This window comes from Lemur catta, chromosome 23 (assembly GCF_020740605.2).
Source record: "Lemur catta isolate mLemCat1 chromosome 23, mLemCat1.pri, whole genome shotgun sequence".
In the NCBI taxonomy this organism is placed as follows: Eukaryota; Metazoa; Chordata; class Mammalia; order Primates; family Lemuridae; genus Lemur; species Lemur catta.
The window spans coordinates 18682658-18888822 of record NC_059150.1 but is presented as its reverse complement, the minus strand read 5'-3'; the positions used below and the strand labels follow the sequence as shown (position 1 = coordinate 18888822).

Here is a 206165-nt window from a genome sequence, read left to right as displayed (position 1 = left end):
TTCATAAATATCCTGTAGAGGCAAAGTTTGCTCAGTGTTAGTCCCACATGACGGGGAAAAGAGTCCGTCTTCATCCACGTCCAGAGACAGGGCTGCCTCATAACCAAGTAAGCCTAATGGCAGCAAAGCCAAACAATCCTCTTTCTACACATCACATTCTTAAAACCGTCCAGTAAATTATATAGTAATTGAAGCCTTTAAACTGTAACGGAAAACTCTTACTTTTAATTGTTAGTGGGCCAATTTCAGGTATAGAACTTTAAATCCTTTATCCAATCATTTAAGACTGAAGTAATGAGAGTTTTCTACTAACCTTTGACCATTGTTCATTATAACTATATTCATTTGTTAACCACACAGGATATGCTTTTCCAAAGCAAGAATTATCATTGACTCAAACCGATTTTATGGGAAAGTCATTCCAGGAAGTAATTTGACATCAGAAAATTCACTAAATACAAGAACGACATTTTCATTCAAAGAGCTGGATGGATTTTTGGATGTCCAGTTTAAACAAGCATCAGTAGAATTTTTCTGGCATAAGGCGCTTCTTGTCTTATTTTTAACAGCATCTGGACATTTGTGCTAATGGAAGCATTGATTACTTATTCTGGAATGAGTTGTGGAAACGACAGTCTAAATAGAAAAGTCCTCTGTGATGTCATTGCAGTTTTAGCAAACAAAACAACCCAGTCTATAAAGCAGGAATTCAATATAATTGCTACATAAGGCAATAAACAAAAAGTATCTTGCAGGTTTTGAAACCTTGAGAGGAAAAGGAAAATAACCATCTGCAAACAAGTCTTCTTGTGTCATAAAATAAAGAGTCCATAGGCACTTAGCAAGGTCAAAACAAATTGCTAAAGTTCGGAAAATAAAAACCAGCAGAATATTTTTTTTAAAGGTAACATCTTCTGGAAATTGGCACCACAGCAACTCCCAACAGCCAGAAGTACTTCAAGGAAACAAAAAAACCCACAACTTTAAATTATTGTTATACACTGAATGTTTGTGTCCTCCCCAAATTTACATATTGAAGCTCTAACTCCCAATGTGATAGTATTTGGAGATGGAGCTTTTGGGTGTTAATTAGGGTTAGATGAGTTCATGAGGAAGGGGCCCTATTCTGATGAGATTAGTGCCCTTGTAAGAAGAGATACCAGAGAGCTTCTCTCTCCACCGTGTGAGGTTACAGTGAAAGGGCAGCTGTCTGCAAACCAGGAAGAGAGTCCTCACCGGAACCCAGTTGGCTGGCATCCTGATCTTAGACTTCCAGCCTCCAGAACTGTGAGAAAATAAATTTCTGTTGTTTAAGCCACCCAGTCTATGGTATTTGTTATGGCAGCCCTAACTGACCAATAAAATTGTTTAACGCTACTTTCCAGATTTCAGTGGACACAAAATGAACCTGCTACATCTCAGAGACTGTGACCCTTTTTATGTACTAAAAATGAGTCTGCTTTTTTCCTTAATCAGTATGGAACTTAAAAGTGGGAGCAAATTGTATCTTAAAATGCCAAAGTTTGTCACAACCTGATAATCACTGCCCTCTAAAATATACCGATAAAAGTAGCTCCTTAGTAACTCAGTGAAACTCAAGTAATCAATCACAACAACAAAATGCTAAAATCCTGTGTGCCTATAACTCTAAGGTGTGCTTCAGCTCTGAAATCTTGTGATTTTTAGATATTTGAAGTTTAATTTTAATAACTGTAAGAATGGATTTTCTTTGCCCAGCATGTATGACATTTGAATATTTTCGTAGAGGTAAGGTGTATGAACTAAGAATAGTACTTTCCCCTCCTTTTATGTCTGGGATCATTCTAAGCAACAGAATAGCTTTTAATTCTGAAATACTGCAATATTTCTTATGCTGGAAGTTCCTTCTTAAGAAACTCATTATGAAAACAACATATCGGTGTCTGTTGAGTGCATGAAAGAATCATTGTCATCAGGCTGTTCTCTTGATCAGTCTTATCCCCTCATCAGAGATATATAATTACACAGCCCCACAGAAGCTGCAGAAAATGGAGTGTGCTTCCCACTACTACTAATGCAGAACTGCCAAAGAAAGAGTCCCTCTTAGCACAGGCAGAGCAGGGCAATGACCAGTGACACACAAAGAATAAATGTGCATGTCTGCCTGATTTCATTCCTACACTATGTTTCTTATCCTCCAGATCACGTGAAGTTAAAGACTAAGATTTTGTTTTGCTTTGTTTTAAATGTTGATATCAATGAGAGGTGAGAGGGAGGTTGTAAGAAAAAAAAAAGAAAGATAAATTAGATCTTAATATTAACTTATTTCTAATGAATAAATGCAGTTTACCTGGGATAGTGAGGGTTTTCAATAAATTCAAAAGAACCTTAGAGAAACTTAATTTTCTTCTCCATTTTTGTTTTTAAGGTGTGTTACATATAACAAGAGTCCATTGAATATGATTGACTGAGTTGTTAGAAAAAAATCCCTCTTGGGACAGAACCCAACAAAACCGAGACAGTAAACACCAAGCATCTTGTACCTTCGACTCAAGCCCTGGGAGCCAGCCCCAGAGTAAATTTCTACCTGAGGCAAAGCCAGGATCCATTCCAATATCTGTCTTCTGAGCATTTCTCCCATCCATCTGTCACTCTTATAAGCCAATCTTTGCCAATCCTTCAATCACTAAGTGATCGCTGTGTGCAAAACACAATGCTAGGCACCTGGACGTTAAGGGTGTGAGGAGAGGCAAGAGCTCATGGTTTCAATTCCAGGGGAACTTATAATTCAGTCAAGAAGATAAGAGCATATAAATGTAAAAAATATTCAAGCACATTTACAAAATAACATAAAATTTTAAATGATGTTATGTAACTCAAATGTATAAGTGAATAAGAATTTATATGCAAAGAGCCTCCTTCCCCAATAAATGAATGAATAAATGAGCCATGAATTCAAATTTTATTGGTTGCAAGGGCTGTGGGCTGACACGAAGGAAGGGAAAGAATATTGCTAATAAAAACACATCCTGATAAAATTATTTCAGAATGTATTGAAAAATTCATATTTGCTTAAAGATATGTGGTTACTTATCTATTCAATAAACACCTATTGAGTACATACAATTTTCCAGGCTCATTCAACAAATACTTATTTATTGCCTGTTATGTGTCAGAAGCTGGAAAGATAGCAATGAACAGGCAAGATAGGCCTATGCCACAAACACACATGAAATCTAACACGGAGGACCAAAATTTAAATACGCAATTATAATAAAGTAAAATGGCATATGATACAAGAAATAGAGAGGCTTCTGGAAATGATCTAAGGGAATATTACATATTAAATAACTAGGAATTATTTAAACATGGAAGTAATATGATAATATTTGCACTTTTTAAAACACATTTCTCTTGTTGCAAGAGAACAAAGAATCACAAAGGAGTAATAGAGGAAGGCCATTTAGAAAGCTGGTGGCCACCATCCCAGCAAGAGATAGAAAGTGATGGATGAGAGAACGGAGAAATATGGCAAACTCTAGACACTTAGGAGGTAGAAAAAGAATCTCCTAGGTATTTCTTTAGAAGTGTAGGGAAACAGTAAGAAAGACACTTCTGTATTCTGGATTGAGTGACTGTATTAATGGTGATGTCATTTACTGAGACAGGAAACACTGGAAGGAGAACAGATTAGGAGATCAAGTTTGAGGATGCTGAGTCCAGTTTTCAATAAGTTCAATTTTGGCCATAACACTATATCAGATGCAAAATAAGCCATAGTGTTTGACCTTGAGGGTGAACTGTATAGGGGAATAATATACATTATTGTAATTTAATATAATAAAGGGCTACATAGAGATATGTAGCATGTTGAGTTATGCAGGGTAGGTGAGTTTACACTGTGATAGCAAATAAATCTCAAAGCTCAGTGACTTAGCCAACAAAAGCTTATTTTTTGCTTCTGTGAAATCTCATGCAGGTTCAGAGGACTTTCTAGAGCAGCACCCGCCATGGGTATGTTTATGCCATTGCCAGCTTGTGGTTTTGCCATCTCAGCACAAGACCTTTATAGCTGTCAACAGGAGAAGAGAGAGTTGGAGGGTCATGTGCCAACTCTTAAGGGCTTTAGACCAGAAGTGGTACATCTCACTTCCACGTACAGCCCTTTGTCCAGAAGAAGTCACATGACCTTACTTCATCGGAAAGGATAAGGGAAATGTGCACTATCAAGAAGCTATCCAGTGAGGAGCAAGATCTCTGCCATGGATATGAAATAGAAGTGGTTAATTATATGAGGGAGCCCAGACATCCTTCACAGAGAGGCCACGTTTGTGCTGGGATTTGAAGACTGCCTTAGGAGTTGGGATGAAGACAGAGGAAGGACTCTGCAAGCTAAGGGAACATTATGTGCAAAGACACTGAAGCGTGAAAGAGCTGAAGACGTTGGAGATATCTGGGGAATGGCGAGAAGAAATTGGCAGTTAGAGTAGAGGGTTTTCAGGGAAGTATTAATAGAAGAAAATCAGGGGATGATAAAGATTGAGGAGGGCATAAATATACGAAGGAGGTTGTATTCTGATCTATAGGTGAGGGTGAGCCACTGGTAATTGTTAAGTAAATAAATAACTTTATCAGAGGCAGTAAAACCATCTAGGAGACTTTCATATAGTCCAGGAGAGAGGTGGAGGTCAACTTTTAGAAGAAGCAATGGAGATTATAATAGATGTACTACACATGTAGATATAGTAGAATATAAGTAGATATAGTGAATATCTACTTATTCACTATATATGGCATTTTGTCATATGGCATACGGGGATATGGACATATGAGGAAAACAACTGACATATGAGCATGAGAGAAAAGGAGCTGTGGAAAATGAATTTGAGGTTTCGAGCTTGGTTGGGTCTATGGATGGTGAAGCCATTAACAGAGGTAGAGAAAACAGTCGCTAGAATAGATTTAAGAGTAAAAATAACTGTTTCTACAGTTAGAAATTCAAGTCTCTTGGATCATCCTTTGTTGAAGTTTGTTTACCAAGAACTAATCCATAACTATGTTGTAATAATATTTTTCTTAAAAAAGATCCTTGTCTACGGGAACACTGGAAGAGTAGACTTTGTTATTAGCTAAAAAACACCTCCTTTCTTTGAGTCCTAGCCCAGTTTCTCTTACCTACTGGATCAGATGTTCTCGGAGCATGGAAGCATCTGGAGCAACCACATTTCCTTACTGAAGCCAAAACAAGTTAACTCATCTGTGGCTTATCTCATATCCGCCCTGTAGATCTCATGGGAGGATATAGCCCTTATTACTAAAATAATGTGCAGAAAACAAAAATAGCATGCAAAGAAGTTTCTGAATATAATCTTTATAGTTGATTTTCAAAATAACTCACTTATATAAAGTTAACATAAATTAATGTTTTATGTTTAAATACTGCTTGGTTTTGGGAAGTATCTTTGTCATGATTTTTTTGATATTCTTATGGGCACTAATTTAATTTGGGGGAATCTTTCTCAAAATAAAAAAAGAAACTCCTAGATTCTGTTTTTTCTCTCCTACTGACTGACTTTGTATCTTGTAGTTAGGCCACATGACCTTTTGACAATTAAGCCCTTGATTGTGAAACAGAGATAATAATGTTTAACTCTCTTACAAGAATAGTATTGTGACTTATTCAATCAAAGGCTTTAAAACACTATTGTGCCCTTAGGTGGAATGTATTCATAAATACTAATTTTGAGTAATTACTGCTATTTTTTTTGACTATAATAATTTCTTGAGTCTTTATATTTAATGATCCTCTATTATTTGCTAGGTGCTGAAGATAAAAACAGAAATAATACATGACTCTTACCTGCAAAAAATTCTCCATTTTAGTAGAAAAGATAAACAGTAAGATCAAAAGGTCAACATAATGAAGCACAATTCCATGAATGGTCAAGTGAATCACTAGAAGAAAAAAATGAAAGAAAAAAAACCAGAGAGATGTTACCTAGCAAATTATTTGCGGCAAGGCATGTTTTTTAACTTAGTATCTTATTTCTCAAAAGAACGTGGTTAAGAGACTTGGCCCTGGATCCAGACCATTTGTATTTAATTACTGGTACAAGCTTCTTAGTCACTTAATGCCTCAGTTTCTTCATCTGCAAAATGGGAATACACAGCAACATGTGATAGAGTGGTTGAGGACTAAACAAGTTATACATGTAAAGTATTACACTTCAAAGTAATTGGCACTTATTAAGCATCCAGTAACTATAAGCTATTATTATTTATTATTATCTGCCACAACTCTTGACACAATGTTCTGCACATAGTAAATACATGCCGTTTGAATTAAATTAGCAGATACTTAGGCATAATCCAGAATTTGATATTCTATTAATATCTACTTAAATGTCACTATTATTGACAAAAATATATACAAAGTCTGGAAAGATTGCACCTTAAAGAGAAATGAAGAAAGAGATAAAAACTAAGTGTGGGCCATGAAAAAAATTCTGCAGAACAATGGGAAAGGAACAGTATTTTTAAAATGCATGTGAGTAGGAACAATGCCAGTCTTATAGCCCCCACACCTACCTAATGTCCAGCACATGGTAGATTCCCCATAAATTTTTGTTGACTGACAATCCATCAGAAGGGGGTGGGGTGGAATATACTTCGGAAAATCATTGAGAACATTATTCAGAAGAAAAAACATTTTTTTTGGCCCCCTCCATAAAATGCCAGAAGACATATCCACTATGAAATAGTATCAGAAAACCATAATGAAAAAAGAATGGGACATTGGTTGTCCAAGTACCTAGTGATAAAAACACTTAAATTACCACCTGTGATTACTTTGAAGGAAGTGCCTACTAAAGGCAAGGCCTTAGCAGATGTTGTATCCTCTGCTTATGGAGGAGAACAAGGAGTCAAAAACTGTTCAGGTAGGCTGGCTATTTCTAAGTGCTAATTTATCACCCAACTCTCCACCCCCCACAGACAAATCTCTATATAACTAGTTGAACAAGTGGACCTGCTCAGTGGGTGTCAGTCAACCTTTTTCTCCAGCCCTCTAATGGATTAGCTCAAGTACAAATTAGCTATGATGGCAGGAGTGGAGACCACGTATAAGCTCTGCAAGATGAACTTTCCCTTATCGAAGCTAATTTCATGATTGCTACTGCTAAGTACCTGCACAGGGTAGGTTACAGATTAGGCTGAAAATACAGTGGTTTGAACAAGGCAAAAGTAATATGAATTCAGTGTATTTTGCTCTCTTATGAAAATCTCCGTAGGGAATCCAGGGTAATTTGACAGCTCCAGAGTTCTGAGGATCCAGAGTCTTTCCTGCTTGCCTTCCTGCCATTTTCAAAATGCAGCTTTCATCTCATGGTTGATGGCAGCTACTCCAGCTCGCCCAATCAGGTCTACATGTTAGCTAGCCGAAATCAAGAAAATAGGAAGGAGGAGCTCATGACTTCCCTTTAAAAGCATGAACTAGAGATCACACACCCTATTTGCCAGAATTTAATTTGCCATGTCAAACTGCAATGGAGGCTTGGAAATGTTGTCTTTATTTTGAGCAGCCACGTGGCAGCTAAAAAAACTTTACTATTGTATAATCAAGAACGAACGTGGGACAGTTGTGCCCATCAATTCCAAGTGCTGCAGAACCCAACAGTGAGACCTTGAAATGGCACACCCTCAGGAGCCCCGCAGGTAACATATCCACTGTGGTGAAGGTGAAGGTAAACATTTATTCTAAATATGCATGTCCCTTTACTACTTACCATGCTCCTGCTAGCAATACTACCTATGAGTTTACTGAATATCTTAATCTCCATCATGGTATATCATACAACATTGCTTCTGTCTAAATAATTCATTTTATAGCAAAAGAAGCAAGACTGACCTGATACTATTGAGATATGCTTATCTCATCGCATACTTATTTCCCTAAAGCAGCTAATCTTACAGAATAGCAAATGCGTGCTTAAGATTTGGTTATCTCCAAGCTGGGAGATAATATCTTTTAAGCTTATAGTATTTGCTCCTAAACAGTGATCAGTATATGATGTGGTTTTTCCCATAGCCAGAATATCTGGTTCCAGGAACCAGAGTGGTGGGGGGCATGCCTCATTGTTATACCTAATGATCCACTTGCAAAATTTTGCCTCCTACCCCCGCAACTCTAGGCTCTGCTGGTTTAGAAGTTTTAGTGCCCAAAAGGAAAATGTTCCTACCAATGGTTCCATCCTACCAATGGTTACTTTAGGTTCCCACCTGGCCATTTTGGCCTCTTCATACCACTGGACTATAGACAAATGGGGGAGTGAGTATGTTGGCTGAGAAGATTGATTACAATTATCACACATTGAACCAGGGAAGAGTATGTCTAGAACCCAGGGATTCCACTGGCATGTCAAATACAGAACAAAGAACTTTTTCCTAAATCATTTGAGAGTAAAGTTGCTAGCTTGATGCCCCATAACTTGGAATACTCTGCGAGTTCATAACTACAGTACAACAATCAAATCAAAATCAAGAAATTAATACTTAAAATCTCTTTTATAGACAATGGATTCAGTCTAGAATTACCTATTAAATTTACTTGCGATGTCTCTTAAGGTTCCTTCAGTACCAAATAGTTCCTCAGTCTTTCCCTGACTTTCATGACCTTAATAATTTTGAGAATTATTGGGAAGTTATTTTGTAGAATGTCCTTCAATTTAGATTTGCCCGAGATTTCTTCACAAGTTCAGGTGTTGTATCTTTATCAGCAACATCACAGAAGTAATGCTCTGTTCTTCCCATTTCTTCTAATCAGAGAGCAGAGAATTTTAATTTGTTCCATTTAACTCTGATCACTTGATCAAGGTGATATTTGTCAGGCTTCATCACTTTATAGTTACTCTTTTTTCCTTTTATTGTTAATAAATATTGATAAAGAGGTACTTTGAACTATGTAAAGTTTCATCAAACATTTCAACTTATTCATTTATTAATTTATTTTAGTATGGACTCATGGAGTCACAACCATTGTTTATTTGTTGTTCAGATAGTCCTCATTTTGGCCAATGGAAACTTCCTTCAAATTGGTTTCTGTGTCCCTTTGACATGTCCCCATCATTTTGGGAATTTCTTTTGTCTCTGGCACAATAAAATGTTCCAGGCTCATCTGGTGCTCTCCCTGCACCAACCTTGGAACCAGCCATTTTTATAAGGAGTCCTAATTCCCTTCACTGGAGAGTGGTATTTAGGAGCCAACCTCCGGACTCTTGGTGTGCTCCTTACTATTGAGGAATTGCTGTGCTCCAGGACACAATTGGGAAATGCATGTATGTTATATATACATGTATTTCTATATGTACCTATAAATACTGAAATCTATGAGTTCACATCAATACCTCTGATTCCAGTACAACACAAATGTTCGTTCTAATTTTCTCCCTTTGCCTATCTGTAACTCCCTTCTCTTACCATGAGGAACCTGGCACCCATCCATCGCCATTAATATATTTTGTTATGTGGCTGATCCCCTGTTATGTAACCATTCTCCCATTGTCTCTACTCTCATGTTTACCTTGTTCAGGGAATAGCAATAAAGCCAATATAGCAGGATTGGAGGGAACAAGAGGGAAAGTTGTTGAAGATGAAATAAGCCTTATATCACCAGTATCCTAATATTAAATTTTTGTTCTGATTCCAACATAAAGCAGAATGCGTATTATATAAATGTTAGTTAAATTTAACCTCAATGAAGGTTGATTTTATACATGGACTTCATCTCCACACATGTACATTTTTTCTCTGTATTTTGTCTTTTGAATTATTTTTCTTATTCATCTTTGTATGTTTCATAATACATAGCAGGTACCCCATACATTTTTAAAATGACTTAATTAAAATTTTTAATTTAAAAACCTAATAGGCCTGGCGCGGTGGCTCACGCCTGTAATCCTAGCACTCCGGGAGGCCGAGGCGGGTGAATCGCTCGAGGTCAGGAGTTTGAGACCAGCCTGAGCAAGAGCAAGACCCCCGTCTCTACTAAAAATAGAAAGAAATGACCTGGACAGCTAAAAATCTTTAAAAATAAATAAATAAATAAATAAATAAAAACTTAATAAATTTGTTTTAAAAGCACAATTGAATATTTTAATTTTCTAAGTAGGTATTGATTGAATTTTTTCATAAAGGAAATAATGATTTGCCATATTTCAGAGGAAACTGGCTTATTTTTATATATTCTTAAGGTTTTCTTTTTTAAACATTCTATTGTTTTAAATATGTAGCTTAGACTATTAAAAATAACATTTCCTTCCCCTAAATACCAACATATTTATTTTTTCCTACTTGGCAAACCTTGATTTGAGGCTTCCAAAGTTTACAATAGAACTAAAACCAACCTACAACATTCCCAAGAATTAAAATTAACACACACTTTACTGCATTCATATTTTGGGGCCTCTTTTAAGAACTTTGTAATATCTTTTTAATACTATAACATAGTGAGAAAAGGTATTTTGTAGACTATAGCAATAGGGTCCAGTCAGGAAATGGAAACCATGCTAAGACTTATGAAGACAGAGACTTTCATACAACGAATTGGTTCTGTAGGTGACAGGGGAACTGAGAAGCCTCACTATATCTTCAGAGATAGTGTAGCAACCCAGGTACTCGCAGGAGCAACATAATGGGGAACTGTTCCCAGAGCCTGGAGGCCAGGGCACAGCAGGGGGCTAGCACCCCGTAGGGATTGCCCAGTGGGTGCTAGGGATGTCCCCTAGGAGCTGCAGCTACAAAGAAGGCACAGTGACTACTGGAGATATCACCTGAAATAGAGTAAGAAAGAGAAAAATACCTTAGTGTCTCCATCTTTCCTACCTTCTAATCTTTTGCCAGTGCCTCCCATTTGGATGAACCTGAGCAGCTAGCAAGGGATTCTGGGAAATGCAATTCTCTGCGACACAGAACTGACCAGGGGAATGGAGAGAAATGGAGACGAGAACAACGGGCAAATGTGGCAACTAACAAGTAACTTTTGCCTGTGCATCTTTTTCACATCTTGTGTAGGACATCCTCATTTGTTTTTTAATCCTCTCATCTACATGAAAATTATAAGGCCCATGGGGTGAGGAAGAAAGTGCCAACATGTATTATCTATGTCAAACACCAGGCAAGAGGCATAAGTTAAATGACCTTTCACCTATAGACAAGTTATGAATTAAGGAGCCCTGGAATAGATGAAAAACCTTCTCAACATTTTTATGTTTGTATGAAGAAGGACAAAGGACCTTTTTCCAGCCTGCCTCTTGAACTAGATTTTTCAAAATTGAAATAATTCATTTTCTACTGGAGAAATACTACATATGGTAGCAGTCCTTGGATTTAAAACTCCAAATTAGTTCCTGGAGAAATAAAGCAGCAATGTCTTTTCTAAGAATTTTATTTAGCTTCATGAAATCTTTTTCCTCTTCCCAATCCTTACAGTGCTCCCAATACTGAGGAAATTAAAAGTAGCTCCCTCTCAAAGCATGGGAGACTCATGACTCTGCCCTTCTTTGCAAACAATATTTTGTAAATTATGCTAATTTTAGGAAATTCTGAAATAACAAAAACACCCAAAGAAAATAAAATAACTAGTAATCCCACCATAGTCAGCCTCTATTAATATGTTGAGATATGGCTGTCCAATGTCTTTTATATTTATAGATTATATTTTTAAAAATTTGAGGCAATCTATACTTACTTTTTTGTAGCCACCAATTTCTACTTCATAATAGATCAACAAATTTTTATGTGATAAAATACTTTCCTACAACATGGAAAAGTAGGTGGACTTTATAGACTATTGCTTAGACAGTCCAGGTAAAAGATTATATTTAAATTAACTTACTAATATATTGTGACCAAATATTTGGTGGATATATATTGCCAAAGAGACTTTTCCTTTGGTTTTAGAATGGTCCCTTAGTTTTAGAATCTGCCTAAAAAAGTAAGGAACTTTATCTCTTAATAGCTTTTTAGAACTACTGGGTTCTAAGTGCCTGTTCACTTTGTCTAAGTGTCTGCTCACCAGTCCTACACTGGACTGAACACACCATGGGAGCAACAGAAACATTGCGCTAATGTAGCTCAGTTCCTAGTACAAATCCCTAGAATAAATGAAGTATTCAATAAATATTTACTGAAGAATAAATAAAGCATTTCATTGATGTCATTGCCAGAAAGTGAATCAACAACTGAGTTCTTATCATGTGCCTAGTATTACACTAGATACTGGGGATGGGAGTAGGAATGGGGAAACAAAAGAAATACAGTTAGAGTACAACATAACTGGAAAGACAAAATGAATGCAGATATAAAATAAGTAAATAAAAATAATGGGGTATTTCATTAAGTTTTACCCAATATGCTAAATTTTCCATTATATTCAACAAGTATTTACAGAATTCCAAGTTCTAATAATGTCGTTTCTCAGTTTTTCATATAGCCTACGTGTTATTCCATTTGTATTTATTCACTTAAAAGTATATTTTCTGCCTTCCAAAAATCTGGATTAACTTGTATGATTTGTTCACTGAGTATAAGTCATGGCATATTAAACCCATTTCCTTTTCTGTAGAATTACTAAGTTGATTGATTATAAGAATGGTATAGACATAATGATTTTTTTTCTTTAAGGCATTTGGCACTCACAGAAAATATTCTAGTGAATAAGATGGTTGAAAAGTAGGAGTGACAATAAATGTTAGGTGGATTTATATCTAGTTGAAGAATGTGCCCAAACATGTGATTAATGGCTTTGGAACAAGCTTGGAAAAATCTGTCATGGACTTCCACAAGAATCTATACAAGGCACTTTACCATTCAATAATCTTTATAAGTGTCCCTAAAAATTTGGAGAAATGTGTGTCACACATTCCTATAGACTGTGTTTCAGATAACACAGTCTACAGGGATAACAAAAATCTAGTGTTAAAGTGATTTCAATAGTCTGGAATGTTAACCTAAATTTTTAAAAAAGAAATTTAATGGTTATAAATATAAAGTTTCCTTGGTTTTTTTGTTTTTGTTTTGTTTTGTTTGAGATAGGGTCTTGCTCTGTCACCCAGGATAGAGTGCAATGGCATCATCATAGCTAACTGCAACGTCAAACTCCTGAGCTCAGGCGATCTTCCTCCCTCAACCTCCTTTGTAGCTGGGACTAGAGGCATACGCCACCATGCCTGCCTGGCTAATTTTCCTATTTTTTTGGTAGAGATGGGGTCTCACTCTTACTCAGACTAGTCTTGAAATCCTGGCCTCAAGCAGTTCTCCTGCCTCAGCCTCCCAAAGTGCTAGGAATACAGGCATGAGCCATGGCACCTGGCAAAGTTCCATGATTTTGTCTAAAAATAACTCATACCCCCATACACTGGGGAAGACCTGGCTTGATAGAGACTAGGAAAAAAAAACTAGGAATGTTTAGCCAGTAGAAAAAAAATTTTTAAATAAGAGGGAATATGACAGACACACTAATACATTTTAAATGATGCATTAGAAAAGAGGGAAAATAATTTGTTCTCAGTTGTTTTAGAGACTAATACTAGAACTAAGAAACTGATGAGAAAATGGGTGGGTTTTGTTGTTATTGTTGTTATTCAAAGTAATAAGACATTACCTAATAATTACAGCCATCCTAAAATAGAGTAGACTGGCTTGAGTGTAACTACCTTTCCTTCCTGAATGTATTTAAGCAGAAGTTGAATGACCATTTATGAGAGAGACTAAAAGTTTTAACTGTATCTTGTATAAAATTGGCTTAGATACATATAGTCTCTGTCAACCCTAATGTTTAACTATTAAGCATCATTGAATAAAGCATTTTCCCACATGTGGTAATATTATTGCTTGGTCAAACAAACTGATTTAAAGAGTAAGTTTCCAGTGCTATAAGACTGTGTAGGATCAAGAGCTATGAAGAGGGAAAAAAAGCCATTGTCTGCCATTTAGAGGTGTTTTTCTCCTTGATATGATTGTCAGTTCTAAAAGTGGAAGCAGCAGCCCAAATGGTGCAAAGCTTAGAAGAATTTTTGCAATCTCATGGTACAAGGAGGACAAAAGCTGGAGTCCTGGACTCAATAAGGAGGAGAAACCCTGGTTAAAAACTAGGCTTTTCAATGGGATTCTAAAGAGATGTACTCTAGAAGTAAAAGTAAGCCAGGAAGAGACCAACCATCACAAAGACTGAAGCCAAGCATTGAATAACCCTAAATCCTGAATGAATTAAACTGATCTTCCCTGGCCTAGCTGCTTGTCAGAGCAAAAGAACATCTCCTGTGGAAAAAAGATAATATCATCCATAGTCTCAAATTCTCTCTAAAATTTTTCATACACAATATTTGGCACTCAATCAAAAATAGCCAGACATATAAGCCAAGAGAGGTAAGCTGACATTTGAGGCTGCTATCGCCTGTATGCAACTGTTGATTATGAAAACCAAAGTAAGAACTAAAAGGCTTCCCCAAATAAGAAATAAAAACAATACTAAGGAATTCTCAGAATACTAGATATTTAGTATAGTTAATAAATTATAATTAATATGCTCAAGGAACAAAATAACAAGATGGAGAAATCTGACAGAGAGCTAAAAATTAAATATAAAGAATCAACTGGAAATTCTAGAATTAAAAAAAAGCCCCTGAAATTAAGAATTCAAAGGATGAATTTAACAACAGAAAAATAGGTGTAGAGAGAATTAGTGAACAGGAATATAGGTCAGAAGGAAACAAACAGATTGAAGATGGACAGATTAAAAGAGGGAAAATATCAAAATGAGCATAATAAACATACATGACTCACTGAAAAAGCCTCACTTACATATTTGTGGAGATTCAGAAGGACAAGATGGAGAGAGAAAATGGGCAGATGCAATATTTAAAGAGTTGATGGCTGAGGATTTCCCAAAACCAATGAAAAAAATTAAGCCACAGGTATGAGAACCCTGAACAGGAAAAATACAAGGAAAATCACACCTAAGCATATTATAGTATAACTGCTAAATTTCAAAATCCAAAGGGAAAAATTGTAAAAGAAATAAAATAAACCCACATACTTGCATAATATGACTATTGACTCACAACAGAAACAATGGAGGCCATAAAACAATGGAATCATATCTTCAAAGTGATGGGGGAAAAACCTGCCAACCTAGACTTCCATATCCATAAAATATCCTTTAAAATAAATATCAAATAAGAACTTTTTTTCAGACATAAAAAAACAAGAAACCAGCAGATAGTATTGTTTCAGAAGAAAAAATGATCTAAGATAGAAACTTAGAAATGAGGGAACAAACTATAAGCAATGGAAAGGGTAAATGTTTTGAAAAATATAAATCAATATATTGACTGTATGAAATAATAATAATGCCTTGAGGGGTTTAAAAATATATCCAGAATTAAATTATATAATGACAATAGCACGTAGGGCAGTAAGAAGGAAAATGTAGACCAAGTGTTCTAAGGTTTTCCATTATACAGGAAGAAGTAAAAGTGATCATTTGACTTAGAATTTAAAAGGTCAATAATGGCTCATCATCACTAATCATGAGGGAAATGCAAATCAGAACCACAATGAAATACCAATTCACATCCATTAGAATGACTATTATAAAAATAAAAACAAAGACAAAAACCAGAAAATAACAAGTGCTGATGAGGATGTGGAGAAATTGGAATCCTATGCATTGTTGGTGGAAATATAAAATGGTACAGTCACTATGAAAAACAGTATAGAGGATCCACAAAAAATTAAACATAGAGTTTTTCCACTTCGAGGTATGTAACCAAAAGAATTAAAAACAGGGACTCAAAAAGATATTTGTACATGCATGTTCATAGCAAGATTATTGACAGCAGCCAAAAGGTGGAAAGAACCTAAATGTCCACAACAGATAAATGGATTAAAAATGTGGTCTAAACATACAATGGAATATTATTCAGCTTTAAAAAGGAAAGAAATTCTGACACATGCTACAATGTGGATAACCCTTGAAGACATTATGGTAAGTGAAATAAGCCAGCCACAAAAGGAGATATATACTGTATGATTCCACATACAGATAGAGAGTTATGTTTAATTGGTACAGAATTTCAGATTGAGAAGATGAAAAATTCTGTAGATAGATGGTGGTGATGGTAGTTCAACAGTGTGAATGTACTTAATGTCACTGAACTGTACTCTTAAAAATGTTTAAAATGGTAAATTTTATGTTATGTGTATTTTACAATAAAAAAATTTTTTTAGAAACTCAGCACTACAGGTTGAAATCTCTAGTACAACCACTAGAAGAATAGTAAAAGAATGTACAACCAGCAAGCTATTTGAGGGGAAAAATCAAATTAAAAATAATTCATTTTTACATGTCTATGTGTAATGCAATAAAAAGTTATTAATAAAAATATATTCAGGTAAAGATTGTGTTAGGGATTGAGATTGTGTGTGATTTGTTGGCCTCTGTTTTCCAAATTTCCTGTACTATGACTATCAGCTTATAACACACTGCTTTGTCATAAAACCATCTCTGTATACAAAAAATTATGCTTAAAAAAGTTACTGTTTAAAGTAGAGATCAGATCTGAGATATTTGTGAGACAATTTTTAAAAGAATCACTAAGGGAAGCATCACTAGCTTCAATCAACCTAGAAACCTTTCAGAACAGAATATCTCTGTTTTTCCTAATCATGGTTTGGCATGTACTTCATTATTCATATGTAAGTTGTACTTAGGCATTTTAGATAAAAATTAGACATTTTAGATAAAAAGTAGATAACTCATCTGGGTAATTTACTCATAATATGTTCACTTCCTACAGGAGCTTAGCCAATATCTGATCAGTACTAGGATGAAAATTAAGCCCATGTGTAAGCACATTAGGTACAAAAGGGCAAGTTCCTGTCTGGTCTAGTATGAATTCTCTGTTCGTTTTTAGTTGCAACACAAATGTTCAGTCTGTTCCAGAACAAATCCTTCTCTGTAGAAAAGCATGTTGTTAATTCCCCTCTAAAGACTGAAAATGACAATGAGCCATTACAGATGATTTAAGAGTGTAGCATTTTATGGTCTTTTTTCTCTCCTCAATCTAATTCATTTCTCTTCTAATAATTATGTTTTGATTTCACTTAAAAACTGTCTTCTTTTACTTGCTCAAATGTCTATATCAAAATTTACTTTAATGCTATAGTAGTTCAAATTATGAAGCATAGGAGAAGATAGATCAACGGAACAGAATAGAAAAACAAAAACAGATTCATGACTGGGAACTTGGTATACAATGGAAAAATCTGTGTAAATTAATGGGACAAATGATGACTACTCAATAACTTGTCTTGAGGCAATTGGATAATTAATGTATTTTAAAAAGTTACTATACTACATCTCTACTTCAAATCTTACAAAAAGGTCAGTTCCAGATGGATTGAAGATTTAAATATGAAGGGTAAAACCTTAAAACATTTAGAAGAAAATATAGAAGAAAATCTTTATGACTGCAGAAGGGACAGATTTACTTAAACAAGACTTATAAATCACAAAGGAAAATACTGATAAATTGAAATATATGAAAATTTAAAATATCTGTATGACAAAAGACATCATAAACAAAGGTAAAATACAAGTGACAGCCTCAGAGAAGATATTTGCAACATATCTGACTAATCTGTGAAATTAGTCATACCTTAGTCTGCCTAATATCTGAAAACAAACCATGCAATAGAAAATTAGGCCAAATATATGAATAGCCAACTCATAAAAAAGGAAATTAAATGATCAATAAGAAAGGTGATCAATCTCATTAGTAGAGTCATGTGCTCCATAATGATGTTCTGTTCAACAATGAACCTCATATACGATGTTGGTCTCATAAGATTATAATGGAACTGAAAATTTTCTATTGCCTAGTGACATTGCAGCTGTCCTGACTTCACAGCCATTGTAACTTCTAGCACAGTGCATTACTTATGTGGTTGTAGTGATGTTGGTGTAAACAAACCTACTGCGCTACCAGTCACATAAAAGTGTAGCACATATAATTATGTACAGTATATAATACTTGATAATGGTAATAAGCAACCATATTACTGGTTTATGTATTTACCATACTATACTTTTTATCATTATTTTAGAGTGCTCCTCTACTTACTAAAAAAAATGTTGCTGAGCATGGTGTCTTGCACCTGTAGTTCCAGCCACTCAAGAGGCTGAGGTGGAAGGATCACTTGAGGCCAGGAGTGGAGTTTGAGGCTAATAAAACAAAACAAGCAAACAAAAGTGAACTGTAAAACAGCCTCAGGCAAGTCCTTCAGGAGGTATTCCAGAAGCAAACATTGTGATCACAGGAGATGACAGCTCCATGCGTGTCATTGCCTGTCAAGACCTTCCACTGGGACGAGCCCTGGAGGTGGAAGACAGTGATATTGATCATCCTGACCCTGTGTCGGCCTAGGCTAATTGGTGAGTTTTTGTCTTAGTTTTTAACAAAAAGACCTTAAAAAGTTTAAAAAAATAATTAAAATAGAAAAAAGCTTATAGAATAAAGATTTAAAGAAAGAAAATATTTTTTGAACAGCTATACAATATATTTGTGTTTTAAGCTAAGCGTTATTATAAAGAGTCAAAAAGTTTAAAAAATTTAAAAGTTTATAAAGTGAGAAAGTTACAGTAAGCTAAGGTTAATTTATTATTAAAGGAAAAAATATTTTTAAATAAATTTAGTGTAGCCTTAAGTGTACAGTGTTTATAACGCCTACAGGAATGTCCTAGGCCTTCACATTCACTCACTGACTCACCCAGAGCAGCTTCCAGTCCTGCAAGCTCCATTTATGGTAAGTGCCCTATGCAGGGGTACCATTTTTTATCTTTTATGCTGTATTTTTTATTGTATCTTTTCTATGTTTAGATATGGTTAGCTATACAAATATCATTGTGTTACAGTTGCCTACAGGATTCAGTATAGTAACATGCTGTACAGGTTTGTAGCCTAGAAGCAATACGCTACAGTACATAGCCTAGGCATATAGTCGGCTAGATTTGTGTGAGTGCACTCTATGATGTTCACACATCGATGAAATCGCCTAACGGTTCATTTCTCAGAATGTATCCCTGTTAAGTGACACAACTGTAATTAGGGAAATGCAAATTAAAGCAATAACAAAGTGAACATTCTCCAAGCTGGGTGGGCCAAGGAAGCTTTCACTTAATACTTTGCTTTTGGTATACTCCACCCTCACCTGGGCCTTGTGTCCCCAAGTTCAAAATTCCATTGTTATTTCTTTATCTTTTGTGCTTATGGATTTATGTCTTTAAAGTTCATACATGTAGGTATATATTTTTCTGTCACTCTTGTTTGGGAGGAAGCAGTTATAAAAGTACATTTAATCATGTACTATTTTAACAAATTAAACTAATTTATTTTTTTATAATTAATCTTTACCCCTAAATCAAGTTCCCTTTAAATATAAAATTGATTGCAACATAACCACAATACCCTATCACATATAAAAACACTTACTTATTTCTGAATACTTAATATTATAAGTATAATATTATAAGTTAGTATTCAAATTTCCAATTATCTCAAACATTTCTTAGAAAACTTTTATAAGGTCTACATATTGGGACTGGTTAAGAGATCTTTTAAATCTCTTTGAATCCATTGATTCTCCCTCCATTTCTTATTTTTCCTTTGCCATTAATAGTTTGTAATTGTTTTTGTTGAAAAAACCGAGTTGTCTGTTAGAATTTTCAAAAGTGTGGATTTTGCAGATTGCATCCTTGTGGTGTAGGTTCAGATATTCCTCTATCCTCTGAATTTCCTGTAAATTGGCAGTTGGATCTAGAGGCTTGATCAAATTCAGGTTCAATTTCTTTTGGCTGGAAATCACAGGAGGTTTGTGTTCTTCAGTCAGGAGGCGCATAGTATGAGAATCTCTTTTGTGATGTTAGCAGCAGTTGATGGGCAATGCTAAACCTGTTAATTTATTACAAATTGAAAAATTGTCATGTTTTCTTATTTTTTCTTCTTTTATTATCTGGAATACCGTAAAGAGAAACTTCATTCGCTGTTTGAATACTGAATAGTAGTAGTTTATATAAGAAAAGCAGAATTAGCATGTTTGATGTGTTTTTCAATCCATTGCAGTCATTATACTTATTGATGCTCAAACCTTCCCGTCTTTGCCAGTGGAAACTCTTCAATTTAGCTTCTGTGTTCTTTTGACACTCTAGCAATCCCAAAGCTTCTTTGCAGTCTAAGACAAGATTTTCTAGCCTTGTCCTGTATGTTCCCTTTCTCATACCTGAAACCAGCCCTTTTTCCATTCTGATAAGAAATGGTATTTGGAGACCACAGTTTGGATAAGCAATAAGCAATGCTTATGGTTGCCGGATTGGTCAATACATTTATGCCTATTCAGAAGACAGAGCTAAAAGGATGTTTTCATTTATTAATCATGCTTCCCCTTCCTTAAAGACTTCCAGTAGTCTTCCAAACCCTTTACCCTTGCCTATAAGAACCCATAGGTACACTTTTACAAAAAATCCATTAGTTGGTCAAGAAATCAATTTAGTGGGTAATGATCAGCATTTAAAACTGAAATCATAGAACAGAATAGAAAATATCCTAGGCATTACACATAAGGGTAGGATTTTGTGTGTGTAAACATTTTATTTTATTTGAATACTGAGTGAGATGTAAAACACATTCCCACTGTGAGCCATGGTCAAAACATCTTGAGACAAGCTGCTGTACACAATCTATACCCACCTATCTGTCCAACCTCATCTCGTGCCACCTTCCCCTGGCTCTGACGCTTAGTCACACAGAGCTTCTGTTCTCATACAGCAGCCACGCTCTGCCTTGCAGGGCCTTGGCACGTGACAGCAGCGTCTGCCTGCGATGCTTCTCCTACCAGGTTCCCCACGGGTGGCTTCTTTGCATCTTTAGGGTCTCAGGTTAAAAGTTCCCAACCAGACAGAGCTTGTCTGACCACCATATTGATTTAGTTTCCCTTTGTTATTTTCTGTCTCAGCACCCTCTCTATTTCCTTCATAACGCGAATCACAATTGGTAAAAATATATTTTTGTAGTCTGCCTCCTCCCTAAGAACATAAGCTCCGTGAGAGCAGAGGCCTTGTCGGTCTTCTTGCTGCGTTAGCCCAGCGTCTTGCAAACTCAGCCCCGTTCCAGTTCCTGAGAACCTCATAGTTGTGAATAAGACTTACATCACATTCCCAGATATGCCAACGTGAATAATTTATTATTATTTGTAAAATATTCATCAGCCTTGACAGCAGATGTATATTGTAGTTATAGCGGCAAATCTCCATAAAGTCCTGTCTGGCTCAATTTATCTTGTTACTTTGCTTCCTTAATTGGAGAATGTTTGATGGTGGCTTCCGTCCGAAATGCCATTAAAGCCTTGTTTAAAATTCCCTCTAACTTCTTAGCCTGGCCACACAGCACTGATCAAAAGTTCAGTCTTGAGGAAATAAAGCAATCCCTTTTTCTTGGCTTGGGGTCCACCTGAACAGCCACCAACGGTCTCTTTGTTTGGTTGGGTGGGTCCCGCTGTATGAATGAATAGCCCCTTCTCCAACAAACAATTGCGTAGAGCAGGGCCACTAACCCGTTGAGAAGTGTTAATCTCCCTGCAGGTAATTATTTCCAGAAACATAACAACTATTGGAATGTTTTGATTCCTACTGTTTGTTAGAAATTTAACAAACTTAATACATTTTATAAACCGTTTAAAGATTTTATAGTTTTCTGCTACAAACTTTTTAATTTCAAAAATCATGGTTTTCATATTGAAATTCTAAAAGTCATAAACTTTTTTTCCTAGAAATTACTACGAATTTGTAGTTTAGGACCTAATAGCCTGATTTTATTCATAAGTTTAATTCACCTTTTAACCCTTAAATCAAACACAGGGACTGATATATTGATCAAATGTGTAGTTTGCCACTAACACTTTTACTTCTCCAACTGAAGTGACTTGTCAAATCTACAAAGAGGCACTGCTATGACCTGCAAATGTTTACTTCAAGAAGTTAAACATCCGACTTTGGGTAAGGGTTAATTAACAGTCTATTGCTAATAGCTTGCTGACAAAGGCAACCCTATTCCGTGTCTTTTTAAAAAACACCCCTTAGCTACTGCCACTTAATGGCAAAAAACGCAAAAAACAAAAACCAAAGCACGCCTTGCCCTCAATTGTCCATAGAAATCATGGGGTCCTTAAAAACCAAAAGTAAACTTTAGAATGAGAAAAATAACTTCTAAACTTGGTCTTTCTCCAAAATTACAGTTGCAAGTAAAGTCAACTGAGGCTCCTCCCCGACACCTCCTTGTGAATCGGAACATGTGTGTGCTGGTGAGGAACGATTTAGCCCTATCCAAAAAATACCAGGACCATTCTCCATTGTTGACTGTGTTTACCTTCTGGATAGAAAGGACTTCTAAAGAGTATTCATGCTTCTGTCTCTCTTAGGATCTGGACCTTTGTTCACAGATACCGCTGAGCATGGGGGGACTTAGGTTGAATTTTAAATACTGAAAAGGCATGATTAGATTTATCTTTTTATCTAAAATATGCCATTTGAAAATACTATTGCAGTTTCATACATCTCATGGTGCCTTGAATTTATCCCAGTCCATTTTTAGGCAAGATATCTTTGGTAAACTGATTTAGTTTTTAAAGCCTTCTAAGAGTTCAGATTTAAAAAAAAAAAAAAAGAAGAAGAAGAAGGGAACAAAAAACCCCAGCAGCTTGTCATTAATGTTGCTATTATTTAGCTACCAAACTTTCGTATTGGATGGGACTCTTTTCATTCCTTTGCTGTATCTGTTAATTTCCAATTAAAGGCCTGAACTGCATCGGGATTCTCAGCTGGTCTTCAGTTTCACTTCTGGTGATGAGCAAAATACATCTGTTGAACCGTCCTGGCTTCCAGCACTGATCTAGGGCAGCCTTAGCACTCTCGTGAGGTATGCAGTGTCTAATATTATACCACGATGACATTAGGCGGAAGTAGCCTCCAGGAATAGGTTTCCTGATTGGTAACATTTCAGTTTGATATTTCCATTTCCATTATATAATTACATAATTTAATTTTAAAATTACATAAGCAAATAAAATAAGAGTGAAAGGGAAGAAAAGTGTTTCTGTAAGAACTAAGTTGAATGCCTTAGAAATGTTAGATCGATTAAATCACTACAACTTGCTTAATTGTCAAATTAGATACATATAACTGACATACAAAGGTCTGAGAACAAACCCTCAAGCATCATGGAGTAGCCACCTACCCGTAAGAGTTAATGCTACAGGCATCGGGTAACTTAGATAGGTAGAGATCATTGAGAAAGAGTATACTTTAATGTTAACTTAAGCCATTTCTATGATATTCTTTATTTTAAAAATATATCATGGGTGTGATAAAGTGTGCCAAAGAAATACAATCGAACAAATGAAATAAGAGAGGTTGACGAACAGCTTAACAATAATGATAATAATAAAAGTGGCAACAAAACACCCCAAAGAAAATGCCATATCACTTTATCTATTTATTTTATTTTAAAGACAGGGTCTGACCACTTTGCCCAGGCTGGTCTCAAACTCCTGGGCTCAAGCCAGGCCTTCCAAAGTGCTGAGATTACAGGCAGGAGCCACCAAGTCCATTTCTTACTTCTGGGCTTTTGTGCAAAGGGCTCCATTCCTGCTTGGAATGCTCCCTTCCTCTCCCTACCTCCAAGATTTGCCCGTCAAATTTATATTCTTTATTTAAAGCATAGCTCAAACCTGACATACTCCAAAACGTCTCACAAGGTTCCTGTAGAAAAGAATCCCCCATAATATTTTGTGTGTACCAATATTGCACACTTATTGCCATCTTTTTTGTATCATAGTCACAGATGTTTGCATGGGATAAAAAAAGTTTAGCAGGAGAAAAGGCTAGAAAAGGAAGCATGGACCAAATTGTGGAGTGTTTTAAGAGCTAGTCTGAAGAAAGGCACCTCATTATGAATGCAATGAAATCGTCAATGCTTTTGTACCAGGGGAGATCCAACCTATCCCAAAACATTCTATCTCAAATCATTCCATTTCTTCTAGTCCATTAGTTACCCTCTGACTCTAAGCTCTTTGGAAAGATCAACTTTTCAAGTCTGCAAGATAAAATTAATGTATTTATAAGACAAATTGGAACCTGCTATGAACTGGCCTTGGCTGGAGTTTTCTAATTCCCCATTCCCCTCAGCTTCCCTGAGCTGCCCAAAGGTGGTTTTTACTATCTCAACAGGCAAAAGCCAGTTAAAACTATTCAGTGATTCAAGTTTTTCAGCATTTACAAGGCAAAGGCAGGGCTGCTCTCCTCATTCGCCTCTCTACCAGCATGTTTCTTTCCTCCTGCTCACCCTCTCTGAAACCAAAGAGAATGGTAAGGAGAAACTGAGTTTAGATCAAGCAGTTCCTTATCTAAAATGTAGCTAGCTTCCCCTTTCCTTAATGTTAGATATGTTCCCTCCAGCAACAAATCCACAGGGAAAAAAAAGATGGGTGAGAGATTCCCTGGAACACTGCTTGTTCACGTATGTTCCCTTGGGCCCTAAGTCCCTCAGCCAGCCCAGATCTGGCAGGAATCCCAGGTCAGTCCAGGGCTCCAGCACCTCTCACCCAGTAGTAACTCTTTCTCAGTGAGAGTCTTCCAAACCTGCAGCCAGTGGGTCGACTTATGGAATATGTCCACATACTTATGGCTTAGACTTTTAAAACATATGAAATGAATCTGAGTCAAAGAGTATTCCAAAACAAATAGGATTTGGAATTCCGAGAGAACAAACATAACCATTGTTTAAGCCTTGGTGAGTGTGACTCTGCGCAAGTCCATGCTCCATCAATTTGGTTCTATGACTCTCAGCCAAAATACAAAACTCACTTGTTCTATGGAATATCTGGTTGCTTTACTAGTATTTGTAATATAAACAATTATCATTATTATTATTTTTTTAGAGCATAGAGATTTTATTGGCCCGTATAACTGAAGAGTCTAGAAGGAATTCCAAGCGTTGGGTACAGCGGGATCAGGGGTCTGGTTTTCCTTCTTTCTGTCCTTATCCATGTTGGCTTTGTACCCAGGTTGGCTTCCCTCCTGGTTGCAAGAGGGCTCTCGGTAGCAGGGCTGCTCACTGGAAAATGATCTTATGATTTCACTGTAGATTTAATGGATTGTTTTACTTTCTTCAAAATCCAGCAGGTGCTACATTACACAAAGGCAGGGTCTTTGACAAATGGTTCTTCAAAGTATCAAAGTGCAAAGCACCAAACTGCTGGGGCTGGGCAAGGGGTAAGTGTTAAGGCCTCACGGTGCTCTGGCTGTCCTCATTGGCCAAGCCCATATGGTCTCTTCAAGCAGGACAGCCCTGCTGGTCAGACGTCAGGGCGGAACCCAGGCCTTTGCTTCACTGGGAGCCCTGGCACACAGGGCTAAGCCTTCTTGCATTGCCACTTTGCACATTTTCTTCAGAGTCCCTCTGTTATTGTTTATTTTTAGGGGATTTGGAAAATGAAGCAATGGATGCAGTGAAATATTAAGGCCAATTTCTGTGGACATAGAGGAAGCCTAAAACACATAGTGGAAAAAGAGTTTTTTAATGTATCATTTTCTATTTATTATTATATTTTCGTATGCAACAGGATGTTCTATTTTTAACACAATTGTTAGGAAAATGAGCTAATTTGTATAATGGCCTAAAATGGCATTGCAGACATTTTCTCTGTGCATAGCCTGTATTTTTTTGGTGTGTGGGTGCACATACATGTGCAGACTCTATGTCTGTTGGGGGGATGGAAAGGTAGTCAGAGAAGTGAGAATTTGGTTCTCCCACTGAGCTAAGCAGCAGGTAATGTAAACTAAGCATGGTTTTAAGCTCTTTATACACATTATCTCACTTAATTCTGTGCCCAGTGATCGAAGTTCTATTATTATTCCCATTCAGAGAGGAAGAAGCTGAAGTTCAGAAGGGAAAATAAATTTCTCAACATTGCCTGGCTAGAAAGCGGTGGGCGGGGCTCTGCACCCATACAGTCTGTCTCCAAAGCCTGAGGACTAATCCACTAGCCTGCGCTGGCTTCCACAGTTCTTTGCCCTGAAACGTACTGTCTGATGTTCCCTTGTAATACAACAAAAGATGTCAAAGACCTCTACAAGTGTCCTCTGAAAAGCCTTTTCTCTGGGAATTCCATAGGCTTATGGTTCAGCATCAAGAATAGAAGAGTTTGTCCAAGGCTTTTTCCCCCCAGGAAACATTTCATATCCTCTAGTATGACGACCCTCTTCCCTTTTCCTATAGTTCAATAGGTTTCCAAACTTAGACAAAAAGCTACTATGAATCTTTAAAATATATTTTTCTGATTGTGAAAGAAATACATACAAATTGGAAACTTTTTTAAAAAGATAACACAAAAATATGTGAAGAACCACATAAAAATCCCCTAAAGCTCCTGAGATAATAGCTGCTAACATTTTTGTGCATTTTCTTTCAGCACATTGTATCTCGTTCAATTTGTTCAATTTTGTTCAATTGTGTTTTGTTCATACATGGTTATGTGGTGAACATTTTCCCATAATTCTGGAGGGCAAAAACTGTGTGTCTCTTGATTAATTTTTTATTTCCAGGACCTAGCACAGTACCTGGCAAATAACAATTAGCACCTAATTAGTAATATATAATAACTATTTGTTGAACGAATGACTAATATTATATGTTCTTCCAAAACTTTTTAAAAAGCCACAGAATTATGAATCTAAGAAATAAAATGTAACTGTGAAATCATATTAAGATAGTGCATAACTCATGTTCAGAGGTTTTACCAGGGCGAAAGGCAAAGTAGTATAACAGAAAGAACTCTGGGGCAGGAGGCCAGGGAGCAGGCTCCAGCGGAGCTCAGCCATTGTATTCTTAACACCTGGGTTTCCTCATTTGCGATATGAAGGGGCTGATTGGACTGCTTGCTAAGATTCCCGTCTATTTTCATACTATAACATTTTTTTCTTTGAAAGGGTGTTATTTTTAAAAAGATACAGAAGTGGCATATAAATATATTTTATTTTAAAGCATTTAAGTAACATAGAATCATATAGGGTAAAAAATGAGATTCCCCTTTTGCAACCACCCACCTCCCAGCACCCTTTTCCTCCCCAAATACCAAAACTGGTACAATCTGTTGCCTGTATATTCTTCCATCTTGTTTCTGTGTTTGCATATATGTCCAAATACAAACGTGTAATTAAAAAAAAAACCCTGTCATCATATTATATGCACTACTCTGAGAATTGCTTCTCCCCACTCCCCATTTCCTCACAATATGTTTTTGGGGCTCTTTCTAAGTCAGAGCATCTAGACTGACTTCATTTTGATAACATGAATGTATCATTGATTATTTAACTATTCCACTAGCAACAGACATAGGTTGTTTCCAGTTTTACACTGTTGTAAACAATGCTGCAACAGATATCCTTGTCCTGCATAGCACAGTGGTTACGAGGATAAACTTTGGGATCAGGCTGCCTGCACTGTGAATCCTGACTTCACCACTTCACAGCTGTTACTTGTCTGCTCCTTAGTTTCCTCACCAGTAAAATGGAGATTGCCACACCATTTGCAGAATTAAATAAAACAACATATGTAAAGTTTTCGAACTGTGCCTGGCCCATAGTAAGTGTTAAGTGCTATTATCATCATGATTATAATTATTATAAATAGCATTTTTGTGCACATGTGCAAGCCATTTCTGGAGAACTGATTTCTAGAGATGGAATCGCTGGGTCGAAGTTATGCACATTTAAAATTTTGAATGTTTTGCCAAATTGCCTTCCTAAAGGGCTTTAACAATTTCTACTTCCATCAGCAGTGGTTGAGAGTGCCTGGTGTCTTACAATCTCCATATCCCAAATTTACTATAAATTTTAAGTGTTTTCCCTATTATCAGATATCTATGCACTTTTCAAAATTGTAGGCTAGTTTACTGTTGTCATTCTTCGTGTCCTTTACTATCAAAATTGAAGTATACGATCTCTGATAGTCATTATATGAAGACAAGTTTGGGCCACTAGCTTTTAACCAGGGTGGCTTTGGTCACAGGTTTTAGGTTGTCCCTTGCCCGTATCCTCTATCGCCTCTCCTTAGAGGAGTTCCTGTGCCCTTCTACATGTATGGTGATTCTTTTATTCTGTGTGGTTTATGTAAAATAAAATTAAAGTCCTGCATTTTCCTCAAAAGGAGCTAAAAACAAAAGCAGAACACAAAAGTATCGGGAGGTCAGCACACATTGTCAAAGGCGGAGGATTTAGCAGCACATCGTGTCTGAGGTTAAAGGCGTGTTAGGCATCAGGGAAATGTGTCTGAGCTTGTCTTTTGCAAGGCGCTGTGCTCGGCTTCCCGGTCGGGGTCTGAGCGGCTACAGGAACGCCGCAGGCTCCACCCAGCCCTCTGGGACGGGCCCTGCGACAGCCCGAAAGCTCTCCGGTGCCCTCCTCTGGCCAAAGTCAGGAACTACATGCTTCAGGGAGCTGTACTCAAATGTCATCTTATGGGCAAGACCTCCCCTCCCTACTCTGTAAAAATTGTCTCCCCAGCCCCATTCTCCCAAGCTTCCTCATCCCTGCTCTGCCCATCTCTCTCCATATTTTATCGTTTTCCATAACACTTAACTATCATTTATCATACTATAAATTTTACTTTTTAAAATTGAGGTATCATTCACATACCATATAATTCACCCATTTAAAGCATATAAGTCAAAGATTTTAGTTCTCAAAATTGTACAGCCATCATCACAATCAATTATAGTACATTCTCATCAGCCCCAAAAGAAACCCTGGACTCATTAGTGGTCAGATCCTATTTCCCCTCAAATTCTGCCCTTCCTTCTCCACCCTCCGCCAGTCCTCGGCAGCCACTGATCTACTATCTGTCTCTATAGATTTGCCTATTCTGGGCATTTTATATAAATGGAATCATATGCAGGTTTTTCGACTACATGGCTATACCACATTTTGTTTATCCATTTATTGGTGAGTGGACATTTAGGTTTTCACTTTGGGCTATGATAAATAGTTCTGCTATGGAACACTCATGTACAAGTTTTGGGGTAGATATATATTTTTATTTCCCTGACAATTTTTACTTTAAAACAAATCATATTTAAGCTGGCCACAGTGGCTCATGCCTGTAATCCCAGCACTTCGTGAGGCCAAAGCAGGAGGATCACTTGAGGCCAGGAGTTCAAGATCAGCTTGGGCAACATAGCTAGACCCTCTACAGAAAGTTTAAAAATTTAGCCCTTCATAGTGGTGTGTGCCTGTAGTCCCAGCTACTTGTAAGGATGAGGCAAGAGGCTCGCTTGAGCCCAGAAGTTCGAGGCTGTAGTGAGCTATGATGAAGATACTGCATTCCAGCCTGGGTGACAGAGTGAGACCCTGTCTCTCTAAAAAAAAAAAAAAAGACAGAAAGAAAGGAATAAAAGAAAAGAAAAAAAATCCTGTTTATTGTCTGTGTCTAGTGCCAGCACTAAATACTATGTCAGCACAGAGCAGGTGCTTGGTACATATCTGTAAAATCAATTAACTGTTCTCCTCTCTCCCTGTTCAAGTTTTCTGCTGCTGAGAGCCTTCAGTTCCTCTTAATTCTGGTCCCAACTTTTTACCTAAAGCCAGCTTAGTGGTCATCATCAGGATAAAGGGAAGGTGGACCCTCCAGGTCACCGCTGTCTCTCCAGCACATCCCCCATTCTGTTCTAGCCCCTATTATACTTCTATTCTCATATCAGGTAAATCTGCTTTGCTCCCAACCCCAAGTCTCTATTCTAGATAATAATGAAATACCAAGTAAACTCTGAGTCTGGGTGGATCCCTGAAAGGTCAGTGACTCTTATCTATTTTTTGTTTTGCCTTGGGCCAGCTGTTATTTCTTATCAGTGTTTTGCTCTTTTCTTCTAAAAGAAAAAAAGATCTCAAAAAGGAGATATATGCTCAGGGATTTCAGGGTTGAAAGAATTTATGAGCCTACTTTCTGCTTCACAGTGAACCAGGAAGAAAAGAAGTTTTGATCAGAAATATTTTTCTGGTAGAAAATAATGAGTTATCATTTTAAAATAAGCATTTTTAACTTAGATCATTTGTATGTGGGTTTAACCCAGAGCTTCCCCAGATAGCCCAACCCAGAGATCAACAGCACACAAATATTCACACTGATTTATAGGACTTAGCACACATCCACTGAGAGCCCACAGTGTGACAGCTCTGTGTTAAATAAGCTCCGCAGTGGACAGAACAGAGGAGCAGAACTTGATCCTTGCATCAAGGAGGTAACAACCTGAGGGTGCGGTGGGGGGCAGAGAATGACAAATATACATTTCAGCCCAAAAGTTGGAAAAGAACATTTTCTGTACACCTATTTAAGAATGTACAATTCTTAAAACTTTCACCGGTTCGATGTTAGGCATTGTGTTAAGTACTGGGGATAAACAATAATGGGAATAATGTGAATATTACTGTCCCTGTACTTGAAGTGCTTCCAGTGCAGTATAATAGTGAGCAGAAAGTACTTTGAGAACACGGAGGAGGGAAAATTTAGTTTTGACTCGGGCCATGTATTGGAACCTGACCTAGAAAATTTTTGACAGGTGGAGACAAGTAGGAAGGACATTCCAGGTGAAGAAAACAGCATGAGCAAGCTAAAACAATGGCTCCTGGCCAGATCCTTAGGAATAAGCGATAAAGAAAGATGCCCAGGACCTTAGAATTCTCAAATTCAATCTGCCACAGTCAAGCATCACATTCAAAGTCCTTGTGAGAGATAAGACCAGGAGGCTTGGGCCACAAAAACCCAATGTGGAAACGAGTCTATGCATGCAGGACCAAAGACTCTCTTGCTGCTCTTCAGCAGGCCCCAGCCCCAGTGCCCACACAAGCCTGACAGCATCCTCACCTTTCTTTCTTTTCTTTCTTTTTTTTTCCAGACAGAGTCTCCCTCTGCTCTCCAGGCCAGAGTGCCATGGCATCATCATCACTCACAGCAACCTCAAACTCCCTGGCTCAAGCCATCTTCCTGCCTCAGCCTCCCAAATAGCTGGGACTACAGGCACACACTACCACGCCCAGCTAATTTTTTCTATTTTTAGTAGAGATGGGGTCTTGCTCTTGCTCAGGCTGGTCTTGAACTCCTGGCCTCGAGCAATCCTCCCACCTCAGCCTCCCAGAGTGCAGCATCCTCCCCTGTCTACCCATGCCCCAACTCAACTATCAAGCTTATGCATCTTAACCCTGCAATGGCAAAGAAGAATCAATTCAAGGAAAAGCTTACAAGGAAAAAGAGGGGAAATGAATTTTCCCCCCTAATATATAGAGCAGAACAGGCATCATGTAGCACACAAGACCTTGCTAGTTAGAATCATTAATCAAATGTGAGAATTGCTCTAATTGCTGTGAGAAAGCACAGACTGATTGGACATTGATGCGGGGCCTTATGCTGTGTCAGGCACTATGCTAGACGTTGAGTTGCGTAACCTCATTACCACAACACCGTTATGTACGTTGCATTTTACAGAGAGGGAAACCAAGGCCTTAGAGAAGGGAAACTTGCAGTTACACCGTAGCCAAGCCATTGACCCTAGGCAGGCTAGCGAGAGTTCATGCTCTTAATCATTCATTGTAAGATGCAAAGAAATGAACTGAGAGAAAGGACTAGAGGAAAGGAGAGTTCAGTCACGAGTCCAATGAGACCAGCTATATGGATGCTCAAACTTTTCAAGTCCTTAAGTCACTTGAAAGTGTCCACCCTTAAGTCACTCGGATCCCAACCTAAGGGATCGGGTGACTAACACTGTGTAGTCTAGTGTAGTTGCCTAATTTTCTGCCAAGCTAAGACGAATTGACTTCCAGACAATAGTCTCGAACGTTGGAACTAACCCTGGCTTCTAGGCCAAGAGCTCAGATGAGTCGGCATCAAGTTCACTCTTGTAGAGTTGTATTCTATCTTACACCCCGGTTCTGATAACTGCACCTAGTGGATGCTGTGCTGTGCTGTCCCAATCTCCCTTTTAGGACCAAGCATTCACTCTCCCAGGTGCTGGCAGAGTTGGCAGCTGAAGACACATGGCTGAAGCCCTGTCTGGGAGTTACCTTCAGCCAAAGAGATCTGCCACAATCAGGGGTATGCGGCAGCCCATATCCGGTGACTGGCAGATGTAGAGATGCAAAGCCCACCCCCCTGCTTTAGTGTAGGACAACGCTGAAGGAATGGCTTCAGCAGGAATGGCTGAGGGCTGTGTCACAAATGCTTTACACTTCAACAACCATGGCTGGGCGCAGTGGCTCACGCCTGTAATCCTAGCACTCTGGGAGGCCGAGGCGGGAGGATCGCTTGAGGTCAGGAGTTCGAGACCAGCCTGAGCAAGAGCGAGACCCCATCTCTACTAAAAATAGAAAGAAATGATCTGGACAGCTAAAAATATATATAGAAAAAAGTTAGCCGGGCATGGAGGCACATGCCTGTAGTCTCAGCTACTCGGGAGGCTGAAGCAGGAGGATCGCTTGAGCTCAGGAGTTTGAGGTTGCTGTGAGCTAGGCTGACGCCACGGCACTCTAGCCTGGGCAACAGAGCGAGACTCTGTCTCAAAAACAACAACAACAACAACAACAACAACAACAAAAAACAACCAGTAACTCTCTGCTCATTCTTGGTTCCCTATCCCTTCCAGGTGTCATTCTCAAAAGCACTTTCCCAAAACCTCTTTCTGCAAATTCTTGCTTCAGAGTCTGTTTCCTAGGAAACTCAACCCAAGACAGGTGGTATGGAAACAGACTATAAGATAATATTTTGGAGCTGGCTCACCTGCTAGTCTGCTGTGAATGAGGACACTGGGCTATTGGAGGTAGAATACCAGTAGCTGCTAGCATGCTATGCAGATGCAATTATTAAAATTTTATAGTCAGTGAAAGGGAAGGAAATGCACCGGTGGTATAATAGCTCAGGAGTTTGAGAAGTTTTGTGGAAGTAGTAATTACAAGGACTATGGAATCAAATGTCTCTTGCTGGGTCTTATTAATTTATTGACAAAAAGACAAAAAAAAGGTGGAGGTGATTAATTACCAATTTAAGGTGAACTGTGAAAGCCAGAAGGCCTTCACTGTAACACATAAAAAGACTCTCATTTCCTGCTGGAGGGCAGAAAAAACAGTTCCCGGTTTTTATAAGGTTAATGGAGTTTCAGAGAAAGTTGAGTTCTTAGCCTGAGCAGGACTGCTACGCCAAAGTCAGGTCCTGATGGGGAAGGGGTGAGATCCTGAGATGCGATGGGGACATCTTGGTTGATGCACTTGAAGGTATTGAATCCCCAGATTCCTCTGAACCCTCTGGGCTCACTTCTCCCCATTAAAGGCTAGAGTCCCTCGTGCTTGAAGACGACACATAGGCTTCTGCTTCGGAAGACGACATGCACCACTTCTGAGGACCCACCCCTGCCCACTAGCCCAATAAATAAATAGGGTTAATATGCAACACAACCCAGCCAGGGAACTGCTGCGTTGGCTAAGGGAGGAAAAGGACTAGACATTGAAGGAGATGGTCAACATGTACGGGCAGGTGCTCGGATAGTTTATATGGGAATGTTTACCCTATTCCACCCCCATTCCGCCCGGCCTTAGATGCCTATAGCTTACTTCTCTTTTAAAACTCAGCCAAGCTGGGAAGTTAATCTGCTAACGGAAGTGGAAATTAATACATCCTTTGTGGGAAACAATTCGGTAGTACTGAGGGCCTTAAAATGTTTATATATCTTGACTCAATCCCATTTTCCCCTAGGGAAAAGTCTGATATATATAGGCAAAAAATCTTATGCATATATATTCAAAATGGTTTATTTGATATTATAAAAATTAATGTAACCTAAACACTTGAAAATATAGGGTTGTACAAATCACATCCATACAAAAAATTGTATGCTATTGAAAATTATGTGTTTATAAGTAATTTGTAATTATATGAAAATGCTTATACTCTTTAGAAAAACAAAGTTTAAAACCTAATATGATTTAAACTTTGTAAAATGTAATAGGAAAAAATATTGAAAGAAAATATACCAAAATCTAATAGTAGTTATGGCAAAGCATTGGAAGTACAGCTGATTTAGGCTTTCTTCTTTCTTATACTTTTCTGTATTGTCCAAACTGGCTCAGGATGTGGACACTGCTTTCAAAATTAATAAAAGGCAATAAAAGTTATTTTTTAAAAGACTCGGCTTAAGTATAAATTCTTCTGGGAAGAAAAGTCCCTTTCTTCCACAATGTATATTTAAAAATATGCGTATATACACAATATATGTTTGTTATTTATATATAAATAAAATCATGGTCCTTATCAAACATAATCATTTATTGACTCATCTGTACCCTTCACTAGGAATAATGAGGGCAAGAATTTTGTCTTTTATCTCTATAACTTTGGCATCTATGCATTGCCTGGCACATAATAGGTTCCTAACAAATATTTGTTTGCTTTTTGGGAGAGAGGGGGCTGTTGTTTTTTAACTTTGTGCCAGGACAGGTGATCTTTATTTTTGCTAACCTAAGAATTTAAAAACCCACAATTTAGGCTGGACGTGGTGGCTCACACCTGTAATCCTAGCACTCTGGGAGGCCGAGGCGGGCGGATCCTTTGAGCTCAGGAGTTGAGACCAGCCTGAGCAAGAGTGAGACCCTCGTCTCTACTAAAAAAAATAGAAAGAAATTATATGGACAGCTAAAAATATATATAGAAAAAATTAGCCGGGCATGGTGGCGCATGCCTGTAGTCCCAGCTACTCGGGAGGCTGAGGCAGGAGGATCCCTTGAGCCCAGGAGTTTGAGGTTGCTGTGAGCTAGGCTGACGCCACGGCACTCTAGCTCAGGCAACAGAGCGAGACTCTGTCTCACAAAAAAAAAAAAAAAGAAAAAAAAGAAAACCCCACAATTTAGTAAAAACAAACTTTTTTGAAGAAACACGAGAGCAATAGTTTTTAGTTTTGGTAAGTGAAATCTGGATAGTTAGGTATCATTTTTAAACAAAGTCCAGAACTCTTGACAAAGGGAATAAACTAAGAATAGAGCCAAAAACATGATGAATGTTGTAATTATTCCCTGAACTACGGTAACATGATATTAATACTAATATGTTCCTCAAAACAAACTCGGAATTTCACACAGTGTCCTTCCAGATGAGCGTGACGGAAGGCAGGTGTTTCCCCAAAGCTGTCCTCCTGGGGAGCTGCCAGCCCGCGGCAGTGTCTCGCAGCCAGATGGAAAACCAGCTCACTCCGGCTGGCTCGGGGCAGGCCCAGCAGCGAGACCCCAGGCGGGAGCGGTCTCCGCTGCGCCCCGCAACGCCCTCTCCGGAGCAGACTTTACTGTGAAAACGTTCGCAGTTCGCACTCTGCACTCCCGGCTGGAGGTTTGCATCCCGTTTAGCAGTTACATAATATGATCGTTCGCGTGAGAATTTTGAGACAAGAAAACAGACTGCACTGTCCTTGCTGTTACCACATCATGGCAAAAAGCGAGCGTCCTGTTTAATTCAAATGTAAAGGGAACCTTATTCGGGGAACCGTGTAAATAGGGACGGGTAAGAGCGAGGTCGCTGGCTTTGTCACTAGCCTTTCCCCTAGGGACCCCCAGAGGGTTCCGGTTACTACCACCTACCAGTACGAAAATAAATTCTCATACACATTTGCATACACATCGGGTTGTGTCTGAGCAACTACGTGTGTGTAGGGGGCAGGTGGCGCATTTGCTAGGTCCTGATGGCCCGGAGGGTGACTCACGACCACCCCGCAACCCGGGCGGGCCCTGAGGAAACACCTCCCTGGGGACGGGGTTCCGTCGCCGGATGGTGCTAAGGAGAAAGGGACGGGGTCAGAGCTGGCACCGGCTGCTGTGGCCACCCCGCCCTGCCTGCCCACACCGTCCCGAGCCCGGGCGCCCCGCCGGGTTCCGCTCGGCTCTGCACGTCCCCCCCCCGCCGCGACACGCAGCTGCGGGACCCCCACTTCGCCCCCCACCCCGCGCTCGTGCGGGCCCCGCGGGCGCAGCGCGGGAAACGCGGCCAACGGCCACCGGGCGCCACCGAGATGGCGTCGGGGGCCAGGGCTGCGGTACCTGCGGACGCGCTCCGAGCCGCCAGCCCCGGCAGGGGGGGCGACAAGGTCGTCTCCGCGTACCCCGGGGACGCGGCGGCGGCGGCGGCCCCGAGGAGCACCGCGTCGCGGGTGCGGTCGGTGGTGGCCTCGCCCCGCCCGGCGAAGGCGACGGCGGCCCGGCGGCGGCGGGACTCGGGGGCCGACGGTCCGGGCGAGGCGGCCGAGCGGGAGGAAGAGGAGCCCCTTCTCCCCGCGCCCGAGGAGGAGGAGGCGCAGCCCCTGCCCGCCATCTGCGTGTCCCCCATGAGGGGCATGTGGCGGGACGAGAAGGTGGCGCTGTACTGCGACTTGGTGCTGCAGGGCTGTAAGGTGGGCAGAAGGGGAAGGAGGAAAACGGATCCGATCCAGCCCGGGGCCTGCGGGAGCGGCACTGCGGTGGAGGCCGATCTCCTCTCAGGGCGACGGGGATACAAAGGGCGCAAAGAAAAGCCGCCTTTGAAAAAATCAAATTGATTCAACATTTAGACAGAACTTTCACCTTATTAGCGGTACCCAGATCCTATCCTGGAGGAGTTCAGATTAGGCCTGATAAAGTGTTTTCTGAGAGCTCCTAAAAGATGAAGATATGTAGGCTTTTCTCATTGCCCAGGCATGCATCTTAGTATTTTTATTTAACAATTTGTGCCCAAACATAAGGGTAAGATTACTTAGCCTTGACTTTTACACTAGAATGCTAGAAATGTTTACACTTTTTTTTTTTTTTTTTGAGACAGAGTCTCTCTCTGTTGCCCAGGCTAGAGTGAGTGCCGTGGCATCAGCCTAGCTCACAGCAACCTCAAACTCCTGGGCTCAAGCGATACTCCTGCCTCCCAAGTAGCTGGGACTACAGGCATGCGCCACCGTGCCCAGCTAATTTTTTCTATATATATGTTTAGTTGGCCAGATCATTTCTTTCTATTTTTAGTAGAGACGGGGTCTGGCTCTTGCTCAGGCTGTTCTCGAACTCCTGACCTCCAGCGATCCTCCCGCCTCGGCCTCCCAGAGTGCTAGGGTTACAGGCGTGAGCCACCGCGCCCGGCCTGTTTACACTTTAAGAGTGGTTCCCAGAAGGCAATCTAGGATGTGGCATGATGTTTTGTATTAAAAATACCTATTAACACTGAATAAAGCAAATATTGCATTTTTCTAACCTATTTTTTTTAAGTTATAGCAGAAGAATTTGTGTAAAAGGATATTCATTACAGTGATATTTACAAACAAAATAAAACTAGAAACTAAATTTCCAACAGGGGCAGTGAAAGATTTATTATAGTGGCTTCATATAGTGGAAAACCATGCAGCTGTAAAAATCATGTTTTCAAGAACTATAGATTTGCTTATGCTATAATTAAGTTTGTTTTTTTTTTTTTTTGGAGACAGAGTCTAGCTCTTTGCCCAGGCTAGAGTGCTGTGGCATCAGCCTAGCTCACAGCCACCTCAAACTCCTGAGCTCAAGCAATCCTCCTGCCTCAGCCTCTCAAGTAGCTGGGACTATAGGCATGTGCCACCATGCCCGGCTAATTTTTTCTATATATTTTCAGTTGTCCAGCTAATTTCTTCCTACTTTTAGTAGAGACGGGGTCTCGCTCTTGCTCAGGCTGGTCTCGAACTCCTGAGCTCAAAGGATCCACCCGCCTCAGCCTCCCAGAGTGCTAGGATTACAGGCAGCTATAATTAAGTTAAAAAAAAAAAAAACCCAGGAGACAAAACAAAACATGATCCATATGTATGGATAAATATATGCATAGAAAAAATACTGGAAGGGAATATACCAAAATATCAACAATGGTTATCTCTGGGTGCCAGGATTAGGGAGGATTTTTTTTTCTTTATATTTTCTGTCTATTAATATTCTCCCAAGGTTTACCATATTTTATAATCAGAAGACAATTTTATTTTTAAAAATACTATCTTGGCCAGGCATGGTGGCTCGCACCTGTAATCCCAGCACTTTGGGAAACTGAGATGGGAGGATCACTTGAGATTAGGAGTTCAGGAGCAGACTGGGCAACATAGTGAGACCCCCATTGCTACAAAAAGTAAAATGAAAAACTACCCAGGCATGGTGGTGTGCTCCTGCAGTCCCATCTACTCTAGAGGCTGATACAGGAGGATCGTTTGAACCCAGTAATTTGAGGTTACAGTAAGCTATGTTCCCGTCCCTGCACTCCAGCTTGGATGACAGAGACAGAGTGAGACTGACTCTAAAAACAAAAACAAAACAACAAAAAACCCACCATATCCATAAAACTAGGACAGTATTTAATGACCAACCTACATCTGATACTGAGGGTTGGAGAAAACCAGGTCTGTCATAGGCAATGGAAAAATGTTTATATAATTTTTGTGTCAATCAGACAGTATCGAATGGCTGAGTTTCATAATAGCTAGATTATCATTAAGAGGTAGCTGAATTTAAACTAAAAAATCAAATGGGCAAATATTGAATGCTTAATATCCTCATTTATTTTATAGGACAGAGTGCGATTTTAAATTTTAACAAACCAAATATGTTTTAAATAGGTCATTACACCTTTAAAGTTCAGAAAAAATAACTACCTGTTTTTTAATATGGTAATTACTTTGTTTTTAATTTGTATAATTATGTTTTTTCTGCTCAGTGGACTAATAAATTACGTGATGTAAATAAATAGATGTCTCATCTCTGAATTACTGTATTGAGTGAATAGATCTCTTTAAGTTTATTTTAATTTTTTAATGTTTATGATATTTTTCCATTAAATATAGTTTTAGTTAAAATCTATAATTTTCCAAGTTTTCCATTATTTAAGGCCATATTGGTTCCATTTAAAATAGAAATCAGTAAAAGTAACTATAAGTCTATAATTTCACACATTCATACATGTACCTTTTTTCTTCTGTTAGGCAGAAGATGCTGATGAAGCTATGAGTAAATACCTATCAGAAAAATTAAAGTTGAAAGACAAATGGTTTGGAGTCTGGAAAACTAATCCCGAATTATTCTTTGTGAAATATGAAGAAACTTCTATACCTTTTGTTGGTATACTGGTTGAGGTAAATAAATTTTATTTGATCTTTGTTCTGTTTGAATGAAATTATTAGTTTTTCTAAAGACTGAAATATGTACCTGAGGCGGCAGGTTCCCCACCCCTCTCTGAAAATGAAGATGGAGCTGAGAAGGAAGAACTGCTTGAAAGGCTGTTTAAGGAACAGCGGCTTCCAGGAAGACGGAGTAGACCTACTTTTCCATATTCCTCTCATTAAGTACAGCTAAACACCCTGCATTATGTATGTAAAACAAACATAAGACAATTCTGAAAGATGGATAGAGGGCAGATTGATTAGGGACCTCATGACCCAAGGAACAACAAGGTAGTAAGTTTCCTGGGCTTTCTTTTTGCTTCATATATCCTAGACTGGGTACTAGAGGAGCCAACCTCCAGTTAACCTAGCTAACCTGGAAACACCAACAGGTGTAGACTGAAAAAAAAAAAAAAAAAAAAAAAAAGCAGAGGCAGACAGGAGGAAAATTAGTGATCTTGAAGACAGAAAAATAGAAATTATCAAATTCAAAAACCAGAGAGAAAATAGACTGAAAAAAAAAAAAAAAGAACAGAACATCAGGGACATGTTGGACTATATAGCAAAAGACATAACATTCATGTCTTCAGAATCTCCAAAGGAGAGAAGAAACCAAATGGGGCTGCAAAAAAGTCAAGTAAGTAATGGCTGAAAATTTCCTAAATTTGGCAAGAGGTATAAACCTACAGATGTAGAAAGCCAACTTGAAAAGCATGGTTAAGGGTGGATGTACCCCAGTGAGGGAAAGGGAATTAAGTGAAAGTTTACTGGTACTGAATGTTGGGATCCTCCATCTTCTACCCCAACTCTGCTTCTAAAACACAGGCAGCTAAGGCATATCCCTCCAGGAATAAGATTGGGGAGACTTTTGTATGATCAGATCAAAAGAAAAGACCTAATGATACTGACAGATGGTGTTCCCATGGAAAGAGCCTGGGAAGATCATCCTACAGTGAAGCCCACGGTGGATTTGTTTCACCCATATACACAGACCTTCCAAAATCACCTTTTTGGTGTTCTACTCTTAAATATAAGCAGACATATTTGGGTCAACAGACATTTGGGGAAACTCTACTATCAAAGCAGTGGTCAAAACCAGCATAAAAGAAGACATTTGGAAGGAACAGAGATGATGGGGAGAAGAAAAAAATATACACAAATATACTTAAAAACCTCTTAATAGTCTCAGAAGGAAAAGACAGAAAACATCCACAAAACAAGAACTGGAACCTATATTATGGGAGCATTCCAAGAAAGAAAGAACTTTTGGAAATTAAAAATATGATAGCAGAAATTAAAAACTAAATCGCAGGATTAGAAGCATTGAAAGATAATGTTGAGTAAATCTCCCAAAAGTAGGGCTAAAGAACTAAGAAATGGAAAGGAAAAAAGGAAAGAATTAGGGGATCTTGTTTAACATCTAAATAAACATTGGGGGTGGGAGGAGAAGGGGAGAGAGGGAGAGGAGGAGGGAGGGGAGGGGGAGAGAGGGGCAGGGGATGGGGAGGACTTGGTGGCAAGAACAACAGCAGAAAGCAAATTGTCAGATTGTGAAAGTTACCCAGAACCAAAGAACATGAACTTCTAGACTGAAAGGGCCCAGTTAGTATCCAGCACATAGTGAAATTTGGGACTACTAGGGCCAAAGAGAAGGTTCAGGAAGATTCCAGAGAGAAAAAAAAAGATTCATGTAAAGAATCAAGAGGCATAATGGGCCAGGCGCGGTGGCTCACGCCTGTAATCCTAGCACTCTGGGAGGCCAAGGCGGGTGGAACACTTGAGGTCAGGAGTTCGAGACCAGCCTGAGCAAGAGCGAGACCTCGTCTCCACTAAAAATAGAAAGAAATTAGCTGGACAACTAAAAATATATATAGAAAAAATTCGACGGGCATGGTGGCACATGCCTGTAGTCCCAGCTACTTGGGAGGCTGAGGCAGAAGGATTGCTTGAGCCCAGGAGTTTGAGGTTGCTGTGAGCTAGGCTGACGCCATGGCACTCTGCCCGGGCAACAGAGACTCTGTCTCAAAAAAAAAAAAAAAAAAAGACGTAGGATTTGAAAAACTATTGATATTTTATTTAATATTGATCTATGATTATTCTATATGTTGACTGTTAGAGAAGTCATAAAAAATTTAAAAGAAGAAATCTTATAATTAGCTCATATATTAGAAAGAAATACTTGTGGTTTACTTACATTTATAATTACATATCTCATCATATTTATCTTAGGTAACTTGTAAACCAAGCCAAAACTCATCATCTTGTTTCAAAGTTACTGTTTCTGTTGCTGAGCCCTTTTCTTCTAACATTGCAAATATTTCAAGAGATTTGGTTGATGAGATACTGGAGGAAATGGAGCACAGTGTGCCTCTCTTGGAAGTGTATCCTGTTGAGGGACAAGATGCTGATATACGTGATATTGCTCTGGCCTTGGAAGTTGTAAGGTATTAGGGCCCTTTTACCTCTGAAAATTAAAATAATCACATTCAAAAGTTAATGTGTAAGTTTTGCTCACATAAGCACTTTATAAATATTTATTAATTTAATTTTTACTCACTGCTGGATTAAGTGTGTCCATTTTAAATTAACATATTTGTCTCAGTTGTAGGAGGCATGTTAAAAAAACAACAAAACACTATATTGTATTTGTAACTCTTTTAGTTGCAAAATTGCAGAATTACTCTATATAGGTAATGAAAAGTTTGTCATTTTTTGATCTTGCATTTTACAAAAATTGAATCAAACAAATTCTAGAAATAAGTAGCATTAACTTCTGTTCACACTTAAGCATCTTAAATATATTAGAATTCATTTTTCACATTTAAGGGCATTACAAATACTAGATATCATCATCCACATTACGATTGCTTCTTGTAAGTTAATACAATTTGAGGGAAGCTATCCATAAACAAGATACAGAATATGTTATGGCATGTTTTTTGTTTTTCTAATGCTTTTTCCCCTCCCAACAAATTTGGTTGTCTTTTACATATTATTTCTTTGTTGAACAAAATCATAATGAAAATCTATGAAATTTAGAGTCTTGGTCTTATAATCCCACTTCCAGAAACATTATCTTCTTATTTGCAGTAACCTAAAATAGAATCCAGACCATCTCATATTTAAAGTTTTACCTTTTATTTTACTTCACTGGAAGGTCATTTAAAAATATGTTTCTTAAGAATTAAGATTCATGTAGAGAATTAAGACATCAGAATATCTTTTTAATTTGAAACAGTAGTGGCTGGTTTTGATTACTATCATCTTCATTTGTTTTATTGTAGGTTTTTTTATGACTTTCTTTGGAGAGACTGGGATGATGAAGAAAGTTGTGAGAATTATACTGCTCTTATTGAAGAAAGAATTAATTTGTAAGTATAGTCTAGAAAAGTACTCAGCACCTTATAAAAGATAATGATTATAATTGTATTGATACTTTTCAGGTGGTGTGAAATACAGGATGGAACAATACCTGGTCCTATTGCACAACGTTTTAAAAAAACTCTGGAGAAGTATAAAAGCAAGCGTGTGGAGCTCATTGAGTATCAGAGCAATATTAAAGAAGATCCATCTGCCGCAGAGGCTGTTGAATGCTGGAAAAAATACTACGAGATAGTAATGCTCTGTGGATTACTGAAAATGTGGGAAGACTTACGCCTCCGGTAATTGCTCTATTTTAAATAGAAACAAAAGATTACATGGTCATTGTTTTCTCATAGCACTTGTCATAAATGTTGCTCTGATTAAAGTGGATTATAAAATCAGATGTCTAACTTTTGAGGTAAGAACAAGGTACAATTATCAGTATTGGAAAATTATTTTTATATTAGCTGAATTCGCTGAAATCTTTTTTTTTGTTACAAAAAAAATCTCAGTCCAGTCCTTTCCTTATCTTTCATCTTTACCTTTTTTGGATTGTAGCCAAAGCATAAGAAAGGAGGAGGTGGATCTCCTCTACTTACAATATGTGAATTAAATAAGAGAAACTAGTTTCTGGCTGACTAGTTTGGCTGCCTTATAATTTCAGCTTTTCTAACCAATATAAGTTGATAAGTTGTTTTTGATGATAAGTAAAACAATGTAGATTTAACCAGCATCATTCTCTAGAACACTTAAAAATGCATCAGAATATTTTTATAGGACTATGCACTGAAGAAATTATGTATTTCTCTGTTTTATGTATGGGGAAAGAGGAATTCTTGCTCTTGGTCCCAAAATTGATTGAAAATTGTACGTGGAGCCAAAAGATTCTGACTATTTCACACTAAACTGTTTAACCCTTGTCTTGGTTCCACCTATTCTTTGCCCTTAGGAATTCTGAGCCAGTTTTTACTTATCTAACAATTTATGCTAGCATCATTTTTTTCTTTTTGTATTTTCCTCCAAATTTGACATACTTTTTTGATTACTCAGAATCTCATTCTAGTGACTATTTCTGATGTTTCATTATTATTGGGATTGCTATGGTAAACCCTAAGATTACTTTGGGAAACCAATATAGATAAGAGTTTTAAAATCCACTTATTTAGAAACCCACAGATTCAACACTAGTTGATTGGATGTATTGTAAAGTTGGGGTGGCTGAGGCAGTGGCTGTAGTGGGTTGCATGCAGATTTCCATGTACAATCTATTAAAATGAAAAGATCTTAGAGTTTAAGGGTTTAAACACACAGTTATCTAAAAGATCGTAATCATTATATTGCTCTCAAGTTGCTCATTGCTCTCAAGGAACTTATAATGATTTGTTAACGTAGGTTCATCAGTTATAACAAATGTGCCACTCTGGTGCCAGATATTGATAGTGGAGAAGGTTACATGTGTGAGAACAAGGGGTATATGGGAACTCTCTGTACCTTTTGCTCAGTTTTGCTATGAATCTAAAACTGCTCTAAAAAATAAAGTCTATTAAAAAAATTCCAAGAAAGAGAAATCTACAATGGCAGAAAGCAGGTCAGTGTTTACCTGGGAGTGAGTGTGGAGGACTGACTGCAAAGCTGCATGAGGTGAGTTATCAGGGTGATGGAAATTTCCTGTATCTTCTTTATTGTGATTGAGTTAATAGAGTATATACACTTGTGAAACTCATGGAAGAGTTCACTTGAAGTGAGTCCCTTTTATGTAAATTATACCTAGATATGATTGGTTTTTTTTAAAAAAAACTAAAACTTAGATATACCTTTGATTTTACAACAGGGAGAGCATTATGAACTACTGTGGTTTCCTGAATGTTTAGGATGCTTTACTCTTGGAGCAGCTAGTTATCTGGCATACGGCAAAAGAAAAAAAATATATGAGTGGTTCTGTATTTCTCAAGATCAAAACCACTTGCTTAAATAGGTATAAAAATGTTGAGTAGGTTTGATTTTGAAACATTTAATGAGATTTTTGGAGGACACTACTAATATGTTCAACTTCAAATTTTAGTAACTTGCATGGAAAATTGTTAGAAACAGCTTCCTGAAACCTTAAACTTCACAAAGTATTTGCTAATTGAGATATAGCTCAAAGATACTGGTATTAAAGCTGCATCCCCTTAGCATCAAGCAATAATCAGAGTGCTGCAAAGAACCCAAAGGATTATATATAGGAGATTGTTGATAAATCTATATCTGCTGGAAAAGGAGTGTTTCTTTTGGCTCCACAGTAATGATTAAAGTCAACAATTATACTGAAGATTTTTTCTCTGACTTTCTTTTGGGGATACTTATGGTTAAGAGACCAGAAACAGGAAGCGTAAAGAAAAGCAGAAAGAAGAGAAAGAATGGAATTAATTAGAAGTGCTGAATAGCAAACAATATAAAAACAACTGAGAGAGAAGCTAGAATAGTTCTGGGAGGCCAACAGCCAGCTATTTTATGGAGACCATATTCTTTGAAACAAAAGGATGTTATTAATAATTGAAATAATGTCTAAATTTAGGCATGTCTTCAAACATTCTTATGCCTCACTATCACAGACATAACCCATTTCTGTTTAATGTGATTCTACAACGCAGTGAACTGTGAAAGTACAATCAGGAAATTTTTCCATTGTGTTGGAAGGGTGAGGTGGCTGAGGCAATGTCTGTCGTGGGTACATGCAGATTTCCAGGGGTACAATCCATTGAAATGAAAAGATTTAGAGTTTAAGGGTTTAAACACAGTTATCTGAAAGATCTAATTACTATATTGCTCTCCAGTTGCTCATTGCTCTCAGTGAGGTTACAATTAATGAAACCTATTTCTCCAAGATGCTTAGTACCAAGCTTTTACTTAGTAAGAAAGGATAGGTTGAGTCTTTTTCATGTTAATTTAATTTCAACTAAATGTTTTCAACTGTAGAGTTCATGGACCTTTCTTTCCAAGAATTCTGAGGCGCAGGAAAGGGAAAAGAGACTTTGGAAAGACCATAACACATATTGTAGCGAGAGTGATGACTACTGAAATGGTAAGAAATATACTCTGTTCTTCTTTGTTCACTTCAGTTTTACGTGCATATACTCAGAAAAGAATCTCCCTAAAGACAGAGACCTTGTCTGATTCATTTATGTCTTAGAAGTGCTGAATAGCAAGTAATGTAAAAACAACTGAGAGAGAAGCTAGAACAGTTCTGGAAGGCCAATCCAACTGTTTTATGGAGACCCATACACTTTGAAACAAAACAATCTGTTCTTAACAACTGAAATAGTACCTCAAATTAGGCTTGTATGTTTGAGGACATGCCTCAAACACACAATACGTACCAAGTAAATTAATATTGACAACTATTTAGTGAGTGCTAACTTTGTTGCAAGGTACTATGGTGAGAATGAGACTCAGATGCGAGAAAGACTGCATTTAGGGGAGATACAGTGTTAAACAAGACCCACAGTCTTGCTTCTTCATACATCCAACAAATTTCAAGTATGGTGGAGATATGGGCAAGTAAATAGGCAATTCCAACTGCAACACAGAATGACAAATGCTATGACAGGGGTATGGATAGGGTGCATGTAGGGTGGGTACATGAGACCGAATTAGGAACCAGGCAATCCCAGCTAAAAGAAGTAACTCAGCTGAAACCTAAAGGATGAATATAAATTTAGCCAGCCCCAAAAGCAAAAAATGTTCTAAGCCAAAGAGTAGATATTTCTATCTCATTTGACCTCGCAGTAGCATTCACAGCTCTCTCACTGAAATATTTGCTTTCCTCGATTTATGTCAGTATACTTTCCTGGTTTGCATTCTCGCTAGTTCCTTTTTTTTTTCTCATGTCCTCGAAATGCCTGGTACTGGTCTTTTCTCTGTACTACATTATCCCTAAGCCATTTAGCTAATCCTCTCCCATAACATGGTTTCCATGTACAGGTACTTATCCAATCTTTATGTCCACAGCCCAGACTTTTGTTCTAAGCCCCAACCCTCTATGTCCAGCTACCTATTGCTCATCACCACTGGATTGTCTCACATTGACTTGCTTACATGCTAGAGTTCTCTGTTTCAGTAAATGGCAGCACTGTCTACCTGGTTGCTAATTACACATTTCTGGGAGTTTTCTTAATCATATCCCTCATCACCTTCAGGCATCACTTTTCTCTCTCACTAAACCTGCATCTTGGATATGCCATGCTGTTTCCTCTGCCTGATGAGCCCCTGCTCATCCTTCTGGTCAATTGAAATATTATTTCCACAGAAAAAGGCCTTCTCAACCTTTCAGAGTACATTAGGCTGCAATATACAATGATAGCATCCCACAGTTTCTTTATTGTCACTTTCCCTTATCATGAGTGTATTTAATACTTTTTGTGGCTATCTATTGAATGTCTGTCTCTTTCACTAGAATATGAGCTTCTTTTTTTTTTTTTTTTTTTTTTTTTTGAGACAGAGTCTCACTCTGTTGCCCGGGCTAGAGTGCTGTGGCATCAGCCTAGCTCACAGCAACCTCAAACTCCTGGGCTCAAACAATCCTTCTGCCTCAGACTCCTGAGTAGCTGGGATTACAGGTATGCGCCACCATGCCCGGCTAATTTTTTCTATATATTTTTAGTTGTCCAGCTAATTTCTTTCTGTTTTTAGTAGAGATGGGGGTCTCACTCTGCTCAGGCTGGTCTCAAACTTCTGAGCTCAAAGGATCCACCCGCCTTGGCCTCCCACAGTGCTAGGATTACAGGTGTGAGCCACCGTGCCTGGCCCCTACTTTCATTTCTAATGTTAGTTATTTGTGTCTTCTCTCTTTTTTCTTAGTCAGTTTATCTAAAGTTTTGTCAATTTTGTTGTTCAAAGAATCAACTTTTGATTTTGTATTTTGTTTGCTTTCTATTTCACTGATATCTTCCCTAATGTTTATTATTTCTTTTCCTCTGCTGGCTTCAAGTTTAGTTTGCTCTTCTTTTTTCTAATTCCTTAAGATGTAAAGTTAGATTGTTGATTTCAGATCTTATGGTATGTAGGCATTTACTGCTATAAATTTCCCTCTGAGCTCTGCTTCTGCTGCATCCAACAATGTTTTCATTTTAATTAATCTCAGAGTATTTTCTAATTTTCCTTGTGTTTTTGTCTTTGACTCAATGGTTGCTTAAGGGTGTGTTGTTTAATTTCCACATATTCCTGAATTTCCAGTCTTCTTTCTGTTCTTGATTTCTACTTTAATCCCACTGTGGCTAGAGAATATATATTTATTGAGATTTGTTTTGTGGCCTAATATATGCTGTATCCTGCAGAATGCTCCATATGCATTTCAGAAGCATGTGTATTATTTGTGGGCGGGGTCTATATACGTGTCTTTGGTCTGGTTGGATTATTGTGTTGTTTAAGTCCTCTATTTCCTTATTGATCTTCTGTCTAGATGTTCTAGTTATTACTGAAAGTATGGTATAGAATTCTCCAACTATGGTAGAACCATTTTTTCCCTTCAATTCTGTCACTATTCATGTATTTTGGGGCCTTGTTTGGTAAGTATATGCTTATTGTTATATCTTCTTGATGAATTAACTCTTTTGTCAAGATATAATGTCCTTCTTTGTCTCTAGCAACAAATTTTATTAAAGTCTATTTTGTCTAGTATTAGTATAGCCATGCCTGTTCTCTTTTTGTTACTATTTGTACAGAATATCTTTTTCTATCCTTTGACGATTAACCTATTTGTGTCTTGGATCTAAAGTGAGTCTCTTGTAACACCATATATTTGGATTATTTTTCTTTATCCTTTCTACTATTCTTTATCTTTTAGTTGGTGATCTTAATCCATTTACATTTTAAGTGATTACTGATAAGGAAGAACTTACTTCTACCATTCTGCTATTTGTTTTCTCTATGTCATATCTTTTTTTGTTATTCACTTCCTTCAGTACTGCTTTCTTTTGTGTTTGATGATTTTTTTCTAGTGTACCCTTTTGATTCAGTCTCATTTGCTTTTTGTATATTTTTAGTTATATTTTTGGTAGTTGCCAACACAATTATAATTTATATCCTAAATTAATAACAATCTGGTTTAAATTTATACCAACTTAGCTTTAATAGCATATAGCTCCATCTCCCCCTTTATGTTATCATTGTCACAAATTACATTTTTGTACATTGGCCATTACATGTGGATTTATAATTATTATTTATGCATTGTTCTTTTAAGTTATGTAGGAAACAAAAAAAGAAATTACAAACCAAGAATACATCAATACTGGTTTTATCTTTACCCATGTAGTTACCTTTACCAGAATTCTTTATTTCTTCATATGGCTTAGAGTTACTCTCTATTGTCCATTTCATTGTAGTCTGAAGGACTCCCTTTAGCATTTCTTGAAGGTAGGTCCAGTTTTTGTTTATCTTCATTTTTAAAAGGATAGTTTTGCTGGATATAGAATTTGTGATTGACAATTATTTTCTTTAAGCACTTTAAATATACCATCCCACTGCTTTCTGGCTTCCATGATTTCTGAAGAGAAATCAGTTGTTAATCTTATTAAAGATCACTTATACTTAATGAATTGCTTCTTTCTTGCTGCTTTTAAAATTCTCTTTGTCTTTGTCTTTCAATTATTTGATCATAATATATCCTTGTGTTTATCCTATTTAGAACCCATCAAGCTTCTTGGACATGTAGATTCATGTATTTCATGAAATTTGGGAAGTTTCCAGCCATTATTTTTTCAAATATTCTTTCTATTCCTTTCTCTCTTTCCTGTCTTTCTGAGACTCCCTTAATAGGTATATTGGTACGCTTAACGGTATCCCACTGAGCCCTTTGGCTCTATTCATTTTTCTTCATGCATGCTTTTTTTCTTCCTGCTTTTCAGACTGGATAGTTTCTATTGTCCTAGCATCAAGATTGCTGATTCTTTCTTTTGCCTGCTTAAATCTGCTGTTGTGAATTTTTAAATTTCAGCTATTATACTTTTCAGTTACAGAATTTCTATTTGGTTCCTTTTAACTTCTTTATTGATATTCTCTGTTTGTTCACACATTGTTCTCTTGGTTTCCTCTAGTTCTTTTTCCATGGTTTCCTATACCTCTTTGAGCAAATTCAAGACAGTTGATTTAAAGTCTTTGTCAGGTAAGTCCAAAGTCTTGTCTGGGCTTCCTTAGGATAGCTTCTGTCAATTATTTTTTTTTTCCCGTGAATGGGTCATAGTTTCCTAATTCTTTATATGCCTTGTAATTTTTTGTTGAAAATTGGACATTTTGGATATTATAATGTGGTAAGTCTGGAAATTGGATTCTACCCCCTCCCCAGGGTTTGTATTATTTCTTGAGGACTGCAGCTGTCTGTTTAATGACTTTTCCAAACTACTTTTGCAAAGGCTGTATTCCTTTTTTTTGGTGGCAGCTGAAGTCTCTGTTATGTTATCTCAGCAGTTACCTGACAGAGAGAGATTTCCTTAAATGCTGACAGCTAAAAAGAAAAATAAAACTCTCCAGTCTTTGCAGATTGTCTCTGAGCTGAGGCATTCCTTCAAAGCTAAGCTGGGCTGCCTAAAACTGCCTCAGCTTTCACCCAAAGATCAGGGCCAAAGATCAGCCAACAGTGCAAGCATAGGGTCTTCTCAGGTCTCTTTTGAGCATGCATCCAGCCCTGGGCATGTGCATTTCACTGCAGGTTCTCCAGTATATGAGGTCATCCTTATAAGCCTTTATTCCTCCAAGAACCTTCCTCCTCAGCCTCCTACTTTGAGGGCTTTTGTGTTGCCTCTTGCCCCAGGCAGCTATGGGGCAAAAGCAAAATCACTCTAACTTGAGGGATGAAACAAAGGTCTGCTTCTTTGCCAGTCCTTCAGAGAACTACCAGACATGTCAGTATGCCAACCACAATATTTTAAGAACAAAGCTCATATTGTACCCCACCCCAACCCCTGCTGGTACCAGTGAGCTACACTAAGAATGTGGACTGCCATCCCCACTGCTGCTGCAGATCTGGGGAGGGGGGCGTGGTGGATGGGTAAGCAAAAAAATGCCACAATGCTTTCTTACTGAATTTTAGTGGCTTCTTTATTAAGAACTCCCTTCATTGTTGTGTTTGATTAGATTCCAGAGTTCCAAAAAGTTGATTCTGTCAGTTTTTGCCACCCTAATGTTTGCTTCAGTGAAAGAGCCAATTCTTGCGGATCTCTACTCCACCATTTCTGTGACATCACCTCTTTCTTGTATCTTTAATCTCTCCTCTCTATTCTCTCCTTTCTAAATATATTGAGACATGCTCAATTCTGTTCTCTCTTAAATAACAAAACTATATCTACCCTAAACACTACATTTCTATTTCTTTCCTTGCTGAACAAAACTGCTTGAAATATTTGTCTGCACTTATCTCTACTTCTTTCACTGTGATCTGGCTTCTGCCTCCAGGATGCCACTGAAAATGCTATTGTGGTCATGTAGAACCTCCCTCTGGCCAAATGCAGTAGATACAACTCAGAGATTTCCATCTGTTTTATTTCAATAGATTTAGGAGGTACAAGTGTTTTTTGATACATGAATGAATTGTATAATGCTAAAGTGTCTTTGAGTAGCCTTTAACACTATCTACTACAGTGTCCCTCAGTATAAATGCGGGATTGGTTCCAGGAGCACTCACATATACCCATATCCACACAAACTCAAGTCCTGCAGTTGACCCTGTGGAACCTGTGTATAGAAAACATTTGCTCTCCCTATACACAGATTTTGCATTCACTGAATACTGTATTTTGATCTATATTTGGCTGAAAAAAAAATCCACCTGTAAGTGGACCCACACAGTTCAAACCCATGTAGTTGAAGGGTCAACTCTACTTCCTTCTTCCATGATATCTCAGTCTCCTGATTTTCTTACCACTTCTTTGGCCATTCCTGTTTTCTTCTTTGTATGAGCTTGTGTTTCTGCCTGTTTGTTAAATGTTGTTCCTCAGTGTTCTGTCCTAGGACGAGATCTTTCCCTCTTGACACGTTCTTGTACCTAATCTCAACCATTCCTGTGCTTGATGTGGGAAAGGTGATGTAATGAAAAAATCAGAGTAGAATTCAAATTCAAAGCTATATACGGTATATGGTATGATATATTAGAATATGAATATATGCATGGGAAAAATACTACAAGGAAATATCTATAAACAGATGTTTTATTTAGGTAAGAATTTACAAGTTAATTTTTTTCATTTTTGTTATGCTTTCTTTCATTTTCTATGTTTTTTTTTATAACAAACAAATACCACTTTTATAATAGAAAAAAAGACATATGGATGGTAATGCCATTTCCATTGGAATAAAAGAATAATAGGCATTTTTTCCAGAATATACTTTTAGTTTCCAAATTTTATATTTAAAGTCTTTCACTCTTCATCACACTAATCTCTCCCCTTTTCTACTCCCAATTCAAATTCTTGGTACTATTTGTTTTTAGCTCTAGAATCTTTAATATATAAAATTTTGTTGATTTATCAAAATTTGGAGGTCCCCCTGAGGTAAAGGAAACAAAGTAGTACATAGGGACGAGCAGGGGGCTGGGGTCAGACAGACCTAGATCTAAAGTTTGGCTTCGCTGCTCCTAACTCTGTGTCACTGAGCAATTCATTTAATCTTGCTGAACTTCAATTTCCTTAATCTTATAGCAGGGATCATAACACTTATCTCAAAGAACTATTAGGAGGCTTAGCGGGTAAATATGGCACACAGCTTATATCCAGTGTTTAATAGCTATAAAATTATTAGCAATTATAATGAAAATTTCATTTCATCATTACCTTAATTGATGGACTGATACTTTGAGCATTTAATAAACAAATACTGTATAGGTAAGTCTTTTGGGAAAAGCACTTGTCCGATAAGTAACATTAAAATGACATGTTTCAGTTTAACCTATTGTTGAAAGTACGCTGTTTTATTTCTTCTTTTTAGGTAAAGGATTTATCTTCAGACACACTTCTCCAACAGCATGATGATTTGGATTTGGCTTTGGAGAGTTGTTACAGTGGAGATACAGTAGTTATTTTTCCAGGAGAATATCAAGCTGCAAATCTTGCTTTATTGACCGATGACATCATTATAAAGGGTTAGCAGGGCATCTTTTGCAGTTTTTTAGTAACAATCTATACTGGACAAAATGTGTGTTATAAACATGCTTAATGGAATTACTAGAAATTAGAATAGAGTTTATGTCTCACAAAAATCTTTTATGTGCCTTTTACAATTAACACCTGTTTATCCTATTTTCTATTATAATGCTCCATTCATATCATTACCAAAACTACCTTTTTTTATCTCTACTGCTCTTCATACTTAGCAAGAAAACCTAGATATAAGACTGTATTAAAATATATTCACCATTTTCTCAAAAAGGCAAATTCACATGCTAACTTACTAAAATAGAAGTAGAAAAGCAGAGTTTACTAAATTTCTTTTATGGTTCTGAACATATTTAGTAACTTTCTACACTTTTAACTTTGAAGTAATGGTATCCCCATTGTCTGACTCCCCCCAAAAGAACAGTTGACTTAAACTTACTTATCAATTAGAAAATCAAGCAAAATTTCACTATATTTTGATGATTGTAATCAATAGTATTTTGCTGAATTATTATGGGTAATAAGGATCAAATATGTAATTTAAAAAATTTACAGCCTTCTTGAGAATCCAACTCCTTATTTCTGGGTTGATGTTAAATTTATTTATAGATAATTGCTTTGACTACTACTCTAGAGCAAAATCACAGCTACTATTAATCTAATTAGTTAAGTTAATTCAAGAGTTTCTGCCAGTCTTTTTAAGTTATGGCAATTAATTATGGCTTTGAAACCAGATTAGGGGTATGGTATATTTTTTTATCTGAGACACTTTGTACACGACTCCTGATTATAAGATTTAGGGAAATATACTACTCAGGAGACTGGGGCTAGAGGATCGATCTCTGGAGCCCAAGAGTTTGAGGCCAGCATAGGCAACACAGCAAGATCCCATTTCTTAACAAACAAACAAACAAAAAAGATACAGGGAAATATATAGTTGAATAAATACCACTGGTACATTCAGATTGATTATAAAGTCAGAGTTTTCCTATCGTGGGATCAAAATAGGGACAAAAGACTACATTATAGTTAAGTAACTACTTAGTTAACAACTGAATAATTATGTATATTATTTGTTAAAAATATGTGACAGGAAAAATTTAGTAATAGCAAGTATTATTAAATGACTAAAGGCCTTTAAAATTTAGGATTACTGATTTAATTATGTATTTTTATCTCTATGATTCAGGAGTTGGAAAGAGAGAGGAAATTTTGATCACTTCTGAACCTTCCCATGACAGTTTTGTGGTGTCCAAAGCTGCCAATGTGAAACTGATGCATCTATCTCTGATACAACAAGGGACGGTTGATGGTATCGTGGTGGTGGAGTCTGGCCACCTGACTCTAGAAAACTGTGTATTAAAATGTGAAGGAACAGGAGTGTGTGTTCTTACCGGGGCTGCTTTGACAATTACAGACAGTGAAATAACTGGTGCCCAGGTATTTCATTCTATAAAAAGTATGGCTTTATATGACTATAGATAACAACTTTGAGTTATGAGAAACAACTTTCTCTTCTGTTTTTTTAAATTATTACTATTTCAAAATATTAAGGGGTACAAAAGTTTTTGTTACATGGATACACTCTCTAATGCTGAAGTCAGGGCTTGCAGTGTGCCCACCCCAGGACAGTGTTCACTGTATCCAGTAGGTAAGTTTTTATCCTTCACTCCCCTCCCACCCTCCCCCCTTCTGAGTTTCCAATGTCCTTTACATCTTTTTGTGCCCATGTCTGTCCACTGTTTAGCTCCCACTTACTGAGAACATGTGTTTGTTTTTCCATTCCTGAGTTACTTCACTCAGGATAATGGTCTCCAGTTCCATCTAGGTTGCTGCAAATGACATTGTTTTATTCCTTTTTATGTCTGAATAGTACTCCATGGTATATCTATCTATCTATCTATAGCTATATCTATATGTCACATTTTCTTTATCCACCCATGCATTGATGAGCATTTAGGTTGATTCCATATTTTTTCAATTGTGAATTGTACTGTGATAAACATTCGAGTGCAGGTGTCTTTTTGATAAAATGATTTCTTTTCCTTTGGGTTGAGTGATCTTATATACAAATGAAGGGTAACAGTTTCTTCATCTTTGAATTGACTTATAATTAAACTTTGAAACTGGCAGAAATCAACAAAATGAGGACAAGTAGGAGAGAGTCATAGTACACTTAGGAAAAGTAAACTGCCCAGGTCCAAAGTAAAGAATTATTATCTTAAAGTGTGGTTTTGAAAGAATCTGGAAATCAGTGGCTATAAAACCAATCGTGAGTCAGTTATTTGATGGTTTATTTGAAGAGAAGTAAGTATTTATAAGCTATTTACATTACTGTTAGGTATTGTGATTCGTTCTGACAGCTTCTAAATAATCAGGACATAGAAAAAAACTTGAGTCTTCTGATAACAACCCCAAGTCCTTCAGTGGAAGGACTGAAGAGTTGAATGAAAGGATTAAAGGAAGTAGAAAAACAAGAACATCCTTTTAAGGAATGACTTTTTCTTAATTCCAGTAAAATGAGGAAATATACTTTAGTAGCATCATGAGATTTACAGTAAATATAAATTTTTATGACTATTAAAACAATTGCCTAAAGTGGTTTTGGACTCTTTTCTAAAGAATTCATTGGGTGAAAGAGTAAGACTGTATGACCTCAACCTTCCTTCTAGATTAATGATTCTCTAAAAGATATTTTGTTTTCACCATTTTTAAATATTATCTCTGCAATAAATTGTTGCATGCATTATCATGTATTTTCATGTAACTTAGCATTTAGCTTGCTAATATAGATAGAATTACAATTTTCAATTTTAAAGAAAATTTGAGGCTAGGCACAGTGGCTCATACCTGTAATCCCAGCACTTTGGGAGGCTGAGGCTGGAGGAGACCAGGAGTTAAGACCAGCCTGGGCAACAAAATGAGACCTCCGTCTCTACAAAAAATAAAAAAATTAACCAGGCATGGTGGTGCATGCCTGTAGTCCTACCTGCTTGTGAGGCTGAGACAGGAGGATCTCTGGAGCCCAGGAGTTTGAGGATGCAGTGAGCTATGATCACGCCACTGCACTGTAGCCTGAGTGACGGAGACAGGGGAAGACCATGTCTCTAAAAAAAAAAAAAGAGAGAAAATTTTGGAGAGGGATTTGTGTATGTGTTTTGTAAATAACTTTATTTGCTTTTAATTTACAGGGTGCTGGTGTTGAACTGTATCCTGGGAGCATAGCCATTTTGGAAAGAAATGAAATTCATCACTGTAATAACCTCAGAACTAGTGACAGTTCGAAAAGCACCTTAGGTGGAGTTAATATGAAGGTATTCTCTTATTTCTTAATGTAGAATTGTTATAAGAATTGTAAGTAATTATTATATAAGTGTTAAAATATTAGTTTTAGTCTTAAAATTTAGTTTAAATGTTATTGATTTGGAAAAGGATAGTACAAGTAATAATTAAAATATAGTTAAATGATGACTGATGGGAAACAAGTTTAGCCTTATAATTTAATAATTATTCAATAATTTCAACTTAAACTCAGCAAATAACTTTAAGTTTGAGCAAGTGGATAGGATTTGCTGTTATGAAAATATTTTAGATTTTACATTGATCAGATCTGTAATACATATTGGAAAGTAAACCAAATTAAGAGAATAACAACATATTAGGAAACACTTTGTCTTACTTTCAAAGTTGTGTAAAATGATTTAAGCTAATCAATTAAAACATTAATAGCAATAATGTGCAGGTGAAATGTCTTCCCATTCCTTTCTGCTTCTATAAATCCTGTCTTTCTAGGTCCCTCTCTAGGCTTTTGCAGTTAATGAAGTCTTATGTTTATGAAGTTTCTTCCTAGAACTCTACATTCTAATTCTTTGTTTTATGAATGTACATTTTATCTCCTGGAATAGATTATAAATTACTTAAGGGCAGGAATTATATACTACTAGTAGGCCACCCAGCATGATTTTGGACACAAAGTCAGATCATTGGTTGGAAAAAGGTACAAATGGTAAATGGGGGCAATTTTGAAATTTTTGATTTTTCTTAAACATTTTTTTCTGTTCTTAAGTATTTCTCAAACTTTCAGTGGTTCTCAAATACTAGCATGCATCAGAATCCCTCTTGCCGAGGTCCACCCGATTTCTGATTCAGTAGGTCTGGGGTAAAGCCTGAGAGTTTGTTCCAGTAGGTTCCCAGGTGATGCTGATACTGCTGGGGAACTCACACTTTAAGAACCACGTTCTTGCTACCCAGCAATGAGCCACGGACCAGCAGCATTGGCATCACCTGGCCGCTTGTTAGAAATGCAGTCTCGAGCCTTACCTCAGACCTACTGAGCACAATCTGATTTTTAGCAAGATCCTCAGGTGATTTATGTATACATTAAAGTTTAATAAGCATGGTTCATAAAAACCTGACAAGATCCTGGCCCCTGCGTTCTCCAACCTCATTTCCTTCCACTTCTCTCATGCATTATATTCAAGCCACGGTGGCTTTGTTTTCCCAGAAATTAACCTTATGTGGCTGTTGTTACCTTTACCTGAAACACTTTCTGTAGACCTTAAAGTGGCTGCTACCTCATTATTTATATCTGAATGTAATTGTCCCTCTTCAAAGAAACTGTTACTATAAAGAACACTCTAGTGTTGGGGAACCCCTCCCCACCCAGTCATGCTATCACATTGCCCTATTTTATGTTCTCCACATCACATATTATTTGAAATTATTTTTTATGTTTATCTTGTTACATTATAAAAGCTCAACTGCATGGGCTATTGCTGTATCCCCATCTAGAATTAGTTATTTTTATCAATAACTGATAAAAATAAATTGAAAACTTCATTTAATATTTTCTCATTATTTTTGTAGTTAATATTACATTAATCACTGTCCAGAAAATAGTATATGTTCAAAACTGAGTCTCAGTTATTTTAAAAAGAACACTGTAACCCAAGAAAAAGTTCTAGAGTAATTTTATATGTTCATTACTTCATTTTTTTAATAAAAATTATTGAAAAACTAAATTTCCTCAAATAATTTAACAGGTTCTTCCAGCTCCCAAACTGAAGATGACTAATAATCATATTTACAACAACAACGGCTATGGAGTGAGCATTCTTCAACCAACTGAACAGTTTTTTATTGTAGCAGAAGAAGCTTTGAACAAAGGAGCTGCTTCAGGAGATAAAAAAGATGATAAAATGCTCTCCAAAGTAATGCAAAATCTGAATCTGGAAATGAATAATAATAAGATAGAAGCAAATTTAAAGGGGGATATCAGAATAGTCACAAGTTAAAGCATTTGGATTAACGTTAAAAGTTTTATATTTCAGAAGTTTGTTTAATAAATACTTCTCATATCCCACTGAAATGGTAGTTTAAATTGAAAGCTTATTTAATTAAAATACTTAAGCATTTTAATACTTTCATTGAATTATTTAACATATCTTTATTTATTTTTTTGAGACAGTCTTTTATACTACATGTAATAGGGCAATCTCCAAATATCAAAGGTATACAAACACAGTTTTTAAAAACTTTCCTATCTTCTGTACAGTCATTCAAATCTAAACCTTTTATATAAGTATGGTGGAATTCAGGAACCCTTTTCTCAGTCAAAATCAAAATTCATGTCAGTTTCCATCCAATTGGAAATTCCATTTCTGGTTTTATTATTCTCCTGTACCCAATCTGCTTCCAGATTCAGAGGGAGGGAAATTGCCATTCAAGTATGTGCTTGGCAACAGTTGACATTTTCTTTCTAGTTGTCTGGGCTGACCCTGAGGTGGAACAACTGTTCATGTTCTCCTGATCTGTTCTTACGATGTAGAGATGATGTCCACACGGTTTGGAACGCAGCTTCATGCTCCAGGAGATCCCATCCAATTGTAGCTGCTTGCTTGAGGATACAGTGCCCACATTCTCTTGACACAGAGAGCTCTGCAGCATGGCTTCTGGTAACTGACACAAGCTTTTTCTTCCAGTTAACTTTTGAGCACTCTCTGGGACCAAAGGAGATTGTCAATTTCCTTTCACACCATAGCTCCAAAGGAAGCAGCTGTGTTGTCACTGCCAAAACCCCCAAGCTTGCAAGTGCAGTAAAGATGCCAACCATGTAAGCTGCCAACCACAGACAGCACAAATCAGGGCCACTTTCATCCCTATCTGAACTGCTAAAAGGCCAGACCCAATTGTCAGTACCAACTTACTACAACCCCAAACCCCAGTGTATGTTTGGTGGGAAAAGAGGTGGTAAGCAGAAACACTACTACACATTTCCACGTTTTTCCCCTAAATTCTCTCCCCATTTCCAGCACTTTTCATTTCCTGAATGGGAGGTGCATAATCAGCTCTCATTTTGGAAGAACTTTCCAGTCACTTCATACCTGTCACAACATCCTTTAAATTGAACATTGTCTTTGTTCTAGGCAGACTGTAGGGGAATGGTTAAGAAAGGAAACAACACAGTGGTTGACGCCTCAAGGTAGTAAAGAAGACATGTCCATGTGTCAAATACCTGCCCTCTGCCTCCAAATTCTAAATTTTATGCATTAGCAAAGCTTTACTAACCTTTGTTCTTCACCTAAATATAATTTTTTAATTACATGGATTATATTGACTTTAATTTTTATAACAGAAACTAACATAGGAAATGTTGACGTTGGTCTTATATTTTTCAAAGACAGGGCTTGGGAGAAAGCAAAAATGTTTAGCCTTACTAGGTCAAAATAGATTTGGTCGCAGAGGTCATGTGACTTATGCACTAGCCAATATTTACTGCAAGAGCAGCAATTCAATTCCAAGGCTATTCTTTTTTTTTTTTGAGCCTCAAGTATTTACTTATACATCCAGTATCCTGTACCAATCAATACCACATAATCAACATTTGCCAGTTTGAACAAAGAACCATCCTCATTAGTAACAGAAATCCTCACATTTCACTTTTGCTTTTAGTTTTTACTTTAAAGTTGTAAATAGAGTTCTCTCCCCTTTCTTGATAAAAATATGTTTTCTCTCCATTATTTCAATCTAATACTGTGTAAAAGCTATCAGCTTCTTCAAGGAGGTGCCCACTGTAGGCAGGATATTCCAGCAACACTTAAATAAAATAAAAGTTTTCTGTTTTTTTTCAAGGCTACTAATTCTATTATAAGTAATATCACCTGGTATACTTTTGAAACAGAGTACAAATTTCCCTCTGATGTTAAAATGAACAGATGTTACTAGCACTAAAATTATTCTAACATGTAAGATCAACAATCAACTACACAGCCAGTATTCAGTGTAGTACTTTATTTTCTATTGTATTAAACAAAAGCCAAGAAAATATCAAGTTAATTTTAAAGGCAAATCTTTACTCCTTAAAGAAAAAATACAAACTGTGGTGTTTTTTTAATAATTATTATATTTTACATAATATAAACAAAACACTAATGCAGCTACACACTTGGTTTCCTTAAACTACAATGAACCACAGAAGGGGTGGGAAATGGGTTTATTTTCTGGCAGCAAATAAACAACTTGGGAAAACAAATAGCATGCTTTCCTTTTTTTTTTAATGGTCTGTGCACAGGCACTGACATAACCAAGCTTTAGTAACCACCACCTCCTCTTCCTTGTCCAAAGTAGCCACTTCCATAGCCACCCCTGCCAGCTCCTCGCTGGAATGCCCCGGATCCTCTGTAGCCTCCACTAGACCCTCTGTAGTCTCCTCCAGAGCTGCCTCTATAGCCACCTCGGGAACCTCCTCTAAAACCTCCACCGCCTCCCCCATATCCTCCCCGATAGGAGTTGGAGCTGCCACCATAGCCCCCGCTGCCATAGCCCCCGCTGCCATAGCCCCCACTGCCATAGCCACTGCCGTATCCTCCACCACCATAACCAGAACCTCCTCTTCTATATCCACTTCCATTGTCATAGCGGGCCATCTTGGGAGGACGTGGACCATCTCCATACCTAGGAAAAGCACAAAACCACCACTTTAACAAAACAGTCTTAATACTTCTCAACTACTCACCAAATGCACACATTTAGTGATAATTTAAAATTTAGAGAAGGAACCCAAACACACAAATACAAATTGAAATGAAATTGATCTGCTGTTCCAAAACAGACAAAAGTCATCAACTGTGTGAACATCTGTTTTTCTAAAATTCTTTCTGGTTCAATCTCAAGGGCTTTGTGTTTTGGCAGTATGTCCTCACAATTTAAAGATAGTCCTTTTTTTTTTTGCTCTGTTCAATAGTAAGAAATCAAGAACTAAATAACTTTAGGAAGAGGTTCCTAGAGCTGGCAATAAACTATTTGGTCTTTATTAACAAATATTTTCCTACATTAACTCTGAAATGTTTCTGTAAAATGTCTGAGTTAATCTGTTCATGCCTCAATCTGTCATGTGGCAAACAAATAAAATGAGGGCTAATGAAAAATCGCAGTAATCAAGATGTCCCACCTGTAACTCTAATTCAACACACCACCCCCCCAAACTGTTTATTCCTCCTGTGCAATTTTTTTTAGAGACTAGCGCTACCAATTCAGCAGCTGCCCATGTCAGAAATACAAACGTGATCTATCTTCCTCCCTTTATTGTACTGCTACTCCATTTTAATATCTACCACCAATTTCTATCGAATGTACTGCAAACCTGTCGATTAGTCACCTCCTCTCACTGTATTTTGGGCCACCATCATATTTATACATCCTAAACTCTTATATTTATCCCATCCTTTCTAGTCTATGGACTTTTGTCCCTCAAAGAAGTAGATTATATGTAAATACTCCTTGCTCACCACCCCACCTGCCAAAAATGATCTCTCTTCTCCTAAATATCCATAAGCACTTAATTTGTATCTGCCCATGAAATTTATTTCCTCTTTGTTTTTGAAGATTCCTCTTCACATCTGGCTAGCTGGGAAGACCTCAGTAAGGCATAAAAAGACCACTGGTTCAAAAGCCATGTTGCCTAGGTTTGAATCCAACTCTACCAGTTAACTAGCTGAATGACTTTGAGTCTTATCTGTGCCCAATTTCCTTATCACATTAAAGGTGACAAGCTGGGTACTGTGGTGTGAACCTGTAATCCCAGCTACTCAGGAGGCCAAGGCGGGAGGAGCACTTGAGGCCAGGAGTTGGAGACCAGCCTGAGCCACATAGCAAGACCCTTTCTTTTAAAAAAACGAAACAAACAAAAAAATCCAATAAAACCCAACTTAAGCCAGGCATGGTACCATCCACCTATAATCCCAGATACTCCAGAGGGGGAGGCTGAGGCAGGAGGATCGCTCAAGCTCAGGAGTTTGAGGCTGAAGTGAGCTACGATTATGCCACTGCAGTCCAGCATGGGCTACAGAGTGAGTCACTGTCTCTTAAAAAAAAAGAGGGTGGAGGTGGGTGGGATAATGATCTATCTACCTATCTCATAGATAGAGCAAATGCAATAAATGATTCTTGATGAGCAGATTAAAGGACATTTTTGGATAACTATAACAATTTTAATACATTAGTATATTAAATAGTACTATTGTAATACTTAAATTGTGGCCAAAGGAAAAAAAACCTGAAGCAAGTATTTTAAGAAGAGAAATTTCATACTTCTTAAGATAAACCTTGGTTTTCATTTCATGAAGAAGCAATGCAACCCGTCATCAACACTTTTTGTTTAGAGGTGTCAAAACAGTACCATAGAAAGAGGATCATTTGAGCTCTGTCACTTTCCTGTCATGTGACCCACTCTGAACTATGTATGTATTTTTAAGGTCCCTTTCTATCACAAACATGCACTGATATAGTAGGTAGATTGTTACAGAGACAAACAAAAGTAAATAACATTCTTTAGTTCTGAATGTGCATTAGTGAGGACTTAATTCCATTATTTATTGTTTGTCTAGAATTTTAACTGAAACAATGTGGCCTCTATCAACTAACTTTGGGAATTCTAGACCTACATATGATTTCTATCCTCTGCTTGGTTCAAAGAGAAGTTAATATGGTACTCACCGTACGTTACTAATCATAAGGTTGATACCAGCAGCTGAAGGCCTAGAGATTTGGCGGATTGTGTTCAGCATACGTTCATTTACAGGGTCCAACTGGCTGATGATAGAAGGTTGTTTAGTTACTTCAACAACCAGAGCCTCCATGGCTGCCCGGAGAGCAGTGATGCAGGCAGCAGCTTCATGTGATATTTGCAGTTTGATCCTAAGATGGAGAAAAACAATAAAAAATAAGAGAGGGAGCACATGCAGAAAAAGACATTTCTCAACTTCACACACGGCAAGTCATGGAATAAATTTAACTTTTTACAAGTACCAATGCTTTAAACTACTATAATGCCCCCAGACTTAGGCAAACACAGATCTGTACTAATCTCTCAAAATCCACTACTAGCTATTAAGAGGAGTCTTAAACCATCGAGTCTATCAAGCCAAATAAAACATAATAATACAGATCACTCAGACTCCAATAAAGAATGAAATGAGAGATTCAGAATGCTGGAGTTGGCTTTTAAAAACATGGGTGAGCCTATTGACTGTCCATTAAACTCTACTCCAATCTTGCCCGGTGCTCACCACTAGCTTCTAATCAACGTATATAGTATGTGAAAGAGGTACTCAAGCTCCAACTCCAATCAGATTCTCATTCATAGTGGTAGACATGGCCTGAGTTCCTAATGTATTTGCTACTACTGGTATTGTCAATTTAAAAACGTAGTTTATGATGAAACATACTATCAAGATTTACTACTCCCCAAGAAAAGATAATGTTATCTGAACCATCAGATTCTGCCATGTTTGTTTCACAAATTAAGTTCGATTAGCAGCTGATTTCTGTCACATCTCAACTCTAAGAATTCGGTTTGGAGTTCACATCTGAAAATCCATACCAGTCATCTACAAGCACAATCTGCCCATCAGATTGGACTTTCTTGGAAGCAAAAAGCAGCAACTGCAGGGGGGTGACTAAGGTCATGCCTTTAGCAGAGATGGCTCGGGTTCGAATCTGCAAATGGAGAAAAAGGTAAGAGGAAATACTTGACATTCCAAATGCCAAATATTGCTTTATAATGACAATAAACTATGCCATGAAAATTAAAACTCATGTTCTCAAATGATTTTAAAGACAACATGGAATGTCAATGTAAACATTTCTAAACTAATCTTTCTTACCTTTTCACCAAATACAAAGAAGGGAGATGGGTACTTCATGTCTTGGCTACTAAAAGGACAATTAACAGATGACTTGTGGATGAGTGCATTACGCCCTTCAGTAGTGAGAATCTTTCTTTTTTCCTTATGATAACATACATTGGGGTACACACCAAAAGCCAGGAGAGAGATAACAACATCCAAATTATTATCTGGTCCAGTGTTGGTAAACACTTGTGTCAATAAACAGTCTGTTAAGAGGAATGGGGTGGAAAAAAAAAATCAGGTAACTGACTACTGATCTTCAAATCACATCCAAACTATTTACCAGAATTCGGAGAACTGACTCCTTGCCCAACCCCTCTTTTCAAATAACCTGTCTATAAAACCTTCTCTCTTCTCAGAACCCTTCCACCTACCTAGATTAAGTTCAAGGAGAAATTTTGCTAAGTCTCCACAATAAGAAAACTAAAATGTCTGTATTCTCTATAAAATCAACCATAATATAAACTTAGGGTGATTACTTTTAAAAACCCCGCATCAGCCATCTACTGTCAGAATAAGAGCTAGATTGATAGGATCACAAAGTACTTATCTGCTATTCTAAAATAGCTGTTACTAGTAGAGAAGATGGAGTGACAATCTAAGAGGACACCCACTGGAATGAAGGCTGATGATTTCACCTAGACTACACTTTGAGTATTTTACCACTGACTGGAAAGCATGCAAAGGGAAGTGCTAAGAGCACAGATACAATTTGTTCTAGAAAAACCTGTGTTCTAGTCTTACAACTTCCTAATTGAATATGGACAACTAATTTACATTTCGGTGTCAGTTTCATTACCTATAATATGGAGCAATAATATCTGCATCTTGGAACTGCTGTAAAGATTCTAGCATATAAAAAAGGCTCTTTCCCTTTCTTTTGATTTTGAGAAAATTAAAAATTCAGTTACCTTACAACTACTTTGTTTAGTTATTTAGATTATAGCCTTTAAATATTTACCACCTTGCCCAACTAACTTCTAAAGACGTCCTATTTTGGTTATGCATTCTAGTTCTCAATGTTTTAGAAAATAATTCTGTCCCTTAACCTAGTTGGAAAAGTACTATGGCTTAACTTTGTATCAAGGGAAAGAGGAGCTGATTATTATTTCTACATCATATAACACAAGGTCCTCTGTAATCATCTGTATACCAAGTTTAACTTAAAGCCATTTAAAATTTAATGTGGTAGAATTTACTTCAAGTCTGAAAATGAACATACGGGCTAACCGATAAATCACTTCTCAAACTATTTGAGGTTATTCAACAAATTCCTCATTCTGATAGCTACAGAAGTGTTCACAAGATAAAAAAATTAAAAAAAACCTTCTCTTGATGGAAACCAGCACAATTCTTGTAACATTTATCATCTACGTACTCATTACATTTACTTTCATTGCCTTTCAGCAACATAGCCTTTTCCTTCTTTTCTTTAAAGACTGGATTATTACAATATGAAAAACTGGTGATCACCACAGTTCCAAGAACTAAGAATAGCCGAGAACATACAAAAAGCAAAGGGTCTAAAGTTTGAAGCTAAAATACATTGTGCTGTCAATTTGCATGTACTATATAAATGTCACTTCCAGATATATCTTAAGAATGGGAAAGTCTTACCTTCCGGAAATCCAGAATTAATCAGAATCTCTTTGAGCTGAACCTTGGCTTCCCAAGTCATTCTTAGTGTAGCCATATTGAGTCTTTTGTGCTCACAAAAACGTATCTCTGCTTCTTCTCCACCCATTCTAAAATTAAGTGGTGTAAGAATCATTCTCAGTGACTAAAGGACTAGATACAGATTAGAAACTAAAGACAGTTCACCCAAATTTTATAATAACTCTCTTTCAAACCCATACCTAGCATCATCCCAGGCTTGGAATACTGATAAAAGGGCTACATGATCAGAAAATCTGTTCCCAGCAAAATTTCGATGGATATAGCCCAGCCGTTTTCCTTCACTGATGAAAGGCTCTGGAAAGCAGGTAGCAGCAGAAATGGTACAGACAGCATCTCCCACACTGAAACACACACAAACAGTTAAATTTAGACTAGTTTATAATCTTGTTGCCAGCAGCTCGGGCAGTACCATCAATTGTGGATCAGATCTGTATTGACTATGATACTGCTTTTATTAGCAATGAAATTGGCTTAGCAAAAAATATTACAGTCTCTCTCCAGAAGAAAGGGGAAAAAACAATGAGCTATGACATTAATGGCTACAATTTACCATAAATTATGACCAAGTATTCTATCTTTCCTTTCTTATTCTCTCTTCCCCATCATACCAAATCCCTTAATCTTCAAAACTTTCCGATAAAATATATCTTTTCCTAATGCTATTCTTTCAAGAGACAACTATTAGTTTATTAAATATGAAACGCCCGATTTCAAATCAAAAGTGTAGCTTATTATATCTCAAACAAGAAGCAGTACAATTAAAGTATTGCCTAAACTATCAACACAGTTTTGCCATCTTAATAGTAGCTTGTTTATGCCATCAGCAGCAAAGAAACCTGGAGAGCGAGTGGTGATGAAATCGTGAAAGGCATTTTCCCGTTTATTGAGAATTGACTATTTTTCCTTGCAAGAAGTGGTCCAAAGCCTAAAAGAAGTGAATATGATGGATGACAGAGAGTTTCCAAGGTCCAGCTGCTGTAGTTTGAGCAGCATTGCTTGCGCGACAAGTGGTAGAGCGTTGTCTTGCAGGATTGGACTGTCTCTACTGGCTAATCTTGGCTGCTTAATTGCAAACATCCTCCTCATTTCGTCCAATTGGTTGCAGTAGACATTTGCTATAATTGACTGATCAGGTTTCATAAAGCCTGTGGTGGACCACCAAAGAGACACCATTAGCTTTTTTTGATGAATATTCGATTTTAGACTGTGTTTCTGCACTTCATCTTTATCCAACCATTGTGTCGAATGCTTGCAATTGTCAGAAGGAATCCATTTTCATCACATGTAATATGGCGTAGAAATGGTTTGCTTTTATGTCATGACAGCAAAGAAAGGCAAGCTTTGAGGCGACTGTTCTTCTGATGCTTGTTTAATTCATGCAGTACCCATCTATCCAGCTTCTTTACCTTGCTGGTTTGTTTCAAATGTTCCAATACGATTGGAATAGTAACGCCCAACCTTGCTATTAAATCATGCATAGGTTGGTTGAGATGGATTTGCTTCCACTACAGCTTTCAGCTCATTATACACCTTGGTCTCAGGTTGTCCACGTGGCTCATTTTCAAGATGAAAACCACCAGAATGGAACTTCTCAAACCATCGATGCACTGGGTGTTCATTAGCCACATCCTTCCCAAACACTTCATTGATATTTTTAGCTGTCTGTGCTGCACTGGTTCCATGATGGAATTCATATTCAAAAGTAACATGAATTTTTGACTTCTTATCTATGATTTCACAAGAATTGCTCCAAAAAAAATTTGAAAGATTATTGCAAGCCAAAACATGCCATGTGGAAGACTGAGGATATACTTTCACAATAAACATAAAACACTAAGTGTCAAAGTGAAATGTCAGAAATATCAAACGTCAAACTTAGTACCTTAAGGAAATCAGACATTTCATACTTAAAAACCTAAAAATCTCCTGGGAGCAACTGCTCCTCTCTTTTGAGACATCAGTGTTGTTTCCCGCAAGTTGGGCCTGGATGTCCATCTACTAGAACTGTTCATTTTTCTCATTTCATACTTCTTTCAGTATCTAGATATGTCACTTTAATTAAGAATATTTAGTTTTAGATTCTATCTGAGCACACCCTGCTTTAATGAGAAGATTCTGAAACTATTATACCACTTAACTACCAGCAAAAAAATAAAGCACTTACTAGAAAATACACCCCATTATCATCATTTTGCCAAGACGAGGCTCAATGGGGAGTTTAGCCAGGATTCGTCCCAGAGGAGTCAACTCATCATTGGCATCTAATGCATCAAGCTCTGTGGGGAGATATTTGTGAGTAGAAACAGTAATGAACACTCCTTTAACTAGGCAAAGATGAAATATTATTTTTGTAGATTAAGGTTAGGACAATGCACTTACGATTTAATCATTTGTCAAGCCAACTCCTAGCTAGCACCATGCCCATAGCCAATAGTTCTTTTCACTCAAATATAGAATAAAACCAAATTCTGGAGCACCTAACATGAAGGTACTAGACCTAGGCCCTATAGGTTGTAAAGACGAATACAGTCCACAAGAAGCTTACACATACAATAATAATTATAATAGTAGCATAATTATTAACATGCCGTAAGTATGACACCAATTGGTTGATGATTTTTAGAGAAAAAAGTGAAATGTGGAAAAGTCTGAATAGCAGGTGAATGTCAGATTTAAAATTTAAATTCAGATCCATTTAGTGCCAATATCCTTATTTTTCCTCACTATACTGTTTCTGTAGCAAGCATAAAGAAAATATAAATGTTCTAAGAGATGCATACAAAATACTGTGGGTATCATGATTCATGTTCTGATCTTTAAGTATTGGTTAAGAGATGATTTCTTGCCTTTTTTTAAAGTTTTTTTTTCAAAATAACACTCACATTATCCCTGCCTTCTCTCATTGTTCATTGTAATAGTGACCATTCAAGTACCTAAGTTAACACTGGAAGCCTTACTATCACAGCCCTGTTGCCTATACCTTCACCCTGATTCACTTGTTAAGTGTTATCTGTCAGGACAAGGCAGATGGCATAATTAACATCTGTGTTAAGTACATCTGTACTTTTAAGTACCTCTAAGAGTGTGCTCTGCTTCAATCACAGCATCCAAAGGTGGAGGTTCAATTGCTTTGGCCAGGAATTGGCCAATTCCTCCCAGACGCAGAAGTTTTATGCTCAAAGCAATTTCATGCAATGGTGTTCGGAACATCTCTGGTGTCATGTGGGTTTCGAGTCTAAGAAAAAAGAAGCTTAAAATAACCATCCTCCTTGTATACACACAGATGTTAGTTTAATAAAATCTTTGCCAAACGATAATCATGGATATGCAGCTGCCCTTTCCTTAGCCTTCTATTTTACAATTATCACAGAACCTTTTATCATTTACTACAAACACTCTCTCTGAACAAGATTTAACCTGAGTAGTAGTTTCTGACTTTACCCTTACAGCTTGACGGCATTTATAGCTGAGTAAAAGATAATGAAAAATTACCCAAAATTTCTGATGTTATTACCTCCCTATGGCTTTTCCAGGTCTTGCCTGTTAACAAACATGGGTTAAAAATGATAGTAAGATTTTTTGCTAGAGAAAGGGCTAATACTAACACTTCCTGCAACCTCCTCACCTTCCTAGTCCATATAATTTTAGTGCCAGGGAAAGAATCACACAAGCTCATCTAACGCTTTAAAATTCTAATGAGTTATCACTACAAGTTGAATATCTCTAATCAAAAAATCATCAATGCTCCAAAATCTAAAATTTTTTGAGTACAGACATGATGCTCAAAGGAAATGCTCATTGGAGCATTTTGGAGTTCAGATTTTCAGATTAGAGATGCTCAACTGGTTAAGTATTTAATATAATGCAAATACTCCAAAATCCAAAATCCAAAATCCAGAAACACTTCTGGTCTCAAGCATTTTAGATAAGGGATACTCAACTTGTATAAATTAACAATGATAACAGTAAACATTTACCAAGAAGAGCATACTATGTGCCAGGCATTGTTCTAAGTATTTTACATTGTTAGCTCATTTAATTCTCACGCGAACCCTATGGGTTATTATTTACTATCTTCCTTTTACAAATAAGGAAACCAGAGAGGTTAAAGCAACTTAATCTGATTTTATAGAATGGGTCACAACAGATGCCAAATGTTTAAGGTTATGCAATATATTAGGCACAAACAGTATTATAATAAAATCCAAGTCTCTATATTTCTAATTCAGGCTTATTTTCTAAAAGCCATCCATGAGAAACATTCATGAGAAACATTTACATGTGATTCCAACACTGCTGGCAAGACTTTTACATCAACACCCACAGCATATCTGTTCCTTACCCTACACAGAAAAGAATAAAATTCCTTATTAAAACCCAATTCACTAATTAGTAATTAATTCACCAATTAAGTAAATGTTAAAAAGTACTTGTTTTTTTAGTTCAAGGGACAATCTAATGTTTAAAAAGAACTAGGCCGGATGCGGTGGCTCATGCCTGTTATCCTAGCACTCTGGGAGGCCGAGACGGGTGGATGTTTGAGCTCAGGAGTTTGAGACCAGCCTGAGCAAGAGCGAGACCCCATTTCTACTAAAAATAGAAAGAAATTAGCTGGACAACTAAAAATATACAGAAAAAATTAGCCGGGCCTGGTGGCGCATGCCTGTAGTCCCAGCTACTTGGGAGACTGAGGCAGGAGGATTGCTTGAGCCCAGAGTTTGAGGTTGCTGTGAGCTAGGCTGATGCCACGGCACTCTAGCCTGGGCAACAAAGCGAGACTCTGTCTCAAAAAAAAAAAAAAAAAAAAAAAAAAAACAACCTAGATGTCCTCCAAATGTTGTAGTCACTCTCCTAACTTCTGATGCTCAAATAAACCTATACTTTTAATCAACAGGGAGCCATGTTACCAGTATAAAAGCAAATCAAAGAGTTTTTTTTCTTCAGCATATTATATATACCTTGTCACTACAACTAGCCTGTCCTATAATATTTTATTGCGATAAACACATATGTGCAAAACCCCAACTCTACCTTTATTATCAATTGGTTAAAGGTAATGTACACTACACAAATCTCCACAAATATAACCAAAAACTATTTTTAAAGAGACAGGGTCTTGCCAAGGCTGGAATGCAGTGCTCACTGTAACCTTGAACTCCCAGGCTCAAGCGATTCTCCCACCTCAGCCTCCCAAGTAGCTGGGACTACATGCATGTGCCACCATGCCCAGATAATTAAAAAAAAAAAAAAAATTTTTTTTTTTTTTAATAGAGACAAGGTCTTGCTGTATTGCCCAGGCTGGTCTCAAACTACTGGCCTCAAGTGAGTGTCCTGCCTTGGCCTCCCAAAGTGCTGGGAGTATAGGTGTGAGCGACTGAACCCAGGCTAAAACCATGGTAAATCTGTAATTCAGAGAGATAAGGATATTTTTAGCCAGTAAGTTCCATCCACAAACATTCCCAAAAAGGCCCTGGGGTATAAATGGAAATGGACAAAGAATTAAGAGACTTAGATATGGTAAGAATTACATGAGACAAATGATGTAACACTAGAAAAAGACATACTCTATAAATACCAAAGTACTGTAATTTTAACCTCTATTTTTCAGAAAGTTAACACCATTCCATAAGTATCAGTATTCCCAAAGTGTCAAACGGATGTGGAGCCAAAATAATGTCCATATATCTTACTTTTTAAAAGGTTATTAGTTAAGTAAACTGGTATCAGACATGCGACCATCAATAATTTCTGGTGTCGCTCTCTTCTCTTCATTCTTTCATTTCAATCTCTGTATCCAACCTAAATTCTCCCCAATACACTTAACTGGAGGCCTTTATGTGCCGAGTTCATTAAGTTCATGGCTGGGAGATGGAGAGGATCAGGACGGCACACAGCAAGGATACATAAAGGGTTAAAAAAAAATCTTCAATCTTTATTCAAGAATTGGTTTTACCTCTCAAAACGAGCCCGGCTGCAGAGGTGAAAGCAGAATCCAGGCCTTACCCGGCCAGCTCGCCCTTTCCGCTGCTCAAGGTTTGTTTTGGATGCCCAAACTGTAGCATAGTTGGTCATATTATTGTGAGCAGTGAACAGTTTCACTTTCTGCCTACATAGGAAAGAGCGGTTAATTCTAAGACTCGTATGTACTACCAATAACTATCATACATCCACTAAGTGGTGGATGCCTTCTAGAAAGTCATGCCTACTTGTGATGTCTATTGGTGCAAAATAAGAATCAGCAATTTGATTGCATACTTCCAGGTGCCTACCTACTAAAAGGCAATGTAATATAAATGTGCAACTTACCAGCTTGATTGCCTTGGTCAAGTTACATAACATCCTTTCTGTGCCTCATCCCCCTCATCTGAATGAGTACAATACTACTATCTACCTTACAGGGTTTTTATTTGTAAACATTAAGTGAATTAATAAATGTAAAGCATTTAAATGGAATCTGGAACATACATGGAAGTAAGTGATAATTAAAGTTTAGTGTAAACTTTTAGGATATCTATGATCTAAAGATCATATGCTGAACTAGAATATGTGGCACATCTCATACAATACACCTTATCAAGTGGTGCCTGCACGGTCCTTTTGAACCATTTAACAACCTCAAATTCCTTCAACATCACCCCTAGGAAATTGCTACTAAATGATTAAGACTGGCACAGAATGCTATTCACCATTCCCTAAAATGGGCATTGGTAAATTGTTTTAACTTGTCAGGACAGACTGAGGGACTACACAGAGAAGACATAGGGCACAAGTTGGCCAGATATAACCTCTCTGTGCATCAATTACCATATACACATAATGACTCTTGGTGTATTTCCCAGGCTTATCTCATAGCAAATATGAAGTCCTTTAATTCTTAAAGAAGTGTCCTTCAGATAGGATATGTGTCACGTGCTAAACACCAGTCGTCTTTATATACCAAACAGCATGCTAGTATATGGCAATGGTCAATGGAAACACCCAAAGGGAAATAACCCCAAACACCAGCAGACAAGAGCAATGGGAAGTAGTCAGAAGTTAAAGTATTAAACTTTGTCACTTTCTACCATGTAAATGATTTGTGATGAGAAACAAGAATTACTCAACACTGCCAATCACCTATAACCCTATACAGATGCACAACAATTCTGAAGGTGTAAGAACACAGGAGTTTAAAAATAAGGTATTTCTGATTCCGTTAGCTGATAAGTAGTTTCCAGGTGATAACACTGCAACAGGTAAATAGGTTCCCTGGGAACTTACTTGCAGGAGTCAATGACATAAACAACATCATTTATGGTAATGCTTGTTTCAGCAATATTTGTGGACAAAATAACCTGTAAAGAAGAAAAATTACACTTCAGAAAAATGTTCCTATTATATACTTGAAAGGATTGATATTTGTTATGTATGTTAACAAATGACAAGAGAATTTGAAGAGTCTTAAAAAAAGACGCATTGCCCATTGACTGGATAATTAAAAACCTACTAAGCTCAGGGAGACTTTTCCCTCCTCACTTTAAAAGGGTTATAATTTTGGGGGGAGCTCTTTGAAGGCCTGTAACCTTTGCTTGGTATCTATGTCACTTCCAACCCCATCACTGTGATGTTTAATATTCACCTTAGTTACTCCAACAGGTACTGGATCAAATACTTTGCGTTGTTCCTCTCGAGGAATCTGAGAATGCAGAGGTAGAATCTGATACCTGTGGGTTCCTACAACAATACAAAATGATTAAGGACTGCAAATAGGAGCTGGTTTAAAATTGCTCTCCATCACAGACATTTTTATTCAAAAGCAGAGATAACGCTAAATTTTCTCTTTTCACATATGGGTTAGGGTGTAAGCAAAAACATTCATTTTTCGCTTTCAAATACACAAGAATTCAAAGACTCATACCAAAATGTGGATTCATTTCCAAATGCTTCTGCATAGTATAAATCAAATTCCAGCCAGGCAAAAAAACCAACACAGCTCCAGGAACATTAAGGGTTTCAATGTACTGAAGTAGAGCTTCAATGAGTTCAAAAGGAGTTTCCTTTTCATTCATTTGAGACATGCTAATCCTTGTTTCTGGACCATATTCATCACCACAGATCAGGTTGCAATTTGCCTGCAAAAAATAGGGGGACATATTTTGGGCTGTCTCAATTACTACAGCTCATGAGATAAGTCTTCCAGATTTGTTCTTTATGTTCAAATGACATCTAATGTTGTTATTAATTCTAGCTGACCAGTCATATGCTAGCATATAGAAGAAATTTAATTTCCAAAACACGTAGACTCTAATGCCAATACAATGATTTTTTTTACTAATATTTCCCCTAGGACATGACTAATACTCAAGGACAAACTTTGAAATTTCACACTGAAACCTTTAACAGCACTTTCCACTGGGTATAGTTTTTTCTCATAACTATTTTTTTTGAGACAGTGTGTTACTCTGTCACCCCAGGTAGAATGCAGTGGCATCATCACAGCTCACCACAACCTCAAGCGATGCTCCTACCTCAGCCGTCCGTGTAGCTGGGACTACAGGTGCCATGCCATGATGGCTGGCTAATTTTTCTATTTTTAATAGAGACGGGGTGTCTCACTCTTGCTCAGGCTGGTCTCAAACTCCCGACCTCAAGCGATCTTCTCGCCTTGGCCTCCCAGAGTGCTAGGATTAGAGGCATGAGCTACCATGCCTGGCCTCTCATAACTATTAACTCTTGGTTTTATGAAATTATTTTCCTTGCTGATTAACAAACTGCTCCTAATAATAATCTTTGATCACCTTCATCTATTTCTGATATAATGTGGTCCATATTTTCCAGAAAGTCTACATTAGAATCAACGATGAACCATGACTTCAGTAACGAGAAAACAAAGGTACTGCAATTGGTCTTTTTCCCCCTGCTAAACTTTCTCATTTGCTATTCATTTATATCCTCAAATCTTCAGATTAAAAATATCTAATCTCAGGTTTTCTATCAAATTCTGCATTGCTGGCTGTTTTACAGTATTCACTCTATTCAAGTTTCCAGATACAGGACCCATTTTTATACTATCATTTATCCAACTCTCAGGTACTACAAAATAAGTAAGGGTCTCTTCTGTTTCTTCCTAACAAATTTCTCATTCTTCCCTGATTTAATACTCTCTCTACCTGATAATGTCATTCACCATATATCCTTTTTTACCTAAAACTATACCTGCTTCTTAAGCTTTCTTGTACATACAGATCACCTGGGGATCTTATAAAATATAGATTCTTAATTCAGTAGATCTGGAGTAGGGTACAACATTCTGCATTTCCACCAGTTTCCCAGGTGCTGTGGCCACAGAAAACACTTCTCAGTAGCAAAACCTTATAAAATGGAGTTGTCTCTAACCATGTATGACCTTTAAAACATCTCACTCTTTCTTCTTTTTTTTTGATCGTTATGTCAAAGATAACTTAATTCATGGTAGAAAAGAGCTTGTCACTGAACCTGGAATTCCTTGGAGTGAAATACATCAACTAATGCAAAACAGACATTATATTAATAGTTTTTGTTACATTTTCTGTAACGCTAACTCATTGCATGTTTTTACTAAAATCATTCCCTTCTCTCCATGAACAATTTGCCCATATGAAAATTCTTCATGAAATTCCACTCACATCATCATCCTCACCACCATCATCATCCTTATCTTTCTTCTTCTTGTCTGTCGGTGGAGGAACAAAGTGGGTCATCTGAATGCAATCTTCCAAAAAATATTCTGCCGGGGACAATCCAGTCAGGTAAGTACTATCAACTTTCAGTATGGAGCAGTCTTAAAATCATTTACCAATTCCTACTTCAAAATTACCTCAATTCCCTTCAATCTGATACTTCGCAACTGTCAAGAAATTCCAGTAGCAATAACCCTTTTTTCCCTAATCAAATTCACTGTTTTCCTCTCTTAGACCTTAAAAGGAGGGTAAGGCATCTATACCTGTTCCCACAAAGCCAGTAGGGCTATTCCTTGTGTACAATATTCAACCAAACACTTATAGAATGCCCACTGTACACAAGCACTATGTTGTACACTACCACGGTGTGGAAGTTTATACATGGAAAGAAATAACTTTAATATAACAATATACCTTAGAACATCCTACCTCTATCAGGATGCACACCTAAAATGGGTTCCTTTTAGTTGTTTCTGAAGAAGGATCTCAATGCAAACACTGGAAGATCTGCCAACCAACTATGCCTCAGATTCTCTGATGGGCCCAGAATGTTTCAATAATCTAAATACTTCCCCTCTAAGAACCCCAAAGTGTCATTCTCATCACATATTATGGGTACATTCTATCAATATGACTTATTCCTAATGTTACACTTGATCATCTGAGGTAGTGCTGCCAAGTTTCTCCAATGTAAAGTTACTCTTTTCTGTCCCCTTTCCATATTGTACTCTTTAGAAGGAAGTTATTAAGCACAGCCCACTCAAGGGAGAGGGAGTTAAGTCCCACTTATTTTAGGGAGAAGGATATCATCTAAAAAAATTATTTGTAATTCTTCTGTTCTAAGAGATTTATGTTATTCTCCTTTATTTATTCAATCACTTATTTTTATGAGTATAGATTCACAGATATTTTACATTTTGGATCTAATCTAATCCTATGTTATTTTTTTGCTCAAACTATTCTAGCTTTGGCCATTGGGAGCTCCTTCAGGTTAGCCCCTGTGTTCCTTTATCCCCGTCATTGTGGGCTTCTTTTAAGCATTTCCTTACTTTAAGGCACAAGATGTTCCAGGCTCATTTTGTATATTCCTTGCCTCAGTCCTAGCATCAGCCATCTCCAGGGATGTCTGGTTCCTTTAACTGGAGAATGGTATCAGAAACAAGATTTGGGTGCTGGGCATGTGCTACTGGGGTGTCACTGCTTCTATGCCCACTCAGGAGACAGAGGCAGGAAAAATGTGTGTACACTAACACATGTATCCACACCTATCTATAATTATATCTATACCTGTCCATGTATCCATATTTAGCTAAACACAAGTTCATACTGAAGTCTGCCACTACAATCTAGTACCATATGGTTCATTCTAGCCTTCTCCCTATGTATCTGTAACTTTTCACTCTAGTAGTAAAAAACTTGGCTCCCACAATCTGTCATTCATTCGTTCTTTCAATCCTAGTACACATGTATAGCAGAGCTTTAGAATTACTAACCCGAACCCCTATGGAACATATTGGCTTTTATTTCAGAATTACCCTTACTTTTGAATTTCAGAAATTAGCACCCCGGCATAGCCATTCATCATTTACCAACCTACACTGCTAATCTCTTAAGTTTATTTTCAAGCCACAATTAGACTGTGCCATAATTCATTTATTTCAACAAAGCTACCAGATGACTGTCCTAGAAAATGGTGATGACAAAAATCTCCTAAAGAAACTAAACAAGCTCTTATCAGAAATACTTAACCTTGAAATACTTCTCTTAATCTCATTTCAAAATCTGCTTGCTCTGAGAATTCTCTGGTTAATCTGACCCTGGCTGCTTAAAACTTAATAGTTTATTTCCCATGAACATCTACAGACCATAGTGACTTATATGTCTGTAAGTCATATAAGTCTTTAATTTTTAAAATTATAATTTTAATTATATTATAAACTTAAATTTATAAATATAAATTGTTATTTTAAAAATTAAGTTTATTGTAAGTAAAGACCTGGAAACTTACTGGGTATGTAAATTCAAGTAGTGAATTAAACCACAGAGGCCAAACTAAAATAACAGGCAAGAAACTCCCCAAGAATGTTATGATGCATTTGATACTCTAATTTGGCCTGCATTTTAAATATCCTTTCAACTGTAACTCCAATCTTCGGGATTTAAAAATCCAAACCCTACTGCACAAAAGATGTTCACCCTCCTACCCCTGCCCCACAATATTTACCTTGAACTGGGTAAGTCCTCCCATAAACTTCGATGATGGGGCAATTGAAGAAATATTCACAAAACATGCTGGTATCAATAGTAGCAGACATAAGAACAATGCGAACTTCAGGATAAGCTTGAACTACATCACGCAGTACTACCAAAAGGAAGTCAGTCTATAAAAACCAAAAAAACAAATTTTAAAAAATTGCATTAAAAGTTTGTGTGATATACCTAAAAGGTTTTTTGTGTTATAAAGCCACAAGCCATCAGTGAAATTCAGTTTCTTATATGGCTTGTAGAAGAAGTGCAAGAAACAAAGGGTTACAGTGGGATGCGGTAACAGAATCCTTAAAAACAGTTGTAACCTAGTAACTGCAGGAATTAGAAATGTGTACTATTTGGGTAGGGGAAGGGGAGGAAAAAAATTTATCAATGAGAGCAAAGAAGTCATCTCAAATTTTTCAGTGAAATTTAAATTTGTGGGCACACTTTAGCACATGCCTTACATCTGGCTATATTTTAAAATTTTACTTATTCTTAACTTTATGGGAATGTATATTTTATGTTATCTTTTGGGATTTTCTTTTTCACATACTATAACATTGATAAGATTCATCCATACATTATTATAGTCATTCTGTCTGTTGACTGTTTAATATTCTTGTATGTGAGTATATCAGTTAATTCACTTACTCTTGGCAGGTATTTGGATTGTTTCCAGGATTTTATTAATGCTAATGTGAACATTTGCTATTCTGAACATACTTCTTCATGTCTCCTGCTATTCTTGCCCAAGTATCTGTGGGTAAAAGTGTGGGTATGGAATGGCTGAGCTATACGGTATGTAAATGTTGAACTTCAGGAGATAATACTAAACTATATTCCTAAGTGGTTCCATTATTTATATATCTCCATGAAAAATGGATAAGAGATCCTGCCAATCCACATGCTCGCCAATACTCAGTATTGTCACTTAAATTTTATTAATCAAATGGACATAAAGCAGTACCTTACTGTGGTTTTGATCTGTACTTTCTTATTCCCCAATGAGACTGACTACCTCCATATGTTTATTAGTCAAATATTTTTAAGTATATTTTGTATAAGTATATTTTGCTCAGTTTTCTACTGAGTTGTCTGAACTTTTCTTACTGATTTGTAGGAATTGTTTATATATTTATATACCAATGTACTGAAATCTTCTAGCTTGTGGCTTTCCTTAAAGTATCTTTTGAATGAATAAATGATCTTAATTTTAATATAAACAAATATATAGATCTCTTACTTCAACGTTAGTACATTTTGTGTCTTAAGAAATCCTTTCATAAGGTCTAGAACTATGCTGCCCTACTACAGTAGCTATTAGCCACATGTGCCTATCTATACTAAGCACGTGCAATGTGACTAATCCGAACTGAGATGTGCTTTAAGTGTAAAATATATACCAGATTGTGAAGACTTCATGTGAAAAAAAAGAATGTAAAATAGCTCATTAATATATTTTAAAAATATTAATATTTTCTGAGTTAAAAAATATATTAAAGTTAGTACCTCTGGTTTCTTTTTACCTTTTTGAATGTATTACTAGAAAATTTAAAATTATCTTTGTGGTTGACATTATATTTCTATTGGACAGCACTGGCTAGAAGATGTTTATATTTTCTACTTGAAAGTTTGAGGACTCTTGTGTATCAACACATGTAAAGTTCTCAATCTATCTTAAGTTGATTTTTGTATTTGGTTATGAGGCAGGGATCCAATTTCAACTACTTCCTTAGGGATGGTCATTTCTTTCCGGTTCCATTTACTGAATATAGCCCATTTCCTTTCTCACTGACATGCCACCACTGTCTTAAACTAAAGCTGCATACAAAATTTAACACAAAATCTGCTTCTGTACCCTACATTATTCCATCAAAGTGACAACCCATGTATCACAGTCTCAATTATTATAGTTTCAAAACCCTCCGTTCTACTCTTCTTCAGAAGTAGTGGCTATTTTTGACCACAAATCTTTAAGTATTTATAATCAGCTTATCAAGTTCTATGGAAAACCCTGCTAGGATTTTGACAGAATTGCATTCAAACTGTGGATCAACCTGCGAAGAATTGATACTTATATGATATTAAGTTCTTCTATCCATGAACAACAGTGTTCTGTTCTTTTTTACTGCTTCATAATAATAATCTATTTCTCCTGTAGAGGTCTTGCATGTCTTTTTGTTGAATTTATTCTTAGGAACTGGACATTTTGACTATTGCAATGGTATTTTCTTTTTAGTTATTTTCTAGCTATTTGTATAAAAATATAAAGAATGAAATTGACTTCTGTATATTAACCTTTTATCTTTAACAACTATATGTTATAGTCTCCTACTATTTGCAATAATTCGTAAGTGCCTTTGGGTTTTCTATGTAAAGTGACAAAATTATGTAAGATTTATCTGAAAGAGAACGTAAGTTTCTGCAAAGGCTTTTTTTCATTTTTCACTGTGAATGGCCCATTATTATAGACCTGACAATCTTTTAAGAAAAGCGTATTTTGTTAGGAAAATATTAATGATGATCCATATTATTTCAGTATTTGGAGTAATTTAAACCCTAAGAACACTGGTATATCAACAAGCAAGTAAAGATAAATCCAAACATTTAATTTAAGTCAATTAGGAAAAAAGACAAAGCTTCCAAGCAATTATGAATAACAAAAACAGCAAAAATTTTATCCTACTAAATAGATGGATTTCTGATTTTAAAAGCCATGATGAACCATCCAAACTATTTTTACTTGCTTTAGATTAACAAAGGTCAAAGTTCTACCAAAACTAAAGATGATTAACTACAATAGCTATAAAAATTTCTGAAGAGGAGTAATTCCAAAGAATGTTTTGAGTCATAACAGCTTGGTGACAGTTTGAATGAACATACTGTCGATGTACTGACACCTTTGAAAGAGACTTATACTTGGCTTGGATATAATAATACAATCATATAGTAAGTTAATTTTATATAGGTTTTGCTAAGGACCAAAAATGGGAGGGATGGAAAGTATACTCTAGACTGTTCCTAACTGTGGCATGATTATCACTAACATCTGAAAGGATCAGAGCTGCAAACATCCAAAAAGACCACCCCATCGTTAATTATGTAACATAAAAATTGTAAAATTTATCACAAACTTCCAATTCAAAGAAAAACTAATCAATATAAAAATTCCATCAATTATTCAGTCATAAATTAGTTCAGTTGCTGAATTATGCCAGTTGTTACTGATCACTGCAGTTATACATTATAATAAAAAGTCCTTACTTTTAGAATGCTTTCTGAGGGTTTAATAAAGGTGAAAAAAAAGGTTGAATGGTTTCACTAAAGAAAGGTGTTCAACATCTTAGTAACCGAAGTTCATTGTTTTGATAGAAGATAAATAATATAAAGCAGTGGGGAAAGGGAAAATAAAGCAAAGACATTCTACTTTGATTTCTCTCTATTTAGAAATAGCATCAGTAGTACCTTACCATAACTCTTCAAGTTACTTACATTAATGTCTCTTTCATGTATTTCATCTACAATTACATGACTGATTCCGCGAATGCCTGCTTCTAATTTTCTTAGGAGCACACCTTGGAAAGAAAATCAGAGCAACAACTAGAGATGTGTTCCTATGTTAATTAGAGAAAAGTAGAGAAGTGTACAGAAAAGTTCAAAGAAGCAAATTTCTAGACAATCAACTATATTTCAATTAACATAACCCCAGGATCATTTTAGGAAAAATCACTTGTATATTTAAAGTATTAAAAAGGTGATAGTTTACTATAAAAATATATTTGTTTTTCATTGATTTCATTTTCTCTAAGCTACAACTACCAGCAGGTACATCATGCTCTCCATGAAGAAAAAAATACCAAAAGCTCTATTTAAACAAAAATTCTGAGACTGGATCATTATTTTTAGCCATTCTGGTCTGTTACCAAGCTTTTTCACAAACACCACAATATAAACACTAAATGAAAGATCAAAACACATTACTGACCTACAGTACAAAACATTATACTGGCATGAGGACGGGGAAGTATAGACTCAAATCGAACACTGTAGCCACAGCTTTTTCCAGGTTCTTCTCCTCTCTCATAAGCAACTCGTTCTGCCACAGAAACCGCACTGATTCTTCTAGGCTGAGACAAGAAAAAGGAAGTGATTTAAAAACCCCCCATAAAATTACAGTTACACTTGTTTATTAGAGTACTTAGATTATTGTAGTCAATCTGTCCTACTGTCAGCTAACAGTTAATGACATTTAGTAAGCTCCAAAATTTATTTTTTAAAAATCAGGACAAAAATATTACTATTTAATTTTATGGCAAACACTTTAAAAAGGCTGTTTTTCATCTTGTATATAAAGCAATTTTATGGTTTTTATAGATAATAAAATCTTTGTCACTGGCTCCAACTTTTTTTTTTTTTTTTTTTTGAGACAAGGTCTAGCTCTACTGCCGGAGCTAGAGTGCAGTGGCACAACCATAGCTCACTGTAACATCAAACTCCCCTGGCTCAAGGGATCCTCCTGCCTCAGCCTCCAGAGTAGCTAGAACTACAGGCACATGCCACCAAGCCCAGCTAATTTTTCTATTTTTTGGAGAGACAGGGTCTCACTATGTTGCTTAGACTTGTCTTGGACTGCTGGCTCCAAATGATCCTCATGCCTCAGCCTCTCAAAGTGCTAGGATTACATGAGTGAGTCACTGTGCCTGGCCCCAATTCTATGCAGAGTGAACTTCCATTAGGGAAGGGGGCACAACCACACACACAAGGGGCTTGCTTTTGTACCTGCCTACTACACTAAAAACACACTTTTAGAAAATCATTTAACGAAGACATACAGAAATCAGGAAGATGAACTGCCTTCTTTGCCATATGTACTGTGACCATGTTTCATTCACTTATTAACTCAATAAAAAACTCATTGCACTTCTGCATCAGATACCACAGAAGGTGCTAGAGACAAGAAACTCAGTGAAATCACTCCTGTTTTTTGATGAGCTTACACAGCCAGGAAAACTGAATGTACATTATTGTTTCCAGCAATAAATCTGCAGAACCCTTAAGAGGAATGCTATAGGTTAATGTTTTAAGTGTTGGACCTTGATTTTTATGAAAAATTTTTTGTAGTGTTCCGTATCTTCTAAGTACACAATCTTTACTTGGTAGATACTACAGCTATTATGACACACTTAAGGTATCGCTACAGAGGTACATACAAATTTATGGACTGAATGCTTTTAAGTTGCCTTGGATTTTTGTCAAAAAGTTCCTGCCGACAGGGTGGATTTTATTATTTTGTTTTCTCCTTGCTGGAGAAAGCTTTTTCTGAGTTTCATATTTACTTTAAGTACCTATATGATATCCCATGTTATGACATGACTAGGAAACCAGAGGCTGTTACAATCTTTAACAAATTGAAAATAAAGAAACTCAACAACTTCACTAGAGCTACCAGTATCTTTTGAACTAATGTAAAACATGATTTATTTCCTATATTCTTAACATAAGAGTCCTTTAGGGTATGGAGCTAGTAACAAATACAAGTGTATAATTACCTAGTTCATATTTATTCTGCCCATAAACATAACAGATTGAAAGATGCCTTGAACATACTGCATATAATTTTCCTTACTAATTGTGTCTGGTTTACAGCAAGAAGAAAAGCAGCAAAAAATCTTTTAATTCTTAACTATGACTCTTAGCTCATTATAAATACTCCCAGGATAGGCATTTTGTGTGGGATAGCACCACAGCTTAATGTGAAAGGGTATTAATGAATGTCTAAACACTTCTCAGATTGCATGACAGCTGTACCCTATGAAGTTGCTCTGCTTATGCCTTAACCAACCCCTCCATTTTCCCTTAATCTTTTGTGCTTCAATATTTATTTTATATACTGTCTCACAGTGAATAAATACAAGGCTCATAGGTAAAACATCTATCTACACCTGCAGAGTGACTTTTCCATATGACTTAACTATTCCTCTCTTAACTATTCTATAGAATACAGAAATATTCTATATTCCTCCAATATTTAAAGAATCAACACTGTAGAGACTTCCAGAATAATAAAAAAATTTTTTTTTTTGACACAGAGTCTCGCTCTGTTGCCCAGGCTAGAGTGCCGTGGCGTCAGCCTAGCTCACAGCAACCTCAAACTCCTTGGCTCGAGCAATCCTCCTGCCTCAGCCTCCCGAGTAGCTGGGACTACAGGTATACGCCACCATGACCAGCTAATTTACTCTCTATATATTTTTACTTGTCCAGATAATTACTTTCTATTTTTAGTAGAGATGGGGTCTCGCTCTTGCTCAGGCTAGTCTCGAAATCCTGACCCTTGAGCGATCCTCCCGCCTCAGCCTCCCAGAGTGCTAGGATTACAGGCATGAGCCACCACACCTGGCCCAGAATAATTATTAACATTTGTGTAACAATAAAAACCATGGCTACACATACTATCTTACTTGTGCTTCAGAACAGTAAGATCTTCTTTTTCCCATGTCAACAGATAAAAACACAAGCCCAGAGAGGTTATTTCACCTAAAGTCATATAAATGACTTAAAACTTACATTCAAATATTCTTTACTCCCAATCTAATCTTTTCTCCAATTATTCTGCCTTTACTGTTATAATTTTATGCTGCATGTGATTAAATATGTTAAAAATAACACAATAACTGACTTAGAAACCACGGGATGAAAACAAGGAATAACGGTCTTAAGTCATTCCAACAGAATAGTTCAAACTGTCCACCATATTGAGATGGTAATTTTCATTACATATATCTGCTGTTCTCATTTTCTTTTTAAAAATTATTTAAAAAATTTTTAATTTCCAATATATTAAAGGTACCAATGTTTGTTACATGGATAGCTTTATAATGCTTTAGTTAGGGCTGTAAGTGTGCCCATCACCCGAATAGTGTTCATTGTTTCTGTCTGGTAGGTTTTTACCCTTCCCCTATAAGATTCTCTATAGAATCTTATTACTCTTGCCTGGAGTCCAGCCCCAGTAGTAGGTAGTTTAAAGTGATAACTTCTTCCTCACACTTCTGTGTAGTTTATAAATTAACTGAAACAGCTAATATTTACTGAATGCTGACTGATATTAGTATGTACCAGATACCGGGGAACACTTTTCATACCATAGGAAGTTGAAGACCTCTCTCCCAAATGGTTCTTTAAGTAGCATTCTAGGCACCACACTTTTGATGTATACCTCTTGACATTTATTTACCCAGAACTACCAAAATTTCTTCTATGTCAGGGATCTCTAACTGATGGGACTCTCCAATTGAAGTTCTAAAAGGCAGCAACTTGGATCCTCTTTTTTTCTCACCAGAGTAATAGAACTAGGCCACAACAAAATATTTCGAGATTCCTAAGGCGTTAGATATTACATAACATATCGGGCTCCACCACCACTATTTTCTAAGTTTATTTTTTTTTGAGGGAAAGCTGTATCCTGAAATGATGGCACTATGGGGTGGGTATAGGAGTAATATTTACAGATAATATTAATTTAACATGCTTGATTTATATCCTAATAATTAATAATTTATCTCTTTCAAACAACTTTAAAGTCAAAAGATAACTATTTCCTATTTTAAAATTTTCTGCATGTAGCCCAGGAAGTTTTAAGTGGCTTGGGTATGCAGAGTCAAGGCAGAATTCAGTGAGTTTGCTTGGGAATTTACACTAAGCCTGGTGATAAGGTTAAGAGTCATAATTTGAGCTACTTGTTCTGTTTTATCCTAGCCCGTTAAGTCTAAACTTGTGCTCTGTGACTTGAGATAATACACTTAAACCAGAAACATAAAAAACTTTCTAATACTTTATGACTTCAACTGGCATCCTACAGATGCCTACAAGTGGAAGAAAAGGAAAAATGATACAACAGTGACATTACTATAAAAATTACCAATGCTATCTCAGACTGAATTAACAGAAGTACTATATAATATCTGAAATATTAAAAAACTATTCTATAATGACCCAATCAGCATGCTCAGGCCTACCTTTTGTATCACAGGTAGGATGCCAATGCATTTGAATGTGGTTAATGGGATCCTAGACTTGTCTCATTTTCATGGCTTAACTATGGATGTTTATAGTTAAGACTTATGAACTGTTAAGTTCATACTATACAGGTTTTTAAATTTTTGAAGACTTGTTATAGGTAAGAGGTATCAGAGACTGATCAGGGGGCAAACACTAGGACAAAAAGATGGAAGCCACAAAATGTAGATACAATTATAGTTACGTATCATTCTTCCAAAATTAGAAGACACAGGCTTGCAAAAGTAATACATTTTCATGCCACTGGAAATTTTTAAGCAGAAGTTAGATAACCACCTATTATGAACACTCCACCGTGGGTAGGAAAATGGAGTAATTCTCTGAAAATGTTTTCCAATTCCAGGATTCTACCATTTTATAAAGGAATAAAGGAAGTCTACTGGATAAATGAAAGCTGTTTTCATACTCCTTAAAAGAAGCAGAATAACATCTGACCCACTATTTCACCCTGCAGCTCACTGCTATACATTTATTAAGTCTATATATAGAAACCTGTGCATTTTACAAATGAAACTACTGGAAATGTCTAAATTATTTGCGATAGGGCACAAGTTAGTAAGCAGATAATACAAAACTGAAGACCACAACACAAAAGCCATTTTGCCTTGCTTGAACAACTCAGCTTTGGTAAGTTAGATAAGTAGTGAAAAGACTTTTCTCACTTGGCCAGGAATTGGTTTTATCCTACTTGTGATATGCAGACAACTTCTGACTGAGAACACCTGTCTTTAAGTCATTTGTTAAATTCTGCATTTCTGCCTATATGCCTAAACTGCTTCTAACGTTAAAAACGGATAGCTGTAGTGAACAGGAAGGGCTGAGCGGAGCTCAAGGTTTCTCTTCTGTAAAACGGTGCCCTCTTGAACATATTTCTCCTAAAAGATCAGGTAAGGATTAACAGCAAGGATATTTTATTCAATCATGGTACTTGGGGTTGGAACATTCACTGTAAGACAAAGGATTCAGTCAGTTTTGGGAGTGAGAAGGGAAATCAGAGATAATTTTGAGAAAAAGGAGTGAGGGATCTTTTCCCAGAAAAATGTGGATTATATTTTTTCAAGCCTAAACTGCCATCAACCTTGCAACATTGATTCCTTCAGTAATTTTTCAGGCTAAAAACCTCAACTCTCACATAAAATACAAATACCAAGTATAAAACTGTGTCTCTATTTCAGAAATGTTAAAAAAAATGTTTCAGAAATAGGCTATGTAGATGTAAATGAACATTTTTTGTTATTTCAACATTCATGATCCACCTCTAAGTATCAGTAATACGCCCCAGGTTAAGAATCTCTAATTCAAGAACTGAATCTGCCTGAGAGGTAGTATCTATCTGCAACGCTCTCCTTTCAAGAGCCAGAAGTACAGGTTTAGAGCTGATAGAACTGCTTAACCTGAGAATGCTTGAAAGAGCTAATTACTTCTTCTCTAAGTACTGGGACAAATTTGAGGGCCTTGCCTATTGCTAGTAAGGTAATACATTAGTTAAAAGGAAAACTCCTGAAGGCAGGTTGCTTGGTTTTGAATCCTAGTTCTACCACCTTCTCCATGCCTTAATTGAAGAAATACTAAATAATGTTCAGATCTCAGGGTCATTATGAACTTCAAATGAGTTGGGGGGGTGGGGGGAGCAACTGTTTACAACAGATTCTGGCATACAATAAGCATTCAGTATAAGTTAACCATTACATATTTTGCCGGCTTCCCTATTCTGGCTCAGACTGGTTTTTACTCAATATTAAGGTAGTAAGAGAGATGACCAAAATTTGTTTGTGAACTTGAGAAAGAATTCTCAATCTTGAGTTTGATTCTAGGCCCAAAGACTCCCTTTAGCTCAGATAAAAAGAATCCCCTACATGGTCCAATTTAGTTTACCAGTCAGTGTAGGACACTGGAGATTAGAAAAGACATATATTCTTCCTATTAATTTACTTTTTAAATTTAAAGGGTCTAACACTTCAACGATCTCAGAATCTTATGTGACTACAAAGGGAAGATGATCAAGGAAAAGAATTAGGAATAGTCAGGCCTCTAGGTATTTCCATCTCTCAAACTCTATCCACACTGGCCACACACCTCATAGTTGGTTTGCTACTTACCTGAGTTACTACAATATTACACTCTGCTGCTCGGTCATTCTGGATAAAGTCATCTAGAATAAACTGGGGAACCTGTGTGGTTTTACCACATCCAGTAGCTCCTCGGATAATGACAACTGAATTGTGACTAATTGCTTCCAGGATCTCACTTTCAAATTTCTTCACAGGCAATAACTCTCTCTCCTGTAAGATCTGCATTAGAAAAGTTACACCTTAGTCAAAATTTCTATCAACATATGCATTAGTGTCTTAATCCTTAAACACACACACACACACACACACACACACACACACACACACAGCCCGTCATCTCCACAGAAACTTATTCCTTTCTACCAGCTTAGTACTCAAAATATTTTTTCATAAAGAGTGTATATATTCATGTTTCTAATAGAACTGCTTCTCTTTTCACTAAATTTCTGAAGAATTTATCTTGTGGTCCTGTTTATACCTTTATTTTTGTTCTCCCTAAACATTTCACATGCATTCCTTTCTTTTAACATTGTTTTTTATTTGAGAAATACTAAAAAACAACAAAAAGTTATTATCCCAAATCTCTCTACTTTCATTAAATTACATTAAGAAGTGAAATTTTCTCCTAGGCCCTCAACTCATAGCAACTACCCTCAAACTAGGATTAGCAGTTTGTTACATATCTTTGATCTACCCTCCTAAAAAGCGTAAAATTTATTATTCATTGCTCTTCCCCCATACCTAGAACACTCTGAAGCTCTGGAAACCATATATTTAAATATTTCATAGACTTACTGCTTGCAAATCATGATCCTGTTCCAGCTGGTACATTAATTCACTCTTGAGGTCCATGCTTATTTGTTCTGGAGTAGCCTATACAATGACAATGCAATATAGTCAAACAAAGGCAGATAACTCAGCTTCAAATGAAATCCATTTTTTATCTAGACATACTAATGAAGTATCTTCAAGAGTAAAACACTAGAGTCTGATCTCTAAAAACAATGCTGCACTCACGTAAGCAAGGGGTCCCTCGTCAATGTTGCTACTAGTCCAAGGATTCCAGTTGGATTGTGGAGGTGACCAAGGAACCACACCCACTTGGTTTTGTCGCTGAGATGGTTCAAAGTGAGCCAATTTGCCAATGTTGAGTACAACCGGCACAGAAGGATCAGCAGGCTATTAAAAATAACAAAATTAAAAAAAAAAAAAAGAATATGAGTCGCTTGTCTGATGAGAGAAGTTCTAAACAAAAGTGAACTTAACTATATATGCTTACTGGGGGCACAATCTCAAGATTTAGCTCTTGAATGACGTTTTGCAGCTGATGCTCTAAATCTTGAGAAAGATTAACGTTGTAAGGTTCCACCTACAGAGAAAGGATGACCATGAATATCACATAACACACATATGAACATTACTCAAATTTATTACAGTGGTGCTAAGAGTATGTAGCTGACACTAACGGACAATATTCCTAAACCAATAATCAGTTTCCTTTGGTGAGAGAATTACTACTTTAGTGATTAAATATTTACTCATTGTAAATATGCAGTATGAACACAGCATCACACCAGACACAGAGATGATTAGTAGGGCCATTTTCATTTCTTGAGGTAAGATGCCTAGAACTACATATTTATTACACTTCCTTAGCCAACTAGTAAAAAAAGCTAAATGAAATCTTAAAATCTTACTGGACTAGTAAGTCTAAAAACTCACTGTCTCTCCTTCTTTCTTCTTTGTAAGTCCAGAGTAACCTTCTATCACTCCAAGATGGTAGAGTTGTCTGACAAGTGACAGGGCACAGGACTGTGCTGCTAATTTCTTATTTGATCCATGTTCTCGTGCAAAAATCCCTACAATGTAAGGTCAGGATTACCAAAGACAGAAGGATAATCACCTGAGTAAAGAAACATCATAAGCAACTAGGCACTTAGGTACAAAAGCCCTAAAATACAGTGTATGCATGGGTTCTACTTCCTTTTCATTCAACCAGCCAACCAAAAGCAATACCATAACAGCTTATTAACTAAACAACCAACAATTTTGATTATAGGCTGATACTAAGACACACATACAAATCAACATTATTAAAGCAAATAACCTATTTCAACAAAGCTATCATTGTTAATATAATTTAGCATTAAAACAGGGGAAGAAAACAAGAGTTTAACTTTTGAAAAGTAAGAGTCAAAAAACAAACCAAAGATATGGTGTCCGAATGGTTACCTAGAGCAGTGGTCAGGAAATAACTTCAATTAATAAATATTAATACGTTAGGCTTTGCAGGCCATATAGCTGTCACAACTATTGAACTCTTTAATGTGTGAAAGCAGCCACTGACAATACTTAAACTAGGGTTTGACAAACTACAGACCTGGGAACTAAGAATGGATTTTATGTTTTTCAAGAGTTGTAAAAATAAAACGAAAATAACAATGTGTGATATATGTGACCTGGAAAGCTTCTACTATCTAGTCCTTTACCGAAAAAAGTTTGCTGTCCCCTGACATAAATGGATGAGTGTAGCTATGTTCCAGTAAAGCTATAAAAATAGGCAGTGGACTAGACTTGGCCAGAGGGCTACAGTTTGCTGAGTCCAGCATTAAATTGAAGCTAACAGTTACACATACTCTTAAAGAAAATTCTAATAGAAAGTTTCCTCTCCTCCAGAATCATTCAGCTTTAGAACACATGACTATAAAGCAAGGAAGGGGTAAAAAGATACCTTTCTGCCTAACTAGCATAGTCAAATTAATTCTGATGATAGGATCAGTGGGCTGACAAAGTTAGCCTGCCTTTCTCGAACTCTAATTCCTTATTATCCCCCATCCACTCAAAATAACTTATTTTTCAAGTCTAGGATAAGTAATTCAACATCATCTCCTGAAGAATCAATCATTCAATGGTTTGATTCTAGCAGGAAAGTCATTCATCTGCTAAGTTTAAATCATTAATGTAAGTTGTAGAAATCTCAAGCTGGAAAGAACCTTAAGTCATTTCTCTCAATCTGCAGAGAAGCAAACTGAGCTCCAGTGATATAAGGTGTCGATCTATTCAAGGTCACAAAACTTGTTAGTAACAAAACCAGGTACACAGGGCTACTTCCTTATCTTTTAAGCATAACACACGGCTTGCTTTAAACTTACTGCCTAAGAATAAAGAATACAGGGCATCATATCTGAGCCTTTTTACTTTCTCAATGAATAACCCCAATCTATTCCTTAAGTGTTTCCTCAGGGTAATTAACTCACATTTAACTTCTTTATGACTCAAATGCTATATAGCCACTTTTAGGCATCTAAACCTATTATGTGATGTATTCCTTTCTAAATTTCACCTTAGCTTAGTTTTCACCTGAACTGAAAGGATACTTTTATATACAAAGTTGAAAAAATGTTTTAAAGTTCTCTGATTAGTGTGCTCATCTTTAAAAATGAAAAAACAAAGTTCTTTGACACTGGCAGACTCCTAATCATCCTACCATTTATCTTACCTTTGAAATATTACACTAGCATGATCTTTTTACACATGCAAACTGGGAGATTAGGCTGCTAGTTAATATAATTACTAATATTCTAAGATATACCCTAGATGCTATCTTATGTTCTTTCAATAATAATAGTTTATATATATGTGGCTCAAGACCTTAATGGGATGATTCCTCCTTTATAAAAAGACTTAGAACATCAGGGAAGCAGTAACACTTACTTCTGCCCAGCTGCTTGATATAAACGGTCATTTCTGCAATAAAGCTCCTGTAACAACATATACAAACAAGGTTAGGAATTTCACTGTTAGAAATTACTAAATCCAGGTCTCCCATGTCAGGCAGGCTTTCCAACTGTTTAAGCAAATCATAGCAAAAAAACAAAAACAAAACAAAAAACAAAAAACCACTATAAACATTTCTGTCCAATCCTAGAACAAATGAAGTATGTAAACTTCAAATAATATAACAACATGGCATGAGACAAATATAATCAAAGTTGATGAGCCAATTGTTCATGAAAGGAAAATGTTAGGGCTTTAGATTCTATATGTACTTACTCTTATTCCAAAGGTTAGAGTATGAATAGCTAGAATACATTGAACGAAAAGAAATTTTCCACTTAGCTTGGAGCCAAAAAATAAAGTAGGCCCAAAACTCTCTGTCTGTAGGCCCCACCCATGAATGACTGCAATCTCTTAAAATAAGCTAATATATGCAAACTCACACATGTACCTACAAACACTTTGTGCATATCACTGATTGCTGAGGCACAGTTCTCACGTCTGCCTGCAGTTGGAAGCAGCCTTTGATAACAAAAAATTAAGCCTACTTATATCACATTTATTTAAATCAGGTCCTAGAGAACAAAACACTTGTTCTAACATGATAGCTAAAACTGCTAGCAGATTTTCTAGGGAATGAATTTAGGTTTTAGCAAGGAAAAAACTGTCCTTTGAAAACTATGCATTCTGGTCCTTCCACTGCTCAGGTACATTCTAACCTTAACTTTGTGCTGTAAATAAAAGATTAGGTTAGGCTTAAGAAAAAAAATGTTAGACTCCTTCCTATACCTCTTGTGAACTGACCTTTAGGCACAGCGGCTTCAGGGGTCAAAGCCCACTGGCTTTCAGGGGAACAACATCCACCCTCTCATTAAAGACACCGATGCCAGTATGTTTCTCAGCCAGGCTTAAAGTCAGCACTCAATCTCATTCTCCTCCACCTAGGGGGAACAGCGACACCAGAAATCAGTTTACAATAGTTTCCCATGTGATTGCTTAGTTCAGCCTAAGCAGCAGCACATGTGTATATGAACACAGACCTCTGGTGTTGCTGTCTGTTATGCCTTTAAATAAAGGACATACGTGGAGCAATGCTGTCCTAGCTCCCCCAACTATCTTTGCCTCCCACATTTTCATGTCCTGAATTCTTCACTTCTTTGTATCGGAAACCAGTGATAAGATACCGATAACAAAAATTATTTGCAACCATGAGCTTCAGGCACACTTAGGTATCTTATTGTTAAAGGCACCAAGTGCTACTAAGCCCAATCAGTTCAGAAGGACAAAATATTAAAGAAAACAGATCAACAACAAATATCTTTCCTATACCACCCGAGGGTCTGAAAAAGTCTGACACCAGAAATAAAATATTTGAGAATTCAGGATTGAATAAAACAGTGGGAAGCAGGGAAACCATGCTCTTAACATCATTTTGACCATGGTGACCAAGTTTTATTTTAGTAATAATTATTTTAGGATTGCTAGATGCATCCAAGGGAGAATACTTTGACTTTCAAGGCAAGTATGTTTAATGCATTTTGGACAATTTTTTCATATAATTGGAGACAACAAACTGAAATCATTCAGAAGGTTCCATTACAACCTCCCTTCCCTTCCAATAAAAATATAGTGTCCCCTAGAAGAGTCTAATCCATATGAGCCTTCCTGGGAGTAATAATTACTACACCCTGGAATGCTCTCAGGAAGAACAGCAAGCAGGCTGAGAAACATACTGTCACTGTTAAAACAAACCCCCCTTTTGTTCAGTTTTATAAATTTAACAGAAAAAAGTATGCTAATTTAACCCACATACAAAGACTGAGGCTGGCCCTCTTCATCTTTACAGCAAGCCCTTATATTTCAACAGGACCCTTTGAGAGCTGGCAACTTTCAAAGCTGAAATGAAATCTGGATCTAGAGGCAATACAATCTACCTCTCAGACTCTGAAGCTTAAGTGTCTAACTTGACCCATTAAAGAAACAGTAATTAGAACTGCCTCTAACAATAATAACAAGAGTGAACAAAATCACCACCTCTGGCTGGATTTTGAGTCAATTATGGTCAAACCACTACTTGCAGCTATGACTTCTGCCTCTCAGATACAAGTGAGAACCTTAAAAGTCTAGCATCATAAGTAACAGATTTTTGCTGAACTTCTTACACTGTACTGTTAAGATCACACTTAGAAGTGAAAACCACAGAAACAGCACATTACAAATCAATGGCAAGTCTTGTGCAAAGTAATATATCTTCTTTTCCCAATTCACTTCTAATCCACACAATGAACCAGATAATGTACAAAAATACAACACATTCAGCAATGACTATCCAAAACCACCTCAATTTACTAGAGAAGAAAGCAAAACAAGCAAACCTGTTGTGATCAGGACCCACTTGGGTGTACTTATATTCTCCTTGAATCTTTTCTTTTTGGAAATATTGGTTTAGGCGAGCCTTAGCATTTTCCAAGGTCCAGTTTCCATGAAGCCCAGCATTTAAATCCACTTCTTCTGACTCCAGAGTCTGTGGAATCAATGATAATTAAATTTGGCTGTAATAATTTCATTAGTTATATATACAATAAGGTACAGAAATTCATAATACCTTCTTTGTATCATCCTTTATAATGCAAAAGGTGTTTTTAATGTTTCTAGTCCTAGTGGAAACTGAAATCAGAATTAGTTTTTATTGGCGGGGCACGGTGGCTCACGCCTATAATCCTAGCACTCTGGGAGGCCGAGGTGGGAGGATCGTTTGAGCTCAGGAGTTCGAGACCAGTCTGAGCAAGAGCGAGACCCCATCTCTACTAAACATTGAAAGAAATTATATGGGCAACTACAAGTATATATAGAAAAAACTAGCCGGGCATGGTGGCACATGCCTGTAGTCCCACTCCTTGGGAGGCTGAGGCAGGAGGATCGCTTGAGCCCAGGAGTTTGAGGTTACTGTGAGCTAAGCTGACGCCACAGCACTCTAGTCTGGGCAACAGAGTAAGACTCTGTCTAAAAAAAAAAAAAAAAAAAAAAAAAAAAATTACTTTTTACTGCATCTGAAAGCCCTACTCTATAAACAAGCTATTAGTTAATATACTAATGCTGTTATTAGTATATTAATACTAATTAGTAGATTAGTAGTTATTAGTATATATTAATAAACAAGCTATTGGTTAATATGCTAATACTACACTGTTTAAATTATTCCTGAGGAAAAAAAACTCACTTTTTTGTGCTTGTTCTAACACTCTAAATACATTACATGAAAAAATAAGCCATACTATCAAGACACTTTTACTGTAAGTGCTCATGAAATGAAGTTTCCTGAGAAAATTACATTTCCTATAAAGCAGATGAGGAGACCTTTTATTACCACCAGGAAAAAACACCTTTTTCATGGGCAATTTGAATGGCCAGATTTAATGGGTAGGTTAGGTTTACAGTGACTTGTTTGAACAAGAAGTCTCATATAACCATTTAAAAGCAACAGCAAATTACTAACTTGTGCCTATTTTACACTTTGCTGTGAACTAAGTCCCAAATCACTTTCCCAGAGGTGTAACACAGCATGCTAGCTTACCGCTTGTGCTTCTTGTTCTTCCTTTTTTGAGTAGTAATCCTTCAAGTTGGCTCCCCGGTCCCAGGTGGGCCCAGGAACACCATAGCCAGAGGCTCCAATTCCAGAATTATTTTCTGTTAAAGAAAGAAAATGATTGTTCCCTTAATGAATCAAACTGTAGAAAAATCCTAAATATTTTAAAGAATTATCCTAATTCAGATTTTGGCCCTGCATGTTTAGAAGTCCACAGTTTCACTTATTCAGAAAGAGGCCAAAAGTGTCCATGATTTACTTAAAAAGGGTTTTATCACTATAGTATAGGTCTAAATTGCAAATTGCAAGGCTGATACACAGTGGAAAGCTTCCTCATTAGTGAACAACAATTAAGTGACCAACAACCCAGCATATATTGTCAATGTAGCTTTGTTTTAACTTGTTACATGTGAAACAACAGATTAAGCAATAACACTATTTCTTTCCTAAATATGACCCTGAAAAGAAAGCTAACTGCTAGGACTGATGATGGAATAAGGAGAAGCTGAAGAGGTGAAAGGAAGTGATGACTCTTGATGAGAAAGCAGAATAACTAAAAGCAGCAGTTATCACTGACTGATCATTAGCCCCACTAAATTATGTGCAATTTTAAAAATTTACTCCCTAAGACAGTTACATGACGTAGATACTACTGCTATTTCATAAGGATCTCAGACTTAAGCAATTTGGCCAAAATCTTACAGTAGATATCCCAATGAAAGTTTTAACTACACACTAAGTCCTCACTTAAGGTTGTTGAAGGTTCTTGGAAACTGCAAGTGAAACCACGTATAATGAAACCAATTTTTTTCTCATCAATATTATAACAAAACTATGTTGAAGGAAACAAAGTTATTCAGGGATCCACTGTACATTTCACTTAAATTCAGTTTCCAAGAACCTACCAAAGGAGGACTTAACTATATACAGAATTCAGCAACGACTTGCATCCATAGGTAAATAAACAAGTCTACAATACATTTGGTAGGAATAAGTTAGAGACAAGAAAAGGCAATCATAAGACCCTTTAACCAAATGTTCTAACCTGTGCAAAATTTATTCAGAGATAAAAATTTAGTAAAAGCTAATCAGCCAAGAATTATGCTGTGATACAATTTCTAAGAAAAATTAAATGATCTGATGGTGGTACGTGCAAATTTATGAAGACCTTGTATTGTCTCTATTAACTTCAATAGCTTTACTGTAGTTATTCTTTCTATCCTAAATGAGAAAGACATGGTGACCAACATTGTGTATAAATGCATTCAAGTCCCTTACCTGCCTTGAGAGCCAGATGGGGAGGAAGAGGTCCTCCCATGGTTGTGGGTAAACCTCCTCCAGCATTTGCTGTGTCAGGTATATCAGTAAGTGGGGGTGGTGGAGACGTTATCTGCAAGAGAAAAGGTCAAGGCAGTGTCAGTGCTTTTGCCTTCACAGGGACCAGTAAATTCTTTTAATACTTAAAGGAGACCCATGTGTCACACTTTCTTTCCTCACAATACCACCAACTTTGTTTTTAGTGATTCTGAAACTATTCAGTTCTAATTTCAGGCAGAAAAAGATAAGGGCAGTAAAAATTACTCATAATCCTATAACTGGAAATTACACACATATATGTAATATGCACCCAAACATAAAATTTTTCCACAAAAAGTATGATCAGTTTATACTGTATAGTTAACTTACTTCATCCACTTAGTATCTTCATGAATGCATTCAACATAAAACAAGTATCTTTTAGGCATTTCCACATGCTACACATTGTTCTGGGTGCTAAGGATACAACAATAAACAAGACAGACACGTTCTGTCCTCACAGAGCTAAATTCTAATAAGAAGAACTATACAATACATGAAGAAATGCATAGTATGTCAAGTGGTGATAAATACTATAAAAAAATAAAGTAGTAAAGAAAAGTAGGGACTGCGAGAGGTCACTATTCTAAATAAAGTGAATAGGGAAAGTTGCTCTCATAAGGAGACGTTTTAGAAAAGACATGAGGCAGGCAAGGAGCTAACCAAGAGAGTATCTGAGGGAAGAGCATCCCAGAAAGAGGGAATGTCAAGTTCCAAGACAAATGTACAATATTTTATGAACATCTTCTACTTTAAATATTGATCAACAAGAATTTTAATGACTTGCTACTCCACTTTATGGATATACTATACATAACATGCCATACCATGTTGATGAACATTTAGACTGTCATCAACTTTTAACAAATTAGAAAACAGCATTGCCATAAACTCTTTGTACTTTGGCATATTTCCTTTAGGAAAATTTCATGAAAGTTAAATTCCTGGGTTAAAAGACATCAACATTTTAAAAAGCATCATAGTGCCCCATGGAAAGCTCAGTGACTTAAATACACCAGCACTACATATGAGAACCTATTTCTCTACATCTTCTCCAATTCTGGGCATTATAGTATGCACTTTACATCTTTACCAACATTAGGTCTGCTTTTTGTTAAAGCAACCTATTGTTTCAATTTATGTTCTCTTTGCTCATTATTCTATCTGGAGATTCATTGACCTCATTAATTTCTAAGACTTTAATATTTTGTGCTATTTACCTTTTGCCAAACAAGTTGCAATTTGTCCTTTTCAACTTTGTTAATGCTACATATTGCCCTAGGAAGGTATTGTTTGTTTTGTTTCTATAGTTAAATCTAGTTTCTGCCTTTGGATTCTCCGTAAAATAGCCTGTCCTATCCCTAACACCGGTTTTGCATTATATTTTAATATATGTTGGTTTCTTTTCATTTTGGAGCTAGTATCATGCAAATTCAATTACTGTAATCTTAAAATAATTAAAATTATTTATTAATGTGTGGTAGGATTAGATAGTCCTCCTTTTAAATTTCAAATTCTTGGTTAGTCCTCAACAATTATTTTTCCTAATCTTGTCTAATTCCCAAATAATATGTTAAACTTACACAATTTACTCAGAGAACTTCCTTACAATGAAGTGACATCTTACAATAACGCAACCTTTCATCCAGAAATATGGTATGGCTCTAAATTTCGTCAAGTCTTCTATCTGTTGAGACAATTCTCCATGGATATCTTGTGTTTCTCTAACTCTTATCTAGATATTTTTTCTCTAACTCTTGTCTAGGTATCTTTTCAAGGATGTCTGAATAGCAAATAACCTTGAAAGATAAGAGATATCTTCCTCCATGGTAGAAGGAAGATTTGTTTCCTAAACAGGATAATAACTATGGGTGGCAGGATTCCCAGAAGCCCCCTTTTAAGATTGGGGGCTTCCTAAGCTCAAAATTCCTAAGCTGTGATACAAACTCACTGTCCTTAGCACCCATTGGGGCCCATTCCACATTGTTATCAAGAGACGTGGAGACAAAGGGAAGGGAACAGATGCAAACATGAAGCTCACTATGTTGTCAGTAATAACATCCTTTGTCTCAGATTCAGGAGTCTTGTGTCTTCCACCAGCATCTATGAAATGGTGGCAGACTATATAGTTAGCTCGCAAGTAGACCCTGGAGTTTTTGACACTATCCTTCAGTAAAAATCTGTTGTATTGTTCTCATAGGTCCTACAAATTATACATTAAGTTCTTTATATAATAGTTTTTATTACTATCATTAACAGGCTATTTTTCCAACTAAATTCTTCATAATATTTACACCTCATTTATTTTTCTTCTCATACTATCTCTCTCTCTTCTTTTCTTTCTTGACTGAGTAATGGTGGTGATAGTGGACACCCTGGTCTTAACTTCAGAGGAAATTCCCTAGAGCAGTGCATCTCAAACTATCTGCAAGGAAGAACCAGCTGAGTTTTTTCACCCTAATGCACTGGGAACATTTTTGTAAAACATACGAAAAAGAATTGCTAGAAATATGAAATAGATACACAAAATACATGCCCCAGGTTTTCTAATTCCCAGATTCAACAAAAATAAAACTGCTGTCACAAGTGTTTCTAAATGTTTACTCATTTCTGTTTTAACCACCTTCACACTGTAAAATTTTGAGCAGCACTGCTCTGGTGCTTATTTTTGGTACAGTCTTTACCATTAATTTTATCTACTTATTTATTTTTATTTCAAAATATTAATTACGGGGGTACAAGTACTTTCATTACATGGATAGCTTGTATTATATAATACATAAGTCAGGGCTTTTGGTGTGCTCATCACCAGAGGAGTGTTCACTGTACCCAATATATGTTTTTAATCCCATATCCAGCCTCCACCCTCCCCCATTCTTGGTTTCTCACATCCTTTATATACTATTGATTTTAGATGATATCTTTTAGCATGTCAAGGAAGTATTTTTCTACTCCATTTCTTAAGTACTTCATTGGTAGCCAAGTGTTTGATTTTATCAAATGCTTTTTTAAAGCCTTTATTAAGATGATCAGAAGATATTTTTCTCTTATATACTCCTTGATATGGTGTATTAAGAAAGTTTCATTAGAGGGTATTGCTTCAGATGTGGTGAAGGTGTTATACAAGATACGATGTATACATCATATTACTTTCCTAAATTATGAAAAATTCTGAATTCTCAAACCCTTCCAACCAGATGGGTTTTAGATAAAGGACTGAGGATCTGTATTATTTACTTTTTTCTTAACTAGATGCAATGGATTATTTTATTTTGAAAAGAACATTTTAAAAATCTTACTGATCACTTTTACTTTCAAATTCAGCAATTTCTGATTTTACCTTTACTTTTTCCCATTTTATTTTTGAGTTGAAAGCTTATTAGTCCATTCATTTAAAAAGCTTTCTAGGCCGGGCGCCGTGGCTCACACCTGTAATCCTAGCCCTCTGGGAGGCCAAGGCGGGTGGATCACTCGAGGTCAGGAGTTCAAGACCTGCCTGAGCAAGACCCCGTCTCTATTAAAAAAATAGAAATAAATTATCTGGACAACTAAAAATATATATATATAAAAAGAAATTAGCCGGGCATGGTGGCACATGCCTGTAGTCCCAGCTACTTGGGAGGCTGAGGCAGTAGGATTGCTTAAGCCCAGGAGTTTGAGGTTGCTGTGAGCTAGGCTGACGCCACGGCACTCACTCTAGCCCGGGCAACAGAGCGAGACTGTCTAAAAAAAAAAAAAAGCTTTCTTGTATCACAGTGAAAATATTTAATGTTCTTTTGAATAAATGACTGTTCCTCTGATCACTCTAGAGTTTTGACAGACACTGTTATCGAAACAGTCTATAACCATAATTTAAAATTTCCACTTAGATGTAAGTGTTCAAATTTCCAAAAACTAAGAGTTTTTTGGGTCACTCTCTTACTTTTTCACATTACCACTTTGCTTTTGCCAATATATACACTAGCACTTCTAAAGCTAGGTGGACTATAACATTGTGAACTGATTGTCTTTTCTGGTTCTTTAAAGTTTATTTTGGTATTAATATTGCTATTCCTATTTTATTTTGTACTGCATTTGCCTAATACAGCTTTACCCTTGCCTTTATTTTCAATCTTTCTGTATACTCTCCATTTTATACAGATAGTGCTCCTCCAAGGTTGGAGATATGGAAGCAAAATAGGAAAAATTCAGTGGGCAGTACTGGTGCCACGATGCTAATTTTCTTTATCTTTCTGCCACCTTTGCCCACCCCAGGGCCACAATTCCTGTCCACCTCGCTCTTTACCTATACCAGTAAGAGAAAAATTCTTAACCCAAGAGAACTGAGGTGTTTGAGTGGGACAATTTGAGTGGGAGGTTTTCCTTTTACAACATTTCATAAGCAATTAAAATATAGGGGTAAAACAGAGTTTTAAAAAATTTCAGAGTGCATAACCTTGGTTCTGCCTGAGGAAGAAGATTTAGTAATCTGGGAAAATGTTTATGTTTCTTAAAAAAAGGTTATGAGATAGTTTATGCAATACATATATATACACACACACCCCCCACTATATCACATTAAAATACACGTTTAAATACAGAAAAAATATATAGATTTTAGCAACACTGGAAACATCACAGTTCATATTTTTTCTTTATAATCTTTTTGTTTGCCAAAATTTCTGCAGTATGTATTCCTCTGTAAAAATGATGGCCTTTTAATTGTTAACGAATATATAGTTAGCAAAACATGAACTACTGATAGGTAAGTGAATGAACAATTCAAAGTTGTAAATACAGTAATATCTCAGTATTTGACGCAGATTGGTTGCAGGCCACCCCCAGCAAAATCTGCACATACTCAAGTCCCACAGTTAACCCGGTGGAACTGTGTAAGAAAAATTGGCTCTCTGTACATGCAGGTTTCATATCCTAAGAATAATGTATTTTCAATTTGCATTTGGTTGAGAAAAATCTGTGTATAAGCAGACCCACACAGTTCAAACCTGTGTTGCTCAAGGATCATCTATAGTTAACATTTTGAAGAAATGTCTCACTCGTTAATAAAGAAATGCAAATTAAAATAATAAAGTATCATTTATCTTTAAGACTACCCAAACTAGTAAATCTATTAATACAGGCATTCTGATAACACTGAAATGTTAATGGTTGAGGCATTCTGATGATACTGTAACGTTCCATTAAGAAATTGTAGCAGTCAATAACACTGACAGATTAAAGTAACCAACCCACTGCCTAAAACCAGTGACAAAGCTGGTTCACTATTTCTGAGGGCACATTGTTCTCATGTATAAATCAAACAAAATACCCATCAAAAACCAAATGGGTTTTATCCAAAAAAAGAAAGGCCAGGAAAATGGCTCACTATAAATAATGTAAAAATTCAAGCTTACAAAAGGAGAAAACTTATACAGGGAAGTCTTAAGGAATCTCACCATAAGTTACCTGAAAAAAAATGCCTATTTATTTAAAGCTAATCTATTGGGACTAAAGATCTTATTCAAGATGAACTGTACAGCTCTCCCTGTCAGGTAAAATCAAAAGATTAATTATGATTTAGCCTAGCTAAAAGTATTGATGTATTCATTACAAAAAGACGTGAGAACCTGACAGAATGCCTAAGTTTACATTACACAATGGTATTATGTATAGAATGCTTATATACTTAAGGATATGGTTCCCAACCCTATCAAGTGAGAAGATGAAAATAAAGGAGCAGCCAGAGAGAAACAAAGATAATAATCAAGGAAATCCAGTGCTAGAGAAGACATAAGAGCGTGTTGAGATGGAAGATATGAGCAATATGGACAAATGCTGATAAAGTTAAAAAAAAAAAAAAAAGGCGGTGGGGGAAAACCCAGACTTCACCACTATAAAACATAGAGGGCTGACTGCAAAGTATCCAGCCATGTAACCTTTCTCATTATATTAACAGTGACTGGATACTTTCTGGACAGCCCTCATACACCTGTAACGGAATTCAACTTGTACCTCTTAAACCTATTAAAAAAAACCAAAAAATAAGGGGAAAGTGTCCATTTTACATTGTGAAAAATTTTTTTGGTATGGCAGAAAGCACAAGCAAATAAAGACGTAATGGGCAAACTGAGAAAAAAATATTTGTAACATAATCACAGATAAAAGGTTAACATTGCTAATATGAAAGTTTGTTTGGAAAGTATCCGGCCACTGTTAATATAATGAGACTAGTTACATGGCTGCATACTTTCCAGACAGACCTCCTGTATGAATAACTTAAAAAGACCAAGAATCCAACAAAAAAGGGATAAGATATACAAACAGGCAGTTCATAGAAAAAGACATGCAAATAATCCTACATGCCAAAAGATGTTCAACTCATAGTTTTAAAAATGCAAATTAAAAGAACACTGAGATATCACACACTGATAAAAATACACTAGTGGCAAAATTACAGACCAAGGTTTGTCGACCTCGACACCACTAGCACAGCACTGACATTTTGGCCAGATAATTGTTGTCATGGGCTGTCCTGAACACCACAGGATGTTTAGTAGCATCCCTGGCCTCTAAGCACTAGCTGCCATCAGCACACGTCCTCCTCCAAGTCCTGATAGTCAAAAACATCCCCACCAGGGTCCAAATTTGGATTGATTTCTGTACTGCTACCTGTTTTGATACAAACTTCCTTTTAAAATGTGCCTAGCTTACCAAAATTAACAAAGGGGGCAAAAAAAGACTTTAAAAAACTTTGAGGCAAAATTAAACAGATACCTACAACATAAGAGAAACGGAAAATTGGATAGAGATAACTTGTTTCATGTAAATCTAATAGTACCTGTAATTTTTTTCTGCTTAGAATCTAAAGATTTGTTTAGAACTTATTTAAAAATAACAGACTAAAGACTGCTTATGATAAAATCATGTCTCTCACACTTGAGGCAGTGGTAAACAGATGTGGATTATTATGTGTCACTTTAAACTGTAGGAGTTTTGTCTCTGAATACCTTCTCTGTTGGGGGAAAAACACATTCACTGAACCACTCATGACACATCGTAGGTCACTGACAATGTATAAACTAATTGTTGGTTTGCTATTTACATAAATATCAATTTAGCATGCTTTAACTTTGCACATTAATATTATAGGGAGGCAACTGGTTTTCTTATTAGTCTTGTGGGTTTTCTGTTCAAAAAAATTCATGACATCTGTTTACATTTACGTTCTCAAACCTAGAATGTGTATATTTACAAATGTATGTTATCATTCCTAGGTACTAATTTGTAGGTGTCTTTACATATTTCAACATACAAACTGTAACATTCTATAGTGTGCTCTCAAAGTGTGTTTAGCTCATCTGAATATACCCACACTGTTAAAGGACTCAACATTAATCATTAAAACATTAAAAAAAATCTCCAGGTATTGTCAAATGTCCCCTGGAGGGCAAAGTTTATGAAACAATCAGAAAAATCTAAACATTAATTGGATATTTGATGATATTAAGATACATACTTTTAGGTTTGATAATGGTATTGTTATGTTTGAGAAAAGGAGTTTTTAGATACAAATGGAAATATTAACAAATGAATGATATTAGGTTGGTGCAAAAGTAATTGCGGTCTCCGACCCTGAATTTTAAATCATTGTAACTAGGCTCGAACATACCTTTATTAATTAAAATAGGAACCACTACAATCAACACATTTTTGCCAACAAGAATGTTTATTCCTGTAGCATAAAAATCCCCGCTTCAAAGGATTTGACGAACTCTTGCAAAGCATTTTCTGCCTCTTGCTGGTTGTGGAAGCGTTTTTCCTGCAAAAAGTTGTTGAGGTGCTTGAAGAAGTGGTAGTCGGTTGGCGAGAGGCCAGGTGAATATGGCGGATGAGGCAAAACTTACGTAGCCCAATTTCTTCAACTTTTGAAGAGTTGGTCATGTGACATGTGGTCAGGAATTGTTATGGAGAAGAATTGGGCCCTTTCCATTGACCAATGCTGGCTGCAGGTGTTGCAATTTTTGATGCATCTCATTGATTTGCTGAGGATACTTTTCAGATGTAATGGAAAGTTGTCGTGGATGAGACCTGCAGCAGACCACCGAACAGTGACCATGACCTTTTGTTGGTGCAAGTTTGGCTTTGGGAAGTGCTTAGGAGCTGTTTCTGGGTCCAACTGTTAAGCTAGTTGTCACTGGTTGCTGTATAAAATCCACTTTTCCTCGTACGTCACAATCCAATCAAGAAATGGTTCATTGCTGTTTTGTACAATAAGAGAAGACACGTCAAAATGACAATCTGATTTTGTGGTCAACTCATGAGGTACCCACATTTCAAGTTTTCTCATCTTTCCAATTTGATTCAAATGCCAAATGACCAAATAGAATGGTTGATGTTGAGTTCTTCAGCAAATTCTCGTGTAGCGGTAAGAGGTTCAGCTGTGATGATTGTTCTCTCAATGGTTGTTGTCAACTTCAGATGGCCAGCCACTGTGCCCCTCATTTCCAAGGCCTTTGTTTCCTTTGCAAAACTTCTTGAATCACTACTGCAACATACATTTGTTAGCAGTTCCCCGGGCCAAATGCATTGTTGTGGTTGTGAGTTGCCTCCAACATCAAAAGTAACTGCAATTACTTTTGCACCAAATTAAATATTTGCAATCTGCTCCAAGATAACTTAAGGAAGGGAAGTAGACAGTAGAGATGAATCAAGTTTGGCCATGTTAAAAAGTGTTGCAGCCAGATGATGGGAATACAGGGGTTCATTCATTATAATAGTCTTACTTTTATACATACCTGAAACTATCCATTGCAAAACAAATTTTAAAGTGTCCTTTGCATAGGTCACTTTCAGGAAATGTAATTTATAGAGTAAAAGAGCAAGCACCAGATGAAGTGATAGGAACAAGGATTTGCCTGGGATAAGGAGGTAAGATAAAGATGGTAGCTAAAAGTAGAAATAGGCTGTTACAATTTTTTCCCCCAAATTTACCCATTCATTATTCATTCAACCAAAAAACATTTAAGTGCCTGCTATAGACCAGGAATCATACCAGATACCAGGGACACAGTAACAAACTAAAAATATTAATAGACAAAAAATCCCTACCCTCATGAACTTACATTCTAATACAAGGATCCAGGAAACAAAAATAAATTAGGTTAGAATGGGTTTCTCACCTTGGCACAACTGACGTTTTAGGTTTTAGGCTGGATGATTCTTTGTTGTATAGGAGGCTGTGATGTGCACTGCAGAATATTAGCAGCCATCTCCACCCTCTACCTACTAGATGGCAGTGGCCTCCTCCAGTTATAACAAAAATGTCTCTATATATTGCCAAATGTCCCCAGGGGACAAAATGGTCTCCAGTTGAGAAGCAATGGGTTAAAAGTTACTAAATGCTATGAAGAAAAATGAAGCAGTGAAGGTAGATAAAAAGTGGTGTAGGGTGGCAATGAATTTACAATTTTAAATAGGATGGCTGGGGAAGAGTCCTCCAGGCAGAAGAAACAGTTAAGTACAGAAGTTTTGAAGCATGTTCGAGCAACTATAAGGCCAGTATAGCTTGAACAGAGGGGGCAAGGGAGAAAGTAGGAAATGCATAGTCAGGGCATTTAATGGGCAAGATTGCTAGGGACAGAAAAACAAGTGAGAGGTAATGGGAATCAGAAAAACAGAAAGCAGAAAGCAGTTATAGAAAAACAATAAAGGAGGAAATGGTTGCAGAACAATAAAAAGAGGGAACAGTTATTTCAGTTTTAAACAATGGGGTAATTAGGCCATGGAATACTGATCACCAGTCAGAGAATGGGAAAACACCATAAACAATTATGGAACTTTCCCCATCACATATATACTAGAAAGAATTACTGGAACGTAACCTTTAAGTCATGTCTATACCAGGAAAGAACTCAGTCCCCAAAGCAGTGACGTACAATTAATAATTATAACTAAACATAAACCATATAAAAAGAAAAACACAGAGGTAGATAGGGTCTTCTTCACTCGAAAGGAAACGTCTTTTGCTTTGCACCCTTAAATTTTCCTGACAGTAAATTTTTCATGCAATTTTGCTGAGTGTTTGTCATCTCTCTCTCTTGCAGGCCAAGGCTTATGATTCTTCCAAGCCCAGAGCCCAAGAACTGGGGCAACACCTCAGAGTCCAGCCATGGACTGAATAGAACCGTGACAAGATATGAGCATGCTAAAATGCTAATGAAAAAATTAAAGTAGGGAATTGCTTCTGGTACAGCTAACTAAGTTCCTACTGCAGATAACAAACTTTAGGACAAAATTTCAAAACACCCCCCACAACTATCTATATTCAGGCAATAAAGGGTGAACAAAAACAGGCAGATTCTAAAGGAAAGCTAAAATAGGGAAGCAGGGAATATCAAGGGTCTAATTTCTATTTATGGAGGCTTTTAGCCTGAGTGGACTAATCAGAGAATGAGCCGTTTAGAAAAACCAAAGCTGCTAGAAAGTGAGGAGGGAATCCTGAAAAGGAAAGAGCCAGGAAGGAGAGCCCCATATTGTGCGTACTCTGCCCAAATCTTTGGCTAACGCCCGATCCACACATGTATAAGACAGACTCCAAGCCGCCTAGCAAAGGATCAGAAAATTAAAGTGAGATCGAACACCCAAAAGACAGCATTTGCAGTTTGAGCCCAATTAACTTAATTGTCTGATAAAAAACAACAAAATCAATATTCTTTGTAGGAATATAATATTACTCAAGTCTCCACAACATAACATTCCAATGCCCAAAATTACCTGACAGAGGAAAATAAGATCCAATCTCAAGAAAAAAAAAAATACAAGAAACAGAGTCCAACCCTGAGATGATTCAGATGTTAGAATTAGCAGGCAAGGATTTTAAAGCAGATATCAGAACTACACTCCATGACATAAAGGAAATCCATATTCATATTATGAACATGTGCTTATAATAAATGAAAAGAAATGCCATTAAAGAAATAAAATCTATAAAAAAAAAGAGCAAGTTGGAAATTCTAAAAGTGAAAACAACAGTATCTGAATGAAATAAGTTCACCGGATGGACTTACCAGTAAAATGAATTTGACAGAAAACTATCAGTGAATCTGAAGATAATCAATAGCAATTATTCTACTTGAAGAACAGATAAAAGAAAAAAAGAAGAAAAATGAAGACAGTTGCAGGGACCTATGGGATATCAAAAAGCTTAACCCAGGAAGAGAAGAAAAAAACGAAAACAGAAGAAATACCTTAACAAATAATACCCAAAAGTCTCCCAAATTTGGTGAAATATGTAAATTTATGGATTCAAGAATCTCAACAGGCCGGGTGAGGTGGCTCACGCCTGTAATCTTAGGACTCTGGGAGGCCCAGGCGGGAGGATTGCTCAAGGTCAGCAGTTCGAGACCAGCCTGAGCAAGAGTGAGACCCCCGTCTATACTAAAAATATAGAAAGAAATTAGCCAGACAACTAAAAATATATAGAAAAAATTAGCCGGGCATGGTGGCACATGTCTGTAGTACCAGCTACTTGGGAGGCTGAGGCTGAGGCAGAAGGATTGTTTGAGCCCAGGAGTTTGAGGTTGGCTGTGAGTTAGGCTGACGCCACAGCACTCTAGCCCAGGCAACAGAGTAAGACTCTGTCTCAAAAACAAAAAACAAACAAACAAAAAAAAAGAATCTCAGCAAACCCCAAGCAAGGTAAGTACAAAGAAAACCACACCCAGTCACACCACAAACTCTAAAAACCAATTATGAAAAAAAAGATCTTAAAAACAGCCTGAGAAAGCCGAGACATTACATATGGGGGAAAATGATTGGATTACAACTCACTTCCCATAGAAAACAATGGAAGGAGACAATGCCACATTATCTTCAAAGTGCTGTGTGAGGTGGTAAAAAGTATTTGTGATCTTTGAGCCCATTTCCTGGCACACAACACCTAAAATCCTTAGAATTTCCAAAGTGGAGTCTTTCTGTATGCTAATGAGTTGACTGGACAGCCTCTAGGTAGCTTCAGAATGGGGGCTGGTATGCTGGAGAAAGACCTAGGCATGATTAGAGGGTTTAGACTTTCAGCCCCACCTGTCAACCTCCAAGAGGGGCTGAGCGCTAAGCCGATCACAAATGCCCGATGATTTAATCAATCATGCTTATGTAAGGAAGCTTCCATAAAAACCCAAAGGACAGGGTAAAGAGAGCTTATGGACAGCTTAATACATAAAGGTTCCCAGAGGATGGCAGGTCCAGGCAAGGTACAGCAGCTCTGTGTCCCTTTCCCCATACCTTGCCTTATGTATCTCTTCATCTATATCGTTTATAATATCCTTTTATAATAAACCGGTAAACAGAGGTAAGTTTCCCTGAGTTTCGTGAGCCACTGTAGCGTATTAAACCCAAAGAGGGGGTCGTGAGAACCCCAACTTGAAGTTGGTCAGTCATAAGTTCCTGAGGCCCAGACTTGCAATGGGTGTCTGAAGGGGGTGTAGTCTTGTGGGAATAAGCTCTCAACCTGTGGGATCTGAGGCTATCTCCAGATACATAGGTCAGAATTGAATTGGAGAACACCCAGATGGTGTCTGCTACAGAAGTGATTGCTTGCTTGGTGTGTGGGGAAAAATTTCCACACATATAGTCACAAAAGTATTCTGTTGACTGTTGTGATGTGAAAGCGGAGGAAAAACAGTTTTTTACACTCACATGCTGAAAGAAAAAAAAAAAACCCTGGCACCCCAGAATTCTATATCCAATGAAAATACTCTTCAAGAACAGTGAAATAGGCCAGATGTGGTGGCTCATGCCAGTAATCCTAGTACTCTGGGAGGCCGAGGTAGGAGGATTAGCTCAGAGAAAACAAGTTGCCAAGGTTCACTATGGAACATATTTGAAAACAATGAAAAATTATAACCCTGGGTGTCTCCACACTTACTGGGTTTGCATGTAACCTTACAACACACATTTCAAGTGGTTGGCCATAAGTACTTACCCCAATAGCTGGAACTTCTTCACTCTTTATTTCATTTATTCGCACCAAATAGTTAACAAAATCTCTGGCAGCATTGCTCTGCGCATCTTTTTTATTGGTGGAATTGCCCATGCCAGTGTAATTATACCCTTCCACCTGAACCTGTAACAGTCAAGAAAAAAATGTATTAAGAGAGTCACATGGGTAATTCTGGGATTTTAAAAATTCATAATTCAATAGTCCATTATGAGATAATGAACAGCTAACTTTTGGAGATACATACACTCTATAAATACACTGAAAATAACACACCTAAAACAATTCACGGGCTACCTAAAGAAAAAATTCGAATTGTCCAGTGTTAAGCTAATCCAAAAATAAGAATATTATTATAAGTGGCTCAGATATTCTCTTCTCATAAACAGAATATACACACTAAAATCTGATTTTATAATATCCAAGAACAAACTCTCCATTTGTATGTAAGCACTTTGCTTTGAAGCAAACAAGAATTGCTCTACTTTCTAAAGCCATTAGTAAAAATCCAAACAGCTGATCCAACTTTTCTGATCCTCACTACTTGTACAGAGAAAGCGGAGGAAGATACAGGTTCTAATAAGAATAATTTACCTATCAGATTGTTTTAAAAGTAATGTTCATTTGAAAATGATTTATAATGAATTAGTAGCAGTCAAGTCACAGTAAAGAGCTACTCTTTCCAAATGTGCAACACATTAACATTTCCAAACACAAAACATTCTTCTTTTAATCCTAAAATAAGCCACATAAATCACATAAATATAAACTGTATTCATTAGTACCTCACACATGAATTTCTGCCTGTTTTTGTTCCCCACTGCTCTAATTTCATAGGATGGAGACAACTTCCTTTTGCCACACCAGGCATATAGAAAATTTTTGACGTCACCCATGATTCAGGTGTCTTCTTTAGATCTAAGAAAACAAAAGTTAAAAACAGTATTATTTATAATAGCAAAAACTGAAAATAACTAATTCCTGGAAATTGTTGAAAGTATAGGTTAAATACACGATAGTTTGTCATGCTGCTATTAAACCTGCCTATAAAGAAATTTTAATTACATAATTCGAAAGTTTGTGACATGTAAAAAAAAAAAAGAAAAAACTGTATGATTTAAATGACATAAAAACATATGCATAAATCAAGACTGGAAATATCTCCCAAAATGGTTACCTTTGGAACCTATGAGTGATTTTTATCTTTTCTTAAAAAATATTTTATGTGATGTCCTACATTCTACAATGGGTACCTTACATATTTTAACTCATTTACTCCTCACAACAATGGCAGATATGATAGATACTATTGTTATTGCCTTTTTACAGGGGAAGAAACTAAGGCTTCGAAGGTTTAAGATCTTTTCCAAGCCACCCACAACGGAGGCCTAAATTCAAATTCAAACTCCTATGTTAAGAAATGGTTATCAAGCCTGGCATGGTGGCTCACCCCTGTAATCCTAACATTCTGGGAGGCCAAGGCAGTAGGTTCACTTAAGCTCAGCAGTCTGAGGTTGTAGTGAGCTATGATGATGCCACTGCACTCTAGCCCAGGCAACAGAGACTGTCTCCAAAAAAAAAAAAAAAAGGTCATCACTCTGAGTGGATCAATCAATAAGCTAAAATCCAATGGTTTATTCTCATACTAATTATGACTGCTAGCAGACTGTCCTCAAATGTGTAACTGATGTATTAGTAAGCCCAATTACATTAAGCATTCGGTTCTTGAACTGAAGACACTAACCTATTAAATGTTTTATGCCAAATCTCTCCTTTTGGCCTTAATATCCTCAAATTTTAATGAATAACAAGTTTTCTTTAAGTGCAACATACCATACTTCTTGGCACTCCCCCAATAACCCAGTCCTTAAAATACCAAAAAATACAGTTTATGAGTCTAAGAATAAGCAAGATATTTGATACCAAATTTAGAATCAGAGAAAATATACTATGAATTTAGTCTGCTGTAGGAAGAAATTCCATTACTAACATCAAACCTGTCTTTTCTTCATGTTTAGTGCATTTTGTTAGCACCTACATCTGTTATCAAACTGGATCCTAGTATAAACTTGTTAAATTTATCGTGTAGCCCAAGTCTAACTGTCGTCAGTCATTTGAAGGGACTATCCTATTAATGGAAAAGCTGAAGATACCTATCTGCAAATTCCACCCCTAAATAATTAATTTAAAAAACAAGCCCTCAGGGTGAATGAGTAACATAAAATATAAAGAAACTATGCTATCAAATTCCTTTCTCCCCAGTCTCATCCAACTCCATAAATTTCAATACCAACTCTATGCTAATGATGCTCAAATATATATTGCAAGTTCAGTCCTTTGTCCTTAAGCTCCAAAATCAAGTTCAGCCAACTGTGACACTAACACGCCCATCTGCATGCTACCTTGGCATCCCAGTCAAAACGGAATTTTAAATTTCCTCCCAAACCTGTTCAACCCCTAACCCTACATTCCCATCTCCATGAACGGCACGGCCAAGTTACTCAGGTCACAACTTGAGAGTCATCCACTCCCTGAAGATGCTCTACAGCCATCCCCTGTAGAGCCCCTGCTGCGTGCCAGACAGTATCCCTAGTGGATCACCTACATGATCTATTTCACTTAACCCTTACAACAGTATAGATAAGAATCCTCACTATCCCTTTACAGAGGAGGAAACTGAGACAAATAACTTACCCCACAAGACAGAGCTCCTAATTGGAGGAGCCAGAATCCCAAGCAAGATCTACTACCCTCCACCACTCTGCAATTGTCTCCAATCCATTCGCTTCTCTCCATCTCTCGTCACCACTACTGCACACCTGGACTAGTGCGATAATGTCCTACGTGGTGTCCCCGTCTCCGCTCTCGCCACCCTAACACCCATCCTTCTCCCCACACTCCAGCCACACGGCCTTCTTTCAGCTCCTGTCCCGTCTCTGGCCCTAGGCGACACCTAGCTAATCCTTTCTGCCTCGGCAGCTGACGCATTCTCGCCCGAGGGCCGAGGTGGCAGCTCGACGCCCCTCTCAACCCGCCAAGGCGGCGCTCTCCCAGGGTACTTTCACTCCCGTCTCCTGCCAACACCTGCAGCCATTATTTCCCCAAGGCCCCGCACCCAACCCCCACTCCCGACCGCCACCTCCGAGGGAGGCGCAAGGACTGCGCCTAACCTGCCTCCCGCTCCCGCCCCAGGGCCGGCAGGGCGGCCGCAGATATTTGTGACAGGACTAAATGACGGGCCGCAGGAGGGTCAGCGCCCCGCCGGCGACCACCACACGCGGCCCACCCCCCTCACCTCAGCGGCCGCGGCGCCGCGGGCGTACGCGGGCCGGAGGAGGAAGCGGGCTGTGGCTGTTCTGGGGACAGCGGGGGGAAAGGCTGGGGGCCTCTGGGGACCGCCGGGGGCGCGGGTAGCGCCAGCGCGCCGCGACGACCCGCACACGCAACCGCAATCTGGGCCCCGGCGGCGGCTCGCCCCTTCCCCCACCCGCCGCCGCCCGCGCTTCACAACAAAGCCGGCTGCAGAGCCGTGGCCCACGCCTCCTGCCGCCCCTCACGGCGGCCAAATCGTCCCTCCCTTACCGGCCTCCGCTTCCTGGTGCCAGAGAGCACAGCCCTCTTAGGACCGTCCGAGGCTCCGGCCTTCCACAGAGACAACGCAGAAGCGCCCGGTAACTCGCGTGGAGGCAGCGGCGAAATGGCTCCGGCCGCAGCGCGAGAAGTGCGGGCGGGGGAGGAGGGTGTGTATGCGCGTACGCATGCGCAGAAGGCGAGGGGGTGGGGCGAAGGCGTTCGGGTGGAGGGGGCGGGGCGAAGGCGTTCGGGCGGAGGGGGCGGGGCTCAGCAAGCGCGCCGCACCTTGCATGGCGTCGCCTAGGAGATCCCTGCACCCGGGTCCCGCCGCTTGGGGTAAGGCGCTACCGGCTTGTGGGCGTTTTAGGAAGTTGAGGGCCTGTAGCGTTTAGATGCAGCAAAATGGTTCGCAGCTTCTGTCATAGGGATCTCTGGTGAAAGGAGGTATCCTTGGAAGACGGAACTGGAAATCTTGCTAACTTAGTAGGGTTGCTGAGATAATTAAATGAGATGGCATGTGAGGGGAAGCTTAGTTCAGTACCTGCCACGTAGCAGGTGTTCAATTTCAATTGGCGTTGTTATGTAGTGATTCAGATATTCTGAACGTCAATGTCTTTTGAAAGAAATAAGCTCTGTGAAGGCAGGGACTCCTACCTGGCTAACGCAGGTCATTCACTCCAGGGCCTGGACCATTGTAAATGCTCAGTAAACTAGTTCAATGCGTGAATAAAACCTGCAAGGCTGGTTTTATTATTATTATTAAATTGGATGCAATTGTGTTTTCCAAGGCTTTGGAATAATTTGTATTCTCATCACTTAAATTTTGAACTCTAGTGCCTCCCACGAAGGCAACGATACAAAACATTTCAGCCGGGCACGGTGGCTCACGCCTGTAATCCTAGCACTCTGGGAGGCCGAGGCGGGAGGATCGCTTGGGGTCAGGAGTTTGAGACAAGCCAGAGCAAGAGTGAGATCCCATCTCTACCAAAATTAGAAAACAAATTAACCGGGCAACTAGAAACAGAGAAAATTAGCTGGGTTAGGCTGACGCCATGGCACTCTAGCCTGGGCACCAGAGCAAGACTGTCTAAGAAAAAAAAAGGAAAACAAAAAACAAGTTGGGGTTGTTTCAGAGACTTCAGACTAATCACTTATCTGTTATATCTATCTATCCTTATTTTCCACCGCCTTCATTATGTTTTTCCTAACCCTTCTAGCTCATAGTGATCAATCCCTTTACTCTTAATCTCTTACTCTTAAAATCAGAACAACACAGTTAAGCATTTACTCATTCTTTTATTTTTTTCCTGTGATTGCTCTTTAATTAAGAGTCAAATCATTTGAGGGAAAGACCATAATGTTTTTGTACTCTTCAGGGTGCTGCAAGCAGTAGGTGCCTAAGAGACATTACAACTGATACCAAAGAAATACAAGAAATACAAAGGATCATTAGAGATTATTACAAACAACCTTATGCCAACAAATTGGAAAACCTAAGATGAATGGATAAATTCCTGGACACATACAACCTACCAAAAGTGAATGAACCAAGAAGAAATAGAAAACTTGAACGGACTAATTATGAGAAGTGAGAGTGAATCAGTAATAAAAAGTCTCCCATTAAAGAAAAGCCCAGGACTTGATGGCTTCACTGCTGAAATCTACCAGACATTTAAAGAACTAATACCAATTTTTTTCAAACTATTCCAGAAAATTGAAGGGGAGGGCATTCTTCCAAACTCATTCTATGAGGCCAGCATTACCCTGATACCAAAACCAGACAACAACAATAAAAGAAAACTATAGGCCAATATCCCTGGTGAACATAGATGCAAAATCCTTAACAAAATGCTAAAAAACTGAATCCAGCAGCACATTAAAAAGATCATTCACCATGATCAAGTGTGATTTATCCCAGGGATACAAGGATGGTTCAATATATGCAAATCAATAAATGTGATACATCACATCAACAGAATAAAGGACAAAGACCATATGATCATCTCAATAGATGCACAAAAAGCATTTAATAAACGCCAACATCCCTTCATGATAAAAACTCTCAACAAACTAGATATAGAAGGAGTGTACTTCAACAAGATAAAGGCCATATATGAAAAACCCACAGCTAACATTATACTGAATGGGGAAAAGCTAAAAGCTTTTCCTCTAAGAACTGGAGCAAGACAAGCATGCTCACTCTCACCACTCTTATCAGGAGCAGGTGCCCGATAGTTATTAATGATAAGGGAGACTCAACTAGTAAATGTAGTAGATAACAAACACAACAAAAGTATCAACAAATTAAGTGTAAATAAATTGTTCAGAAGTGGATCTTTAGCTTTCAAGAATTAAGGAGAATTTTGTTATTGAGTTGGTCCTTAATTTAGGCTTTGCACCTGAGACCTAGAGTCCCCTGGGAATTGGGTCCCATGACTAGCATTACCTTTGTAGGTTGCTCCTAGCAACTAGCAGCCTCTAAGATCTTCTGTTTCCATTTGCAGATGAAGCTTCAAAACATGCTCCAGAAGTACAGAAAGAGGACAGATTTCAATACAACTATTACCTGTTTTCAGTAGATGACTATCTAGGAGACTTCAGAGATTAGCAATGCAGGACAGAGCAGGGTAGGATTTTTTTTTAAGCTTTTTTTCTTTTCTTTCTTTCTTTCTTTTTTTTTTTTTTTTTGAGACAGAGGTCTCACTCTGTTGCCTGGGCTAGAGTGCCATGGTGTCAGCCTAGCTCATAACAACGTCAAACTCCTGGGCTCAAGCAATCCTCCTGTCTCAGCCTCCTGAGTAGCTGGGACTACAGGCATGCACCACTATGCCCACCTAATTTTTCTATATATATTTTAGCTGTCCATATAATTTCTTTCTATTTTTAGTAGAGATGGGGTCTTGCTCCTGCTCAGGCTGGCCTCGAATTCCTGAGCTCAAACAATCCGCCCGTCTCGGCATCCCAGAGTGCTAGGATTAGAGGCATGAGCCACCGCACCTGGCTTTTTTTTAAAGCTTTATAGGAAAATAGGTACCCATCTTCCTACCTAAGAATTTGACCAAAATTCTTCATGATAATGACCACATAATGAATGGTCTGTTTCAACTGGACTACTTAACATTTCACATTTACTTTTTGGGCTAGAAATAACTGATGAAAGAGTTGACTTAGTTTCTGAGATTGGTGGAAAATAAAGAATATAAAGATATATCTTAAATTCAATCTGTGAACTGTATGGGGGGACTGACAAAGTTTTTTGTGTCATTTATTACTTCTGCCAATCCAACAGACTGAGGCAAAGTGTCTGACAAAGAGGATGGGATGGTTATAACAGATACCTAAAGTTGAAATGGATGATGAGAAATGGGGATGTTTTGGTTCATCTCTCTTCCTCTGTTCCTCAAATAAGCAAAAGGTGAAGGGTTGGGAGATGGAATATGAATGCCTGGTACCAGAACTAGGATTTAAGCAGGTTGTGATGTCTTGAGAAGGCCAGTGTTGGTGACGTTTGAGCCCACTCAGAGGCTTTTGAACACCACTTCATAGGAGTAGAAGAATACAGTATGTACTGTTTTGTGTCTGGCCTATTTCATGCAACATAATATTTTTGATATTTACCCATGTTGGTAGATGTAACAGTACTTCTTTTTATTGATGTACAGTACTCTATTTTATGAATATTCCACAATTTATTTATCCATTTTCCTGTTGATGGACATTTGGGTTATTTCTAGTTTTGGCTAACATGAATAGAACTGCTATGAACATTCTTACTGGTCTTTGGTCCCTCTGAGTTTTTTTTCTTCCTTCCTTTCTCCTCACCACCCCCCTCTGCCTTTTAACTGCTTGAAGTATTGGGATTGTGAAATAAAGTTCAGTATCTGGCATATACCACATTTGTACTTCTTTTTCCTAAAAAAGAAACAAACACGGCATCTGAAAATTACCTTGCATTCATTGTGCCCAGATTATGGTTGAAACCTGAGGCCCCACCAAAAGCAAGAAAGGTGGAAAGCTGTACAGATAATGGGATCTGGGGTGAACTGCAGTGACCAGTATTTCCAAGAGCACAAAAAGTGATAAGCCACTCCTCAGGAACAAAATGTACTAACCCAGAACATCCCAGAAAGGATGCACATTTCACTCACAAGGCATTTTTCTTTTTAAACAACAAAACACAAAGCTGATCAGAGGTAGACTTTGGATTATTTTCTAAGATTTAGTTTGTTGTTGTTGTTGTTGTTTAATTTTAATTTTTTTTTTTTTTTTTTGAGACAGAGTCTTACTCTGTTGCCCGGGCTAGAGTGCCATGGCGTCAGCCTAGCTCACAGCAACCTCAAACTCCTGGGCTCAAGTGATCCTCCTGCCTCAGCCTCCCAGGTAGCTGGGACTACAGGCATGTGCCACCATGCCCGGCTAATTTTTTCTATGTATATTTTTAGTTGTCCAGCTAATTTCTTTCTATTTTTAGTAGAGATGGGGTCTCGCTCTTGCTCAGGCTGGTTTCAAACTCCTGAGCTCAAACGATCCACCCGCCTTGGCCTCCCAGAGTGCTAGGCTTACAGGTGTGAGCCACCGTGCCCAGCCTAAGATTTAGTTTTAAATGTGTTAGTACAATGCAGTTACATGGCTCAAAGCCCATGGCTTTGATATAACATTAGGTTCCAATTTAATATGACAGACACAAAGAAATATGCTGTAGAGTAGAATTGTGGGTGCCTACTTACTAACTGAACAAACAATACAGAGTTGGAAAAAATAAGAACAGGGCATGAAAGGTGCTAACTGCAGCCAATACAATATTTTAAAACAAAAGAAAAGTGATTTTTTAAAAAGTGGAATTAATAATGGTACTGACAATGGGTTACAGTTTAAAGGGCTGATGACTGTTTTAATGCAATGAATACCAGAGATGAAGTATATAATTTGGATTCCAGCAGAAATGATGGTCTAGATGTTAAAGATAAAGAATAAAACCTATCAGATACCTTTAAAATGATTTTCTTTCATGTTACACAGTTATAGTATTCATTGAAATGCCAATTTCTATCAAAATTCATATTTTTTTATTGCTTGTTATACACCAGTATGTATGTACCATATGTATCAGTGAATATTTGTCTTTTTTACAAGCAAGCATAGCATTGATTCTGGAGATCTGGTCAAACTGTGAAGTCAAAGCTGAGACTATTGCGTTAGGAAAAGGACAATACTAATTAGGAGTAATAGCAACCTGAAGACCTGCTAGATCTGTGACTATTGCTTGGCACTCTTATTAATGGATGCTTTAGATGTGCCCATTCACTCAAGCCCTAAGGGTGGATCATTTTGTTTCACCCTGTCTAAGGACACCCAAGAGTGTAGTATGTGGTATTTGTACTACTTCCTTCTACCTCAGGCAGGGTGACCTTAAATAAGGCAAACTAGTCTTGGACTGTAGACCATCCTGAGATGTTGACGCATTTGCCCACTTATGGGAACCTATTTCTAGAACCTCAAAGATACCCTTGTTTTGTATGCTTGCTGATGGGTGAGAAAGGTCACATCAAAGGTTGGCATTTGCAAAAACTTCTGTGCCTACAGGGCCTAACCCAACATCTGGCTCAAACATGGGACCCTGACATTTATTAAGGTTATTATAGCGGCTGTGTAGAAAATATATTAGAGGTAAACACTTGATTGATGTACAGTCTTCTAAGGTGGTCCATCTGGCATAGAACTTGAATCCCCCTTGTAACTGGCATTCGGATAGAGGTAGCAAGTCCTGCTGGATATAGTTCTGTATGTATTTTGTAGAATCCATTGCATCATGTTTACTAATTGTGTGATTAAGTTTGAAGAAAATCCTTTAAGGTTTTTCTTTTGGTTGTCTAACTTAAAATGTTACAGTATTCTATGTATCAAATGATTTCCTGAGTCACCAAGGGGGCTGACAGAGAAACCATGATTTGGGTCCGTTATTTTGTCCACCCAAGTAGCCATTTCTCAGCCCCAGAAACCCTACCTAGGGCTTAGCTCTGCTATTTGCATGATTTGGGTTCCAAGTTTCCTTCTTACTTCCACCGAAGGAAACTGGGGGTTGAGTAAGCATATGATAAGGGAATGGTTAAATGGGCTAGATGTGTTGTTTACTTGATGTGATAGGCTTGTAAATCCCATTCCATTTCCCTATATGAAAAGCCTCAGAAAGTCCCTCAGCCCAGCCTCCTCCTAGACATCAGCTTCCTACAAGCAGGAATTTTCTGTGCTCTGCAGATGATGACAAACAAAGAGGACATTTCTCTCAAATTGTGGCAAACAGCCTTTCTGGGAAAGTATGTGCATTACTCCTGCCCAGCCCACCCACATGGCATTTTACTATGTGTATGAATAAACTCAAGAGAGACCCTAAGTAAAACCAATCCCTAAAATCACTTTGTCCCTAATGGACTGACTTCAGATTTCTATCTTGAAACAAAGAGGTGAAAAATCTGCCTTTAGTATACTGTTGAATGAAATATTTCACGTGCTATTACTTTAGTTTTAACATTAAAAATAATTTAGAGATAGATTTCAAAGGAAACAGTAAGTTCATAATATTCCAAAATTTTACTTGTTAAAGGCAATATTAATGGCCTACTGCCAAATAATATTCATTACTTAAGCAGTTACATGTTAAAATATGTAGAGCTAAACTCAGCCCTGGTCATTTTGTAATCATCATATTTCTCTTCATGTTCACAAGATCTCATTAACCATCTTAAAAATCCTCTAAGTATTGACCTCACAAGAGCAAAAATAAAAAAATAGTTCTTTGCTTAGTGGATACCCAAAATTAATTTTAAAAATTAAATTTGGCTTTAGTATCACTAAGTAAAGGTATCACATCCTTAGAGCCCAATACTAATAAAAACCTCACTTTTCTTCTTTCAGGAAATTAATAGCTATAAAGGCAAAAACGGGGGTAAGGAGATAAATATAACAACTTTTAACTAGCTGACCAATTAAAGAGAGGGTTAACAAAGATAATCGAAGCCCACTGATAATTTCAAATTTACATTTTCAAAAAGTTTCATTTTTCATTTGAAGAGATAAAAAATAAGGAGAAAACTGATGTGAATTTCAAATCTTTTCCTCTGCTAATAAGCAAAACAATTAGAGACAAAATGAAAACAAAATCTTAGGTAATTAATAGACTGGATAAGTTTAAAATCACTAAAAGTTGACTGTCGACACACTTTGATATTAGAAAGCATACACCAAGGTTTGTTAGAAGGGAGATTAAACAGCTGGTGATATATTACAGAAAAAGAAAGGAGTAAAGGAGATATGTAGAGAAAGCTGTGAGTTCTTTGGGTCCTCTCCAAATCTTCTATCACTAAAGGAAAGTAGCTGCTTGGAAACGTGACAGGGAAATATCATAACAGTAGCTCCTGGGTTTATCACAGAAGGGAAACTGGCCTTTGATTCCAATAATTTAGGGCACTGGGGGCAGGGGGTAGGGGAGACTCTATCTTCTCAGAAGAGGGAGGGAAAGTTTGTGGTACCCAGAGCAAGAGCCCTTTCGTTCTTTGAAACTTTGACCTTTGGGAAGTTCTCTGTATAGCAAGAAGTGGAGACTTAAATTCATCTTTGGGGACAGCCTTTCTTTCCTTATGAGAAAGCTACCCTAAAGGGTCCTTTAGTTATAGGAACTGAAGCAAGTCCTCATCTGACCCAATGTTTTTGGGGAAAACTGTGATGGCATAAATATTCTGAAAGCATCTGTTCTAGGGCCAGACAGAGCAGCCAGATGAGCTGGTGTGTCAGTAGTTGTCCATAGTTGGGCCATGTTGTCATTTGCTAGTAAAGTGCCTGTCTAAATGCAGTAGCTCAGAGTTTTCTTAGCTTCCAAATGAATATTTATTAAAATGAAAGTACAGTATAGTGGTTTAAAATTAGAAAACTTTAAAATAGGATTAAGAACCAGAAATCAAGATAATGGGAGCTCACAAAGGCAGATAGAATCAATCAATTACGATTTTCCTCTCAACTCCATTTCATTCACATAAATAGAAATTTCTCTATAAAAATTTTGTGAAATGAATGACTCCTTCTAGAGCCTTTGCCCTTTCACAAAATAAAACTTTTTTAGGCTCAGAGTAGGTACTTCAGTACTTGTTGATTGATGTGAGTTTATTTCAAGTTATCTACAATATCCCTGAGAAAAGAATGCTCTATTTAATGTGGATTATGTTTCGATGTACACACCCTGATTTAACAGTGAGGCACTAGCTACAGGCTTCCAAGTTCCTGTCCTTCAAGCTAGTGAAAGAAAGGAAATTCAGGCTCTTCAGTTTAGCCTCTGCATTATCAGTAAACTCCCTGGAGGCCTTCTGCAGTGGAAGCCGGGGTGGGCCCATTGGAATCCCGGACACCAGAGTCATGATGGCTTTGGTCTGTGATACTCCAAAACCTAGACAGGAAAAATAAATGAGGAAATGTGACTGGTACCATCCACTTCCCTACAAACATCCCAAAGAAAAGATCATATGCTAACAGCGACTACTATGATAGGATAAGGTGAAGATACAAGACAGGAATATTTACAGTCAACATGATAGACTGAGCAGACATAAGAAATCCCTTTTTCTGTGTCAAACACATAAGAATGCTGGAAAATATTTACAAATTGACAAACTGTAAAACAAAACAAAGGCTCAAAGTCAATCTTAAAACCAAGGAGGCACCAAACGTGTCAGGAATAAAGAGGCCAGAGGGGCAAGGAAGAGCTAAAGCCAAACAGCCCTTAAGGATAATCTGATTTAGGAATATACTGTGGTTGATCAAATGATGTTGGACTTCATTGCTAGGATAGAATTTAGTTCAAGGTCATTTAAGAAGCCCTTGGGAAACGCACCACTTAAGGTGGCTAATGACTCAATGCCGCTGTTTCAGTGCTAGTGTTAGGAAGCTGGCACAAGAAGGGAGGATGAAGGCTTGGGTCTATGCATGGTGAGAAGCTGGAATTAAACCCCCTGTATAAAACTGGTAGCCAGCCTTCCTCGAAAAGCAACTGAGAAAACCCCAGCCCACTGGTCTGGGGATAGAAAGACAAGGAACCTTGACTTCTGCCAGGGCTGGGGATGGAAAAAGACCTCATGAAAGAAATCCCAAGCCTGTGCCACAGGTGAATGCTGGATCCAAATTTGCATCGTGCACTTGGTATAGGCACCAGACTATGAAATTAACTTCAAGACTGGTTAGAACTGGTGGAACTAAAGTGTCCCAGCAGAGGCAAATGCAAACCCACTTGATAGGGTACCTGACAACTTAAGGTATAATGGATTACCCAGAAAACAGCAGTCTCAAAAGCTAAGAGCTCAGAGTTAAAAGTTACAAAGCCCATGAGAAAACAAAGCAGCATGAGAGCCAGCATCTGCACAGATGACAAAATTCACATCCTGAGAGCAGGTGACAGAAAATTCTGAAAGAGACTTCACAGAGATAAAAGAAGGAATAGACACCATAGGCTAAGAGAAGGATACACACATAAAAAACATTTAAATTTTTTTTAAAAAGCCAAAAGGAAATAGTGAAAATAAAAAATATATATTCAGGGAAATTAAACTGTAGAAAACATAGCTAAAGAAAGAATTAGTGATTTTTGAAGGTAGATCTAAGGAAATAATCTAGAACACAGCCCAGAAACACATGTTAAATATTAAAAATTAAGATACAGATTTGAGAAGATCCAAAATATTATCTAATATGCTTTCAGAATGAGAGACTTGAATGAATGTACTCAAGACAATATTCACAGATAACAGCAGAAAATTTTTCAGAGCTGAAGAAAGCCTTCAGATTGAAGAAGCAGATGAAAAAGCAGGCAGACTGTTAATATGTAAAAAACATAACTAATAATTACCCATCACAATCCTCAATCCCCATCTTCTAAAATATCTGTGATTGGTTTTCTTATCTTGCTTATTGCTTTTGGATTCAAGATAGAAGAAGTAACTTTCTTTTGCTAAGTTAATTTACTTAGTTACAACAACTGAGCATGGGGAAGGAAAATACTAGCATGGCTAAATATACAGTAGTCTTCCCTTACCCACGGTTTCACTTTCTACAGTTTCAGTTACCTGTGGTCAAGTGTGGTCCGAAAATAGTAAGATATTTTGAGAGAGTGAGAAAGCGAAAGAGCAAGACAGAGATCATATTCATAGAAATTTTATTATAGTATATTGTTATAATTATTCTATTTTTTTGTTAGTAATTGTTAATTTCTTACTGTGTCTAATTTATAAATTATACTTTATCACAGGTATGTGTGTATATGGAAAAAACCAACTATATATAGGGTTCAGTACTAACCACAGTTACAGGCCTCCCCTGGAGGGTCTTAGAACATATCCTCCACTGATAAGGGGGTACTGCTGTACACAGGCAAACTCTTAGTTCTTTTAAAATTTTAATAGTTCAATATCTATTTTAATGTTCTTTAGTGACATACAACTGTCACACCAAACCCACAATTTTGCAGAAAGTGTTGCTTAGGACAAGGGAATAATAATAGGTCATCCATAGCACTGGTAGCAAACAAATAGGACCAAAATCATGAAAGTGAAAAGCAAATGGAAACATTTTCTTGGAAGGGTTAAGAGAGCTAGTTGAGAAGGCTGTGAGAAAGACAGCATAACACAGAATAGGTGCTTGGGGAGAGGGAGGAATTGCCAGGTTGAGGCAGAAGGGCTGTGGCAGGGAGGTGGGAGGTCTGCCAAGAATCAACTTAAAACTTTTCCTGCACTGACCCAGGTTCAATTGGCCCAAGGACCAATCTCTTGCAGAAGAGGAGTGAATGGTGGCATTTGTCATGGAGTAAGATTTAAGAGACTCTGGAGAGTTTCCTCTACTCAAATTCACTGTTATTCCCCCCACCATCTCCCAATTTTACTTTGTCATATTATCCAAACCCCCATCCATTTGAGCTTACTTTTGTTAATAAACTCTTTTCATATTGTAAATACCCTTGGGAGAGCTGTCAGTCATTCACAATTTAGTAAGATCTGTATTTAGACTGCCTTCCCGTAAGCACTTTAGGCTGAAGTCAGACACAGTGAGGTTAGTAGAATTTTAATAAGCAGAGTCAAGTAAAGGGAGGGAGTGCTGACAGTGTAGGAGAGAAGGAGTAGAAAATGTGGCATGTGTGCTAAAATGGAGGAGAGAGATTTATAGAAGCCCCCCAAAGACCTTCCAACTGGGTTTACTTCACCATTTTATATGTGTGGCCCTGAAGGTTAATGCTGGAAACAGAGCACTGCTGGCAACAGACCATTAAAAGGCGTTCTTGCTGAACCCTCAGAGAAAGTGATGGTGTTCCACTCTCCAGCAGCAAAGCAGAAAACAGACACGGCACTTACCTAGTTTGACCACAAAGTTGATAAATCTCTGGATACAAAACTAGAAAGAAACAAACAGATCTGTAGTCAGCATTACTCAACTGTGAAAACAATATAAAGAATTTAGAAGTCAAATTACAGAAACCCTAAAAAGTCCACACACCTTAGTTTTCTGAAGGTCTGTTAGAGTGGAGAAAAATGGCCAAGTGAGGATGGTCAGGACCCATCCAGGGTAAGGTAGGATCTTTTCATACGTGCAGACTCTACAGAATGGGCTGTGCAGAAACAACACTCCAGGGATGGAACCGTACGAGACAGTATTAAGGGGGACGTGCCCTTATCCATCTAGCTTGTGAAGGTAAACTCATCAGCTAGTGCGGTGGCTTTCAGACTGGGTTACACAGAGCTCTGGGGTACCTTATAGATGCCTAAGGGGCATTTGGCCAAAGCTAAGATTTACGGGAATCAATTTCTAGATCGTTCCATTGAGTGCTATTTTCTAAAATTGATCAGCATAAGAATTTGCATGTAATGGAGGTACAGATTGTCCTTTTCTATTTCCACTTTCTTCCACAGTCCTTCTTTTCCTGCTTTTGAAAAAAATAAGACATACCTCCAATATCACTGCCTTGGGATGCCTCTGAGGCGCCCACTAAAGGATGCTTTGCACTTCTGCTCCTTCATCTCTGACTTCCCTGCCGGCAGCCTGTCCTGTTCAAAAAGATCCCACATCTGAGCTCTATCGGGACCAAGCACTTGCTCCGATCTTGCTACAGCCTTCCATTCCTACTTATTTTCCTGGGATACTCCTTTCAGCCACTTATACCATTCTGAAAATCTCTTTGTCTCGTAGCCCTCAAAAGTCTTCTGCTTGTGCCTACTCTATTTCCTTCCACCTTATTCCATTTACACTTAAGAACCAGCTGTTGAGACTGGTTCTGCCCTTTAGTGAGGCCCTTCTTTACCTGGACAGCTGGTCTGCCCTCAACGTAACATTAACAGCAGCCACCGTTTCCTCTGGGGTCTTCCCTGTAACATATCAGCGCCTGCTGCTTTTCTCTCCCTCTTTCAAAGCCAGATCCTTGTGGATCACCCATTAGGCTCTCGTTTCCTGCCTGGTGGATGTTTCCAGTTCTCAGCACATTTCTAGGGTGATCAGGACTGACCTGCCCTGACTTTGGATTATGCCTTTTCCATTTTAGGTTACCAGCTTCACAGCTTCCTCTGTTCTCTGATGACTCAGGTGTGAGGTCCTCAAGGGGATGGCATGTGATCATTTTCCAAGAAATCTATGACCATTATTTTACAATCACAGAAGTACTTTGAAGAGAGAGTAAAAATAAGATCCTTTCTAGGAGGAACAAAGAGGAGCCTTCCCATATGTGGCCTGTGCTGATTAGACATGTAGGGAACTTGGACAATGGGGACAGGTTTGGTTTTAAACAAGAAAAAGTAAGAAACAGAAGAAAGGTAAAGAAAGAAGTGGCTTGACAATTTTAATGAGGACAGGTGTGGTATAAATGCTGATGAGAGAGAGAGAGGAAAAAAGAATCTTTTCCCCCCCCTGGATAGCTAGGCTGGGTGGGAGGAGGGGGAAGAAAAAAGGCTATGATTTATGGGAAGGGAAGAAGAAGTTTACCTGATAGTTCAGGGCTACAGAGAAGTCCTTCCGTTCAAAAGCCTCCAACATCTGGTTAGTCTTTTTTCCCAAGTAGTTATAGGTACTGGCAGGACAACAGAAAATGCTGCAGGTTCAATAACTCAACAGGGAAGGTCCAGATCTTCAAACCTTTTTATTGTTTAAAAGGGAAAAAACATGCCCAGATCTCCTAGAAGTCTGTTTTTGGGTTCTAATCTATTAGGGGATCAGATTGTATTCAGTTCTGAGTCTTCCAATACTAAGCAGTGCTGCAGAGAACACAAAAGGGGATAAAGGAAGAAAAAATGGGAAAAGGATAAAATTAGAAAGAAAAAGTGAGAGACAGAGGTATAATGAGTAGGGAGTGTTTGAGGCCAACACCTGCCCTGTGGCACACACAGAGCACAATGCCAGGTAAGAACTGTAGATAAAATGTAGCATCTGCCCCTCTCTGTAGCTGGAAGAAAGTAAAAAACAAAAATAAAAAAACAAATAAAAACCAAAAATAAAAATGTAGCATCTGAGGTAAGTCTTAAAAACCTTATGCTGAGAAACTGCGTGAATGGAGCCATGGTAAAAAAGGGGAAATCTCAACAAATTATTTACATTCTTTATCAACTCATACATCACTTAGAGATTAGTTTATACATAATAACATTAATAATGATGATAATAGTGAAATGAGGGACCATTTATTAAGTGACTGTTTTATTACAGGTGCTTGACACAAATCATGTCTAATCCTCTCAAAGCCCTGCGAGGCAGGCCTAGTTTCTAATTTGCTCAAAAAAGGGCTGCAGAGTTGCCACGAAGGCTTTCCATCACTTCATGCTGCCTTCCAGGACAATTCAATAAAAATGAAGGTGAGAATCGTTATTTGATCTGATAAAATGTTCTCACAGACTTAAGAAAAAAACTTCTAACTCTACTAATAAAGACAAATATCTTAGACTCATCACTGAATTCTTAGAGAAACCAGCAAGGTCGAAGTTTATAGAAATTCATAATAAGGACACTTTCCCAATTTCTTTAAAGGAGAAACAAAAGTAAGTCAAATGGCTTCTCACATAGTAAGTATCAGAAAGTATGTTTATCTGATGTCCCAAGAACAGAAATGTCGCTGGTCCTTGTATATGTCGACCCTGGGTCAACAGCAAGGGATTCCAGGAATGTGATGCTCACATTATCTTCTGGTAATAAAATAGGGAAGAATAATGTCTGAGGAGTTTCGAGTACTAAAATTTGAATCCCAGTGGTCTTTGGTGTATCCTAAGTTAGACAGGAAAGTGATTATAATTAAGAAGAAATGAAGTTTAACCAAATGTACTTTGCTCAGAGACTATGTTGACAGAATTAAAATGCCTAGCCAGGGCTGGGCGTGGTGGCTCACTCCTGTAATCCTAACACTCTGGGAGGCTGAGGCAGGAGGATCACTTGAGGTCAGGAGTTCAGGACCAGCCTGAGTAACAGTGAGACCCCGTCTCTACTAAAAATAGAAAGAAATTAGCTGGACAACTAAAAATATTTATAGAAAAAATAAGCCGGGCATGGTGGCACATGCCTGTAGTCCCAACTACTTGGGAGGCTGAGACAGTAGGATCGCTTGAGCCCAGGAGTTTGAGGTTGCTGTGAGCTAGGCTGATGCCACGGCACTCTAGCCTGGGCAACAGAGTAAGACTCTGTCTCTAAATAAATAAATAAATAAATAAAAATAAAATGCCTAGCCAGGAGGCCAAAAAACAGGAGTGAAAAAAGTAAGAATTCCCAGGGAAAAAAAGGTTCTATTCAGGCTTCCTTGGTAGAAACCTCCCTGTAGTTATGATGGATGCCATAGGCCATCTTGGCGTGGTGAACAAGCCATTAAGATTATCAAGCTCTACGGCTCTTCTTCAAAGCCATGCTCACCAAGATATGTCATGAATGTTACTTTGCTTCCCTGCTACTTTTCCTACAGTGAAGAAATGTACTTTCAGTTAATGTAAACATTTCAATCAATCTCCTTGCAAGCATATTCTGATGAATTAGGTTAATATGTGCAATGGATATGCTAATTGAATTGCCTGCCTTCTGAGTAGCGAATGGGCCACGTGATTCTGGTTTCCTGTCCACGGCTGATTGGACCTGCGGTGGACACTTGACTAGGCAGTACTATCTAACGATAACCTGAGATGCCACGCTTGGGCAGCCAGACTGGCCATGTGCATGTTGAAGCAGAGAATGCCCATCTGGAGAGAGAGAAAGGGAAGATAAATAAAGAGAAGTGTAGAGAGATGCAGAGGTGAGAGTCTCCGGGAGACCACAGATGGAGGACGATCTGCCTTGGCTGTTGAGAGCTTTGCAGTTCCCAGTTTTCATCGTCTCCGAAGCCTGGTTGCGGTTCCTCCTCTTGGGTTCCATGTAATTTCCCAGTATTTTATAATAACTTGTCTTCTTTTACATAAGCTTCTTTGAATAGGTTTCTGTTATTTGTAACCAAATAATTCCTGACAAAGACAGTGTGAGTCTATCCTTGCGAAAATGATCACTAGGGTATAGCACCAAGGGTCAGATTCTGTTAAGTTACAGGCCCTGTGCATGCTCTCAGCTCATGTGCTCATGTGTCTTACCTCTAACTGCAACAGATGCTTCTAAACAACAATGACTAAGTTTCTAATAAACTGCTAAGCCCTACATAATTCCCTTTTACTGGAAGAAGGTTGGAAAGAAAGGTAAGTTCTATTGGACAGGATGTACATGCAAGAAGTATAGCTACTCTGGTGATGAATGCCTAATGGGGGACTTTAAATTTATAACCATTGGGAAAATGAGTCATGCTTACCTGCCCACTGCTCCAGTTGCTCCCATCACCAGAGCACTCAACAGTTGCTAATCAGAAACAGACAAGGAGTATTCACTTTTATGAAAAAAAGAAAGGGAAGAACAACTACGTAAGTTGTTTTAGAGAGCAACTGACCTGCTGCAAGATGCTAGGGGCCAACTTACCTCATCCACCCCAAAAAGGAAAGCAAACTGCCGCTGGCGATTCTGATCCACACATTGCCCGAAGTCTAAGAGATCTGTGTCACTGAATTTCAGCCCTTGGAAGGTGGGGATCTTGTCCTGAATCCCATCCAACAACTCCTCTGCACGAACTGCTCGAAACAATAAATTCCTCATTAATCTGCATGGCTCTGGGAAGTACAGAATAACATCTCAGACAGCCCCACATCTGCACTGAGCTGCCACAAGCTGTTGTTAGCTGGAGCTGACTGCAGACTGGGCATAATCACTTGTCCCCTCGTCCCTGCCTAGTAGCTCCTATGCACTTGTCAAATAATAATCCTAAATTTTCCTTTCCTTAAAGACAGTAGATGGACATTTGTGATAGTGTGAATATATACTTGGTCTGAGCCCTTGGTTCCTGAGACAGAGCTCCTAAAACCCTTGTAGATATCGGTGCTAGGAAAATATTTTGTTTTGATATTTGGTCTTTGACTCTGGTTCCTTTTTTTTGGAGACAGAGTCTCACTCTGTTGCCCGGGCTGGAGTGTCATGGCATCAGCCTAGCTCACAGCAACCTCAAACTCCTGGGCTCAAGCAATCCTATTGCCTCAGCCTCCCGAGTAGCTGGGACTACAGGCATGTGCCACCATGCTTGGCTAATTTATATATATATATACATATATATATATATATACACATATATATATATATTAGCTGTCCAGCTAATTTCTTTCTATTTTTTGTTTTTCAGTAGAGACGGGGGTCTCACTCTTCTTCAGGCTGGTCTTGAACTCCTGAGCTCAAACAATCCACCTGCCTCGGCCTCCCAGAGTGCTAGGATTATAGGTGTGAGCCACCATGCCCAGTCTCCATTTTTTCTTTTATGGAATTTAGAATAGAATGTGATTTAAAAAATAATCTGTTAAGAACTTTCCTCTAATCGTAAAAATCTTCTCATTGAAGAAATACAGCAGTCGTAGAGCCAGAAGAGCCAGAAGAAAAGCCAGAAGCGATCAGAGTACCTTCCTATGTGTTTGGCACTGAGAATACAATAGGTACAAGGTAGACATGACCCTGTCCTAATGGGGCTTACAGCCTCGTGTCTTCTCATATAAGAAGTGCAGGTGTGTGTGACAGTGGTACAGGTATCTGTTATAAGTGCCTAAAGGTCACCTCTTCCCTCATATTTACCAATTTCCGTTATAAGGTGTTGTGAATGACTGATAAGGGCTGGGATATTACAATGATATTTGGAAGCGATTGGAACTGCCTAGTCAACACCCAGTTGTGCTTTTGTGGCACAGTATAGGGTGGGAGGGAGTGGGAGTTTCTTAGTGAAATAGGGTAAGATGTGAGAGGGGGAAGGAAAGAAATATCAAAAGTAGCAGCACTTACTCTTTATCCCTGTCAAGGCAGGAATGTGATAGTAGTAAAATGGCAATGCCGGAGCAGCAGCAGCCACCTCCTTTAGGAAATTAATCAGGACATCTGAAAGAACACCAGGAACAGTCATAGTGTGAACAAGTATAAAAAACAGTGGCTTTCCCCAGTAAAAAAACAAATCATGGATGAAATGCAACCGTCCTCAGAAGCTGAAAATTCTTGACCTCTCTTACCATCCCTGATATTGCTACCACAATGTTTTTGCAACTTACTTCCTTCAAAATTTTATTTTCCCTTCTGTAGAAAGGTCAGAATAAGATGATTATTTTCCTGTCATACTAAACTACTATTAAAAATTGATGCAAACCTTCCCACATATTAAGAGATAATCATGAAATACTCTTACAAAAACCAGAAGCCCATTAGATAGGACTCTTGTCCTCTTACCCCAGAAGGGCTAAGTGTGGACAGTAAGCAACAGGGACTAGTATGGAATCAATAGCATCAGAGTAATCAGGTTGTAACAGAGAAAGTTCTACAACAAAAAGACAAACAATGTCTGCTTCAAGAGAGAAGTTGTAAGAGTAGTGGCACATTTCACATAAATCCAACCAGAGTTTGGTACTTTTTCCTTTGGGGAGAAATCCAGATACATCAGAAGAGAGTGCACTCTGGTTTATTGAGGAAGTGAGATTTCCTACTTTCCAATGTGCATTTTAATTGCAACATTACTGCAGATGACAATTATTTTGAATGCCACTGGATAGTGAGAGAGAGAATTTTACGTACTTCATCCACATACAGTGATTATACATTTGGTCTATGATAAATATTTCTGACAAATTATTACATCTAATTCATTATTCCTCCTTTGTACATCTTTTAGGAAGAGTATTCATGTAAAAGTTTGTAAAACCACATGAAAAAACTCAAAAAAATGTTCATTTTAAATTCCCAAATTAGCAATATTTAAATTACCTATCTACATTAACAACTCTTTTCTATCTACCAACAATAGGTGGTATTTCATGATGATTTTGACCTATTATACATTTAGTGATGGATTTATTTAACCATGTATGCAAATGACGTCTCGTCCGTTGTTATACTTTTAAAATTTGTATTTCTGTTTTTGCTAATCAAAGGGATTGAAAAGACTCAGTATACTTGGACACCATAAAAAGTTTCCACAAAGAAAGCAGTGGAGAAGGGGAAAGCAATACTTTAATATTTTAGAAGACAATGAATATTGCCGCAAAATCTCTTCAAATTCAGCATTCATTCAACCTTGACTAGGATATGTAGTCTCAAAATTACCCGTCACTTATACTCCTCTCTTTCGAGAAAAACAGTCCCATGCTTTGCCATGTGACTCCGACATCCTATGCTAGTGACTAGACCAGGCGTGCACTCCTCACCAAAACACAGGCACCTACAGAATGGCCAGGGCTCAGTGGGTGACCCAATCAGATTACTTGGCAAAATAATTGAAGTGCTTTACTGCAGTCTCTTCTCTGGATCCAGGGAGAACAAATATTCTGGAGAACCATTGTACCATTGCAACTTTAGGCCTCCAGTCTGTAGGACTTTGCTTTTGTGAATTAAATACAGCCATTTTGAATGGAGGCAAGAAGTAGTAGACCATGGGAGGCACTGTACATTTAGACCTATCTACTTACCTTTATTCCATGGCTTGAGAAAGAAAGGTGCAATGACAGCAATGCCATCAGCTCCTATTTCTGCTGCATGTTGGGCCTTTAAAGGAAGAGAGAAGACCGTACAGGAATAAGTGATTTATTACAGTCACCTACAGCTTAAATACTAGAGTTCAGTAACAAGTTCTTTAAATCTGCCAGCTGATACACCACTGGAGAGTGGGAAAATGAGCCAAATTCAATGATAAATGTCATTGCCAGGAAAATCCCAGGTTGCAAAGTAGAGATCCCTGGTGATGGTGAGCTGTGCATTCAATCTCATACTTCTTCACATTTTTGTCGGTACAAAAAAACCTTGCTAAGGAGACAAGCAGTTCATTCTGATAAGTGGTAACTGTTCATAGAGATGCCTGCTGATGTAATTTCTCTTCTGCTATTTGGCCTACTGGATGACACTGTCTTTTCTGTCCAATGACATGATAGCCATATTTTAAAATTTCTATTACAGATTGTACACAGTTGAGAAAGGTTGAGAAGAAAAGGATTATATACATCACAGAAGGTACTTTGTACCATGGTTCTTACATTTTCTCAAATTCTTCCAGGAAGAGATTAATATTTCCTCTCATTGGACCCTTATAATTCTGTCTGTCTCACATAGAGTACCTAAACCTACCACACTATAAGACAGTCGTGTACGATGACTGTCCTCCAACTAGAGTGTGAGTTCCCTGAGGGTAGGGGTTAGATCTTGTTCCCTCGAGTCCAGGTCAATCATGGTGGAGGGCACATAGCAGGGACTCAGTAGATGCTTGTTGATTGTTTCAGAACATGCCCCACTACCTAAAAGTGGAAAAGGGCTTCCTTCTGAGACTTTAACTTAAAATATTTGTATTTACAGAGGTGATTAGCTTTCTGAAGAAGTAAACTGCGACAGTTAAAAAGAGAATATTGGGATACAGCCTAAAGACCAAGCAAGATACTGTGTACAATTTCATTAACAGAGAATCAGAATGTGATATAGTTGAATCATTTGTTTAGTCCCTGTTTAAGAAAAGAGTAAAAGGGTAACCTTAGCTGAAAGTAAGGAAGAGGGAAACACCCGAGAGAGCTGATAGCAGTGTTCATTCAAGCATCATCCAATGGAGAGCAATGGCTATTCAGACGCCAAGGTTATTGTCTCCTTGGCAACACTATCCCGATTAAGGATAAGATCATCCTTTTACCAGATTATCTCTATTCCTAGATTACCTCCATACTATTCTAGTGTTTAGCTCAATGAATAACACAGCCTTTCATGTAGTGACATGACATTATTTTGAAATTAACATTACATGTTGGAAAAGAAAGCAATTGAAAAGAGAAGAAAAAGAAAAAATATTTCCCACACCATGCTACCTTAGTTGAAAGACCTTTTGTAAGAAGAGGAAATCAAGTATAAGAAGAATAAATCAAGTCTCAAGTTCTGATTCCAGGCTTATTATGTGTGGTAATATGTGTTCCCTTGTGGCTTGCCTAAAAGCACTGAATTGCAATTTTGTAAGTATATATTATACATCCCATTTCAAAATCCAAACAATAGGAAAAATCATCAGACAAAACCCATCAAGATGATATTGGGCTAGATTAATTCATTTTAATCTTTGGAGTTAGAATCTAAATTCTGGAAACATGGTTAATTTGTAGCAGTCCAGGTATTAGACCTTCTGATGAACAATTCTAAACATCTTCCTGCTTTCTTTTCTTAACCAATTCACCCAGGCCTCAAAATTAATGCATCATCTGCTTTTCTGTCAGCAACTTTAACTCCTTCCTCCCTTGCTTTTTTTATCACCTAACCTGCTAATCCCTAAACCTAGAACAATCCAATTTGCCTGCATTCTTGTTCATATGTTCTGGCTGAAGAGTGTACCTAGAAAAAAAATTCCACAACTGTGTTGAATGGTGGTATGACAAATTTATGACTTACAACTTTAGTTAGTTTTCGGCACCACTGAGCAACCTTTTGTGTTTCAGCTCCCTCTCGCTTTCTCCAAGGCAGCAATGAGCAACATTTACTACTCTTCAAGCCTTTACTCTTTTATCTCCTTTGTGTCCAGCAGATGGCCCTGCCTTCTACTTCCCAGAGAAAACTGAAGTTGGATCAAGTTCTGCAAGTTTCTCCTTACCTGCAAACTTAGCTACATCTATATCCACCCTTAGAGGAAGATGCCTTGTCTCCTATCCTACAGTAGTCATCACCCTGACTTGCAGCTCTTCCTTTGAGACTCAGTGAATCCCTGAAGTTCCACACCATATTTTTTCAGGTACAACATTCACCACATAGCAAACATGGTACTGATTTTAACTTTAGCCTAAAAATGGAGGTCTCTTGAGTGGTCTCTCCCAGACAGAGCTGCATACATACCAGCTCTTGTGACTCCTTCAAGCTCAGTGCTCCTACGTGAATTACCACCTGATCCAGCCTGCAAAAGGGAAAACACTGCTGCATTACTTGAAGTTTGGAGGAACACAGAAGGGCCGCACTATCCTGGTTTGTGTTGGGTTTAGCAGTTAGCTGATGCGTTTTTAATCTCAGTCTCAAGACTATTAAATTCTAGAGTGATCTATCTAAAAATTAATCTAATTAAAGGGCTTATGGTGATCTTTTTAACGTAGGCCACCAGTATCAAAGTCTAGTCATGTTACTGAGAGGTTAGCTGTGATTTGAAAGCGCCCACGATGATTCTGATTCCACAGTAGAGAAGATTCAACCCCACAGAAGGTCTTTAAAGACAAAGTTATGATTGTATTCCATTTCCTCCTTACTGTAGGAGTTCAGCCATTCCTGCAAGGACTTAGTTTAGAGCCAGTGGGAAGATGGTATGTTTATATAGTATCATGGAGGTTTCAAACTGCCAGCAGCAGAAGTATATATGAAAAACTGTTGAATATGCACAGAAATGAGATTCATCTCTCATGAAGTTAGAGGCAGAGGATCCCAGGGATAATTTAGTCCACGCCCATTATCTTACAGGTGAGTACACTGAGGTCTGTAGAAATTAGTCTTAAAAACACCTACCTCTAGGCTGTGATGAAAGACATAAAACTTAAAAGCCAGTTCTAATGGAAATAAGTGATTTGGTTTAATAATGTTGAGAATCAATAATTTATGTGTCAGACCTTACATATGGTTTTTGTAAATAAATGATATTGCATATATTTATGTAACAGTGCTTTGCATATATCTGGCACTGGCTAAATCTTGTTGACTTAGATCAAATGTAAATTTTAAAAAATCAAGATACCAGTGGTGAATCCAGCCCTCTTTTTCCAGTCTGGAAAAAAATCTGATTGGGAGGTGGTGCAATGCAGAGGTTAAGAACTTACATGCTAGAGTTTGACAGTCCTGAGCTTGAATCACGACTCTGTTACTGACTAGCTGTGAACCTCTCAGGAAGGCCCTTAGCCTCTATATGCCGCAGTTTCTTGGGATAATTCAGATAATAATAGTACCTGCCTCACAGGGCTGATGTAAGGATCACATGAGTTCATACATGTGAAACACAGCACAGGATGTGATACACAGTAAATGCTTAATAAATATTAGCAGTTTTCACTGTTAAACCTAAAGAATAGAGCCTTAGAAAGATGTAAAATATAGACAACAGCAAAGATAGGAATCATTAGGGATTTAAAAAAATATGTCCACGGACTAGAATTTAAGGTTCAACAAAGCAGTAGAATTTTACTTATTTATTTATTTATTTACACAGGGTCTTGTTCTGTCACCCAGGCTGGAGTACAGTGGTACGATCATAGCTTACTGCAGCCTCAAACTCCTGGGCTCAAACCATGCACCTGGCTCAGCCTTCCAAGTAGCTAGGATAACAGGCATGCACTACCATACCCACCTAATTTTTAAAAATTTTTTTCCCAGAGACGAGTTCTCACTACATTGCTCAGGCTGGTCTGGAACTCAAGCAACACTCCTGCCTCAGCCTCCCAAAGGGCTGGAATTAAAGGCATGAGCCACCATGCCCAGCCAAGCAGTAGAATTTAAAAGCAGTGTTCAAGTATTGATTAACCAGTTACTGCTTTTAAATTCTACTGCTTGGCTGGGCATGGTGGCTCATGCCTTTAATTCCAGCCCTTTGGAAGGTTCTGGATGTTCACTCTGAGACCCCTGTGTTCATTTCTTGGGGTGTACCATGTGCCTCTCTGGGGCGAGGCCACAGTTGGGCTGGTCTTATCAGGTAGGATTAATACAGCTCAGCTGTGACTCCAGTCACCCCAGTGAGTCTTCTGAGGGACTCTGAATGGCACATACAGTGTCCTCATGAGATGGAGATGCCACATGAGTCCTTCAGTGATTCTTGGCTTGCCATGGTAAAATGGGACCTAGCTGGGAAGTGACATGATCAGTTTTGTATTTTTAAAGGAGAACAGAAGACTTCTGAATGGAGAAAGGAAGGCCGACCCACCTGTTTTGCTGTCACCAGCTGTTTCATTGCATGACCTCCTTAAGCTTTTCATGACGCCTTTCTCCCGGCTCAGGTGAGACCAATCATCCATTGGCTCCTCCTCTCCCCCCGGGCTGCTAGGCACCTGCTACCCCTGTTAGGCTTTAATACAAATTTGCCAGTAATTTCCCAGTTCAGGAAGTGGCTCCAATGAGCCTTCTGGCCATCACGATTCATTTCCCTTTCCCATTCTCTGCAGTGGCTACTCCAAATCTTGAATATTCCTGTCCAGCTGTAAATTCCACCCAACTCCTTGTTCTGGGTAGATGTCCTAGATTCCCAGATACGAAAGATAAAGATTTCACACACAGACTCCTTTACTTTCCTCGTCTCCACCTGTGTCCTTAGCCATATCGCCATCTATGACTCTCCTCCCAGCTTCTTTGCTGTCTTCTAAAGCTACTCTGTCTGCTTTGGGGCATACAGACAGACCCTGAATTATGATAGTTTGACTTTACAATGGTGCAAAAGTGACAAGTATTTGGCACATCCCCCAACTTATGATGGGATTATGTCCCAATAAACCCATCGTAAATTGGAATTACCAGAAGTCAAATTCATTTATGATGGGTTTATAGGGAGGTAACCCCATAGTAAATCAAGGAGCATCTGCATTTCTAACCCCCCTCTGAGACCTTCCATCAAAGGTATCAGTTCGCCACTTTTTCCTGTATCTTTAATCTCTTCCCCTAGGGCAGTGTCCTTTCAGCATAGAAACATGCTCAAGACTTCCCACTTTAAGAGAAAGAAACTACCCTCCTTTCACTCTTATCTCTTCCTCCCTAACCTACTATTCCATCTCCCCTTCCCTTCACCAGAAAACTTTTTGTGAGAATAAGCTGCATCCACAGACCCCAATTCCTCGAGTCTGCTGCATTCCATAGCTCACTGCAGTCTGCCTTCTCTGCCACAACCCCACTGGCCGTGCTCTCTCTGAGGCCATTGGTGACTTCCTATGTGTCAAGCCAAGTGGTCCTCTCAGTCTTTTTCACCTACTGACTTTCACGGCATCTAATAATTATTATAACAAATGTTAAAACGAACACAGCAGCTACTGCAAATAGTTATAACAAATTCTTATATAGCACTTAATATTATGTTCCGGGCACTGTTCTAATTCTCACCACAACCCTGTAAGATAGGTACTATTATTATTCCTATTTTGCAAATGAAGCACAGAGAGGTTAGGTGACGTGCCTGCATTCCCAGCGCTAATAGGAGGAAGAGCTGGGACCCAAACTCAGGCATCCTGGCGCCATAATCCCTCTGCACTGCCTGCCATCTTACATTGACGCCCTCTGAAATCATTCTCTTCCCTGGCTGACAGGACGCACTCCTGACCTCCCTCCTGCCCTTTGAGGGCTTTCTGTCCCTGCCCACTTCCCTGTCACTCATCATTTCTGGTGCTCTTCCTAATGTTTATCCTTAGCCTTCCTCTATGCTCACCCTGCCCATGATCTTTAATCTTTTTGAACCATGGAGCTGACAAAATTAGCTGAATGCTGACGATCACCAGAAAATGCTTACGTGGATACGCACTCAAACTTGGCGCATAATTTCAGAGTCCTCCACGTGCTCTGAAGCTATTTCAGGATTCCCAAGGAGGCCATGGGCTTCACACTGACAACTTCTACCCCAGGCTCACCTGAAACTTACCTCTAATCTTTTGCCTCCACTTAAGGCAACATCAATCACTCCCTTCTTGTTTATACATTCATCAGAAGGGGCAGAGTGTTAGTTTTCACAATCTAACATCCCCACTGGATGGTAAGCAACCTGAGGGCACAGGCCCTACTGGTGCCTAGCACAACACATAACTCGTAACAACGTCATAGACAGTAAATAAAACTTGGTCAATTGGATGTGTTTATGGAAATGATGCTGTTCTGTTTTACCATGGCATGATCTGGATGTTACAACAAAAATATAGCACTGTGTGGAAGTTTAGGGGATAGAGACAGTCCCCCAATGGCACAAAGGGAAGCAGCGTAAAAGAGCACGTTGAGTCACATGCACAGAGAAGACCTGTAAGGAGAGCCAGGGGCTGACCCCGAGATCAGGGACTCACCCTGAGAAGGGGTGTGAGTGCTCCATGGAGGAGCCAGGGGCCCATCAGAGTCAGTCGCCCTCACCCCCTCTTATCCTCCAGCCTGAGGACAGGTAACCCTGAGGGGATCGGCCTTGAAGAGAGGTAAGAGGTAGTGTCTGATGGAACCTCTGGGAGCCAGGTGTGCCTTGCAGGTTGGCTGCCCTTCCACACAGAGGAGAAGGGCAATCCTCACTGAGAAGCCAGGATCCTCGGGGCTCTGCTCATCTGCCCACCCGCTGGCCTCGAGCCCCGGCTCTGACCACAGGCAGGGAGGCCGTGTCACCTGGGGAAGAGGCTCACTCAATACAGCTCTTGCCAATGGGTGTTTTTGTCCTGGTGAGGCCACTCACTTGTTCCTCCCTTTTGTCACCCACTCCTCGGCAACCCGGCGACGCTCTGAGATGCTCAGGGACAGGCCTTCTCCGGTTGTGCCATTCACTGTTCCAAACAAAGAGTCAGTCAGTGGGACAAACTAGTACCTTCTGCTCCTCCAAGTCTGGAAGTGCAGGGTCAGAAACCCCTGCTTAAGAGGAAGGGACACAGGGAAATATCAGAGGATAGAATGGGGAGGCGAAAATGCTGTGTTTCCATTTGCACTTCACACTCTATCTTTTTTGCACCTTCACCTTGTCAAAAGCAGTAGGAAAGTTAGTTGTGGCTTGTAATTACAGATCTGTCCTTGCCTTCGGGGACAGATAGCAAATATTTTGAATGGAGACAGAGATAACTGCCCACATTTTGGGCCAATCTCCAAACACACCACCCAGTTCTCTATCTGGGTGTGGATGGCAGGAAAATCAACAGCATCTAGTACTGGGATGTCAAGGAGCTGTCAGTGGGAGTTACACAAGGTGAGCACTTTTGTACACACGGATCTCAAACTACCTCCGTCCACAGTTGGACATGATGGTAGTGCTTGTGTTTTTAATGACACTTCATAAATGAGCACAAAGGATATGAATATTTCTTACACCAAGCACTCTCAGATACTCATTTATTCTAATAACCCAGAAAAGTAGAAATTATTATTCTCATTTACAAATGATAATATGAGGCCTGAAACACTAAATAGTTTAAGTTTGAATCCAGAGCTGTGTGATTCCAAAGCACGTCCTCTTTCTTCTTTCTCTTCTATTACAATCATCTCTTAATGGATCACAGTAATATGCCAATGGCAGCAGGAGACATTACTGAGCCTCATGCATATGGCAGCACTTCATGTCTCTAAGCACAGAGCACTGGGTTGGAGGCAGCAAGGGGGAGTGATAGTGTTTCTATCACTCTGGGGGCTCAAGTATGCTCCAGCTGTGGGGATGGTTCCCTCTTCCTCCCTATACCCAGGGGAGACTTGCAGCCCTTTAAGGAGTAAGAGTCTGCCTTCCCACTATGGCTCGGAGCTGTAGAGAGACACTGAGTGGTTCTGCAATCAGGTCTTGGTTGGACATGCAGCCCAGGACACCTTTTCACGTGCGTTTTAACGTGCTCTGATTATGACCATGGTACCTCCAGCACTGCAGGGCTCCTGTAGGTAGAGCAGCAGCTCAGAGCCAACGTGTGATGTCCTCAGAACGGTCAGCTTAATTGCAGATTAAGTATGGTTGTCAGGCTTATCATGTTCAAGGTATCCAGACCTTGAACATGATAAGCCTGAAATAAATGGGGATAACTGCTAGTCCTGTGAATCCATTGTGTGCCGCATTAGGGTCTTTCATCCATTCACAATTTGAAAGCTTTGAAAGGTCAGGCAAAGACAGAATAAAGCCCAATCTTTTTTTTTTTTTTTTTTTTTGAGACAAGGTCTTGCTCTGTTGCCCAGGCTAAGAGTGCAGTGGTGTCATTGTAGCTCAATGCAAGCTCAGACTCACAGGCTCAAGTGGTCCTCCTGCCTCAGACTCCTAAGTAACTGGGACTATAGGTGTAGGCCACCACACCCAGCTATTCTCTTTTTTGTAGAGATGGGGTCTCACTATGTTGCTCAGGCTGGTCTTGAATTGGCCTCAAGGGATCCCTCTGCCTCAGCCTCCCAAAGCGTTAGGATTACAGCCCTGAGCCACCACGACTGGCCAGAACAGAACCCATTGTTAAGAGAGAGAAGAGGGTTTAGTCCTTACTTAAGAGGGTTTGGTTGTTACTTTAGCACTTCTTGGCTGAATGGCCTATGGCAACCTAAAGAGTTTATCTGAGTTATAGATTTTCATCTCTGCATGGAGGTAAAGACAATACCTTATCTGTGGGCATATTCTCAGATGTGATAATCTCTTGAGGTGCTTTGTAGGTCTAATACTGGTGAGTCTACAAATTCACAAATTTTAGTTAGCTTAGCCAGGCTTCATCGTAACCTGTGACACAATGTCTGACCTCTTGGCTAGTAACCAGGTGAGACCTACATTCTAAGGACTGAGCTAGAGACATGCAGAGAAAGCCCCAAAGGTGACTTACCAAAAACGTTCTTCACTCCCTGTTCTTTCACAAGATAATCCACATACTGACCAATTACTGAAAAGTTGATTTCTCTAAAAGACACAGGAAAAATCGGAAAGAATACATATTTAGTCTTTTTTAAAGATTCTTCAGCTAATCCCCAGGTGTATAAACTGCCCTCTCATTAGTAGTTATTGAAAACCTACTTAGTTTGTGAAATGCTTAGCTTGCTCCGAATAATGCCTGGGTTGTTTTTGTTTTTGTTTTCCTGGATTTAGTGATTACTCAGCCACATGGGCCTCACTTAAATGAGAAAAACACTACTATTTATGAACAGAGGGTTTACTTTTAAACCTCATCACAAACAATATTTTAAAAGTAGTTATCTAATTATATTTTGCCTGTTTTGGGGAAGATTGATGGGGGCATGGTTAATTGAGAACTTTATGTTTTCCAATTGCTGAGAAACAATTGTTTCTTAGGCTTACAGGATAGGAAAATTCAGTCTTAATAATTTAAGAATTTTAGCACTTAATATCTATGACAATCCCAGGCCCCACACAGCCCTACCCAGCCAGAATCTGCATTTTAACAATATCCTCCCCCTCCGTAATCTGCATGCATTCTGCAGTTTGAGGCGCCCCGACCTTGTAAGCATCTGATGGTTAAGGTTAAGGGCTCTTAAAATCATCATGATTTTAAAATCCAGAAACTGACTCACACACAAATTGCATTAAGCAACCTGTCCTCAGTCAAAATGCAGGTGGGGAGGATGGGTGATGGAGAGTGAACTCTGAAGGAAAACTGGGCCGCCAGTCTGGGTTAAACGTTGCAGAACCCACTGCCAAGAACACAAAGTACTGGTTGGCTGCCATCAGCACTTCCGTCAGTGGGTCCAGTGGGTCCGGAGAATCCTAATTGTAGCCTTATTAACATTCTTTTCATCTTTACATACTGTATTTCTCAAACAACAAAAATAAAACAAAAAAAATCTGATGCATCTAGGAAACAAAGACATCAAAGGGCCTTTGTCAAAAGGACTAGGAACAAGAAGAGACAGAACAGAAAACAGCTGACTCTGAGACTAAAGGGAAAGATACTAAACACAAAGAATGCATAGGCGATCACTGCCCGCAACAGTGCTCCCAGAAAAGACAGCCAGTGGGCCTGAGCCTGCCACTGGGAAAATGTGTGCTTTGATGCAGTTATGCGGCCTCCAAGGGGTGCAAACCACTTTCTTTACGGCTCATGCCCCATATCCTAACACTGCCCCTTCCTGCCCTCGTCTGTCCCGGGCACACAAGTGCTCAACAAAGGCTGGATGAAGAAGTGGTGATGTGGGAACTGACCATGACAAAATCATCACAATCTCTACATTTACAAACAGCTTAGCACCACACTTGCATGATGTTTTGAAATGTTGCGATTACTTTACTTTTGGAGACAGTCTCACTCTGTCACCGGGCTAAAGTCCAATGGTGTCATCGTAGCTCACAGCAACTTTAAACTACAGGGCTCAAGCACTCCTCCTGCCTCAGCCTTGCAAGTATCTGGAGCTACAGGCACGCACCACCACACCCAGCTAATTTTTCCACTAATACTTTTAGTAGAGACAGGTCTCACTCTTGCTCAGGCTGGTCTCAAACTCCTGAGCTCAAGCTATCCTCCTGCCTCAGCCTCCCAGAGTGCTGGGATTACAGGTGTGAGCCATTGTGCCCGGCCTTCACTATTACTTAATCGAGTAAAGGAAATAATGTATATAATGAAAATAAAGAGGAAAATATAATAAAGGCTATGACTGAGTCAAAAGTTAAGTATATAGGGGTTCAGAAGAGGGACTGATAAATTACAGTTAGGGAGGCTGGGAAGGAGACATCAAGGAGCTGGATTTGGAAGAATAAATAGGACAAGACCTTATGATCCTCCTTCCTGCTGACATTCTTGAGATGTGCTATTTGTCTGGCCCTATTCTGGTATCCTCTTCTTTCTAGAAAGGTGGCTGCACGCTTAGGCAGATCTAGGCCGCGATGTGGCACTGGAGGCTCCTTCTTTCCTCAGTGAACCTCACACTGTTTCGTGGCCTCAGTGGGTTGGGCTTCCGCCTACACTTACTCCGTCCCCTGTCACACTCCCTCAAGCCTTGCTGGGCACAAGCTACCCATTTGACAATCTCACTCAGGTTGGGGGTGATGCATTATCCATCCCTGTAATAAAGGAGAAAGCAGCTTGCTGCTGCTTATAAAATGCCCCTAACCTACAGGAATGACAATTATTGTAGAGTCTGGGGAGTAGTGGCAGAGTCAACCAGAAAATGTCCTTGGACTTAAGGCCTTTTGGAACTACCAAATATCCTTAGAGAGATCAAAGCTTGAAAAGGGGCAACCTCTACATGTATTGTTTGACTTTCACAATATCAAATTTTCTTTTCTTGTTAAAAAAAAAAAAACCAACAACCTTATTTGAAAAGCCAGAATATGCGACCACACCAGGGCTACATTTCTGCATAGCCAGAAAGAGCAGTGATCCCTTTTAGAGGCCCCGATGCTCCCCAGGCGTTTCGGATCCCTGCCTGACTTTGCAGCCCTGGACCGAGATGCTCAGCAGCTCCAGGCACGAGTGGCCTGGTGGAAGCATCCAGAGCTGCTATTGTATTTGTTACAGAGGTCCCCAAAATGGCAGGGTTAGGTGGCAACCTGATAATTCTCTTTGGGGACTTTGCTCCCACCCTACTCTACCTTCTCCTGGTACCTAGGTCCATTTTCATCTCTGGAGGCCACTAGCAATTATGAGGAAGTCACTAGAGAGAATGGGAACGAGACTGGATTGTTCTCCCCACCTCCTGGGTGTTTGGAACTCAGTGCTCACAGAAGTGAGAGGTGACACAAGTCAGGCATCTTTTCTTCCTCTGTGAGCCCCCAGAACACATCTAACCACTGGGCCACCTCAGGGGAGAATGGCCCAGAACCAAATTCCACGCTTACTACAGTCATTCTCATACTTAACGCCTGTTTAATGTTTTAATTTCAATTCCCTGGGTTCAGATTATTTGCCTTGGGTGTATGATTTTTTTTTCTTAGAGATAGGGTCTTGCTATGTTGCCCAGGCTGGTCTCAAGTGATCCTCCCACCTCAACCTCTTAAGTAGCTGAGACCACAGGCATGTACCACCATGCCCCTTGATTTTTTAAGAAATAAAAGTACTTAATTTTTTTTCTATTACAGAAGCTATATGTTTATTTTAGAAAGTACATACAATAAAAAAGAAAACAAAACCCACTCAGGATCTCTTTGGCAATGATTCCTAGTTTGATATTTTTCTATTTCTGAATACACAATGTATTATTTTCTTATCTATGTAGCCATATTATACATAGTTTTATATTTTTTAATTTAGCATTCTGAATTAAACATTTTCCCACATTTTTAGATATTCTATTACTATATTGTCTATATAACATTCCATTCATAGATGAACATCATAAATTTATCTAATCTTCTATTCTTTCTTAGACATGTAGTTTATCCAAACTATATCATAGGAGGAAACTCATATTGTTTTTTAATCACAAGTTGAGGTCCAGAGTGGGTGAATTAGGAAACTTCATGTAGACTCTACTATTCTTCGCTTAGGGTCTAAGGATAATAGAATTTTTCCAAAGTGGCTTTTCAGAGAGAGAGCCCTATTGCTGTCTGTTCCCTCTCCAGGTGCATGACACATCGTCAGAGATTTTCACTTTACTTGAGAACACAGAATCCACAGGACAGGCAACTGGCATCATGTGGTATGCATGTCAGGAAATCTGACTTTCCACGTTCTTTTGCCTCTTAAACAACTCTCAGCATTCAAAATCAGATACAAGTTATATATGCTTTTGACAAAATAACCGTTTGGTTACTTCAAAACTCCTTCAGCAGACAAGCAGGCAGGGACTCAACTGCCCACCCTGTCGGAGGTAGAAAATGTTCTGTCCTGGGAGTCTCGGTAGACTCCCAGACACTGTTAAAAAGACAGTAATTTATGCCACTCCAAATGCAGCAGGCCAGGCCCTTTCTCACTGGAGTAACAACTTTGTTTTTTACCAAAGGCTGTTGTAAAGATTTTCCTCCTAAAGCCAAGCACATTTGAGGGGGGGAAAAAACCTGTTTTTCTTGACTTTCTGGCCAATCTGAAGTGGACTTTCTATTCTAACGACTGCACTTGCCTAAAGGAAAAAGCGACTTCTTGCAACAACTAAGGAAAACAAAAGTTTTTAATTTCAATGTACAAGAAGGTGAGGGATGGGTAGATAAAGATCTCCCTTTCTAGCTATGTGGTTTAGGGCATGTCTGGTTGCCTTTAGGATCTTAGTTTCTTCAACTGCAAAAGTAGCTGTAACAGCTCTCTCAAGGAGCTGCGGTCAAGATTAAGCTGGAACATAGATGCAAACGCCCAGCATGACGACAGACAGCACTTAGTGTTAGCTCCCTTTCCTCCTTTTCCTTGCCCATCAGCACCAGTCATGCCTGTAGTAAACTCGCTTATGAAATAAAATTTACCATAACCATGCTAGATGCTGAAGATGCAAAGATAAATACGATACATGCTAATCCTTGTATGTTGTCTGGCATTCAACAAAGACCTGTTGAATAAAGCTAAGCAGCTCGAAGACTGCTGGAAGAAGTAGGCAAGTAACAAAATGTTATTGTAATAATTATTATCAACAAATAATTTTGACGCAATGCAAAAAGGCTGCTGTGAGATCACACAGGAAGGACCCTCTAACTTTCTTTTTTAATGGGAAAAGGGGAAGAATTACCAGAGGATGGTTTTGATGGATGAACAGAAGTGTTCAAGTTGAGTAAGAAAGAATAGGGTGGTGGCAGAAAAGGGCAGAGGAAACAATGTGTGGAGGCACAGAGGGAAGAGAGGGTATGGAGTGTTTGGGAAAACAGAAGTGAAGCAGGAAAGGCAGATTGTGAAGGACTTCCTCTGCCATCCCAGGGAATCTGGGCGTTCATCTTTAGATCAGTTCATGTCAGACTTTAATGTGCTAAAGAACCATCTGGGGATACCCTGTTGAAATGCAGGCTCTGATTCAGTGGTATATGGTAGGGCCTGAGATTCTGCATTTCTGCCAAGTTCCCATGTGACGTTGGAGCAACTGATCCATGGACCATGCAGTGAGTAGCAGGGCTTGGACAAGAGGGAGTCAACAGAGGTTCCTAAAGAGGAGAGTGGCATGGTCAGATTTATTACTTAGGGTTAGGGTTAGGGTTGTCGCTGGGCTACAGTGTGGAAGATGGACTAGAGTTACAGGTACTTTATACATTCTTATTTAATGGTGATCACCACACTATCCCTAACGACATAGCACCAGAGGACTGCAGACTCTTAGAGTTGGAATGGGTCTTAGAGATAACGTGGTTGAACTCTCTTTCTTTACAGAATATGAAAGAGCACTCTCAAAGGTGACAAGACCTCCCCAGGGTGAGACAGCTAGTTCGTAGCAAAGCTGGGGGTCAAGGACCCACATACTTTAAGATCCATTCAACCATGTTCTTTCTGGCAACTTCTCTACTCCAGAACATCAACTTATATTCAGAGAGCTGAATCATGAATATTCATTGGAATTAAGAAGAAAAAAGGGCCGGGCGCGGCGGCTCACGCCTGTAATCCTAGCACTCTGGGAGGCCGAGGCGGGTGGATTGCCCGAGGTCGGGAGTTCGAGACCAGCTTGAGCAAGAGTGAGACCCCGTCTCTACTAAAAATAGAAAGAAATGATCTGGCCAACTAAAAATATATATATATAAAAAAATTAGCCAGGCATGGTGGTGCATGCCTGTAGTCCCAGCTACTTGGGAGGCTGAGGCAGTAGGATGGCTTAAGCCCAGGAGTTTGAGGTTGCTGTGAGCTAGGCTGATGTCACGGCACTCACTCTAGCCTGGGCAACAGAGTGAGACTCTGTCTCAAAAAAAAAAAAAGAAGAAAAAAGGATGCAAGGGAATAGGCCTTGTTCAGCCACTCTGAATTATGGTGGCTGTGGTATACTGTACAAGCCAGGTTACGAAGTGGCAGGTCACATGGCAGTATTTCCTGGTATTAGATGCCATGTGTTCCTTCCTTCCTCCCGTGTCTTAGAAACATGCCAGAAGTACAGATTCCCTTGTGGGTAAGTACGTAAATGCCTACCTGCTCTTGGTGGGTTTCCAAAACTGCTTTGTACCTACAGGAATGTTTGATGGAGCAGGTGGTGGGAGAAAAGGCAACTAACATAGCTTGCATACCTACTATGCTATATGCGGACATGCACTACTTAATCTAATCTAATTTAATTCTTACAAGGCCTCTACAAAGAATGCATTCTTATTTTGATTTCACACCTCAGAAAAGTGAGGCTCCTAGAAAAGGGAATTGATGAAAAAATAGTGAAATGGTGAAAATAGAGAAAATAGTGAAATGGAGGCAGTGGGGCCAGAGGTATTTGGAAAATGGAAAAAGATTCAGAAAAGCAGATTCAGTTTAGTTATCTCCAATGGATGGGGCCTGGCATTCCAGGAAAACAGAAGAATAGGGAGGAAGAACACACTGACACCCTCAGTGGGTCCTAGATGAACAAATAAGAGTTTAAGAAGCCACTTCCAGGCTAAGAGGGGTCTTGTTAAAAGGTTAAAGTAGCATGGGGCAGATGTAGTGTTTTTGTGCTTAGGGACAGGCTCTCACTCTGTAACAGGAAGTAAATCCTGCCTACTCATGCCATCACATGTCTCCTGTTTTATCTCTCCAACAAGTGGCTGATGCATTGAGAAACAGCTGATTTCAGCCTTTCTTAGAACTTGTGGAAAGGCAGACATAACAGGAAAAAAAAAATGTTTTTAACCAGCTCAGTAATCTAAATGCCATCTCAGCAAGTCTTACTGAGGCCCAGTGAGGATGTGATTTTTCATGAATCTTAGGAGGTGTTCGTCTTGGACTCCAGTGATCTAAGGGAGACTTGTGATGTGGGCAACTCTGAATGAGAATACTAGAAGTCATAAGAAATTTCATCTACTTTAAAGGGGTAGGGTTAAGATTTACAAATTCAGCAACAGATGACCAAAAAAAGAGAAGTCCTTTTAAAAGGTATCTTAAATACCCCATCTTCCATTTACCTCTGTCTTATGCCATAATAGCAGGTCAAACTTATTGACCTCAGTGCATATTGACCCTGTACTAAGCACTGTTGTATGGATTAGCTCATTTAACACTCATAATTCATGATGTAGGAAGGATTATTATTATATTTTACAGAGGAAGAAAGGAGATGCTTAAAGCAGCCAGCATTCTGTTTCGGCAGTCTGACTCCTCTGACAGGTTAAAAACATTTAGCTCCCGGAGGTGGCTGCATCCCCTTTCTGTCAGTGGCAGCATTCAAGGAGGGGTTGTGCACCGTGCGCGGCCACCTACGGCACATGGCCATAATCTGAGGGGGCCAGCACAGGGGCTGCCATAGTATTCATCTGAAGCCAAAATACTTGCCTGGGTAATGATTACTCAACAACCATCTGTTGTTACTTCCCAGCACCCAACACGTAATCAACGTTGAAATGAGGCTATAAACGTGACTAAGGGGTCTAACCTTGCAGATACCCTCCCACTTTCCATGAATGGCCTGGGGGGGAGTCATGCAGATGTCTAGGGACAGGATCCCGAGAGGGACCAGGACAGTGCTCAGTATCAAATCATGCTGAAATGGGATTCTCCTCATCCACTTCTATGGGTCACATCTGGGAAACCCAGGGCTGTGGTGAATTCACTTTGTGGAGCTACACAGGGAGAAAGGCAAGCTGCCATTTCTCACCTCCTCCCTGTCGCTCTGCGACACAGTGCTGCTCTGACTTGGGGGAGTCAGAGACAGTTCAGAAGGGTGACTGACAGAAGCTGCCATTTGGCAACAGTACCCCAGAGGTGCAGAGTCTTAAGTGACTGTCACTGCAGAGAACGTCTGTCCTTTTCAGTTGAATGAGAACAGATCCCTTCATGGCCCCAAATGATAGTTACCCATTCTCAGTCATCGGCGTGATGGTTGCGGCAACAAGACCCTGAAGTTTCTTCTTTGGGGAGGCCATTGAGCTGCCGGCAAGTCTGGAAAACATACAACATCATTTCTCTCTTTCTTCAAGGAATGTGGATTAATGATAAAACTCCTAGGCAAAGTCCATTTCTAGTTTTAGAACTGTAAAATGTGATTACAAGTACACAAACACACAGAGCAAGTAAAAGAAGATAAAATTCCAGAGCTTAATTCTACGGGGGAGAAAACTTTAAGACAGGAGAGGGTAGACCTGGCAAAATACTACGTAGAAGGACTCTCGTTTTATTATATACATGATAGAGGCAATCTGAAACCTCAAAGGGTAGCGGGAACAACAGCAGTCTCAAGACAGAGCTTGAACCTAACTCAGGTAAGTCAAATATAAAAAGAATTACAGGCATCCCTTAGTGAGGGCAGGGGATTGGTTCCAGGACACTCTGCCACCCCCCACCACTTGCCCCCCCCATCCCCACATATACCAAAAATCTACACATGCTCAAGTGTCACAGTGGCCCCCTCCCATGCAGGGGGTTTTCACCCCACAAATACTGCATTTTCTTTTTTAGAGAGGTGGGGTCTCGCTCTGTTGCCCAGGCTGGAATGCAGTGGCATGATCATAGCTCACTGCAGCCTCGAATTCCTGGGTTTAGGGATCCTCTCGTTTCAGCCTTCAGATAGCTGGGACTATAGGCATGTACCACTACAGCTTGCTAATTTTTTTCTTTTTAGAGATAGGGGTCTTGCTATGTTGTTCAGGCTGGTCTCGAGCTACTGGCCTCAAGCAATCCTCCTGGCATTACAAGCATGGACCACTGTGCCCAGATGAACAATTTGGTTGGAAAAAATCATGTAAGGGAACCCATGCAGTTCAAACCCATGTTATTCAAGAGTCAACTATACTATTACTGAAATTAAAATATGGTTATAAAAAAAGAATATTCTTTTCTCTTTCCATAGCTTCATTCTTTTTAGTTAGAATCGCACCGAAAACCAGCACCTAAACTCTTTACAGTTTCACTGTGATTTACATAACTATCTTCAGATTTACCTAACTATCCTCTCATATCCTAATTTTTCCCAGTTTTGCCCAGTTTTCCTGGCTCTAGTTAACCACGTAAACTGCGTATTCACCTCTCTCTTCCCCACTAGAGCAGGCTCCCGGAAGAAGGAATGTTTCATTAGCCTTTGCCTTCCCTGCATTGAGCCCTCTGATTGATGCCTGGTGTTCAGTTGGGAAGTGAAGAATGTGGGTGATTGAATGAGATGTTTAGACTGTGGCTGGATGGTGACTTCCCCAGACAGGAAGCTCACTGCTCAAAGAGTCAACCCACACCACTCATTTGGGGCCAGAGGCTCCCTTACTACCTGGCAGAGAGTGCACCTATCCATAATCAGTGTGTAAAAGATCCAACATAGGCAACAAGAGGCAACAGAGCAGAGTGGTTAACAGCCGGGGTTTCACAGGCAGACCGCCTGGCTCAACTCCCAGCTCTGACACTTGCTAGGTATAGAAGCATTATTATTTTGGGGACTGTAAGACATAAAAAGCCACATATGCATTTCAAAGCCACAAATGCAATGTCTAACAGTTGAAGAAGAAAATAAAATATCATCAGATAGTATTTGATGGCAATTCTACAAAAGACAGTGGGCTTACTAGCAAATACAACGATGTCTATAGGTGATAGACAAGAGGGGTTATGTTATAGTTCTGACATCGCTGGCACATCTAAAACTCAATGCCCACTATACTTAAATTCGACCCACGTGAAGTAGTACTTAATTATGAGCTATCTCATTTTGTTTGCCCTTATAACTGTTAATCTCATCTCTCCAAACAGGAGAATAAATTTCTGAAGTACAGAGACCATATCATCTTCTACTCTTTCTGTGTCCTCCAAGAGGCCTGGCTCAGATGAGCCCTTTTTGTGGAAAGCACACACGATACCTCCCCTTGCAAACAGACACGTTTCCACTTGCTCCTGAAATTAAGCCCAAATCCTACCTGTGGCTTTGTACGATATTGAAGGGCAATAAAGGGGAGCCTTACTAGAGCTATAGGATACTACAATTTCTCTGATTTTTTCCTAGTTCAAATATGAAGGCCGGGCGCGGTGGCTCACGCCTGTAATCCTAGCTCTGGGAGGCCGAGGCGGGTGGATCGCTCGAGGTCAGGAGTTCGAGACCAGCCTGAGCAAGAGTGAGACCCCGTCTCTACTAAAAATAGAAAAGAAATTATCTGGCCAACTAAAAATATATATACAAAAAAATTAGCCGGGCATGGTGGCTCATGCCTGTAGTCCCAGCTACTAGGGAGGCTGAGGCAGTAGGGTCGCTTAAGCCCAGGAGTCTGAGGTTGCTGTGAGCTAGGCTGATGCCACGGCACTCACTCTAGCCTGGGCAACAAAGTGAGACTCTGTCTCAAAAAAAAAAAAAAAAAAAAAAAAATATGAGACTAAAAGTTTAGAAAGAGGAGTGTAATCACCTGGCCCTTGGGGAAAACACAAGATGAGAAATCGTAACAGGTAGCTCTAATCTGTGGACTTCCTACGACCACCTTCATTACAATGGGCAGGCCTTAGCCTCTGAGCCCTAGAGGCCAATAACATAGGCCCTGTCTCCCCAGAGGAATGTCTGAGCATCACGAGATGGATGCTATGTCTGCTATACATCTTCACCTGGCACTCCTACAAATATGTCCACTCAAGATACCCAAAGGGAACCTGCCATCTCATCCTCTAAATCTGCGGTCAAAGCTTCATCTACACAGCCGGTCCCCATCGCTCGCATCACCACCAGAGCTCCGCCTCCCCACAACCCCTGTCTCTCATCACCCCCCACCTGCGGGAAAACTGTCTTCCATGAAACTGGTTCCTGCTGCCAAAAAGGTTGGAGACAGCTACTCTGAATGATGTCCTCTTCTGTTCCTTACTGTGAGGGGTGAGAGGACCAGCTCTGGAGTCAGGCCTCATGGGTCTGCATCCCGGCTCCACCGCTTACCAGCTGGGTGACCTTAGGCCTGTTACTTGACCTCTCTGTGCTTCAGTTTCCCCTTCTGTAAATGAGGATAATAGTAATCGTATTTCATAGGGTTGTTGAGAGAATTAGATGAATTAATTCATGTAAAATAATTAACAACAGTGCCAGGCACAGAGTACATATTCAGTGCCCTGCATGAAGTCTTGTGTGATGGGTATAGGACGGTCAGAGTATAATTCCCTTATTGGCATCATTTTCCCAGTCATCGCCACTCTACTGGTGCTTCCTCCCCAACCCTTACTACTCATGTCTATTCAGGGGTGAAGTCATTTCAATTCTGTTATCTTCTTCCCTGGCAAGCCTTCCTTTCCCCCTTACTGCTACAACTCGCCTCTTATCTAGACCAATGGGCACTACCCCAAGTCCACGGGGCCCAAGAAGGTTCAACTGATAAGTCCTGAGTGCTTGAGTCAGCATTAAAAGTCTCCTAAATCAAACAGTACTAGGCTGTTCAGGCTAAATAGATTCCCGTTTTTTTCTTGTGCTTTTGGCTGCATTTATTTCATACTTTGGGTAGTAACGCTGATATTTTTAGCATATGGTCAGAGGCTCAGAGTGGCAGTTTTATGTGTGTCTTTGATGGAAAGAAATCAAATTAATTACCACTTAAATACAGTTTGATTAGTTAAAAAATTCAAATCATGGGGCCCATGGGAGTGTAGGATGGGGGTTGGGAATCACTGTCCTAACCCCCACTCTCCCTTCCTGCTTCAATCCACACAAACTGACAGATTAATCCTCCAGTAACACTGGCGTTTCTGGTTTTTGTCTTTGCCTTGTTCAGAAAATGCCAGTAGGATAAATACCTAACTCTCTGGCCTGGGTCTCTATTCAAATCTTCATGCCTGTAGTGCACTTGCCCAGTTGAACTAACTGTTCCTATTGCTCCTGCCTACCATGCACTGGCTGCTTTGTTCCCTCAGCCTAGGCAACTTTTCTTTTTCTTTTTTGAGACAGAGTCTCACTCTGTTGCCCGGGCTAGAGTGCCATGGCGTCAGGCTAGCTCATAGCAACCTCAAGCTCCTGGGCTCAAGCAATCCTTCTGCCTCAGCCTCCCAAGTAGCTGGGACTACAGGCATGTGCCACCATGCCCGGCTAATTTTTTCTATATATTTTTAGTTGTCCAGCTAATTTCTTTCTATTTTTAGTAGAGACAGGCGTCTCACTCTTGCTCAGGATGGTCTTGAACTCCTGACCTTGAGCTATCCTCCCGCCTCGGCCTCCCAGAGTGCTGGGATTACAGGCTGAGCCACCACACCCAGCCCTAGGCAACTTTTAAAACTCACTTTCAAATCCAGGGAATTCCTTGATTCCCCAAACTGAATATAATTTCTTAAACCCTCAGATTGATTGCCCAAACACTTGGTTTTCATAAAAGGTCAATACATTAAATAAATAGTAAAGTTTGCTGGCTTTGTGAACTGTGAAACTCCTATAGGAAGACATGGGATAAATGATCTCAACAACTTTAACAGAGAATGACCAATGTTTTTAAAATTCGAGTTTTAAATAAACGGGAATGTTATGCTTTTGAAATTCTTTATAGTTTGTATCAAAAGCAAATGGTTAAAATGATGTTCTCCAGCCTAAGGCTTTAATGTGCATTTAGAATGTTATTACTGAAACACTGGGGAGGAGGTATTACTTTTGAAATCTTATACCTCCATCCACATATAAGAACAATGTGTGCAATGAATTAAAGCTGTCTAAATTAAATTATTTTTAAAAGGGCAAAGTTTAAAAGTCGGGATGAGCAGAGGGAAATAAAAGGAGAGGGAGAGGGAGGGAGAGAATGTAGCCCTGGACAAGGAGAATGACTTGAGAGAGAACTACTTGGAGAAGAGGAAATAGAAATAGAGACACAAAAACAAAACAAAAAAGCAGGAATTAACAACCAATTTCTGTTAAAATTAAGGGTTGTGTGTTAGATTTAATCATTAAGCTCCCTTCCGCTCAATAGTTAACTCCGATCATTCTGAGAAAGGGGTCTTTGGAGACTCGGCGGCTATGCGGTCGGCAAAGAATCCACGGGAGTGGGTCTCTCTGACACTGTCCCGTGCGGACACTTGCCCCAGGCCGCGGGGGTGTCGCACTCAACCTCCTCCAGCTCCGTTTCCCAGCGTATCTACCTCCCCCGTTACCTCCGGGTCGTCACCATCTCACCCACCCCGAGGAAAGGCCCCTGCGCCCCTCTGCCCGCTGCCCGGGTGGTCCGGCTGTCCGCGTCGGTCGGTGCGCTCGCCCGGGCCGCCGCTGCGCTCGGCCACCCCCGGGCGCCCTTTATCGCCGCGGCCGCCGGGCCCAGGACCACGTGCCGCCGCGCCCGGGGAGCCTGGGGATTGTAGTTCGGCGCTTCCACCCAGGGCGTGCGCAGAGCCTCCGGCCCGGAGCTCCGCGACGTTTGCAAACCTGCAGGTTACTCCTCCCGGTGTTGCCCGCACGGAGTGGGCGCGGCGCCCCGGCTCTCCGGGGGTTGCAGCATCCGAGCTTGCAGCCCGGCGCCCGGGAGCGCGCGGCTTACCCGCGCCACCCGCGTCCAGACCTCTCCCGCCGCCCGTCCTGCACAGCCGTCCTTTCCGCTTGCTGTCGCTGCGGGGCCCGTCCCCGTCTTAGCTTTCCTTCTCTTGCCCAGGGCCCTGCAGTGCCGCGTGTCTCGTGGTCCTGGGTTGTGAGGTTGGGGCTTTAGCCCCAGAGGCGTGTTGAGAACTCTGGTTCGGCTGTCTCCGTGCCGTCGCCGCTACCCAGCCCTGCAGGCTCTCGTGTTAGAGAGATGTGCGGATTTTAAAGTGGATTAGCTATTGTGAACTAAAATAAAATTTTAAGGCTCACCACCACCCCCCGGACCGGCTGACTAAATGGACCCCCTGGTGGCCAAAGGAATATCCTAAAACTAAATTGCCTGCCAGGAGGAAGGAGGTCAGACGTGCCTTACCTTGTCCCCCTCCCTTCTTGAGGACGTCCTTTGTAACCCATTAACAGGCCTAAGGGTATGCAAGACAAACCTGCAAGTCCTCAATTTACACAACAAATATATGCTGATGGCTTATCTCTGATAAACAGAAACTATGTTAAAACATTCCAAGCCTTTAGACAAAGCTTCATGTCTTTAACCAATTACAAGCCAAAGAATCTTTAAACCCACCTTGGAGATGGCCCACCTTTCCAGGCCAAACCAATGTACGCCTCCCACATATTAATTTATGACTTTAGCTGTAACCGCTGTCTCCCTGAAATGTGTAAAATCAAACTGTAACCCAACCATATCGAGTCCACTTGCTCAAGGCTTCTTGGGCGTGGCTCGGGGTCATGGTCCTCAAATTTGGCTCAGAGTAAATCTCTTTAAAATTATTTTACAGAGTTTGGCTTTTTTTTCCACTGACACTATCAACACAGGAGCTTTTCTGTCATTTTTTTGGAGAATAATTATTTTAACCAAAATGTCTCTATTCACAAGAATATCAAGAGTCTATTTTCTGAGATCTTCCACTATGTTAATAAACCAACAACAGAGCCAATAGACAAGTCCTCCACTTTCTATTGCTGATGTGATTCAACCTCAATTTTGCATAAAAGGCGATGGCTGATGCTTATTATTTCATTTAAAGAAAATAAATTTTCCAAAGGGCTTTCTAGTTTGCAAAGTGCTTTGAAATGTATTATAATAGTTCTTTGATTGCACACAGCACCAGAGATAAGAGCTAATAATTATAAGTACTGTATTCAGTGCTTATTCTGCCTGGGTCATTCTATCTTAGCTATTTTAACATTTAATTCACAAAATAATCCCATTGGTGGGTCCTATTTTTAAATAATTTATATATTACAGATGAGGAAGCATCATTCCATTTTACAGATCAGAAACAGAGGTTCAAAGAGCTTAAGTAATTTGTCAAAGGCCATAGAGCTGGTGAGAGACAGCTGTGGTTTGATTTCAAGTTGTCTGGGAGCTTGTGGTTTTAACGACTACTTTATGTCATCCTGCAGAGAAAAAGGGGGGAGGGAGAAAGAAAGAGAAAAAGAAAAAGTCCAAGTTACATGAAACAAGTTCTCCTAAGGATATATATAGTATAGATTGTTTGTTTGGTTGGTTTTTTGTAATGTTAACAAGAATATTATATCTTAATGGGACAATGTAAGTATTTGTTTTTCAAAGTCACACTTAAATATAAGCAAAATATTTCAATACCCCAAATGTACAGGTGGTTAGGCTTAATATTGTCAACCAATAAATCAATATTCTGAATGCATAAACAAACTTCTGTTTGTATAAATAATGTAGTGCAAAGCAATTCCTTATAATAACATGTTAGGGCTTGCTAAGAAGTAAATACTAGGATGGGATTGGGTGTGCAAGAGATTTACCGAGAGAGGGAGCCAGAGAAGGCAGGAATAGCCTTGCACTATGATGCAGGGCTGACACTTGTGGAAGGGGAGATGGAAGGAAGGAGGTTAGGGTAGGAGTCTCATGGGAATGGGGTGGGGATGCATCACAATATCCACTCTATGCCCTTAAGAAACTCAGAGCCGGTACTGTGAAGTGTGGGGGAGACACGGATCTTTAACAATATGGTAAGTGCACTAATAGACCTGCACAGAGACGGTATAGGAACACTGAGGGGGACTCTAATCTGGGCTGAGGGGTGTCACGTGTGCCTGTGTGTGTGTGTGTGTGTGTGTGTGTGTGAGAGAGAGAGAGAGACAAAGCAAGAAAGTGTTTTAGAAAGGTCTTTCTGGGGGAGGTTACAGCCAAACTAAGTCTCAGACCGTGAGTAGGGCTTAATAAAAGGTGAGGCAGTAAGAAGTTCAGTACCAGACTGCAGTCCTTGAACCCTTTTCTAAGTGGTAGGACTGTGACATTTCTTCTATTATTATCTGGTATTATTTAATCATCACTATTTAACTTATCATGCTTTTATTTCTTGCCCCCAACTCTACTGCAAGTGTTCAAGACAGGCACCATGTCCTATTCCTTTTTCTCACAGTGCAGAGTGTAGTGCCTACCTGTCTGGAAACAGATAGAGGGTAGGATTTGGAGATATCATTCCCTTCAACTATCCTTTGTTTAAAAAAATATATCGGCATCTCACAACAGATTTTGTTCACTACGATTCAAGTTTGAAACACACTGATGTAGGGGAAAGAGCTTGGAGGATATGGTGTAGTGACATTGGTCAGACCAGCCACATGTTCCACCCTTGGAGCAGGAAGTGGAGCCCCATCACAGGCTTCTGAACTGTGTGTGAGGGGTGGCCCCTCAGAACGGTTCCCTACCGGCTGGTAAGGATGCCTTTGCCAGAAAAGAGGAAATGAATTTCCAACAGCTGAAACACTGTCACTTTGGTAAATACCCATAAAGGAAGGACTCCTAAGTTGGATCTTGAAGTGTTGCTATTCATTGCAGACCAGTAAAAGATCTGTCCGTAGGTGAGCAAGAGTCTTTTCCATTCAGTGTAAAGAGCATGTAACCAGGTCATTCGCATGAGAGTGACTTCTGGAAATTCTGGCTTGTATGGGTATGTCAGCGGGGCTGGTGGAAAAGGCAGGGTTTATTTTTGCATCAAAGTCCAGAGATCTTCAGAGAAGGGAATAGGCCAAGAATAGAAGTTAGACTGATACTGCTGGCCCCAGAACAAAATCCCTTGTCCTTTAGGGTTTATCCTCTGAGGGTGAGTGCCAACTATTAGAGGGATATCTCTTGAGAGAGGAAAAATCCTGCACATAAGCTTGCTTTTAGAGAACTGTTTGGGGTCCCAGGAAGGGGCAGTTTTGAGGGCAGTATAGTACAGCCATGCTCAACTGTCTCCTGGATTAGCCCTTCCGTGAACACACACTGGGTTCTTAAGGAGAAAGGGCTAGAAGGAAAAAATGAGTTGAACAGAAGAGATATATTTCCATATTTGGTGTTCTTAACCTGGGATCTGTGATTCCAGATGTTTTTTAATAACAGCCTTATTGAGATATAATTCACATACTATACAATTCACCTATTTTAAGTGTACAGTAGTTCAATAGTCTTTAGTATATTCAGAGTTGTGCAACCATTGTCACAATCAATTTTAGAACATTTTCATCACCCCCCAAGAAAAACCCACAGCCATTAGCAGTCACTCCCTTTTACATTCCCCCTTTTCACCCCCCAGCCCTAAGCAACCACTAGTCTTCTATTTCTATAGATTTGCCTATTCTGGACATTTCATATAAATGGAATTATACACCATGTGGTCTTTTGCGTCTGTCTTATTTCATTTTGTATAATGTCTTCAAGGTTTACCCATATCGTAGCATGAATCAGTATTTCATTCTGTTTTATAGACAAATAATATTCCATTTGTGGCTATACCGTATTTTATTTATTCATTCATCAGTTGATAGACATTTGTGTTTTTTCCACTTTTTAGCTATTACAAATAACGTTGCTGTTGTGGCTTCAGATTTTAAACCTCCTGGAATTTCATGGCATTCTTTTTTTTGGGTGGAGTTAGTTTATAGCATTCTGGTCTCTGTTGAGTTCCTCAGAAATGCCAAGCTCTTACCAAGACTGGGGCTTTTGCATGGGCCCAGGATGCTTTTCACCCGGCTGACTTCTACTTATCCTTCAGATCTTGGCTCAAATACAACCTTCCCACGAGGACCTCACTCATATCCTCCCAATCTACGTGACACCCTCCTCCTAACACCCAGTGAACACGCCTTTCTGAGCACAACTTATTTGTGTGTTTCTAGTCTGTTTTTTTCCTTTCCATGTGACCATATAGTGCCTGCGCTCCATATACGGTTGAAGTAGAATGGTGCGCAGAGGGGATGTTGATCACTGAGAGCAGTGTGCGAGGTCTGTGCCTGGACAGAGACTTTAGCACTGATGGGACGAGGGTTCCTCCCTGTTGATTGGGGTGAATACAACAGTGGGGACCCTCCAGGCCAAGAGGGACAGTGTGACACAAAAAGTGGGAAATCAGGGAGCACCTGAGGACATGCTATGGATGAAGAGGACCATAATGTCTCCTAGACAGCTAGAGGGAGAGATTCCTGGCATGGATTCAATCTGGGGAAAGTTGCCTCATTGCCGAGTTGGTGACCCTCCTCTTCCTGAATTGTATCTCTAGACTGATGTGGCCAGTGGGTAGCGTGGTCACCACCTAAAAATGGAGAAAACCTTTGAAAATATGGACCTCGTATGACTATTAGCAAGGAGAACACTGAGGGTACCATAGGTTGTAAACAGAAGAGAAAGTTAATAATGTTCATTTTATATGGCAGAGCTTCTTTGACAATATTCAAATAATTGCAGAGGCAAAACTTCCTCTTGAAGGATGTTCAGCCAATATTAGCTATTGCGTACATGAACATCAGACCTTTGGGTAGCACACAGGTAAGTTATTAATATATTCTACTTGTGACAATACTATAAAAGGTTCCCCAGAGATCTGAAAGCGTGATGAGCATGTCTTCTGAAAGTGTCCCAAATCTCAGTAGCTGTTTATATTGTAAATAAGGTAAGAAACTCACCACTAGGTGACAGTCTACCAGCAGAAATTGTTTTCTCTTTTATGAATCTTTTCTAGACTGAAAGTTTTTAGGACTATCAGGAAACAAAAAAAATATTAGGTAATATTTTTCTGTTCTCATTTCCTTGTCCTCCTCCTCCAAAAACCTATGCAGTTTACATCTTCAATTTTAAATGTTCTTCAATCTGTCTCTTTCTCTCTCTCTCTCTCATTAATACTGAAATTTAAAAAAAAGATGTATAGAAACATAGAAATTAGACGTGGAAAATTGATTCCACCTCCTAAATGCTGGTTATTTGGGTTTGGAAGATAAACTTTGTCTATATGAAAAGTGTACTAGGTGGTCTTGACTTTTTGATATGTAAAGTATACTTAAAAATCATATTTAAGTTTATAAGTATTTTCTCTCTCATAAATAAAACTCCATGCTTCCTTCAGCAATTGAGGTAAAGATGGGACAATTAGGAGAAATATATTTTAGCTCTTTTATGAAGAACTTCATTTTCTGTCCCTTTTGAATGAAGGAAAAACTCCCTGGAAAAAATTCAGTGAGGTAAGCGAAATTGAAATTTAACTTGCTTCCACCCAAGGCTGGTATGATTCTGGGTAACTGCTGAATTTAGGTGCTAATAATCTGGGCTCTGGGAGGCTAAGGTCTCTTCTGGGCAGATTTGGTTGATCTTGTTCCTCCTTATTTCTCCTGCCTAAGCCTTCAAGATATTGTTAGCCTGGATGAGGGTGCTCAGATATCAGCTTTCAGAGTCATTTCCCTGGTCTCTTCCGATGGCTAGATTCATCAGGGCCTAATGGAAACCTCCCAGTGGTTATTCCAAAGTCTCCTTCTTAATTCCTGCACTCCATTTCTCAGATTAGGTGTCTTAGCTATAGCCTAAATTATGTTATCTCCAAAAGAAAAACATACAATCTATATTTAGCCATTCATTTAAAAGTGGACCAAGTAGGTGCAAAGAAAGCAAAATGCAAAGCAATATTTATTCAACTTATCCATTTGTATTAAAAGGAAAAAAAGAGGTATGTGTAGGGATATACCTCTATAGGCATAAATATTTCTGGAAGGATACCAGTGATGTTCAAAATATTTAACAGCTGGTTCAGCATTGCCAGAGAGCAGACAGGGATGGATGCTGGCTTTAGAGCTGGAGGGATCTCGAATGTCCCCTAATATCTATGCTTTGATCCTTTAGTGATGAATCAAAACTCTGGGAGCAGCACCCCAGGGGCTTGGAGGAGTGGCTACTTACCAACCTGTAGGAAAGTACTGAAATATTTTAACAGCCATGCGGGCCCGTACTGGTGCACGCCAAGCAGCTACCAACCACTTCTCTGGGAAAGGGCTGGTGGGACTTGTTTTTCAGTGTGCCCTTCAGTACTGTTTGAAATGGTTTCTTGTTTAAATTCTATTTATCTATGTGCATGTAGGTAGAATTTCATTTTGTTTAGCATAGGGGATGTCTTATTTTTAGAATTTGGTTCTGGACACTTTTGTCTAATTATTTGACTTCAGTCTGTCTCCAGCTTCAGGGTCGTTTCCTTTAGTTCCATCTTGCTGGGTCCCCCACCGACAGCTCTCCTTAAGCTCCTCTGCTCGTGGGGAAGGAGAGGCCCGGCTGAATTCCCTCTCACCATTACTCAGTCCTCTTAAACCCCAGTGTTCGTGTCTGTATCTCTTTTTGTCATAACTCTCAGTGCCTTGGCTCATGCCTCCACCTGCCCAGTGCAGAACCGCCTCTCCCTCCAGGTATCCCCATTCTTTGTGGGAGGTATAATACGGTGGTACCTCCAATGTGCTCCCTCCCATTCCTTCCTGTTCTTCCACTTTGAGCTCCATGTTGAGTTCTCCTGTTGTTAGGCCACTGGGGGGCAGGCAGTGTCTCATCTCAGCCACTCTCCACCAAGGCTGCCTTTTCCCCATGCTGCCAAGGCCATCAGCCACACTGTCCCTGATACTGTGAGAGAAGCCCCTTTTCTTCCACTGTGCCTCACATTTTTTCACCTGGGCCCCCAAACAGCCTGACTTGTGTCTACTGTCTGCCTGAGCCCCTTTCCTCTCTAGCCACATGCAGGTTCTCTTTTTGCCGGGCTCTGGCATGAATCTATGGAACCAGTTGGGGACAGACCATCTTTTCCTTCTCATTTCCCCACCCACCCCAAGGCTGCACTTTCTCATCCTCCTTTTCCCACCCAAGATAGCCACAAAACCGTCTTGAAGCTTACCCCTCCCTTCAGGCTAATCAGTGCCTGCAGCCAGCTTAACTGCTCCCTTAGGTTTATCAGACAAAAGTGCCACTTTGAGGTGAGCACACTGGGCTCAAACTGATACTCTGGCCACGCATATTCTGTTCACACTTATCTCACTGTGGGGTAAGAGTCTGTGGACATACCTGCTCCCTCAGTTGGACGGTGGGATCCTTGAATGTGAGTTTCTAACTATGTGGTAGTCACCGTTGGAGCTCCAGCATGCGGTCCCCTGCCTGTTACACAGCTGACCTTGATAAATATTTTTGAAAGAATAAATGAACACAGCCAATTAGCATAGATAGGCCAAAAGAAACAGCTCATCTTTGCCAAAGGGAAACTCAGGCAACACATGCAGGGGGAGAGAAGCAGTTCTTAAAGGGAGTCTTCAATCTTACAAAGTAACCGTGCAAAGCTCTCTAGGACCCTTGGCTCCTCAGGGTGGAGAAGAGCCAGGGTCAGAGCAGCACTTCCAGGAGAGGCTTAATTGATCTATTTTTGAGAGGATAACACGTTGAACAACTATTTGACTAGTTACATTTTATTGTGTACCTGCCAGGTGAATAAACAAGGACAAAAATACAAAGGATACCCTATGGCAAAACATATTGATCAGCAGGGGAAAAAGCAGATGACACTCAGGGATAGAACATTTTATTTGTGTCCTCCCAAATTCGGAGCAGTAAGGTTAACCCAATGCTGTGTTCACCTAGATGTTTATAGCACAGGTGAAAGGGACAGACTGAGGCATGGATTTGTTAAGGCTGTGTACTGGGTGTTTCTGTTTTTATTAATTTACTAGGAGTCAGTCCGATGTCACGTGGTAGACCACTACGTGTAAATGATTCAACCAGGAAAGGTAAACTGTGTAACTCTATCTGCCTCTTGTCCCCACGTACTGAGAAGCAAACCCTGAATCACAGCCTGTGGAGAAGCCCTCCAGGCGGCATGTGAGACAAATGGAGCCATTAATTATCTTTATTATGGTAATAATAATGCTTAACACTTACTTGAAGGCATGATGGTTGCAGAAATTGGGAAAAATAAGAATACTCCAGCGAACCGAGCTCATGTTCAGTGGCAATATCACAAATAACCACAGTCATTGGAATAATTTCAGAGATGAGGAATCCTGGTTTCAGAGAGAGACAGAGACAGAGAGAGATTAACCAATTTGTGGACGATCACACAGCTGGTGAGAAGTCTCTGTAATTCCAGAGCATGATTTCTTTCCTCTACACAGCAGTGCCTCCCCGATTGGAGAATATTATAAATATTAAGATGAAAAACATGACTTCCTGTGATTTTAAAAACAGTATTGTCTGGTCACTTGTTCTGGTTTCCCTGTTCTACATGCAGTCATGCACTCAAATGTTTTGGTCACTGCTGGACTGCATATACGACAATAATCCCGTATGATTTATTAATATCTTGGAGCTGAAAAATTCCCATTGCCTAGAGATGTTGTAGCCATTCTAACTTTGTAGCACAGTGCATCACTCCTGTGTTTGTGGTGATTCTGATGCAAACTAACTTGCACTACCAGTCATATGAAAGCTTAGTGCATACAATTATGTACAGTACATAATACTTGACAATAATAACACATGACTATGTTCCCGGTTTATGTATCTACTATACTCTACTTTTCATCATTATTTTAGAGTGTACTCCTACTTATTTTAAAACAGTTAACCATAAAACAACCTCAGGCAGGTCCTTCAGGAGATATTCCAGAAGAAGGCATTGTTATCATAGGAGATGACAGCTCCGTGTGTTATTGCCCCTGAAGACCTTCCAGTGGGACAAGATATGGAGGTAGAAGACAGTGATATTGATGATCCTGACCCTATTATAGGCCTAGGTTAATATGTGTGGTTGTGTCTCAGTTTTTAAAAAAACATTTCAAAAGTAAGAAAAAAATTAAAAATGGGTAAAAGCTTACAGAAATAAAGATATAAAGAAGAAATATTTTTTATAGCTGTACAATGTGTGTTTTAAGCTGTTATGATAAAAATTTAAAACAAAAAGTTTATAAAGTAAAAAAGTTACAGTAAGGTAAGGTTAATTTATTATTGAAGATAAGAAATATTTTAAAATAAACTTCGTGCACAGTGTTTATAAAGTCTACAGGAATGTGTACAGGAATGTCCTAGGCCTTCGCATTCACTCACCACTCACTCACTGACTCACCCAGAGCAACTTCCAGTCCTGCAAGCTCCGTTCATGGTAAGTGCCCTATGTTGGTGTACTATTTAATATTTTTAATCTTTCATACTGTATTTTTACTGTACCTTTTCTATGTCTAGATACACAAATATGTACTATGGTGTTACAGTTGCCTGCAGTATTCAGTACAATAACATGCCGTACAGGTTTATAGCCTGGGAGCAGTAGGTGATACCATATGGCTTAGGTGTACAGTAGGCTACATCATCTAAGTTTGTGTGGGTATTCTCTACGATCTTCACACAATGACAAAATTGCCTAATGAAGCATTTCTTAGAACGTCTCCCTGTTGTTAAATGATGCCTGATTATATACAGAAAAGCTTTGGTACAGAGAAACAAAATGACTGGCTGGGCAACAAAGCAGGTTGGACTGAAGGCTGGGATGACCTGGTGCCCGCATCTCTGGCTACCCAGCAGCTGATCTATTTCCTACTCTAGGTTCCAGATAACTCAGCCTGCTTGAAACCCATCAGAAAGAAAACCAACCAACCCATTTCCCGACCCACTCCCCCACCACCAACCAATAAACCCACCAGCATCTGCTGGAGGTCTGCTTGGTTGTGCCTGACACCATGTCTGGTGCTGCGGGGAACGGCAAAGCAGGACCAGACAGGGTCCCCGCCACCCCGATGCTTGTAATCTAGTTGGAAAGATACGACAAAAATACATGACACAATTACAGATCTGACAGAATGTAATAAAGTGCTAAATTGTGTGGTACAGACAATTAGAGAAGAAGACAGTATATAATAAAGTGCTAATTGTGTGGTGCAGACAATAAGTATAATAGGAGTTCAGTGAAGGGATGGATGAGTGTGGGCTGCAGTCTTCAGGGAAGGCTTCTCATCATGTCAGTGCTGCCGTGTTTATCCGGGGCATGATGGGAAATGGAATATGAAATAGAAGATGGATTAAGAGCAGAATAATGGTGCCGTACCGTGGTATCTCTTCTCAGTCTGGATGAGGACAGAAAGAGAAAGAGTCCTTTGAGAGGTAGCATTCTCCACTAAAAAAAAAAAAAATCCAATAGAGAAATATTAATATCCTATTTTCTTTGCTAGTTGCATTAAAGAAAATTTCCACAGACACTTAAAATCCTATTTTAAACTAAATAATGTTTCAAACGTACTAGGAGAGCTCACTGTTTAAAGGAGCCATGTTGTAGGTCTTTTTCTTAAATGAAGAATACTTTTGCATTATAGATAATCACTTAGTTTATCTTTATACAAAATTCCTCAAAGCAAATAGTAAATAGGTACTCTCATATATGGCTGGTGGGACCGCTAAACGTTTTGCAAGGTAATTTGGCGATGTGTGCCTAAAACCTTGACAATGTGCATATTCTTCAGCCTGTCAGTTTCACTTCTGGGAATTTATCCCAAGGACACAATAATCATGGCTGATTGCAAGACAAACTTTTCTACAAGGATAATGAGCACAGAGTTAAGAGAAACTGGGGACAATTTAAATGCTCCCAAAGAAAGGACTGATGAAATAAACACGTATTTGTAAAATGGAATGTATAGTCACTAAAATGGTACTGTAGAAAAATATTTAAAGAATATTTTTATGGTGGAAAATGTTTACAATACATGGGTAAATAAAAAAAGCAAATTCTAAAACGTGTAGAGTATGATTCCATTTTGGTTACAAATGTGTTGTATGAAGAAAAACATGTATTACTCGCAGAAATATATCTGAGTGGTGAGGTGATAAGTGATTTTCACTTCTTTAGGCTTTTGTGAAATTTCCAAGTGTTTTCCAAGTCACATGTTTTTGTTTTGTTTGTTTGTTTTAGAGATGGGGTCTCACTCAGGCTGGAGTACAGTAGTATGGTCAGAGCTCACTACAGCCTTGCACTCCTGGGCTCAAATGATCTTTCCCTCTCAGCCTCCCAAGTAGCTGGGACTACAGGTGCATGCCACCACCCCTGGCTAATTAAAAAACATTGTTTTAGAGACAGGGTCTCACTATGTTGCCCAGTCTAGTCTTAAATTCTGAGCCTCAAGCAATCCTCCTGTCTTAGCCTACCAAAGTGCTGGTATTACAGGCATGAGCCACCATGTCTGGCTTCCATGCTACATGGTATATTTTGTAATAAAACATATATTAAAATCCTACAGTTCTCTGATTTAATTTGTTTTGAAAGTTTGGGTAGTCATGATTTAGACTGTCATCCAGTGAGTTTTCTTAGAGGCGGTTAGACCTAGAGGGAGTCATCCTAGAGGGAATCCTAGAAGGAGTTAGAGTGAAAGAGCTCATGGAACAAGTAAGTTCTGGGCCCAGAGACTCGTGTCAGAAGCATTATGCCATTCTCTTTTGAATTATAAATAATTCCTATCAGCAGAATGTATACTTTCTTTCTTTAGACTCATATCCACGTGGGAGCTGTTTGGGAGGAATGCATACTCTTTAAGGCTTATACAACAAGAATTTTTAGCAGCAGAGCCTACCTAAGGGGGCGGAAAGCCCAGGGCATGGATCAATTTTTAAGACATCTGGAATAATAATAATAATAATAAAAAAAAAACGTAAATGTGCTGAAATAGAGTTTCAAAAATGGTGGTACATTGTAAATCTTGAACAAATTGTTAGCTTTAACATACAGAATATAAGAACAGAAAGTAAAACTTCGTTGTGAGATTATGTTGAAGGCTTAAATTTGAGATCTTTGGTGAGATGTGGGGTCCAGGCCAAATTAGGCCCTGCCTGGAAACCATGCAGAAGATGTGGAATTATTGAAAAAAATCAGAAAATATGTAGAGAGGATTTTCGAGTTTTCGGTCCAGGGGATTTTCCACATCTAAAGTGAAAACAAAATAACCTCTTTCTGTTCCGAGAACTTCATTTACAATAGAACCGTTTTGGAATGGGCCTTTGTCTGAAACATTTCAGTACAATCCCACTTTATTTTCTCATCCTATGACTCGGTTCTTCCATGTCCTAGGTTTTGACTAATTTAAGGTTTTAAAATAAACATGTTTCAACCCCTTCTAGTTAATAATTTTCTATTTTAACATCATCAGCTAGTTTCTCATCTGGTGAAAATAAAATGCAGCAGGTCAGAATTTACTTCCTTTCCTATACGCAAAGAACATAGAGGAAATCCTTGGAGACCACAGACTTATAAACGACAGACCTTTATTTCTCACAGTTCTGGGGGCTGGAAATCTTAGATCAAGGTGTCAATAGATTTGGTGTCTGGCGAGGGTCCTCTTCCCGGTTCGTAGATGGCAGTCTTGTTGCTGTGTCGCATGGCCAAAGGGGCAAGGGAGTGTGCCAGGCTCTCTTTCATATGTTCACTAATTCTTAATCGTCTACCAAAGTCCCCACCTCCTAGTACCATCACATTGGGGATTAGGATTTCAACCTATCAATTTTTGGGGGACAGAAACATTCAGCCTATTGCAAGTATTGCTTAAAAGTCAGAGGCATAACAGGATAAAATGAAAGAATATTTTATCATAAAAAAGACCAGGTTTATTTGAAAAAGAACCAAATAGAAAGTGTAGGGATTAAAAATATATTTGTTGACATTAAAAATTCAAAGGGATGTGAGACATCTGAAGAGAACAAGTGACATGGAAGAAAGAACTAAGTCAATCACCCAGAATGCAGGACGGAGGAGTCGTGAGATAGAAAACTACGATGTAAATAGGAGACGTGGAATTTAGAATGAGAAAGTCACATGTGTACTCACACACACAAACACACACACACATATTGTTTCATCTCACCAATCCCATGGCTAGAGTCACCCCAAAAGCGGCAGCCAGGGAGTTCCCACAAGTGAGTGCCCCAAACTGTCCCGAGATGGGGCTGGTTAGAATTCCAAAGAAGCACTAAATGCCCGGCTGATCAATCCAAAGTATTTAACAGGGAACTTAGGGGCAGAGTGGGCTGAAGCATCCTTACCAGGGACAGTGAGAGGAAAGGGATGTTCTACTTAGGTGTGACCCCAGTGAGGGGGTCAGGGTAGGGAGTTTATATGAAGGTTTAGGAATTTGGCTCAGGGGCAGGGCCATTTTCTTTCTAATAAACCTAGATACCTTTATCATTGCCTGGAAATTTCAAGGCCTGGGTTTACGTTCAATCCTGCTGAGAAAAATCTGCAGCTGGCTGGGTCACAAGTGGTCAAGGCATTCTGTGATTTTAGATCAGGACATAAGAAAGAAAGTAGGGGTGGGTGGGGTGCATACAGGGGGATGCTACACATATATATTGAGGAAGAAATAAGGAGAGGAGAAAGTAGAGAGAACAGGGATACAATTGTTAAGATATAATAGAAGTTGCTAAAAAACAAAAGACTCTAAAATATAGAGGCTTAAACGAGATAGAAATTTATCTGTTTCTCAGGTAACAGTCCAGATGACGAGGGCTGGTGGAGTGGCTCTGTTCTTCTCAATTTGTAGCTTCTATTTTAGGATCCAACATGCCTACTTGAGCTCTGGCCCTCAGGTCTGCATCCCAGGCAGGAGTGGGGTGGGAGAAGTTTGCAAGGAAGGCAAAAGGGGCATGCATGCCCATCTTTTAAAAATACTTTCCAGAAAACACACATATCCCTTCTCATATTACAAAGCCATTAGAGGGCAAGATTCCATCTATGTTCCCAGAAAAAAAAAAAAAAAACATAGATAGTTCTATTCTTAAAGGAAATAGATGTATTGCCAGTTTATCCTACAGAGGTGAGGCAATATTAGAGGAGATCATGACTGAAAGTTTTCCAGAACTGATGAAAGACAAGAGTCCTAAAAATGAAAATCAGGACATGTCCCAAGCAAGATATATTTAAATTAAAAACCCCTCACATTGGGCTAATATTGCAGCCTATCAAAGTAAAATAAAAATATTAAAAATAACTAGAGAAAAAAACAGGTTATCCATGAAAGGAAGATCAATAGCAAACTTCTTAGCCGCAACTGAGACAAGAAAACAACAAAATAATGTCTTGAAAGAGTTGGTGAAAAATAATTTTCAACCTATAATCTATATCCAACAAAACTATCATTCAAGAATGAGAAAAAAAATAAAGAAATTTTCTGAAAAATAATTTAAAAAATAGACCCTTGCTGAAAGAATTATTAAAGGATATAATTCAGTAAGATGAAAACTGAATACAGAAAGAAAGTATGGGATACAAGAAACAATGGTAATCTCTTCTCCATATAATATTCTGGAACCCAAATGCACTTAAAAATGATCTTAAAATATATAGAGCAAATGTGATAGGATTATGAGGATAAAAAGTGTCATGGAAAGCACCTCAGATTACAAATCAGAAGATTTGGGTTGTTGGAAGTTTTTTTTTTATTACTGCTTCAATCTCACTGCTCATTACCGATCTGTTCAGGAGTTCTACTTCTTCCTAACTGAGTCTTGGGAGGTTGTGTGTTTCCAGGAATTTGTTCCTTTCCTCTACATTTTCTAGTTTAGGTGTATAGAGATTTCCATACTATGCAGGGATGATATTTTGTACTTCTGTAGTATCAGTTGTAATACCTCCTTTTTCATTTCTGATTGAGTTTATTTGGATCCTTTCTCTTCCATTCTTGGTTCATCTAGCAGGAGGTCTATTGACTTTATCTTTTCAAAGAATGAATTTTTTTTCATTTATCCTTTGTATTTAAAAAAAATATTTTCCATTTCATTTAGTTCTGCTGTAATCTTTGTTATTTCATTTCTTTTGCTGGCTTTGGGTTTGGTTTGCTCTTCCTTTCCTAGTTCATTGAGATGTGACATTAGGTTGGCAATTTGTGATCTTTCTGTCTTTTTGGTGTAGGCATTTAAGGCTATGAATTTTCCCCTTAGGACTGCTTTTGCTGAATCCCATAGATTTTGATAGCTTGTGTCCCCTTTGTCATTCAGTTTGAGGAATCTTTTGATTTCCATCTTAATTTCATTGTTGACCCAATAATCATTCAGCAGCAGGTTTTTTAATTTCTATGACTTTGTGTAGATTTCAGTATTTCTCTTGTAATTGATTCCTAGTTTTATTCCACTGTGGTCTGAGAAGATACATGGTATGATTTTAATTTCTTAAAATTTTTTGAGACATGTTTTATGGCCTAAAATATGATCAATCTTGGCAAATGTCTCATGTGCTAATGAGAAGAAAGTATATTCAGTAGTTTGGGGATAGAATGTTCTGTAAATGTCTGTTAGGTCCTTTTGTTCTAGAGACCTGTTTAAGTCCAGTGTTTCTTTCTTTATTTTCTGCTTCGATGATCCAACTCTGTCGGTGGGGTGTTGAAGTCCATGGCAATTATGATGCTACTGTTTATCTCTTTGCTTAGATCTAGTAGAATTTGCTTTATGAATCTGGGAGCTTCTGTGTTAGGTGCATAAATATTTAGGATTGTTATGTCTTCTTATTGAATCGCTCCATTTACCATTATATAATGGCCATCTTTGTCTTTCTTTACCATTGTTGATTTAAAGTCAATTTTATCTGATATGAGAATGGCTACACCTGCTCTCTTTGGTTTATGTTTACATGGAATAATTTTTCTCAGCCCTTCACCTTGAGTCTGTGTGAGTCCTTGTGGGTTAGATGTGTTTCCTGGAGACAGCAGATATTTGGGTTGTATTTTTTCATCCATTCAGCCAGCCTATGTCTTTTGAGTGGGGCATTCAGATGGTTAACGCTGAATGATAGATTTGAATGTGGGATGCCGTTCTGTTTATCGTGTTGGGTAGTACTTTATTACTTTGTTTTACCTCTTGTGCTGTTGTTTTATATGAGCTGTGAGTTTTAGCTTTTGGGTGATTTCACACTGGTGGGTATCTACTGTGCTGATCCATATATAGTATTTCCTGCAGGGCAGTTCTGGTCATGACAAATTCCCTCAGGGTTTTCTTGTCTGGAAAAGTTTTTATTTCTTCTTCATATATGAAACTCGGTTTTTCAGGACACAGAATTCTAGGCTGGCAGTTGTTCTGCTTAAGAACACTGAAGATGGGGTCCAATCTCTTCTGGCTTGTAAGGTCTCTGCTGAGAAGTCTGCATTTATCCTGATGGATTTTCCTTCATAAGTTATTTGATGTTTTCGCCTCATAGCTCACAGGAGTGCCTTCTTCGTGTTGACTTTGGTCAGTTTGATGGCTATATGTGTTGGTGATTCCCTCTTTGCAATGAATCTCCCAGGTGTTTGTTGAGCTTCTTGTATATGGATGTCTAAATCTCTAGTAAGACCAGCGAAGTTTTCCTCAATTATTTCCTCAAATAGATTTTCCAGACCTTGTACTTTTTCTTCTTCATCCTCAGAGATGCCTGTGATTCTTATATTTGGCCATTTTACATAATCCTGTATTTCTTTAGTCTTTGTTTATTCCTCTTGATTTTTTTTGTTCTTTATTATTGACTGACTGGCTTAATTTAAAAAAGTTGTCTTCAAGCTCTGAAATTCTTTCTTCTGCCTGGTCTAGCTATTCTCAAAGCTTTCAATTGTGTTTTGTATTTCCATAAATGAATTTTTCATTTCCATAAGTTCTATTTGTTTTTTTTTTAATATATCTATCTCTTTATTAAAATCTTCATTCATTTCCTGAATTGTTTTTCCGGTTCCTTTGAGTTGGCTTTCTGGTTTTCCATTTCCTCTTGGATTTAACTGAAGTTGCTTATAATCTATATTTGGAATTCTTTATCTGTCATTTCAATATTTTCATTTTGGTTGGGATCCATTACTAGAGAGCTGATGTGCTCCTTTGGGGGTGTCCTTTCAACTATAATTTTTCATACTTCCAGAGTTCTTGTGCTGATTTCTTCTCACCTGGAGGGGCTGTTGCTTCTTGTTTTTGGATTTTCTTTTGTTTATATGGGGCTTTTTTTCCTCCCTCACTCTTAAGGGTATCCCTGTAGCATATGTTGGGTAAGGACTTTTGGCTTTGCTTGTGGATGCTTTGATGGGGGTCTAGGCTCTGGACGGATACCTTGGTTATAGATATCCTTAGTGTGATGTTTTTCTCAGTTGTAAGTTGTTTGTAGGCTATAATGGTGGTGCGCTAAGTGTGTGGGCAGATGCCCTGTCTCTTGTTGATGAGGGAAGATGGAGGTCTTTGAAATACTTTCTCTTTCCCCAGCCCTTTGGTCTTCTTAACAGTACAAATTATATTGGGATGCCCAGTTTAATCTCTGAGACAGTAGGTGGTGCTTGTGGGTAAGAATCAGCCATACCCTACATGATTGAGTCAGTAAATGCTATAAAAGGCAGTATAAGTTGTCCTCCCTGCTAGTAGGTGGAGCTTGCTAGAAGGAACAAGCTGCATTATTGTTTTTGGGACCCGTGACTGGCTCTAGCCCCTCAGGAGAAGCACTCAAATTCCCCAGGTGGTGGGTGGGCCCTGGAGCTCCCAGGGGACTCCTTATTCTCCACCACAGCAGAAATTGCTGGAGGAGTGAGGCTGGGTGGGGCTGGGTCAGGTGAGCTTGCCTTCAGTCTCCACAAAGTTGAATACAAAAGCTGTCTTGTCAGGGGTCAAGGATCTACTCCCAGGCTGCTGGGGAAAGCCACCAGGGAGGGGCTAAAGTGGCCCCACCAAAGTGGAATGTCTGCTCATGGGGCAGGGGCCATCTGGGATTCACAGTCTGGCTGTTGGGAGTGGGTTTCACTCTTCTCCCTCCTTTCTTGCCCTTAAGTCTCTTTCCTGTGTCAGGCTGCAGGCAGGAACTCAAACCAGTTGAGCTCACTAGCAATGATGCTGTGGGCTGGGTGCTTCCCTGTCCAGGATCTTGCCCCAGGCTGAGAGCACAGCTTTCCTGTGGCAGGAGGGGTGCCCTGTGAGTGCACAGACCTACACTGTATTCTGCTCTCAGTTTTGTCCATGCAGTCTCCTCACTTCCTGAGGTTAGTTCACAAATCTCCCCTCCATGCCACTGAGCAAGATGACTGAGTCCTGAGGGTATGGGATCTGGCCTGTGGGCCTGTCCCCAGGTTCCCCAAATTTAATCCCTGACTGTGCCAAGGGGAGACATGCTGGTCTCAAGTTGCCCGTGAAGTGCTCAAGCAGGCTTAATGTCCCTCTGCTTCGGAGTATGCCCTGTTCTGCTGGAGCAGCCAGGTGAGCAGCACCAGGAGGGCCAGTAGGCAGGGAGCTCACAGTTTGAACACCCTTTTGTCTGCTGTAGGTCTTTAAGGGGAAAAGCATGAGCCCCACTCTCTCTGAAATCCTTGATATAGTGGATGTGCCAACATTGGGGGAGCAGCTGCTCCTGAGAATCTCAGTTCAATGGTCCCTTGGGACACCCATGCCTCTTGGCAGCAGTGGGTGGGGGAAGAGAGAGGGAGGAGAAGAGTCCGAATGGAGGCGAATTAGACTCTGGTTCTCTCTGTCCCTCTCCTTGGAATGCAGCCCACCCAGAATGTCCAAGCTCTGCAGTCATGCAGATCCCCTGGGACCCGCTGGCCCCTGTGGCTACTGCAGTCTGGGCCAGAGTTGAGAAATGTTTGTGTGGGAACGAGCAACACAAAAACTTAGGGGCTCAAGCTCCCTGGGGAGGACAAAGGCACACAATGGGTGGAGAAATAGTATGGTGCCCACCATCTTGGCTCGGGTCTGTGGTGATGGGAAATGACCCTGAGGGGGCTGGCAACTTGGTGCTTTGTCCTCAAGAAGCTCCTAGTTCCCTGGCAGAAGCAGCTTTTGGGCTCATAAACATTTCCAGCAGCTCAGGAGCCTGCTGACTACCAGAGGTGTGAGGGAGGGAGACGCAGAATCCCCGACTACCCTTCCCACAGGGTTCCAAGCCTCTCAGGAGTTGATCTCTGCCAATAACTTGCTCCTTCTTGTTCTGCTCCGCAGCCTTTTCCCATGGAATCTCTGGTAAGTTCTGGCACTTTCCCCTCAGAATTACACCTAATCTATGGTTTTTTTTCACCTAAAACTTTTCCTTCTTTCTGAGACAATCTGGTGACTGATGTCTCTAGTCAGCCATCTTCCTCCCATCAGAAGATTTGGGTTGTGGCCTCCACTTTGACATTTTATTACTAAGAGCTTGAGATTAGACTAGATACTTCTATATACTAACTTAAAAACAAAAAACTCAACTCCTACGCTCATTAGTTTTATGACCTTATAGTATATGCTATCTGGTTTAGAGTGTGGGCTTTGGATTATGGCAGTCCTTGTTCAAATTCTTGTTTTGTTATTGACTACCTTTGTGACCTTGAGCAATTTAACCTCTCAAAGCATCAGTTTCCACATCTGAGAAATAGGAAATATAAATGTATTAGAGTTCTTGGCTCCAAACAACAGAAGTTGATTCTTGTTGCATAAAGAGAGAAGCATTTTATTTAAAAAAATATTGGGTGGATCACAGAACAGTTGGGTGAACTAGAAAACTGGGCTTGAGAATAAGCCCTGAGGAACAATATCCCAAACCCAGCCATAGATTTAATGAAAAACAGCTGCTGCTCCACAGACCCTACTTTTATGTCACAAATATCCCATTGTAATTCCTGGGACACAGCTACCACAAAAAGCAAAACAAAATAATAATAATAACAACAAAAAAAACCCCAGACACCTCTGCTTCCCGCTCACTAGAAAAGATGCAAAGACAGAAGGTCTATGCAGAGCCACTTTCCTCTTGTTGCTTCCTTCTGAATCAAAATCTTATGATGGTACGAAGATGTCTTTGATTGGCAGCAACTAATTCATGTGCCTAAATCCTAGCTGCAAGGGAGGCTAGAAATTTGCATTCTGACTCCTATGTTGGAGTGATAGTTACTCATACTTTGGATATTTCCCCAAATATAGAGAGAAGATTCAGCAGAGGAAAGGCTGCCATGAATAGAATAGATGCCCACTATAATAGCAATAATAATGTCTGCTATTTAGAATTTAAACTCCCTCCTAGGCTTGGAGAATCCACCATTTTGTGAGTCTTGTTAGAAGAAGGATCTTCTCACAGCAGAAGTGACAAAACACCAGTTATTTGTTCACTTAAAACCCTGCCAGTTAGAGTTTGAACATGAGACCTCAACTTGATTAACCAGATGTTCTTGTCCTGAGCTTTATGACTATAAGAGTGAAGCAAAGAAGCTGGGATGGTTTGAGAGCCATCCTATGGGCAGCAGTACTAATGACCATGACAGTCAGCATCTAATGTCCAGTAGCAATAATGACGATAGGGTCAGAGTTCAGCAGCTCTTGTTATCACATGAGCATTTTCTTCCTCATCTGAAATTGGATGGACCTTACTTTTGAGTGTGTGTATAAGGACTAAATGAGAACTTCATGTAAGAAAGCCCTGAGAAACATCAAGCACCTTATACACGCAAGGTGTTACCTTCTTCCCCTGTCACAAGCACCAGCCTTGGGAACATATCATAGTGTCCAGAGTTCCAGAAGAAAAGGAACAGTCCATTTAAACTATAAGAAAACAAATAAAATACGTAAGAGGAAACACATATGGCCACAATGTATTGTGAGGTTATAAAGGAAACACTCCATTAGCTCACTGGAATAAATGACAGCCAAGAACAAATTTTCATTCCATCCCTGTCCCCTAGTTTAACAAGTTGGTTGTTCATCGTTACATTACCCTCAATGTGCAACTGAGATATTTGAATTTCAGCTGCAGTATGACTTTTGAATATATTCATTTGAGGCTATTGATAAGGCTGATTCAAATTCTCTGGCATATTACAGTTATTCTTAGTTATAAAACAAAACAAAAACCAACTCAAGACACTTCATTGCCGGATTCTCATGTGGTAGAAATATGCAGTTGACATACCACAGTTTTTTGTTTTTGTTTTTATTTTTTCTCTATCCTAATAGTGCTGTGTCTTTGCAATAGTCCTTATCTAATATTTATGTATGTGGTAAAGCTTCCTTTTTGTTGCATTTGGAGTGGGGAGTGATGATTGGGGGAATCTTGAGTCCTTTGGACCTCAGTTAGTGGTGTGTTGATAAGCAAATTCCTTAAATCAGGAAAAAAACTCCCCGATTTATAGCATTTGTCAATCACTTTGTTGCAAACACTTCTACCATGGCCAACTTCCAGTTACCAATGTGGTGCCACCAAATGTGGAGTTGGCAAGAGATGAGCACAGTCAGCGTTTGCTAGCTGAGGGCAGACAGTTTCAGCGGCACACCACTGGCAGTTTGTATCTTTAATATTTGATCTCAAGAAAACTTCACATAGGACATAATTCACATTGTGGAGCTGTATGTGTTTCAAAGCTATAGTGCTCCCCCTAAGCAGACTTCTAATACAAAGTTTTGTCTCGTGAAAACCTTCAAACTTGTTGTCCCCCCTCAATTCTTAAGAACTTGCTAATTTAAAGGAAAAGGAGGCAGAGACATCCCATTCAGGCTCAAGTAGAGAAAGTAGAGACGTCTCTGTTCAGGGTGGGAACTCTTTCTGTGAGTTCCTGTACGAAGGGCCTTTTCCAGCTACATGGAATCATTCCTTGCATTTCTATGGCACTTTTATAGTTTTCTTTGTTTGATCGTTCCTGTTAAAGATGAGAAAGTAAGCTCATCAAATGGAACAGCTGCGATTTGATTCTTTGGGTCCCAAATCTGGTGCTTTCCCTGCTGCTCGGCACTGCCCTCCCGAGGTGGGCGGAGCCTTCCCTGGCGGCCCTCTCCCAATCCAACTCAGTCGGACCGGATGTTTTCTTTTTACTGCCAGGAAGTTCCTTATTTCATCATCCCTTTCTGACTTTCACAGGGAGAAGTTCCCTTGGCCTTCACTGGACTTGCTATTTTCAGTGTCTCCTTGGATCACATTCCTGCCAAGGCCCTTCTCCGCTTTCAGATTGACTCAGACTAACCACTCGCAGATGTCTTCTGGGAGCTGTGACATGTCCCATGTCCCAGCAATGCTGGAGGGATGCAGTGCTTGAGAGCTGCCTAAGGAAATGGTAAGGTTCCTCTCTACAGGTGACACATGCTGGCCAAGACACCCTGCCACCAGCAATGACATTTACTCACTCTATTAACAGTTCTAATAGTGAATGGTTGTGATACCAGCGATTGTCATACAGGCTTTGAGAGAGCCAAAACCTCACCTCACTTGGTTTGGGAAGCAACTATAGCAACAGCCACCACTCAACAGTTTCATACAAGGAGGGTAAAATATTGACTGCATGGGAAGCTTGAAAAGCTTAAATAGCGTTTATTAATAATTAATGCATTCGTACATTAACCAAACATTTATCGTGCATCTGCCATGTTCACGGCTCTCTTTTAAAGCCTGAAGACTCTAAGGGTGAAACGACTGACTTCACATTTCTCATACTTTTGCACAGTGGCAGGGCAGATGTACACACCGGCAGTTGTAACTGTATGTGACATGTGCTACAGTGGGGATGAGTGTGAGCACAGAGGAGGAAGTGTGTAACTCTGCCCAGAGGAATGAAAGAAACTTAACAAGGTTCTTTGAAGGTTTCTGTGAAGCTGGTGCTAGGACTTGAAGGACAATAATGACACCAGTTGCATAATACTTTATGTGCCAAGAACTGTCGTATACATTTTCCAAATATTAACCTATTTAAGTTTTCAAAAACCATATGAAGTTGGTATATTCTTCATCCCTATAGTAAGCCCGAGTCACAGAGAAGTTAAATAACTTGGCCAATGTCAATCAGCCTGGGAGATGTGGAGCTGGGGTTTGAACCCAACTACTAACCTCTGTACTCTGCTACTATGACTGGCTGGGGTTCAGGGAAGGGGTGGAGTGGGAGGGGTGGAGGACATTCCAGGCTGAGGAAACAGTATGAGAAAAAGCCCAAAGATGTGAGAAAATATGGCATGTATGTGGTTTTTGTTTTGAATTTCAGTGGGAAGAAAACATAGAGGCATTGATCATACATACATGCATTATTTTTCTTTCATCACAGAAATTCTTCTGGAGAATATTTGGAAAGTGACTTATCAACACCATTTCTTGAAATTGGAGTGTTTTCAAATGGCTGCTGTCCAACTGGTCATCCTGTTGAGTTGTTGGCTGAGGGTTATTTTAAATATATCCCCAGAAGGAAGACTATAAACTTCTTGATTTCCCATGATTCTTGGAATTAATTTATTCTAATGCTGCTTGAAGCCAAAATGGCAAGATTGATTCCCACAGAGGATAGCATTTCCAGGAGGAAATTCTTTGGCATAACCACAAAGTGGATTCCTGATCATGGCCAGAGTTCTTGCCAATGTCAATTATAGGTCACCAAGTACAATGGCATTTGTGACTTCATGTGGTACCTTGCTACTGTTCCAGGGTATGTGAAAAGTACCCGATGTATGTGCTTTAGCAGCAAAAACAAAGGGTGGCAGATTTCAGCCCCTAGAATAGTACCTAAATGGAAAATAACCTGGCTAATTCCATATTTCTTGCATAATTTTTTGCTCTTAATGGACTGGAGGGTTAGTCATTCATTCATTCATTAAGCATTTTCCAAGTGCCTACTATATAAAATCTAGTAATAACATTTAAAGTTTAATAGAGAACTTACTATGTGACAGCTACTGTGTTAAGCACATTAAAATTAACACAGTTAATCCTCACAATAACCTGATGAAGTAAGAATAACATCCCCAGATGAGAAAACAGAGGAATTAGGAAACTTGCTCCGCATCACATGGCTGATTGAGCTGGCAGAGCTTGGGGTCCATCCCAGACCAGCCTTAGTCCAGAACCTGTGCTCTCAACTGCTGTCCCGTGTTATCTCGTTATGTACAAGGTTCTGAAGTAGGCCTGGTTACGGACACAAACAACAAACCATAATCAAGTCCGAATGAAACAGGTGCAGAGCACCAGTTCTTAGCCTTTGCCCGATGAAACACAGGCCAGCTGATATGCTTGCACAAGATGCATTCTATGGGACAGTCCCAGCATTGTCATGCCCCAGGAAAGCATATTGGAGAGCCTGTAAGAGTGACATTATTATAGGAATGACACTATTATGGGAATGACATTGAATCAGTACTCATTTATAAAAGTGATAAATCCTTTGCACAGTTTTGTACAAGAGAATGGTGTGCATGAATCTTAGGACACAAATGAAGGTATCCAAGAAATAAAACATTTCCTTTGTTTCTATAAATCAACTTAATTTGGCTCTGGATACCCATCCTTTTGGGCTGGCAGGAAGTTTGATCTCTGTCATTCTGGGCGAATGTCCCACATGCCCGTGAACTTGCACCAAGATCTGAGGTCTTCTGCAGGGCCAGTATGTTGTGTTGGACAATTATCTACACTGGCTCCACTGAGACTGTTGCTGTCTTTCATACACAGGACCCTTTGGGCCCTTGGAGATCTGAAACCTTATGAGGAAACTGGGTGGCCTGGGCCCAGAACCCAGCTCCCCAGCTTTTATAAGGCTGTATGTGGCCTTTTCCTCCAAGGTACCTAGGTCTCTCTTCCCTCTAACCTTGGGCCTTTCCTTTTTCTCAGAGGAAAATCCTTTCCCCTCTTAGTCTCTGAGGCACTTTCCTCTCATCAAACCCTATTCTCCTTAATGGGTTTTGCTCTTTGGAAAAAAGAAAGCAAGCCATGAAGTAAGAAGTATCTTTTCTGCTTTCTTTCTTGCTACTAACTTCTTGCGAAGCAATTAAGCAAAAATCTACTTGAATTGGGAGAGGAAAATAGTAACAAAAATAATAACAATTGGTCTTTAGAGTGGAATTCAGCTGGAAACATATCCTTCATTTCTTCTTATTCTTTCCCTCCTTTCCCTCTGATTTTCTTTTTTCTTTTTCTTTTCTTTGTTTTCTTTTTTGAGATGGGGTCTTGTTCTGTCAAGGCTGGAGTGCAGTGGCCTCATCATAGCTCACTGCAGCCTCAAAATTCTGGGCTCAAGCAATCCTCCTGCCTCAGCCTCCAGAGTAGCTGGGACTACAGGTCCACAGCACTGTGTTCCTCCTTCTTCTTTACAAAATGTAAATAACCCTGTTGTTAGTTATAAAATATGCCATTGATCAACTTAACAGTAAAAATAACTGCAGTTTGGTATACATTTTTCAGTCTTTATTTATTTATTTTTTTTACCATGTATATGTTTAACAATATTCGAGAAATATTTGTTGAATGCTTACTATGCCTTGCAAGGAGTTTGGATTTTATTTGTGTCAAACTGATGGAGAATTTTCAGGCTATAACCTGATCCTCTTTATATGTTTTAAAGATCTCAATGACTGCCCCATGGAGAGTGGATTATAAGGACAAGAAACTCTTACAGTGGTCCAGATATGAGATGATATTGAGGTAGAGCAGGAGTCATGGGGGTGGAGAGATGAGCAGGGACTCTGGATCCGGCTGGGAGGGCAAGCAGACAGGACTGGCTGGGGACTGGGCACAGAGGTAATGGGCAGTGAGGAGCTGAAGATGTTTCTAGGTTGGGGCTTGAAACTTTGTGGATCGTGGTGCCATCTACAAAGACGGGAAAGGTTAGGGGAGGGTGATGTCCTTAATTTCTTAAAACTGTCCTCTAGGAGAGACCTCCTAGGGCCGAGTGGTGAATCTTCGGGGTGAGGCACACATGATCCAATGGGCTGCAGGAAAAACATTTAAAACTTCGATTTAAACTTGTTTTTCTTCTTGTCCTTTTAAATTTACATTTCTGTATATGCCTTATAATATGCATATCAGTACAATTTTATATATATACACACAAATATGGATACCATTTATAAGTAAATAAGAATGACTGAATTAAGGAATGAGTAAACTGAGAGTTGTGGCAGATGGCTAGCTTTTCACCAAAATCCGTCCTTTATTCCAGAATATACAATTTTAGATGCTGATATGCTGCTGCCCAGCCGGAGGCAACTTTTCCCAGATCCTTTGCATGTGGTTGTGACCAGTTCTCCCCGATGAGACGTGACTGGAAGTCAGTTCTGGACCAAGACTTTTGAGAAGCAAGCATGTGTCCTCTGCTCTCCTTCCCCATCTGCTGGCTTGGATACAGAAGCTGGCCAGGCCCTGGGGATGCTGGAGGCCTGAGTTGGAAGGAACCTTCATCCCCGAAAGGCTGGGAGGGAGCTGTGCATTTACCAGGAGCATCCACCTCATGCTATTATGTGAGCAAGAAATAAACTTCTGTGTATTTCATTCATTATACATGTGTAGGTCTCTTTTTGTTACAACAGCCCGGCATACAGGGAGCATGCTTACCATTTTACTATTGTCTGAGCGCATATATAGATTATTCGGAGAACCCTGGTTTAAGCACTTCCCAAATGCAAATAAAATAGGGTTGTCTTGTCAGACTCGGGACAGCGGCCCACCATTTCTAAGCCATCTATTCATGTAATGAAAAGCTATAATTATCATGGAATGGTGTTTAAGCTAGCTGAGTTTTATTTTTGCAACCCTGAAAATAGTGAAATTTTTAGGAAGACTCACACATTTACATTACCGTTAATTACAAAAAATGACTAGCCTTATTGGCAATCCAAAGGTCAACTTAGAAAATGTGGAAATATTTGATGAACATTATAGGAAAACATCAGTGAAATTCAGCAAGATGGAATTATTTGTTTGACACAGATTGTATTCACATTTGCAACTACTTTAACATCCTCAGACTTTAGCTTAAATTGTCGTCTTTCAAGGCCCAAGGATTTTTAAAATCCAAGTGTTTCCAGGTACCTTTGTAAATTAAATAAGAGTTTACTGCATTGCCCCTTCCTTCCTCGCTGGGGTTTAGATGGTGAGTCACAAAGCCTTCCTTAGAGCATTTAGCTTAAAGAAGGAATAGAATGGTGCACCAAGGCAATGTTTCTGAAAGCTGAGATCAACAGGCCATGATTAACGTCAGCTTGCAGTTATATTGGCTGAGAATGTCACGCCAACACCTTGTAAACCCCGCAAGATGATGGGTATCTTACTATTATCCCTACTGCTCTCCAGAAGTTACCAGCAGAAAAGCAAAATGGGGAAAGGTCAGAACTCCCAGAGATTCCAAAATTTTCTTTGCAGCAATCAGTAGTAAAGGCTGGGGTGTCAGTTATGGATGAATCACTGGGCATTTGTGTGGTGCAGGGAGGAGGGTCAGAGCCTCAGCACTCTAACCAGGGCAGCGGGAGCAGCTGGACAGAGGGTCGAGCAACGTGTTAAGAGGGATCGTGTTGCAGCTCCATTCATCATTCTAACCTGAGAAATAAATTAGCCACTTGCTGTTGAGGGAGAACTCATTGTCAGTAGTAGGGAACCACAATTCTGTGGCCCTCACTCACTGTGAAGGAATGAATGGTTACAGGGAAGAGAACTCCTGCTTGGGTTCTGGAGTGAGTGTAAGAGTTCTGGCCTCACAGAACTGGGAGGGGCTGTCTGGGTGGGGGTCCAGGGATGGATTCCTAGGGAAGCAGAAGGGTTGCCCTCGAATCCACCGTCTTGGGCCTTGATGCTAATTTCCCTCCTCTCTCCCTCCCTCTCCTTTCTGCTAGTAAGTGAGCTAAGAAAAAAAAAATTCTGAAACCTGCTGTTTTATTTTTCACTCAAGAAACTGATTAATGAAGGCTGCTGGGTTTAATCAATGGTTGTCTATTTCAGCTTAGACAACACTATTATATTTGGGGGAGTGGAAAAAATATTGGCAATCATTCACCTTGTGGAGAGCTGGATTATTTTGCAAGTGGTTAAAGGAATAGACTTTGGCATTAAAGAAGCCTGGGTTAGGATATGTGTTCCTCCACCTGGGACAGGATATTTAATAGCTGTGTGACCTTGAACGGTTATCTCACTTCACATGGCCCTTGGTCCCCTCACTCAGGAAATGGTGGTAATGATAGTACTTGCCTCTTTTTGTTTTTGAGACAGAATTTTGCTTTGTTGCCCAGGCTAGAGTGCCGTGGCTAGAGTGTTGTGAGCCTAGCTCACAACAACCTCAGACTCCTGGGCTCAAGCTATCCTCCTGCCTCAGGCTCCCGAGTAGCTGGGACTACAGGTGTGTGCTGCCACACCTGGCTAATTTTTCGATTTTTTGTAGAGACAGGGTCTCACTCTTGCTCAGTCTGGTCTCGAACTCTTGAGCTCAAGCAATCCTCCCACCTTGGCCTCCCAGAGTGCTAGGATTACAGGCATGAGCCACTGTGCCTGGCCAGGTACTTGCCTCTTAGGTTTGTTATGGAAACTGGGCAAGAGCCTCACATATAGTAAATGTAGGGCAAATGTTTACCTCTCTCCATTACCTACATTTCTTTTCTCCTTTCATCTTTTCAAAAGTAAGATAGAGCATGTGTTTGTTTATGAGACCATCGGTTTTGAGCCCCTGCTCCAGCTTAAATTTCCTGCTGAGTATTTCCTGAACTTCTACTCATCATTATTGTACCTGGAGAGTGAACATCACTCCTATTCATTTCTGTCTGGAGCATCCCCTCTCTTTTTTGCCTTAGGAAGCTAAATATGAACAGATAATGAAGGGAAGTTTGCTTTAATTTCCTGCAGAGAAGCTGTGGAGTAGTATTTTGAATACTTATCGTGTGTTGAACCTGGTCAATGTTAGGCAACAGTATGTAGGTTGTACAAAAGTGCCATCTCTGTCTCAGGACTAGGTAATCAAAATGAGTAAGATAGGTCACATAGTGCACAAGGTCAGCTTTGTGTTTACGGACCAGGTGCACTAATATCCTAGACATCGTATTTGATTTATATGAACTTCATTGAAGCTCTGCACTACTTTAACCTCTTGTAGCCTGACTACTCTCTGTATCTGGAAAACAGGGAGAAATCAGCCAGTGTTTAGTCCAAGAAGAAGAAACTACTCCAGGTATTTTAAATAGAAGGGAGATTAATATAGGAGGTTAGATGCTTAGAAAATTGTTGGAAGAGTTAAAAGGAATGGGCTCTAGGCTGGCTGGAGCTAAGAATGGCTCCTAGAATATTTCAGAACTGACCCGCAATTGAAAATGACTACTTGTGCCCCAATTAGGAAGGACAGTAAAAGGCTGGAACCATTAACTTTAAAACACAGTGGTGCAGCTATGATCTGGAGCTCAGAAAGACAGCATCAAGAGGCGACCACGGCTCCTTCCCCAAACTGTCTGGGCAGTGGAGTGTGGAGTCCAGTGACCTCCACCACCCAACCTCCTCTCAACACCCATGGAGACAGAGTGGACGCTGACAACACAGAAATCTTCCCTGCCCGTAGAAAACAGCAAACGCAGCAGGAAGACGGCTTCTGCCCCATTTCCACCTTTTAAATCTCCGATGAGTGCATCTAATTGGTAGAACCTAAGTCATAGCCAGTCCCCTGACTAGATTCCAGAAAATGGAGCTTTTTGTTCCCAACCTCTGCAGCACTGGAAGGTACCCCGGAAATAGATGACAACGCATCTGAGCGTGATCAACCAGAGCCCGCACGCCACCCCACCTGAGTCTCATTGTCGCTAATTCAACCACATACGTTCAGCAAAGCCAAACCAATTCATGGAGGCGGAGAGAGAGAGAGAGAGATTTAAACACGGGGCAATTCTGTTGAACATTCCACTCCAGGAGTGAGCATCGGATGTGGAGTGAGTGTGAGATGGAGACGTGAGTCTTGTGTTTCCTCAGCTGACTCGGTTCCTAGGCTCCTCTCGCAGCAGGAGCATCCTGCCTGAGCCTGCACGCTCTCAGCGAGTGAGTAGATCAGCTAGAGTCCTATCTCCTTCACAGCCTGGCCCCAACGTAAGGCCAGACCCCTTTGTGTTTATAAGATAACATGGTAAACACACAGAATACTCTAGGAGGGTAATTAAAAAAAAATTTTTTTTTAATGATTTTTTGCCTCCTTGGCTGAAATTCTAGACCCTTCTCCCCGACCCTCCCGTAAGATCTGGTTACATTGAGAATTCAGTGAGACTCAAATCAAAGGAGTAGTCATGTGAAAGGATGTTGCAAACTGTCAAGTCCCACATAATATCAGGTGTTATTATCATACGCAATGCCTTACATGTAATGGGTACTTTTAACACTTTGCCAAATGTTATCATGTTTTCTCTTTCTCTTCGAATAATGCATATATTAACATATATATTTTTTCTGAATCACTTGACAAATTTCAGAAATTATGCCCCTTTGTTCCTAAATACTTCAGTGTATATTTTCTTTTTCTTTTTGAAAGACAGAGCCTCACTCTGTTGCCCAGGCTGGAGTGCACTGGCACAATCATAGCTCACTGCAGCCTCGAACTCCTGGGCTCAAGCCATCCTTCTGGCTCAGCCTCCTGAGTAGCTGGGACTACAGGCCTGGCTAATTTTTTCTATTTTTTGTAGAGACAGGATCTCTCTGTGTTGCTTAGGCTGGTCTCAAACACCTGACCTCAAGTGATCCTCCTGCCCCAGCCTCCCGAAGTGCTGGGATTACAGGTGTGAGCCACTGTGCCTGGCTTCAGTGTATATTTTCTAAGAATATTTATTCAAAGTATTTAACATTGATATACCATTATTTAATGTACAGACCTTACATTTTCTAGTTGTTTCCATAATTTTTTTATAGTAATGCTTTTTTTCCATCCAGGATCCAACCCAGAATCATACATCTGAAAGGTTTTTCTGGACTTTCTTTGATTTTCATGACCTTGACATTTTTGAAGAATTCAGGCCAGTTATTTTTAATAATGTCATTCAAATTGGGTTTTGTCCAATATTTCCTCATAATTAGAGTCAGATTATGCAATTCTGGCAGGAATATGAAATAAGTGGTTAATGTTTCTTGAGCTAAATAAAAAAACACAACCCAAGGTGGTTTCACTAAGCGGTAGTTTAAAGATCACTGGACAGAGTCAGTCCAACATAGAAGCCAAAAGACTAGACCCAGTTCTACCATTAACCATGTGATACTGAGTTACAATAATAAAAATAATGGTGATGATAATAGTAATACTAATGACTTTAGCAATATGAAAGTGCTTTGATAAGCACTATCTCATACACTCCTTCAACTACCTGTCTCATGAGGTAAAAATGATTCTTACTCCATGGATGAGGTAACTGAGACCCGGGAAGCTCCAATGTCTTGCCCAAGGTCACATAGGTATAAAGTGGCAGAGCCAGAGGTCAAACCCAGGTCCCAGTCGCTAGAGCGGAAGTCACCGTGCCCTGTTGGGAATTCATCTTTAAAAGGAGATGCGTGAATACAAAGAAATGCATGGGGTAGTGTTTCCTACATTCTGGTTTTGACTGAGCAGTAAAAATAACTTTAAAAATCATGGAACAAACACAAGGCTTATAATACTTTATACCACCAAGTAAGGATATTAAAGTACAAATATGAAATGTTATCTGACATCAGTACTGATTCATAAAAGAAAGGACATTTTAATATAAAAACTAGGAAAGTCATAATCTCAGAAAAGAAAAGAATATCCTTTGAAATTGGATGTATTTAATGTTAGTTTTGTAGCATACTCGATACCTTGTCATTAATTTTCTTGCTTCGCTGGGGCCACGTGAAAGATCTGCCCAGAGAAGCCCTGGTCTGTGGCCTGGCACTTGGGGGACAATGCAGTGTCGTGTCTTCCTGCTCTAGTGTCCAGGGGCTTTTTCTAAATGACTGAGGTATGTGGGCAGGGAAAGAAACAATGCACAACGAGGTAGAGCAGCCTTGGACTGGGGAGGGGAATGTTTATTTTGTTCACTCTTGCAAATTATTGAGTATCTTTGATTTCTCTTCCTCCTTACTTCATAGTTCCTTATTCTCTACTTCCTGCCCTCTGTGTACTTCTACTGTCTTATGTTTTTAAAAAACACCTTTTCAGTGTCTCGTCTCTTGCTCCTCTGCTCCTCAGTCCTCATTTCAAGAAACGAGGAAGAGCTGGCAGGAGATCAAATACAGCATCATCGTTTGGGTACGGTAGGAATGGAATATCACTTGTTCATGCCTGAGGGCTCAGGGTAGAAAGTTCCAGAAGAAGCTTCTGTCAGTTAAGTTGGACACCCATCCTGGCACAGAGGCATCTACAAAAAATTTTTTCTGTGTGTGATTTCTATTCATTAGGTAACCATATCTTGAAGTGGCTCTAATAACTCCCATAATTTCAAAATAGTGATGATTGTAAATAATATTTTACAACATTACATCAACTATAACGTGATATTAAAATAGCTGTGATTATTATAGGTGACAAAATTATAGGTACTGTTGCTACTGCTGAAGTGTGAAACCTACAGTCATAATTGAAGGAAAGATACAATTGTCGTTAAAGATGAGTGAAAATCAAGATGTATTGTTCCCATCCAAGCTCATAGATTTCTAGACTTCTATCCATAGGTCCCTTGGTGGGTTGGTAGGGGGCAGGGGGGGCGGGAATCTGAGGACCTCAGATTAAAAACCCTGATTTAAAAAACATTTTAAAGTATAGACTTTAAAAAAGTCTATACTCCCTGCCTACTTTCTTATCTTCCATTCATGTCTCAATTTTATGATCTCTCAGACATCTAACTGTGCCTAAGGGTAAGCAACCGTTTGTAATTTGATTTTTACCTGCATGGCCCTGGGTCATAGTTCTCATCAAAGTCACCAACGTTGCCCAAAATTTGAAGGACCTTCTCCCATCTCTGTATTACTCCATCCCTGTGCAAGCTTCAACATCAAACCATTCCTTCCTTGGAACTTTCTCCTTCCTAGACTTCTAGAAGCGATATCCTTCTTCACGCTGCGACACAGTGGCTTTAAGCTCTCATAGTGGTGGGTTCACAAGGGGATCTTTCTCAAAACACAGGGCCGGAGCTCTGTCCTCTAGGTATTCTGAGCGAGAAGGTTTGGGGTGGGGTCCAGGTATTGGTTTAACGCTTCGAAAGTAATTCCAAAGTGTGCCAACTGAGAATTACTGCCTTGGTGATTTATGAACGCTGGATATATATTTTGCACCCAGAGCTATAATTCTCCTCCTCATCATAATAGCCATTGACTTAGGTATTTTTTCCTCTCACTGAGTTTCAAAAGCACGGCTCTCATTTCATCTTTTCTTGGCTTCCTTTCCCACTTTAAAAGTAAAAAGAAAACAATTACCAAAACTCTACCGCCTTCAACAAGGAGGTGTATATATTAATGTTTGCAATGCCTGGAATCACATGTATTTCATAGAAATAAAAATCATACTTTCTTTATTTTGGAAGCAGGTAGGGAGAAGGCAGAGGTAGACTATAAATTCCAGGGACGGTTTTTAAACTGCTAATTCATTGGCAGTGAGCAGCAGTCTTAGTCCATGTGTGAGGATGTGAGACAAGCAGGAAATGCCTGCAGGTGTGAGTTTATAGCTAGCGGATCTAGACAGCAGAGCCTGGTCATGGAATCTTAAAGAGACATTGACTCTGAAAGCTGGAGGGAACCTTGGGGTCCTCCATCTCCATCCTTGATCCCGCACTTGAATCCCTGTAATCACAGCCAGTCAGGGCCACACTGTGACTTTCCTGGGCCCCAGGCACTCTTGCTTTTTTAGGCCCCTAGCTCCATAAAAATATTTAACATTGTGTTTTATGACTGGAGTGGTATAAAATCAACTATAATTCAGGCTTGACTTATTATTATATATTCATTAGCATTATATTTATTTTTTTTCTGATTTAAAAAAAATTAAAATTTTAGGGGACCCCCAAAAGAATCCCAAGCTCTTACGCACCTGCCTCCTGTGCCTAATGGAGAAGTTGGCCTTGGCTTTGGAGAAGAGATGAGCAATCTTTTGAGGCAGCCCATGTATCTCCATTTAAAGATCATTTTAATTGATAGGAAGGTCTTTCTTACTTTGAGCTGGTTTCCTTTTTATTTTTAAAACTTCTATCCTTTTTTTTCTAGTTCTTTTCCCTACAGACAGTCTATTCCCTTTTTCTCATGTCCCGTGTACTAGAGCCTGGCTTTTCAGAGTGTGGCTGTTGACCAAAATCATTGACATCCTGGAGGTTGGGTAGCCCTGTAGAATCTCGGGTGTCACCCTGCACCTACTGGATCAGAATCTGCATTTTGACAAGCTCCCCAAGTAATTCATATTGATATGAAAGCTGGAGAATCACTGTACTGGGAAGAATAATAATTGCAAACATTTATTGTGTGCTACTCTACGCTGGCCATCATTTTATGTGCTTTATGTGGATTGTCTAATTAATCCTTTCAACAGTCTTATTTATTTTCCCCATCTTACAGATGAGTGAATTGAAGCATGAAGAAGCCAAATGACTTGCCCAAGGTTTATCCAGTGAGGACATGGTGTACGGGAATCCAAACCAGGCGGTGTGACTCCAGGATTTGTGCTCTTCCATCTCTGCGCTGGTCTGCCCGTCCTCCCGTGCCCTTCTGCTTTGAGGAGAAGTTGCTGCTATTCAGCTCACAGCCCAGATTACCAGGGTGGGAGCAATGTTTTCACACCACTTAACCCCACCCTCTTGTTAAAGCTGATTGGACGACAGGTGGATCCCCCATCCATGGCAATCCATAGCTATCCATAGCTATTCTGCAACCTATCACTCAGGTGGTCTGCTGAAAAAATAGTAAGCCAAGCCACCTGGACTCTCAATGATATTTAAATGGAGAAACTTGGAAAGAATCTACTAGTTGTTAAGGAGCCGGAAGGAGCGGATGGGTGGACTGTAGATGAGGCATGTTCAAAATGACTTATCTATGATAAAGGCATTTATTAAAGATACTGTTACTCTAGTATCTATAGCGCCTTCACTCCAAATCCACTCTCCCACTCATTGCTCCAGGACTTCCAAGCCCATGATGGCGACATCTTTTGAATTTCTCTGGGAGTCCTTTTATTGTACCATGAGAAGCCCTACAACAATCTCACTTTACTTGTGCTAGCTCAAATGGGTTTCTCTTTGTTATAAATGCCAAACTTTGGGAACACACATTCCCATATTTAAAAGCACCCGTGCATCTCCCTGAGCTAACCCTTCTCCAAGGGAGTCTTGCAGTTCTTTCCGTGAATCCTCCTGTCATGTGTGTCCTGATCTCACTCCCTCCCTTGGTCCCTCCTCTCTGGCCCATACTGTTGTGTCCTTCGGAAATGGACTAAACTGCAATTGGAAACTACTCGTGTGGAGCAATTTGATGGCTAAAGAGTGGGCCTACCAGCCTCAAAATTTCTTCCTTAGCATCTGGCAAGACTCTTCCCTGGAGCCTTAAAATTGGTTCTGTTCACAAGAGGGGCACACTGGCTGGGGTTATGACTGAGGGCAAGGCCCCGTGCAAATGGGTAGGCCCCTTGGAGGAAAGCAGCGGAAATCAGGGGTGGGGAGAAAGGACAGAAGGGGTTTTTTCCCAAGCCTGCCCTGGCTTGAAGGCATTTCAAAGGAGAAACCCCTGGTGGAAGAATGTGTCTCCCAGACTCCGGGGGACGAACGGTGTGAACACTGGCAGACGACTAGCTCGTAGCAGTGGAGAGGAACTCCGGCCCATTCCCCCTGTGGTTGTCGTGTTCAGGTCAGTACTAACTTTAGTCCTGCAGTCCTCGAATGGGGACAGTCCACTAGTGGATTAAATCCTCCTTAAATGACTAAGAAGCTTTTAGCCGGAGATCAGAAGAAAGGGAAGGAAATTATTTCACCTCTTCTCTGCCTGGTGCGTGATGACTTCCGGGGAAGCCGTTCTCCAGCGTCTTGCAGTATAATAACACTTTCTATTCATATAGCACTGATGTCCCAGGAGCTGCGAGTTCTCCACAAGCGTTTTATCAGCTCATTTCACCTGGGGGCCCTGGGCGGGAGGGAGGAAGCAAGGACAGCATTTGCTTTATTTTCTTCCTGGCAGCCACTCTTTCAGCTGAGACCTCTGCCCCTCTGAGAGGCCCAAAACTTTCTCGTGGTGTAAATAGGCTTACAGTATTGTCCTTCTGCTGGCTTAATGCTGAGTGTCCAACGACATACCACTAGGTAGTAATCCTCATTTCATCATTTATTTGCCTCGTTTCAACGTGGGATAGATACATTCAGTTTGGAGAAACTGAGGCCCAGAGGGGCTATGCAGGGTGACCAAGTTCTCAGGCCAGGCCATGGGCGAGTCTGAAGCAAGTGGTATCAGATGTTCAGCTGCCAGCACGTCCCTCTATCTTTTTCCTGCCTGCAGTGAGCAGGGGGCAGGTGACTGTGACTCTCTTAATCTGAGGAAATTTGTCGTGCAGCAAGCTGAGGATCAAAGGCACGTACGCTCGAGCCAGAAGCCCTGACCCCAAGCTGGTTGGCATCTCTGAGACGTGGCCCTCTTTGGACCCACATCCTGTGTGGTGCTCACCAGATCATGCTGCCTCTCTGGAACGTGAATATTTCCGAAAGGCTCTGAAGGGCCTTTCAAATGGCGCTGGGACATAAATAGCTTTCGCAGAAGGATGTTGCCTCAGTGATGCGATGACCGAAGCGGCAGCACTTTGAATTAGCTGCAATCTGGTGCTCGGGGTAATGGAGTGATGGTAAATGAACATTATTACATTTTTACCCTGTGAATGAGTCCTTAATAAAAAAGACAAATGGCTTCCAGGTGTCTTGCCACAGATTTCAGCAACTGAGTCACTCGAGCTGGATGGAAGAACAAGAGACAGCATAGAATCTTCTCGTGATTCAGCGGCCGCCAACTTGGACTGTCCCCAGTTCCAACTTTAGCATCTTTCTTTAGTCACTCTCCCGCACAGTCAGCTCCCTTGTGTGGATGCACAATAGGAGGAAATTCTAATGAAGGGGACAAAGCTGCCACTGTCCCATCTGACCAAACAGAGACAACAGGCTGCCCACGCCAGGAAATGCCGTTCCTGAGAGGAACCACCTGCGGCTGGCGCATGGCAGGGTCTTGAGTTCCTGGCTGTCCCCAAGCAGGGCTGACTTGATGCGCTGACTCCTGTGGTTGCCAAGGATGTGAGGTAATCCCTCAGGAATGTCCCCATCAGGTGGCCTGTGCCGTGATGGCAGGAGGCAGGATGGAGCAGAGAGAGTAATGGCTTTTACATCTTGTCTCTGTCATTAACTATGTGACATTAGGAGGGCTAGGATCTCTCTGGGTCTTAGTTTTCTCCTCGGTGGGGTTAACAACCAAGAAAGATTTGGGCAAGAAACAGATGAGAAACTCAAATGCCTCTGGGGACCAGACAGGTGATATAAATGAATAGATTGTCTGGGTGTAAGACAACAGGGAACTAGAGAATCAATACCTTGCCTAAAAGGTATTCAAATAAAAAAATACCAGAACCCCATAATGTAGGCCAAATACAATGCCAGGGGCCTGAACTGGTCTGATGGCTAGAGTTTCCAGCCTGTTCTGGAAGGTTGCTCCTAGTTTTAATGATCCAGCCTTTATCTGGAAGCATCTATTCTTAAATATCAGAATTCTTAATTCAATTCTATATGGAATATATCTTTTTGAATGTGAGCAAGAACAGGTATCTAATGCTGGGAAGAAAATTCAGGGGAAATGTAGACCAGTACAGGCTTTTATAGGCTAAACCATAGCAAAAATCATTGACTGGAAGTTATTGGTTAGAACAATATATGAAATATAGGTGGTAGGATGTGACTCAGAGGTCATTTGAGTTCTTCAGAGCCATAGCTCTGGGAAGACAGGGAAAATGAATCCCTTTTTATCATACATTCCTCCTGTTCAGAGCTTAATTATCTTCCATTTGATTTGTACATAGGCCCACGTGCAGGGACTGTGTCTGTCCTATTAAACACTACATGACCCTGTTGCTTGACACTTAACAGGGGCTCAATAAATATATGATGAAAGAATGATTACATGAAAATAGTAGTAGGCCCTAGGTCTCAGTCTTTTCTCTTTTAAATCACCCAATAAGCTGCTGATTGCATAATTCATTTTAAAAGCATAGAAGTAATCATGCCAATTCTTTGCTCAAAACCTTCCAAAGACTGAGCATTGCCTACTCAACAAATTTCAAACTTCTTAGCATGGTCTTCATTTCCCTCCATGTTCTGATTTCTTCTTGTTTAGTTCTATCTCCAAATGACATTGTTCTTCCACTCCCCGTATGGTATAGGCCAGCTTGAGTATTTGTTCTTCAAACAAGTTCTATTATTTTCATGGCATTCCCTCTGTAATGCCCATCCCTTCCATCAAAACATCATCCATCCTTCAAGATGCAAATGTCTGCTCTCCGGGAAACCTTTCTTTATTTTGAAGCCAAATCAGAAATAATTTCTTTCTTCTGTGCTCTTTCTGCATATTTCAGTTATAGTGAGTATCACATTCTGCCTTGAGTTATAGCTATTTATTTATGTATCCAGGTCCTCTAGTTAGTAAACTTGTTAAAATCGCAGACAATTAATTGTTCTTCTTATTCTATTTCATAAACATGAAGGCATTCCATGCATTTATGTTAAATGGTAAAACTAAAAAGTCTCTATTAGCTGTTTTTACTGATGAAGGAATTTTGGGGGGCTATCAGTCCACAGTTAGAGGAACTCACAAACAGGTGAGCCTAGTGAAAGAATAAGAGACTCCAAGGAAAAAGTGTCACCTTTTAAGACTGAATTTTATAAAAATGTACAGAAAACCTTCAGAAGCAATCCAGCCTAAGATATAGGGAATAGTTTGCCAGTGGGATTAAGTATCTTCCTATTAATTATAAAGAAAAATCATCTGTAAAGTTTGGGACCTGAACTATTGTTGATGTAAAAGATGGGTGGTGTTACAATGACAAGTGCCGGGGAAGGGTGTTGGTCTGCATGAACTTGGAGATAGTTCACGGAAACTGTGACCATATCTTTATTGTTGTCCAGAAAAGAGGGCAGGCTGTTCTCACTGACAGGTCCCAGTACTTTAGACAGAGCAAAAAGAGGCAATTTATTAGGCCTCATAGCCCAAGAGAAAGAGCCTCTAAACATATCCCACACCCTGTGTTCTAATTCTGCATACACTGAGCAATTTTCTGATCTATAATTTATTAGTTACTACTAATGAGCATCTACTATGTGCCTGGCCCTGTTTAGTGCATTGTATGGGTAGTATCTTACCTAAATTTTCACAACAATCTTTTGAGGTTGGTATTAAAAGCCCCATTTGGAGATGAGGAAAGACTGAGGGTGGTTAAGGTAATTTCCTCAGTCATTCATCAGAAAATGGTAGAGCTGAAGATTCGGTGCAATCTCCATCAAAATACCAAGAACATTCTTCATAGAAATGGAAAAAATAAAATCCTGAAATTCCTGTGGAATCACAAAGGACCCCAAATAGCCAAAGCAATCTTGAGGAAAAAGAACAGAACTGGAGACGTCACACTGCCTGATTTCAAAGTATACTACCTAGCTATGGTACTGGTATAAAAACAGACACATAGACCAACAGGACAGAATAGAGAGCCCAGAAATAAATCCATACATTTACCACCAACTGATTTTTGAAAAAAGGTACCAAGAGCACACAATGGGGAAAAGACAGTCTCTTCAATAAATGGTGTTGGAAAAACTGGATAGCCACATGCAGAATAAACTTAGACCCTATCTCTCACCATATATAAAAATTAACTCAAAATGGATTGAAGAATTAAATGTAAAACCTGAAAGTATGAAAGCACTGGAAGAAAATATAGGAGAAGTATTTCAAGACAGTGGTCTTGGCAAGTATTTTTTGGATAAGACCTCAAAAACACAGCTAACAAATGCAAAAATGGACAAATGGGATTACATCAAATTAAAAAGCTTCTACACAGCAAAAGAATTAACAGAAGAAAAGACAACCTACAGAATGGAGGGAAATATTTGCAAACTAAACATCTGAGAAGGGTTTAATATTCAAAATATATAAGGAACTCAATAGCAAAAACCAACCAAAACAAAACAAAACCTAACCCAATTAAAAAAATAGGCAAAAGACCTGACTAGATATTTCTCAAAAGAAGACATACAATGGCCAATAGGTATATGAAAAAATGCTCAACATCACTAATTGTCAGGGAAATGCAAATTGAAACCACAAATGAGATATCACCTCACCCCAGTTAGAATGACCATTATCAAAAAGACAAAAGATAACAAATGCTGACAAGGATGTGGAGAAAAAAGAAGCCTTATACACTGTTGGTGGGAATGTAAATTAGTGGAGCCATTATGGAAAACAGTATGAAGGTTCCTCAAAAAATTAAAAATAAAACTACCACATGATCCAGAAATCCCACTACTGGGCATATATCCAACGAAAATGAAATCAATATGTCAAAGAGATACCTACACTCTCATGTTTATCACAGCACTGTTCACAATAGCCAAGATATGAAATCAACCTAACTGCCCATCAAGGATGAATAGATAGAATGTGGCATATAAACAGAATGAAATACTATTCAGCCATAAAAAAGAATGAAATCCTGCCATTTTCAACAACCTGGATAAACCTGGAGGACATCATGTTAGGTGAAACAAGCTAGGCACAGAAAGGCAAACTGCCTGACTGTGTTCATGAGGCATCTATAAAAGTTGATCACATAGAAACAGAGAGCAGAATGGTGGTTACCCCGGGTGGGGGTGGTAAGGGGAGTGGGGGATGGGGAGATGCTGGCCACAGTGAGGTAGGAAGAATAAATTTCTAGAGATCTATTATACAGGAAGGTGACTATAGTTAATGATGATACATTATATTCTTGAAAAATGTAACGAAAGTGGATGTTATATGCTCTTATCATAAAAAAAACGGTAACTAGTTGAGGGAATGCATTTGTTAACTAGCTAGATGTAACCATTTCACAATGTATATGTACTTAAAAACATCATGTTGCACCCAAAAAAACCATATAATGTTATCTGTCAATTTTTTAAAAATTAAAAAAAACAGAAAATACCAAATAAATAAATAAAAATTAAAAAGAGCCAGGAAAAGATAAAAGAAGAAACAAACAAAAAAGAAAATGGTAGAGCTGTGATTTAAACACGGCTTGGACTAAATTTCAATACTTGCTTTCTTTTCTGCATGCTGTTGCCTATTGGAAGGCACCTGCTTGATGCCTCTTGCTTGTTCCATTCTTGGGCCAGAGATGTCTCCCTGGCTGGAAATTAAGTAGTGGCCACCGTTGGTGGGATCCACGCCCCCCAAACTGGCTCACTTCTCAGTGAAATGGTTATTGTGTTTGCAAGGACAGGATGGAAACAGATTAGACTTTAAACTGCAATATACTCATTAAGACCGAGTTTCTGTGGCTCTGACAAAAATAGGCTGTGAGTTCTACCCCCTATATTACAGCACTGATTAACCACGGGAAGGACTTGGGAAAACACAAAACATTCTTTGTGTGTCATCTTGAAACGGGAAGCACACTGAAATTTACTTTTTCTCCTTTAAGCTCCAACTTAAATGGATAAAAGTAGCTTGGTATTATTGCTTTTGTTTTCACAGCTGCCCGCAGAGCTCTGGCTCTTCCCATTCAATTCACGATACTCTTGGTTGAAATTACATGTGTCTAAAGATAGGAGATACAGGTCAGAGCTCCTAACTGGATATTGTCCTTGGTTGAAATGGAATATATTTATTTGAGCTCAAAGGAGTTCCTGACCACAAATGAATGTGAAAAATCTACAGAACTTCTAAGTTGGGAATTTTTCATTTCTATGCTCTTGACAACATTATATACATTGTGTTTTCATTTAAAATATCATTTTAGCAATTAACAGAAGGCCTCTATAGCCCATTTTTCATTTGAAACACATTGGGAAGTTTCACCGTTAAATGCCCGTATTGCAGGTTTGTGCTGAGGGATAGAAATGAATTGGTGGATGATCAGAAAGGTGGTAGCAGGGGTGGCAGTTGTGTGCCAGTCATGTGGCAGTTGTGTGGGTGTATCTTGGAGAAGGTTTCTAAAAACCTAGCTGTGAGATGGCTTGGGGGCTGCTTAGCCCAGGAGAGAATTTCTAGACAGACAGGCAAGGGGTCTTCAGATATTTGAGGGACACTTGCACTGGACGGGAAGAAATAGGCTTCCTTTCTTTTACCCTAGAGGGCAGAGCTTGGACTAAAAAAGGTCAGTGCAGGGAGAGAGTCATGTACATGCGGGAGAAATCTTTAGGATGCTTGGGGAATTTATTAGAAAAAAACATATTTGAACATCAAAGATGTTTGCAATTATGGTGGGGGCTGTGTCAAGTAATGATGTTTTTCCTATCTCTGGGGTGCATTGAAGCCAGGGAATCTATGGCAGGGAGTTCAGCACTGAGTAAGAGGTTATACCCAATGACCTAAAGTTCCATTCCAATTCTAAGAACTCCTTTCATAGTTTAACTTATACTCTCATGTCAGTTGCTCTTATACAAATGGTTTAACAATGTTTATTGGAGAAGAATGTATCTATGCATTAGAATCTTGCTGGTTTAATATAATTGAAGGGGGAAGCCAGTTTGGTTGGCGAAGTCAATTATGAAATGATTGTAAATAATGAAAGGCTATTTTACTAATTTCAAGTCCATGGATACATGGAATTATGTCTACCAAAGTTGCCTGATCAAGGTCCTGCTTTAATGAGTTAGAGCATGATTTGTAATCAACATATCAGAGTACCAGGCTTACTGGCCTTTGCTTAGATCAGAGCAAAATCATTTCTAATTCATAGTGTCTGAAAACAGTTGATTCTCTTAAGTAAATAAATAGGCCCTTCAGAATTTCATTTTAAATGTTTATTTGTTCTGCCAAACTCAGTTCCTTTTTTCTGTTGATAGGGCAAGGGAAGCTTCTGTTCAACACCTGTCAAAATGTCACAATTAAAAAACCAAGCAAAAGCACACCATGAATAAATGAGATTTTTTGCTGTATTTTGGCCAGACCAATTCTCTGTCTCCCAGAATGAGTGTTAGATTGTTCAAAACTCATGGAAAGAAACTTTTCTGGAGGGCTATTTATAGCTAGAGGATGTGGCAAAGAATTGGATTTAACAATTCATTCATTCATCAAAATTTCATGTTCCAAAGACCATATATTAATGATTTCATTTATATGAAATGTTCAGAATAGGCAAATCTATAGAGACAAAGTAGATGAGTGGTTGTCTAAGGCTAGGGTGGGAAGTGGTAGGGTGACTTAAAGGGACATGTGGAGTGACTGCTAATGGGTATGGCTTTCTTTCTGGGGTGACAAAAATGTTCTAAAATTGATTGTGGTAATGACTGGACAACTCTGAATACAGTTATGTGTGGCTTAACATAGGAATATGTTCTGAGAAATGCATACTTAGGTGATTTCATCTTTGTGGGAACATCAGAGAGTGTACTTGCCCAAATCTAGGGGGTATAGCCCATGACACACCTAGGCTGTGTGGTATAGCCCGTCGCTCCTGGGCTACAAGCCTGCACACCATGTTACTGTACTGGATACTGTAGGCAGTTGCAACAGCAGTATTTGTGTCTCTAAATGTATCTAAACATAGAAAGGTGACATGTTGTGCTACAATGTTACAATGGCTATGGTGTCACTAGGCAATAGGGAGTTTTCAGCTGCACTATAAACTTACAGAACCGCAGTTTTATATGCGATTCTTCATTAACCAGATATCATCATGCAGCACAACTGTATACTAAAAGCCATTGAATTGTACATTTTAAAAAGGTGAACTGTATGGTATGTGAATTATATCTCAAGAATTACTGAGTATGTGTTATAAGTCAGGAACTGTTCTAGACACTGGAACTATAGTGTAGAAGAAGACAAAGTCCCGGCTCTCACAGAGCTCACGTTCCAGTGGGGGAGTGAGATAAAAAATGTGAACAAGCATATAAAAACATAGTTTTAGGGAGAGGTAGCACTCTGAAGAAAAATAAAGCAGGATAAGGAAATGGAGAGTTATATGGGTGTGTATGCATATATGTATATGTGTGTATGTGTATGGGTATGTGTGTATAGCACGCCTATATGTACACATGTGTGTATTATGTGCATATATGTATACATGTTTATGTACGTGCATTGTGTGTACACACAATATGTTTTCTATTTTAGATATGGTGAGTAGAGAGGCCCTCTGGGCAGTGTAACTTTTCAGCAAAGATCTGAATGAAATGAAGGAATTAGCCATTGAGATAACTGGGGTAAGTACCTTTCAAGCAGTACAAAGACCCTGAGACAGGAATATTTTGGTCCGTTCAACCAAGAAGAAGGATAGAGAGCTAGTAGGAAATGAAGCTGCAGAGGTTGATAGGGATCATATTCTGTGGGTAATAAGCATGATAATATCTATGAATTATTTTAAGAGTTCAGTCTTAGCATTGATAATCACCACTAACTTTGCATGACATACTGCACAGTACCTGAGTCCTTTTCACAGCACTAATTTTTTTTTTTTGAGACGTCTCACTCTGTCACCACAGCTAGAGAGAAGTGGTGTCATCATAGCTCACTGCAACATAAACTCGTGGGCTCAGGCAATCCTCCCACCTCAGCCTCCTGAGTAGGTGGGACTATAGGTACATGCCACTGCACCTTGCTAATTTTTCAATTTTTTTGTAGAGGTGGGGTCTTGCTATGTTGTTTAGGCTGGTCTTGAACTTCTGGCCTCAAGTGATCCTCCCACCTTGGCCTCCCAAAGTGCTGGGATTACAGGTGTGAGCCACTGCACCTAGCCACAACACTATCTTGTTTGATGCTCACAATAATGCTAAGAATTGCTATTAGTTTTCTTAGTCTATATATAAGGAAAATGTAGGAAATTGTCCACAATTCTCTCTGCTCCATGAGTCCATGACCCACTTTAGGACATGGCCTAAGTCTGATGACCTTGTTTCCTCAAATCCTAAGTTAGTATGTTGTGCAAGACATAGGCCTAATAAATGTTTATTCAGTTGACTTCTTTGAGGTCACAAAGTGAGTGGACAACCTAGCCAGGACTTCAGTTCTTGTCATCTCACTTCAACTCCCATGCTGTTTGCACTGACTCACAAGGTCATGTTGCTTTTCTCTTTGAGTCATGGAATGATGAGGATGACGGGGTCTTCAGGGGTCATCTTCCCAGTAGGTTGGCACTAAAATCCTGGAAGGCCTGTGGGTGTTTACATAGTTTTCCAGGATTCTGCTGAACGAGATTGATCAGCCTCTCTTGTTATGTAATCCCACTTTAACTGAATAATAAGTTTTTCTTAGTAAACTCCATTAGGTGACTTTAAAATATGTATTTTTTATCCTTTGATTCTTTTACTTGGGTAATCTTCATCTTTGCCTTAACATCCAGGCTCCTTCTTAGCAAATCCTACCATCTTTCACCTTTTAACTACATAAAAAAGTAATTAATAACATGAGTTCAAATCCTGAAATAAGTTCAAATCCTAGCCCTGCTCTCAATAGATGGAAGACCTTTGATAGTCACCTTGAGCCTCAGTTTTTCTTATCTGTAAAATGGAGATAATAATATTATTGATCTCATAGGGCTATTTTGAAAGTTAGATTTGTCTGTACAGGGTTCCGCACAAAGCCCAGAACAGAGTAAGCATCAGTAGACCTCAGCTATTACTAGATAGCATGCTTCTGCCCCGCTCTCTGGTAGCACTTACTGTAGGACGGTGGCTAGGAAGGCAAGAAGTAAGATAATTGCTAGTCAGTGCTTCTCAGTACACAGCATTTAGGACTCTATTATAGCAGGGCAGTTGGGTGGTCAAAATATATCCTGGGATTGGAACGCAACATGTGCACAGATGGAAACTAGGGTTCATTAACTCCTGAGTGTTCTACCCTGGAGTTAAGGGGTGCTGGTGGTGATTGCTGAATCTCCCTAAGTGCACACTATTCCTTATGAATCTCTGTGTCTGTTACTAAACTCCCCAATTGGAGGCTACTTTTACCAGGTGATGATAAAATTTGGGGATTGGAGCTGGAGTGGGGAATGTGTGATTCAGGAAAACTATGGATGAGAATGAAAAGTCATTGGGAAAATGCCATTTGCTCCTCTTCCCTTGCTTAGATTGTGGAAGAGGCAGCTCTCTCTGGTCTCCACTGCCGGGGTGTTGTCACTGTGGCATGATCGTGGCTGTTGCCAGGTAACTGCGAGCGCAAGGGCTTCTGGGCTGGCTGCTGGCGGCTGGGGGAGTGGGAGGAGGTGCGAGGAGGCCAAAGCCAAGGCCAAAAGGATTGGAAAAGCTGTGCACGCACATCTAGGCTTATATAAGAGGGGAGGCCTGAAAACATGGAGATAACAAGGAAATCCTAAAAAAAAAAAAAAAAAAAAAGCCAGTAAATATTTAATACTTTGGAAAAGAAATGAATGATTTCTTTTGTTCTTCTCTTTTTCCTTTTTTCTTTTTTGAGACAGGGTCTCACTCTGTCGCTGAGGCTGGAGTGCACTGGTGTGATCATAGCTCACTGCAGCCTCCTGGCCTCAAGCCATCCTCCCACCTCAGCCTCCCAAAGTGCAAGGGTTACAGGCATGAGCCACTACACCTGGCCACTTTCTCCTCTTAAAGGAAACCTTAATTCCTCACAAATTCCAGAAAATGTATGTGTATGTGACTGCTGTGTGCCTTTAAAACCTTCATCCAAAGGACATCAGTTTTCCATCTCAGTACTCAAGGTCAAGTGCCCCAGTGACATTTACTGTCAGTGTTAGGGAGAAAATATATTATCAAACCATGCAAAGCCCTTCAGAAAGCTGTCTTTTGGGTTCTTTTTCTCTCTTGCATTAAGCACTGATTCTCTTCCTATGTGAGCAGCAGCACACTGACCCTAGAAAAAGAGCAGAAAGTGAAGACAATCCGCAGCTAACTGTAACCAGCGCCTTTCATTGTTCATCTGAAAGCCGATTATCTCCTAGCACACGTGTCGGGAAATAATCCATGTTGCAATGGCCAGAAACCATGACTGTCAGCTGGAAGGGCCCTGGGAGATGACCCAATAGGATTCTTTCTATCAGGGATGAGGAGAGACCAGAAGTTAAGTGCTCATCAAGTTCAGGGATGAGACTGCAGATCAAACTTTCATTGAGAAAAAGAGAATGTGTCCTTTGTTCTCTATCTTCCATATCTCACCATCAGCCTTCAGCCTCTTGCCCCACAAAATGTTTCTGGAAATGTACCCTCAGCTCTCCGCATGATTTGGCCTCTTCACTCTGCCCTGGCCGCTAACTGGTCCTGCCATCAGTCTCTGAGCTGTTTCCCAGCCTCGTACTTGACTTCAAGATCTTTATTGGTTTACTCTTGTTAAGTGATGATATCATCTCTCTCCGCCAATAAATGTTTCACTGACTGTAGCTAAAACAATTTGGTTTTATTTCTTTATTCCTTCATTTTCTGACTCCGTACTTTCTATTACTTACAGGATTGGCCATAAAAAGGGTACCCAGAGTATAGCCGGTGTGATCTATAGATATAAAAGAGTTCACTGTTAGATGCTTTGCATTTTTTATAACACCAAATAATTGACCTTAGAGAAACCATAATTTCATTAAAAAATCTAATGATAAGTCTAAAATACATTTAATGCTATTTTATTGTAACATATATATTTTCTTAAGGTCCATGAAAATCATATAGGCTACTATTTATTGAGCATTTGCTATCTGCCAGATCCTGAACTAGGTGCTTTGCATTTGTCATTTTATTAAATATTATAAAAAATACAATTGGGAAAGTGTCATTGTCTCCATCTAACACAAGTGGAAACAAAGGCTCAGAGAAGTTAAACAACTTGCTTCAGGTTGCCCAGTAAGTGAGCTTTTTCTAACTCTGTAGCTTAAAGTTGCCCAGTAAGTAGGCTTTTCCTAACTCATGTTATGGTATCAGGTTGTCTCCATTCATTACTAAAATAGTTTCGGCTCAATTGTCATCTTAGATGTGAATACAATATAATGAATTAGCATTTTATGAGCCTTCAGAACAGCTGTAGTTAGTTATCTGTTACTGGGTAGCAAATTATGCCGACACTTAGTTGCTTAGAAAAAGCATTTATTTTTTCACAGTTTCTGTGGATGAAGAATCTGGGCGTGGTTTAAGTGGGTTCCCTGGCTTAGGGTCTGTCACGAGGCTGTCACCAGGGCTGCAGCTGGGCTGCAGTTGCTTCAGGGCTGGGCTGGCCAAGGATCTGCTCCCAAGTTCTTTCCTGTGGCTGTCGCAGGCCTCAGTTCCACGCATGCTGTTCCACTGAGATCCTCAGATCCTCCCTGGTTGTGGCCAGGAGCTGCCTGTCGTGGGCTGAACGGTGGCCCTCAAAGACATGAGGCCCTAATTTCAGGAATCTGTGAATGTTATCTGATATGGTAAAGTTAAAATTCTTTTTTAGTTGTGGTAAAATACACAGAAAATTTGCTGTGATAAAGTTTTTACCTATGAGATTACATTACAACTTTTGGTATGAGATTATCCTGGACTCTCTGGGCAGGCCCCTTAAGGCCATCAAAAGTGTCCCCATGAGAGAGAGGCAGAGGGAGAGTAGACACAGAGAGGAGGCAACATGACCACAGAGGCAGAGACTGGAGGGACGCAGCTGCGAGTGAACGGATGTGGCAGCCACCAGAAGCTGAAAGAGGCTGGAACAGACTCTTCCCTTAGCCTCCAGAGGAAGCACAGCCCTGCCGACACCTTGACTTTGGCCCAGTGAAACTGATTTCGAACTCGTAGCTTCCAGAACTGAGAGAATAACTTTCTGTTGTTTCAAGCCACCAACGTTATGGTAATTTGTTATAGCAGCAACAGGAAATAATATTCTGCCCTTAGTCCCTTGCCACGTGGGCCTCTCTCTGGGGCATCTCTCAGCATGGCAGCCGGGCTCGCGAGTGAGCAAACACCTTGAACCAGAGCAAGGTGGAAGTCAGCTTTAGAACCTAATCTCAGCGGTGACATCCCATCACTTCTGCTGATTCTGTAAGTCAGAAGCAAGTCACTAGGTTCAGCCCACATGGCAGGGGAGGGTATTACACAAGGGCACAGGTGCCAGGAGGCAGGGGTCACCAAGGGCAATCTAGGAAGCCGTCTACACAGCAGCCTACAATATCTGGTGTGAAATAAGGGGAAACCAGAAAGAAATTGTAGCTAGGCTCCTGCTGAGGGTTTTTTGCCTGGGCTTGGTTAATGAACCAGGTAGAGGCAGCGTTCATCTGGAGGACTCTCGTTAGGAATAACCTTATTTTTTATAGGATCCATTCTGATTCACTTCACTTCGCTGGAAGGAGTCCAATCCCATAACCTCTCACTCTCTTTTTTACACCAAGCTTAAATCTCATCTCTTTCACATACAACATAGTGAATTAGCATTTTGTGATTAAGTGAAAGTTTTATATAGATCCTCAGTACTCTACATAATAAACACATGACCTTTATCTTCTCTGAAAGAGGAGGAAAACCGAAAGGACCCTCTACAGAAATATTCCCTGTAGAGCTGACATATGTGGTTTATTGATAGTCATCCACGAGGCAATGATTTTGTTGCTGGGTTTATGCTGAAGCGAATGGATTGTTGCCTTAAGCCCTATGCATCTGGAAAGGTGCAGTCCCGGGCCCAGGGGAACTGATGGAGCTAATCTTCAGATCCGCGTCCTCTGCCCTTCCCTCTCCTCTGTACTGGCGTCCTGCTGCTGTCCCAGGGCTATTCGCCATGGCACAGGTTCCCACATCTCCTACTGGCTTGTGGTCTTGTGTCCCAGGGTTTCTTGAAGTGTGTTTTGCTGACCCACTAAATCCTAATCACCCAAAGAGCTTGATAAAAATGCAGATTTCTGGGCTCAACCAATTCTACTAAATCCACTCAGTCTGGTATGGGACCCAGAAATCTATCTTTTAAATAAGTTTCCTAGGTGATTCCTATGCAAAATAAAGACTAAGAACTCTGACCTAAATGCTAGTTCCTGCTCAAGCAATTTTCATAGCTAACTAGTATTTGTGAAGGCCAGCTATCTGCTCTCCGATATTCATGTTTTAGCAGTTGCTTTTGGGGGATAGTTCCTTAATCCAGTGATTCCCAGTTAGTGGCAATTGCACTACTGATGGTAGGCAAAATGATTTTAGATGTTACATATGTAACCATTTAAAATGATAATGGTGGTGTTATTTTCAGGATAACTTTCTATTTATGGCAAATCACATTGGTTTTACTGTTTGATCGTGATACAGTTTCTTTAATAAGTGTATTTTTGTAAAAAAAAAAAGGAGGGGGAGTTTATCTGAAGAAAATATATTAAATAAGCAGTAGTGTAGGTGATGTACAGATATGGCAAAAACAATGACAGGCATAATCAAATAACTGAAGTTTGGAAAACATCGTCCTTACCCAAAGGAAGGCTCTCCGTGGACTTCAGGCATCATGATAGAAAGTGGAGGGGACATTGTGGGGCAGAAGACACCGCACAGATCGTTGAGGTTGTGGCCTGTGCCTCTGTGTGGGCAGGCCCTGCTGATCAGTCCCATCATGAGCCAGAGGAGCAGATGAACTGTGCCTTTGGATGTGTCTCTCGTGAATATAGAGAAGAAAGGGCCAGAGCCGTAAATAACCAGAGACCAGTGCAATCAGGCTGTGCAGAGGCACAAACTCGCTCAATGCCAGGACTGGTTCTTGGCAGAGCTGTAATGAAGAAGCAGCCCTGCCCTGCCTCCTTCCACCGGGGTCCTCTCTCTGTCCCTGGCACAGCCTCCCGCTGCTCTTTTCTTCCGTCCCCCTCTCTCCCCTTCCTCCGTTCCACCCTAATCCCATCAGATTTTGCTCTCAGAGCTTCCAGTTTTTTCAGAGCTGGAAATGACCCGTGTTATTCCGAAACATTGACCTTCGAGTTCTGTCGGGCTGAAGCATTCTACCACAAAAGTTAATGAATGGCTATCTTTAACCCTTTTTGTTCTTAATTTTTAGTGTTCCCAATATCAGATATTCTTTTAAAAATATAGCAATGACTTTTCTTTAAAGATGATTGTAATGCTCTATAAATAATTTAATAAGACATATGTGAAAACATATGGATGTTTTTGAAAATTTGATTCATCATACAATATATCCAATACGTGATTCTTCCTATTTAGAATTTGACTACCCTTTTGAGATCTTAGGACTGCACTGCCCAGTACGGTAGCCTCCAGCCACGTGGGGCCATCGAGTACTTGGAATGGGGCTAGTCTGAACTGAGATGGATTGTCAGTGTAAAATACACATTGAATTTCAGAAATGTGGTATAAAAATGACAATGCAAAATATATTATCGATAACTTCAAATATTGATTGTATGTTGAAATGATAATATTTTGGTTATACTGTATTAA

At 39.3% G+C, this 206165-nt stretch overlaps 3 protein-coding genes and 1 long non-coding RNA gene across 13 annotated transcripts; 2 read left to right on the top strand and 2 right to left on the bottom strand.

Annotated features, from left to right (window-relative positions):
• The first annotated feature begins 36174 nt into the window (after window positions 1-36174).
• Window positions 36175-58181, top strand: SHCBP1L (SHC binding and spindle associated 1 like). Its single transcript, XM_045536369.1, has 10 exons — window positions 36175-36552; window positions 39109-39258; window positions 41515-41729; window positions 42570-42656; window positions 42729-42947; window positions 45607-45712; window positions 52606-52759; window positions 53962-54212; window positions 55964-56086; window positions 57815-58181. Exons 1-10 carry the CDS (start codon window positions 36175-36177, stop codon window positions 58064-58066), a joined length of 1935 nt encoding a protein of 644 aa, XP_045392325.1. The 3' UTR covers window positions 58067-58181.
• Window positions 58182-60047: 1866 nt separating this feature from the next.
• On the bottom strand, window positions 60048-113143 carry DHX9 (DExH-box helicase 9). 2 transcript variants are annotated; one of them, XM_045536367.1, is made up of 28 exons: window positions 113006-113143; window positions 110209-110341; window positions 109409-109549; window positions 96370-96481; window positions 95080-95192; window positions 93881-94029; window positions 91443-91489; window positions 89451-89587; window positions 89008-89097; window positions 88746-88907; window positions 88524-88601; window positions 87756-87947; window positions 81569-81710; window positions 81076-81158; window positions 77558-77714; window positions 75280-75380; window positions 73533-73746; window positions 73254-73348; window positions 72896-72969; window positions 71589-71741; window positions 68710-68870; window positions 67800-67911; window positions 65815-65976; window positions 65576-65703; window positions 63935-64164; window positions 63652-63767; window positions 62766-62966; window positions 60048-60725 (listed from the first exon to the last, which is right to left on the bottom strand). In XM_045536367.1, the coding sequence occupies exons 2-28, from the start codon at window positions 110317-110319 to the stop codon at window positions 60362-60364; spliced, it is 3825 nt and encodes a 1274-aa protein (XP_045392323.1). In that variant the 5' UTR covers window positions 110320-110341; window positions 113006-113143; the 3' UTR covers window positions 60048-60361. The 2 variants fall into 2 exon arrangements, with proteins under 2 accessions (XP_045392323.1, XP_045392324.1); XM_045536368.1 differs by lacking the exons at window positions 93881-94029; window positions 95080-95192; window positions 96370-96481; ... (1 more) ...; window positions 110209-110341; window positions 113006-113143 and adding an exon at window positions 92310-92399.
• Window positions 113144-121124: 7981 nt separating this feature from the next.
• NPL (N-acetylneuraminate pyruvate lyase) lies at window positions 121125-154412 on the bottom strand. 8 transcript variants are annotated; one of them, XR_006731104.1, is made up of 14 exons: window positions 154258-154412; window positions 149044-149127; window positions 141046-141119; window positions 138957-139044; window positions 134423-134480; window positions 132040-132115; window positions 130373-130465; window positions 128978-129126; window positions 128814-128860; window positions 125996-126080; window positions 124970-125067; window positions 124520-124631; window positions 124378-124417; window positions 121378-121430 (listed from the first exon to the last, which is right to left on the bottom strand). XR_006731104.1 is itself a non-coding variant. In XM_045536365.1 (13 exons), the coding sequence occupies exons 1-11, from the start codon at window positions 154272-154274 to the stop codon at window positions 124978-124980; spliced, it is 861 nt and encodes a 286-aa protein (XP_045392321.1). In that variant the 5' UTR covers window positions 154275-154412; the 3' UTR covers window positions 121379-121430; window positions 124378-124417; window positions 124970-124977. The 8 variants fall into 8 exon arrangements, 7 of the variants coding, with proteins under 7 accessions (XP_045392316.1, XP_045392317.1, XP_045392318.1 ...); XM_045536365.1 differs by lacking the exon at window positions 124520-124631 and having other exon boundaries at window positions 121379-121430; XM_045536360.1 differs by lacking the exons at window positions 124520-124631; window positions 124970-125067 and having other exon boundaries at window positions 121125-121430.
• Window positions 154413-164094: 9682 nt separating this feature from the next.
• LOC123627023 lies at window positions 164095-181171 on the top strand. 2 transcript variants are annotated; one of them, XR_006731103.1, is made up of 3 exons: window positions 164095-164106; window positions 176788-176980; window positions 180836-181171. It is a non-coding gene; the product is annotated as an uncharacterized LOC123627023 (long non-coding RNA). The 2 variants fall into 2 exon arrangements; XR_006731102.1 differs by lacking the exon at window positions 164095-164106 and having other exon boundaries at window positions 176765-176980.
• The last annotated feature ends 24994 nt before the right edge of the window (window positions 181172-206165 follow it).

Coding starts and splice junctions, on each gene's coding strand:
- SHCBP1L (XM_045536369.1), top strand. CDS start 36,175: ATGGCGTCGGGGGCCAGGGCTGCGGTACCTGCGGACGCGCTCCGAGCC. Junction 45,713..52,605: donor GAGTGATGACTACTGAAATG/GTAAGAAATATA, acceptor TCTTCTTTTTAG/GTAAAGGATTTATCTTCAGA. Junction 52,760..53,961: donor CGATGACATCATTATAAAGG/GTTAGCAGGGCA, acceptor TCTATGATTCAG/GAGTTGGAAAGAGAGAGGAA.
- DHX9 (XM_045536367.1), bottom strand. CDS start 110,319: ATGGGTGACGTCAAAAATTTTCTATATGCCTGGTGTGGCAAAAGGAAG. Junction 77,715..81,075: donor TACATGAAAGAGACATTAAT/GTAAGTAACTTG, acceptor TGGTTTTTATAG/ACTGACTTCCTTTTGGTAGT. Junction 73,349..73,532: donor GGAAATGAATCCACATTTTG/GTATGAGTCTTT, acceptor GTATTGTTGTAG/GAACCCACAGGTATCAGATT.
- NPL (XM_045536360.1), bottom strand. Junction 141,120..149,043: donor ACGCCGATGACTGAGAATGG/GTAACTATCATT, acceptor TGTGTCTTTTAG/AGAAATCAACTTTTCAGTAA. Junction 121,431..124,377: donor CAACTTTGTGGTCAAACTAG/GTAAGTGCCGTG, acceptor TTTCCTGTCTAG/GTTTTGGAGTATCACAGACC.